This window comes from Hirundo rustica, chromosome 2 (genome assembly GCF_015227805.2).
Source record: "Hirundo rustica isolate bHirRus1 chromosome 2, bHirRus1.pri.v3, whole genome shotgun sequence".
Lineage (NCBI taxonomy): Eukaryota > Metazoa > Chordata > Aves > Passeriformes > Hirundinidae > Hirundo > Hirundo rustica.
In genome coordinates this window covers 98,027,358-98,315,715 of record NC_053451.1, presented here as the reverse complement: position 1 = coordinate 98,315,715, position 288,358 = coordinate 98,027,358, and the positions used below count along the sequence as shown (strand labels likewise).

The window sequence follows — 288,358 nt, the reverse complement described above, 5'->3', positions numbered from 1 at the left end:
AATGCTTTACAATCAGAGGATTAAAAATGTAAAGCAGCTTTGTGATTAGGCTGTTCCATATGCTATTCAATAACTTTCTGAGGAGTTAAGGAATTTTTTTTCATGCAAAGTGAAAAACACATTGTAGAATTGCAATACTACGCTTTGGAAAATGAAGAGATCAATTAAAATGGTTAAGGCATGCATGGAAAACCAGGTCAGTAGATAGTATCAAATGAATTATGAAAATCTGTCACAAGTAAAAGAGATTTCAAGGAAGGGAAGTTCTGAACTTTCCTCTTAGTATATACAGATCTATTAAGCGTATTGAGCTTTGGATGAAGCACTGTACTTCAAAAGCCATCAAAATTTAGCATTATCTTACACTACTATTTTTATTTGGGGCCATTTTGAACACACAAAGGTCTATACATATATATGTCTCTCTCTCTCTCTCTCTTTGTACATATTATAAGTAAGAAAAATGTATGGTTTAAAAAGTACCATTAGTAATTTATTTTACAAGACTTACATGCTTTATATGGACAACGTAAGTTATAAGTTGAAGAGTTACAATACATTCTGCTGTGGGAATCAGAAATATCTATAGAATCATTATTATTACCTAGGATGATTATTTGGGCTTTTTCCAGATATGAGGAACCAGTCAAGAAGCTGGGGGCAGGATGGAGGAAAGGGAGTTACCTACTCCACAGAAAATATCAGAAGGGATTGTCTCTTGAGAAAGCAATATTACTAAGAGATGTGAGTGTTTCCAAAGGCATTCTGTTAAACTTTACCTGTATAATTTCTGGATTGCTGTTATTATAATAAGGCATGTGATAAATCAGAGCTTGAGACACTGGCTTCTCAAAATTCCTGAAACTTTCTTAATAGAATAAATAGCACTTGAGCTGATTATGACTGGTAGCTACTCATCCTCTAATGGTCATGACCTGCAATGGAAAAGTCTTTGGAGGTGAGCATTCCCAAAACCAATTCCAACCTGATTTTGGACATCACCCCAGAAAGACACAGAACTTTTAATTCAATTTAATTGGTTGTGGTTTTGGTTTATTTTTTTTGTTTGTTTGTTTGTTTGTTTCTTTGTTGTGTGAGGCTTGATTTGCTCAGGCAAAGCTCCGTGAGTTTTATCAGAGCTAGGTCATTTCAGACTCATCCAGAACCTGGTAGGTTTCATGTTGGTAATGTTTTTGCTGGGGCACTGTGATAGAAAACTAGAAAATATAGTTAACTTTATAATTAATCTTAGATAAATCAGCTGTCACTTTCAAATGACCTTCACTAGCAGTCCAATGAGAAATGACAAAGACTCAAAATCTTGGGGGAAAATAATTTGCTGAGGAACTCCAGTTCCTTCAGAAACTAAGGGAGCTTGTGCATATCTGGCATCTCTTATCTCTTATTCATAAGTCAAGAGCATCTTGAATGCTGCTTTGTCTGTTAGTAATTTGCATGGATTCAGAAAATAATACATAGTCAGCAAGCCAAAAGGAATGTTTGAGCTACTTCTGATTTTCATCTTGCAGTGCTTAACACTATCTTTCATAATATGGGGAGAAGCGAGGAATGTTTAAATTATATTGCTAAGAAATTATCTAATTTCCCAGGACAGATTCCTTCTCATTGGCCTTAAGGCAAACAGAGCCGACACGTGTTCCTTATTCCAAATGGAATTCAAGCACTAACCTTACTGAACCCAAACAAGTTCACTGCATGCAAGGATATCTGATATGATGATTTTTCAAAATGAACATTGCACCAGAAGCAAAGCAATGGCTTAGAAAGAGATGGCTTTGTCCCATCAGAGACTTGTGTTTGCCTGTAGGATATAATACATTCCTTAATACTTCTCCATATATAGAATAAAGATTTGTTTTACATGTTATAAATGTGAAGATTTTTGGCATATTTGTACCCATTAATTTGATTTAATTTGAAGACTTTATTGCAAATTTTCCCTTATCTCTAGAGGGGAAGCTTAGAAAGCCTTTTGTCAGACAACTTCTCAAAAATTCTGGGCATGTTTTTACTGCAAGGCTGAACCTTCTCGCCAGGAGAACCGACCTGAATTGCAGTATAAAAGCTGGTTTCACTATCATGCTCTTTTGCTGCTATAATGGGGAAGCATCTATGGAAATCAGTGAAGAACTTTTATGGAAGCTTTGCTGGTGACTTTGTGACATGAAGATGTTAATCCAAATTTCCAGGGACAATATGAGGAGGGAAGGCTCAAGCAAAGAGGACAATAACAATGAATGACAAGGAATATAAAGATTCCACAGAAGAGAGAGAAGTGCCAGAAGAAGGAAACATGAAACAGGAGAAATCAAAATAGATTCCCAGGTCATTATGTTAGGAATATAACTAAGAAGAGATCCATTAAAATGTGGATTTGCTAGTAGTCTATCCAAAAGTGCTCCCTGCAAAAGTTTGGAAACACTGTGTTACAGATACAAAAAGTTTTAATGAGACAGCTGCTTTCCCCCTACATTTAAATTTTTGATTTTGTAAGCAGGATTTTGTATGCAACTGCCTATTACCTAATAAAGCTACTGTTTCAGATACTGAAATTGATGCTTAGCAATTTTTAAGCTTTTTGGCTAACACATGCATTATTTATATTGCAGTACTGCTGAGAGAGCTGTACCCAATTTTACTAGGTGGCAAGCATAAACATAATCATTCTTTAAAAACCCCTATCATTTATCTAGCCAACACAGAGAAATTGTAAGACACAGAAAATTACAGTGTTTTAGTTAGGTAGGAGAGACTTAATAGAAAATTGGGAGTAGGTTTTATCTTTATCTATTTACAGACATGTTTTAAATGACTATTCCATCTTCTCTTTGCAGGTGGTGGAGAGAAGGTACAAATTATCTGATCTATTTTTGAGTACTGTAGCAAGGTTTAATGAGCAATAGTCTAGAGGTGTCTGCTACTGTGTTATCTGTAGCTGATACTGAGACAAGTAGTTCAGATGGGATTTTTATCTTTTTTTGCAAAATTAAAAATAAAGGTCAGAAAGCATTTGTTTACATTTAGAGCTTTTTTAGAGGACTTCTATAAGTATCAGTTTATTTTTCTGGCCCATGTATCTGTAGAAGACATCACCATCATCATTATTATTATTATTATTATTATTATTATTATTATTATTATTATTATTATTTTCATTCCTTGCCAATTTACATAACATTGTCATAGACATTATATAGAATGACATATACATGATATACACTGAGCTGTTGAGATAGGTTATTCTGGGATCTCTCACAGTTTAGTTTCCCATATTGAATGTTATTTTTACAGAACGTGAGAAATTTCTTTAAACTTGAGGAAAAAACCAAAAACACTCCAGTAAGAGAGTTTCTTTGTGCGCTGCAACTTGCTTACTGCAAGGAGTGAACACATTCTCAAATGCAGAACTGCATAAAATATTAAGTGAACTATCCCAATGGCTGTGGGAGGTAGCTGAGTGTTTCTTGAGAGCAATACCCCCTGGACCAGGGTTCTCATTCTAGCCAGACATGATTTATCAGTATGAATACTTGACAAGATAGAAACAACACAGGCTACTTTAGAGGCAGCCTTTTAAGAGTTTTGATAGTTTCAACTACTTACTTGCCTCATAACTGTTCCTTCATATTTGTACTCTCCACCTACAAACTGCTGTTATCCTGCTTAGTCGTCTTTTCCTTCTCCATCTCTCCTTTGAAGTATTACTTTTAAAAATTCATCTGGATTTATAATATGAGGAATTTACCACAGTTAGAAGCCCAGTGCAGAAGCCATTGGAATGTGTTACAGGAATCATACTGTTGCTGGTTGAGCTGAGGGCAGATTTGTTCAGCATGTGCCGGTATTTTGAGAGCTTACTGTAGTAATTTTTTTTTTATTATTATTATTATTTTTTTTTTTGGGGGGGGGGGGGTGGGGGGAAGGAATAAATGTTACTTTTCTGAAAAATAGAATCATTGCTTTTCATTATCAAATTCTTCTCTCCAGTTAGGCTTTGTTAGAGCACTCTCTCTAGTTTAAAAGCATCTGTATGTGGTGACACAAATGACACAGGATTTCTGGTTCAGCAGGGATATTTACATTTTAAGTTTAAAGGATTAACTTAATAAATGACCCCATTTACTGTGATTTACTGTGCAAGGTCTGTCTTCATACATTGCATATGGCAATGCATACTAAGCACCTCTCTGTACAAACAGCAACTGATTTCACAAGACACCTGTAGAAATATTTTCAACAGTGGACATCTAATTCAAAGGTCTTACACAGAAAGGAAGGAAGGCATGATAGATGCTTCAATGAGTCTAGGAATGTTCCCACATGAGAATCAATTTTTATATTATTTATGTCTCTTTTTAGCAGTGAACATATAACAGTGTGGACCAAGTAATGAATTTTTTGGTATGTGCTCCCTTTTGTGACAGCACAGCAATATCAGAGCAAAAATTTTCCTTAAAATTTTTCCTGGAAAGTACTTACAATATTTAACAATATCCATTTAACAAGACATTAACAACAGCTTCAGCTGTCCCCAGCTGCTTATGCTGTGTGTTATTTTCAGGGCTGAAAATGTTGCACTTGCTCTCTAAATAAAAAAATGGGAAAACAATCAGAAATATGAGATCTCCCATAGAGATTAAGATATCACAGCTCTGTGACCTTGACAAGGTTAGGGTACGGTTTAATTTAAGATCTTTGGCAGTTCAGTAATCCTGTTTTCTACTAATAATATGGTTTGTGACAACCTGCTCACATGGTTGGGTTCTGTAAGAAAAAAATAAAATAATAGTTTTCCTGAAAGAGATGTTACCTTCTGTTTCTGCCTTTGTATTTAGTAGGGAGCCATCATACAGCTAAGGCAAACACTGTTGCTGCCAACCACTGCCAGGCTTACTGAAACAAGTGGAGGAGGCAATATTATCCTGAACGCTCAGGAGCCAGCGACCTGGTGTAAATGACACTGGGGTTCTAGTGATGCCTAGTGCTCCCAGAAGTCCCACAATAGGGCAGAATATCAAGCAAGTAACAAAACAGGTGTACCAGATACGTATGTACAGACTGGTAACACTTGTCCATAGGCTAACCTGGAAGACAGGGATCTTGTCCAGCAGATAACATTTTTATACTGAAGTTTTTTTTTTTCTTATTGAGATCTTAAGTTGAACAAATGAAGGGTCTGGAAGTAAATCTGGGCTCCAAGATACATCAGTACTAACCTGGAAGAGCCTCAGAATGCAGAGTTATTAGAAATGGAATAAAGAATAAAGTAGCTGCAGACAAAATAGTAGTAACTAGCTTTAAGGAAAGGAGGGAAAGAAGGGGATAAAATGTGGCCCATCCATGCCTGTTTCTCACTGTACTTCTCTTCCACCTGCATATCCAGAGTTGGGAAGTAAAGAACAAATAATGCTTGATCAATCTAAGTTCAAATTTGACAATCAAGAGATGGTGGTTGCTTGTCAATAAGAATGGCAGCTAATATTGACAGAGCATGTTTGAACATAATTTGAGAGCTGTGAAGCTGTCTAATAATCACTAGCCCAAGTCACAGCTTTGAAACAAACTCATGCACTAACCAAACGATATGTCACCGTGGTGAGGGAGTCCTGAGGCATACTGTCACCCCCAGTTTCATTTGCTCATGCAACAAATCACAGCCAGCATCCCACACCCCACCATATTCAGGTCTACATTAGACAAAAAAGTACAGGAAGTCCTGCTGCTACCTGTAGAAATACACAATTGTGGTGGCTGTGGGAATTTTACAAACATTTAAAAGAAATGCAAAGCAATGTCATAATTGGCTGTACATTAATTACTTGCTTAAGAAGGTTCTTTTAATTATTACCAATGGTAATAATTCTTTTAATTATTTCCAATGCCTAAATACTCAATGGCAGCAAATATGTCTAACTGTTTCAGGGCCCTCCTAGTTCTATATTTGCTATTAGAGACCCAGGGCATTTAAAAATCTCAGGTGTTTTTAAAATATACTGCAGATGTAGTGTTAAATCTCATGTCCTTGAGAAAAGTAATATCTGTGCTGTTTGGGAAAGTCATTTTAAAGGGATAAAGTTCCTCTTGTTTTCTAAATTATCAGGTATCAAATGTGTTGAATCAATCTTTATTGTTCTGTCACAAAGCAGAAGAGATTTTATTTAGATGTTGAAGTGAATGATCTGTGCTCTGGGTAAAGGTAGTCTCTAGGTAAAGATAGCTTACGCTGCAAGAATGAATTTTTGCTAAATTCACCTATGGGCACACTTTGTATGCTAATGCAAACCAGATTAAACTGGTCATTCTGGGTTGACATTCCATTAGGGATTGTACCGATTTTGGCCAAACTGATTAATTTACAGCAAGTTCATTTACCCCCTGATTGACACTGCATGACAGACTCTCTTTCCAGGAAAAGGCAACCACATAATTTGTGTGGTCTTTTGGTCCAGCTGTTTTTAACAAATGATAAGGACTTTGCATGTCACAGACCAGCAACAGTTACCTTTAATTTGCATTAGCATGCAAAGCACATCCATAGGTGCATTAAGTATGTAAAAACACATAATTTATGGCACATAATTTTCTAAAAAGTATATATAAGTTTAAATTTTCCCACTGGTCACTTAAGCTAACAAAGAATAATATTGTATGAGTGGGTTGGTTAATAAAATAGCTATTTATTTCTTGCATATATGCCACAGGAAATGTATACATGCAGAATAAAAAGGAATGTGAGTTCTTGCTCTGTTTTGCTAAACCTCTGTAGTGCTGTTTTGTGCCATCATACCTGGAGTGGTGTTTCAAGAGGACTACAGCAGTGTGTCCATTTGTTTCACTCAGTACCATGTGCCTACAAAACATTGTCTGTTCCAAAGGCAAATGGTTAAAGAGGTAATCACCAGAGTGGGAAAAGTTCTGTTCTTTAGCTCTTTCTTTGCTTTTGTCTTAAACAGTCTGAACTTGAGTTCACTTTTACTGGGTCAAGTAAATTCAAAGCACCCCCTTCTAACCCTAAATGATATCCTGGCATATAAATTCTTGCTTTCTTGCGTTAGTGGCATAAGATGTCTTCTCTGCAGAGAAGGGTTTCTAATTCATGACAAATTACATTTCAAATTTTGATTTTACTCTAAATCATCTGATCAAGTGAAACTACGCAAAGTTTCCTGAGAACTACAAATTTGTTAGAAGCTCCATTTTGTAACAGCATCAAAATGTTGCTTCACTGACCACATGTGCCCCTGACCCTTATGAAACTCTAGCAGTATGACTGAATTTCTCAAATGTGGATAAACTTCACCAAACAGCTGAATGCATCATGAGTCTGTGGGATAAAGCCTAGGCTGCTGTGGCCCTGCCTCCATGGAAGAGCATGACTGTATCTGATTGGGCTGCCCTGCATCCTGCTCTGCCTCTCCTCAGAGCCAGGTGGACTCAGGGCTCCTGGGTCCTTGGTGGATTTTGTAGACCTCTTGATCTCCAGGGATGAAGGTAGCTCAGCCAAAGGTACACCAAACATAGGATCTTGAGCTTGATTCTCTAAATGTTAGTGAAAAATGTCAATAACCTCTGTTGTCACATTTGATAAACAGACAGAGGTTATTGTGCTTTACCCACTCCCATGAGAATGATTTACTCAGCTGCCTCCTGTGTACCTACTTACGCTCTTCATCTTGGCAATGGGCTATGCACACTGGACCCCTTACAAAAATCAGCTCCAGTATCTTCTGCAAAAATCACCTCTGTATTTTATTTCAGAGGCCCAGGAAATCAGTCTGTACCATTGATTAGTTTGAAGAAATAGCAGTTAGGAAAAGCAAAGAGTTTGGAAAGTAACCGAGTAACCAGTTTGATCCCAGAGCTCTTGAAACATGGTGAACATGAAACCTATGGATATCAGTATCACGGGGTCTCTTTTCAGAGGAAAAATGTGTGATAAACAGTGTTTTTTGAAAATTTTCTTGATTTGAATTATTCATTTTTACTCTTGACCATTACTCCTATGCTGGTTCCTGATAAAGCATATCATATCAAATAATAATATTGTATCATAGCAACATAAAGGAAAGCAGTCTCACAGATTCTGAAGATGCTGATATCATTGCATTTAGCTATTGCAAAACAATCATTGAGATGGCATCTTCAAATAACTTTATTTTCTGGTTAAAAAAGTGGTGTTACTATATGATTTGACACTGTGCCTCTAAGTTGCTACAAGCTTCTTTCAAAAAGTCTCTAAAAGTCAATTCTTTTACTGCTAAATAACTTTGTCATGGCCTTGTCTCTTTAACTAGCTGTGCTGGAAAATATTTTTCTTTCATTTTAATGTCAACCACCAACCCAAAGCTGTCATTGCAATAACATTGAAAAAAACCCTACTGCTAGAATTCCCTGCTGTGCAGTCTCTTTTTTCATGGTGTGGATGAGGAAATAACTATTTAAAAAACCAGCTCAGTAAGTTGCGTAACATTAACTAGGGTAATGATAAAAGGAAATTAAATGATATTTTTTATATATGCAAGTGTTTTAAAGCTTATCTTCCTGACCTGAAACACTATAGTGTTAGATCTGGTTGGGGAAAAAAAAAAAGAAAAGAAAGTCTCAGATGTAAATAAATTTACCTCTTTCAAGAAGCTGGAAAAAGTATCAGAAGTTCAAGCTGTATAATTAAATTTTCCTGCAGAATACCTGCAAGCATGTTCACATTCTCAATTTTTAGTAAACTGACAGCTGTGGAAATAAAATTCTGCACTCTTTTGGGAATCCAGCCCTTCCTTCCAAACAGTCCTCAGAAAATGACAGTGAGGTGTAGATGCCACAAAATTCAGGCACTGGAAATGGGACATGCTTTTTACAGGGCATCTACTAGAACTCCAGAACTTTTTCAGGCATTTTTTGCCACTGTCATTTTGCGTTTTCTTCAGCAGGGTGGGGTAGGGTGGGGTAGGGCAGGGCAGGGCAGGGTAGGGCGGGGCAGAGAATGCGGATGGTCCGAGATGGATGAAGGATGTGGAGCGACATTCGGAATGTGCAGAGCCTGGCTGGAGCAGATTGTGGCTGCCTGGAGCAACTCTTTCCTGGTTTCAGCTACGGTGCTCTTAATGCCTCCTCAGTACCTGTCACAGTGCTCTGTTTTGGATTCAGGATGCAAATGGTGTTGAAAACACACTAATGTTTTGTTTTTTCACTAAATCACGTTTATCCTAAGCAAAGACTATTTTCTTCCTTGTCTCATGTTAGCTCCTCCTTGCTAACAAGGAGGTAGGCAAAAAACAAATGGTGGGGAAGCATAGCTGGGACAGGGGACCCAAACTAACCAAAGGGATATTCCACACCACAGAACATCATGCCCTGTATATAAACTAGGGAAATTGCCTGAATGATTGGCCAGTTTGGGTTTGGGAAGGGGGTTCTTTCGGCAGTTGGTGCACAATTTCATCACACATCACTTATTGGGTTTTTTTTCCTTTTTATTATTATTATTGTTTACTATTATTTTTGTATTTTACTTAATTTTCAATTATTTAACTGGTCTTATCTCAACGTACAGGTTTTACTTCAATGCTCCTCATTCCACTGAACGGGTGGGGGAAAGAAAGGGGATGGGTCAGGCGAGTGGCTGTGTGGTGTTTCATCTCCAGCTGGACTTAAAACCATGACAGACTCTGATCCAGTAGCTCATCATTAAACTGTTTCCAACACTGAAGAGAAAAAATAGGACTTTTTCTACATTTTCCTGTGGGACTGTGTTAGTTACAGCATTATGTAAGTGCAAAGGAGGACAGCAAGTTGATCCAAGGGATGAAGAACCTCCTATGAGGAAAGGCTGAGAGAACTGTTTATCCATCCTGGGAAAGAGAAGGATTTAGGGTCACCTACTTGTGTCCCTTCAGTACCTGAAGGGAGCCTAAAAGAGAGATGAAGAAAGACTATTTACAGGGACATGTAATGACAGGACAAGGGGAATGGCTTTACACTGAAAGAGAGAAGGTTTAAATTAGATATTAGGAATAAATTCTTAACTGTGGCTGTGGTGAGGTGCTGGAATGGGTTGTCCAGAGAGGTTGTGGATGTCCGATCCCTGGAGGTATTCAAACTGATGGAGCTCTAGTGGAAGGTGTTCCTGCCCATGGCAGGGGGCTTGGAGCGATATTGTCTTTAAGGTCCTTTCCAACACTGTGGTGGTGCAGAACTGTTTTATTAGGTTTTTATAAGAAGTTTATGTTATGGTTCATTTCACTGTATCTCCAATGTTGTAATCCTTTTTGTGATTTCTGTATAACAAGGTGTTTTGTGTCAGTCCTCCCACCCCCCTTGCTCTGGGGCAGCTTGTCTATCACTTTGAGGAGCCCTCCCAGGTTGCAAAATCTCAGGGAGAGGGCTTCAGGTGATAGGCCCCCTGGGGGGAATTCCTTTAGCTTTGGATTTTAGTGGTCCAAGGCTTGGGGGTGGGCACACCTTGTTACCCCCTGAATCCCCTGATTTGTTGTCTTGTTGTATCCTCCCTGGAACCCCTCCCCTGCTTATAAGGGGTAGGAGGGAGATTCAAACCCTCTCAGCTGCTCAGCTCTCAGCTTGGAGCTCTCAGCCCCTCTGCTCCTCAGCTCTTGAGCTAATAAACATCTTTTAACCTGCAAAGCTGAGAGCCAGCCTTTTCTCTTCTGCTGCTGTTGCTGTCACGACACTATTGGGTCCAGCTGCTAAGCCGAGAAGCTGAAACGAATGGGACCTTCTGTGGCTGTGTTGACCCGAGCTAGCCAGAGGTCAGCTCCCTCCCGGGGTGGGACGGAACCGGACACACAACACAAAACATTCTATGATTATACTTTATGAAAAAGAATTTTTTATTTAGTGTTTGATTATCAGAAACTGCCCATCGTGAACTCCGGCTACATAAAATGGGCTAAAATGTAAAGAGAAATATGTCCAAGATAATGCTTAATTATTTGTTATTTTACAGTGAAAATTTTATTTAAAAATTTATATGTATCCATGACTACTTCTTTGGAGCCAACTAAGCTGATACTGTCTAGGTGAGAAAATACATTGCAACATTATAGAAATATGAATTTTGAAAGGCAAATTCAAATACTCATAAACATTTATCTGGAGATTGGAAAACACAAGTCTGCAGATACAGGTAAGAAGGTCCTACATAAGAGCGAGAACAGCCTTCAAAGTGCTCAATGACCTGATGTGTATAATAATACTCTTGCGATCTGTTTAATTTCTGAGACAATAATCCCCTGAAAACCTTTCCTCACGAGTGGACTTACATTATTCCTTATGTTTGGACCAATCTGAGGAGGAAAGAACAGCAGTCCTGGACTAACAGCTAATATTGAATCAAACTTAATGGCCTGCAATTTTCCAAACATGTACAAGAATTGCTTGTCTTGTGAGCTCACCTGCTGCTTTCCTAGCTATGTCTTCACTTTAGCCTGCAGCTGTGAAACATCAATTGACACCATGCCCAGTGCTTACAGGACACTCATGGGGCCAGGGTAGCAGGGGCTCTGATGCTGGCTGCTGCAGAGAGAACTTTCCAGGGCCAGCAGCTGGCAAGGTGGGAGTTGGAGCCTCTCCACTCAGTGTTGCCCCCCTCTACATTCCAGCCAGCTAAAGCAAAACCAAAACAGGGACTCTCAGAAATTGCACAGCCAAGCAGTTCCTCTGGTTTGAGAAGCAGACTGATCCCCCACTGGGAATTCTGAGGCACCCAGGTATCATGGTACACCTTGCCATGTCTGGACACATCCCACAGGTCCATGCAAAGCTCCTGGCCACTACTGGCACTGTCTGCTGGCTGTCTACTCATGCAGAGAGGTTTCACCTGCAGAATGCAGGCCAGGCAGGTGGACCTCTGGGTTCTTATCTGTCACTTTTACTCTTGGGAAGAAAGAATTTTAGAGCAGCTTCAGGACTTTTGTACACATTGCCACAACAAAGTAACTTCTGAGGAGATTGGAAACTGGTCATACAGCTGAAAAAGCAAATAAGGAGGACACGAGCTCCATGGATTTGTATCTATCATTGTGGAAATGCGGGTGTTGGCTTTTTTGGAAAAAAACCCCACTTTTCGAAGAACTGAATTCAAGATTAAAGCCCAGCTTGCTTTTTCTCCTCTCTTTCATAGGGACAGTTAATTGCACATTAATGAAGGTACTGCACACCTTAAATTCAACATTAGTTATGAGTGCAGTTCCTACAGATAACTCGGTTTTCATGGGACTAAGCTACAAAAAGGAGGTACAGTGTTTTTCCTGGTCACATTGCAAACCAAGGCTCCTGTGGGATGGTCTCTGTACTTTTCAAAAAAGCCATTTCTTAGTGATATGGTCAACCTCTGTACACCCAGATGGTGTACAGATGGATCCACATCAGAAAAACAACTTCTTCTCCTCTGACTTCAGTGGAGACAGTACTGCACTGATACTTCCACATTTCCAAGAACAGTGAATAAGTGCACCAACATGGAAGCTTGATAATTTTACACATTCTCATCTCCAGTACTTTCCTAAATGTTTATTGTTTCTTGGAAAACTTCCATTCTATCTTTACTCTTCTCCTCTCAATGGATTTTTATCTCTAAATCAGAGGTTGCTAGACTATCCTGAACCAGTTTCTATACTTAAAATTATTACTTTGAATTTTGATTGTAAAGATTCTGACAGAATAAGAACTTTTAAAACTAGACATTAAAAGAAGACATATGCTCTGAAGGATGAGATTTAGCAAATCCAACACTAAAAGGAAAAGATTTATATCAGATACATCAATTAAAACCCAGGGATTCTTTAGCTTCATGTTTCCTGCTGTCAGCTTAAGGGTAACAGCAAAATTATTTGTGAATTTGGTTTTTTTTTAAATCCAGATGACATTAAAGACTCTTGAGGAAGTATATAAAAAAAGAAATCATATTTTTTTTCTCTTTGTGTAAAGAGACAGGTATGTGACTTCTGTATCAAATATTATCAAGATTAAAACATGTTTAGAATTTAAATTACTTTTGTATTTAATATTGATAGATCTCATTTGTAGTATTTCTGCTCCTTCTTTAACCTAGAGACATGAATTAATATTCATGACATTGCTTTTGGTGGTATACAAGAAATTTCATAAGTCAAATTCACTCAACCCATATTGTTTGGAATATAGAATATTTACCTTTTCTATAATATCTTTAATTTTGCCAACACTGAAAGTAGATCATGACTTTGTTTGTAATGCTGCTAAAAAAAAAAAAAGGCAAACTGTTTTGACATTCAGCTGAGTGCTATTCTTGTTCCCACCCCTCAAGAAAATAACAAAAGACCTTCAACCAAGCACAAAAATAAACAATTTTGTTCTGTCCTTGCAAGCAAAATTTTGGCATCTCGTAAATTACCTGCTTTATTTCTGTGGTGGTAACAGTATACAGAGAGGATAGAAGCTGCATTCCTTGTGACTTACTGCAAGTGCTCCTGGACAAAATTAAGGGGTTTTATTAGTCACATTTTTTAGCTCATACTGAAATATTTTTCAAAGTAGTTTTGTTAAAAAAGATCTAGACTATTTGCTCAATTATTAGGTAAATGTTTTGCTATGTCTGTTCTCTTCTCACTGTCACTGTGGATATCTTAGCAAATGGTGATTCAGTCTTTGGTCCAAACCTCATTGTACTGAGCCTGCTCCAGATGTCATAAATACATCTTGTTGGGATGTTTTATTTCTCTCACATCCCTGCAGGCAGCCCAGACTGGAATGGATTTATGTATTTTTATTTTGAGACTGTTTTTGCTGGAAGGCCTACCAAAAAAACCCCAGGCTTTGCATTTTGAGCTAGCTGAAGTTACACAGCATGTACACCTTAATTTAGCTAGTGAGTTGATTTATGCTCAAAAATATCTGAAGTATTCTCCCTTCACTACCCTTCAGATTCTGAGATATTTTCTCTCATTTTCTTGTCCAGCTCCAAATGAGAACAGCTGGGATAAGTATCAGGTTTAGATTTTTGCTATGAAATTTTGATTACTTTTTCAAATGAAGAGTTCTACTGAGGTGGAATGGAAAGTATTCTGAGAGCCTTTACTGTAGCTAAGGGTGCCGATTCTGTACAAGATAATTATCTCTGTAAACATTAGTGTATCCATTTTAAAAAAATTACCAAAACAACAAACAGAACCAAACTAGATTTACTTAATGCAAGGATTTTTTAAAAATAATATTCTCATGAAAATATTTCTACCACATCTCCTAGGAGGTACCTCTAGCCTCCAGCTAAGTAGAGATTCCCCTGAATAGACTGAGGTATTTGGATAAATCAATCAGAAAGAGCAGCAGCAAGTAGAGCACTGGTAGTACCACAGGAGGGTACATGATAAGCACATGGCTCTCTGCTTTTCTAGCATGCTTTGTAGCTGATTCAGCAGGGGACATTTAAATCATCCTCAAACATTGCTAAAGCCAGTTAAATTAAGCAAGGACATGTACATCCGCAAAACACTGCTTCAGATACTATCCAGATGAAAGTCAGCATTTGTTTCAGTTCTCATTAAAAACATACAAGATGAAAGAAAGTACTACTACAGAGAAGAAGAAATTTAAACAAATTCTGATTCTTCAAAACAAGGTGATCATAATATGTGATGTTCTTAGAGTGTATAGGAGTGCAAAGGAGAAATTTAACTATTTTATTTCTTATTCCTAGTGTCCTGCTTTTGTGGGATAGAGATTTTCTTTTCTTTCTTTCCAATAGTTGTTACAGTACAATGTTGATAACAAACAGATGCTTTACTTGCTGCTGAGCAGTGCTTAGCCTAAGAAGAGAATTTTCAGTTTCCTATGCTCTGCCAGTGGATCGGTGCCAGTGGATAGCAGCCAGGAGGAAGCACAGCCAGGACAGATGACACAAACTGGCCCAAGGGTTATTCCAGAACATAGAATATCATGCCCAATATATAAATTGGGAGGAGCTGGCTGGGAGCTGCCTTTCATGGCTCAGGGATAGGCTGGATATTGGTCAGCAGGGGGTAAGCAATTGTATCGTGCATCACTTGTTTTTCTGTGCTTTTATTGCTATCTGTCTCTTTTTGTTGTCTCTTATTTATTTATTTATTTATTTGTTTGTTTGTTTGTATGTTTATTTCTACTGTTACTATAATAATAATTATTATTACCCAGGGGCTTTATTTACAGGTATGTGAACAAGTGGCTCCACGGCAGTCAGCTCTCAGCTGGGTTTAAACCAAAATGCCTGGTTATGCAATGAATATCACAATGACTCTTCATATACAAACATAGCTTCTAAAACTTGTATTTTACACTGTGAGATAACACAGGCAGCACAGCCTGATACATACATTAGGCAAATGTGGAGAAGAGTCTATTCTCTTAGGAGAAATGTACTAACTTCCCTCTCTCTTGCAGGAAAGTAACCTTGAACATCTGCAAATAGTTCTTTGAACCACAGCAAGATGAGGAAAGAGACTGCTGTTAAAGAGGTAACATTTGTTTGACTCCAACACATGGGTGGAAGTATGAAACAAACCTGAGATTGTCAACTAAAAAGCTATGTTTATGAGCCCATAATTTATTTTATGATGTCAGATGTTATGACATCCTCCCCTCAAGTTTTACTACTGTCCTGTGTAGCTTTCTGAGCAAACACTGTCAGCCTGTCATTTCTTCCATCTATGCTCAAATATAATACTGCTAATATCTTGTATGGGCAGGTTTTTTTTTTTAATTATTTAAAAAAATGAAATTGAATGCTGCAAACTTGAAATTTCTTTCTAAGTTTCTGTTTAAAGCTGTTTCTCTGTATGTCTGCTTAATTTATCAGGGCAAGTGAGACAGATGTATATGATAGCTAATGCAAATGCAGTTTTATATTATATAATTAGACTCTAGTGCCAACTTATCCTAGGCTGACAATATTGTGCCAGCTCCTATAAACATACTGTTTCATAATAAATATAAAGATATTGCACACAAACAAATTAAGTGATTTTCTTCTCAAATGCACCAGAGCAATATCAGCTACTTGATGTGCCATAGTTTCTAATGTCCTATATGTTGTAACAGTCAAAAACCTAAAAGGTATTAAGCATTCCTTTCGAGAAGGGGAAGGACTTCAGCTGCTGATGGGACTTAAGACCCATAAGATAAGTTTAGAGGGAAATGCCATGAACGTGGCTCTGAGGGTGGATGGTCCAGCATAACTGGGGTTTATGTGACTCCAGGACAAAACACAGACTGGCTGCATTCGTCATCCTGGTCATCCATGGTCTGCTCCAGCCTCAGTCTTGTCAATAAGGGAATAAAATCAAGTTTCTTGGTGCAAAGCTGCCTGTCACAAATGTATGTGTCTGTGCAGGTTTTTGTTTTATTCCATAATGCACATCTACCACACGTTAGTGGCTAAATGGTCCCAGGGACTGATGCAGCCTTAAGGCTAGAAGACTTAGTGTCTGTGATAAATGTGCTAAAGTTAATTCGTGTTATCAAATTATACAAGGTAAATGTTGAACTGTATAAAATATGAATGTTAGAAATGTGTTCAAATGTACATAAAGTAAAGGTAAAATGTAGAAACTAAAAAATTAGAAATTTCCTGGCTTGGGAAGCACAGGAGGGACACGAGGAAAGTATGATTGGAATTACCAGAGAGGGGGCCTTGAAACTATTGCTGCCGGGAATCCCTGAAAGGAAACAAAGAACCACGGAAGAAGAAGATACAAGTCCGGAGACCAAGATAATCACTTCAGATGGATATCTCTACTCGTCTCCGCTGAAATTAACATATACACGACACACCCGGGCCCGATCATCAACAGCATTGTTCCACCCTACCGGTCTATTCAGACCTCCGATACCAGGACTTGAATAATTAATGAAGACGCCTCGGAGAGGATAACGTCAGAATTTCGGACTTCACTCCGCGATCTTGTGTATAAAAAGGGACAGCCGGAGACCAGAAATTGTGAACTTGGGGGGGATACCAGGCTGACAGAGCTTGTTATCCGTGTTCACCCGGCACCGATCCCGGGCTCGGCGCTGTCCTTTTAAATTGTGGCTTTCCGAGACTGATATTTTGTCTCAAAATAAAATTCTAAATTTTGATACTTTGAATTTGGTCGATCTTATTTATAACAGTGTCCTAGGGTAACTTTATGATGCCTGTATCCCCAATCGTCTGTTCTGTTTGTGCTGTATATGGAGTCCTGTGCCTTTAAGACTGGTTCTAAGAGCAAGGAGAAGCGCGGAGTTTGTTTTGAGAAAACTGCCTGACTCCTCCACATTCTGCTGCGGACAGCGTGTTCAGCGGAGGCTTGGAGAGACTGCAGGACAGAGATTTTTTTTTCCTTTGCTTTTAGTTAGTTTCAGCTAGCTAGGGCAGAGAATTTCCCTGGACTGTTTTTTTTCCTTTTTCTTGGAACTGTTTAAACCTGCTCTGGACTGAAAACCCAGGGGAGCACTGGGGGCTGCACCTGCGGCCCACCGGGGCCTGGACCTCGGCATTTTCCAGCAGCGCCGGAGGGACTGGGACTGAGGAGAGTCTGAGAGAGAGAGCCGAGCTACACCCACGGCAAGGACTTTCTCAGTTTGCCATCTCACTTCAGAAGAAGAGGTTTTATTGTTTCATACTATTCATTCTTTATACTTGTATGCACTTCATTTGTTTAGTAAAATAGTTTTTTCCACTTTTCTCCAAAGAGGGTTTTAGTTTTTTTTTCCGGACCGGTTGGAAGGAGGGGCCACGTGGGTTTGCTTCCTTAAAGGGATCCTATACAGGGGTTTTCTCCCAAATTTGTCCCAAACTTATTGGCAAAGATATTTGATTACAGATAAGCCTAAAATGAGTATATTGTAGCCATTTTAGTGACTGCCAGCATACATGCCTTTCCCAAAGTGAATAGTTTGCACAATGTGGTTTAAAATTTTCCTTTTTCCTTAAATACAAGTGGCATATGTTTACTGTGTTTTTTGCAGCTGGTTTGACTAACTTCGTGAAGGAATAACAAACCACCGAGGGTTAAAGTCATGGCAGTTTTGGCACTCAAGTTACCTGTGTAACTTGAGCCAGAATTTCATCCTGGGATAGAAAACAATTAATCACATATCACACAGCAGCAAAAAAGCTGTTAGGAAACCCAGACTGTCCAACTTGTGATCTATCTACTTGCATGGCCATGCCTCTGCATTTTGACACCCTGTACTGGAAGAGCCTCCAGACCAAAGCACACACATACGTGTGGGTCACACACACCAATGCAGAGTTTGTGGGGAGGGCAGCAGAACACCAGGATTTCAGAGACAGATCTAAAAATGATGGAGGTCTCCCAGTCCAGCTCTTATGTAATTGCAGGCATAGAGAAAAGATGAGGAAAGACACAGAGATGGCATTAGAAAGAGCAGGAGGGACCACCAGGCAAATTAAATCAGTGGGGCTTGGACACATATTGATAGGCAGAAATGGATTTTGAAGTGCAATCAGGAGCATGGCAGGACAACACCTTGAAAGCAAGGCTAGGAAGTTGAAAAGAGGATGAACACCTGTAGATGGGCCAGGTTCATGTCTCAGTGCTTTATTCTGAGGCCAAGTCAAGACAAACAAAAACCCTTTCATGGTGTTCAGGACTGTGATATACATCCTTACTTTGTTGCTTCATTATGCAGCTGTGTAAAGATAATTGAGAGAACTATGCTAGATTTTTCATCAACAAGCAATAAAATGTGATAAATATGTTACATGGAATGGCAAATGTTAGAATTAATAAGCTGAAATGTTGATGAATTACTGTTTATATACTTGACATGTAATAATTGCTTCATTTATCATTTGAATCTGGAAAACTTAAATAGCAGGCATTTATAATTAATTTTCTCCCTTTGCAAACTGCAATTCATTCCACACTCAAAGGAGTCAGTGTTAATTTCTTTTCTATCAGCCACAGGCCATAAGTTAATGCATTAAAAAAAGTCAGAACATTTAAAATAACAGTCTAATTAAATTATATCCTCTACTGTTGGAGAAAAACACATGATTCTTCAGAAGATAATCAGTCACCACAGTAAACACCATTTAGTTCTTCTCACAAATCTGCATCTACCCACTGGCAATCTTGGACTGTCAAGATGAAGAATTCACTTTACTGAACAGATGAAGGATATTGACTTCAGCCTCATTAGCGACTTCAAATGAGAATGACAATGGGAGTTCATTAAATAATAATATTTTTCCATATACTGAGTTTTCTTCATCATGCAGAAGAACATGCTTTTCACAGCAGCTGATAAATCCCATATTTCTGATTCATTCTTCTTGATTCTCTAGATAATGCCCTTTCCTGAGAGTCTTTCCTATTTGAGCAGCAAGGGCTGCTACTGCCTAACTGAAACCAGTAAGGCAGGTGGTGCCCACCTCAGCTCAGAACTCTGGAAGTGCCTTGCTCCAGGTTGGATCCACGCAAGTCCCTGGGAAGGTCTGGGGATTTCTGTGAGGACCACGTCAACTGAAGCCCCTACATAAAAAGTGCTCTTCACAAAGAGAAGTTGCTGTCCTATGGAGTGGAGTGGCAGAATATCATTAAAGACCTGTGGGCTTTTACTCACACAGCTATTCTAGTCAAAGAATGTTCGGCTAGGTATTAGAGATCCACTTAATGTACACTGTGGCGGTGCGAGAATTGTTTTATTAGGTTTTTATAAGAAGTTTTATGTTATGGTTCAGTTCACTGTATCCCCAGTTTTGTAACAGTCCATCCCCTTTTGAGTTTTCTGTATAACTAGGTGTTGTGTGTCAATCATCCCACCCCTCACCTGACCTGGACCATCCCCTCTGCCCCCGCCTCGCTCGGGACAACCTGCCTATCACTTTGGGACCCCTCCCAAGACTAAGAAATCAGATGGAGAGGGCTTCAGGTGGTAGGTCGCCCAGAGGGAATTCCTTCCCTCTGGGGCTGGTTGGTTCGAGGCTTGGAGGTGGACACTCCTTGTTGCCCCCTGAATCCCCTGATTCATTGCCTTGTTGTAACACCCCACTGAACCCCTCCCCCAATTATAAGGTGGAAGAGGGAGATTCAAATTCTCTCTAGCTCTCTAGCCTCTCTCTGGCTGGCGGTTTGGGCTAGCTGTGGTGCTACCGCAGTTAGGCCTGAATAAACATCTTTTAACCTGCTAAGCTGAGAGCCATCCTTTTCTACTGCCACTGCTGTCATGACACTATTTAGTCCAGCTGCTGTTGAGAAGCCGAGCCAGCAGGTAAAGATAACCTGGGTGCCCATCCGAACTGGGAACATCTTGTAGCTGTGCAGATCTGAGGCAGCCAGAGGCCCGCATCCGCCTGGTGCGGAGACAGAGCACAGCCACAGTACACAGCTGGGAACAGCTGTCAAAGAAAGGCTGGGCTAGCTTCTTTTACACAGCAAAATTACCTCAGGCCTCCCACAAACAGCTAGTCCTTTCTCTATGCATAGTGTTATTATAGTGCCTGTGAAAATCACTGACATAGCTACTCCAAAGGTTATTTTATTATAGAATTGTCGCAGCTAAAAAAAAAAAAAAAAGTGGGGTTTTTTTGGTTTGGATTTTTTTTTTTTTTTCAGCTGGTAGACATTCTCACATCATAAATTTCATTAAGTTCTGGCAAGAGATTGAGTACCTCATGCTAAAAAAATTCCCACAGTATAACCTACTTACTTTTAATGATGTTTTTCCATCTAACTACTAGCAAGAATCTTGAAATACTGGGGATAAGGATATTTTGCAAACTGAAAATAATGAACGCTTCCTTGTGTACAGCCACAACCAATTAGTTCCCAGTTCTGTGTTAAGAATGTCTTTTCAAGTATTTTTAATATTAAGATCCTAAGGGCAAGAGAGCATGTGACTTCTCTTATGGCTCCCTACCCTAATTAGTAACTTAATTCCACATACAGAGAGCTAAGTACAACTGACAGACTACAGCTTCTCCTGCATTCTTGCAATTTCTTTTTCACAAGATACCATTGAGGTCAGGGGCTTTAGAAAAGGATGGAAAACCATCTCTTTCAAGATGCATTCCAGTACCTTTCTCATGGAAACTTGGGAGCTCATGCATTTGTGCAGGTTATTCCAAAGTCTTCCTCTGGTATTTAAACTTTCAATACAGTTCTGCAATTTTTGCTGTCTTCAGGAAACGGCATACCACTCTCTAGCAAGCTGCACTGGAGCTGTATGTAATCCATGAAGTCCTGGCTCCTGCTCCCACAACTCTGGCATTTTGCATTGAAAAGTCATGGGAAAAAATCTGCAGCAGTCTCTCAGAGGGCTTCACTGCTCCCTTTTCCCAGCAGAGTGCCTTTTCCAGTGGGCTGTTGGATCAGACTCCTTTAGTGCTCCCTTGCCCTGCCTGGCAGGGCAGTGGAGAGAGAATGGGAATTCTTTGCAGCACTGAGGATGCTCATTTGGGACATAAGTAATGAGCTCATTTGGCTCACCTCAAATCAAGTTAAGACACTTTGTTTAAAGGTAAGTGACAGCAACTCCTCTTAGCAAGAATATGGGAAAAAGAGTAAGCCAGTTGTCTAAGGAGAAAGGGATAGCATCTAAATCCTAGACATCATTTTAAAAAATTAAATCTGATTTTACTTAAGCACCTTCTTTGATCCTTGGCCTAGCTCTAGGGTTAAATGAGAGACACTAAGCTAACATTTCTTTGTAGCATAGATGCTGTCTTCCCTTCCTGCCTCACCCCCTCAGCAGAGTGGCCATCAGCTTCAGCTGCAGCTTTGGCCCCTTTTGCCAATCATATCAGGAATCACCTAAAGTTGTGTTAAGGTAACTACATAACTTAGACTCTCAGACTAAGTCTGAACACATTTTATGCAGTAGAAGGAAAAGTCAATCTAAATTCCCTTCTCATGACAAAACCACTGGTCCATATGAAGAGATGTTCTGGTCAAGCAGTTGACTGGATATACTTATTGCAAATATCAGGGATTTTTGCCCAGTTTCTTCAGAGAAACAGAAACAAAAAAATGAGACAACTGAAGCAATGGACAAGGAGTTTCTCTTGTGTTATACAGAAGATGAAACTATCAAGTAAACTTCAATGAGACTTCATAATTCAGATACGATAGAAAGAATAATTTTTAACAAATTGCAACTGCATTATAATTGATAATTACACCAATTGTATTGCAGTTAATGTGCCTGTACTAAAATGTGCTTCTATTTACTTCCTTAAACCCAAATAATCAGGTGAACAAAATTACAAGGAGTTATTTGAGATATATGAAAGTTGCTCCTTTTTGGCAGATTCTAGCCATGTTCGTCATCTCAGCCAATTACAACTTGTCCTGTTCACTGCAGAAGGTGATCTTTGGAATTCTCTAATAAGCAGCCTGAAAAATGATACAGAAAGTAATTTTGAAAATAGAGCAACATTTTAAGGGCTTGGAAACCAGGAGAGGATATTATTGCATTGTGGGATAAAATCACCATTATGGAAGATCCAGTTCCAAGTTTTTGTTCTACTCTTGTTATAGCAAGTACCTGAATTTACATTTCCTTATTCATTCAAAAATAGTTTAAATAAATATTCTTAATGGGATATTTAGGTTATATAAGATTACTCTGAAAGGTCTTCAATATCAGACCAACAAAATTCTTTTGCAAATTGAGGTCTATATTAAGAAAAAAATCATGGCATCAAAACAGTTCTATTTTGTCAAAAGGTAGATTTTCCAGATTGAAAAAAAAACCAAAAACACCAAACCAAAAAAATCCCACAAAAAACCCCCAAATACCAAACCAAACAAACCAACTAACCAACCAGTATAATTGCTACATCAATGTTTCCACACTGAAGACCAACATATTTTAGACATCCTGTCTCAAATCCTCCCTTCTCCTTCCTCCTTCTCCTTCTTCTCCTCCTTCTTTCTCCTCCTCCTCCTTCTCCTTTCTCCCCTTTGTTCTGTTCTAGCTGTTTTCCTTTTATGTGATTTAATCCTGTATCTCTATTCAGATCATCTTCTCTTGCCTTAACTTTTATATTCATTGTAATGTTGCCTCTTTTTTTTTCCCTATCTTAGTAAAATGAGGCAATTAATATCAGTCTAAGAGAAAGAATTTATTTGTCAGGTCCTAGCAGTTGCCAAGCAACAGACTACAATATCACCAGTCAGTTGATGGTTGGTTTAATTACCATCTAAATTAGTATTGTTTAGGTTTTAATTCTCTCCTATAACATGGTCTCAAAGTAAAGCCCACTGGGCTAGAGGTTTCAGGTCCCCCCCGGAAGGATAGCAAGCATTAGGATTGCAAATGCAAATACTTATCTGTTATGTAACAAAATAATCAGTGCCATATGACTTTATATAGGATGCAAACTGTCATTGAAACAACTGCTTTTCCAAAAGTATCTGGACACCTGAGCTTACAGGTTTACACCTTTGTCCATTAAAATGTATGTTTGGTGCAGAAGAGTGCGTAATTTTTTTCATGCTTGAAGATAATATTTGAAGATATAATAAGAGCAAGTTGAAGACCTAAGAAATATGAAGTGAGGAAAGGGAGTCCATGCTGTTAAATCTTTATCTAACTATGGCAATTCAATATTGTTAACAGTCTTTGACTTATGGACAATAAAATAAACCTGCTTCAGTCTTTGTATTTTTAAATGTGATAGTTCAGATTTATCATTTTCCTGGTGTTATTGAGATTTTTGACTTCCCAAAACTGATCTTGTCTGAGTGTATCAATTAGTACATAGATTTTAATACATAATAAAGCCCATATTCTATTAAAAAATATTATGATATAATTTGTCTCAGGGCAGTGCTGTTGAAGATTGACTGTTTTGCTACCAAGCAGCATAATTCTTAATATCTTTTAGCAGAAAATCTACTCAACTGTCTAGACAGTGCCAAAATAAAGATTCTGCAACGAGAGATAAACGATGACATTGAAGCATGTCACTGGTTACTCAGGAACTCCTACAGTACATGCACTGAACACAGGAAGGGAAGAAAGGAGATATTAATGGTAAGGTGAACTTGAAGAGACTTTTGTCTGTTTCATCCTTGGCCAACAGAAATCTTATGGTGTTATGTTTATGGATGAATGAGAAAGAGCTCTGATCATTGCTGGAAGAAGCTGGAACAGCTGCATGACCTATCACTGTTATTTACATCAATATGGGAGGCCATAAGCTGAAGAGGCTGAGGGGAGGATAAGGATGCCATTCAACCAAAGTCATTAAGTAGGATAGTAATCCTCAGTGCATGCATAAAGAAGGCACCTGGAACAGTAACAAATACATCTGACATGATTGAAACACATCACAGAACACAGGAGTTTTGAAGGGACCTCTAGTCCCACCTCTGCTCAAAGTAAGGTCAATTAGAGCAGGAGGCTTATTCCTGAAGATAAGATGTCAAGGTCTCATCACGAGTAGCCTAGAAATCTAAACAACACTTTGCAACTCAGTATTAATCTTTGTCAGTGTGGGATAGCTCAGTTCAGCTTGAGACAAAAACATGCTTCATTTTTCACATGACAGATTTGCAGAGACTCAAGTTTGAAGTTTGGGACTATTTGGTAAATGCCTTCAAACAATGTATTACATATTATATTATACTGACTAAAGAAATTCTAATTGAAAGGTCATGAAGGTTTCATATAAATTTCATTTGCCTCCTGTGTTGGGTTTTTTAAATTTGATGGTGTAAAAGTACACTTGATGTTTAAAAATCTTAAAGCAGTTTTCTTTGATTAATTATCTGAGGAATGTAATATAGGTTAAGATGATATGTAGGACAGAGAGCTTAGTGTAATACTTACAAGAATGGCTTGTGAGACAGTCTTACCCATTTTATGGTAAAGTGAATTAAAGGTGAGATTTAGTCCTTACATTGGTGAATGGCAACAGATGTGAGAGAAACCCATTTAGGCCTTATTTGCATGATTTCTGTTTTTATTTCAAATGCAAGATCATTAAAACTTAAAATCATAACTGAAGTTAGCTGCTTCACTCGATCCCTAACAGTTTCAATGGAAAGTGTTGAATGAGACCAAAAAAGGGCGTTTAGGGACCTGAGTTCCCACTGGTCAGAGAAAATGACTTGTCTAGATGTATTAAGAAATATGTTAGGTCCTAAAGCAGTGTGTTACTATTTTATACAACTGGATTTACCAGTGTCTTTCTTCCTTTTATGCACATAAAATTTTGTCTGCACATTATTATTTCTGATTTAAGATTAAGAGTCAAGTTCAGAAATTGAAAAATTTGAGGGAAGAAAACACTGTTCTCAAAGTAAAAAATTGAGGACTTCCCAAACAAACTGTCTTCCCTTCTTATTGTTAGTCTGTGTGTACTTCCACTTACAACCATTTGTAACAACAAAATATTTGAATATTTTTTCTCTATTGAAAGGGACAAAATTTTGCTCAATATTGATAAAGCTAAAATCATTGTTTTCATTTTCTTCCCCAGTAACTTCCTATCACTCAGATCTAAGGTTGGGAATAGGACAGTGCTCTTCTGTATTTTAACTTTCATGTCTCTTTGAAGGAAAGCTAATAATTATAAATCAAGTAGACTTAAGGGAAGCTCAGTATCTCTAGTAACAGTGAGAATTTTGTCCAATGGAGAAAAAACCAGCATATTGTAATGGAAGAAAATTCATTGGTAATACTGAGTCTAGAAGGAAAAAAAACAAGCAGAGTATTGCTTCACATTTGCTGCAAGTGAACAGAAATTCCATCTCATTGAAGATCTTGGCTACATTTTAAATAGAAACAGAACACAGATTTAGCATTTACCAAGGCAGGGAGGGTTATTCCTTCCCAGAGGAATGTTTTTCTTTTATCTGTTATAGGATACCCAGCCACAGTAGTGAAATGTGAACAATCTGGGGCTTTAGAGACTTATTTTTTTTTAACCCTTATGAGGTTGTGTGATCCCAACACAGTCTAGTACTTTACACAGGCATTAAGAAAGCAATAATTTTAGTTCACTGACTGAACAAAAATATCATCAAATATTTAGAGTGGTTTAATATGTACTGGTTTCCTTTGCTAAAAATATAAAAGTACTTGCCTCCTCTTCCCATTTTGTATGGTGCTCCCCTGAAGTTCCTACTTCCAGCTGTCTTGCAAAGCCTTCTCCAACCATTGCCCAACTATTTTCATTCTAATGAAACAAATCTTCCTCACCTGTCTCTTGAACCTTAAAACAGTAATATGCACTCTGCTCTCTGACTATCAGTCACCTCTCTGCTAATTGAGCAAGATTCTTTTTCTGAACAGCCTTCTTTGGTACCCTTAACTTACTCCCTATACTACTCCATTTACTTTTCCTAATTACTCTTTCAGTGTATTTTTGGAGGATCCCTCAAAAACCAGACAGACATGATCTGGACAATGAGACCCTCACAAATTTTGAGGAGAGTGTCAATTAGAGGTGGTGTTGGACACACTGGCAGGCAGGGCTACCATCCATGGGGAACCTCGGCCGACTGAGAGGGACCACATGAATTTCAGCACAGGCAAGTGCAAGTTCTGCCCTGGCTTGCACTGAGCAAGCCCCAGCACCAGCACAGGTTGGGATCTGCCCAAGGAGACCTGGAGCACAAAGCTGGTCATGAGTCAGCCCTACACCCTCGAAGCAAAGAAGGGCATGAACATGGTCACAGATTAGAAAGAGATGCACAGTGAAGGCATAAAATATCATTTTTTGCAGGTAGTCAAAATCCAACTGTACAAGAACTTGAGCAACCTGGTGTCAGCTGGGCTCGCTTTGAGCAGGGGGTGGAGTGGATAACCTCAGAGGTTCCTTCCAAACTATTTTATTCCATTATTCTACAGCCATCCTGTTACTGTGGTAAGATTTACACAGTCATCCACTTTAGGGTTTTACATATTAAAATTGTACTATATTGTCTGCAAACTATAACTGTTTCAGATTGAAACATTATAGCATCACTACTGTATAGACATAAAAATTAGAAAAGAAAGATAAGTGTATATTTTTTTCTCCTCCTTCTTCCTTATTATTACCCCTCATATTCTTGTCTAGGCTACAGTGCTTGGAATCGGTGTCAAATGTGATCCTGAATCTTATTTGTGGGGTGAAGAACAAAGTGAACTGAGAAGGAGTGCAGGGACAAAGATGACTGCCTTCTGCTATTTCCTTAGTGCCCTTGCTTGGACCATGCACCACTGACACAAGCCATCTGTTCCTTCATTCAGATGCTGGTCTGCACTGAACATTTGGGCTGCCTCAGAATGAAAATGGCCACATACATGCAGAGTGGGGCACATCATATATCACCTATATATTTTGGTCTGCCACTGTCACAGCGTCTCAATTTCTCACAAAGGTAGGGACAGAAATCGTAAAGAAGGGACAAATTAACCTATTTAGAGTATACAGGATTGTTACAAAGAAATGTGGTAAGATTTTGTCGTGGTTTCACACCGGCCAGCAGCCAAGCCCCACACAGTCACTTCCTCACTCCCCCACCAGTAGGATCAGGGAGAGAGTTGAAAGCATAAAAACTAGAAAAATTGTGGGTTGAGAAAAAGATTCACAGGGAAAGCAAAAGGCTATCACTTCTAAAGTTGCCACCTTCCTCCTTCTTCCCCCCTCTTTATATACCGAGCATGATGTTATAAGGTCTAGAATATTCCTTCAGTCAGTTGGGGTCACCTGTCCCAGCTGTGTCCCCTCCTAATTTCCCAAGCACGCCCAGTTTCCTTGCCAACGTGGCAGTACGAAAATCAGCAAAGGCCTTGGCTCTGTGTAAGCACGGCTCAGCAATAATGAAAAAAAAATCTCTATACTATAAACTCCGTGTTCAGCGCAGACCCAAAACAGAGCTGAGGTAAAGAAAATGAATTCTATCCCAGCCAAAAATAGCAGACAGGTTCATCACAGAGATGGTAAAGCCATGACATGAGGAGTCAGAGGGGGTTTTTTGCTATACAAGTATATAGCCATAAAGCACAATATGAAATCGTCAACAGTGCTGAAGGAAAACAAAAGAGAGGGTTTTGTGACTGGAAAGGATAACGCCAGGCCGCTAAACTGCAGAGAATTTTAAGCCTGAGGCGCATTACTGCCGGCGCTGCCGCACCCCGTGAGCGCAGGCCGGAGCGGGGGCGGCGCCGGCGCAGGCTGAGGGCAGAGCCGGGGGCGCAGCGCCACCTGCAGGCCGCGCGGGGCACGAACGGAAGGCGGCCTTACCGGCTGGGCCGTGCTGTGGGGTTGTTTATTATTATTATTTTATTATTATTATATTATTATTATTTTATTTTTCTTTTCTTGTATTAAATCTTGTCTTCTTATTCAAAAGAGAGCCTTATCTGGATACGGTTAACTTTCAGCTGAAACCGTGCTACAAAATATTTGAGATAATGCTCAGAAAGCTACAGTCCAATTAATTTTCAATATGTAAGCAAACAAACTTTTTAAATGGTAAACAATCTATTATGGGAAAATGTACATAATCAGTTTCGCTGGAAAAGGTATAATAAAATGATTGTATTTTGCAAAAAATGTTAGCAAAAATCTGATTATTTGGCCGTGTAAACGAAAGTGTTCATTTAATGCGGTGGTTTCACAAGCAGCGTACTTCAGAGAGGGTAAACAGGAAAGATTAAATCACTCCTTTTTAGTGACTCAGCTTTATTGAGCCTAGCAGTTACAGTCACAGTAGCCTTCAAAGTGTTTTATTGCTCTAAGCATACACTAAGCCAGATCCTAGTTTTCCAGTTAACTACACTGGGATCGTTAATGCATATCTAATTTGGACATGAATTATTCAGGTCCCATTACTTTGGGCATTATTAAAAACCTTTAGTAAGTCAGGTAAGTGGTTAGGAGAAGATAAATGTATTTGCCGTGCTGTAAATATACCACATTTGCAACAGTTTAATTACATTGTGAGGGGAGATGGAGTATTTGCTGATGACTTACATTATAAAAACATTATAAAAATATGTGAGGACATATCTTCACTGGAATCACATTTTAAGTCAACCCTGACAATGACCTGGGCTTAACACTCTGTCAGGGTTTGTCTGTTCTATGAAACTTGTTCCACAAGTAAACCCCTCAAGAAACCCACTCATTTCCTTCTTCAATTGTTTAAAGCAAAGGTGCAGAATTTGAATTATTGAAGAGGGAATAAGGTTAGTAGCTTGGGCACTGACCTTCAGAAAGATTCTAGCTGTTCTGCACCAAAAGCAAACTCAGGAATCAGCAGAAGAGATGTCAGGGCATCTGTGGGATGGAGGCGAGCTGGGATTTTGATATGAATTCACACTCTGAAAAATCAGATCAATAGGGCACGACATTTAGCCATAGTGTGGTGGAAATGACACGCAGGAACCAAAAGGTGCTGCCTCCTCACAGGAGACTGCTTCTGGGCAGAAGCTGTTCACAAAGAGTTTATAGGGTAATTCTTAAGGAAGCAAGGAACTTGTGAGGGGTTTTTTTGCATCATAGCTGCTGCAGTCCAATAAAACATTTAGCCACTTTCTTAAGCAAGCTCTAACTTAAATGTTTAATCTAAACATTTCTAGCTATTTATCTTGACATGTTCCTAAATGCTTTGGAAAATTACTCTTCTCTGATACGCTGCCACCAGCAATTGTGTATGATGCAAAATAAAAATATGTTTTAACAGGAAATCTTGAGCTGTGCTTGTAACTGGTATATCTGGGGTGCGTTATTGGGGAGCCTATTAACAGCACAGGTATGGTTAGAGATAAGCTGCAAAAGCTTAAATGTATTATGCAATTTATTTCAGTAGTAATAAATAATTAGAAGGAGTCAGCTCAAAAGAATTGAGTTCTTCACAGCTTAATAAGTAGAGATTATTTTAGCAATGCAGTTTGGAAATTACATTCATTCTAGGCAGAGCATGGCAAAAACATCCAAACATTTCTTCCCAGAACTACCTTCTCTCAGTAAGCACTAACATTTGTTTAGCCCTATGGTGTCTACTACAAGAGAACGTCTTTCCATCTAGTTCATTACCAGGTAGCAGAAATATTACCTATTATTGTAAATAGAGGTATTTATTCTCCACTATGCATTGATGACATTCATTTATTCAACATAATTGTAGGGATCACATTTTAATGCCACAGTGCAGTACCAGTCACAGGAGAAAGGCTTGTAGAGAACACTTAGGTTCTTGAGAGCTGAAGTGAGATTCATCTCACCTAATTTCAGCCTTTTTCTTTTGCTTACCTAGATTTTATTTATTGACTGTAATGGAAGATAAACACCTCCAGAGAGAAAGTAATTAGAGACAACCAGGGGAGAAAAATCAATTCAATCCTAGTTTTTAGATAATTGAGAAATTTTTGCCTAACACTGAAGTCTCCTATTTGGGACCTGGTTTGCCTTGGTGCTCCTAATAATTACTTGTCAATGCAGCTTTCCTGGGGGTTGTACTTCTTGCTTTCCCTGTTGATCAAAGATGATCTACTCCACATCTTTTGCCAAAGGAAAATTAGGAAAGAAAGTTTGCTCTTTCTAGTGGATATTGCCAGGCTTTTTATCTTTCATAACTGGCAAGACATATGCCAGTTCAGAGCTGGTTCTGTTACAGCTTACACAAATAATATCTAATTCAATTCACTGTTACATTACTCTCTAGTAAAAAAAAAAAAAAAAAAAAAACCAAACAAAAAACAACCAAAACCACCCACCAATATATGTCTCAGTAATTAGTACTTGTCTGGCAGCCCTAAGGTAAGTTAAAATGATACTGACATTTTCATTATGACTGCCTTTGCAAATGTAATAGGAACTTGCTATTATAAACCAGATAGGCAAAGATGTATATGAAAAGTGTCAAATGTCATGAATAATTCTTTCCAGGTCCCATTTACTTTAGGAACCTCTATCAATAGCATCTCTCTGCTGTAATATGCTGGCTCACTTGCTGTGTCTACAAAGGGCAAGAATGATATCAAGACTTTCACTTATTTCCATGCCTGGCCACACATTAAAGCAAACCTGAGCGCAGAGACCACCCCAGCCAGAGACACACGCCTCTTTGCAGGTTCCGCTCTGAAAATACGGCTGGACAGTCTCAGTCTTTTGGGAACTTTGGAATATTAGGTTAAAATTTCCTCACAAGGTCTTTGTGATGCAGTGCACAGTTTACCCTAGGAAAGAATAGGGAGAAAACAGAGAAGTTCACTCATTGTCTTGAAGATGCTGCCCAGAAAATTTTGATGACAAGCAGAAGATTTATTACAGTTCTCCCTTGCCACACTGAAGTGGATGATTTCCATCTGCCCACTCCAAGAGTTCCAGAAATGGAAACAGCTGTAGTAAAGAGTCCCAAAAGGTCTGAAAGGTCAGTAAAATTTTACACGTCTTTAAGACAACTGCAGATCATTTCTAAATTGGTTGGGGTGTGCCACAAAAAACTACAGGCTCTGTTTGTCTGCTGTTAAATGGCTTCAAACTGTATTTTTTGACATTTTGTTGGCTAATAAGAAAATACACCTAAGAATAAAATGCACATATGGAACATTTATTTGTCATACCATCCCTGACAAGTGAATTTCCCTTTAGACTACAAATACAGAACAGCTGTGAGAACCTAGACAACTTATTATAAGCAAGTATATGCTGAATGAGAAAATGAAAAGCAGTTATTTTGGAAATTGAGTCTTATGGCTCTAAATAACTGCATAGAAATTTTAATTAATTTCTTTCTACTAATCACGTTTTTCTAGAAAGGAGAAATATGGAATTTATTTATTTATTTATATTTGGTGATACTGATGTCTTCAAACTTCATGTTTAAATTTATTCATTAGACAGAAATGACAAGCAGCAGTAGTGTATGTTATTATCTCACACTATCAGAAGTTCAAATGTGAGATCAGATCCTTTCTAAACACTTAAAGTAGACTTGTAAGCAGCATGGAAATTGTAACATGGCTTTGATGGGTTCGGCCATGTCAAGACTCATAGCTTTAAAACCAATTTGGATAAAGTCTGTTGTCTGTAAACAGTATTAATGAAGATACTTGCTCTGAAGTTTATTAGACTGTGTGACTGCTTTTCCTATGCAAACATAGTGGAAGAAATATATCAAACATTTTATAACCAAGCATGGTCTATTAAACAAGCGTAATGCAGCACATTCTATTATTCTATTAAACAAGTTACTTGGAAGCAAGATTTTAGGGGTTTTCTTTTCATAATAGAGCTTCCATGTAAAAAAGTAGATGGAATTTTTATGTAGTCATTGTATGTCAACAGAGAGGGATATATTTCAGGCACAGAAATCAACATAATTCCTCAGGCAAATACTACAGAATAATTTTACACAACTGGTGGTCTTCCCTTAAGAAAAGGCAAACACTGGAGCAGCAGGGATTCTGCAGGTCAGAAACAGCGTGGGAAAACCTGCCGGTAGCATGGATGGCATTCTCAATTCAGTCAATGGCAATTACAAGCATTGTCTGAAAGTCATCAGTAAATACGTAAAACCTTTCAGATGAATTTTCACTTTAGTCAATTAGCAACAAAGAGACGAGATAAATGGTTTACTTTATGTCTGCCCTTAAGTAATTCATTATTTCTATTTCTAGTGTTCCAGGATATAAAAGAGCATTTAGATACTTAAGACAGAAAATGTTTTCAAACCTTATTTATAATAATCTGCAGCAATAGATCATATTCTTATATAAATAGAAATAACTTAAAACATCACCAAAAAAAATTTTTTTAAAAGGGCTTCCAAGTGGTGTTGTATTGTCAAATTGCATAAAACGGCAAGTTAACATTTCATGTCCCTTGGTGTGAAAATTAAATTTAATTAGATACATTTAAAACCAGTAATTATGACAACTTGGTCTGATTAACATGAGTTAAAGCAAGCCTGAGTTTATATTAATTGCATTAGATACCCAAATTATAACTTTTGTTAAAACCAGAAATATTTAAGAAACTAATAGAAAAGCTGAATAATCTGACAATAAGAATTTGAATGTGCTCATTCTTCACATACTTTTTCATCTTTCCCGTCAACATCCTGACAGAAGAAGCCTTCCTCTTTTCTCTTGTCTACTCCTGCATACCTTAAAAGCGTGTCATCACAATTGAGGCAAATGCTGATCATCAAAAGAAAACAGGAGAAATAAAGGAAGATATTCCACTCCTGTTTCACTGCATTAGCTAATGTCTTACTTTGCATCTTTATTCAGCAGAGACCTACAAATTCTCTGCTGATCTGGTGCTTAAACCCAGGAAGTTAGGTTTTTATCATATTTTTAATAAGTCCAGGCTAGGCTTTATATGTCACACTCACATTGAAACATAGTACCACATTATCTCTACCCAGTAATAAGATTTAACAGACAAACCCCTTCTTTTTGACTGTATTTTTTTCCAATGGTAGGTTTAGTCTGAATCTCTAAAATGACATATATTGTTGACTCAAACTATCCCACAGGGCTGCCTCTATTCTTGCCAGAATTTGACATTTATACATTTATGTAAGGTCTTCTTTCTCCACAGGCTAAGAATTACAGCAATGTCAATTTTTCTGCTTAACAAAGCCAGTTTCCAAAAGGACAAGTGACTACAGGACCCAATTGCTTCAAAATTATTTCCAAAAACCTGAGAGAGGAAAGAGAATATGAGGTTTAATGGCGACCTCTCATTTATCCAGAAGTTTAAAATTCTGGAATTAAGTTATCTATTAAGAATGGTGAGGCATATCAGTGGTTTTAGGAAATAAAGACTAGTCAAAGAAGTGAGCTAATGCTTAAGTCAAGGGAAAACTCCCATACATGAGCTAAGAGACCCTGGGTCGCAACCAAGTTGGCTTTAGTGACAGCAATCGTGTATTTTGATAGAGGACAGTGCTGTGTGCCTAGAAAGGAAAGGTATTTTCCCCATTTCTGGGATCTGTAATTCATTACCCACAAGAGACTGTGTGAAGCACAACTTTATTTTTGTTCGCCTGCTGCAAGGACTAATTTTTTTTGGCATTGGTTTTTCCAGTACAACAACCCAATGCCCTTCCCACTGCCCCCACTCCTCTCCCCTCTGAGTAGTAGCAGTATACAATTTTTAAAGTTTTGCACTACTGTTGGTTTGCATCTTTGAATGAATTGAAATGCAATTCACCTTCATGTAAACTGCCCCTACATCAAACCAATAGACAAACCAGATCCAACAAAACCCTCCAAAACATAATACTTTTCATTTCTTTCAGTTGGATTTATGCCACCAGGAACACCTTCCTCCTTCTGATTTAAGATCAAATTAAAAATACACTGTATCCAACTAAAGGTCTTTCAACAACAAACTGTCACTTTCCCCTTTTTAATTGCAAAATTATGTTGTTTGGTTTCTTCTTGTAGCTGGCACAAAACCATGGTACTTTTCAGCTTTATTATGTAACACACACACACACACATATATATAGTTCATTATGCTGTAGAAGATCTTGATTTGTACATGAGCTGCAGTTGCAAATCCCAGTTCTTCCATACTCTGTTTTCCTTGAGTTTTGCTGTTACCTAGTGCAGAACCACATAAAATACTGCTCTGTTCTACTGTTCCCTGCTACATTCTTACTTGCGAGCTGTTTTTCCTTCCATTAAAATCAATGGAACAACACACCACCACCACCCCAAAACCCTTTCTGCCAGATTTACATATGGCAAAAGCCCTGATAGACATGGATGTAGAGGGATTTTATCCATATTTTATCTTGTTCTCTGAATATTGACCCTCAAAACAGCTCCCAACACTGACTTAGGCACAAAGAAAACCTTCCCTTTCCACTCAAATCAAGCAGCAACCTGGTTGCTTATCCACTGACACTTTTCTCAGGTGAAGTATAAATCCTGCTCTCCTGCAGAGATGCCTAGGAAGGGACAGGTGAGCTCCCTTGAGAGGTTAACATGCCTTCTGATGCCCCTGTTATGAACTAATGAAATTACTATTACCCGTGCACACATTATTATTCTACTTCGCATTTTCAGTCTTTCATAATGCGGGATGTGGGACACATCAAAAAATGTCATATGTTTGACTCAAATACAGAGGAATAACCTCTACTACACACTGCACTTCTTTCACATACCACAATCAAGAATTTCCGATATTAACAAATATAATTTCAGTCACCCCATATATTACATATGAAATTCACAGCATCTACATTTTGCAGGAAAAAAATTTATATCAAACTTCTATATGTAACACCACTCTATTTGTTGGAAGTTTTAATGATGAAACATTTTAAGTAGATTGTGACAGGAAGCCAAACAAATAGATCCAAATCCACAAAAACACCACATAAAACTCCATTACAAAAAAGTGAAGATTCACTGACAACTATATTTAGGGTCACTCTTGCTTTAATGGTACTGTACACCACAAATTCTAATGTAGTACTAAGTCAGAGGCTTATTAAAATTCTGTATCAGTTTCACATACCCCTACAAAAATAATAAAATCAGGCCATTTGACAAGATGCATTTTTTCACAGTACATAGAAGTGTTGTGATTTATACCTGTCTTAGTCCAAATTTCTTAGCATAAATATCCAACTCTATTATTTGGACCACTGAAACAAGCAAACAAAATTTTTAAAACCCATCTCAGCTCACACAGTGAACCTCAGAGATGGCTGGGTAAACAACAGTGTGCACACTCATATATTCATTAATGTTAATGGCAGATATGAAAATCATAATTAATTCCTTCTGTTTATCTGTTCATCTGCACATATTCATACCAGAGAGTGTGTTTGAAGTACCAGGTCAGGAAAACACCAGTTCTTCTACCTCCATCTCAGCAGAGTTTCACTCTGCAGCTGTGTGCTGCCACTTATCGACAGGGAAGATGCAAGATGTGTGCTTTCCTCATGCGGTGGTTCTGAGAGCTAAAGTGGGGAATAAGGAGAAAAGGAGAAAACTTAGGTGGTCTTTTAGTGTCTGTTTCCTGGCTTTGCTGAGAGTCCCCCACATAAATCACACACCAGCACCAAATGGAATGCTGACATTATTTTATATCAAAGACAGCTGTATTTGCTCCTCAGGTTTTTTGAAGGTGGTTCTGAGTAACACCTAACATAACCTGTAAAGGTGATTTGCCTCAAATCAGAAAACTCAAGACATTTCACTTACAGAAACAATATTCTAAGTTCTCTCACACAATAGTGTCTCTGGGCTCCTGGCCTTCAAACATATACTGGATTGCCATCTCAAATAAGTTTTTTTTCACTCAGGATGGCATTTTTGGCCTTTCCTCTATTTTGTTTCAAGGCACTTCTTTTCAACAGTAACTGTGGTTAACAAGGTAAAATTAATAAAGTACAAAGTGCAGTTGATCCAAAATGGATATGGTCATTGGCTCACTTGGTAAAGTAGATAAATCTTTTAGAGAGGGGAAAATGGAACATAAAAAACCCCCAACCAAATCTCTCTATACCTTCTGCATACACTCTTTCTCTCCTTGTACTTTACTGAATAGGTAAAATGCTGATTCTTATTTGCATGCTTTTCTGTGTATAGAAGGGCTATACCAGCTTTTTGGTTTGGGTGGCTTTTTGCTTTTTTTTTTTTTTTTTTTCTTTTTTTTGGCTGCATGAGAGAGAAGTAAAGAATGCTTCAACTAGTGAAAGACTCTGAATGGGACACTTTGGATGTTTGTTTCTGGCATGACAGGACATAGTCAGTGACTTTTATAGGTTGACTTACAGCTAAGTTTTAGCTGTGTAAAATGGTGGAACTGAGGATCAACTCTATAAGCTCTCTATCACCTCTCTTTGACATTTCCCAGTTATTTAAAATAGAGAAAAAGCATAGGATTTTCAAGGGGTCTAAAATGAAATAGTTTCTGTTTACAACACCTACAATTAGAATAATCGTCATTATTAGAAAGCCATGGGTTAGAAAAATTGAAAGGAAATAAGGGGTTACTGTCCAGGTTGTCAGTATGCCAGTAACATGCTGAGGGCTGATAACAGAATTTACTTACTCACCTGCTGCTGTAAATGGAAGCAATAAAATATTGATTTTTTTTTTTTTTTAATAGAGAACAAGAGAAAAATTTTCTTCTTCTTTAGGGAGTTGTGAAGAGTAATTATTGTTTGAAATGGGTGAGGAAATTCATGGCAATGACAAACCATCTATATCTTTTTAATTCACACAATGAAAAAATACTTGATGGATGAACTAAGGAAATCATGCAAGTGGCATTGGTGCCATATTTCTAAACAATTACTTGGAATAAGCTTTGGCTACCTTTTAAATATATTAAATTACTTTAAAATATAAAGTACATAATATAAAGCTATTGAAATTATTTTAACCCATATAATTTTGTTTTCCTTATTAAAATAGCTTATGTGATGGTGACCAATAAACAAGAGAAAAGAGATTCACTAGGGAAACAACAGTTAAGAAATGTACAGTCTTTCAGGTTTAGGATGAAAAGCAGTAAGGGTGAAAAGAAACAGTTAAAGAAACAAACAACAAAATTTCAACCAAAAAGGAATTGTTCTGGCACAAATTTTTGGGAAATATAGAAAATACTAAACTATAATTGGCAACAGTTTTCAACTTGCTACCAAAGCTGACTCTGAGTCAGAAGACTCCAGAAGACTCCAAAGATTCTGTTTCTAATAAAATAAGAAAGACTTATTTAAAGTTGTTTCCCACAAAAATTCTCTGTATACTTTCCAACACAATCTGTGTGAATTGAGACCTGAGGGCTTTAGAGAAAAGATGTCTTGGAATCTAAATGTCCAGTCAGAAAAGACTTCATAAACATAGAAGTTCCTAACATAAAACTACATAAAACTTAATTTCACCTTTGGGATTATGCTTCCATTAAGGTTGCTGTTTCCTCTTCACTTTTTCATTCACTCATTCGTTCACCATGTTATAATGAACTGTTTCTGAGGAATAATATGAATGTCTCTTTATCTGCCCTATAATGGAAAAAAAAACCCAAAAAACAACCAACCAACCAAACAAATAAACCAACCAAAACCAAAGGGAAAATAACTGTATCATGAAATCCATTTTAGATATTTTGTTCTACTGCCATCCTTCTCCCATCTTATTTGAATTTCATGAGAGAAAATAAACACAACAGCTGCCTTTCCCTAATCTTGATCTGGCAGTTTCAGATTAGTGGAAAACCCTACAAACTGCTTAGTTTTACATTAGCTCTAAGGGACACGATGACAACAAAGTTTTTTTGTCTCCTTGTAAGTAATACTTAGAGGAAAAAAAAAAAAAAAAAAGGAATAGGATATGGAGAGTAAACACAGTGTCTCAAAAAAGAGGAATCTGAGATACTCTGGTGTGACAGCAGAGGGTATACTGAACGAATTCCTTCTGTGCAGCTTGTCTGGAGTATCAGAGCCCACAGCTCAGAGATGTAGGGCATCAAAGCAAAAAATTCAACAAAACAGGAAAAACCCCAGTAACCATGGAGCTAATGTTATAGGTTATGTAGATAGTATATATCAATTATTATTGTATGTTGAGTATTATTGTTTTCCAATCAAGTTCAGACAAGAACTGCTAAATATTTCATTAAGGCATAAAAAGTTGTACTTAACATGGACTTCCTCTCATTTCAATTAATGCAAATATGCCTTATCAACTCAAGTGCATTTTAGACATGCCTTCCACATTAACTAGATTTTAAAGTTGACATTCTGCAGATATTTTAGGAGACTTGCTTCAATTTTTTTTTCTTATATTGAAGATCAAAAAAATCAAAAAATATGTTCTTGGATATGTCTGAGATTACATAGGGAGCAAAAAAGGCTAGAAAGCTGAAAGACATGTCAGATATAGACTCTTCTGCAATTTAATTTAAAGTGTCTAAATTCTGCCAGATATGGAGAGATAATAATAGAATTGGTAAGTTTGCAAGGCTGGTTTGAATGGCTGAAAAGTTACATGAATTAGGTGCCCCTGCAGGCCTTGCTGCACATACAAACCAGTACCCTTCACAGAGTGTGAGATGTATTTCCCATTGCCATGGATATCTACAGGATTCTGAATTTGCCTTTTTTTTTTTTTTTTTTTTTTTTTCCCCTACTTGCAGTGCTAAGCTAGAGTTTAACATCTTTGTACATTATTCATCTACTATGACAGATTTTGCCCCGACAGATTATTTCACCCCATGCCACTGCTTCTTTCATGACTACTTATTTAATTTCTGTTTGCTTTAGTAGAGGTATTTATGTTCTGGTAATATATCTAACTGTTAACACTAGTTCTTCCTCATTTTCTCTAGAGAATATAAATGCAGTTCTGGAAAAACTTATTTAATGGCTTTAGGCATTTTGGGAATGCAGAAAAATAACTTAAAAACACAACTGGACTTCATGTGTAATTAATACCATTTTTCTCATCTGAGAGAAAGATTGCTCCTGAAAATGTAATTGCAGTTTATGTATTAGTTAATTCCATTTTTCCTCTGGCTGAGGTGAATCTTTTCTTTTCACAAAAATGATGAGTAGTTAAATGGAGCAAGGAGATGACAGATATGAAGACATTTCAACATTATGTTCCTATCTCTCTAATGTTCAATATTCTCACCAATAACAGCTTCTATCATTAGGGATACTTTCAAGGTGTTTTATAAAAGAATATTATGAACATTTTCTTAGTGTAGTTTCCACAGGTCTAGGATTCTTCTGAAGGCTTGTTAACTCCTGGAATTTTTAGAAAGACTTAAATTCTCTGAAAATACAGGCTCATTTTTTCCACTAATGTCAATGTGAGATTTTGTTCCACAGCTTGAATTCCTAAGGCTGTTGGGAGGTTTATGTTCATCAGCAAGATGACTGCATTCATTATTCTAAACATGTAACCCCTCTGATAACAGGTGAATTCCTCAGTCTTCAAATCAGTGTGGCAGCATCCATTCAATGGATAAAATTCATAATTTATAATTAAAGTTCAAGTTCAGCGTAAATGACTTCACACTGATTTTCAGTGAAAGGTGTGGATTACTTTGTTATGTAATCACCTTTAAAGCTTATTTTTCCAGACTGACATCTTGATTAGCATTTTTTTCATGAAGTTCATCAATATTTCTCATTTAAGCAGATTCAGTGTCTCATAATTTTGTGCTATTGTTTTCATTTCATTCTAAGGTTTTGAATCTGGCTTTTACAGAAGACAGAAAATTCCCAAAAATTTACGTGTCTTCAGAGATTTTTACTCCAAATGTAACTTTCAGGAAGTCTTTAGGAGTAGGGGTCGTGAAGAGAGAACAGTTTGGCTTCAGCATTGCTGAAACAATCCCAAGACTCCTTTAGGTCATCTTGTTTTGCAATTTTCATTATTATCGAATCTTTTTCAGCTATCAGGTTTGTTCTATTACTATTTTTGCCAAGCTAAACAACACCATGTAGGGTCTGAGATGTGTTAAAGCAAGAATAATATTTATTTACATTTCACTCAATCCATATAATAACAAGTAGTAAAGAAAAGAAAATAGAACCAATTAAGAGGAAAAAATAGATAAAATGTCTGTGAAAAAATTGGTTTCATTATATAATTTTTTAAAAAATTCTACCTACAAATAACAAGTAGCAATACTTTGAAAAGAGTGTTTCAGGATACAAAAAACATAAAATATGGTTTAAATTTTTACCTATGAATACAATCAGTTGCAACCTTGAGGTAATAATACAATAACAACAATAAAAGTAATAATTCAGTTTGGTCTCATGTTTTAAATATTGCAGGAAAAATACTTCCAGAAAAATTCTAATCTAAAAAGTATAACATGATCTAAGTAAAAGCTGCTGCAGGAAATGAAATCGTGGGCTCAAGCATCACTTTTATTACACATTGCTGAGGATAGCCAGGACATCTAAATTTCAGCAATGCAGATGAGGATTAGGCTGAGGCCCTTGACACAACCTCTGATGTGGCTTAGATGCTATATTAAGTATTTGGTACAGAATATAACAGACACACGAACTATATATTTCTGCAGAAATACATGACTGCAAAGTACCATATCCTGTTACCTTAAAGGTAAAAAGGAGAGAATGTAACAGTTTTAAGTGCATGTGTTTAAAATGCAATTTTGCTTTTAAATGGTAATGATGTTAAAACCACAACCTTCTGTTGAGTCATTAGAAGCATATACCCACAAATCCATGAGGGAATGATCCTGACCTTTTATACTAACCAAGTTTTGGGGTGGGGGCTATGAATTACTGAGAGATTGCTAAATGCACCTGCCGCATCTAAATGTTTGTGTTTTACCATTAAATTATGAAGTTGTGCTTTTCCTCTTGTCTGACATTTATTTCAAGCATATGTGATTCAAGCTTTCTAAGTCATAGATACTGGTTATGTGCTGCAGGCCCAGCTGCTCTGTACATATGGATTAAATTACATTTTGGGACAGTGATGAGATCTTAACAGTGATGTGGTGATCATCAGATATATAAATATATATATTTTTTTTTTTTTTTTTCCTTTTTTTTTTTTCCCCTTGGAGCACAAAGGCCTGCAGTATACCTTAAACCATAAAAATCCAGTTTGGAGTAGTGTTAAAGGTTTGAGATATTCCCAACAGGATTCAAGCAGATGACATCTGAAGCACTGATGATCAGAAATTATTTTGAAAGTGGAATCTTTGCTTTCAAAAAGCAGTACCTCAGAAGAAAATCTGACAAACTGACTGCTAAGGACCTACTGAAATTCATACATCAGCAGTTGCATGAGTGCCAGGTATTTACATGTAATTTATCTGTGGTGTTGTGTAATATTTCTGTGAGCATTATTTTAGATTTTTAACTGTAATTAGTTGTGAGCTGATTTTATATTTTATTGGAAAAGGTTGTTTCCCTTCATAACTTTGATGTAGATTATGTTTTTGTATTTTTTTCAAGAAAAATATTTTTTCAAGAAAAAATGTTTTTCTTCAGAAGTTTGTTGGTTCTGTTTTTCCTCACAGAAAAATATCATTAATCTCACTGAAGTCCAAGTTTGTACAAAGGGAAAATAGATTTTATAAGACCCAGGATAGAGCAAGAAAGAAAAAAGCCCTACAAAGAGAAGTGATTTTTAAAATTTTCGTTCCCATTTTTATTTTTGTGATTTCAGTGGCTTAAAAAAATCTTGATTTTTTTGGGGCTTAGCTAAAATTTGTGTTTTATTTCTCAGTCACAACAAGGAAATCTAATCTTGGAACATTTATGCCATCAATCTTAATTTTATTGCTGTCAGTTCATTGAAATCTATGTTAATTACTTATCTCTTTCATCTTTCTTTTTCCCACTCAATAATATTTCAAAATATCCTCAATACTAGAACTTTTCTAAAGAGTAAATTATTCTCACCCATTTTTCAACAAGAAAAATGTCCAAAAATATTTTAAATTAAATCCAGTGTCAAAAAAGAAAAAAAAAAAAAATCAATAAAGATAAAAAATATTTCTTACTGATTGAAAAAAAAATAGGAACTGTTTTACTGCAAATCATTCAGGGAGACTGTATGGAGGAAAATGGAAATATTTTATAGTATTAATTTCTTTATTAGCTTGTTTCATTTTTTTCTGAAAAAAATCTTGCAAAAGTTTCTAGTTTTTGTCTTTAATTGAAAAACTCTGATCATAATTATTGAGGAACTGGCTTGAGTCCCTGTAACTATTCAAATCAGAGAAAAAATATTAATTAAGCCAAATTTATTTTCAGTGTAACTTACATATTTTCAAACATATTTATAATGATAAAATTCAGTCTCTGCATTACAACTTTAAGCTATTCATGCAAAACGGTCCAGTGTTTTATGGCATCCTTACTTCTAAGTAGACTAATGCAACACCTGCACGTATGTGGGCTGCAGTGAATATAATTTTGGAGATCCTTCAACATATGACCTGATATGTTCTATATTAATATATATAACTATAGTAACAATATATTATATACTAATATAAATATATTAATAGATAATATATTTATATAAATAATAAATATAATAATAAAACTTCATTGTAAATGTTCTACAGCTGCATCATTCTTTGTATGTACATACATCTAAAAGTTACCAATTGAAATTGGATCTGTATTTCTGGTTGCCCAGTTTTTCTAACTCATAAAGGTCATGACTCAAGATGTTTGTCAGAATGACATTTAGAGGGAAAGGAACCATTTGTTATGGAAAGCAAAAAGAGATAAACAGAAATGCAGAAAAAAGGACCAAATGTCAAGCACTTCAAAACCATGCCACTTTTCACATTTTTTTATGTTAAAGTATTCACATAAAAGGTCTTAACACAGTTTGGAGAAGTGGCTCAAGAGTAGACTAAGAGATAAGGTGCAATTAAAAGTAGGTATTGGGAGAGAGACTACATTTACTTTCATAACCCGAGAAGACCTAAACCCCAAAATCAATGTTACCAGAGACAGGGGAGAAGAAGAGAGAGAAGAAATGCTGCCAGGACATTAGCATTTGGCTAATGCAACAGGAAGTGCAGCATCAAGGTTTTCTCTGACTTTTCAAGTGATCACAGCCCAGGAACCAGAGAGATGAGAAGCCAGACAGTCACTGGAAGATTGTTACCCTGTTTTTTCTGAGTTTCTTTATTAGCCTTTTGATTTTCATAAATGGAGTCCGATCTTTTAGTTACTGTAGAATATTAGAGCAGTTTTCTACCTTTCCCACAGATGTAACATAAACAAATCCTTTGTTTTTCATTCTCTGTCCTTTGTTTGCATATTTCTAACCTGAAAACAATTGTAACTGACAATTCGTCTGGCCACTGAGGCTGAGGGGTGGAAACCCCAAAAAGCCAATCTTCTGCTAGACCCACAAATGTATAAAAAGTAAAAAAATAAACAAAGGGGTCTCTTCTTCTCTCGGCTTTCAGCTGTGAGCTGGGATCGGAAGGACCTCTGCCTTGCAAAATCTCGTCTGCGTGTGACTGCTTTGTGTGTCTCGGTGACAGTAGATGTGTTCTGTGTGATTTCAACAAGACACTGTAAATTCATGTTTCCCCACCAGGAACTGTTAAAAGGGGAGAAGGGTTCAAAACCTCCTTTTCTATTAGGTTTGAGCCCAAGACATACACAGCATTTGCTGCATGGGAGAATGCAAAGGATCTCTGCACAAAAGCCCTGCTATTACAGTAGAGCTAAAGGAGAATTCCAAATAAAACACCTAGTCTGTTCTAAGTGGCATATTACCACATTTTAAATTCAAAATTTATTTCATAATAGTATTACTATCTTGATGATATTAGCTGAATCTGAAGTTTAAAATTCTGGTTTCACTGTTAGAAATATGAATTTCATTATTGCCTTTACTGAGGCTAAATTTCAGCTGATGCAGAGTGACTTGGTGAACCCACAATGATTTGCACCAGTTGAGGATTTGACCCAGTTTTGCTGAGCTTTGCACTATGGACACCTGCCCACTGGGAATAAGGTTAACCATTATCTTACTTTACAGGAAAAACTACATCCATCAAAAGGTCAGAACTCCCTGTCAGGACTAGCTCTAGGTGAATTTCAGAGACTGCTGTAAAAGTACCTTAATGAAATGCAGAAGACAATGCAGTATCCCATAAGCCACTTTACAGCAAAGGAGAATATATGACATTCATATCAAGGAACACATGATAGATTATTCTTTCCTCCATTATTGCCATGGTTTTCTTTTTCTAATAGTTTCAGACACAAAGCTGAGCATTATTTCATTTAGTTTTGAGGCCATATTTTAATAGTAACTGTATGAAATACAGTCCCTAGCCCTTTGTACAGATAATTTGATACCAAACAGATTCTGCATTTATTTTAGGAATTCGGCCTGACCTTTGGATAAACCTTGATCAGCACTTTGGAGTATGTTATATTTTCATCACTCAGAACAACTGGAGTGGGATGACCAAACTTTTGCTCAGATAAAATATATTCACTCCACTAATAGAATTTTTTTCCTTGTCCAGAATGTCTCGATCCAGTAAATGCAGAACTTCCAGCTCTTGCTGCTCACCATGTTCCTCCACTTGGACCATAAAGAACCATGTACAGCAATGTGTAGGAACTACATTTGATTTCTAATAGTCTGAATTGCAGATGCCATTTCTCCATTTATCCTATGAAAGGCATGACAATGGGACTTCACCTAATTTCTTATTTATTAAAACATGTTTTTAAAAAGATATCTCATCCTTTGGGGTTCATAGTCTTCTGGCTCTGACTGAATTATTATTTGAAGGCTAAATGTCATATCTGGAGGCATTTAACTTTTGAGAGTTAGAGGCATGAGAATAAAATCTTTGTAGGGGACATTACCTCGGTAATCCATCTCCTTCATGTAGTTTCTGCATTTGTTGTACATATCCATAGTAGTCCCAAAAGTCCAGGTAGAATCACCATATAAGACACCTTCCAGGCCTTCCTGTAGGCTCTGTGAGTGTCCAAGGCCAGCTGCATCCCTCAAAGGAGAGCCTGAGATCAGTTTTTGTACGTGGTATACACAGACTGTCTGAAAATATGCCTCTGGGTACTTCTGCTCCCCATTTGGCAACTTCCCAAAGCTCACTAACTGCAAGAGAGGCAAGATTTGTGGCATACCGTGTGCATTAGAAGAGCTCCTTCTCTGTACATGAAGGATGAAATCCATTTAATAAGTCAGAGAATTGAAATAATTTTTCTTATTGGAACTAAGGACAAAAGGTACCCCCAAATGTGGACCATTTAATTTAATTCAATTATTAAGTGTATATCATAACTCTTAAATATAAAAAGTAATGGGAAAAAAAAAAAAACCACAAAACACATACTTGGTAGCATCAGTCCGTATTTATAAGTATCTTTTGGGCTCTGGTGTGCTACTGTAAGAATTGCAGTTGTTTGAACTGTAAAATAAAATGCCAGTGATCACCACCCAAACTACTGGCTTTACTCCAAAGCATTGTGGCAGAAACAATGTGGTTATTCTGTATTTGCAGAATAGGAAAACTTTGCAAAATCTTAAATACGGCTGCAAATGCACTTCTAATGTGCATTTCGATAACAGAACAGATAATTATGTACACAACAGGAAAAATAGTAGGGATGCTAATGCTAGAGGAAGAAAGCGAAAATCATCAGAAATGTAGGCAAATGTAGGTAAGAAAGTGCTTGAGTATTTAACTGTGATATGCAGCTTCTGTGCACAACGGATGTTTGAGGAAAGATTGACAAAAGGAATAATATAAGTGCCAAAAATAGACACTTTGTGTAGGTTTAAAAGATTATTATGAGTAGATCTATTAACCTGGCTGGAAGGAATATAAAATACAGCATGAAATAGCTGGAAATAGCATGTGGTGAAGTACTCTGAAAGGAACACAAGGACACCAATTATCACTGTACCCGCAACAAAATCTACAGAACAAGAGCAGAACTATATTAGGCAATCCTTACAGCATTAATTTATGTTGAGGTATATAAAGCTGGAAAGCTAGATGTAGGCTATAACAAGAGAATAAAGGCACACATCGCATCAAAAACTTTTCAGTTTGATAGGAAATTTCACCTGACATGCAGAAAACACTGATGGACATGTGTCGCCTGTCTCTATCGGAGCTACTGGCTCCATTTTGCCCAGGCTAGCTTGAGACAGCAACAACACAGGAAAACTCCTCTGGGTCCTAAAAATCCGGGGAGCGGTGAGGGGCTTTTCCCCTTATCACGAGAGAGAGACCCCGTCGGTGGCGGAGGAAAGGAGCCAGACTTGATCCAAGGGCGAATCCAAGGTCTTTATTTAAATCTTTGTTCTGTCCTATCCAGACCTCTGCCTTAGACCGCAGCACGGACCAAGTCCTGGCCTGGCCTCGTGTTTCAGGCTTATATCCAGGGGAGGGGCTAAAGGAGGGGACAAGCCAACAGTCAGAGAGGGATAAGGTGGGAGTGGAACAGGGTTGGAGGGACATTCAAAGAAACCAATGGGAACATAAAGGGAGGAACCTCCCCGGCTCTTGCCCGATGTCCTTACCCGAATTCTCCAGAAGCTGGGAGGAACAATCAAATGTTGGGGCCCGCAGGAGAGGACTGGGAGGAGTGTGGGTGGATGGACAGGGAAGGGGGGCAGGGACAAACCTCGGGATATAACAGTTTCCAGGAGAACAGGGGAGTACAGAACAAATCATTATAAAACAAAACCCAATATAAAAATGAAATACAATATGAAAACAAATAACACACAGCAATGGATATGAATAATTAGGCTAGAAAACCTAGAGTATACAAAGAAGAATCTTTAATTCCAACATGGGTTTCAATCTCATGTTGCAGCTATGATAGCTGTAACATAATATTGTTTCCATTGGGAGATACCGAGTCCTTCCAGAAACAAAATCCATGAGCACTCCTAAATACTACAGAAGACAGATAAAAAGTCATGGAGTCTTAATGTAATAGTTGGCTGCTATGGTGATGACACCCTTGACACTTAGGTAATAAGTAAGGTAAGTAATGAACAGATTAATAGTTTTTACACATATTTCTCAGAAGGGCTGTCCAAGGCAAAGAAGCATTATTGTCCTTGTGCAAACGGCAATTCAAAGCACAGACAGAACATCACATCTAATTATAGCTGCACAGTAAATCTGAAATATATCTGGGAACAGAGCATGAGGTTACTAACTCCCAGACTCGGATTCTATCCACAAAAAAAAAAAAAAAAAACCCACACCAAAAAACCCTTGGCTGAGATCATATTACTAAGTTACACTGTATGAAAAGAGTTGGAATAGTAGCCATCAGACAACCATTACATTTGTACAACACTCGAATTTATAGGATCTGGTTTAAATCTTCTTTATGGACTTATAGTGAAGTTAGTGGACTCCCAGTGGAACCTGTGAAAGTGCTGTTAGATCAGAACACAGCAGAGAATCATGACATATATGCTTGAGGTAAAAAACAGCTTTCTAAAGTAATATAGGATGAAAGCATAAGTTGTTGCAGAATGAATTCTCTCAGAGAATATTTTGGATTGATTGGAATTATTCCAAAAAAGCAAAGCTTTTTATTTTGTGATAAAAACAAAAATCTGGCCATAAAAACTTCCTTAAGAATTTTGCTATTATTTGATATATAATTTAACAATCAATGCACTTTAATATCATGCTCTTTGATACTTTTCTGCCAGGCAAAAATTAAACAGTGATGCAGCAAACCAAAAAAGGCCTTGAAACCAATGGCAAAATATTATATGCACTCATTTCAAGCCTAAACCTCCACTTCAGTGTACGGACCTTCTCAGACTGCACCCACAGTATAATGGGGAAAAAACCCCAAAACCCAGGCTATAGCAGGTTCAGCCAAGGCAAGGAATAGTCTGAAATTCAGCAAAGGCAAATGCAAACTTTTCCCCTGCACCTGGAGAAAAACAACCCCCTGCATCAGTACAGGCTGGCAGGGATCCTGCTGGGAAGCAGCTCTGTGGAGAAGGACCTGGGGTGCTGGTGGACAACATCAGTCCATGAGCCAGCAGTGTGTCCTTGTGTCTAAGGCCAACGGGATCCTGGGGGGCATTAGGAAGAGCATTGCCAGCAGGTCGAGGGAGGGGACCCTGCTCCTCTGCTCAGCCCTGGTGAGGCACATCAGGAGCGCTGTGTCCAGTTCTGGCTCCTGAGAACAAGAGAGAAATGGAGCTCCTGAAGCTGGTCCAGTGAAGGGCAATAAGGATGGTTGAGGGACAGGAGCATTTTATGAGGAAAGGCTGAGAGAGTTGGGCCTGTTCAGCCTCAAGAAGAGACAACTGAGAGAACCTTATCACTCTACATGAGTATCTGCAGGGAGGGTGTCAAGAGGACGGAGCCAGGCTCTGCTCAGTAATGCCAAGAAATAGAACAAGAGGCAATGGACAGAAAATGGTGCACAGGAAGCTCCAACTGAATAGTAGGAAGAACTTTACTGTGTGGGTGACAAAGCATGGGAACAGGTTGCCCAGAGAGGATGTGGAGTCTCCCTCAATGGAGATATTTAATAACCTTCTGGACTCAATCCTGTGCAATGTGCTCTGGGATGACCCTGTTGGAGCAGGGAGGTTGGACCACATGACCCACATTGGCCCCTTCCAACCTGACCCATTCTGGGATTCTGAAACAAATTTTTTCCTCAAGTAGCAGATGACACCAAGCTTATTTGTGTAGTGGGTAGGCTGGAGGGAAGGGATACCATCCAAAGGGGCCTTAACAAGCTTGAGAGGCCTGCATTAACTTAATGAAATTCAAAAAGGCCAAGTGCAAAGTCCTGCACCTGGGTCAGGGCAATCACCAGCATAGACTGGGTGAAGATAGGATTGAGAGCATCCTTGCAGAGGACTTGCAGATATTGTTGGATGAAAACTTGGCCAGCAGTTGTGTATTGGTTTTGCATGGCAAGGTCTGGTATCATGGGGAAGCCGGGGTCTCTTCTGAGAGAAGATGCCAGAAGCTTTGCCCATGTTGGAGAGACCCAAAGCCAGCCAGTTCCAAGATGGATTTGCTGTTGCCCAAGTGCAACAGTGGAAGCATGTCTGGGATAACATATCTAAGAAGTTGACTAAGCTGTCTGTGCAACAGCAGCTAAGAGATGGGAGTGGAAACCTGTGGGAGAAACAGCTCTGCAGGCACCAAGGTCAGGGTGGAGTTGTAGAGACAGGACATGGGGCAATGACTGAAACAGGGTAGGTTTAGATTGGACATAAGGAAAAAAGTTGGTGGTAAGAAATTGGAATGAGTTTCCCAGGAAGTTGTGGGTGCCCCATGCTGGAAAAGTTCAAGGCCAGAATCAATGGAGTTTGAGCAAACTGGTGAAGTGGATGGTGCCCCTGCCCATGGTGGGGGATTGGTCTAGACAACCTTTAAAACCCCCTTCCAAACAAACCATTCCATGGCTCTATGAAGTGCTGACTGTAACAGCACCAGAAATATAATGCAGAAGCCTGGGCCTTCTGTGAGTTTTTGGAACATATTTCAATAGATTGATGATGAGACTGAAACAGAAATTATGTCATAGATCTTGTTCATCTTCTGTTTCTCAAGAAAATGTCTTACTCGACTGCCCCCATGCTATAATTTTACTTTAATCAATAAACCCATATAAATTGCACTTCCTAGCTGTTCATGTTAACTATCTTGTCATAAATAACTTACAAGAAAGAAACTGTGTTACATTTTTTTCCCTCTGTAAATCTATCACCTTTCTCAACACTATCACACTGAAGTAAGGAGAGCCAGGAACTCATGAATGCACTTATTAATTCACAAAACTCAACCATGCTAATTGTGAAGGATGAATGATGAGGCAATTTTTCTCTTTGTAGCCCAATTCCTTATTTGTTTTATGGAATCTCAATATACTTCTCAGATAAAATGCTTAAAATGAACTTAAGATTTAAAGTATCATTTAGACTCTGAAGTTTTATATTGAAATATAAAATATTTAAATATTTAAAATTTTGTAATTTGTTTCTAAAATAATTAAAGCAATAAAGTAAAAGTATAAAACTCCCACTGTTTTGAACATTTTTATTTTCTTCCTAAATGGATGGATGAAATGACATCTTGGTTAATTGACACTTCTGAAGTGTACCTGGAAAGTTTCCCTTCCTTTCTCTCTGATCTTGGTGTTTTTAGTATTATTTCTTCTGCTTTTTATTTTATTTATTTATTTTTTTCTTCCTCACTCCTCACTGCTGTGTGGTGTTTTGCTCTTCTTCGAATATGCTTTGCCAAGGGCACCATCAGGGACAGGATCCAGCACTGTCCCCTGGTTGGTCTGTTACAGATCCAGCTGGAAACAGCTGTGTCCAGCACAGGCCAGCCCCTGGTCTCCTCACAGAGACCACCCCTGTAGCTTCCTTCCTGATTCCAAAACCTTGGGACATATATATGGATGCCCTTATATTTTCCCTTATTATTGCCCTTATATAAGGATGTCCTTATATTTTCTATTTAAAACATGTACACATGCATTTTCAAAAGGCCCCCAAACAAAAAACCTAGGAAGGAGGAACTGAAAGCATGTATTACTATGAATGCTTCAGGAAACAAACAAACAAACAAACAAACAAACAAACATACATATAAAAGACAATGACATTGTTATGATTTGCAAGAATGTTAAGTGCTTCTGGAATGAAGAACAAAAGAATGAGCTCTCCCTGCCTAGAGAGAATAGAAACTGAATTAATGGGTTTGAATTACATCTTGGAAGATTTAAGATAGATATTAAGTAAAACTTTCTAATGACATGGATCATGACAACACTCAAACAGATTGCCTGAAGAGCTTTTAGGGTTTCAGTCATTGGAAGTCTCTAAGGACAGGTTAGGTAAGCATCTGTCAGAGTTGACAGGTACAGTTGATTTTGCCTCTGGGCAAAAGCATAGAGTAGATGACCTCCTGAGATCTCTTTCAGACTGTTTTTGTCTCATTCTGGGATAGGGAGTGGTTTGGTCTGCAAGTACAACCATGACTTCAATAAGGGTATATATAAAAGAAAGTACTTAGAAAGATATTTGCAGAGATGTCTGTTTTTTGAAAGTAAATAGATATGCATAAAAGGAGTAGAGCTCCTGGCTGAAAATGTAACCCACAATTCTTTTTTGATTAAAAAAAAAATAGCATCTTAAATAGATTTTCTCAAGACTACAGGTGACAATTGGGTTTGAATTTTTAAGGTGTGCATGGAAAGCCACGCTGCCTCCCTCACCATTATAAGCAGAGCAAAATACCGAAACACATTTAAATCTTCTGTATGTCTACAACATATGACTTTTATAGAGATAAACACTTTAATAATGGCACTTAACTTACACTCAGAAGATGGTATGTCATTGTTTGAGTAACTGCCCACACTTTTTCTGCATGGAAATCCCTAAGGACAGATTAGGTGAGCACCTATCAGAGTTGGCAGGTACAGTTGACTTTGCCTCTAGGCAAAAGCATGGGGTTGGTGACCTCCTGAAGTTTCTTTCAGGCTGTTTTCCTCTCATTCTGTGATAGGCAGTGATTTAGCCTGCAAGTACTCTCTTGACTTCAATAGAACTTTCTTACTATACAAAACTTAGACTTCTTACAGTGAGTAATCTGACCAAATACCTGTGGTTACAGACACTTGCACATCTACACCTGAGACTTCCTTTGCAAACGGTGGAGAGGAGCAGGCACATTGTTCAGCTCACTTATTTTCAGTGTTGCCTTTAGGATGAGATGAGATGAGATGAGATGAGATGAGATGAGATGTGCCCTGGACGTACTTTATTTCCAATGACCATGAAGAAACCCAGAAATGAGAAGCTGAAAAATAGACATACGTAATAAACAGGTAACTAAATGAATATTGCTCTTCCTTGGAAAGATTTTTCATATTGTATATCATCACTTCTCTTCACATGGCTTCTGCGGAATAGAAAGAACTGGACTTCTTTGTGACTATGTGGAAATGAAGCACAGGACAGTTAAAAGAATTGCTCACACCACAAAGTGTCATACCACAAAACTCAGCAGAGGAGAAGTCTAAGTTTGCAAAGTCTCTGACTGTTCCACAGTTTTTTTTTTTTTTTTTTTTTAAGGTAAAAAACCGGCACTTTTTTAACAAAGCATGTGTTTCTTAGACAGTAATCATCACAAGACTGTTGGTATTGCTGCTCTTGATTTATCCCTCCAGACACAAATTTCCTTAGCTAGATTATTATATGAAAGATAAAAAAAGACAACAGAAAAAAAGAAAATTGCTGTGTGTGAGGAGTGAGAGGATTTTCTAATTAGGATGCTGCAAAACATTTGAAGACTACATTATAGAAAACTGGGGGTACAAGGATGGCGAATCTGCAAAAGTGTATATCTTCAGAATGAGCATAATCTTACAAATATCCATGTGGTAAAACATTATCGTGGTGGTTTTTTTTTTTTTTTTTTTTTTTTTTTTTTTTTTTTTTTTTTTGTTTGGGTTTTATTTTTTTTTTTTTCTGCTTTGGAAATGAATAAGTTATCTTCCAGGCTAAAATGCATATACAAACACACATTTGTATTCAAGTACTACATGTGTACTACATGTAGTACTATGTGCACTACATAGGTACTTCATACTTATATGATTGAGATAACTATCTATCTATCTATCTATCTATCTATCTATCTATCTATCTATCTATCTATCTTTATTTTTATTAGTTTATTCCAAGGATGGATCCAGGTGTTTTCTTTAGGATCCAACTGTTTTCTTCAGAAAACCTAGTAAAAAGGAAACAGAAGTACGGAGTACTAAAGTTGATAAATGCCTACTGCTTTAAACATTTTTCGATCAAGAACTGCCAAACATATTTGCATGGGGAAAATCATGGTTTATCCTCAGCTGTGAAGATATGTGGCAAATGATTCCAGTCCTACCAGCAAAGGCACCTTAGGCAAATAATCTTTAAGAAATTTTTTTAGCTTCTAACTTATCACAAAATTCAATAGGTCTTGATGACAGTTCGGTCATAAGTATTTGAAGTACCTGGTCCCATTTGAGAATAATAATAGCAACCCCTTGGTGTAAACAAAAGAAATATTTCCTTCTTGGTTCATGCAAGGATTGGTGATCTAGAAGCCAGTATCTGGAATGTATATTTAGTGCTGGAAATGGAGACCTGAGCAGGGAAAGGAGGAAAGAAGTAACAGTAGAGAAAATAGCTTTTCTACAGCGTAGGAAAACATGCAACAAAGAATCTCTAGGGCACACAGAAGTACTTTGTGATACATATTAAAACCCTACCTTCTTTTCCAACTCCCATGATATTCTCCAAAACTATTTCTGCATACAGCCAGCTCTTCTACTAAATTCATTATCTTATATTGGGGACAAATCTCACCTGGGATAATGTACCCTCCTTCTCAATGCACAGAGACTTCAAAGAGCATTAAATGTAAGTCCCCTGGTAATTCTGATCATCTAATGTTTACTATGTTCCTTGATCTAGGTGGAAAAATCGTGTAACATGTGCAGTCCAAATCAGAAACATTATTAAATGCTTCTGAATAATCTGTAAAATGATACTGCTAATATTCTTAAGAAATTAGAGTTGGTATAGATTGTTTTAAACTACCCAGTGCACAAACTGTCAGACCAGAGGAAATGCTGGCAATGACAAGAAGTGGCTACAAAGCACAGCATATATTTTTTAAATTGCTATATGTGGAAAAAAAAAAAAAAATCCATTAGCAGAAATATTTTTTTCAGACTACAAGATCTTACCCAATGATATTTGTGAGAAAGGTGTCTGGCTATATGCAAATACTAATACATCTTTTCTGCAAAATGAAAGACAGACGACTTAGGAAAATTGAATTAAGCTTCCTCATGTTAGTACTTGTGGGGACAAATCTGGGCTCTAGCTGGAACAAGCCCCTAGAGAAGGGCAGATGTTGCCTCTGTGATGTGGTCTTTAAATGTGTTACCCAATGACTTCAGCCCATAATTTTTCTTCTAACATAACACATATGAATCTTTTATGTATTCTCAGCGAGCTAAGGCAAACTATATTTTCCTGGTAAACTCCATGCAGAAGCCCTCCACAAAGGAGGAAACTTGGTCTGCTCTGTACAGAAAAAACAGTTTGTACTGCGATATTGTCCTCCATCAAAACAATAATTTAAGAATAAATGTATAGAATACTAGGCATTCTTGAACAGGTCTGTTTTAACTTATCTGGTTGAAAATCCAACTAATTTAATTTGAAAGCTTTTTCTAAAGTACAGCAAGATGGAATTCTAAAATACCTATGCTTTTCTTAAAATCCACTTCTTGTTGATAAATACATCTAAACTGGTAAAATCAATATAGATTCAAAGATAGATATCAACAAATGTAAAAAATACAGGAAATAAAACTGGAAAATCACATTTTTCTTTAATTTCTGGAGATTCTTCCTTTGATACAGAAATTTCAAACAGATTTGCAGCTTACTTTATAATTTTTCAATGAGTTTTCTGCACAGGGATTCTTCCCAATGGTATTATGTGGCAAGAGGAGGCTCTGCACCATGTAACTCATGGCCACATGGCTGGCCTGTAGGAAGGCTGGGACCCAGTGGCTGGTGCTCTGATTCATTAACAGTACTGAAAATTGAAACACAACAGGCCTGTTAGTCTAGATCTGCACTAATAAAATCTTACATTTCATTACTACCTCTGCTTTCTATCATGGTGTTTACTTTGTCTTTTCTTTTTATACTTCTGGTTAAATTTATTGTTTAATGTATTAAATATATTTTGCAAGCCTTTATCTTTACCTTTACTCTTTCTATACCAAATAAAAACAGTCCTTGTTTCTTTTCCCCAGTCCTCCTTTCTATATCTGCTATGAGTCTGAAGGTAATTTAATTCTATGAATCCTGAGATGTTGTGTCCAACCTTTTTCTCTTTGCTTTGCCTGCAAATTCCAGATACAGTTTGTTCTTCTGAGTTAATGTGCATGGTTTTTCTATATTAAAGTCCTTAAACTCTCAATCTAGTCATTGTCTCTAATCAGTTCTCACAATTACTTAAAGTTTGGCCTTTCAAAATCAAAATCCTTACTTACAAACATGCTTTTGTTTATGCCACTGTTTCATTTAAACCGGATCAGATGGGGATTATTAAATTCAAGGTTTTCAACAAAAGGCCTCTTTATAACATGACTCTTATATTGTCATGTACCTATTTTTACATATATGTCTTATAACTTCTATTTAAAAGTATTTATTGAAGATACAGTGCGTCCGGTTGCGTCCCCGCTCCGGGTGGGAGCTGACCCCCAGCTAGCTCGGGTCAACACAGACACAAAGTTTCCAGTTCGTTTTGGCTTCTCGGCTTAGCAGCTGGACCAAAGGTGACAGTCAACAGCAGCAGAAGAGAAAAGGCTGGTTCTCAGCTTAGCAGGTTAAAGGATGTTTATTAGCAGAGATCTCCAAGCTCCGAGGCGAGCGGCTCGGAGCTTCCAGGCTGAGAACCCAGCGGCTGAGAGCTTCCAGGCTGAGAACCCAGCGGCTGAGAGCTTCCAGGCTGAGAACCCAGCGGCTGAGAGAGCTGGCTCCTCCCTCCCACCCCCTATAAGCGGGGGAGGGTCCCAGGGAGGATACAAAAAGACCACAAATCAGGGGTTTCAGGGGGTAACAAGGTGTGCCCACCCCCAAGCTTCAGACCACTAAAATCCAGAGCCAAAGGAATTTCCCCCAGGCTGCCTATCACCTGAAGCCCTCTGCCGGAGATTTCACAATCCGGGAGGGACCCCGGGAGTGATTGACAAGCTGCCCCAGAGAGGGGGGTTGGGGCAGAGGGGATGTTACATGTCATGTGAGGTATGGGATGATTGACACAAAATACCTTATTATACAGACAACACAAAAGGGATACAGAATTGGGGATACAGTGAAACGAACCATAACATAAACTTCTTACAAAAATCTAATAAAACAGTTCTGCACCACCACAATACAGGACAACTACTGAGCAAAGAAATTTTAGATATTTATATATTATATGCCATAAAGCTCCATCTAAACCCAATGGTATTAAAATCACAAGTTCAAGCACTATAAACTATGAATTACAAAAATCAAAACTGCAAAAATCAAAATTACCCTGACAATTATTTGTATCCATTTCTGATGACCCTCATGCTAATGTATTTAGCTATGCAATCAAATCTCACTTATGTTTTCCACAGGATTTCTCCCTCAGGTGGTGCACAAAATACCTGAAGATGGAGCTGTCATCTTCTATTGGAAATATATATACCTCAGTTTTAAAAGAGCTGAATCATTCACTCAAATCTTTACACAAATATATCACAGGAATTGCAGAAATACTGTATTCCAGGCAAGTGGCTCACTTCTCAGATTCAGTCTCAGCAGTGTATGCCATTGTCACCTAAGGACTGAGTCCTGAGTTCAGTGGGGAGCAGCATGCAAGTAATTAAGGATTTCCAGTGTGATGGAGCAAATTGGCATGAAAGCACCTCTCCAACAGCTGTTAAAGTAGACATGTGACTCATTCAAAACTCACTAACAGTTTTGGGCTACACTGGTAGATGTTTCCCATGGGAACTAAGAACCATACAGACCATTATAGCTTGACTTTCTGTCTTTAGGACAGTTTCCCTACAGTTTCATTTATGTCAAAATGAAAGTTCATTCCAAATACTCTGAGTATTGAAACTCTTGAAACCTTTCTTCAACAGTGACAAAATGGTACTATTATTTAGCAGTTGCATAGATTTTTGGTATGACCATTTCCAAGAAGTTTTTTGAGATGGAAAGACTCAGGCAACATAGAAAGACACTGTATGTCTGAATGTAAAAATAAATGGACCGCTCCAAATTGAATACTTTAAAATAAAAAGCTTTCCTTAGATTGAAAAAGGGAAGACAATTTTTGTTTTATCATCTGACCCTGTAATTAATTTTCACATTGACTAGGCTTATTTTAAAAGAACTAGGGAAATTAGGAAATGGGGGGTAATTTACCCAATTCTGAAAAAAAATATTCAGTAAAATCCATAGGCTTTTAGAATGGTTCAAGCCTTCTAAATTGTCATGCAGCTCTTTAACACAATATATTTTGTCACTAGGAAGGGATCTAGCTTACTCAAAGTCATTATATTTTATTTTAAGACGGTGAAAAATATCACCTTTGTGATGATAAGGTGATAAAGAAGGTAGAAAAACATAATGAAAGAGCTCTCAAAACCTATAATGTTCATAAAAGGGTTTTCTGTTGTTAAAATACACAGGTTGAATTGAGTTTTTTTATTTTGTCAGGAATGCCCTGGGCTAGGAGGATTGAAATGAAAAGGAAGATTTGATGTCATTTCTAATAAACATAAAACATGATTTGGTTTTCTTTGGTTTGTGGTGGTTTTTTTTTTTTTTTTTTTTTTTTGTGAAAATTAAGAACAATTTTTTTTGCTTCACAGAACACTGAAGAAAATGCTGTATTTTTCTCATAATTTTTTTTCTAACAACCATGGGATGCTATCTTTTAAGAAAATCACAACCCTTCTTCTTCCTTTCCATAGTTACCATGACAACCATAGAATTTTGGTAGGGATAAAACATTTGACAAGCATATTGTCTTTATGCTTTTAAAGTCTTCATAGATATATAGATGATCAGACAGGCATTATTAAACAAGGGTGAGCATTACACAAGTGTGACAGCCACACAAATAACCTGAGCAGGTCAGGAAAAATGGTATTTCCTGTCAAGAGCATGATATAAAACAAAAAGAGAATTTGTCATTGCAGTAACAACCATTAAAATTGTGACTTACTTTTTTATGTGAGCAATGGGTACAGAAGGATATTTTCAGCTAGAGTGAATAGACCTGATACAAATGGAAAAAGGTGTCCAAAGAACAGCTCAACATCCAGCCCAGTGCAATATTAGTCTAACTTCTCAATTAAATTAGACAAGTCTGAAGAGTAGTACAAAACTCAAACATTCTCTGAGGATCCTCATCTTGTCTCAGATCACCAAGACATCAAAAATATCAGACACCAATACATCTTTTCCTAGATATTAAAGCTATTAAACAGCTTTTGATAAGACTAAGGACAGGCCTTTTAAACTCTCAGCAGTGTAATTCAAATTGAAAATAAGATACTTAAAAAAAGGATTTAATTCTAATTTGGAACTAAAACAAAACCTAATAAAAACCTCCTAGAAACAGAAATGGGGAAAACATAATTTTCAGGTGATTTTTGCTGAACTAAAATGAAAAAAAAACAAGCTGCCTTTTTTTTTTTTTTTTTTTAAATCTGGTAGATTTGCAAAATTTATCCTATGTGCTATGTTAATATTTATTAGACTGATTTTGGCATTTTTCAAACATTGGTCCTCTCTTTATTTTTTCTTTCTTTCTTTCTTTCTTTCTTTCTTTCTTCCTTCCTTTCTTTCTTTCTTTCTTGGTCTTTCTCTTCTCTTTCTTTCTTTCTTTTCTTTCTTTCTTCTTCTTTCTTCGTTCTTGATCTCTTTTCTTTCTGTCTTCTTTTCTTCTTTCTTTTGTATCTTCTCTCTTCCTTTTCTTTCTTCTTTTCTTTCTTTTCTTTTTTCTTTTCTTTCTTTATCTTCTTTTCTTCTCATTTTTTTCTTATTCTTTCTTCTTTCTTTCTTTCTTTTAGTCTTTCCTTCTTTCCTTTTGAGGGCTTTCTTTATCTTCTTTCTTTCTTTCTTTTTCTTCTTCTTCCTCGTCCTTCCTTTCCTTCCTTCCTTCCTTCCTCCTTCCTTCCTTCCTTCCTTCCTCCCCTTCCTCCTTCCCTTCCTTCCCCCACCGCCGCCCCCCCCCCCCCCCCCCCCGTGTAAAAACACTTAATTACAAACCAAAACAGGAGATTATTTAATGGAAGTATCAAACTGCTTCATGTTTTCTTTTCAAAGCAGTATTTACCTAGAAAATTTTAGTTAAAATTAAATATTTTAAAAACATTTCCATTCTACATAAAAGCATATTTGCAATGACATACATTTACCTGAAAGAATTCTGATCAGTTAGATTGGCTGTAAATAACTATTTGTTTCTCTGTTGAATTTGTGTATGCAGTGGCATCAACAACAGTGCAGAAAATGTTAAAAACGTTGGAAAGTTTGCTGTAGGAGAGCCACAACTGTACCGCTCTTTTACTATTAAGCTCTGACTACTTCAAATTCCAAACCAAATTTTCAGAGTTTTTGTGTGTGGGGGGGAAATAAAGAAAAAAAAGGATTTTTTTTTTCTCTTAGCCAAGAGAAAATGGTAAGTTCCGATAACTAGTAGTTCTTGTTAGTGAAGGCTTGATGAGTATCCAATATCTTAAGTACATACACTGATACTGGACAAGCTGCCAAACTCCATCTGCTCAGTGACTTTTTTAAAGACAAATCAGAAATCAATTGTGTTGCTTGAGACACACAGTTCAAAATTAGCCTTGGAGGTAATCAGAAGGAATTTTGCTCAGTCGTAATTGGGGATGTATTTTTGACATTTGACAGGCTCATTTCACATGTCTAGCTAAGCCATAACTAATTATTTCTTTTAGCCAAATTAGATCATCACAGCCCATGGCTGGACAAGAAGATGGCAAAACTCTTGTTGGATGGGCAGGGTCAGGGAGGGGTGGCCAGTGGGGAGCACTCTACATGGCTGCCTGTGACTAGAGGATACAACAGGGCTCTGCACTGGGACCTGTCAGGTTTAGCAGCTTTATCAGTGACCTGCAGGTACTAATGGAGCGCATCTCATCAAGGCTGCAAGCGACCTCAACCTCAAATTTGGGAAAACAGTAAATGTGATGAAGGGCAGCACCACCATCCAGAGGGATTCAGGCAGGATGGAGGAAGGGCCCAACAGGAATCTCAAGAAATAAAACAAGCATTGCACCTGAAAAGGGTGGATCCCAGGCACAAACCCATGCTGAGGACTGACAAACTGGCACAGATCACTGAAGTATTTTCTTAAAACGACATCCTATTTGAAGACATTGGAAGGTACATATCAGTACTGACATCCCTGTTTGTATTGTGTTTGGTCACATCCCCCTAAATTCCGGTATGATAGGGAGTCACAACTTTCACCAGACTCTGTTCTTCTGAGTGGCATAAGGAATACCACCACTGAAGTTTATTACCAAGTAAAAAGAGGCAAAGAAAGCAACTTTTCTGAAGTCCTTCATTACACTTAGGAGTTTTTCACCTATGTGTCTGTCTGCACAAGCAAGAGCACAGGTACATACTTAATCATTTTCAGCAAAATTAATAAAAGATTGGGTATAGAGGCAAATAAATTGCTATGGATTTTCCTTCTATTAATTTCAAAATGAATTATCCTTGAAGAAAATACTGTGAACAACAGTCTGAATTATTCTGTATTTAAAATCTCAGCATTTGCAACACAGAGCAGGAAAATCCATAAAAAACAAATTTGAAGGATCAGCTGCTTCTTAATTATTGTCATTTTTCATTCTTTCACTTCTGGTGTTATTTTAAGTTGTAGGACATAGTATATAAACAACAACCTCTCAAACACATCAAAAGGTTTCCTCTTAATTCAAGGGAACACAATGTTTTTATATATCATGTCTTACTTTTAACTATTTGTGTTCAAAAAATGTTACTGTAGACATTGAATGGGAATATTAAGACTTTATAATTATTAGCTAGGTATGTTTGAAAAGGATCAATTAATTATGTTGCAGTTCTGTTATCTGGAAGGATGTTTTCTTAAATAATTTGCAAATAAATCCTAAAGTATGAATTATATTAAAATTATACAAATTGATGCAAGTTGAGAACTGATGCGTGTTGTGTAATAGGCTGGGTGGTTGCTTAGGACTGAGGCTAATTAAAAAGAATCATTACAATTGTTCAGACTCCACACACATCCATTGATGGAATTCAAGCCCGAGAGGGTTTTCACCTTGATAGGTCTGCCTGTCCTTGGCAAAAGCAAAAATGGCAAGTATGGCAGCAAATTAAATTGATAAATGCATGGAAACAATTTTCATACACATATAAAAAGTAAATGTGATATTGTCTTTTTAGGTGATTACAAATCTGATTGGCTAACGCAATGTCAAAAGCATGTCACTTGTCTTATTATGTGACTGTCTAACTAAAATTTGACATTCAACAACAATCAGTGTAAAACATTTGTGTTATGTAGACTAGAAAAAAAAACTTTAGAACTCCAATCTCTCCAAAAATAATTGCAAAATAAAAATCATAAACAATAAGTTTAGTGCTGTCTGTTCTGGACTCCGTGTTATTTAGTTTGTGTATTGGTGATTAGAAACATATAATAAAATCAATTTTTAAAAAGTCTCCATGTGACATGATTATTGACTCAAGTGATAAATAATATATATAGAATTCTGAATCGCTCAGTAATCTGAATTAATTTTTAAACATCATGCCTTTTAATGCTGCCATACGCAAGATTGCACATCCAGGAACACAGAAAGTAGGTCACACTCACAGACACAAATGTCTCTTGGAAAGTCTTTGTCTCTGAAAGCCTTTGGGGTCTGGTGAGTAACCAACTGAACATGAGCTCCCAGTGAAACACAGTGACTAAGACTAATCTAGCACTTAACAATATAAGCTGCAGAAAAGTAAGACAGATTATAGATACCAAATTTCATCTGTATGCTATTATTGACTCGATTACTAGAATCTCATGTCCAATCTTTAGGTATGGAAAGATTGGAAAGTCTGAAAAAACCCCCAGATTTACAGAATCTGCAATACAGTAACACTTTACAAAGGAATTTCAGTTAGGTTCATTTATAAAAGAAGTTAATCATGGTCTGCAGGGAAACCTCCCTTATATCCCATATTTAGCTTCAGATACATCTTGACTTATCTTCAGGTGGATTTCAATGTGAAAGGAAATCATCTATCCAAAAGGTGGAAAAAAGTTCAATATCTACACATTAATAAATACTGCAGTCAGACTAGGAATAAGGCATACATTCTTAATTTAAGACAAATACAGAAAAAAAAATCCTAAAGATGTGTTTCTTTTTACATTGTTTTCTCTCCTGATACAAAGAGGGGGGCCTGTTAAAAAAAAATGCTCTTGTGCAACCAGAAGGAAAGTAAGGCATATACAAAAACACAAGATGAAGAACTGTGGACTGCTTGAAACCAGAAATCAGATCAAATGACTGAAGTGACAAGAAGCAGCTGAGAACATGCCAGTAAGATACATTGTTCTGGAAAACTTATTTTTGCAAACTAGTTGAAGACACAAATTTGGAATGAGTGAAGCCTTGGCTTTGCCCTATTCTGTGTGACCCTGAAGAAGACGAGAGTCCCTGGGAGGAAATAAGTATGTTCATTCAACTAAGAGCATAGTTTGCCTCTGACCTTTATGGGTGTCTCAAGTGCAATATTTTCCTAATTCATCTCATTTAGTCTTCTTTCTTTAATGTTGTGGATGAAAGCTAATTCAGGATCATCACTTGAGCACCATCTAATGGGTTGATCCTCACTTCTTGAAAATTAAACTTTGTCTAAATCTGAGTTCTTTGGCATAATATCTGTAATATTCAGTCCTGTATTCATCCACATAGCTAAACTCCTATCATTTTCCATTTTAAACATTGGGACTTCTTATCTCTGCTCTTATATTTATTTGCCAACAGCAGAGAAAGAGGTGCTTTCCAAGCCTTATGTTTTAGTCATCTTGTCTCTCTTTGTATTTCTAAATTTACTTCTCTTCTGCACCGCATGATGACACAGAACATTAAGTTGTAGTTCAGCACTGAAAAACTCAATCCTTCTTACAGACAACTGATGATGTCAGTAGTTATTCTCCATTTCCTAAATTTTAAAATAAGCATCTTTATGCTTTCTGTTATGTTTCTTATGCCTGGGAAAAATCTCACTAAAACGATCTCAATTTTGCTTTAAACCCCTCAACAGACCTCACTGCTCTTGTGTTTCTCAAACACACAATATGAGACTTATCACATACTCAAAATTATCTAATTGGTTTCCTATGTTTCCTCAAAAATCTTTGGACAGACATCTATTTCCTCTTGCTTTATGCACAAATGATGAGATTTTTGGAACAGTGAATCATCACTTCATCCTGCCTTCCACTGTGACTGATAACTGCACTGCTAATATTCTTACACTTATTACTGACTTCCCTTGTTTGAGAGGAAACAGTGATGCAGAAAATTCCTATTGAATTGCTGCTGGGAGAAAGTATTATTATAAGGACCCAATCTATGAATGAAGAATATCAGCTTTACAAGACACAGAAATGGATTTCTGGAATTTATTCACATGCTTGACCTAAGACTGCAAAATTATATTTCTCAAAAGGAGTTGGAGAAAGTCATTAACTTTAGGGATCACATGAGGAAGGAATGATACAGACCACCCATAAGAACCCATGGGGAAAAAAAAGTTACTATGCAGTCCTTACCAAAGGAATGGAGTTGTATTCAAACTTTGAAGGAAGGTTCTAAGCCATAAGGAAGTATTTCTCATCCTCCCATTCACAGGCATGAGCGTTTGTCCTCAAATGGCATAATTTCTGGCACAAATGAATACTTTCAATGTCTGCTCTGACTTCCATTGTTTTATTTGCAAAAAAAAAAGGGTTTTTTGGAAGCATCTTTCAAAATCTCCTAATTTTCCATGGTAATTTCCAATTTTCCCTTGAGAAGCAGAAAACCATTGGAAAAATAGGTTGATTTCAAAGCTCAGAAAGAAGAATAAGGACTGGTGTCAAGCAGAGTCCTAGTTATCACAATTTCTTCAGTGAACTGTTATTAGGAAGAAAACAATCAAGAAATCAGAGGTGACCTGGCCATCTCCCAACATTTTATTAAGTCTATAAGCACAGTTAATACAGTTAAAAGTATACCTAATATTCCAACTAAATTATTGTATATCTTATATATATATATATTCCCTTCCTTGTGTATATCCTGAATTAGTGAACTAAACATGCGCTGAAAGCGGGACATGTAAAAATCTCTTTAATCTCTGGCCATGAATTCATTAACAAAACAAATAGACCACTGGTATTCAAAACACCCATACAGTTCAAACATAGTTGTACTGCATTAAATAAGTACTTCTAAAAAAAAGTACTTGCAGGCTTCAGTGAAAACCATGGCAAGCAACTAATTTTCACGGCAAACGTTTAAAGTGAAGATTTTTATTTAAATTTCGTTTCCATTTGGGAAGTGCAATTGAAAATACATTTGTTTGTTCAATTATTGTGCTGTTCAAATAACAGACTGGTTGAGGAAGTAATCTGGTTGAACTCCCCTGCCCAAGCAGGGACACTTTCAGCCAGATGACCAGGATCAGGTCCAGACACCTTTGGAATATCTTCAAGGATGGAGACATCACAACCTCTCTGGGAAACCTGCATCAGTGCTTGATTACCCTCACGGGAAAAAAAAAAAAAAAAAAAGTGCTTCCTGATGTGCAGGGAACCTTCCTCAGTTCCAATTTGTGTCCATTGCCTCTGGTTCTGTCACTGGACACCACTGAAAAGAACCAGCCTCCCTTCAGATTTTGTACACCTTAAGGAGATCCCCCCTCAGCCTTCTCTTCTATAGCCCAAAAAGTCTCAGCTGTCTTTGCCTTCCCTTATTGGAGAGATGCTCCAGTTTCTTCAGCATCTTCAGGGCCCTTACTGGACGCTCTCCATTAAGCCCTTGTCTCTCTTGTGCTTAGAAGGAAAGGATAGCCTCTCTGGACCTGCTTGCAATACTTTACCGTATGCAGACAAGAATATTTTTCACCCTTTTATTTTCTGACAGGGCATTTTGCTGGCTCATATTCAACTCCACCAGGACGCCCCAGGACCTTTCCTATCAAGCTGCTTTCCTGATGGGTGGTCCTCAGCATTTATATCTGTGCATGGAGCTGTTTCTCCCCAGGTACAGGAGTTTCTATTTCCCCTTGTTGAACTTTATGAGGTTCCTGACAGCCTGTTTTTCCAACCTGTTGAAGTTTCTCTGGATGGCAGCACAATTCACTGGTATATCAGCTATTCCTCCCTCTTTTTTGTCATCAGCAAACTTGTAAAGGGTATACCTTGCTCCACCAGTGAGGTCATTAAAGAAGATGTTAAGAATTGAGGAAGTATGCCTGAAAATGGATTAACTGCTCCATCACCTTCCCAGGGATCAAAATGAAACTGCTTGGTCTGCAGTTTCCTGGGTTTTCTTTCTTCCTCTTTCTGAAAATAGGAGTCATATTTGCTTTTCTCCAGCTTTGGGAATTTCTCCCAGTGAGTGATCAAAGATTACCAGGAGTGGCTGCACAATGATATCTACCAGCTCTCTCAACACTTGTAGGTGCATCCTCTCAGGGTCCATTGACTTATGTCCAGTTTAGTTTTATGTTCACTGACCTGACCCTCTTCTGACAGGGCTACATCTTTCTTGCTTCAGCCTTCCTCCTGCTCTTTGGAAATCACATTCCCAAAGGCTTGTCATGATAATAAGGTCTGGGGCAAAGAAAACATTCAGTTTAATCAAGTGCCCTGTCTAGTTAGGCAATAGTCCCATATTTTCCTTAGTCTTAGTCTTGTGTCCCATGCACTTATAGAGGCCTTTCTTGTTCTTGAAATTTCTGGGCAAATTCAATTCTATTTGAGCTTTAGCTTGATCCCTTGATTCTCAGTGCTTTTGTGTTCTTCCCACTTACTGGTCCTTGCTTCCACCCTCTGCAGGATTCCATTATGTGTCTGAGAACTGCTAGGACCTCCTTGTTCACCCACAGAGTTCTCCTGGCATTTTTGCCTTCCCTTCTGGTCAATGGGATGGACTGCTTTTGAGCTTGGCAAAGGTGATCCTTAAATTTTAATAGACTTTCTTGAGTCTCTCTCCCCTCCAAGACCTTACCTCATAGGATTCTTCCAAACAGATCTTTGAAGAGGGCAAAGTCTGCTCTGATGTAATCCTGGATTTTGAACTCAGCTTTCCTCTCCTCCCTGCCCTCATGACTTTGAACTCCACCATCTCTTGCCACCAAGACTGCCCTTGACCTTCACATCCCAATGAGCCCCTCCATGCTGGCATGAACTCCAGTGGATCACTTGTTCTTGTTGTCTCCTCTGTCTCTCAGGGGAGGAAGTTATCAACAACACAGTCCAGGCGCCTAGATTGCTTATCCCTTGCTGTCTTGTCCCTCTAGCCAGTGTTGGGGTGGTTGAAGCCCTTCTTGAGGACCAGGGCCTGAGAACTTGGGGCTGCTTCCATCTGTTTGTACAGGCTCTCATCCACTTGTTTTTCCTAGTGAGGTGGCCTATGGCAGACACCCATCAGCTTTACCTATCCTCTCTTTAATCCTTACCCTTATGTGCTCATCTCCCTTCTCACCCATCCCCACAGTGAGCTCCACACACTCCAACTGCCCTCTCACACAATGGGCAACTCTTCGTAAAAGATATATCCTTGCACTGCACCACTTCAGTCATGGGAGCCATCCCACCATGTCTCCGTGGCCCTGACAGGATCAAGGCCCTGCAGCTGCAGACACATCCCTGACTCGTTGTCTTTACTCCCCGCAGTGCCTCCATCAGTGCACAGGCACTTCGGAGAGGCACCCCTGCGTGCCGAGTTCCTGAGCAGGGTTTGGGGGATTATGTTGTACCCAGAGCTACAACCATTTTTGATATAATGCAGTTAAAGCTAAAGATAATTGAGTAATAATTGGCAGACTAGTATGATTTAATACAATAAACTAAATCCATGAGCTAGAATACAGCAGTTAATATGAAAACAATAAATATTTTTAACATGAACAGTATCTCTTTTAATTTTTTTGCCTGAGATTAGAACCCGATGTTGGCAGTTCCCTCTAGAGCAAGAAGCAACTCTTTAAGATGAAGCTATCTTAATTTAGAATCGATGAAACCCAATTCATCAACCAGAACTAAACCGGCGCAATGCCCGGTGGCTGTCGCCTCGCAATGCCAGCATGTGGCGCTGTCTCCTGTGAAAAAACAGCCCCCGGTTTGCGAAAAACCTCATTTGTACATCGCCAGACTCTCCTGAAGCACAAGCAGGAAAATAATGCGGATTTTTTAGCACAAAACAATACTCTGTACTCGCAAGAATTTTTTAGTACTAATTCTACTACTTAAAAAAAAAAAAAAAAAAAGTGAGCAAAACATACAAATGTATCCATATGTCTATTTATCTGGTTAGAGACCATAATTATGTTTACAGGTTGGTTGAAATGTATACATAATTTATTTCAAATTCTCTTTATTCTGTAGCCAAATTATTAATGTCTTTAAAATGAGTATATTTACAAACTTGCATATCTACTCTAACAGATACTTAGTCCATAGTGGGTTTTAATTACCTACTAAATTCTTGAGCTACCGAGCCTGCTTCATAATCTCCACATAGGGGAAGGACCTGTGTGACTACAGTTTTACTGGAAGTGAACAGCCAGTCTTTTGTGTGCTAACCAAGTCAGCCCTTACTGAGAAGGAATTTAGTGACTACACTGATGATCTCTGTAACCATGAACTTTCAAACAAAAGGAACTGAGTAAACTGTGTATTCACTAACTTTTTAATCATTAAGGGTTCTATGCCCTTTGCTACTAGACTTTATAAAACAAAAGAAACAGGATTCACACCCTTTTACTTAAATCTAGAGTTTAAGTTATATGACATAAAAGGCATTATTACTAACACAGAGGGGATATATCAGCTGAATTTTCTGGTCTTTCTAGATTTGCATCTGATTTACAGAAAGTTACATATTTTTTCAGGCAGTTCTTATTATCTACGGTAAAAGTTCAATGCATTCAGTGTACCTGTAAACACTATGAATCAGAAAAGCAATTTTCTTTTCATGACTTAAGGCAAAAAGTTGCAAAAGTTTTAGTCAAGGCTTAAAAAAAACAACTGAAAAGTTTTTCAGCTACAAACTGGGGAGTCCTGAACTTAATACTGAGGCCCGAATGGGGTCACTGCTATTTGTCATAACATTGCTAAGACTGTGGAATTATTTGTGTTGTTCTGTCGTGCTGTTTTTGACTTGTAAATATAGAGACAACGGATCAGGCAAAGTAACCAGTTGTCTAGTGGTAAGATATCAGTCAGAATTAGGGAAAGAATTTGTGAACCCCTTATGATCTCTGCTCACTACCAGAGGAAAGGTAACCATTCCAGCTGCAAAAATGAGGAAGGCTTCAGGAGGTGTAGCTGAGATGGTCTTCCTTGATTAACCAGGGCATTTCCAAAATAGCCAGCAGAGTACAGTAAGCAGTGCAAACAGCAGGGCAACTTCTGCGCCAGGATGTGGCAGGTGACTTCGCCTTTTGGCAGCTGTGCTCCCTCAAGCATCCAAGGGCACAAACTGTCATCTCCATTTGGTGACACCAGCAGGACTGATTGTGGCCTTCTGGCTTTTCTCAAGTGAAGATTTCTGACAGCTGGCGAGAGAGACCATAAGCTGCAAAGTAACACCTAAACTAAAATGTGCCTTGCTTTTTGTTACATTTGTATGTTTGCAATACTTGTGACAAGAGTCTTTTCTTAATCCGTGCCTTAATTTTGTGGTAAATTAGTAAAACTACAGCTAGAATCTAATGGTAGAATCTAACAAGTGATTTCCTAGTTGGGATGTAACAGACCTTTTTATACTTTGAATTTCTGGTATATAAGTGCAAAAAAGGTGTATGCATATAGTCTGGTGAGAATAGGAACACTGGGGAATATGTTTTTATTTCACATTTGTATACATAATAACAATCATATAAGAATTACAGCCATGTAAAATTAGTACCAGCCATTAGAATGGTTGAAGATCTTGCTGACTTTTATGAGATTTTAGATGACTTTCCTAGTGAACACTAAAATTATACTAGAACTTGTTCCAGTAAAGATGACTCCTGAAGACTTTCTAAGACAGGGCTTGATAACCACTCTAAACGACTACTTATAGTAGTAACTGACCTAGTATTAACTTCTGAAATGGCCTAAAGTTACTTATTTCATCTCATACAGACGTGCGACTTTCGAGTTCGGGAGGCTCAATCCACAGGCTCCGGTGAGAAATGATCCGCTCGCTCCTTGTAGCAGCACATACTTGCGACGGGAGGAGTCCGTGCCGCTTGCACAGGGAGAGGAATGCGGTAGGTAACCTCTGTGCTGCATGCTGCGGCACACGCTCCGGCCCTGGAGCTGACGGCAGGAGGGAAAGGACGTTGGGCTGGTATTTACTGTGTGGGGGCCATTTTACTGCTCAAGGTGCGGTTTTAACCTTTGCAGCTATTACACAGAGATATTTGGGCTAATGACTTGTACATTTTCATTTTTAAATAACTCTTCAGAGGAGCCTGTACGCGTTTCACCTTGGGACAAGCGCTCACCGCACTGTTACTCTGTAAGAAACACCGAGTTTTAAAAAGTGATTTCCCTGCGTTCTTTCTTCTTTCTTTTTAAAAACCGATTTTTTAAAGAAGAAGTAAAAGAGACTTAACCAGGGTGTTAAGACTGGCTACCCGGGGCCGTGACGCCCAGCCACCCTCACGCAGCCGGCCCGTGCGTAGGGGCAGGGACACGGGCGCAGGTGGCGGCGAGCGGAGCGGGCCGCGCTGCCCGCCCGCCCCGGCCTGCCCGCGGGCACGGGGCCCGCCCGCCGCCGCCGGCGCTCGGCGCAGCCAATGGCGCGGCCGCTGCCAGCATCGGCCCGCCCGCTGCCGGCGGGGGAGGGCCGTGGGCCGGCGCGGGCGGGAGGGAGAGAGAGAGGACGGGGGTGAGGGGAGTTGAATGATTGAACTTTCTTGTGTAGTTTCTGCGGCGCGGAGGTGCCCGTCCCCGGCGCAGCCCGGCACCAGCCCGCCGAGAGGCAGCGAGCTCACCCCGGCGCCTGCAGCCCCCCGCGCCGCCCGGCCGCCCCTCTGCCCTCCTCTCCCGCAGAGCGATGGTGCGGAGGGCGCCCGGCGTGTCCCTCGCCCTGCTCCTCTGGGTGACGGCCGCCTGCGGCAGCCCCGACGGGCCGGGGGCCGCCGCCCGGAGGCAGGAGGAGGCTTTCGCCACGGCCAGATGCACCTCCAGGTGCCTGAGCCTTCAGATCACCCGCATCTCCGCCTTCTTCAAGCATTTCCAGGTAGGGGCACGGCACCGCGCAGGGAGCCCCTCTGCTGCCGTTCGGAGAGCGGGTGTCGCCCGGGGCGCGGGGTGGGCGCGGAAAGGACGGCCGGGACCGGGGCGCCTCTTGGCGAACTTGGGGCCCGCACTCCCAGGGGATGACCGGCACCTGGAGGCGCCGGACAGGTGGGCACGGCCCCGCGGCAGCGCCCAGCCCCGTCGGTGCCTGTGAGCGCTGATCGGGCTCCCCGCCTGGCGGGTCGCGGGGCTCCTGGCACGCTCTGCCCTGGCTCCTCGCAAGTGCGCGGCGCTCCCGGGCCGGCGGTGCGCTCGTCCCGCCGAGCGGTGCTGCGGCGATCCCGCGGGGCTCCGCCTGCCTGCGCGCCGGTGCGCCAGGCCGCCCGCAGGTGGTTCTCTTCCCCAGCCCACTGGGAAAGTTTGAGCCTGTTATTTAAGAGCTATAATCGTGAGCGTGTAATAGTTGGTTCTACCTCCTGGAAGGTGAGGATGGGGGTAACTTTTTTTTTTTTTTTTTAAATCCTTCTTTTCTATTCTGGGACAGAGAGGCACATCTCTGTCTAATCGGGATAAAGTGGGGAGGAATGGAATTGAAGTGGCGGGAGACCTGCGAAGCTTAAAATGAAAGCTGGAAGCAGCGTGGAGCTAGTGGAAGAGCAGCGGGTGTCTGCCCGTCCTTTCCCGTCTTCTAGTTACACACGCACCTTTCCCTTTCCCCACCTGTTCTTCCCTGCGCAAATATTAAATCTAGTCGAATTCATCCAAATGATGGAAACCCTTCCGAGCCTCAAGGCGTTTTTCCTCTCCAGAGCCCCAGCCCCCTTGGGGAAGGGAAGGGCTGGCCAGCCCGGTGCCAAGGGAGCCACCTCGGCCCCTCGGGCTGGCACATCTCCGCAACGCGCCGCTCGCTCACCCCGGGCTTGGCGCTCGCTGAGGAGCAGGGAACGTCCGGGCAAACGCTTTCCGTGGGGTTGCGTTGGGGGCAATGGCATTGTCACCAAAGGCGCGTCTCGGAGGTCGTTTTTTTTTTTTTTTTTTTTTTTTTTTTTTTTTTTTTTTTTTTTTAAAAAAAAAAAAAAAAAGGGGGCGGGGGTGGAATGAGAGCTGAGTGTATGCACTGTAAGGGCAGCAGGAAGTTGTTTGGATGTCTGCAGCCGGATTTGGGTTTAAGAGACCGGGTTTGCGACCCGAGATGGGTGGAGAAGCGGCTGCCCTGGCCCTGCTCCGCGGGGCTCGGCCCGGGGCGGCGGAGCGCTCGCTGTCAGCGCGGTCCGTGCACCACGGGGTGGCCTGAGAGGAGGATACCCGTTAATATAGGTCATTATCCCGGAGTGCTGTTAGTATTTTTATTGCCTTGTCAAGCGGTTGTAACTTACTTGTTTTACAGTTTCAGTGGCTAAACAGGCAGTTTAGATCAAGCCAATTCTTATTGAAAGGCTTTCCCCCCCTTTTTTTTTTGTGTGTTTTCTTGGCAAATTTTCTTTTTCAACGTAAAACTGCTGACAGAATGCACACTGCCAAACAATCGTGATTACATTTTAATTAGCTAGAGTGAAATAAGTAGGGAATTACTCAGTTAGGAATTGATAACTTGCTGGTTTTTGTAGTCAGTTGAAAATCTCATCGTTTTAACCCCAACCTGCTACAGCACGTGGTAATTTATCTTAATTACTAGGGATTAAACTCCTGTTCGACTTGAAACGACTGTAATGTTTGGAAGATAAAGTGCTCTCGTTTATAAAAGCTAAGCTCTCCATTGTCTTATAATGAGGAAAAGGAGGAGAGTTTTAAAGTACATCAAGCATCCAGTGTTCTCAAAGGAGACGGATAAGACACAGTGGACTGTAGGATGTGCAGATTTGGGCCAGATTATTCTGTTCAGGCTAAAGGGTCTGATGTTCCTTCCATTCCTTTCTCTTCTCCCTCCTTCTGGCCATTCCCTTCCCCTTTTCATCTCAACTGGTAGCAATTTCTGGAGTTCTTTTCATTTCAGATACCCACTTATCTTGTAATCTGATTCAACCTTTGAAGCAAACTAAACACTAGCTCTTCCCAATCAGAGCAGGAAGGAACTCTAGTGTCTCCCAGTTAAGCAAGAATTGAAAGAAGACTGACCCACTCATTTCTCAGCCCTGCTTTAGGTAGAGCCTCAGTGCTGGGGGTTAGAGAGACAGCAGCTGGATGATTTGCAAGCGATGATGTCCCCAAAACTTCACAGAGACTTAATTTCACATAGTTTATGGTATTAAAATCACATTACTAACATTTTTTAAAGAGAATGAGGTAGTATAAATAGGAAGTCTGGGTTAATTATATACCTTCTGACTCTTGTTTGAATGGCGACTAATGTTGTTTCAAATACCAAATGTTCACAAGGGATTTTAATTAATCCCTCCCCACTGAGAATTTTTACCCATTTTTCTTTACTGTCTTTATTTTTAAAAAGTTTCAAGAGAGGTATTCTTTCAAAAAAACCTATTTGTTAATTTATACTTGGGAAGCATTTCTAAGCCTATTTTAACGGACATCGTCAGTAGGAAATTATTTTACCTGAAGCATAATTAAAATTTTTTTTTTTCCACTGATGTGGTCTAGAAGAAGAATCAGTCACCTAAATCAAAAACCTTTGTTCTTCAGAATGCTTGTTGAATGGGCACGGATGCCTGCTTATTCCTATAAAATCCCCATGGCCAGGGGAGTTTTCCAGTTCTGGTGGTGTTGAGAAGTTCCATGTAGAGGTTATACCAAAGGATATGTGAGGTCATTTATGAGAGTTATGCACCACATGGGTCTTGCACTCAATGAAATGTGTGTGTTTTATATCTATGGCCTATCTCCAGGCCATGAACTTTCACAGAGAGCATGCTAGCACTAAGTCCTTTCATCCTAAGCAATCAAACAGACAAAAAAGTAGCAGAAGGGGTCATAGTGGATTCTTCTTTTATATTAAAAACTTACTAATTACATGCTCATCCACAGTAGACAACTGTGTTTAATGTCTAAATGAAGGGACTCCAACATATCTCTTCTGTCTTACTGGAATGTGTTCAATAGTGGGCTTTAGATTGCTCTGAAAATTTGCAGATGAGAGAAAGCATTTTTTTCCCAACTGTGTAACTTAGGCTCCTGGACAGCACCAAATGAAGCATTCATTAACCAGAATGAGTAAGGGCAAAGGGAACTCATGTCTGTAGCCTTATGTTCAGAGTACTTATTTTAAGCCATTTTGGGTGTTGACACAAAAGTTTTACTATGACTGCTGAGAAACATGTATGAGGGAGTAATTGGAGCATTCCCTGGGACCTGTCCATGCTCTTGGGTCACTGCCTTGATAAAGCAGAGTTCCTTCCTAGTGCTGTGCTTCTTTTTCTGACAAAATTCTCTGTAAAACACCTGAACAGGGGAGAATGGCAAGAGTGTTCTTCCAGTAAGTAAGAGCATGACCGTCAGATGGCCTGCTTAGGAGGAGGAGGTGTAGATTTGAACCTTCCAGTCCTACATCATAAATCAGTGTTGTGTGCATTTGGCTAAAAAAGCATGCCTGGGTGTTATTATGGTGCCCTTATAAGATGGGAAGGGCAATTTCTCCTCTAGTTTGGAATGAGAGGAAGGACTAGGGTGTCTGGCTCGATAGGAAACACCAAGACTGTGAATCCAGTGTGGAAAAAACCATACTATTTTAGGGGCAGAAGTTGTACAGTGATGTCATTGGATATATTCTTTCCATCAACTTCTTTTTTTTTTATTAAGGCAGTTTCTGTTTCAGTGTTTTAGTTGATCTCCAGGAGAAAGGTGCAAATTTTAATTTGATGTATTCAAAGTTTTTTTGTCAATCTATTTTTATAGTAATTTAGTACAGTAAGTAAAGCCCTATGAAGATGAGGTCAGTTACTGCACAAGTTTTTGGTTTTTTTTGAAAAAGATATAGGTATAAACAGGGACCTCACACAGCCAGCTGGACAAGAGGCCTGAATGCTCAGATTAGTTTTGCTAGGGCTTTTCTGTATAACCTGCCTGGTTTATCAGAGTGAGACTAAACTCCTTGCATTGCTCTCTGTGGGTGTCACCTTTCCCATTTGTGATATTAGTTGTGGGCGAACTCGTTTTGTGTTGGGGGAGCAGGCACGGCAGTGACCTTTAGTGTTTTGTTTTCAAGTTGAGTGAAAAAACAATTTGGATTTTAATCTCTATTGCCAGCCATCTGAGCCATGTTTTAAAACTGGCATGATTAAAATTTTGTGAAAAGAGTTTGAACATCACTGTAACTACTTAGGCTAGAAATGTTACGAAGGGCAAACTGTTTAATTTGACCTGTGAACTTGCTGATCTTTGTCTTAGCTGGTATCTCTTATAGATCTCTCAAGCTCAAGTGTCTTCCTGCGTAATATGTGCAACTTGATAATTTACTTAAGATAGAGGAGCGGTCAGTCTTGTTTACTGGGTCAAAAGCTGAGGGAGTGGTAGAACGTGCCCTAAGAATTTGGGGTAGTTGCCAGTAAAATTTCCTATGTTCGTTGTGTGGAGTTACTGGAGAGGTTACAGCATATTCTCACAGAGTAACAGTAGCTGAGGCTGAACAGCACCTCCTGGCAACTTGTTCTAGTGTTTAACCACCCTGTTTATTTATGGTAATAAAAAAAGGTGTTTTCTCATGTTCAGATGAAGTTTCCCATGTTTCAAATTTGTCCATCGCATTTTGTCCTGTTACTGGATTCCACTGAGAAGAGTCTGGCTTCATTTTCTCTACTCTCTCCTATCAGGTACTTACAAACATTGATGAGAAACCACTGAGGCTTTTCTATTCCAGACGAAACACTTCCAGTTCTCTTAGTGTCTTCTCATATGAGAGAAATTACCCTCCCTTTTCTGGGCTCCCATCACTAAGTCCATCTCTTTCCATGTACTGGGGAGCCCAGTACTGGACCTACCACTCCAGGTGTGGAGGAATGACTAGAACAGAGACCAGGATTGGCTATTTTAAATATATAATGCCTGCTAAATACTGTTACTTGCTTCTAAATTAATTTTCATGATTTAGATTTTCTTACATGGGTTCATATATGACCATTTATGATTGTCAGTGCATTAAAAATAAAATACTAATGCTTAATCAATTTTTTTCTGTCTTTTTAGATATTGGTATATCTCACTATAGTTTTAAAAATTTTTGAGGGGGTAACCTTCAGTAGTAAATTGAATTTTATCAAGTCTATTTCTTTATTCATCGGGGGAAGTCCAGGACATGGAGATATATACATGTTGTGTGATCCAGAATTGTGATTGCTACTTGAACAGGCTTATGAGAGATTGTTTAAACTCATAAAAATGGGCACTGATTAGAAACATACAGGCAACACTGTGGATGACCTTGGTCACATTGGGGTTCTCTGTTTGTGTTGACTTATTTGTGAAGTGGGTGGATTGCAACTGAAAATTTTGATACAACATCTCTCAAGTGGTAAGCCAGTTTTGTGATATATGGAAGGAAATTAGAGAGAAATTTCCTCTTGTAAATGTGATTTAGTGTAAATCTAATAGTAATATACTATGATTTAGTACTTAGGAATTAGTACTAAGCTAGATGAGCCAAGGCTAATTCAAAATTGTTTTTGAAAGTATGGAAAAATATTGTTTTAAGCTAATAGAGCCATATGTTGAGTAATGTTTAGTAGCTGTAAAAGGGAAGAGTAAAGCCTTAAAAATTTGTTATATTGAATGACTGATAACTACATGGTGCTAGGAGGTTGTTTTTGCTGTTGTAGGAGGACTGTTGCCTTTCAGGACAACTGAAGTTTTTGAAGAAAAACAGGCAATTCTTTTAAGTGAGTAATAAAAGGTTCTCAGATTTTATATCTGCAAGCAAATAATGTGCAAGTGATTACCTCTAGATAAGCAATACCAGATTTCACCTACAAGTCAGGAAGCTAGTTGTCTAAATGCCAGCACATCTGCCTTCAAATTGCCTGTAACTCTAAAGTGACTGCACCTGCAATAATCTGCAATAGGTCCCAGCTGGGAAAATGATGGCCAGGCCAAAAGTCTAAGGTGCATGTGTCTCTGTGCTCTGCTGAAGAGAAGCTGGAAGTCGTGAAGAAACCATTTGTTTTAACTGTCTTGAATAATTCTGAAACTATAAATTGTTTTTCATTAAATCTTTTGGAAAGATTTAATGGTACTTTTTAAGTGGTACTTTTGTAATGAGATATGGTAGATGTGTAGTGTGTTATTCCCAGAATGTTTCAGTTCCAATGGACAGGCTGCCCTGGCACTGAGTTTGCTTAGCTCTCTTGGGACATGCTCTCAACCTTTTCTAAATGTGAAGATGTGTGCCATCTGCTTTTGTTGCCGTTTCAATACTCATCTCCTTTCCAAAAATAGCCCTTGTGTTAAATAATTCTGACTTTCATATGTCTTCTAAAGCACACTGCTGTTAATTTATTTCCACAGACAAATTGTAGCATTTGTCATTACTTTGTTTTTCTCAAAACTCATTAAAAGTCCCATTCATTCTCCTGTTTTTATGTTCATATGGCATATGATCTGGGTAATAATTCTGGCATTTGATGTGCTCTTATTATCAAGATCTGTAGTGCACAAAAGGTGCACAGATCTAACAGAATCTTAGGTAAAACCTGTGAAAATGAAAGGTTTGTTTTGAATAACAGTGGTAGTGAAAACAGCTGCATTGTTCACCATATTGTGTAATTGAGCCACAGTGAGTCTTTGCTGTTGTAGCCTGGTCTGGTATGAACCTCCCTGATTTCAGTGGGAGACGTATTAACTGTCTCATAACCAGACCCAGATATCTTTGGCCTCAGTGAATGTTTGCATAGTTGATATGAGTGCAGGGGTCTACACTGCTTGGTCATTGTTTTCTAGTGGTTTTGATGACTCAGACTTGCTCATTGCTTTCCTAAATTAAAATGCTTGTCTGTGTCTCAAGTGTAAGTTTAAATGCAAATCAAGTGAACTGTATGAAAATGCAAGGGACTGGTGAACAATTGTACTGAACAATAGGAGTTGCCAAGTTTTTCTCACATTTACTTGTGTATTCTTACATATTAAGAAAAATATTTTTTTATGCTTGGGTTCGTAAAACTGGAATTGCTGTTGATTTGGTAAGTGTGCTGGATTCCAGGTGCAATAAACTCAACAGGAATTACAAAGGTTTTAAAGCAGACATTTTATGTATATAAAATATTGGTAAAGAATAGTTTAAATGTCACAGTCATGCTGGTGATGGGGAGGAGATACTGCTTTTGAAAAGCATTAGAAAACTTCTGAAAGAAAAACGCTGTCAGTTCTAAAATGTAAATGTTTTTCCATTGGAAGATATAGCCACTTAATACAGATCAAAAGGTTTTTCAGATGGGTAGTGGTCATATAAAAACTATTACTAAAGCATTATTTGTTGTCTGAATATGGGTTGTCTCTGTGATTAACTAGTGCTCTGAAGTTAATTTAAATGTATTTGACTTAGTAAGTGTTGTATAAGGAAAAAAACCTCAAAACATTACATTTCTGAGACAGCTTGAAAAGCAGGCTGATTTTCCAGATGCTCATAATTTGTCATTTTGTAAAGGGTGACTTCTTAAGATTGAGTGCTGAATTTGTGTTTACTGATAGAGATTGTTATTCACGAGCTGACCTACATCTGCACCAGCCATTCTATGTGAATTTTTGCTCTCTGACTAGCTGGATTGGAGTACATTGCCAGTACATTTTGTAAACAGAAAAAGAAAGTGCTGTAATTTATCATCCATGTTTTTAAAGATTGGAAATAGGAATATTAACCGAGTATCAGGAGCATCCTATAGAAGACAGACACATCTGTATTGATATTTAGTAGCTGGTGCCTAGGAAATGTAGATGTTGCACTCAAAAAGCACTTGCCTAGGAGTTTACACCAAGAATCTTCATTTTTTGATCTTTCTCACAGCTGAGCCTTATAAGGCTTTATGCTTCAAAAACCTTTGAAGTCCATGAAAAGCCTTCTGTTGACTTCAGCTGGATCAGGTCCATGTATGATCCATGTAGTCAACAAAGTAGAGTGCTGTGAGCTTGGTGTCCCAACTCCAGTTGTATCCTTTTTTCAGTCTTTTAATGACCAAGAGGTCACAGAGATGGAGAACTGGGGGTGTTGAAAGGTAAGTGGACTCTTTACACTTGAAAGTAGAGTACTGTTCCTTTCATCTCTGATTAAAAAGAATCAGTCTTTCCATCCACTGAAAAGAATGTCAGATATTTCCAGACTAGAGAACCCCAGTATAAAGTTTTAATTGAATTTCTGTTGTCTTCTGTGAATATAATTTTCACCAATGTCTCTCTCTGGACTGTCAAAGAGATATGACATCAAAGTTGTGTACATATGTATGTAATTACATTCCTTTAAAAAAGAAGAGACTTGTCTCAGGCTTGCAAAGGATGTGACTCCCCCGGTAAACATCTGAGATTGCTGAGAAGTCTTCAGAACTTGTAGGAGAAGCAAGAAAAGAGAGTCTCAGAATGGAGAAAGGTGGAGATCTGTGAAGTCTAGCAGGCTTACAATCATGGAAGGAGAAATTATGTGAGAGTAGAAGGCACTGTAGAATTTCCTGTGACACAATTAATTGAAATTAAGGAATTATGGAAACAGAGAGCAGATGTAATGGGTCTGTAGGAAGTCTTGTTTGTAACTGTTTTTTGTGAATATTTTTTATATCTGCTCTTTCTCAGCTGGTTGAAGTTTTACTTGGTTTAAATATTATATTTTTTTCTTGTTTGTAACATATTAAAAATGTTTTGAAAACCATTTTGTCTTCCTTGAAGAGGTCAGTTACAGGAGAAACCTCTATGAAAATTCGCAACAAAGTTCTAGCTGACATTGTCTTTCACATCCGAAGTTGGACATACTGCTGCCACTGTAATTCCTCAAGTGGTCACAGCTGAAACTGCAAACCTGGCCAAGGCAGTGAAGCCTGGCTTTTTCTGCCTGTGAGGGCTGCAGTCTGGCTGTCATGGATCCTGCAATAATATAATATGAGGGAAATAGGGTTGCTTTAGAGCAAATGTCCTCTGTCCAGGCAGTCAGAAATTGAGGCTGATGGTGAAGATTGGATGAAAATAATGTACTCATTTAGTCTAGCGCAAACGTAGTTCAACCTTCCTTGCCATTCTTATGAGAATTTAGATGCATAGTTCTGTTTTTCTTTTTTTAATGGATTACTCTTCAGGGAAATTATCTTCACAGTAATTTATGTTAAAAAAAAAAAAAAAGAAAAGCAGTCTCAGTTCATGTGCATGAATGTGATTTCTCAGCTAGTGATTTAGGCCAAGAGCATAGGGCAATACATCATTTGTATTTAACTGATCATGCTTTTTAACTGCTAATGACTGGAACATTCCAGTCAGGCCTCAGGGCATTTTTGGACCTGGACACTACAAATTCATTTTTTGACCTCAGTGCTATAAGATGTTTGGGTTTCCTTTGAATTTAGCACATGGCTGAACAGATGCGTGAAGCAGCAAATAGTGAGGAAGGAGTGATAACAATGTATTATTATGGTGGTGTTGTCCTAATATAGCGACTATTTGTCATTCTCTTCCCCAGAATTTCTATCCCTAAATATGGACTATTTCAACAGTGTGGCTTTTTTTTTGTTTTTTGTTTTTTTGATGAGGTGATGGTTGTAGCTCCTTTGACAACAGTAAAATCATGTTAATGTGTAACTACAACTAGACAATAATGAATCACAGTATTATCTGCCTCCATTTTAATTAGTTACAAAGTGTGTATAATATGTTGACATTTAATTTGTACCTAACAATTTTGGGAAGGGAACTGGAACTAAAAGAGCTTGAGGCTTTCTTCTGTTTTGATATTTCCTTCTATGCAGCTGTGAACTGTGATCAAGAATTAGCCAAACATTGGTCAATCTGGATATGCAGTAGGTGGAAGAAACACTTGGGATTAGAAAAACTGACACAAAGAGGTAAAAATAATCCAATTAATGATGAGTCTGTCACTTCGTATAGTACTTAGTAGCAGCTATGGGACATGTTTGTCAGGCTAGATAAGGAGAGAAGGTGTAGATTTTTACAGCTAGGAGCTTATTGCTGGATTTTTTCTTTGAGTCAAAAAGCTGAATACACAATGTGAAAGACAGTAGGCTTTTGGTAAGTTTCATAGGTTTTCTGTCCAGTGGATCCTCACTGAACAAGTGGAGTAGAAATGCACACATGCAGTGTATTAGTTAGTCTTGTAAAAGATTTGGTTTATTCATAGATTTGCACCCCTGCATTTGAGCACTGGACATCATTGAAGCACAAATTTTCAGTGGCAATTAATGTGGAACAGCAACTAATTATTTCAAGTCTTCTTCCTGTCTTCAAAACCGTCCTTATGCAGGGGAAAAAAAAAAAAAAAAAAAAAAAAGCAGCGGTGTGAACTAGACTTGAAAGTTAAACTTAACCTCAGCTGTTTTCCAAATTGTAGAAACGTGAACATTTTAGAGTTTCCTAATGGATGTGCTGGCTGCCTTTGTTTTGGAATAGAAAATATGACTCAGTTAGTTTTAAAGACTGAAGAGCTTTACAAATTAAGGTAGAGTAGGCTCATGTTTTCTTTAACTTTCATATTTCTGACTGATACTCATAGATTCTTCCATTTATGTGATTAGTAGCTTAAGACAGGATTTTTCTGGAGCTTTTGTTTCTGGCCTGAGTCTGATATCCCTACACTTGATAGTAGTGTATCCAACTGTTTCAATGGAAATAAGCTTAGGCCAGTGAAAATATACTAGAAATACCTGTTTAGAGTTTATAGATAAGAAAGTTCTCAGTATGTTGTTTAAAGACAATTAACTTGAATTTGTTAAATGCCATCTTATTGTACCATGACATCTTTCTTTTCAATTCAGAGTGGTAGTAAATAGCACAATGCCATTAGGACAAAGTAAAACTGAATTGCAAGTTATATGCTAGATGTAAAGCACCTTTAAATATTTTTAGAAGATGACAAGAGAAGGTAGAAGCAATTTAATGTCACCAGAGCTAAGTACCACTAAAGACAGTAGGCAAATATTTTTTTAAAAGATGAGCTACTGCCCAGTTTCTGATTGTTACTCCATGTATCCAGGTTCCCTCAGGGATTCCAGAGCATCCCTGTAAGTTTCATCAACAGGCAGGGCATGTTCTCTTAATAATAGGAGCAGATGTCAATTTTTTATGCCTCTAAGGTGCTTAGTCATACCCAGTAGATCCATCTGGTATAGATCGAGCCTCAGTTAACTTGTTCTCACCCATGAACTTCCCACTGAGAAAGTTAATCGAGCAGAGCTCCTCAGTCCAATGAAGAAGAAACTTGAATATTATTGATCTACCTGTAGTACCAGAACCGCCTTCACTGCCTTTCTTTCTAAATTGCTTTACACAGGTAAGAAGGCTAGTGAAATGGAAGGAAGCTTTATAATTGGGACAGAATTCCTGGAGCATACCACCAGTATCAGAGACTTTCCAAATAGGGAACAGCTGAAATATTTTTCAGTTCTGCAAATAAAGGTGATTTAAGAAAGAGAAACAGAATCTTAATATAAAATGCCTGCTGATAGTACAAGTTATTGACAACTGGTGTTAACTGCAGTTGTCTGCATCTTATGAGTTTAAGAATATATATTACAATGTTTTTTCTTTTGTGGCTGTTGATTTAGGTAAAAGATATAAAAGTAAATGCTAGGCTTCTCAACTGATATGATCCTTGCAGTGGTATTCTGTGAAATTCCATATCCAATTGTTTACATTAACTGGAGGCTTTAAAATGTTGTGCCTTGGGTAGGGACTTAGGCTGTGCTTTGACATCTCTCATGTTACAAGCCTTTCAATAACTTCAATGCAAATTAACTTGATTTAATTTTTTACCTCTTTCACCTGATACCAGAAAGGTCTGAAACATGATGGACCTGTCAGCAAATGATTGTTCTGCATAACAGCTACGTCTCTGGTAACCGTATGTGTTAGTGACAAATGCTTCAGTTCTGCCTTGAAGAGAGATTTATTTTCCTTTTACGGTATGTCTTCATTAGTTAGTTATAAGACTGTATTCTAAAAACCTGGCACATGAAATGCTTTTATGTTTGTGGAAAAATTACAGCAATGTGATGAAGCAACATAAATCTTTCACTGAAGATTGTCGCTGAAAAAAATCAAGTTAATACCCCTGTCCCTTGAATTGTATGAGTAATTTTAGTATATTGCTATCAATAGAATTTAATGCTGATTTTTTTTCTCTCTCTCATCTGCCCTTTCAGAGTGTTAGGTTGCTTGTAAGACGGTCTAGAGCGATGGACTGCTGCAGTTGTCCCATGGAATAAACATTTCGTGTAGCATTCAGTTCTTAAACTGGATAAAGCCCCTAAGGGTACTGGAAGAATATATTGTAACTTGCATTAAAAGCCTGTTTCTCTCAGGAATATACTGTCAGCGTTGCAGGGCCAAAGGGTCCAGGCTAGGATTGGGTTAGCAGATGTGTTAAATTTCAAGCAGAAAGGGAAAGACTCGCCCACCCTTCAGAGTGCTCCTTCACTTGATGCCTGTTTTTCATCCATTGTCAACACAATGTCATCACAACTTCTGCTGTTGTGGGAGCTATTACCATTCCTTAAAATAGGATAGGAATAAGAATGTGGTCTGCACACGAACACCAACAGGGCTTACAGGTCTGGGAGCTGGGGAAAGACAGCAGCACTGACTGGTTTGGAGAAGGGTATCATGACTTTCCCTGCTTGTGTGGCACTACTAGAAGGACATTCAGTACGTGATGTGATGTGTGGTGTCTGAGCAGATGCCACTGGCATCTAGTAGTCTTTAGGACAGGCTTAATTTGGCATCCCTGTGTGTTGGCCTTCTGCAGAAGTGAGAGCTGGGGTTGGGAAGGGACAGGCCAAGGACCAAAAAGAGAGGAGCCATGGAGTGTTAACCTGTCTGATATGATTTTTGTTGAGCTGTGCTTTAGAGATGAAACAATAAATTGTAGGCTTATTAAACTGCACCCATTACATCTTTTCTGTCACTCTGCAACATCTACCGTGAAGGCAGTTGTATGGAAAGAGTAATAATTAAAATATAGCAGGGAAACAAGACTTCTTTCTGAAATGCTGCTTTAACTGTTGTGGTGAAAGACTTTGTGTGTGTGTGGTTTCTAACAATATTGTATTGGGTTTGGTTCAGATTGCAGATAGGCTATTCTGTTTAAGTCCAAGGGATGTTTTTATTTGAAAAAATGTCTAATTCCTGAAAGGCCACAAGCCTTTTTGCAGATGTTTCTAGGAAATCCCAGGTCTGGTGAGGAGCGCTTCACTCACTGAGGCAGGTCTTTTGCGGAAAATGGGAAAAAAAATCCCCAAAGACTGTTTACACAATTGTTAGACTTCCAAGGACTTTATTAATTTTTACACTTCTTACTTTTGAGAGCTTTGCTACGCACTTTAATAATTCTTCCAAAACATGATTTTTGTATTAAAAATGTTATAAATATTAATAGGTGTCTGGAGTTTCCAATGAATAATTATAGTAAAATTTTAAACTGCAGATTTCATCTGTGCAATTGTTATTTGTGCTAAGTTTCACTGCTGAAATTATACTTTATTACGTGGTTTAAAAATATTAAAAGGTAGTGAAACACAGTACTCATATTGGCAATTATGCTTATTGAGCCTATTGCCTTCAAAGAGGAAACGTTATAAAGTGACATATCAAGACAATAGGAATTGGGAGATACTTGTCACAAATATTTTATGTTGAGAAAGGTGCTGCATGGAATTCATATTTTCATTTGTTTTCCTTTAAAAGGGAAATGAAAACATATGTATCCTTCAGCTTGTGGGGATATGGCAGCTACTGTGGCTTGAAATATTTAGTATCTTGTAAACTAGTAACATATGCCAAAGAGAAACAAAATGCATTCCTGAAATTTATCATGTGAATTTCATGCAAATATTTTGGAAATAAATAGTATGTCAAGCCCAAGAATGTGAGCATATAATTTGATGGTACTTGACTGAGTCCTAGTAATATGGCTACTGAAGAGCTGCTAAGTTTGAAGGACAGGTGGGTATCCATACTCTTGCCAAAGTTACAAATGTAGCATATAATGATGTCCCTGTCATACATTCCAGAACAGAATAGGAGAAAATGCAGTGCAGCATCACATGGCCAGTATGTAGTACAGTACAATGCATTTAGCAGTTTTTGTAAAAAGAAATTACTCCATGACAATGCAACATGCATGGACTACGTGTTTGTGTAGTTTATGGTTAGACTATTTATAACTGACATCTTAGATGATATAAAAATGCATTGTTGTTATTCTTTGTGTGTGCGTGTATGTATCATTTCTTAAGGAAGTGAGACAACAGAATCTTAAACATTTTGCAAGAAAGGAATGCTGCCCTGACTGGCCCTGAAACAATGTGGCTTTTGAAGAAAATTTAGTCTAATAGGAGGCACTGAATCACTACTCTTGTGTATTTGGGAGATGTTAGAAATGTCTGAGGTGCATCTACACATTAGTGTTTTAATGTGGACCACAGTTTGCTTTGGGAGGGAGTCTCTTAAGTATCATGATCACCTTTTCTTTCACATCATCGACCAATCTGAGGGTTCATGCAATGGATTTATGGATTAACATAACTGGGAGAGACAATCCTGGGGGATCTAATGTACTTTAGCAACTAAGAGGCCTTGTGTCCTTGGGACCAGACTAGAATTAGTTGAAGGAAAGGGTAAATTTGAAATATGTGTAGTACATACGTCAAGCCCATCAAGACCAGGTGCTTTGCTCAATAGATGTGTTTCTATGGTTCACTTGGCTTCCTAGGGAGTGTGTAACTGATTCTGGAATTCTCTCTTGGAAGGCGGTGGAGGCAAATGCAGCCTGTGATAAACGTACTGCATCACATGCTGTTGGGAGTCACCCAACTAACCAGTAATCTTATAATTATACAGAATAATAATATGGACTATAGTTTTCAGTTATAAAATCAAAGCAGCATGCAAACACTTCTGAAATGTTGAATCCTACAGTATATTGTGAACAAGTTGTATTTTGTCCAAATACAAAGCAGGTTGTATATGTCAACATTTATATTGGATTTTACATAAGTAAGCATTGTGTTTTTAGAATTAATTTTTGTTCTTTTTCTGGGTGATAATTTCCCAAGGCTACTTCTGTCACATCCTTGAGCCAGCATATACTTTTATTATCTCATAATTTCATATGTATAGCAAATCTAGTTTATGACACAATAGAAGAGGTGCATTAGCATTTTGGAAGGGTGGGGATTTTGAAACAGAGCTTACAAACAAGTAGTTGGCAAGCTATCTTTTGCTTCTCATGTTAATGCTATGAGACTAGTTTCCAGTTCACTTCAACTGGACTACCTAATCCCCAAAAATGTGTTTGAAATTTGGCCCAACTATAATTCGGGATTCAATATATAACTTTAATATCTTCAAGTTACTGTCAGTGTATTTAATTCCTCCTATTGCATGGAGAAGGGAGGCTTATTTCATCTGGATTCTTTTACAGATTAGTAAAAAATTCTGCTAAATAGAATAAGACCTCAGTTGAGATCGGTCTTAGAAGTGGTAAGAGTGAAGCCTGTGAAACCACAAGAAGGCAGTCATAACTCACAAGTGCGTGGAGACACAAGGATTCCTGTGGTTCATGTGTTTTTACAGCTTGTGTTTATCTGGTAGTTATCCTGTGCATTTGAGAAGACAGTGCTCTAAAAAGAGGAAAGGTGTCCCCTACTTAGAGATGCAGATTTAATCCAAGTAATAAATAGTCCATTTTCAAAGCTACCGATCTTTTGCTGTTTCATTGGTAATGGTCTTTGGGTTTTGATGATCATCTTTCTAGGAACCTGCTAATGATGACAGCCAGAAAACAATTAGTGTTGTGTCTCATGATTTAGGTGATGGTTGCTGGTTTTACTTAATTTCTTTTTTAATTACTCTGGTCTAATTTTTTTTCTTTTTTTTTTCTTTTTTTTTTTTTTGTTTTTTTTTTTTTTTTTTTTTCCTCCTGTTTTGGTGTATGTAAAGTGGAGGCTTTTAATGTTTTGGTCTGTAACAGCAATAAAAGTTGACTTTGCATGAACTGTTCAGGAAATATCTATGCAACGTTTAGGTCAATATAGTTCTATTTGTAGCCATTCATCTACAGGAGGACCCACCATATCATTGTGATAGGACCTAGCATGTTACAGCTGATGGCAATGTCAGCATAAATCCAAAAGAAAACCTGACTAAGACTTTCTAAAAATTATTTGTGATATCCATTTTCTGGTGTTAAATCCAGATGTTTAAAGTTAGATAGCAGTGTGACCCATGACAATTTAATTTTGGTTTATATTTGCAAACTGCAGTGATGTCAGAGAATGAATTTTTAGACTGATCAGTTTTATAAGTATTTGTTATATTCAGTCATCACTTAATTACTTGGGTTAACCAGTAACCAGCATTGACTTTTCTATGGTTTAAACATCTGTGGTATAAAAATGGCTTCCTCTAAGGGGGTTGTGCATTTGATTTAGTTGTGAGGAATCACGGTGGTTAGTTACAGTAACAGAATAACTTCAGGTATTTGTTTCAAAATGTGTTCTTGCCCTCAGCTTCTTTTTTTCAGGATACTGTTGCTCAGTTTGGTGGGTTTTTTAATTATTATTTTTATTTTTTTTTAGAGTTGTATGTCATTATAAGATAGCAGAGGAAATACACGTACATAGTTACACTTAATGCTGAATTTCTACATGCGTTTATATAACACAGTCATAAAGTTATCTGATAGTAATATATTAAACAGTGTGGCTAATACGTGCTAAGTGCTGTTTGATCTACTTTTTCTCACATTAGAGTTCTATGCAATATTTTTTGTTGCTGTTTTTGTTTTGTTCTGGTAGATTTTATATGCTTTTTTGTTTTATCTTGTTTGGGCGATCTTTACTTGGTTTTGGTGTTGAAATTTTGCTTTGTGCTTTTACTAACTAGAATAAAGTCTAAGAACATTACTTACACATCAGGAATAGATGAAGATGTTATTATAGACTTTGAAGCAGAGTCTTGTGCTGTCAGTCTCAGCATGGGCTGGCCCCCAGGGCATGGGAAGCCGGGGGCTGGGGGTGAAATTGCAGGCTATGGCCTCTCCGAGGGGAGCTGCCCCAAAGGGGCTGGCATGGGACGGGCAGAGCTGGGTGCTGGTAACAGGGTCAGCAACAGCCTCAGGCAGGGCAAAAGGTGAGCCAGGGTCAGGGGGTGCCGGAGGCAGCTGTGGGATAGCTGGGTTCATGGAGTGCTGGGAGAACTGGCTGAAGCTCAGGGCTCAAAGGGTTTTAGTGAACGGGGCCACATCCTGGAGTGCATCAAACACAGCACCGCCAGCTGCTCAAAATGGTGATTATCCCACTGTATTCAGCGTGGGTGCTGCCTCACCTGGAGTGCTGTGGGTTGTTCTGGGCCCCACAGTTTAATAAGGATGTGAAAGTCCTTGCATGCACCCAGAGGAGGACAGCAAAACTGGTGACAGGGCTAGAAGACGTGTCCTGAGAAGAGTGGCTGAGGACTTTGAGCTTCTCTAGTTTGGAGAGGAGACGGCTGAAGGGTGACCTCATTGCTCTCTATCTGAAAAGGGGAAGTAGAGGGGAAGATGCTGTTTTCTTCTTCCTGGGATCTACTGACAGCACAGATGGGAATGACTCAAAGCTATACATTCAATTTATTATTTGTTGATGCTTACTTTTTTCATTCTTTATTAGAACCATTATATGCCAACAAAAGTCCCTTACTCAGGAATTTTTCTGTAAAATATAATTTACAATGACATCAGAAACTATATAAAGAGCAAAATGTACTAATTTCAGTTTGTATTTCCTTCATTTGTTTCCTGAATGGAAACCAAGGAACCAGAATATTACTGCTATTTTGTTGTATTTTATGGGTGTTTTCATCTCATACTCTTCTTCTTCTGTCCATGGCTTCTCCAGTGGATGGTCTTCAAGCTTGGCGTACACTGGACAAGCATGTAGTAGAAACAACTCTAAAAATATGTTTGCATAAGGTGTCCTTGAAAGAGCCAGTCTTGTTTCTGAGGTGAACCTTGCTACTGAACTTTATAAGTATATATAGATATATAAATATTAAAAAAATATATAAATATATATATTAAAAAAATATATATATATAAAACTTTCTCCTTCACCACCTCCATCTCTCTGTTTCTCCTGTTCATTTCTACAGAGTGATTTGATTTCAACTCCTGTTGCTGAGTTATCTCAAAGTGCATGAGGGCTTAAATTGGCTGTAACTTGGTGAAAGACTTCTGGGGCAGGTGTTCATGGTGTTGTATAACAGGGTGTCCTCTTTTCATTTTCCTGCCTTATTTTCAAAGAAAAATATGTTCCAGTTATTTATATGCAAAAGGATAACTAAATACCAGAACCCAGGAGAGGTGATACTTTGATTCCCCGCCCATACATTTACTACATGTTTGTGTTTAATCTTGACAGAAGGGCTTTGAGAAATACATTTTTCTTTGGCATTTCCTATCTATTTGTTTTGATATCTCTCCCCACTAAGTGTACAGACTTTTCTGAAATTCATTCCTAAGTGCATGCTTTTGATTTGGGAGCTGGGAAGCCTAGTTTGAATTTGTTGATTCCATTTTGCACCTTAGTTCCACATTTCAGAGCTGAGCCTGGGGATGCGCAGCACTGACATAGTAAGTCCCTGTATTAATTTGTGTCATATAGAACATGCAGTCAGGAAATGCATGTCAAACAAATTGTACTTTACTGTTACTTTTAATTTCATGCTGTTGAGATTTTTGAAAGGGTAAGGAAAATGTATATAGGGATTGTCTCTTTAAATTCATCATTGCAGCAGTTACTGATTTGTCTAGTCAAATGTTCTATTTTACTTCAGTGGATACTGTTATTTGAAAGCTTTATTTCTATGCTTTTTTTGTCATTTTGAAAGAATCAGTGAGATTGTCAGGAGGCTACTTCTGGGAGACAGTGGTTTCACACAAATGTGAATTGAAGATTGGGCACGGGAGAAGAGACTTCAGAAACTGATAATAGGTATATGGCTATTGTCATAGCAGATTAAGTGGCTAGTTAATTTTCATAGCCCATCTCTGGCATTTCAAAAGAAGGGTTGTATCTCCTAACATAATTATGGACAGAGATGCAAATTAAGTAATTTTATACTGTTTTTTTTCTTTTTTCCCTTTGCTGCAATTAAAGACCAGTTTGTACTTGCTTGTGAATGTTATTAACTTTTTTCCCATGGGGCCCACTGTAGATAGAAGATTGATTTTTCTGGTGTCTCTACATGTATTTTTTTTCTTAAAGAGATTCAGCACAGCTTCCTTTTTTCAAGGCACAGAATATAGACATTTGTCTTAGCTGTTTAGGACCAGGCACATTTGTGGTTTACCAGAGGAAAGCAAGTGTACACAAATACTTGCTAAAATGAATCTTGTAATATGGTCTTGTAATCCTATGAGACTTGTAATATTTATCTATTATTTTGTTTTAATTTTTTTCCCCCTCCTGTTTTTGCTTTTGTAAGCTCTTTTTCTTTTACAAGTCAAACAGCCCTGGTCTTTGAAGGTCTGATTCTTGAAGTTTGTCTAGTGTTTCCTTCCTGGCAGATTGAAAGTGCGTGGGGCTCAGGTGGTGACCTGAGTTCCTCTAATCCATGTCTTATGTGCTCTTGGAGACTGCTTTAGTTTCCTCTGCCTGACATTTTTCATGTGATGTGTCAGGCCTGGGAAGGTGGGATACCTGGGGTTTGTCCTGTTGAGTGCAATTTGCTCTCTTCATTATGAAGATTCAGATGATTCGAGGTTACCCTGAAGATACTCTGTGCAAGGCTTATCGATGGGTAGGAACAGTGGCAGTCAACTCTTCCTTGAGGTCATTTCTGCACCGCAGATTGAAACCACCAATGAAGACTAAGTCAAACTTCTCAATAAGTCAAATCAGAATTGGGTTTGAAGAAGAACAGACATGAGGGAACTGAGGATAGAATGTGGGGGCATGTAAAATGCTACTGATAAAACACAAATTTCTGATTATTTGAAATTATAGTTTCAGCCAGGTACACTGGCATGAGCAATAATCACAGTGGAATGTTTGTGATTAACCGTGTGTTAAGATGCAGAGTGGAGGAGAGCCTTCATTTAGTGTCTGGGCTTGCTCTGATACCTTGCTGTTCAAAGGAAGCCTGTAGAATTTGTTTTTCCTTATACAGTGAAAGATCATTCACATCATATTAGTTTGTATGAAGTTGGAGTTGCTAAACAATATTTTTACATTTTGATAGACTTACTTTTTAACTAAAGTACTAATAGTTTTCAGTTCAGAGAAATTGTAGATGTTGAAATTATCAAGTAGAGGAACCACACATCTGAGCATTTATGGCTTTATCGTCCCAAGTAACAGGTATAATTTAAAAGCAGAGATACTTTTTCTAGTTCAGTGGAAAGTAGCAGTGTAGCTGAAACAAAGTGGTGAGCTGCTACTGATCTGTTTTTGCGATCAGCTACTTCTGTCACGTTTTATGTGAAGAAGAAAGGGGGATAAATTGAAACAAGAGCATAAAATATTGTTTTAACATTGCTGCTGGCTAGATTTGTAAATGGAAATAATAAATCCTAATACAGCACTGAGAGTAATACAAAAGAATTCCCACTAGCTTATGTTATTTACAGCTGTTCTAAAGTTTTATTTCTTTTATTTATGTCTCTTTTCAAAGGGGTTAGACTTGAGATGGTGCTCATAGTTAGCTAATCTTATGCTAGTGAATCTCAGTTTGAGCTAAATTTTACAGTAATGACAGATAAAAGTCGTATTATAAAATCAAGCAGTATTGCATTGTAATCTGCTGGAAGATAAAATAAATATTCATAAAATATTGAAGTTAAATGGTATGAACTGATGGTTTTAAAATGCTCCTAAAAAACTACAAATAAATGGAAAGGAGTGAAAAAGAGTGGATATGTCTTTATATTTATTATCCCCATAACTTCCTTAGTAATACAGGAGTAGAAATTGTTAGCATTTCAGCTCATATAAAAGAAGACTTATATAAATTTTTTGAAGTTCAGATTAAGAGTTGTGGTGAAAGGCAAACCATTCAGTCATTCTGACTGTGGAGATGGTTGAAGTCACAAGATGATGAAAGTCAGAAGGATCTTTGGAGGTCATCTAGTTCATCCCTCGTGCCCTGGGAACTTCCATGAGATCATGTTGGTCACTGAACAATTCCAGTGATGGAGCATCCAGCAGTTCTCTGGGCAACCTGTTTCAGTATCTCACTACCCTTAACATAAAAAGTTTTCTTCCCTACATCCAATCTAAATCTACCCTCTCTCCGTTCTCATCTGTTGTCATTTGTTTTGTCACGACAGGCCTTGGTCTCTCTGTCTTTCTTGTAAATCTGCTTTATTTAATGAAAGGCTGCAATAAGGTTTCTCCGGAGCATTCTCTTCTCCAGGCTGGACAACCCCAAGTGTCTTAGCCTTTATTGAAAGGTGCTCTGGTCCTCAGATAATTTTCGTGGCTCTTCTCTGGACCTCCTCCAACAGGTCCTTGACTTTCTTGTCCTGAGGATCCGAGAAGTGCATGCAGTTCTTCATGTGTGGCTTGTGAGAGCAGATTAAAGGAGGATGATCCCGTCCCTTGACCTGCTGGCCACATCTTGAAAGCTTTTGTGAACTTGTGACTACACAGTTGTATGAAGACATGCACAAACATGATCTTTTTAAACACTCACAAAGAGAGATCCAGCTTCAAAGCATAGGCTTCATAGTTGTGGTAGCAAATCACTGTATTCAAGCTTACAAACTTTGCTGAGATTAGAGCACAATGCTGCAGTTTTGAAAAACTGTTGTAGTTGTCTCCATTACAATGATTCTATCTATTTCTCCTTCTGAACTGTACATTGACAGAATAATTTTTACTTTATCTGTGTGAGTTTTATACATAAAAAGTTATGTATTGTGGTTAAGAGCCAGCTGGCAACTAAGCTTGACATGTGCTTACTCAGTTGATCCATGGGTGGGACTGGGGAGAGTATCAGAACAGTGAAGGTAGAAAAACATCATGAGTTGTGATAAAGACAGTTTAAAGGTAAAGCAAAAGCCACGCACACAAACTAAACAAGGAGTTATATCACTGTTTTTCAGATGTGCAGCCATCCCCTTCGTCATACATACTGGTAATTTGGGAAGACAAACGCCAGCACTCCAAATATCCATCTCTTCCTCCTCCTCCCCTTGGCATTGTATGTGGAGTATGATACCATATTGTATGCAATATCCCTTTGGTCAGTTGGGATCTTGGGATCATCTGTCACAGCTGTGTCCCCTCCCAACTCCTGCACCCCCAGCCCTCACTGGTGGGATGGGGTGAGGAGCAGAAAAGGCCTTGATACTGTGTGTAAGCACTTGTAAGCACTGCCCAGCAGTAACGAAAACATCCCTGTGTTATCAACAGTGCTTCCAGCACAAATCCAAAGCATAGACCATACTAGCTACTGTGAAGAAAATTATGCCAGATGAAACCGATATATGTAACATATGTATATTATTCAATTATTTGCACTCTGATAAAAAAGAAAAAAAGTAGGGAGAGAGAGAAAGGGGTATAGTGCTGCTATAGTAGTACTTTGCATTTTGGCCTACCTGAATTCCTCCTCCTTGGAAACTGATTTCCAGATCTATGGTTGATGCCAACAGTGACAGTATACTGCAGTTACATTCCCTGCGGGAGTACCTTGCCTAAAGCCTATGAAAGGGTGCCCTTTTACTCTCTCTCACAGACAATTGTAGTCCAGTTATGAACAATAAATTTATCAGAATCTTCCTCCATTCTGTTTCCAGCGTATGGACTTCTAAACGATGGAAGAAGTACATGCATATAATGTCCTAAGCTTAGGATGTGTTGCAGAGTTTGCACCCCATTTCTCATGTTTGGTCACTTAGGTCTTCCTGATTTTGTTTCAATCTTCCACTATACAGAAAGTAAATCATTATTTTGTTTAATCTTTTAGCACCACAAACATTCACTTCTGAGCTGTGTGGTTTTTTAACCAGGAAATACTGTTTCCAAAATTGACTTTTCAGAAACATCTCTAGAAGAATAGCAAGTCGTTGTTTGTCCCTGTGCCAGTTTCATACTTCTCTTTCTCTTCTCATCATGTCTTCTTTTCTTTTATCTTAAATTATTATTTTGCATGTTATACTGTATTAGTTGTTTTACTGCAATCAGGATAAATCGTAGCTATATTGTTTCCTTATCTCAGAAATGCACTTTATTATCAAAAATATAAAATAAAACTGGCAGAGGTGACTTTTGGGAAACTTGTGTTGCATTTAATTGAATTTTCCATTTATTTAAAGCTTGTTCATTGTCTTTGCTTGACAATTTATGTGTTGTGTGATATGGACTTTTCATGAATCACTACTAATCTATATAAATTTTTTAAATGCAGATGTTACCTTTTGTCTACTACTGAGCAATTCTAGACAGCAAGTTTACAAAGATGGACTGAAAGGTGACTTTGGTCAGTTTTCCATCCAGCTTGCCTGCTGAAATACTTTCCTAACTTTTTTAGGTTCACTTTCACTTGTGTGAACCTTTAGCTCCACAAAAGGGACTAGGAGTCAGGATTGGTACTTACCTTGTGCCACAACACCGTCTAAGCACAACTGGATGGTGTATTCCATTTAAATATGTGAGGGTGAATATGTCAGCCTGAAAGAAATATTATTATTCATATACATTTCCTTTGTCTTTCAGAACAATGGGTCACTTGCTTGGTGCCAGAATCATAAACAGTGTTCAAAGGTAAGTCCAGTTTTCTCCTCTCTCATTTATGTTACCTGTCAGCTTTCAGTCTCTTGTCTGTAGATAAAGTGCTTTTCTTCTTAGCCTGTTTTCAGGAGTGTTTGTTTATATTTTATTTGGAAACCTCAACCTGTAATAAAATATCAAAAATTAAAGTCAAGTGATTTACTCTTTCAGGAGAAAGGAACCATGTTGGGGGATACATATCAAGTGTAGTTAAACCAACATAATTCTGTCATTTTAAGAAAGTTTACACTGGCTAGAAACTGATGTCTTATTTGTGGGTTTTTTTCAGTGTTTTTGGTCAGAAGAGAGTAAAAGAGAGAGTTATTGACAGTCTTTGTTAGACTTCAAACAAAGTAGACTGTCAATAACTTAAGAGTCTTCCTCTAACAGCACCAGGGTATTTCAACATCCAACATTTCATTCAGTTTGAATATTTAATTTTTATCTTGAACCTGAGTTTCTTTGAAAGTATTCTTGACACAATTCCCATTGGCTCTTCTGATGCCCCTTTCCCATTCTATCACTTAAAGGGTAGGTGAGCTAATTGTCCACTGATTCTCATTTGCAAAGGTTTTTCTATGGTGTCTGGATATGGGAGCTTTAGCGGGTCAAATAGCATTGCACATTTGTTGCTGACTGTTTATGAACATCAGGGAAGCTGCATTCATTGGAAATATCCCTAAAAAATTATTTAAGCCTTTTAACTTAAGTAATTATTCTTTATTCATTAGGGTTGTACTGAAAATGGAATTAAATTGAAGTAGCATTGTTCTGTATTGTTTCAGTAATGCAACTGATATTAAATGCTGATCATAAACACTTGATTTTAACATATGTTGACTTCTTGTATACGTTTAAAGAATGAGATTACACATTCGCTTATTTAGCTTCTGTTGACATAAAAGGGATTGGAAATGGGCCAATTTTTTGACTGCTCTGTTGTAGGTAAATAAAACAAAGTTGATTGCTTTTATCAGTATTAAAATCCAGGGTATAACAGTGTCTATAGAAGAAAAAAAATGGAGCATTTCCTATTATCTGTGCCACACTGCTAAGGATTTCACTTCTGCAATGAAATCTTATCATTCTTAAAATTCTTCTGAAGAACCCCAAACGGATGTGCAAAGGGCATATTTCATGACAACTGAATTGCCTTTGCTGGAAAGCGTGAGGGCCTTGTTCCACGGTGATTGTGTTACAGTTTTTTAGAATTTAGTTGTGAAGGCTACTGCGGTAAGTAATCTGGGAGGTTTTCCAATGGTTTTCTGACAAAGAAGGAATCATACAAGATAAGTAGTCCAGGTTATAAAGCAGGGCAGGGGTTATAAGAATATCTCTGAGTCACTCCCATGTTTATCGAATCCACATAAGGTGTATATAAGCTGACATGAAATTTATCTTAAAATTGAATCAGCATCTTGAAACCAGTGTAAGAATGCTACAAATTAATATTATATTGTATTACAAAACAATGGTAGCTTAAGTTTTAAATTACTTAACATGTGCTTTGCAGTCATATTACCCTATGTTTTTCATTCTTTCCTAGGAAGGTAATATATTTTCCTTAAGAAAGCAGCTTTGCCATTTAGAAAATAAATAAATATAAACTTGGCCAAATACTTAGCAGAGCTGAACTTAAGCATAATGTTGTCTTTTCAGGATGGCTTTGATTTTCTGTGTTTTGCAATGCAAAGTTATGCAATTGCTTTAGCTAACTGAAATTTTCAAAGTGATGCAGGAAATTCAGTTAACCTTTTAAAAATTCAAATTCTTTCCACTGTTTCTTAGCACCTCAGTGGAGGGGGTTTATATGAGCGTGACAGGTAGTGGAGGATTCCACAAGGAATGGTATGCTGCTTAACCTTATTTCAGCTAACACGGAAGGCCTCATTGGAGATGTAAAGTCAGGAGGAGCCTTGGCTGCTATGACCACAAGATTGTGGAATTTAGTATTGGGCAAGAAGGAGGAAGGGCAGCAAGTAAGGTAGTAAGCATGGACTTCAGGGGAGCAAACTCTGGCCTCTTTAGGGGTCTTCTTGGAAGTATCTTATAGGAACAGATCCTCTGGGGAGCAGGGGTCCAGGAGAGCTAGTTGATCTTAAGGATCACTTCTGCAAGGCTCAAGAACAGTGCACCCCAGTGAGCAAGAAACTGGGCAAAGTGGGCAAGAGACCTGTGTGGACGAATAAAGAACTCGTGTCATTTCTCCAGAGTAAGTAGGAAATACACAGGAGATGGAAGCAGGGTTGGGCCACTTGGAAAGGATATAGAGAGGTTGTCAGAGTGAGATGAGGCAAGGATGGCCAAGACACATCTGGAATTAATGGAATGGGGGCTGTGGTAACAGAGGACAAGGAGAAGGCAGAGTTGCTGAATGCCTTCCTTGCATCAATCTTCACTGACAAGACCAGCCTTCAGGAATCTCTGACACAGGAGTCCTGGGTAAAGGAGTGTTGTAAGGAGGACTTTCCTTTGGTTAGGGAGGATTGGTTTAGAGAAGACCTTGACATCCACAAGTCCATGGGCTCTGATTGGGTGCACCCACGAGTGCTGAGAGACCTAGTGAACACCATAAGTCGGCCAACTGTGATCATCTTTGAAAGGCTGGGCAATCAGGGGAGGTGCCTGAGGACTGGAAGAAAACAAATGTCACCCCAGGCTTCAGAAGAGGCAAGAAGGAAGACGTGGGGAACTTGCCAACTTGTCAGCCTCACCTCAGTCTTTGGAAAGGTGGGCGAGCACCTCACTCTGAAGGCCATCTCTGTCCACATGGATGACAAGTAGATTATCAGGGGTAGTCCTTGACCAACCTTATTGCCTTTTACAGTGAAACAACTTGCCTGGGTGAATGGGGAAACGCAGTGGATATTGTCTACCTAAGTTTCAGCACGGTTTTTGATGCTTTTTTGCAATATCCTCATAAACAAACTCAGGAAGGAAGGACTGGATGGATTGACTGACTGGCAAATTGCAGAGGGATGTAATTGGTGGCACAGGGTCTGGCTGGGGCCTTGTGGTGTCCCCCAGGGTTCAATACTGGGCTCAGTATTGTTTCTCTTGTTCATGAGTGATGTGGATGAGAGGGCAGATGCCTCCTCAGCAAGTTCAGTGACAACACAAAGCTGTGAGGAGTTTCCCATACCTCAGAGTGCTGTGCAGCCCTTCAGAAGGGTCTCAGCAGGCCCAAAGAAATGCCTGAAATTCATCAAAGAGAGGCAGTGTCCTACACCTGGAGAAGAACAACTCTCTGCTCCCGTAGAGGGTAGAGGCCAACCTGTAAAGCAGCTCTGTGGGGAAGGACCTGAGGGTCCTGGTGGACAACAACAAACTGTCCATGAGCCAGCAGCGTGTCCTTGTGGCCAAGAAGGTCAATGGGATCCTGGGGAACATTAGGAGGAGCATTGCCAGCAGGGAGGTGATCCTGCCCCTCTGCTCAGCCCTGGTGAGGCCACATCAGGAGTGCTGTGTGCAGTTCTGGGCTCCTCAGGACAGGAGAGACATGGAGCTCCTGGAGTGGGTGCAATGGAGGGCAACAAAGATGATTGAGGGACTGGACCATTTCTCCATGGGGAAAGGCTGAGGAAGCTAGGATTGTTCAGCCTTGAGAAGCAGATAAGGTCCCCTCTCAGTTGTCTATCTGAAGGAAGGGTGTCAAGAGGATGGACCCTTCTTCAGGCTCTTCTCAATGGTGCCAAGTACAAGAAGCAATGGGCAGAAACTGATGCACAGAAAGTTCCAGCTGAACATGAGGAAGAACTTTTTTACTGTGTGTGTGACCAAGCACTGGAACGGGTTGCCCAGAGAGGTTGTGGAGTCCCCCACACTGAAGATATTTAATAACCTTCTGGACTCAATCCTGTGCAATTTGCTCTGGGATGACCCTGCTGGAGCAGGGAGGTTGGACTGGCTGACCTACTGTGGTCCCAGCCTTACCCATTCTGTGATTGTTAAATATCTCAGATGACTGTGAGCAGCAAAATATTCACCAGTTGTTTAAAATTAAATTTTGTAAGATCTCTGCAGAAGTCTGTTTTTCAAGATAAAACACAAGAGAGCTCTTGAATGTTTGCTCTGTTTTGGCATGTGTAATTTCAATATGTTAAAATACTTCATTGTATTTAGGACAACTACAGGATTATAACATAAACTGTCATTTTTGGTTGCAATAGTTTCTAAGCTTTGTCATCATGCACTCCTCCTTGTCTACTGGCATAGCATTGAGGCAGACTGAGGGCTTTCTTTTTTTGTTTCTTGTCAATTGACGAGTTGGCTTTCACTCTTGAGATAAAATTGGCATTGTGGTTGATGAAGTTAGTGAACTTCTTTGGAAAAAGATTTGAAATCAAAATTTCTTTGTCTAACTTCATTCATAGATCCATTGTTTTGTTTGAACTTATGCTTATTGAGTTGCAGATGATTCCTTTCTATGGGACAGAGAACCCAATATGCCAATCAGACCCAACCTCTAGGAAGGTCTGCTGCTTTCCTGGGGCCTGGGTAGGGATGCCATCTGGAAACTTCCTAATCTGGAGTGGTCCTGAGACTACTACTCATCACTGATTTTCCACATAGGGGATGATGAAGTGGCAACACATAGTCCAAGGACGATCAGAAAGGACTTCAAGGCCTTGGAATGTTTGGTAAGGGAATCTGAGGCACAAGTTATGATTTCCTCTATACTTCCAGTTGAAGGCAGCAACACTAAAAGAACAGATGGGCTGAATCTATTACTACGTGGCTTTATGGCTGATATCACCACCACACTTTTGTTTTTTTTGGCAGTGGATGGTCTATGCAGCCCCAGGCATGCTTGTACCAGTAAGGATTCACTTTTCTCAGGTAGGAGAGTTGCTTGGGACCCAGAGGGGCCCATTGACAGAGCTTTAAAGTCATGATAGGGGCGGGAGACAATATCAGGTTTGTGCCTGGCGAGTTGTGGGATGGGAAGTGAAGGTTAGAGGGACAGCGTGCAAGAGGACCCTCTGCCAGTGACTCTGAAATGTGCTGGCCACAGTGGAATGCACTTTCAGTCTTACAGAGACAAGCCAGGGATGCCTAATGTAAGGGAAACAGCAGAAAACTACCTCAAAGGAGTTAAGGGCTGACAGGCCAGCTGAGGTGCCTTTACGCCAGTGCATGCAGCATACGCAGCAGAGAGGAGGAGCTGGAAGCCACCGTGCTGCTAGAAAGCTATGACCTTGTTGCTATTTCAGGACAAGGGGAATGGATCTAAACTGTGTTTGTGTAGAAGCATTTCACAGGTCCTCTTCAGCCCTCCACATTCCCAGGAGCCACATAAATGTTTCCACTAGCATTGGCACCCTCATTAGGATTAATACTAGATGGTGTAGAATTGTTTGTATACTGAGGTTCCATTCAGGTTTGGTCTAGGTAATGAAAGTTAAAATATGGCATTTATTTTCTTTTATTCTATCAGTAGATTACTGGTAGCCTGTTGGACTTGCCGAGTAATGCAAAGGTGGACTCATAAACAGCAGCATGAGGAAGTAGAACTGCAATGTGGAGAGACTGAAAAAGAAAGTGGGCTGGATTGAGCTGGGCTCAGTATTTTAACTGAGCCCATTAACATTAACCATTAACATGGTTGTTGGACCAGCACCTGGATCTCAGTCAGCTCTGCTCATTCCTAGACACCACAGGGGTAAAATGCTTATTTGGGGAGAGACCCAGACAGACACTCCCTTCTTTTTTTCTGCATACATGACTACATAAAACCCCGCTTCCTGTTGCCAACAGCTGGTTCTGCAGAGGAATTGAAAATAGAACCTCTGCAGGGGTTACTGTATGGTTGGAGAAAACAGTTAAAGCGCAAAACTGATGGATCTAGTTTTCTTATGCATCTGGCCTAAAGTCTTCTATCACAGCCAAGTGTTTGGCAAAATATTGCAAAAAATATACTTCTGTCATATTCAGACTGTCTTTAATAGATATATTAATATTGACATGGGTTATGCCTGTAGGTAGGCAAATATAACCTACTTTGGGCTTATTCCTCCTTTTTCCCCTCTAACTAATCATATTTGTTATGGTATATCAAACTCTGTTACCTAAGTGATTATTTTAAAACATTATGAGATAGAGGTTATATACAGGATGAAGTGGTGTCTGTAATGCATAGATTTAATCTAAAACATCATTCAGCTTTTTTCCAACACAGGTAGTCAGTCAGCTTTGCTATATGATTATATGTACATAACTCATTAATATTTGATCAGTTCTCTCTGAATGGAAATGTAGAGAAAAAAATAGTCTATTTTTGGATGAAATAGCAGCTCCTATGGAGTAAAGAGTAGAATAGGTCAGTTTTTAAAATAGTATTGGTTGAGTGCTGCTGTTGAAAAATATTCATTCACGCTTTTTGATAGAGATTTGTTTATAACTTGTTAAAATGATAGGTCTGAATATTTTTAATGTTTAAAGAGATTTTATAATTAAAAGTTGCATAATAAAATCTGGATGGTTTCTAGCTCTTTCTGCAAGCATAATTCTCAGTGAAATTGCTGAGAAATTATGGGATTTATGTGTTCAGTGTTGAGAGATAAGAATTCTGCTCAGATGTGGTTGTTCTGAGGTTTATGTTTTCTGGAGGTAAGCTTATATGATTTTACTTGCAAATCCCAATGTTCAGGAGGGTAGAAAATGCTATTATGGGTTTTATTCTATGTACAGATCTTGTTATCTGTTTTGCTTCTAAAAATGAAGTGTAGTTTACTTTGTGGGTTCAGGAGAAATACAGGAGACATTCACATTTTTGCATGGCTTTTTTTTTTTTTTTTTTTTTTTTTTTTTTTTTTTTTTTCTTTTTTTCTTTTTTTTGTTATGTATCTCTGACTGCACACATCTGAAGGGTTGGTTTCATCTGTTGTGTTTACTTTGACTGGTAACTTTCTCTCTATGTAATCCACTTAGAATCATAGGATAGTTTGGGTTTGAAGGGATCTTAAAAGGTCATCTAGTCCAGTCGCCCTGCAATTATCAGGGTCCTCTTCAACTGGATCAGGTTGCTCAGAGTCCCATCCAACCTGGCCTCGAGTGTTTCCAGGGATGGGGCATCTTCCAGCCCCATGGCAACCTGTTCCAGGGTGTCACCATGTTCATCATAAAAGATGTCTTCCTTATATCTAATCTAAATATACCCTCTTTTGATTTAAAACTGTTATTCCTTGTCCTGTTCAACAGGTGCTGCTAAAAACTCAGTTCCCATTTTTCTCATAAGCCCTTAGGTACTGAAGGGTTGCAATTAGGTCTTCTTAAAGCCCTCTTTTCTCTTGAAGGCTGAACAACTTCACCTCTCACAACTCGTACTGGAAGAGGTGCTTCTCCTATTTGATAATTTTTGTGGCCCACCTCTGGACCAGTGCTAACATGGGCATATATTTCCTCTGCTGAGAACCCCAGAACTGGAAGCAGCACTCCAGGTGTGGTCTCACTGGGGCAGAGTGACCCATACTCCTTATGCAGAGTGACCCAGTAGTCTTTGTGACCCATAGCCCTTAGGACTGTAAACTTCACTAGTGCATGAACATTGCATCCCAGGCTGTCTCCAACCTTGATATCACTGATTAACTCACTTGGTTAAAGCATTGCAATAGCCACTGAACTTGCTGATCTGCTATGTATGGATTTAAGAACTACTTGATATGTGAAATGCTGTTAAAACCTGGCCTAAGAAAATAATCTGCAAGGCTGACTCAAGTACTTCAAAGGTGTAACAACTTTGCAGTGGAGGTTTGCTCTTTTTGTGAATGGCAATAAACTGTTTTATGTTGTGTTTTGAATTCCTTCACTGACTTGACCTTTGCATCTGGATTTAACTTTCACATCTCCACATAATTCCTGGGTTGGGGATTTTTGCCTCTCCTTAAGTTATCCTCTAAAAATTTTTGCTTGGTATTTCATCTCTTTCTCTCCACTACTGTCACTATTCTGTGTGCCCATCTACCTTTTTCTTAAAAATCTATCAAAGAATCAGTGAATTGTTGAGGTTGGACAGAAAAACCTCTTAGATCTTCTAATGTAGGGTCAGCTAGAGCAGGTTGTTCAGAACCACATCCAGCTGGATTTTGGGTATCTCCATACATAAAGACCACAGCCTCTCTCGGCAGCCTAGCTCAGTGTTTAACTACCTGCACAGTAAAAGAGTTTGCATTTCTAGTTTTTTTTATCTGTGCCTGTGGCCTCCTGCTTAGTCCATGGGCATGACTGAGAAGAGCCAGGCTGCCTCTTTTTCATTGCATCCCAATGGATATTTATAAATATAAGTAAGATCCCTCTGAACCTTTTGTCCAGGCTCATCAGTCCCAGATATCTGCAGTTGTCTATATATGGCAGGTGCTTCAGCCCCTTAATGGAATTCTTGGCCCAGTGTATTCCTCTTCTTTTCTACATATGCTTTCTGAGCCCCAGAAACTGGCTACTGCCAGTTACAAGGCTCCTGTCCTTAAAATCCCATTGCCTTCCAGCGGCCAGTCTTGTCTTGCTAAATTGTATGTAAATGCACAGCTTTTGCTGTTTCTGTTCTGGTTTTTTTTGGTTTGTTTTTACAGTGTGAGCTCCACAGTTCCAAGGCTGTTCTTCTCAAGTACTTGGAAGTGCTGAGCATATAACAGGTGCTTCCCTATAAAAACAACAGTTAGAGTTGATTGCTTCCAAGAGCAACGTGAAAGGGCAGAGTCCTGCATTGATGCTGGCTTAGTGAAAAATGTATTTTAGTCCTAAGGTGGGAGGTGGGGGGCAAGGAGAATGAAATGACTGGGAAAGGCATTTCAAGAGAGTTTGTGAAGTAGATGTAATTTTTTTCTTTTTTTTTTTTTTTTTTTTTTTTTTTTAACAGCTCCTTACACAAGGTTTTCTTTTTGTAGGCAGCTGAAAGTCAAGAGACCAGCAGGCATAATTTAGAGCTGCATGTGCCATGGCATTTACAAGGACTGGAGATAAATGGGGATCATCATAACACACTGTGAATTGCAATGCAACTTTCTTGTTCCCAGTGGCTGAGGCAGTGGTCCTTGATTGATTGATTCTGTGAGAAGGCTGAAAGGCTATTTTTTGAGTTTTCAGAACTGAGAGGAAAATGTGAAAATAAAGACAAACAATTTACAAATTCTGCAGCCAAATAAACAGACTGTTTGACCATCTGAAAAAAAAAAAAAAAAAAAGGTTCTTTGTAGAATAATATACACTCCTGAATTCCGTATTAGAGCAATTGTTCCAGGCTTCCAGCTGAGCTCTTTCCAGAGATAATGCAGGTGGAAAGATGAGTTAATGGTTTAAACAATTAGAGATTTGATGCAGTCTTCCATCTGTCAAAGCCCAGTGAAATGAAAGCTCACAGTTTTAATTTGTGCTTCCAGCATCTAACTCAGCCTGAAATGGTGTCAGCGATTTGCCCTGCCCACAGTAGTGTTATTCTTATGTTAAGCATTCTGTGCACACATGCTGAGAGACTTCTATCAAACATATTAGTGTGCATTTGAGAGATCATTAGCCTGAAGTAGCTGAAACATTCCAGATTTCTTAACCAGGAAACTCACATCTCTGCTGGATAGTGTGTTGAGCCACTGTTATTTACACAATAAAGCTAGAGCAGGATAGGGACAGCTTTGTAAAGTTTAGCAGGAATAGTGGTATACCATAAAAGGGTGAGATAATGAATGTTTTGGTTTTTTGTCTAAAAAGATGGAATGAATAAATTTTCTTTCTTGATCTGCTAGACAGATTGTTTTTCTTTCATCTAGTAATAGCTAAGGTAAAGCCACTTAATAGAATCAGAATTCATAAAACTTGCTCAGGTTATTGTTTTGCTAAATAGATAAAAAAGTCATGAGCATACAAGAAAAAAGACATGTGATACTTATTGTTTGCATTCTTATGGATTATTTGATTTTTTTTTTTTAATATTAATCTATAAAATCATAGAGAGAGCTGAGATGACCATAGTGGTTAGATGATTAAAGCTATACTAGTTAATAAATAGGTTGACTGAAGTTTCTGGATATTTGTGTTTGGGGAAATAGAAGAAAGAGCTTTGTGATTCAGTGTTTATGTTTATATGAAAGCATTTGTGTATGTGTGTGTTGTGATTACAGGAATCCTTTTGTTCCTAAGGGCCTTGAGAACTGACAAATAAGCAGAATTGAAATTCAAACAATATTTGCAGTACTCTGTAATATTCTGATGTATTGCTCAATATTTGTAAATATTAAAATAAAGTTTTATTTATTGAGGTATTGAAAAAAGAGTTGTTTTAGAACATGAAATAAGTGAACATGAAGTAAGTTCATATCCTTTACAGTTGCTATATTGGATCATGTCAAGTCATCCTTCCAGTCTAACACTTGTGTTACCAGCTAGATTCTCAATAGATAAGTAAATAGATAAATAAACCTGTAGGTCTGGAATAACTTGCTAGAAAAAGCAACAACAACAACAAAACTTACTGAAACTCTATTACTTATTTTTGTGTGATACTGCGCAACCTAAAGGATATGTTCTTTTCAGAATGCCAGTTTTGGCTTCTTAGCTTTTGCTGCTTACTGTTTTGTTCACCTTAAATTTTTTTGCCTTGGAAGAACAGACCTCAGGACTTTATGGAAGGTGCTTTTCTTGGCCTTCACTCTGAATGATGCTGCTGATAACTTTGTAGTAAAAATGGTTAGAATCAAATTACTTTCTTTTTCCCTCGTTAAAAGAGCCCTAATGAGGGATAGGGAAGAAAGGATCAGATTTGTTTTACATCACTGTAGCCCAGGTTTTTGTTAATGCAGAATTCTGCTGATGTTCTCTTTGATCTCCATTGATCCCTCTGGGTTTACAGAAAAGTTTGGTTCTTTTGCAGCTTGCTCTTTTGGCCAGTTGTATCTGTTTTAAGGAGGTAATCAGGTCTGATGGCTGTGCTGTTTGAAATTTGAACTGAATACTGAGCAAACTGAGCCAATGCTGGGCAGAACTAGCTGAAGATTTCTCTTTCACAGAGAAAGGACACAAAATTGTCATTAATGACTGAATTGTGCCAACACTGGTTTGAGGGTAATACCATAGCAGTCTCAACTCTGTTCTCAGAAAAGCAGGTGCCGGCTTTAGACTTTAAATCTGCATACGCTGTGGTATGTAGAGACACACTGCAGCTAAAGGGAGAAATGTGTGCATGGGGATGCCCACATATAAACACAGCAGATATTATTGAAGCTGGTGTGCTGAAGCACTAAATGCTTCTTTAACTTAGCTTTATCTGCTTCAGTGAACACTCTTCAAAGTCCAAGGATATTCAGACTTCAGAATCCTTTATTTAGAGGTATTTGAGCACAAAAATAATCCCTTCCTAGAGACTTTTGAAATACCAATGCAGCTATGCAGTCTAATCAACTGTAAATTTTTGTCATCTTAAAAGCAGTTGATTAACATTTAGCAGAAGGATGATTATCATTGGAGCAACACTGGTCAGACAGTAAAGACAGATGCTACTACTGAGACTAAGGAGAATTAGCAGTAAATCTTCTTGAAAACAAGCAACAGATTAATCTTTCTAAATCTTCAGTTTTAGCAGGTCTCTCACCACTTGCTTTGCTCAAAGCTTGTATGTATTTTTTTTTCCTCGTCTTTCAATAACTTTGCACATTCTATGCAGAGGGAAATGTGTGACATGAAAGTGTATTTGAGATTTTGATTTCCCAAATACAATCTTAGTTCCAAAAGCTCAGCTGCCTGAATTACTATTAGGAAATTTTTAATAGCGCAAATAAGTCAGAGAATCTGTATGAAATTTATAAATTTGCGGTTGAAATGAGGATCTTAATTTTATCTTATTACATTACATTTCATTAACCTTATTAATTTGTAGTGCGAAACAGGCTGTAATAGTCTGTTTAAATGTAAGGTCCTTTTCTCCTCTTGAGGGAGACAATTGCAGAATGAGGTCAAATACAGCTCTAGTTAAGTGACAAAGACAAAATGTACTTGCATTGACCTTTAATGTAGCAATAAAATACATTCAAGCCACTGGAAAGGGACATATGTCTGTATTTTAACTGTGACTTTAAAAAGAGTTTTGCTTGACTAGACCCAGGGCATTATTCAAAATCCACTGAAGTAAGGAACACTGACTTTCAACAAGCTTTATACCCATCTCTAAGTTAAGATTGTGCTCTTTCAAGTGACCTTCATTGGAGTTTCTCCATTACTCTAATATTGAAGGAGATATAAAAGTGTGCTTAGGTAGATGAAGTTTCTGTGCTGAGAGGGAAGCAACTGTCTTTGAGGCAGACAGGCAGGGATGCAAGTGCCCTTTTCTCCACACATTCATTGAAGTGTAAGGAAAGCATTAAGCTGGAAGTGAGAGCTATGACTCTTTTCTACTTTTGACTGCCTGCAAAGAATCGGAAAGCTGTTGGAGCACAGAAGCATCGTCCGTCCTTAAACAGAAATTGCTGGTTATATTTTGTAACATGATGTTTAATCAGACACTAAAGAGTTAAGTGCCTTTTAGCACTGACTGTATATTAGAATAACTATGCACAACAGACAAAAATGCTTCTGAAAGGATGCAGTGTTAAAGAGTGGGTTTTGTGCTATGAATTTTAAGTAGATCTCCTTATTGAGTTGCCTTTAAAAGTTCTTCTTAAAGTCAATTTGGGATGTAGTCTCAGGTTAATGGGTCAGAAAGGTAACTGGTTCTGACAGTTCTTCCATAATATTCACATCTACTATATGGATTACAAACATACAGTCTGATCTTAGTTGTATTAAATATTTTTAGCTGTTTCAATGGCCTGGGGAATTTAAGTGCGCAGTGGAAGCACATAACTGTACAGATAGAAGTCCCAATATGGAGATAGTGACAGGAACATATTCGGGCCTTTTTTCTGATACCGTAAACTTTCTGAAGTCTGTAGTGGTTCTAAAGACTTCCTGCAGTCTAATTTACAATTGGTTTGCATCCTCATTTTAAACAAGTAAACAATTACTTGGGGTGTAAAATGAAAGGAAATTCATAGTCATATTTATTGAATGTTGACATATGCATTTAATCCATGGAAGATGTGCAGCAGTATTTTGGGTTAATGTTCAAGGTAAGGAGTTGCCCATGCAGGAATGCCAGCAGAATTCACTACACTGAAACGAAAGAAGACATGGATAGCTATTCAGCCTTGTGCTGTTTTTATGCTGGTGTATGTGTGTACAAATAGATTCCTTGTTTTAGGTAGGTGTTTCCAGCTTATGCATTTAGAAATTAAAGGATTGCTGTAATTAAATCCGTGAAGGAATTTTTTTCCTTTGGAGTGTGAACCGGAAGACCAAGTTATGAACAAAGATCTTTTACTCAATATATCTAATATTGTGTTTGCTTTATGCTGTAAAACTCCTGGGTTCCAACAAATGTCAGAGTTTGCAGCCTCTGACTTTGAATAAAGAATGCAGCTGACTATGTTTATTTTTCTCATAGATGTGCTATTGTTCTATCCAAAATGCATTGAATTTCAATATCCACAACAAATCAGGATATGAACAGGGAAAGAAAACTGAGTTACAGCACTTGGGATTTGAACTGCACCCTCCAAAAATAGTAGAAATTTTCCAGAGCTAGTAATGAAGAATCAAATTTTAAAGTGGTTTCACATTAGGAATGATTTTTTTTTTTTTTTTTTTTTTTGAATGTGAGACATTTAGCTGCATGTTACTCACTGAACTTCAAGCACCTTCAGCAGGAGGGAAACAACTTAATTTTGTTTTACATAACTATGACCATCCTGTTAACCCTAGTAAACAGCAAAGTATTGGTTAGACAGTACTTACTTACCACTTTATAATTTTTTTCAACTTTTGTCCAGTTAAATGAGGCTTTAGCATTAAGTGGATTCTCATGTGTTGCTTTTCCTAAATCCAGAATTTCAGTTTGGCCTGAGAACACAATGCAGAGCACCAAACACATCCTGGCCTGGTCCGTGCAGTTTATTGGGAGTAGAACTAACCAAGCTTGCTTGCAGGAACGCTCATGGGAGGTGAGGTCAGAGCCAGCAGGCAGAGCTCAGTCTGGCTACACTGGTTAGCTCTGGCTTGGTTCTGGACCATATCCAGTGATATCTGAGCATATCTTTATTCACCCACCAGGAGGCAGGTCTAAAGCTCCTACAGGGCCAGGAGCAAGGGAGGAATTGCAGATTTTTGGGTGGGATTTTTGAAATGTTAGGATTTATATCTGTAAAGAAGCACTGACACAGTGGAGCTGATGAGTAACTATTTAAATCAATGAAGACACTACTAAACCTGTCTTTGCCTCCTTGAAAGATCATTGGCTCATCAAATAGTTCTTAAAGAAACCTTTTTTTTCAGAGAAACTCTCCAACATAATTTTACTGGTGATCTGTTCTGCTCATATATTATTCAGTGTTCTATCTTCCTTTTCTATTTGTTGTTGAAGGTATGTGCATGACAGAAATATTGTGTTTTTGTAGAGTTCAGCTGTTCCTGCTTTACAATTTCCTCATCCAAAGTCATGTTTTACTTTGTGTCAAATACAACTCCTATGATAATTGTAACCTATGTTTTTGGTAGGGCCATGATATGGAAAATGATCACTTTTTAATTGCTTATTTTCTTCAAGAAATGAATTAAATCATTTGGTTTCATAACAGAATATTTAAAAATTAATCTATAGTTAAATAACGCATATGAATAATGAATGTTTTGTTTTGTTTTGTTTTTTTTAAAGATATTTAGTTGCTAGCTTTCTTGCCTTATTTTTTCCTTTTAATTTCTACCCCTCCCATTCAGGAACACTGAATTGGTGTAGCTTTATTGTGGAAATACATTTTTTGTTAAATAATAATAGTGGTGCAAAAAATCACAACATGCACTTCATTCAAAATAGTATCCATCTGTAGGGGAAGTAATCAGATTTTCATGTTTTCTGGGTTTCAAAAATGTTTGAAAGTGTTGCAGATTGAGGACTTAATTCCTTAAATGGCAAGTAAGTAGGTCACCATCATCTTCAGCGAAAGGCTTATTAGTCCTCATTATTCCTGGGGTCCAGCATTATGCAAATTTACTTTATAATACACTTGAAAGTAATTATTGTAAGGAAGTGGGTGTATCTCTAGGCAGTACTTTAAAGATTTTTTTATCCTGACAATATCAACAGCAAAATAGATTTACAAACACTATTCATATACATGAATTTTTTTAATCACTAATAGGGGAAGATTGATTTAATTAGAAATTCAGCTTTTCTTACCCCTTTTTACTGGTTCCGTGGTAGAAAGATTGTCAGATGTAATACTGATTTACAAGGGTTAGTGACTTGTACGGTGCACTTAATGGCTATTTAAACTTGTGCTTTTGGCAGATTAAATAACAATGTTAAAAGACATTCATGGTACTCAGTTAAAAAAAAAAAAAAGAAAACAGTAAGGGCACAGCAGGGTGGTGAAAGAGAAATGAACAGGCAGCATAGCAGTGTAGGCAGATCACATACTTACATCTTTACCAACAAATGTCGAGGATCTTTCCTGCCCTGCCAGCAGGATCCTTGTGGAGGCTTTTTGCACCTCTGCCATCTGCCCACCACACCTTCCTCTTAGAAAAATGAGTTGTGGTTTTAATTGTCTAGCTCTTATTAAAACAGCAACAAATAAAATGTTCACCATGGAACTGAAGCAGGAAAGAGAGTGCCATATTGTAATAATTTGAAGGTTTGTTATCCCCACAGTTGTCAGTTTTCTGGGTAGGTCAGTGCAATTCAAACGAATGAGCGTGTGGCTAGCGTTTTATGTTTGCACAGAAACTCACTTGATTGATCTGTTAGACTGGGGTGACATTTTAAGTGCGTTTTGTTTTGCTGGGTTTTTTTTTCCTGGGGAAAAGCTGAAAAACCTCAATATACTTGTACCTTTTATTTTAGTTTTATCAAATAGTGAGTTTAGGGAAAAGCTCTTGAGTAGGTTTTATTATGCTGTCATGGAAAGCTAGTGCATCTTTTCTTTATTGCTAACATTTGTTGGGTGATGACAGGTTATGAAACAGTACAGAGCGGTTTAACACCTTGGAAAAAGACAATAAAGAAACTGGTGACACTTGCTTAACAAGAAGCACAGTGTGTTTTGGGAAATCTGTCAGTGAGAAGACAGGCCTGTAAAGATGTCAGGCCTATTTTGACCTTTCCGCCCCTTGTTTGTATTCTACTGTTCCAGCTTTGCAAATGACTCCACATTTGGTACTTGAATTGAAGGTAGGCATCACATAACAAGCAAAGGACACAAATAAGCTTCAGAAATCTATTGTGAAATGGAAAAGACGGATACTCAGAAAATGATTATATATTTCGTTCGTGACTCCATAACACTATTAAAGGAAATATTCTTTTTTTAAAATTTAGATTAATTATATATGTAGTTATTTTGGGGTGGTCTGTCAAAGTGGTAGATGTTGCATTAAATCCAACCACTACTGAAGCGTGATACTGTGTGCTACAGTAATCTGAGCTCCTCTGTAATGATGTAGGACATTCACTTTGCAGGCTCAGTGCTACATTTTAACCAGCATTTGTGCAGCATGATATTCTGACCTTGTCTGATTGGTGATCTCATTTTGTGTGAATGTTGCAAGAACAGTAAACAAAGCCTGGAAGAATTGTCAAGCTGACAAGTTGTATTGCTCTGTATCTTTTCAAGACAAAGCCACAGAAATGTATGTGTCTTGACACCTTTGTCTCTTGTATTAAGAAAGCTTTAACTAACTTCTCCTTGGTTCTATAGTCCACCATCTAAAAATGCCACATCTTATAAAGATAACAGATAGATAGGCTTTTAAGAAGAGACCTCCGAGAGATGCAATAAGCTAGGAAAAAACAGCAGCAGCTAAATCGTGGAACGAATTCCAAGACTAACAAGAGTGCCTCATAAGAGTGTATGAAACATTTAAATGGCACTTCTGTCATTTAAAAATTAAAATAAAACATGTTTTACAAATACGCTGAGTAGGAGAATTGTTTTTTGCATGAATCCCACAGTCATTTACAAATGTCAGTGACTTCAGGAATGCTGAAATGGTTTTGTTTTATTGTGTTTTCCTTTCACCTTCCTCTCTCACTCCCTCAAGAAACCTATAAAAGAGAAATGTTCTACTGTGTTGAAACCATATGGGGGTTTTGCATCTAGAAAATTTGAACCTAAATCTGCACGTAACTTAGTTTCAGTTGAATACTGAGCATGCTTTGTTTGCATTACTTAAATTCTATGTTTGAAATATAAATTATTGGATCTAGAATTACATCTGGATAATGTAGTTGTACTTTAATGGCTTAAACTGGCTTTTGTAACTATTTTTGCTTTTAATGGGAAGTTGCTGTTGACAATACACATCTTCAGCAGGTATTTATAAACAATGAGAACTTCAAATGTGAGGGAAGTATATGGCTAAGTGGCAGTCTGAATAGAAAGTGGGATTACAGCATACTTCTACTGGGATTTGGGTGTAAGGTCTGTAATTTATTTATAACAAAGTTAAATCATCTTCTAGTTGAGCAGTTAAATACTGAGGACATCTCTTTTTGGGGTCGTCTTACACTTCAGCCAATTGACAGAAGATAAGCTTCTGTACCCATCCCTCCCAGCACTTTCAAAGCGCAGTGGAGCTTATTATAAATGAATGACTCATACACAGGGTGAACAAATGCACCATTGGTAGCCTACAGAGATAATAACACTGACCTCCGGTCATTTTACAAGGGAACTCTCTCGTGTAGGTCGACTTCCCACTGCTTTAAACCCAACCTAAATAGACTATTCACAGGCAACTGGATTGACAGATTAGAGATTTATATGCACAAGTGTAGGCATTAGCAGCATGGTCTCTGCACATCGGGACTTGAGAAGTAGTTGAAATATCTGACCGCTAAAAGCAGAGGGACATTTTTCTGTACAGAAGTAGGTTTGTAAACTTTCTTCAGACTCAGTGAAATATGGGTGGTAGGGCAGTCATAAAAATCCAAGCTTGCAGTCTCTGTTTATGAAGGACTTCCAATAATATGAAATTGTTTGGAAATAAGGGTTATGATAGCACTGTTGCTTCACAGGAAACATTGGAGTAGGTGAAAATAATATATGATTTTAGGTTCTAAGTCAAAATATGCTCTAGTTGCTTTCTCCTCTTCAATACATATGTGTACACAAAGTGAATAAGCAGAAATAATTTTGTAAAAGTATGAAGTTCAACATTTGTCAAATTGTACCAGTTTTAGGAGGAGCTTGTGGTACTGAATTTAAGCTTGGGAGTACAAATGTGATAATTTGTACTAACTCAATTTTTTATACAAGGTATAAGTGTGTCGAATATCTTCATCTTTCTACTGTGTTAATCTCATGAAATACAATTTGTCAGTAGAATTCATCCACCCAGTGTGTACTAGAAATTTAATTTGTGCCTTTCTGCAGAAGGAGATGTGTTCTATTGCCTGATCTTAACAAAAGGTTATATTGAAAGGAATGATTTCAAAGCAGATGACAAATTACTGAAAAGACATTTTTATTGTACAATAGTGTGCTCCCACAAAGAAAAACAAGGGGTGAGGGGGACACAACGCTGCTCCCCTCCAACATTCCCTAACACTAATTTAAGGAAAAACACATTAAGAGGCAACCTTCAGTGGATTTATTCTTTTCATTTCTTTAAAAGGATGAGAAACTTAACAGGTTCTTTTTGTTTTGCTTGGGCCTTTCAGGAGAGAACATCAGGACAAAAAAGGTTTTTTTCCTAAAATTAATATTCCTATTAGAGTCTATCTGCCAAATATGTGGCAAATACATTAATGATACTTAATTTATAGAGACAGAAATTATAAAAATGGGTTGGAAATCTGTTTGAAAGAAAACTGTGAAACAAATGAGAGTTTCAGTCCAAGTGTAAGCAGCCTGACTCCCTTAGTCAGCCTATATGTGAAATATCATAATTTTCAGATATTCCTAGCTCTGATAATATAATGATAAGGAAAACATATCATAACGTGGTATGTTTTCAAGATGCTAATTATCTAAATCTGTTCTGGTATCATAGTTCATGACTTTGATTGAAGGCGGTGAAACTGTCCCTACTTTTTTCACAAGTTTGTATGCCTGAACTTGTTCATTTAATGCCTGGGATTCGTAATGCAAGATACAGGTTGTCAATGCATTATATATGCATCTGTATATTTATTTGAAAATAATTTTTTTATTCTCGCTATAGCAAGTGGATTGATATTGACAGTGACATTCAATTACCTGGCCCATGAAGCTTTTCTCAAGTCCTGGATCCAGAGCTCTTTACTTGGTCACACCTCCCAGTGAACAAATCCAGCACAGCAATTTCCTGGGTCTTTCCTTACTTTGTATCCAGGTCAAATTTTGGTTAAACTCAAGAAACTGCGGTCGCGCAAAATCTTCCTCCAGCAATTACATCCTTCAAATTGGAGATTTTGCAAGTGGGCTTCAAACTTGCAATTTTTCTATTTGGAAGTTGCAGGTTACAGCTGGGATAATACACACATATTCATTCTTTGTGACTGGTTTATGGTGGATTTTTTTTTTAAACTAAATATCAGGTTTTATACAGAATTCATATTTCACGTCTTGTCGTCTTGTCCCATATCTGAGCTTTTGGAAAATAATGTAAAGTTGAAACTGGTATCTGGGGGAGATAGAACATTTTCCCTTGTATTTCTGCTCTGTTATCTATGTGAACAAGCATCTACCTAAGTAGAAATGCACAATACTCAAAGATGCTAATCTCTTCTGCTTTCTAATTTTCACTTGCTTAAATTCTAATTTTAAAGGGCTATGTGTTTGGAGAATCTTTTGGTTCTTCAAGTATGTGGATTAGTCTTAACCTTTGTCATGACTTTGCTAGCATTTACAAGCATGGGCCTTTGATCATTAGAGCTGCTGTGAAAAGGAAGAAAAGAAGCACAAACATTTGGCATTTTCTACTTGCAGATGTCCTACACATCGTCTCAACTTATCTTTCAGCTTCCATCCTGTAGTATCGCATCCCTGAAAAATTTTAACTGCCTTTCACTGAGTCCAGTATTTCATTCAGATAAGTGGAGGCATCCTTTTCTCCCCAGAAGGGAAAAACTTTTGTTTGAAAACTGTGAGGTTTTGTTGGTTCTAAGTGCAGACTTAAATTTTTCTTGCTGTATCTGTTATTTTTTTTCCTGCTTCACAAAATGTTGCTTTTATACTAGGGGGGAGGATAGCCCATGGAACACAGAAAATTGTGGCTTTATGCAGTTCTTGAAATTTGTTTGGGACTTCTGCCTCTCTTTGAGCTTCTGAAATGAGTAAAATTAACTGCTCATCTCGGTAAATGCATTAGTTCCTGTGAGCTTTTTGTCTGCTTGCTTCTTTAACATAACACATTATTTTAAAACTCTATTTTTTTTTTTGCTTGCAATTCAGTTGGTGAGTCATCTGATTTTCATTTTTGGTTTAGAGTATATGTTTTCATAAAGCATGGCTAGTCAAGCATATGTTCAAAATGGCCATTTTTGCTCTTGAATGTAACCAGGCTTCCAAAATAATGACAACCATCAGGATATTCTGAGAACTTTTTTAAAAAGAGACTGTGCAGTGAGAGGTTTCAATGAAAAGCTAGAAATCTGTTAAATTTGTAATCATCCATCATGGATTTCTCCATTTGGTCCCCATTTTAGAGATACTTGTGCATGCTTTCTGTACTGTGTTTTTCAGGTAAGAATCCAGTCCCCAGGGAAGTCAGTGTTGAAGTGTCAGTGTGGTAACAGCACTGAAATTCATTGAGCTTGCAGTACCATCTTTGGAGTTACTGTGATTCTGAAGCTAAACAGTGGTGCTCTACTTGGAGTAGTTCTTACCACTTTATGATTTTCTTTTCCTTGTTGATGCAGAAATACTTACAGAGGATTACAGCCTGAGCTCCTAGAACCTATAAAGTGCTATTTCAAGGATGTCTAGATAAAATGTCTATACATGTATAAATTCTATCTTGCTGAAGAATTATATCTGTCTAAAACACTAGGATTACACTAGACTTCTTGTTACTATTTATAAAATAGGTTAAGTATCTGTTAGTGACTGATATATCTAGTTAGGCGGAATTACAAGAAACAAAAATTACTAAATGCCTAATGATCTTTTATTTATCCTTTTTGTCCAGTAGCTAGTTCATGTCTAAAAGTGCATCCTCAAGTAGTGCCTGTTCTGGGCGTACTCACACTGAAGCATTCCCACATCATGGCCTTGGCCAACCCTTAAAACACAGCAGTTTGGTGGCTTTTTATGACAGTATCATTTCATTTATCTCTAGTGTTACTTTTATTCTGCTGCTTCTGTTCTATGGTGAAACAGACTCTCTGTGAAGGCTGAGCATATCTGTAATTGTAGTTACTTTTTTATGTATATCTCTGTAGTCTTTTGTTTAATTATTTTTTTTTTTTTTTTTTTTTTTCTTAACATGGAAAACAAGGGAATTTTCTTATGGAGCTTTTGTCCATGTAGCTATATAGGACCCTAATATAATCAAAGAATTAGCCTGCTCTGTAGTATAAAAGTGTATACAATAACAACACTTTTCTTTCTATATTGAACAACTTGCTTTAGTGGACCCTGCTTTGAGCAGAGGCAGTTGGATTAGATGCTCTCCAGAGGTCATTTCCAGCTTTAACTATTCTATGATAGAGCTATAGGTATCATCTAGAAGTATACAAATTAGAAAACAGACCCTCTGATTGTTTATAATATGTGCTTATTTGGACAATGCACTTCTTACCAGCCAAATTAAGGGATTTAAGATGAAAAATTGAAAAGGGGAGATATGAAATGTGAAACACAAAAGGAAGAGTAGGCAGATACTCTCTTCATTATCCAACATAAAAAAATGTCTGTTTCCTTTGAAATGCAGATTTTGTTTAAAAGAGAAAAAAGAAGAGAAACCACATTTAATTCATATTCAGATTGACGTGAATATTTTAAAGGAATGGGTGAAACACCTTGGAGGAGGGGGATGTGCTAATTTTAGGTTTGCACAGGCTGTTTTTTGAGCTGCAAGAAAGTATGATTTAATTTTTAGCAGCCTGCATCACTAAGGAGTATTGCAGGTAGGACTGATAGTTATTTGGTTACTTTATAATTGCAGGTGACTTTATTCACAAGGGGATACTGCTTGCACTTTTGGAATTTACAGTTTTAAGAAGAATACAGAAAAACATATAAATTACTCTAAACTGAGTTGTGATATGAACATATTGTTATTATATAGAGTTATGCCAGTGTTAATTTGCACACTAGCTACCCTGCTAGATGGTGTAAATTGTTTTTTTGATTTACATTCACTTCCTCTTTGTGAGAGGCTGCCTTAGGTCTGTGGATGAGAAGTAAATCCATCACTTTTCCTCCTCTCCTTTGAAATTTGTAATTTACCTTCAACCTGTGCTTTTCACATTCTTCTTGTTCAGTTGGCTGCGCCTTCTCACTGTGAACACTCACTTAGCAATTGTTCAGAGTTCATGTTAGTCAGTGCTAGCCACGTAAATTCTCCTCCTAGCTCAATACAAACCTTTCCTTCAAGCTGGACTACAGATTCAGGTTTGAGCACTATGCTTTCTGGGATTCTTAGAGTACCACTGAAGAGGTTATTTTCCCCCAGCTGTTTATAATTTCTTTCCCCTCTGCACTATCCCCATGATTACTGCTTCTCCACTCTGCTGCTCCAGTGAGCACATCCTAACCTATTTCAGTCAAAATAAGTTAATCCGGAAAAATTTACAGTTTTTGATAAGCAGCCTAATTTTGACTGGAAAAAGTCAAAAGACTCACCTGCCTGGGGAAATCTCAGGGTACAGTATTCTGTTCTGCAGAGAGCAAAACAGAAGACAGAGGTGGGATATGGGGATCACCACAGCAAAATCTGGAGGTAGTACTTTAATCTTGGTGATATCTGTGCTGTCACCCACATATAGAAAATGATTTTAAATGGTGAGTTGCTTATAAATTGTAACTTAGGTACGAGTAAGGTTCTTTTGATTTACCTGCAGTTGAGAAATGCACATTCTTATTGCTGATAAAGTTTAAGTTGTCTTGGGAAGTTCTGTGTTCTCTGTATTCTATAACTTCCCTGGATCTGTAAAATGGAATAATATATACCTCCCATGGACTTTATTGGAAATATATAGATATCACTTTGTTTAATCAAATACATAGATATCACTAGGTCTGCTGTTATACTGAAAAATAATTCTCTTACACACATTTGACATGACATACTTGGGTTTATCTAAGAATTTAAATTTGTTACGAGGAGAAAGCATTGATGGTGTTTGAAGTTAAATTAATACTGTTTATTAATGCAGTTGTCTTTGTAGAATGAAGTATTTCCGTGAACATAGGAAGCTTATACTGTCCAGTGTCATTGTTAGGAGTCTGCACCAGCTCAAGTCTGGCATGAATTTATGTAAATTCATAGTGAGAATTCAGCAGTGAGAGACAGGAAAGAAAGAAATACAAGTACACAACACATTAACAGAATAGCAGCCAAGGGCAACTCTGGTGAGAGGCTTAATTTCTAGTCAAATGTTAGTTTTAGTTTTGTATTGCTTTTTGTTTTTTTTCCCAAGTAAGCATAAGACAGGAAAGTTATTTTTAGGCTACGCATGCAGGCGTCTAGGGTGCTGATCACTAATATCTTCTTAGATAATACCACTGAATTCTATAATTATTTTTCATGGCATCTGGTCTAGTAGAAGTAAGAAAGAAAGAGTAGCAAATACCACAGCAATGAAAAGGACTCATTATACTCTCTACCAAGAAAATCGTGAACCTTTTTCACAGTTTCTTCCAATTATATCTGTGTTTACGTTTTATTGTGCTAAGTAGGAAAAGGATTACACTGTAATAGTATAAATGGCTTTCCCAAAGTGGAAGCTTTACTGGCATATTTATGGGCTGTTCAAGGTGTTATAATGTTAAGATATGTTCCATTTGGCTAGATTTGCATTTTGGATTAATTCTGGGGTTTTTCCCCTTCTTTTGGGTGATAACTGATACCATGATTAACTGATAGGAGTGAAAAAAATCTGCCATAATTTGTTTTTCTATTTTCAGCACTACAGCTAGATAGATAAAGAGCTTGATTCTTCTTACATATCATCAGGTGCTCTAATAGACTGTTTTAAATTAATGTCCTCTTAATAACACTTGATGAGTTAATTTCAACTTAAAATATATACTGGTCTGTCATGAACATTTATTATGTTGATTGTAGTAAAGTCATACATGACTAACAATAGACAGTAAAATTCCTGCAGTATGTAATGTCTTTTGATAACAGTTGGCATAATGGAACAAGAAAATGACTAGTAGATTGGTGGCCTACATAGTATTTTTCCTACTTGCACCTCTATATAAGTTCTTGCTATCCTGACTGAAGCAGTCACATGCTTCTGTGTAAATCATCTCAACCTTTTTAGTTAGGGTGGTTGAAGCTGGTGATGGAGATGTGAAATGTTTTGAAAGTATAGTGTTTATTTCCTATATTATGATTCAGAATGTAGAAGATACAATAATCTGGTTCATAGGAAATCAAATGCTTTACTTCTCTTCCCTGTGAAACTATGACTTCTATTTTATGTTGTTCTGTATTTTTTTTAGCTTCAGTAAAAAAATGGCTTTAGTTTTCATATTTAAATCAGCTGTAAGAGACTGAGGAGCTACAGAGTGAGTCTGAGACAGATCTAATTTAGAGTACAGACTGAATAATTTAATACTGAAGCATTCTGTATGTCAGCTGAATGTGGGAAACAATCATAGCTAACTTTTTTGAACATGCAAGGTGGTGGGATGAAGGAAGCATTTGGACTAGCCCATAATGATCATACTTCTAATTGTCTTTGAAATCAAAACAGGTCTGGCCTGGCTGGATATTATTTAAGCTGTTAATTGTTCTAATGTGTCTTACAATTACGATGAGGAAAGAATTGACATCAGAAACCATCTGCAGCAGCTCTTTTGCTTTTGGAGTTAGCATAGAAGGGTGGTTACATAATGAAATAATCTACAAAATTGTCTGCCAAGTCTTTGATCTATGCCTTTTCCTAGATGACATGTCTCCTAAAATTATGACAATATGCAAAACATATTGTATGACTCAGAAAATAAGAAGTGATGTTAATATATTGTTTCAGTCTCAAAGTATTTTTACTAAAATTGACATAAAAATTTCTTTACATTATTTTTCATGTTTTTTCACTCAACACAATTAATGCAACAGCAGTTTCCCTGCCTAACAAAAATATGCAATATGAAAAATACAAAATAAAAATACAGATGAAACTTATGTGCCTTGTGATGTGCAAAAAGTGCTGTAGCTGTTACAAAGTGACACCTTTGAGCTTTCAGGGAGAAATTTTTGCTGTGTCCTAAATCCCAGATTAGGACATTACATTAATTTGTTTTCATGGCTGAGATAATACTTGAATCTGTTTCAATGTGATCGGGAAATACTTTGAAACACTTCTACCCTTCAGAGCAAAATCTTTCATCTGGGACTGGCACAGAACAGCAGAGTGTTCTGGAATATTGTTCCCCATGTGGAGTCAGCTCTCTTCCCTGACAATACAGAGTCTCTTTGTAGATACAGAGGCAGGTCTGTATCCAGGCATACATTTCCTTCTTGCAAGATGGTTCTATTGCCATGTAATGTCAGATTCCCTGCATCCTATAAATCTTGTTACCAAGCATTTACAACCAGCCAGATACAGCTGGTTGATCTGATGGTTGGATGTGCAGGAATGTTGGGTGAGGGCATCAAGCTAGAGGGGCAGGCTTGAGGGGAAGTAAGGGAGGGAGAGAGGACTTCAGGTGAAGGCCAAATTGGTGGGCATCTCTTCTGTCACAGTAACCTGACAGTTCTGTTGTTTCACTCTCATTCTTCTTTGGTGCAAATCAAGAGAAGTCATCTATTGCCCAAATCATAAACTGACTTCATAGGGAAAATCACATTTTAAATTCTTTGAGAACTAATTCAGGAGCTTCTTCAGCACTTTTATAAAATGTGGCGCAGTGCAGAAGTACTAATATCACATATTGCTTCCATCATATCATCTCTACATATTTCAGACTTTCAAAGACAACCAAACATGGGAAAATATAAACTGTTGTGTATGTGCTTTTCTATTTTCATAATAGGAAAGTCCGGTTAAGTTTTTAAAAATCTCATTGCTTGCTATGTACCATAAATCCTCATAAAAATGTAATTGCATGTAATTTATACACATTCAGTACTAGACACAACTTAACTAAATAATTAATCAATGTATCAACCTGAATTTTTTCTGCATCTGTCGTTGGAATAAGCATACTGCAGAAGCTATACTTATAATCTGTACATATGTACAGACAAACATTTTGAAGAGGCTGGTATGTTTCAAATTTACATAAGATTCTTTTTTTCAACATCTTTTCCTGTTTATTAAACTATAATAACATTACATCATTTGGAGTCAAAGTAAGGAACTGTTATAAATATAGATTAAGATTTCATCAGATATTGTCAATAAACCTAGTCTAAATTGAATGTCTGGGAATAATTCCAACTTTTATCAAATCATACAATCATTTTATAATATTTCAGAGAAAAATAACAGGAAACAAGAAAATGTAAACTCCTGTTATGTTTTCAACAGGTCTTGGAATTCTTAGGTGCCAAACATGTTTTGTATGCTCAGAATCTATTGACCAAAATCCTTTTTGAATTACAAATTATTTTCAGCTTGAAAGCCTGTTGTTAGGGAAATGCAGACTGTGAATGCTAATTTGGATCTACTTTAGCAATTAAGAACTGCAGTTTGAGCTGGACACACTTTCTGTGAACAGTTCTTTATTATAAATGTGTGAACACAACACCTAGAAGTTGTGCTAATGAAGTTACTACCAAGTTTAACAGACGTTAGTAATTAAACACAGTATTTTTGAAACTGGTAAAAAGGTCTAGAAACCAGTACAGTTGCAAAGTTGTTGTAGAAATTTGTGTATTCTGTATTGTTAAGAAGTTTCAGCAGACAAAGTTCACTGTTATATCTTGTGCAATAATTTAGATACTAGTTGAAAGGGATGGACAAGAACTATGAGGACATGGGATTAATAAAATCACCACTTTATAGACATTTTTACAATAAAATATAAACATTTGCATACAATGTTTATTGATTTAAAATTGCTGAAGTTTACTAAACAAAGTTTTAAATGTTTACTATTTTTGACATTATACTGAAAACGTGCTCATCTGTGAAAAAAATGATCTACTAATCCTTCACTGATAAACTAATTGCACTGGGAAGAAACAGTAGGACAGAATTGCAACTTTTCTTTATAGGGCAAGCTGTTTCACACCTCAAGTAAACAAATGCATAAAGACAGTTGAACAATGTAAAACTTTAACTTTAGAAGCTGCTGATGGAAAAATGCAAACTTGGATCAGTATTTACAAGAAATTAATTCATTCAAACAACTGAGATGGTAAACGAATGGAGAAAAAAGAGCTTTTGTGATTAACAGTCTCAGTTTTCAACTATCTATTATCATAATGTGTATGATATGATCAGGAGTTATCTTTCAAGACTCAATTAAAGCAATTACAGGTGTACTGAAAGCCTGCTGAAATAAATGCAGATATCATTGATGCCCATTGACTTTGATTCTAAGCCTTATTGGCTACTTGTGGTTATTTTTTTCACTTTTAAAAATCTTATTTCCTGTGATAGAGTTATCAGAATGCAGTTCCTTCCTCTGATTGTTTTTCATTTGGCCAGTAGTATATCTTCCTTTCTTCCATATATAAGTAAAAGTATGTATAAAAAAGTATATCTTTCCAGGGTTTGACAAATATCTGTTCATTTTTATTTTTGCTGTCTAACAAAATACCAGTTTTATGAAAGATAAGAGATATTTTTCTCTCTCCTTCAGTCTGGATTCTTCATGTTGCTAAAAAGAACTTGAGAAACTCCTGAACTTTTTAAAAGAGAATTTCTGAAAACTGCTGCATATACTCAGAACTCTTGTGAAAATGCAGAGCAAGGAGCGTGTAGTTGGCATGGAGGGCGAGTTGTTGCAGAAAGGCAAAAGGCAAGGACAGTTCAGAGCTTGGCTGATATTTGAAAATTCTTGCTGCAGACCATGGAAGCCAGAACTGAAACCTGGTAGATTCTCCAGTTCCCATGACTTGCTTTCAGAAGGGACATGTGAGAATAGAATAAAAAGCTTGACTTTGCTCTTTAATACGTGTGTCAGTTTGAAAATAAAGTAAGAAGTTGAGATATATGCAATATATTACTGCAAATACTATTGCCCAGCCTTGAGACTTACAAGATTTTTGCTTGAAATAGTAGGAAATTAAACAATATAAAAATTATTTAATGAACAGATTTTAATTTCTGTGTGAATATTTGTTTATTGGACCAGTCATAAGCAGCATGGTGACTTTAGTGTCTTCTTTGTGAGTACATTTTCTAACTCTCAGCTCAGATTTATGTGTCTGTATTTGGGAACTTGAGCAAAAATAGGGCAAACCATGCTTTATTATTTTAGAATGCAATAGTCTTTCTTTCAGGATTATGGCAGCAGTTCACATCTTCTAAATGCAGGAGAAAAAAGCAGTAGTACTTAATTTTTTATTTAATGGTCACTTTGAAATCCCAAATTGTTTTTCAGTTTAGTGAAGGGATGAGGAAAAAAGAAAATTTTCAAGACACAATTCGTTTTGTGGTTGACTGTCCATAAGGCTGATTTCTGCATCAGTTGATGTGTGAAGGGAAAGCTTCCCTTTTCCTTAGCTCCTGGACCCATCCCAGTGCTTTATGTTGACTTAGCAGTGAGCAAGGTGGTCACCTCCCACACTGGAGGGCTTGTCAGCGCTGCCAGCCTAAAAGTGTGTTTACTTTTTCAACTGAAGTACTAAAGGGCAAACACAACGGGCGGCCCAGACAGAGCAGGAGGACAGAAGCAGAGCTTCTGCCCGCAGCTGGTTTGGTTTATGCTGTTCTTGGAGCCACACCTGCTCCTCTCTGCCAACTGCTTGTTCACCCTCGTTACAAACGACAATGGGGCTGGAGTCTTCTCTCGCTTGCAGTACTTAACAAGTGGGAGCGAGAATGCCATTTCTGGGCTTCATCTGGACTCGTACTTTTGTGTGCTTCTCACTTAACTTTGCTGATGGCTTTGTAAAGTCACCATCTCTCATTCCCAAACTGGATTAAATGAGTTGGAAAACACTATTGTTCTGTTTTGGTATCACATGATTTGCTCTTGGTTGGAATGGCTCTGCAAGAAGCAAGGCACTGGAAGGTAAAGCCCTGCTACTGGTCTTGTACTGTGCATGATCTGCATAAAGCTGAATAAAGCTTTTGTAAGGCATTAGCGTAATTTGGAGGGGGTGGTGGTGATGATGGTGGTGATGTGTGTGGAACTAAACAGAAAACACTGGAAAGCTTTAGCATATACACACTCTCAAGCATATTTATACATAGGGGGAGGATGGTAAGTATTCTGGACTGATGATGTGTTCCTTGTGTAGACTTGGAAAGTAAATGCCACTGTTTAGTCTGCTTCTGCTTTCGCATGTTTTTGAAGACATGGTTTCAAACGTGAAACGTCCTTATCTTCTATACTATGTATTCTGTTATATTAGTCAAAGTGATCCTTTTAAAGCTACATTTCTGCTTATTATTTAAAGAAATCTTGCTGTAAGGTGGTTGTCATTTAGGAAAAAAATCAGTAAAATTCTGTGATGAGGGAAACAGCCTTTGGACCCTAATATAGGGAATGTAATGATTGATTGTCCTTCTTGGGAATAACTGGAGCAGTTTGAGTTATTAATATGGCACATAACAAACTTCAGAGTATTTTTTTCTTTTGAGATATTACATGGAAGTTTGCAGAGTAAATGAAATTTAGTTCTACTATTACACTGGGAAAGAGCAAAATGTGCCAAAACTATCCATGAAGGAAATAAAGTAAAGCTCTTAAAAGAAAGCCTTAGCTTATAGTATTTGCAGTGCAAGTCAGTTACTTGAGAACAGTTAGTGCTAATAAATTAGCTTAAAATGCATTACAGATGAGGTTATGTTTTTTCTCTTCAACTTCTTGGATTGGATTGGTGCCTGAAGAGATATGGTGACATTTTTCAAGAACTGAGCTGGAATGATTTTTGGCTAGAAGTATTCTTCTACTTTAAAAAATACTTTAATGGCCTTAACACCATACCTTTATCGCACTGTTGTCAGGTCCAGGAGAGAAGACAAATACAAAATTTTATCAGCAGCTGGTTTGGCAGTATAGAGCTTTTCAATACTCTTCTATCAAAACACTTGCAGGGATGTAATTACAATGGCATAAAAGGGCTTTTACTGGTACAGACTACTTCAACTTAACTGTAATAGGCTCTGTCTTTAAGAGCACATTTTATGGCATTGTAAGATTCATCCAGATTGGAGTGACTTTGTATGTATCATGTGTCTTAGTAATCAAAATAAAGCCTGAGATATACTCAAGAAGTTTAGATTTTCTAACACAGATGAAGTCTGTCTTTGCCTACAGTGATGCTCTCTTGCTGGAAAAGCTCTTATGTTGAAAATATCTTGATGTATTTGTTCATCTTTGTTGGTCATCTTCAGGCCTGAAAAGGACTGCAGTAGTTACACTGAGCTAGAAAATGCATGAAAGAAGTAAGTAAATCTACTGTAATGGTCACAATTTAGAAGAATAGCTACTTTTTAATATCTGAAGGAAAATTATATTCATAGAAGAAAGCTAAAAAAGACATTATTTGAAGTGAGTGTCGTAAAAAATCAGGTATAGATTAGTCTAAGATGTTAAAATTAAAAAGAGACAGATGTATTTGGACAAGGAGCTGTGACAGCTGTTACTGCTCTTGCCTTTTGTAAGAAAATGACTAGAAAGATTGTTTATGTAAGTGGCTTGGCCTAAATGTTGTTATAGAATTTGTGCCAAATACGTAAATTATTCTTAAGATACTTTGAGCCAAAATCTGTCTCCTTGATTGCCTAGGTGTCTTCTACGATTTTAATGAATATTGCGTGTTTTAATTGAAATACAAAATTGGGTCTCTGATACTGAGGTTGTTCCTATATGAATGTGTGAGCAATTTTAGGATATTTGAAGAGCATATTTGTCAGATGCATGCAAACTTTTATAGCATTCCATTAGGCAATTGTAAAATGCAGAACAGAGGGATAGTATTTCCTCAGTCAGGCATTATTCAGATGCTTTTAGTTGTCAAATCCTGAAATAATCTCCATTCTCATGTATCTAAAACCTCTAGTCAAAACTTTTTGAGCTGTTCCCTAAAAAGGATAGGTTTTTTTCCTGATTTGATTTATAAATTTGGCATTTACAATAAAGACTGTGTATCTATTTTACATTACAAGTAATTCTATAAACATTTTCAATGTACTAGTATTTTTGTCTCTAGGCAGTGACAATTTTTCATGGTGGTAGGAAACTTTTATCTAACTGCCTTGTGGAGGTTAGTGAAAATAGAGGTTTTTTTAAAATTATTATTATACATTATCAATTGATAGATTTATTCAGACAAATTCAAGATGGTTACCCTAAGGTGCTTATATATTAACCTAGAAAATTTGCCCAAAGAAGTACTACGGAAAAAATAAAAAGACAAGGACAATTTGCTTGAATAAGCAAAAACTAGTGTCTTGATGGTTCCATATATAGACCTGAACATATTTGAGATGTTACAGCAATATAAAACTCTATTGGTTGAGGGAATAAATATGAGCAAAATCATGTAGCATATAAAACCATGTGACTGGTGGTGAAGCAGATTGTATTTTAGGTCTTGTAGAGAAGTCTCTTCCTGAGAAGTTTTCTGTCTACTTTTCTGAGTGTTCTTATATTTAAGAAACAGAATACAGCTACAAAACTATTAATGTCTGCCTGAAATAGTTGTTACAGAAGTATTCTGTTTTCAGGAATATTCAGCTGCTGGGTAAGACATGGTTACTCAACACTATAACACAATATATACTATATACTCAACACTATAACACAAATTAACAATACTTTGACCACTGATAGGATTTGAGATTCAGATACCTGAATTCCAAATTCTCTACAGTAATTATCCGATGGAGATATCCAGACTGTTGTCAACAGGGATCAAGTTAGTGGCCTCCAGAGATAATTATCCTGCCCTGTAGGAAGCACCTGGATGTCATCCAGTGAGTGGCTCTTCTCCTGCCATTGACTGTATTGATGAGATCTCCATCAGCTAATGACAGGTTCAGTCCCCGTCTCATGCAGCTTAGATATCAGACTGAATCCTGCAGAAGGGCTGTATTGTTTTTCACACATAAACACCTGGTTCCCTTGGAGGTTCTTTAGAGTTCTGGAGGCATCTATGTGGGGCTGGCAGGTGTGAGATGCCTAAGAAAAAGTGTTTGCCTTTCAGGAGTAGCAGCTGGAAGCTAGTTGCCATTATATTGGATATATGTATAATGTTAACGGGCAATGGTACTTGGTACTTTCCTGATGTTTGGTTTCAAAAGGAGAATTCATCTAATAAAGGAAAATCTCTAGAAGATTTCATTAAAAGAGCTGGAGAGAAAATAAAGCTATTAGAAAATAAAGAACATGGTAGTGTCCTGACTGAGTGAAAAGTTGCAGTATTTGCTTACACATTGATTTACCCTCGAGAATGTACTGCAATCCTTACAGATGACTTCACACAGAACAGTTTGCAGGACTGATTTTTCGCATTCCCACCCCCTTTTCTATTTCCTTCATCCATTGTGCCATTGTTTTCTTTCTTCCAGTTGCAAGGAGTCCTCCAACCTGCTGCCTTATCACTCCTGCCCAACCTAACCCTGTTTTTATGGAGATGTGTAGTAAAAAATACCATCCAGTTAGAGCTGCGGCAACTCCAGAGCTCGCAAGTAAAGATTTTTCAGGACTGTCAAGTTTTGCTGTTACAATGACAGTAACTATAGACCAGCTCAGAGCTACATGCTTTCTATACAACATTGAGCATTCTGGTACTCTTATCTAGACATGCCTTATTGTGAGATTTAGGATGCCTCTGAGCAATCAGAGGGAGTCAGTTCCTGAGATTGGTGGGCACCTGCAATTTGTGCTGATTTAATCTGGAATTGTAACTTCTGTTTCAGACCCTTTGGCTGTAGTTCATTAACTAGTGTGCCTTTCCTTGCATATATTTGCATAAAAAGGCAAGCTCTCCATTTTGTCTGTCAGCATAGTGCTATGCAATGTGCTGGTTTCACGACAGTTGTTATCTGGGGACTTAATGCCAACTTGCTACCATAATCTTACTCTCTGATTCCTCTGAGAATTCGCTCAAAAGTCCTGTTAAGATGACTGGTGGAAAACTAGGTGAAGCATTACATGTCCCAAATGCCCACTTAACATTTTTTTGCTGTGCTACAGCACCACCTTTATCACAATTATCACATTTCAAAGAGTCATAGAATCATTTAGGTTGGAAAGATCTTCATGTTAAAGTGCTAAAGATTGTTTCATCATCCTTACATCAGCACACTATGATAGCTCACTTTAGGATCTCTAGAATTGCATTACTCTCAGTCTTTGCCTTTACGTGTTGCAGTTAATGGCAGGAAACGTTGGTGTGTTTGAATAACATTTGAAATCAGTGGGTAATTAATTAAAATACAGAGCTTCCAAGTTAAAGTTTAAAAAAATCCCCATGCCTATTGAGTCACAATTCTAGAGTACTTCTAGGAATGATGTGTGATACGTGTCAGCTAAATTTCAACTTTAAGAAAAGCTTTGGGAGAATTCTGCTTGCCTAATTATCAATTTATGTTTATACAGTGATGAAATGTAGTGATGCCTGTTTGAGCTGCAGAGGCAGACTATAACATTCATGTGCACTGAAAGCAGAGTGTGCTCCTGTGGTGCGGTCTGTGACAGTCTGGACAGCCAAAGTGTCCTCCCTTCTGTCTTGGAAGTAGAAATGCCCAGTAGTCCGTCCCAGACTATTGGCAGGGAAAATGTATCCAGGTCGATTCCTCCAGCACAAGGCTGAAGTTTGATTTAACAGTTTATGTTCTATGCCAGTTTAATCAGAACTATTTATTTATTAACTCAGCTGCCAGTTTGTCCTACTTACCTCTCAACACCATAATGTTAACCTTCATTGCTCAGCCTTGGAGGGAAAATCAGATATTAGTTGGTTTTTAGACTGTGGTTTTATGGCTGGCTTAAGCTGTTCTAAGTTCAGGCTCTCAATTAAAGAGGTGTTTACAGACTCCTCTCTCTTCCCTTTTTGCCCAAGTCCCCAACTCAGACATCTGATTTTTATGAGACTGCTGTGTGAGCTGAATGTGAAAGTTTGCTTACCTAAAAGCTGGTAAACTTTTCATCTAGAATGCCTCTTGTAGCACTATCGAAAGAAGTAGCCTAGTAGGAGCTAGTCCCAGTTCAGGACTGCCTCTGTTTTGATGCCATTATGGATTTAGATTTGCTTATGCTTATCACATAACCATAACCTAAAGACCCATAACAATTAGAGATGAAGAAATTTAGTATGGATGCGTAGTCTTCCTTTCTCATGTGTAGTGTGCATTGGAAAATATAGGAGAGAAGGCATCTTTTAAAATATCTTGAAAAGAATTTGAAACAAAATAGCTATTTTAGGTTACTTTGTTTATTTTTCCTCAACTAATATGTAAAACTTTCTAACCTTTAAAGTATTTCCAAGCTGTATTTATGAATTATCATGTAAACTAAAATGATTTTAGTAATTTTAATGTTTCATTAGACTGTGTTAAGATACATGAAGATATTATTGTGAAAGGATTCACACTGTCTCTTCACAAAAGGTTCAATGAATACATAGGGTTTCTAAACATGGGACAGAAAAACATTTAGTGTATAGTGGGAATATATCTGAAAAAGCCAAGATAAATGTAGAAAACTTGTCAGAATTTCCTGTAACTTTTTGCCTTTTTCTTCCTGTTGTACTTGGGATTAGTGTAATTATAGCTTCTGCTTTTATAGAATTAAGCAATATTTCTATTACATAAATAAAATGCAATTCTAAAAGTACTTGTAGGAGCACCATTTTTTTTTTATTGCTGATCATCTTCACTGGTTTACTCTGAAATTTAAAAATTTCAAAACCCAAATTTATTGTCCTTAGATTTTTTTTTTTTTTTCCTTCCTCTCAGATATTTGTATCATCAGTCTACTTTAGGTCCATAGATTTTCCATTAAAGCAGCATGCATAACTTCTGAGTACTATGAAAACTTTCTAGAGTTATTACTACTAGAATGATTGGTCTATCAATGAGGTGGACAAGAGATACATTTAAAACTCTTTAGGTCAGGCAATAGAATGTGAATCGCACGCTTCAGAGTAGGAGATTAATTTTTTTTTTTTTTTTCAAGACAACCTCCTTTTTTGTTTTTCTGTTCCTTTCCCTCTCCCTTTTGCCATAATTGCGTGAAGAGGCACGCACAGATGCCTGCTGCCAGCGTGTGATACTTAACCTGACCGTCAGAGCAGCCTCACAAAGGAAGGCTTTTCAGGTCCCCCAGTGAAACAACCTCTGCATTTTATTGTGGCGTGAAATTAGAAGTGAAAAGCCCTATGGCTCTTGCTGTTTAGTAATGCGGAATATGTCGTTTCTGATGGTGATGGTAGTGCTGGGAGGGAAATGGAAAGCCAGGGGAGAGAAACAAAGTAACGATTTAGACAAAGAGGGCCTCCCTCTTTTTTTGGTGTTTTTTTGTCGTCTCTGATTGTGTGGTGGTCTATAAAACCATAGAACTGTGGTGGATACAAGCAAAAAGAACATTTAGTTGCGGCTCTCTCATTCAGAAATGTACGTGTGAATTTGCAGGGTGATGTATAAGGCGAGTCATCTGTTATCAGAAGAGTTCGCTAGTTTAACTCGTTTATAAAATGGCAACAAAAAATTGACTTTGCTTGGAGAGAACAGCGCTGCTCTGACAGACCCTTTAAGTTGCGCAGCAAGATGGTGTTTATAACAAGACTGTGTGTGGTTTTCTGAAGCTGCCTTGTAACAGATTGGAAGGGGAAAGTGCCAGCTTGAAGAGGCTTTCCCTTGTCTGTTTAAAATTAAAAGAATGATGTTTTCTCAATGGAAATTCTTTACATATATAAAATGTCAAAATATTTATGCTCGCTTTTACTTTAAAAGTATTATATAATCACTAAAGCCAATGGTCAAGTATTAGAAAATGAAAAGGCAGTTTATGAGTGAGAAATTTTAGTACATAAGATGGGCTTCATTTTTATAGAATCAAAGACTCATTTACGTTGGAATAGACCTTTAAGGTTATCAAGTGCAACTGTAGTTATCCTTTCACTACTGCTGGAAACATCCAGTGAAAGTCCATCCACAATTCTAACATCTGGAAGGGAAAAGCTGTTGCATTCTGCAGCCTTGTGTTGTTAGCAGTAAATAGTACTGTTATTTTTATTCTATCTGCATGGAAGTGGTGGCAGGGAACAGTGGCCTGGAAACAGTAGGGACACATACAGGTGGAAATTTTCTTACTGTGTTGCTTATTGTCTAAGTTCCAGAAGCAATCTTGGAGAAGCTTTAAAAACAGAAAGGAAAAGGTTGACTGATCTGTGACAGATTGGTGGAACAGATGCAAACATGAAAAATCAGCTTATTGGTAATTTGCACTGCAGGACTCCAGACTGAAGAAAGTTTGGACACAGAAACAAAACTGCTAATATTGTTTAATTCAGGGAGCTCATTTCATTGTTCATGAATACAGTAGCTGCACTGCCAAAGAATATGTATGTATGTAAGCAATAGCATGGAAAGAAGCAGGAAGGCACTAAGCAATTAAAGCTATTACCACTACCAGAAGGAGTCTATTACAGAGAGCTTCTTAATGTTTTTAAAGTGCATCACTCTTAGCTGGATTTAAAATAATTTGTGCACTTTGCTGCAGTATATATTTTGTGTGTGCACTTGTGCTCTAGGCTTGACTTGCTGCTTCATAGTATTTTGCCAATGCTGTGCCTTGTATCTTGGCAGGTGAAAACTCAGAATATGGAGATTTCAAATAAGGGCCAAGAAGAGGTTTGGAAAAAAACCAAATTCATTGGCTCTTGGTGCAACACATAGAAGCAAGATAACAGAAGGATAGGGAAATGATCTTTGAGGCAGCTGTTTGAACAGGGATAGAACAACAGTTTTAAGTTCATAGTAGGTTGGTAGATGAAACAAAGATGTGAAAAAAAGAAGAGAGTGTAAAAGAGTATTATCTCTGTAACAAAGACGTGGTGGTAGAACAGCTATGGCACTGAGAAAGAGCAAAAATATTTGTACCTATTGCAAGCATTTCAAAAGAACTCCAGGAGGATCAGAAGTGCTGCTAGGGCATACCCCTTCATGGTGAAAGGTTGACATTTAAGGCTCTTTTCTAAAGAAGAACTCACTGCTTATACAAGAGGAAACAACTTCAACAGGAGAGAGAAGGCTCCATCAAATACTCTATGTTTAGGAGACTCATCCCCAATGTTGGAGATTTGAGTTCAGTTCCATGTTTCAAAATCAGGCTCAACTTGTTCTTTGGTGACTGTTAAATTTTAAGCTATGAGGCAGAAAAAGAGAAGAAGGTACGTGTCCTGTTTTCATATGCTGGTACAAAACCCTGTAAACAAATTTTGACAAGAACTGGTCAGGAATGAACTGATGTTTGGCAGCCAATTTTCTGTTGACATTGATGGCCATGATTTTGACTTGGTAACAAAGACTAGAAATATGAAAAGAGTCTTAGGATTATTCTGTCCTTTCAAACAAGCACTTCTGCTGGCAAAATTTGACATGCTAGACAACTGAGCTATACAGATAGATACCAAGCTGTCAGAGTTGAAAGTTGTTTTCATTTTATAAAAAGGATTATGGTTGAAACTGCTATGTTTCAGCTGAAGTGTGATGATATGACTTTTTTTTTTTTTTTTTTTTTTTTTTTTTTTTGGAACTTACTTCCCAGTATTGTATGTCAAAACAATTCTATTTTCAACATTTTCAGTGATTCTTGCCTTCAGTACATGTACAATTTTTCTGGCAACTTTTTTCTTTCTGTTTAATTTTGGGAATTAACAACAAAGGCTACATGGACTTCCAGAATATTTGACCTGAAGTTCTTGGCAATGATCTTGGTCTTTCTGGTGCCATAATTTTAGGAACAAAGCCTGTAATGCTACTTTGTATATCTAAAGGTCTGACAGACTTAACTGATGTACTGTGACTAGCCCTTTCCCTATCTCTGTTCCAGGAAGTACTGGTACTGCTCTGAGTCAGACCCTATAGGTCATAAGGCTTCCTTTATTTGCTTAAGGTATTGAAGGTATTCAGTAACTCAAATTGCTAACAGTTAATATTGTGGGACTGGCAACCTCATGTTGTGTACTAAAATGAACTGGGCAGTTAAGAAAAATAAATGTTTCAGGCTCATGTTTTTGTTAGATAACCAACAATTGGCTCTTCTGAATATTTCCTTCACTCTAAGTCCTAATTTGATACTAGTAAGTTTGCATAACCATGGAGAGTGGTAATGCTTGTGTGTGTGTGCTTTCAGTCCCTCCACACCCAAGTAAAATAAATACACACTAAATGCAGCTATTTGCTGTAGCAGTTTAAACTACACCGCTCAACTTTGCACCCAGTTGAATTTCTCAGAAATGATCCATTCTGCTCTGAAATAACCATTTGAATTACCAGACCACCCTACAAAGTGCTGGTAACAGATAGGTAACAGTTTTGCTTCACTAAATATGTTTCTAAGCCTTTTATGAGCCTGAGTGAGCAGAGCTCTATTCAAGGTGTTGACCACATCTCTGCTAAAGCAGCAAAACAGAGCTTCAGAAAAATGTGTCTGTGCATTGTCCTTTTTCTTATTTGGATATTATTTTGAACATTTTTTTCCTCTGTGCTTTAGAATTTTGTAATTGGAAAATACTATAGGCATGTTCTACATGGCTTGGTGAAATGAAGGTTGTAGTGGACTGCTGTGAGACACTGACAGTCCCATCTGCAGAAACACTTTCCTGTTTATTGAGAGCACACTTCTTGGATGTGAAACCAGAAGTTAAACTTTTTAATGCTGGTTTAGAAATGTAATTTTAAAAAGTATTTCTTATCTAAAGTAAGTGATATGTCTTAAGTTCCGTATTTCACCTGCAGGTTGTATATGTCATCCTTCTTAGATAAGAATTATGAAAAATAAATCTCAGTTGCATATATAATGTGTTTTGTGTCTCTGTTATACAGTTTTGTTATTCTTTTCATAAGGGATATATCAAAATCTGGCAGGAAATACAGTTCTCATTCCTCTTGACTAAGGTTAGTGCTGAACAGCTTATACTCCCTCTTATGTTTTGATGTTAGAACTCAAGACAAAATGCTTTGTTCCTACAACCTAACCCTTGGCACTTTTAATGCCAAATTACTTTGCGTGAGGTCCCATGTGAATTAACCAGTAAAGTCTCAGGGTGTTAATCTCAGATTAATCCCAACCTGCAGGTGCACCCTTGTGTGGTGTGTTACAATATAATGTGGTGGTGGCCATGTGGCTGCTTTTCCTTGTCCCTATCAGTTCCTAATTGCTGCTCTAGGACCCTGGAGGTTTGTGCTTCATTGTTTTACCTTACAGTTGTTGAGGATTCAGAATAGTTAAGGTAGCTGTAACTGCACCTCCAACAGAGACACCATTCACTTGATTTTTCTGCCAGCCATTTTATTGTTTCCTTGCTCTGAATAGTAGACTTCTAAAAAATACAAAGCAATCGTTATTAGCCCTAAAACATAACATAGAACACTGTCTGAATGTTGGTTACAGATGAAGGATTTTTCTTTTTCTTTTTTATATATATATATGTATGCATATATGTATGTATATAATTTATTAATTAGAATAAAGTAGTACTTGTAGATGACAAATTTTAGATTAGCAACCTGTTCCTTATTATCTCTCCTTCCAAAATCCATGTCAGGATGTCATTGATATGGAACAACAAAAAATATATTTCAAGAAATCTAAAACCCCCTAACTATTTAAAACCTAAGACCTGGCTTTCATTCAAAACCAGCTCTACAATTAGCAATACTTTCAGACAGTATCAGCTGGGTTCCCAGTGTACATGATAATGTCACAGAATAGCCCCAACTGTAACTAATTTAATTAAGACTTGATCCTCGAATACAAAATCACTCCTTTTCACCAAATCGTGATGCTCACTGACCTATGGGAGAGAAAACAGGCAACACAGACAGGGAACCATTCTCTGTCATTTAACCCTTTTGTTTATTCAGTTACAAAGAAAATATATTACTAGTGTAATTCTCATGAGAACCTCTTTACCATCAACAGAGGAGTAACTCCAGGTAGCCTCATGAAACTACTATTTTACACAAAACAGTTATGTTTCACAGTTGTTTCTATTAGGCTTTCAAAGTTTTGAAGATACGTAAGCCTCTCCCAGTCTACATTGTGTAACAATTTTTGGAGTTGGTTGTGATTTAAACCGAGCTGACAACTAAGCCCCACACAGCTTCTCAGTCCCATGATAGGGTGGGGGTAGAGATTCAGAACAGAAAAGCGATAAAACTTGTGGTTTGAGATTAGGAGAGTTTTATAGGTAAAGTAAAAGTCGTGCATCTGAGCAAAGCAAAACAATGAATTCACTCACTGCTTCCTCTGACCAGGCAGGTGTTCAGCCATCTTCAGGAGAACCAGGGTCTATCACATGTAACAGTGGCTTGGGAGGACAAAGGCTATCACTCTGAATCCCTGCCCTTCCTTCTTCCCCCTTCATTACGTGCTCAGTGTGGTGCCATATGGCATAGGATAGATATCCCTTGGGTCAGCTGGGATCAACTGTTCCTGCTGTGTCCCCTCCCAACTCCTGCACCCCCAGCCCTCACTGGTGGGATGGGGTGAGGAGCAGAAAAGGCCTTGATGCTGTGTGTAAGCACTTGTAAGCACTGCCCAGCAGTAACGAAAACATCCCTGTGTTATCAACAGTGCTTCCAGCACAAATCCAAAGCATAGACCATACTAGCTGCTGTGAAGAAATTTAACTCTATCCCAGCTTAAACCAGCACAGAGCTAAAATGTTACACTGAGTTCTAGAAAGCTGATGACTAGGGCTCTGATGATTCCTTTTGTTAATGAGGGAAGAGAGGGAAAAGAGAGAAGCAAGAGACTGACTTGGCACAAAATGGATCTCACAAAATGCTGAGAGGCTTCTTGAACAGCATATATCAACCTGCAAGTTAATATGACACCTACTGATTCTGCAGTCCGACCCTTCTCTTTGGGTTCATGGATTTTTTTCAGCCTGAGTAATTGGCTGATTTTTTAGGTCAGATTTACTTCTAATAGTTTATTTTATACAAGATAGATGTGTTCAGTGGGTGCCTGTCCTGATAGGGTGAATGAGCACCTGAAATTGCTTATACCTGCAGTGCTGCAAGGTCTCATCTTTGGCACTTGGTCATGAGGAAAGGTGCCCACAAGCTGAGTGCAATAGCACGTGATACCATGAGCCACTCACATGGAGCAGTGCTCGTGTGAAGCCTTTGAATCAGTCGAGCTGTCCAGCGTGAGTTTTGGAGAGCATTGGGAATGATCCACCGGGGAAATGAGACTCACCTACCTGCCCATGTAGGATTCTTCACTCTTGAAGTTCTCACTGCATATAGTCCTGTTGACCTGAGCTTTTAATTTTATAAAATACAGTCACACCTGTTTTTTGGGGAAGATATTTAAACTGGAGATTAAAAAAAAATAGAACAGGGATAAAGTATGTCTAACTTCAGTTTCAGAAACAAACACATTTTAAATATATTTTAATATGCATAATGCAAGTAATTTGCTGTTAATCTTATACCCATCTAAAAGTTTAGGAGGATATGAATTAACAGGAGAGACAATGTATAAATAGACTTTTGTAAAATGAATTGACAAAAAATAATGTACATTCCTCAAATGGGCAGCCAGAGACCTAATATTTTTCACCAAGCAAGGAATAGCAATTCATTGGTTTGAACCAGGTAAATGCACAGCCATGCATTTACTGTTCTTCAGGCATCTCACAGTCAGATTTTTGAGAAACAGATGTTTAAAGAACATCTTTAAAACATTAAAGATGTGTAAAGAAAACAAATATCAAAATAGTTATTTCTCTCTTGCTGCCTGTTTCTCTTTTACATTGTGCTGAGATTTCCAGATTCAAAATCACTTTTCTCATGGTTCTATTGGTTGCAATCGTATATTTAAACACACCCATCACAAAATCATTCTCTCTAAGACTGATGAACACTATATTCTCATTTGACTCTGGGTAGATTCCTGACCCTATTCTCTACTTAGTGTCTGATAGTGAACAAATGCATTTTTCAGGTACTTGTTCTCATGCATGGCCAGTTACTAGGAGATTGTACAGTGAAAGTTGTTTCATATTTTTTTTTTTTCTCCAAGCCATCTAAGTTCCATTTAATTGAGTTCATAGGACAACAAAGCACTTGTACTGTATATATATTGTAAACATAAGCCATTAATTTCTGACCTTGTTGTTGGGAGCAGTGGGAATGGTGAATGATAATGAAAAGAATAATTATATTCCAGCTGCAGCACATAGATACCATTGTTTTTACAACAGTTTGCATTTGACTTGGTTTCCACTCTGATGAAGTAAAAAGCCTTTTTAGACAAAAAAAAACCAACCGTGGGTAGTCTCTTCTATGCTGACAGAAATATTTTTTTGCTGTTTAAATAGTTAAAAATGTGTCATTTGCAGCCATTAAATTTAAATATATTTTAATAAATATATAGCAATTTAATAAATATATATTTCAGTACTTAAATTATGCTTTGTAATTCATTAGATTCTGAAAAGTGCTGTGTTGGTGTAATTCTCTTCCATTCAGGTCATGATTTCCCAAGCAAAAGTGTTAGTAGACTTATTTTGAAAACCTCTTTACTAACTAATGAAAATGGCATGCATCATATGCTAATCTCCTGATTGCTTTATTTATAGATTAAAAATTAGAACAGAAAAGAATTCTCTAACGTGGCCCTTAAAAGCACATTTTTTAAAATAGATGAAATAAAAAATACATCTCAAAATATTTTAAAGCAATCACAACCCTTTTTCCTTGCGTGAAACTGTATTTTGCTCATTTCTAATTTTATGCAATCTAAATATCAGCAGGTCTGTAGCACTATATTAAACAAAGATTTGTACCTATGAGAGTGTGCATATGTACACACACCCTCCCACCCCCCAAATTTTGAGGGATGACAAATACTGGGGTGCTTTCTATTAACAATTGTTTTGGCTTTTGATACAATTGCTTAGTACTGAATAATAACTCTGCAACAGTCTGGATGAAGAAAAAAAGCCTCAAACTTCCATATTTAAGCACTGGGGTTGATGAAAAAAGCTCTTTGATTTGAGTTATCAAGGCTGGTGTGATTGACACCCATCATCTTCTAATGAGTGCCACTGTCCTGTAATGTTCAGTGCCGTGTTTCACATCTCATCCTGCCTCAGCGGTGCAGAGCCGACATGTCGTGCCAGGGCAGGGTGAGTGATGGCTCCAAGGGACCAGTGGCACCTGCCAAGTGAACTGCTGGGATGCTCCCTGTGCCAGCATCCTGCTGCCTGCTGGAGGTCTGCCATCCACATGCCTGAGCTTAGCTCCTGTGTACAGGTGGTTATGCCTGCAGTGTATTTTTTATCAGATCAAGTAGAGCCCAAAACAGCTGCCAGCTGCTGCTTTGCCCAGATTCCTCCTTATCCTGAATCAGATCACCAGACAGTGGGAGGGATCTCAGATATCTTCTCGTTTACATTTTAAGTCAGGAACTCAAAGGTGAGACGTGGGTTGAAGCTTTTGATGTTTCCAGCTTACCACTTTAGGGAAACCTCATAACAGGTTAGCCAAGAGGATAAGTGCACAGACCTGTGAGGTGTTCTCATCTTTGCTATTGCAAGGTTAATAACCGTCTCTTTACAAGACAGTTCCAGGTCTTCTACTGGCAATATTTTTGTCTGCTAGCAGTTACTCTTCACCCAACATGGTGCAATGGTACAGCTCCACTAAAGGCAGGCAGTCGGCTTCTGCAGCTGCCTGTGGTGCCAAGCTAGCCCAGTGGTCTGAGGACTCCTCACCCAGCAGGAGTAGGGAGATTTTTTTTGTTTAAGTGTTTATGTAAGTGTGTACCCTAATCAGAGTCTGTAAGAGCCTATGCAGGCCTTATGACAGGCTCCATCATCTCTTTCCCTTGACGTATTGCATGAGCAGTTGGACTGCAGGGTTCTGCTCAGCCCTGGTTCATTTTGTCCATCTTCCCTTTGAAGATGCCCGTTGTCTCTGCCTGTCCTGAGGCAGGTGTTGGTGCCCAGTGAAAGTAGCCTGGGCCTTGCTGAGTGACTTGTGAAGCAGCAAAAGCTGGATGAGGCATCAGGTGCTGGAGCTTTGCTTGCATTGGAGATAAGCAAACACCTTGAACAAACCTGGCAGTCTTGGGCATCACTGACAAAGTCACAGAATGGTCAAAACTTCGCTCATTTTGTCTTTAAACCACTTATACCTCAGTAATTTTTGGACTAAATTCATTGAATAGGAGAGTTGTAAAATGACATGACAGTGGAATTGGGCTCAAATGTGCAGTATCTATACCACGGGAGGAACAACACTGTGGAATTAATTGAATTTACTGACTTCAGTGACATTTTATAATGTATCCTTCTAATTAATCTGTGTGCAACACATTGTGAATTTTGAAGAGCTAGAAACTGAGTCTAAAATACCAAAATATATATTATGAAAATGCCTAAGGGGTATTTTTTTTCCCTGAAATATGTAACCTCTGTGAAGGTTTTTAGGCTTAGTTGCTAGTAAGAAAAATGCTTAATTTTTAAACCACTATTGTTTTTACTACATTGATGATACAGGTGTATCACTGAGGTGCAGCCTATATGTATTCATGTTTGATTTTGAATAGCATAAATGTATATTGGTCCAATCTAATACTGTGCATAAGAGGAAATTACATAAATAATGCACTGCGTGTCAAAGGCCTTTCTTTTTTGTACAAGAAGTATCTTTCCACTATTTCCAGGAGGAGTAGGTGTTAGTAGCCCCCAACAATGCTAGTATTTTCCAACATTTTAACAAAGGAAGATGAAATTTTTGTTTCAGCTGTTGTAAATGCTCTTAACAGTGTGATTTTTCTTTATGCTGTGTGAAGCTTGGCTCTGTATCTCAGCTCCCTGTATAACCATTGCAGCAGGGGTTGAAGGTGAAGTAACGGTATTATGGTACTTGAAATAAAGTGATTTTGCTAATATACCAGTGAACATTATCTATTTATACAGAAATAGCGTTTTAACCTCTGCTGAGTTTGCTCCATAGCTTGAGGAAATAGTTTCTCGCTTGGGAAGGCAATGTGCCTGTCTAGTCTTCAGGCTGGTCAGTGAGGAGAAGATTTCACTTTCTGTAGTTCATAGTGCTTTTGATATTGTCTCTGTGATCCTGGAACATGGTGTTAAATGGTATTAAGACCTACATCCAGTAAGTCGGAAAGTAGGATGGCATAATAAACAAGTGAGTCAGTTGCCTTGTACTGTAAGAAATACTGAAAATATTTCTTGTAATCTAACCATGTCTTCTCATGACCTTGTTCTGACACCATGACTCAATGACACAATTTTATCCCCAGGAGAAGTGGATTATTAACTTCCTGTGGACCGAAAAACTGGAAAAGAAAGAAGGTTATTTGTGGTTTTTTGTTTCCTTCTCTTTCTGACACTTCTCTGCCTCCTGATTCTTCCTAGTGCCTGGAGCCCTGCAAAGAGTCCTGGGATCTAAAGAAAAACCATTGCCAAAGCTTCTGTGAGGTAGGTCAGCCTAAGAGCATGCTTTCTTACTTTGTTCTAGCAGTCTCTTTCATTTAAATTAATAGTTTCAATGAGACAGCTGAAAACCATCGTGTTTTTGCAGCATTTGCCTTCATTTGAAAGGTTACACATTTGACAATGTAGCCGTATTAATTTTGAGTTTAAAAAGGTTTTTTTTCATGACCAAATTATTATCTCGACTTATACTATAAAAACTTGATCTAGTCACACTTAGATAGCATCTCTCAGTAGGTGCTGTTATATCCCTCCTCTGAGATGCTATTTCTACCACTTGCCCTTCACTGGCCATGTGTAAAAAAGACAATCTTAGTTTAAAAAATAAAATACTATTATGTGAAAAATCCTTGTGCGGGATAGCTAGAACAGATGACTTTTCTGTATGTGAAAGTCAGTCTGATTTATAAAAGAACGGTTCCCCAGGAGTAAGTGACGTTCAGAAGAGTAATATCAAAATATGTGATTATTCAAGAACAAAAATTTTGGAAACTATTTTTGAACCATCTATCAGAATAATCTGTGAAGAAGCAAACCTGAATCAGTCAAACTAGAACAAAGAAGGAAATTTTTTTATAGACTTTGAAACATGGCTCTGAGTTTGTGGAAGTGATCTGTTGCAGTTCTTGTGGTTTTTTTTACTTCAAAATGGAAGTATCAGGTCAATAATAATATATATTTTTATAATAATAAAAAAGGTTCAAATATATTCAAGTCTATGAAAGTGAGTTCTTAGGAAGATTTTAATCTTCTGCTTTAAAAAAATATAGAAGTGACATTACTTGATATACTGATCTTACTCGTACACTGATTTAACTCCTCTCTCTTTACTGTGGATGCTTTTTTTTTCTGTTATAAGGAAATGTCCTATGTTTAAATTATTTAAAGCATCATGAAGATGGTTAGGAAAAGCTGTAATTTCAACTAAAAAAATTTTAGATGCAACAATGTGCTAATAGGGGTTACTGAATTACTGATCTGTGTAGTTACGGCAGAAGACAAAATAAAGGTTTCTCATGAAAACCAGGCCTTGTAAGAGTTTTTTTACCCAGATTATTTGCTACTTTCTCATGTACAAAATTCTAGAGTACTGTAAAAAAGCAGTTTTAGTGGATCTAATTCATGTTGTTATTGTATATCGCTCTTCATTCAGACTGTATGTTTCCAGATATGGGTGAAAATATGTATAAAATTGGTTTAAAAGGAAAACATTTGTAGAACACAGTTTTATTGTAGTTAAAAACAGTGAGCATCCTTCTTTGATTAGTGTTTTGTGGTTAAAGCTAAATTTAGAACTTCAAAGGCCCATAATGAGGAGCAGCACATTTAGCAGCTAACTGAAAAATGAGCTGTGAAATAGGGTGAGGAGGAGAAGCCTTGAGGACGTATTATGCCTCAGGGAACTATAACATTTTTAATTAAGTAGCTGCAAATTTGTGATGTTTTAGGATTTGAAATTAGCTTCAAACGCAAAAGCCCGGGAACACTTTCCTTTCTCTCAGACTCACGTATACTCCATAGACATTGATTGAGTTAAAGGAGGCTGTTTTCCTGGGAAAGTGTTTTCAGTCTTTTTGCATTTTGTAAAAAATCTGGAAGCAACAATTTAGTTTTGTGTTTCTCAAAGTCCCTGCTTCATGTGTTACTTCTTATCTGCCAAATGAGTGTACTACTGAATGTTAAAGGGAGCCTTATGTGTGAGGGACAATTTATCTGATTCCTTGGTTTTGTTGGTTTTTCCCCCCCCCTCTATAAATTTAATTTCCTGCTCGTTTAGCTTGTTAACTGGTTAACCATGGCATCAGGTTGATTCCAGTTGGAGGAACAGCAGGAGCGCTTGTCCAAGAACCACCAGGCTCAGTAGGAGTCAGAGACTGCTCCTTTTTGCAGCATCTAGGCTGGTAAAAGCCTGTAAAACCCAAATCCATGCCTGAAAGCTTGGTTCAAAATTCTGAACTGTTCTGTATGAAAAGAGGGGAGGGGTAATGTTACATTCTTGGGCCACAGCGAGTTTAGAGAATAAGTTGTCTGTGGAACACCTGGGCCTCTGTAACAGCTGAGTATTCCTCATTTTTGCCAGAAATATGAGAACAGTGAAAACAAGAAAATAAAACATACGAATATGGAAGAAGTTTCAGAAATTACATGGCTTGTGGGGTATAGAGAGTGGGTTATAACTCCTGGGTCGGTTTAGGACCCTGTAAATCAGATCTGGCAGGGTGGAAGGTTTTTGGTTGCTCTGTTATGGAAAGGCCAGCTGCAGACGATGCCAGTTACATGCTGCAGTCATTCTGAGGGAATCGCTTTAGCTGGTTCTGCACCAAACTAAACTAAGAGGAGACGTGTTTTCCATGTTACACACAATATTCTCCCAGGGTTGTAGAAGCTATACTGTTTTAAGTGGACCTTGCAAACCTCTGAGTATTACATATGCTGTAAAGTCTATGCATGAAAGCATCTTTTTAATTATCTAGGACTAAGTTTCTCAAGTAAGTAGAATTAAAAAGCTTATTTTAATTTGTATTTTCTGCTGACCATTTAATCACAAATTCCAGTTCTATGAAGAATTATACAATTACTGGCAGGAACATAAAGATGCTGCAAAATCTTCTCCTAGCCAACTTAGTTCAAAGAGTATAATGAAACAAGATTTCCCATATTTATCTAGACTGGCATTACATCAGCTTTTGTGGGGAAAGTGTTGTAAAGTACAGAGGAAGAAATGTGGGGGAAAAAGCAGACTGTCTGACCATTGCTTCCCCTTTGCTTTGGGAATGTTTTTAATCTGTCATTGAGCAATTTTATAGCCAGTCAATGTGAGGAAAACAAGGGAAAGCTGGCAGATATAAACAACATTGTTCCATTAAATATGGTGGTCTGACTTAAGGGAATTCATAGTTCTGTACTTGGAATGCTTTTTTAGAAGTGGCTTGAATATAGAAATATTCAGGGATAGTCTTGCAAAAGCTGAAAATCTGAATAATCCTTTAGGAGGTCTTGGAAAATTTATCACATTTTTTCTTTGGTGGGGTTTGGTTGGATTTTTTGGGGCTTTTTTTTGGTTGTTCCTGTTGAAAACTTTTACTTTTTCTGTTTTCCTTTTAGCCTCTTTTTCCCAAGAAGAATTATGAATGCCTAACTAGCTGTGAATTCCTTAAGTACATCCTGTCTGTGAAGCAAGGGGACTGCCCAGCACCTGAGAAGGCCAGTGGCTTTGCAGCTGCCTGTGTTGAAAGCTGTGAAGCTGATATTGAATGTTCTGGAGTGAAGAAATGCTGTTCCAATGGATGTGGTCACACATGCCAAATTCCAAAAAATCTGTACAAAGGTAGAGATTATTAATATGTACTAATACTGGGCAAATAACTTCAGGCCATAGTGAAGTCTCCTAATTAACCAGAACTCCCATTTTCTGGGAGTTTGTACGGATGGGAAGAAAAAGGAGAGGTACCTGTAGAGATGTGGCTGCACAGTGAAAGGGTGCAAAACCACCCTTAAATTTCCGATTTTCTTCCCCCTTGTGAAGCCCATGTCTGGAAATCTGTGGAGTGTAAACGTGTGGCTATTATGAACCATCTTAAGCAGAACAAACTTTGGCAATTTAGGTGAAATCTCACTTAATCTGATGCGGATGAGAGAGAATGCAGCAGAAAATATTTAACGATGAACAGTTCAGGTGCTGTTAATCAGAAATAACATTTATGTCTACAGGCCAAGCAGATGGGGCTGCCAAGTAGGAACTGTGAAATATTCTGATAAAAGAGCAAATCGACACAGAACAAAATAGCAAAAGATTATAATATCCACATACAGATATATATGAATTAATTATTTAAAGCTAAGGCAATCTTATTCAAAAAATTTTAATTGATTTGTGTCCTGAGATTCTGTGAATAAACCTTTTGGCATCCATTGAAAAAAACCACATAATCTAAGAAAATTTTTGCTTAGACAAATTCCAGATTTTAATTTACTGGAATTTAAAAAAGCTTTGTACATGGAAATATTAAAAAAATGTTCACCTAATGCAGAAAAATAAGCATTTGTGAAAAGAACATTCTTTTTCCACATGGTTGGTGTTTTGTACAAGAATCGATTCTTCTCATGTCAGTGACAAAAAATAAATATTATTCAGTTATTCACTTATTAATCAAATAATGTGGGTTCTCTGTGGGAGCCTAATCAGAACTCCAATCTAAGCTCCAGGCTTAGGTCTGAATCCATGCTTTTTTCCATCTGTGGATGGAAACATGATAAAATAGGTAAAGAAGATGGTGAATTTATTTTTAAGTTCATTATTTTAACTAAAATGTTAATAAATCTTTTTCAATGTGTACAGAAGGGAAACTCTCTTATTTGCAGGATACTTTAGAGCATCTTTAAAAATGTAAGGAATTAGTACACACCAGTACATAGCACCTTTTTCAATGAAATTAATTAAAATGGATCACTCATTTATTTCTTTAGTCTTATTGAGATAAATGACCAGAGTAGTGTAATGGTTTTAATTTAATAAAACCGGGTAGAAACACTAATTAATGTAGGGATTTTAGTGTTAATATTTTTGTGGGAGGGAGAGATTAGGAGAAAAATAAATAAACCAGGCTTAAGCTTAAAAATGAACAAAAAATGGTTTTAACACACACACACTAAAAGAATAGAAGAGAAAAAAAAACTAAAACAGAATGAAACTTTAAAAACACATTTCTTCTTACAAACTATTAACTTTCTTATTAAACAACATAGAAAGACACAACTTAGGATTTTCAGTCAGTTTCACTGCTTAGACATAACTACACATTATCTTAGGAGAAGAGACCTTCTAAGATTTCTTTAATGAAGATGTTTGCTACCAGACACAATAGTCCAGTGCTGTCACACATCTGCTGCCGCCCGGAGTTTTCGCAGACTGTGATGTTCTATCCACAGAGCTTCTCAGTGTATTTGGGGTATTATTTACAAATACTTCTTCTTATCTAAAATTATTTTTGTCTCAAAAGGCTGAGACCTCCTTTTCTGACCCAGGAGCGGGGGTTTTCAAAGTTCCCAAATAAATCTCTATTACACCAGTCCTTAATTTTGATTAGAATAGCATTCAACCCCCCCCAAAAAATACTAAGAATGCTGCAAAGAACAGTTTATTTTCCTCCTAATTTACTTTAGAAGAGTCCGGTTAAAAATGTCCACTTCTTCAATCCTATTCCAATATTATTAGTTCTTTCACTTCTCATCTAACTGACTTCATGCATTGTCTGTTCTATGTACCTTCTGTTTTCTTCTTTCTCTCAAGGAAGAATTGTGCTTTAAATGTTCTGTATTGCTAAGAAAGGGTTAAATTTTTTGCCCAGGCTTGCAAAGCCACCTGCGCACGCAGAGCTGGTAGAAGAAACCGGCAAATGTCTCTTTTTCCATCCCTCGGTCTCATCTGAGGCAGTCCAGCTCAGAGTTGTTATGGAGCTGCCGGCTTGCTCTCTCCGCTGCCAGCGGTGATTAAGCTGGGCCATGTTTTGTCCCCTTCTGCCGTGGTCTGAGCCCAGGGCCCCGCACTGCCGAGCTGCAGCTGCCCCTCTCCCCCGCCCGCAAGCGAGGGAAAGGGGCTCAGCCGGCCCAGGCCCTCCCCGTGCGGGCAGCGGGCAGCGGCCCCCAGACCCCGGCCAGGCCCGGCCCGGCCGCCCAGAGAGGCAGCAGAGCCCGACCCGGCCAGGCCCCGAGCACGGTACCTCACGGCTGTTCACCGAAGCAAGAGCGTGGGCAGTCTCAGCAGATCAGTTTTAAATGTTCCTTCCAAAGTCTCACTGACAGTTCTCATTGGTCAACTTAGCTGTCAATATCCCAGCCTGCTTTCTGATAGGTCCTTGTCCTCCTACCCCCAACCTACCCCACAGTTAGGGCAGGGAAAAACATTTTACATTTCTCTATATCCAGAAAACAAAATTGTGCTAACCTATGATAAGTGGTAAACAGGCATTCATGTTATATATGCAATGATTTACACGACCAAGCTCCATGCCACACCTGCAAAGCTTTCCTGTAAATATAATAACTGGAAAAGGTAAAAACAAGCAAATAAATAAAACAAGATTAAATGGTGGTGGAGCTGACACAGCATATGACAGGATATGATACATTCTGTAACTGCACACTGAAGATCTCCTCTGTTTGGCCTGATTAAATGGGAGCAGAACTAACCTTCCCTAACATCTTATCACCGATCTGCAGGAGGTGCTGGCTTGTAAGAGCATATATGTCTTGCAGAGGAAAGGCAAGCTCGATACCCTACTGCCTTCTCAGCTGATGAAGTCAGCTAATTAGCCTCTTCAACCTGTCTTTCTGCAACAAAAGACAAATAGAAGTGGAGCAGGCTTGCTATTCATTTCCTCCAGGGGTAAATGACCTTCCTGTCACTAAGGAAGAGCAAACTCTGCAAGCATGACTAAGATCTAGTGAATAAGTTCAGTACTTGTTCTTATCATTTTGACAGCGCTCACAGCTTGAAAATGAACCCAGATTGAATCTAAGAGTCTACAGAAATTTCTGTAGTTTTACTGTTGATCAATCTCTGGAGATTAGTTACAACAGTAAACATAAAATTCACATTTCATTTGCTGGATTACCAAACTGAATTTGCCCTCTAGTACTGAGTGCTAAAGTCCAATCCTAAAAAAATATTAATGTAAGTACTGCCCCTGGAGACATATATTACAAATGTTCTTGGATTAATATAACAAGTATTTTTTCATCTCTGTTGGGGGTATTACTAATTGGTTATGTAGTCTTCACACATTCATGTCTCTTTATTGGAGATATCAAGTGTTCTCTTCTACTCTTCTATCATTGGCCTCACCCCCCTTCTTTACACTGTCCCAACTAGTGAAGGACTTGAGAAAGTGTCTCTGCAGGTATGTGTAAAAAAAAAAGGTAAATTGTGGAAGGAACATTAGGACATTCAGAGGGTCTGATGGTATGGCAAGATGATAGTAGGATAACTGAGGTCAGATGGTCACCCACAGTTTAGTGACTCTTTTCATGATTAAAGAAAAATAGCTTTGTATTATAAACATAGTGTACAGTTTTAAAAGTGTCCCTCTCTGAGTCCTTGCAGAACTGTTTTTATAATTTTATTGATGCCATGCAAGTACCCTTTACAAAGCCCTCCATGGAAATATTCTTAATTCGGGGGGAGCCAATGTTTAAGATACAGGTTTTCATGACAGACCAATGTGCACTTACTTTCCATGGCACAGAGATGCATGTGCTGTTTGAAAGACACCTTTAGAAATAATTTTCCTGGACTCTGCTACACATACATTGATCAGTGATGTGCATTCTTTGGTTAAGCACTGCAGACTTTGGGCTAATGCAGACTTTGGAGCTCTGCAGACTGGGGACTAATTAGTTCCACCACGAAAAGAGGGGCTGACAACTTACTTATGTAATAAAAGGCACATCGAAGAGTAATTGGATCTTTGCATCTGGATATTAAACTGATGGTGCTGGTTCTACAAAAGTATTTTAAAGTGCACTTGTGCTGTGCTCTCATTGCTTGCTCTGCCTTGCTCCATCTGCACGCGATTACGTAACACCAGAGAGGCTGAGATACTTGCAATCAAGTGACTCCACCTACCCCTAATGCAAAGCAGATGGAAGTTTTCTTAACATGCAAATTGTAGAATTATTGTGTATCATAACTAAAGAAGGATTTGCAAATTTGGAAACCCAAAGTCATGTTCATTATGCTAGACTAAGACCTTAGGCTGTTGAAGGATATCCAGTGTCCAAACTTCTGTGATAACCAAATTTAGTTTTGTTGTTTTTTTTTTTTTTTTTTCAGGTGAAATTTAGGTTTCTTGAAGATCTACAAGATCATTTTCATTTATGTGTAGCTACTTGTACACTCAGATTTATAAGAACACCTCTTAAAATATAAAAGTGGTTTGTTCACCTGAGGAAATTTTGGTACTAAGTCACCTGTGGCAGACGGAGTACAAAACAATTTCTCTAACAAATACATACAGCTGACCTTATATGGACAGTCATTGAAACAACAAAATAATTGAAATAAATATGATAACTTGCTAAGAAGGTTTATATGTCAACATAGAGATCTTATTTGTGATGTATCCTCAAGTGACAAAAAGCTGCACACTCAAATATAAGAGTTCTTAATGTCTGTCTAGAGAAATGTACCTAACACTTGATTTGTTGATTTAATCAAAAGATGCCAAATTTGAAGAGTTGTTTTTCTTTCAAGCTACTGCAGATGTTTTCAAAAAGGTGATATTACTGGTAGTATAACAGAAATAACTGTCCTTTCTTGTCACTGTGTAATGAGAAATTACAGTAATATTTTAGAAATATAAGGTTTTCTCTGAAATGCAACAATATGACAATAAGCATTAGATATAACATATCTATTCCAAGATGTCTTGGAATTACCTTTTCTAGTGCTTTAGGGAAGAGTGGAGAGTGACACATCATGCAGTACAGCTGCAGCATGTGAGTCAATAAGATCATGCAGCCATGGAGAAGCAAACAGCTTTCTTAAGTACATCAGACTAATGTAAGATGTATGAAATAATCACACTTCACTGGTCTGCACTGCTAAGAGCTTAGACACCGTCTGAGTCCAGTTTTAGGCTTGACTCTGGAGAAGGGCTGTTGGGTAACTGGAGAGTCTCCAGAGGCAACTGCAAGAGCGAACAGAGATCTGGGAACGCCGATTTTTAAAGGCAAATAGAGTGCACTGTGATTATCAGACTGAAGAAAAAAACATTCAGAAGCATAATAAAAGTCTTGTGGTACGTGAAAAGCTTCTCTGTAGATAAAAGAAAAAATCTGTTCCCCATGATTCATGAACATCTTGGACAGTATCGAGTTTATGATGCAGCTGGGGAGACTAAACAAGGCAGTGAGAAAGCTTTCTTGTAGAATGGATAGAGAACTAGTGAAACAGACTGCTATGTGATGCTATGGAAATTTTGTTATTAGATGTGTTTAAGGAGAAATTGGGTGAAAAACTGAACAAGTATGGCTGATTCTTTGGGATCAAAGGGATCTTTCTCCCAGTAGTATCGGGCAAATATTTTCTGTAAAAGTCAGTTTTAGCTTACGACTTTCACATCCTTCAATGTTTAATGAAATAAAGAAATAATTTTGAAGATTTTTTTTTTTAAAACAAATTTTAATGTTAGCAGAGATGGGTTAGCTAGGAACACTCCTGAACTTCCTTGGTTATCATTCCTCTCCTTTTGGCCTTTTCTCTGACAAACAATCTTTTTCTAAATTTTTTTTTTAATTCAGCTCCATCTGCAAATGGCTTAATCATATATTGTAAATTACTCATATATTTTTATCTGTGTTTTCTTACTTACAGGTGTTCCACTGAAACCCCGGAAAGAATTAAAATTCATAGAACATCAGTCTGGAGACCTGGAGGTGAAGTGGTCTTCAAAATTCAATATTTCCATTGAGCCTGTGATCTATGTTGTTCAGAGGAGATGGAATCAAGGAATCCATCCAAGTGAGGATGATGCTACGAACTGGCAAACTGTGGCACAGGTCAGTTCTTTGTAAGCAATATGGATCCAGTCTCAGAATGTCACACATCTCTTGAAAAATGCAGGATTAGACACCAAAATCCGTTCAAGGAAGAGCATTAGCGGCATAGTCCATCTGAGTTTAGTGGGACTCATTGCACAGTGTCCAAGGCATGGCTTGAATCTTGTCAAAAGTTAAAAATACAGGTGGTGAAAAGGCTATTTATCTTAAAAAAAAAAAAAAAAAAAGACTAAAACCTTTATTCTTTTGTAAAGTTGTTTTTTTCAGGTGTTACCCTCCCAATTCAGAAAAGTCTATGATGTCATGCTCTTATCACTCAGTGCAATCCAGACTGAAAATGTAAGATTCATGAGCAAATGTTTCTTAATGAGAAGCAGCCAACAGAGCATAAATTTTCACTTAGTACCTTCCCAGTTTCAATCTGGTTTTTACCATGCTGACAGTCCACCTGGATGGCAGAGTTCCAATCATTTATCTTACTGCTTCATCCTCATCCCTGCTGACAAGAAAAGTAAAACGCTGATTTTTGAAAAGATCTGCAAAATATCATTATGGCTAGGAAAAAAAGGAAAGAGAGAATAAGTAGAACCATCCACAAAATAGAGCAAGGGATTTAAATGCTGTGACAATTTGTGTTCATTCTCAATTCAGATTGCGTAGGTAAATGCTATCTTACAATAACATCAAGCTTGTGAGACTGAACACTCAGAAGTTAATTTCTTAGCTTCAGTGTGGTGCTAGAGGGAGCTGTCACTATGTTGTAGACTTGCTCAGAAAAAGCCCCCTGCAGTAGACCCTGGCAGGAAACCTTGCTTGTGCAAGCCCAAGGAAGCACGTCCAAAACTGATCAAGTCTCAGTGACTTAAGATATTTCAGTTGAGGTGCAGGTCTTGAACCTGCATTCTCCATTCCAGGAAACAACCTCCTGCCTTTGTGCAAGGAAAAAAAAAATAAGTAGCAAAAATGTGCCAGATCTGAATTACTCCTCACTGTTACTGAACTCACTGTGTATGTGCTAGACTGTAGAAGCTCAGCTGTTGTGGCTGGTGAATCCAGGCTGCAAAGGGAGCCGAGTGCTGTGCTATTTCTCATCCCAGGAACAGACCTCATGCACATTTCTGGAAACATGCGCTGTATATGCTCCACAGTAGCTGGACATATATGAACCCCTGCCTTGCAGTGGATCTGCAGGAGAGTGTTTCAGAAAGATGTTCCTGTGCAAGAGCAATAAGAAGTTTGACAGCTGCCTTTCCTGGGGTCTGGTGAATGCAGGCAGAAGGGGCTGAGTTAATCACTGTGGCAGGAGAAGCCTCCTCCGACTGACATCTTTCTGACAACTTCACTGTCCCTTCTGCATCACAGGAGATATGAATTTGATGGTGTGATGGACCCCACTGGGAATGTCGGTTCAAAGCACTCTTCAGGATGCCTGACTGGCTTTGTGAACTGTGTACAACTTATGGGATATGCAGGCTGGGCACCCTTGAGGGGTGCTAGTAATCAGAATTTCTGTCTTTATATGGTAGTGTACCTCCATGGTGTTTCTAGTTTTAGACATTCCACCAGGCAATCAGATTTGTTTGGCCAAATGCGATAGAAATTATTTTGCAATATCAGCAACAAGGGTGGATATCCAGTTTGACTAAAATGATTGTGTGCACTGCCTCCAGGCTTCTCCTGTCTGTATGACTGAGATTTTCTTTCTTCTATGATTCTAAAACATTGACGTATGAGTCCTTAATTATAGGCAAAGGCTGAGAAGAGCTCAGCCATTTAGCTGAGAATTCCTAGAGCATCTTAGTCCAGGGGAGATGATTCTGGCTCTTGCTTTACTCTGCAGCTTTAGGTAGATACTGTGTGAAGAGAAATCAAAGATCAAAAGGGTCTTTATGTTTTCTTTTTAAAGAAGAAGGCTCAATCTATTAACATACTATTTTGCTTTTCAATTATATAAGGAAAGCAAACACATTGAAAACAATTTTAATTATTTTTTACTTCTGGGGGAGGGATTTTTAATGTTTTTTTACTACATATTTTGGGGAAAACTTGATATAATTAAGCATTTGACTAATTTCCATTGGTTAATATAAAAACTGTGGTAGCCAAGATACTAGTTTGCTATGATATAGAATGTCCTATGTGTTATATGAAGTTTCCTACAGTACTGTAAAATAAGATTTAGCCAGCTGAGCAGGAACTGCTGCATTATCCTATGGAAATACTGGATATCTTGTGAATAAACTTACCATTCCATTTGGTACTAATTCTCTCTAAAAATAGTAGTATTATGTTTACATTAGAAATTCAGGTATTTAATCATATTACTATAATATAATAAAGTTAATTAAAGTGTGCCAGATCAATTATTTTCAAAGAGAACACATCTGTGTTGTGTGAATGGATGTAATGTGTACACACACACACACACACATATATCTATACATATGGGCAGGCAGTAATGAAGTACATTTGTTAGTCTAGTCTGTTAATAAAACAAAAAAGGGACATTATTTACTGGTAGCTTGATTGTGACAGACAGATTGGTGCTTCCCCTTGTAATTGCCTAAACTTGGTGATTAGCTAATCTGTTTCAAAAATAAAGCTTCTCAACACCTCAAGTTCTGGTTCTGAGGATCACAAGAAAGTTCTCAGCCCATGACAGTGAGAAATACCTGCTGGAGCTAACCACCAGTCCTGTACAGTAAAGGTTTCTTTCTCCATCTCCCAGGAGGGGCCTGCTTTGGTAAGCAGTCTTAGAGAGTGCCCATTTTGTGTGGGATTCCATTCACATGAAATAGGGCAGGTCTGCCATCCTTTGATAGAGTAGTGGATACAACACCCAGAATTTCTTTTCTATCAGAGGAAACATAAACTTAGCTTTTCTGATACCCTGGATGGTATTCCTTCACTCTCTGAAATGCAAATTCCTTTATCAGTGTGGTGTTTCCAAAGGTGTAGAGCTGTGAACTCAGCAGGGTAAGGCTGCACTCTCCTATTTCTATTAAACCTTTGTGCTAGAGAGGAGTCAGGGTTCATAGTGGGCAGAAAAAGGGAATGAGCACAGTGGAACAGTGCATTGATTACTGTAATCCTTGGATAGAGGAGAGTCCTCTGTACAAGTCTGCTGTGAAGACTTTTTTTGCACCAATTTTTAACATATATACATGACATATATATGCCATTTGGAGTGTTGACACAAGAACACCACCTGAGTGTTCAAACTGCTATGCTGCTGGGTCATATATTCTCTTTCTTCTCCCTCCCAGTCATAGTAAATCACATCTTTCCCTTACAAGAAATTCTAACTAACTTTCAGCCTTTCTTTCTCCAAGGAACAGTTTTGAATGTAAATATATAACATGTTGTAGTTCTAAATAGTATGCAACATGCAAGGTGCTAGAGAATACCTTCCCCTTGCCTCTCATACAAAGGATTGAATTGAAGATAGGCCATGCTCTGGGAATCTCTTAATCATTAGTCAGTTGTAAGAGCCACCGAGGGAGATTTCAGTAGGCGTGTTGAAGACAACAACAGATAATCCCCTTTTGTAGGACAGGATGAGGGGACTACGTACAGGAAAGGGCTCAGGATACAAACAGTTAAGAGCTGCTAGAAGAGGAGTAGAATTGTCAATGCTTCCTAAATGGAGCAGCTCTGGGCAAGTCTCAGCCAAATTCTCACACAAAAGCCCAGCCTCCTGCTTTCTGGCTGCTGGAGGTGGCCTGTTGTCCCTCGGACCTAGAATGAACTCTTGAGAAGGAATGCCAAGCTATTATGTGTGTTGTCCAGCTTATGTCATTAAGATTACATGCTGCTCTTATATGAAGTTGCATCCTAACGTAATTAATAGGATTTTTCCCTTATCTTTGCTGAACTTTGCATAACAGTGAAGGTGGACATATTGGCCAGTTATTTTGTCTGAGGACTAATTTATTATTTTATTCCAAATAAAACACCTATTAGGATTTGAAGCTACCTTCCAAACATTCATCTTATAAGAAAACAGATGATGCATAGCCAAATAATTGATAAATATGATTCTGTAATGACTTGAGTGGTGATCTTTTGGTTTTGTCTTTTATTTATGGTTCTTAAAAATTCTATAAAATTGTTGGGTTTTTTTCTGTCATATTCAGACAGAATTTTAGGTGTGTGATGAAATTTAACCATTAGCTGTTTGTACCACTCAGCATAGCTTTTAGTGGGTTTAAATTAACGTGAAAGATATTGAAAGGACTCTGAATATTATGATTGCTGGTCCAAACATACTTACGTAGTGAGAACTAACTAAACTAAAGCAATTAAACAAAACCAAAAAAAGATAGATATAGCATTAAGGTATTGTAAAATATCTTAGTTCTTAGTTCTTTCTAGAAATTTATTAATTCTATGTAAAGGATAATTAGAGGTGCTGAACTAGTTTATATTGTGATAGTTGGATGTAGACCTCCTGCATGCCACTGAGCTTAGCAGCAGCTTGGCCAACAAAATGAATGATGAAAGTAACAAACACAAGGCATGTTCATAAATTAAAATAATTTTGGCATTATGCATTGACAGTTTATTTGATTTCACATTATTTCATGGTTGCTATGGGAAACTGACACAACTGAAATACTTTCTTTTAATCAACAGAATAGCTGAGCTGATGCCAGTGACAAACAAGATTCCTTTGAGGAATTTGGGATCAAGTCTATTCAGATTATGCTTGCCTTGTAAGAAAGTTCAGCAACTAGTTTTTAAAAGCCCACAAGACTGTAACTAGTAATTGGTGATTAAATATCAGTCCTGAACCTGTTTTCAGTTGCAGCAGTAGGGAACCTGGCTGTTGGAAAAAAATAAGACATTTGAGTGCTCCATAAAATAAAAATAATCACAGAAGTTGATTCAGATAGGCTCTTTCCTCCCTGGGCAAACCTTGGGCAATTCACTCTACAGGTAACATAAAAGTTAAAAATGGAAAGGAAATGAGGCAGACAGTGTCAGGACTGTTATCCCTGCTTAAGTTGAGAGGACAGTGGTCTGAATAGAGAGGGACTCTGAGTAGCATCAATATGTGATTGGCTCAGAGTCTACAACACTTAGCAGTCTGGGAGCAGTCAATAATAGTTTTAGAAAGGGTCTCTTTTCCTTATATGCACACACAAATGAGATATCTATCTCTCTAAATTTTGTTTGTCACCAAATGAAGGGACTAAGTGCAGGATAACACCACAAATTTTATTTGTCAGGGCTCTGAAAAGGCCATTGCTGAAGAGCTGAAGCAAATTCCTCAGTTTCTGGTTATCTGAGTTACGTCAGCAGCTGCTGTTTTCTTACACAGGTTTGAAAGGGAGCAAAAAGCAGAAATTATGTTGTGCCTCTTTTTGGGAACTACTTGGCATCATTACAAGTAATGTTGAATCCTATACAGGGAAGGTGGCTTCTTGAAGTTGTATAAAACAGCTTGTAAAAATAAATTGATGTAACTACATTTTTAATGAGCTTGCATGTTTGGTCAGTAATGGTAATCAGGAATGATTGTATGTTATATTTAGACATATACATGACATCTGGTTCAGGTTTGTGCATTACTTTGATTAAAGGATTAAATCAAAATGTAGTAAACAGGACATATTAAATAAATTGAAAACTGGATAATTGTGGGGATGTAAAAGTAAAATTTCCAACTGGATGTGTTTTTGATGAGTTCTAGAAAAATGCTGCATCTTCCGTAGTTGGAAGCAATTCAGTGGTTACCAGGAGGCTGTGTTCAGTTCTGATGTTTGTACCTTAGGGAAAAAAGAAAAAAAAGAAAAAAGAAAAAAGAAAAAAAAAAGAAAGAAAAAAAAAAAGACTGTAAAAGATAGCTCTTCAAAAGTTTAATGGGGTAAAAAAATGGAAGAAAACAGGGCTCAGAATAAGAATGTGTAAATCACTTCCTACTTTAAGGGTTCAGAGTGTATCTATGCTTATGCCATATTTCAGTGGTTCTCCCCACAGGATTTGGAGATTGAACTCATGACACTGGCAATCTCAGTAGGTGTTGGTGGAGAAAAGGTCAGCTCCTATGACCTGAGAAAAGTCTTCAGGGAAGAGTTAAGGCTGTAAGTGTCTTTTTGACAGAAGTGCCAAAGATGTGAAGAAGGCTCACATTCATTTTGTGTTTCCTATGAACTAGAAAAAGTGGGTTCTCACGGCACTGGATTTCATTAAGCTGTTTTGGACCTCTAATTCTCTGAGAACTGAGAATTGGAGAAATCAGTCCTGGGGCAACAAGTTCCCTGAAACATCAGCACCTGGACAGTGAGACCCTAAACACCGGTGAAGGTTGTGATAACTGCAAAACTAATTTTGTGAATTTAACACTTCACCTGTTTTCTGAAGGCTACATTTTTCCAGAAGAGACCTGCAATGCACTGTAAAATTGGATGGTTCTGTCATTTTGTTCACAGCTGTAAGTGCTTTGCAGTGCAGAGTGGTGGCTGGAGTCAGGTGAGGTGGCTGCGTACAGCCTGTGGTGCTGGTGTGTACTCAGCCAGACTGGCTGGTGTTGCACAGCAGGTGACAGATCACCATGGCAGAACAACCAGTGTAAGTGTGACGTTTTCCCCACCAGACTACGGACGAGCGCGTTCGGCTGCCGGACATCCGGGCGAGCAGGTGGTACCAGTTCCGCGTGGCTGCTGTGAACGTGCACGGGACGAGGGGCTTCACAGCGCCCAGCAAGCACTTCCGCTCCTCGAGAGGTGAGCTTTCCCTCATGTTGTCTGCTACTCACCTTCCTCTCTCTCACACCTGCAGCACAACCTGATCTGACTGCTTTTGTGGCAGAAGGTTTTTAACAGGTGGGGTTTTGAGTAGTTTTGCCACTGACTTGGCCACTGGGATTTGTTTGAAGTCAGGAAGCAAATTAAAAGTTAAATTGCCGTTATTCTATTATCAGTAAGAGTCTCCATGAATAAAACTCCTTTGAAACATTTTCCATGATTGGTATCAAACTACATGACCTGACCATGAAATATGAAAGAACTTGGGTTTTGGTGTGTTAATCTGAGAGATTTATATATTTTTTTCTTTTTAGTTATGAAAAATATGTTATTGTCATTATGTTTAGTAGAGCATTGGAATATTTTGTTGCCTCTATCTAAATAATTATAGCATTGTTTTGATGGAACTTTGGACCCTCTTAAAATAACTTTCCCCTTGCTAGCACTAATTGTAAGTGCTTAGGAATAAAAAAGAACATAAATGCAAAGCAGCGTATTTCTGTTCATTAGAAAGACATGCCTGATGATCCACAAAGTATTGTAGGAATTTTTGTTGATAGTTCTAATTTTGCAACCATTTGGGTAATAAAATAACTTTGAAAATTATTTCTGTACCGATAAATGGTACATGAGGGATGGAGGAGATAGAAACTGTTCTCCCATCCTGTGAAGCTCCTGGCATTCTCCCTGGTATGCTTTTGACCAACATGAAAAAGAATTTTCCCAGATGATTCTTAGGCATAGCATAGGGGTTTAGCACAGGCCAGAAACTATTCCCATTAGACAGATGATCTGGATGTGGTCACCCTTTCTTAAAGGCAATCAATAATGCGGGCACTGTCCAGACCCCGCTAGTCAACTTTAGTGCCAAAGAATGAGATCCAGGACTCTTCACTCTACTAATAGAAGCAGTTTCTAAGAGAAGGACTTGTTATTTTAGTGGTGACAGAATCTTTACACTGATGTAACTTTGCATACTTTGAGGAATGTATTTCCTCCTCTTTCTGCAGACAAAATTATCTTGCAGTACAAGCAGTTGCCATCTTTGGGTTCCTGTGCTGGCTTTTAGCTTACTGTTTGGCCATAGTCAGTCCTAGAAAAAAAATCTTTTTGGAGGTGCATTTATAGAGACATGCAAATACTTTTGCTGATATGGAAGGTTTAATCACTTACTGAATAACTGTATGTTAGCTTTAATAACTTTTTTGGTGCCTTAGCCATATTCATGGTAGGAAGGTTGGCTGGCATAACTGTCCTGTTATTCTGTGACCACAAACCCTTTCATGTATAGAAGAAGTACTGTTTTAAGAACTTATGATGCTTAAGGTAGCATAACATTTCAGAAACATATAATACAGTTCCTTCAAACTATGTTGAGTTTATTGTAAGAACTCTTCAGCAGCAGTACCTTTCTCTTTACTTCTTGAACAGCACTTCAGCAGATGCAGCAGTTTGTTGCTGACTCTGGCACTACCTTTTAAATTGAGATAATTGACAGTCATTTTACCGAGTTTGTAAATATTTTCCAACTGTCCTGTTTAAAACAGCTATTACTGCAATTACAGAAAGGTATATCATGGTAGCACTGAGGTTTTGGCTTGAACATGACATTTTCAGGCAGGATTTGTATTTCTTTCAAGCAAATTGGCCCCCTACTGAGTGTGCTAGCCATGCTCAAAATGCCATCCTTGGTAATGAATAAAATGCCCATGGTAAGTCATCCTGAAGGTCTCTTTAGCCCAGAATCCGACCCCAGCCTGAGATGGGTTTCTGGATAATGGTGTAAGAGCAAGATAAGCACTTAGGGGTATTTCTTCGGAACAGCCTCCCAGCTGGCAGTAATTTGTGTTTCAGGAACTTGAGGTTTTGAAATCATTACATGAATACCAGTCCTGTTGTGGTCTCTGCAGCTACCCCTGAAGCACTTGCTCTCCTTGAGAACTGCTCAAGGAGCAAGGCTGTCTAGTGGAGGTGGAGACCACTTTGTGACAAGGGCCGTGGGAGTCTGTAGTACCTCTGCATACCCTTACCTAATAAACCAAATTTTTGATAATGACAGCAAGTATGTAGTCAGCATTCTTCAAAAGGCTTCTGTAACTCTCAAAATAACTTTTCAAATCTGAACTCTAGCCCTTGGCAGAGGATTGTGAATTGACAGACAAGCAGCAGGGAGTTCAGTTAGCTATCAGCTTCATAGCCCAAATCAGCCTATGCTGGCAGCTCATTTGGCCGTTCTAGGGGCTGTGGAACTGTCAGTGGTTGTTATAAAGATGTCGAGCTGCCAGATGAAATGTGTAGTCACTCTAGGTGACTCACATGAAGATGCTGCTAGGTGCTGACTGCTGGGAATGATACTGGGATGCCTCACTTGGTATCTCTGAGCCTCGATGTCCCCAGGTAGGCAGTCAGAGTGGTAACAGTTACAGTGTCACACTAACATTTAATTACTTCTTCGGAGCTCAGTGGGAGATGACAGCTCCTGCCTGGTAGAGCGGCAAGAAACTGCTGCTCAGATGTGCCAGCATCTACTGGCCCCTGCTGAGCTCCTACAGGCACTTTTAACCTCCAGTTTGGAAAAGAAAAGTGGATTTTGGCACATCACCTTTGGAAGTTTGCTGCCTCTTTGTGCTATGTTTGTATGAAGTATGGACAGAAATTCACATCAGTGTTTCACTTCACCCTGTTGTGCCAAGACCAAGAGAAGATTATTATCTTGGTCAGACTGAGCAGAAGGTTTCTTCAAAAATAGACCCTTTGATCAGGAAACATGACAGTAATTCCAAAGACAGTTTCTCACGCAAGATACTGAACTTTTACCAATTGCTCATAAGTAATAATGAATAGAAAATTAAATGAGTTTGTTTTTTCCTTTAAAGGAGGACAAATGTGATATTTAATCTGAACCTAGGAAGATGTATGGCACCAGAAAGTCTCTCTCACTAAATATTTTAAGATGTTAAGAGGAATATTCAAAAACGTGCTGTAATTAGTCAGAGAGAGAATTTTTGTCTGGTTACCACAATACTATTTGATACTGTTTTTGTGTTTTTGAAAATGCATAAAACATTCACTCTAAGTAGACACAGCAAAATAAGGTTTTGTTTTATTCTAAATAATGTTAAGTCTTCTGAGGTAATTTCCATTAACTTTTTTATCACTAAATAAAGTTCTTCATTTTCCAAATTAATTTAATTTCTCAGTCATGAGAAGGACAAAACCAAGAAAACAAGAGTATTTCATCAAGCATTTGAACTCTTCATTCTTCATCTAGTTGTGTTTTGAGATCTGATCTACTGCAGCTTTGGATGCTCTTATGCTGTAAACATTTGAGATGAAGGTTTATTAGCTGTTCTACACTGCCTCGTGTTCATCTAGGATGAACACTAATTTGTTGGCATTAATTTGTAAATGGTAAATAAAGTGACACTGCTGAGAATTTTTGAAATATTCAAAGCTTAGGCAGAGCTCCTTTTTTAATGCTGTTTATTTATTTTTTGTGAAGGAAACTAAGGGTTTGCATGTACTTGGCTGGCATGACCCTTCACGGGGAAAAAAGCAATGCTTTGTTTTGCCAAAATGTGATTCCAAAATTACAAGAAACACAGGTTGGACTATTTGTTTGTGGCGGAGTGGCTGGAAAATTAAGTGAATACTGCACCTAGAAAGTGGATTCTTTCATATAAGTGGGACTGTACACATGGACATTGATACAGCTAAAATTGATCAAAATTTTCTGCTATTTTGGCAGTGATTTCCACTTCTCTTTTCAGGGTTTTTAAATTTTGTGTGCTTTCTTTTATCTTTAATAGAGTGTCAACATTTTGCAACAGCACTAAATAAAGATAATTGAATACCTGACACAACATTTTTGGTCCATGAAGATACAAATATCCTTCCATTCATATTTAGACTGGCTCTCTCCAAGCTGTTTCCTTTCTTCTGGAAGCAGGAGAGAACTGTTCCTACAATCCATAAATTAGTCTCCTTGGATCAAAACTACCCGTGTTTTTCTTCCAGTAAGCAGGCATTGGATAGCTTAAACTAACTGGTCAGAAGCTGCTTGGCACTAGTAATACAATTTTCAATTTGTTGCGTTTGGTTCAGAGTTCTTAGGCTATTTTTTTCCTAGCTTTTTATAATTCGTGATGGGAATGAACTCTCAGTAACAGAGACTTCAGTTAACTCTAGGACTAGGTGTTAGGCATTTCTATGTCATATATTATCTCACTGGTCTATAGGTAGGTACTGTGCCATTTCCAGAGACAAGAAGACCAACACAATGAGCCCAAACCATCTGACCCTTCCACCTCTGCTAAAGGCTTTTATCTTCACCATGAAGGCAGTTGCCAGCATACACTGGATAGATTGTCCAGCAAAAGGAAGCAGACAACATTGTTTTCACAGCACATAAGTACCATGCTGGATGTGATTTCATGCATACATTACTGAGTGTTAGAAAAACCAGAACAGACACCCACTCATGGCAATAAAATTCTTTCTGTTGCTCCTTTGAGACCAATGATTTTTTTATGCTGCTGCACAGCTGGTTTATGTGTGCCATTTCCATCGGGCAGAGCCAGTTCTCCTGCTTACGCCGTGGAACTGTTTAATGGTCGGAAACTTGTCTGTAGAGCAGCTTCAGCAGATTTTTAGAGTTGGAAGGTCTCGTGTTTGAAAGATAGCAACGAGAGATCTATTTTAAGTCGTGAATAATGCTCCATAAAAACCAGTTTAAATTATTGTCACACTTGCTCTCACTTCTACTGCTCAGAATGAGAATTCTGATTCCAATGCCATTATTCCCCTATCAGACACCTATTCCAAATCACTTACTGTTTTCACTAAAGTTGCCACATGTAAAGACAAAGTGGATGCACTGTAGCAGTGTATGATGTGATTCATGCGTATAGCTAGCCCGTTCTGTTTTTTAAGGTTTTGCAAAAGTGTTTCCAGATACTATTGATTTAAAGAATTTTGGAAAATGTAAACTATTACTATGTTCACAAATATGAGTGTGGGAAGATGTTCATTTTGTAATGGTGATCATGTGAGGGTTTTCTTTCTTTCTTTCTTTGCAACAAGAATTCCTCCCTTTTGGGAACTGGAGACAGAATTTTGCTTGTGATGGCTGAGTAGCCAGCAAGACAGGAATTTAAGTCCTTTGGGTATACTCAAGCCAAACACAATCCAGACAAATGGAGTACTTACCCCATGTGCTGGAACAGCAGCTTCAGCCTTGACCTAATGAAGCTATCATTTCTAGCAGTGAGAAGCGATTTACTTGTCAGGCTGCTGAGACCAGAATTTTTTGGAGTTGAGGACAGCTGTCTGTGCCAAATTCTAGGATATATAGAAATTACTTGTATTTTATTTGCGTTGTCATATAAACTGCAAAGGAAAAGCTGCAACTAGCATCGCTCTTTCTGCAAACCACAGAATTTGATTTACACTCAGATAAATTCATGTATATAAAGTTTCAGTACTTTGCATTTGAAAAACTGGCAGCAGGTTCCATTGCAGTAATTTTACATCTGTGTATCTGAATTATGCATGTGGGCAGTCAGTCAAAGGGATCACAGGTATATGAAGACTAACAGTAGAATGGCTATTAGCTTTACAGTCAGCAGAACGTCACTTTAGCTTTATAGTTAGGTTAACAAACACCTTATGTAGTCAGCTTTATGATTCAGTACCAGACCTTTAAGTATTTTAGCATGAGTTGTATAGTGCTTTTAATATCGACATGGACATAAGCATAACAGACCACCTTGTAGAAGCAAGTTTTTTCCATTCAATAATGCAGAAAAAAGCAACTGATCTGTTATATGGTAACTGGCTGGCATGCATTATAGAGGAGCATGCTCGTAAACATGTCGCAGCTTTTTTGTTTTTCTGGGTTATTGGGTTTTTTTGGGAGGCCTAGGGGGTGTAGATGTTTTTTTGAGTGTTTTCTTTGAAGATGGGTATTGGGCTGTTTGGTTTTTCTTCCTGTTAACAGGGATCACATTATCTTGCCCTGCTATTCGTTCTCACTTGTCTGCTTTGCTGGTGAAACTAAATCCTCTCAAATGAAGAAACAATTAATATTCTTTGATTCTTAACTTACCAAATGATCATTCTGTCACTTGTAATAGTGATGAATGTCACAGAAATATATCAAAACAGATGAATAAATTATATAGTGGTATTGAAATATTTAATATAGAATGGATCCTCATCTGATATAAAATGCTCACTGAGTGTCTTAATGTTTCAGGTAATACACCCCAAATCCATGTTTTACCAGTGCATCCATACAAACAGACAGGGTTTTTTTTCCCAGTTGATTAAATGCAAAACTCTAATAAATTTTGTTTATCTTTGATATTTTATATCTTTATAGCTTTGTTATTTTCTTAATCTGTTTACTAGTTTAATAAAGCTCTGATGTATGATTTTCTCATGAAAATGTTACTTTCAATGTCTCACCTTTTCATGTCTGTTAGCTGCAGATCTCCTCCTTTCTGTCTTCTACCACCACCACTGTTCTTGTTCAAAGGCATTTTTGTGGATGACATTTGAGAGGCTTGCAAAGGAGTCTTTGAAGAAGGGTACTCAGGAAAATATCTGCCATTGGTGTATTATTTCACATGTATATTCACTCTAAGAAGACATTCCTTCTATCCTTGACTGTAATTATCCAATGATTTTTAAGGCAACGTTTGCATTCTCACACAGCAAAGTATAAACACTAATAGATTTTCTTTCAAACGTGGATCAGCATTTTGTCTGCTGACTGGGCTGTGTCTAGTGAGCACCGAAGAAATGCTACAGATAAAGTAATGTTTTTAATAAACTCTGCAGTTATAAAAAGTACAAGGTGATACACTGGTGCTGTAGAATTTAGAAGAAATTATCTATTGGTTTCAGTACACACATAGTTCTTTCTTACTGCTTTCTTTTGCTGGAATGGACATACAGACATCTTGAAAAGAAAGAATCTAAATCTGGTCATTTTCTTTTAAACCTACAAAAATTGGTGAAGAGAACTTCAAAATGTTTTTAATCATGCAATACGCTTTGTCCAAAAGAGCTATTTAACTTTTATATAATTTTTTAGTGACTCTATTTCTTGTAGACAGACAATGAAGACAAATATGTTTTATAGGTTGAATTATTTTTGCTTATATCTGACCATTTGGGAAGCTATATTCTCTGAAACACTTTAATTTTATACCATATGTTTTGTATACATAATACATGATGCATAGCACTTCTGGGAGATAACCTGAATAATTCACCTACAGTAATATGATCATGTAGCACTTCAGATTATAAATGTTTTATATCCCTAATATAATGTCATATAACATAAAAAAGCCCTTAACATTTTAAATCAGTGAAGATGAATGCTTAATAAATGTCTTAGATGTGTGAATCATGTTTCTGTTTATATTTAATTTATCTAAATTATATTTTATACCTATTTATTAAATAATAGATGTAAATGAAAAAATGTATGAGAGAATAGTACAAACCATTTAGCCTTTTTTTTTTTTTTTTTTTTTTCTTTTTTTTTTTTTTTAATTCTGGAATAAATAGTTTAGCATACTTTAAGATGGAGTGGTTGGCAACTTCAGAGGTAAGGAAATAAGTGCAACAGCAGTGCTCATCCAAAGCCAGAAAAAACGAAAACAACTGACTTGCTAGCGGATTAAAAAACACAAGTGTGAAGTGAGACATTCTTACTATTTGGAAATTATGTTAAATTTCCAGAATTCTTAAGTATGCTTTGTAACTTTTATGGCCAAAAGTTAGGTTGAATTATATGTGTGAGGAGACAGGGACATCCATTACTATTTAACTAAAATGGAATGTGTGAGGAAACAGGAGTATCCATTGTTATTTCAGCAAAAGTCCTGTTCAATAACAGGAATAAGTCATTATTTCACATCTGCTGTTCTTTAAAAGGAAAATGCTGTCTTTATTAATTCTGAATATGTCTTTTTTAATAAACTAAATGATGGAATTCTTCAGTAAGACCATTTGTCATAGGGATTGTCTGATGAATTAAGTATGCTTGGAATGTTTATTTAACAGCTCATTTAACATTATAAAATAATGCAGGTGAACAATACAGTAAATGAATGTCTGATGTCCCCTCCTCACATCTCCAGTTTTATTTCTGGCAAATAAGTGATGGCTGTAAGTTCATAACTTGTCTTAATTACTGAGAATTTTCTTTACTGTTCTGATAGACTTTTAAGGGGGTTTTTTTTGAGTCTCACTACTTACTTCTATGTAAACTTTGTTTTTGCACTTTCCTCCTGTTTTGTCATCAATTTTTGGCTGCCACAGACATTTAAAAAAGGGTAGAAATTAAAAAGTGGGATTAAAAAGTAGGAGTTGGGAGACAGCAAACTGAACTTTCAGAAGCTTTGTTGCAAAATCTTCATTGATTCACATTACTTGGGACCAGGATATTATATAGTGAGGACCTTAAATTCAATATTGGAGAAGATTAAATATTGAATCTTATTCAAACTCTGATTGTCCTGTGTCCTTGACCCTAGAGTCAGCACAAAGACAACTGAAGGAATACTGTCTCAGTTGATATTGCCCAGGAATTGAACCAGAATACTGAAATAAATCAAAGGGGTAGCTAATTGATTTTTGGTATTCTAAAAAACCCCTATAGATTGCTACATGGCATAATATATCATTATGCTTTAATTACATTTATTCTAAGGAAGTGTTTATGTCCCATGGTGGTAGATATCAATATTAGAATTTTGAAGAAGGAGTCAATGTGTCAAAACATAATTTCATCATCTGAGAATTACCTGGCAATGAAAAAATACTCAATGTTTCAGCCATACAGTTCTTTGGTGACTCTATAAGGCCACTTGTAGAACCTGTGCATCCTACACTGACTGTGTATTTAAAGTAATGAGTGACAGAAGGAAAACTGATAGTCTGGTACATTTTGGTAAAGCTTCATAATGTTTGTGAACTACCAACAACACAGAATAATGACAAACTAGGTGCTAACCTGTAATTTTTATTTCAGTAGAGCTGGAATTTCTAGAATTTTCAAGAAGCCATATCAGTTATGGGATGTCTTTGCCTGAATTTTCCTCAATGTATTTAGAGTGTCTAATCCAATTTGTGAATGCCTCGTAAATACATGAGGTGAAGATAATCTTTACCTCACTGAAGATAGTTTTTCCCTTAGAATATTTTCATTTTTTTCTGAATTCTAGATCCATCTGCTCCACCAGCTCCATCTAATATCAGGATTGCCAATATCAGTGCGAACAATGATGGGAGTGTAAATGCAATGATTACTTGGGATCTTCCAGAAGAGCCTGATATCCCAGTGCACCACTACAAAGTCTTCTGGAGCTGGACATACAGCAAATATGTAATTCCAGCAAAAAAAAAGAGAAGGAAGATTACCGATGGGGTAAGAAAGAAATCAGTAGCTAGGACAGAAATATGGTTTATTTTTGACACAAAATATAGTGTAAGTATAAAATGTGTGATAAGTTCCAATGATTTCAGACCCTGGTAAAGTTGTGGTCCTAATTTTTAATATTACAAAGCCCACAGACATATTTGACCTCTCAATCCTTTTCTTACATTGAACTCAGGGAGAGAAGTAAACTTTTGCCTTAGAATAAAGGTAAATGCGATTAGATTTTTCAGGAAAGATGAATGAAAAGTTAAATGCTGTTAGTCCTTTAAATTTAGGCTTATTCAATTAGTGTTTCTTACAATATTTATTTTATTTTAAAAACCTAACATTGTCTATCACATTGTTCTTTCACTACACAAGTAAAACTTGTGACACAGTCATGGAATAATCATTAAATAGTCAGTATAGGTCCGAGGGAAAAACATTCCCAAATCTTTATATAAACTGCTGTACCAAAGATCTGGCAATATTTCCTTAGCAGCAAGTCCCTATGAGTTTCTTGAGTAATGTATTAAATATTGCTTTGCTAGAAAGATTTTTGTTATGACATTCTTAAGCATATTGCATATTATTTTAAAGTAATTAATAGAAATAATTAGATAGAAATAACAGAAATCAGTTAAACATGATTCTCAGTGCTTTTGATAGCAAGGATTTGGTCCCATGTCTGTGTTGACACTGTGTTTTGGCTCCAGCTGCCCATTGCAGTGTGATGAATGACACTCAGAGCGTCAAAATTCCCCCTCTGTCCCTCAGTCAGCAAACCCTGACAGAAATAAAGGCAGTGAAGGCTGTGTGATGAAATCATGCAAGTCGATTTGCACAGAAAGGAAGGCTGGTTCTTTATTGTCCTTTAAGAAAAGAACTGTGGCAAGAGATGAGTAGGGTCGGACTGTGCTACAAAGAAAAGTTTGTATTCCTCAAGAAACTTGACATTGGGAAAGACCTTCAGGAAAGAGGCTTCAGCCTAAAGATAACAGGGAACTTTCTCTCTACGAGCTGGTCAGTACATCAGAAATCCCAGAAAATTTTAAAATTGAGCTAGGTCTTTAATATCTTTCCATAGCATCTTCCTACATACAAATAATATTAAAACAGGTCCATTAGAACATTACAGTAATGGAGACCAAGTTCTCACCTTGAATATAGGTGTATTTAATAGAAAAGGCAGGCTCTTAAAATATCTATCGTATTACTCCTGACTAGTACTTCTTCTTCTGCAGCATGTCATGAAACTGCACAGCAATGCCAGAACACTCCAGATTCTGTTGCTAATCAATGGCCATTTGAATATTGTAGCCACTCTTAGGCTAAAGAATGGCAAATCCACGAACATTTAAAAAACAAACAAAAAGGAAAGGTAGAAAAGTCTTAATTGTTAAAGATCACTAAAGATTATTTTTGTCCAGTTTTTGCCTTTAGATGTAGCACAACTCAAATAATTTCATACTGATTTCTATGTGAATTCATTCCAGGTAGACACTGAATTAGTTTGACTACAAATATTGACACTGTTAATCAAGAGTTATAGTCAATATGTCAGCACTAAACAAGATTAATACTAAATACTTATTGGCAGTCCCTTTTTTAACATCTCAAGTGTTAAATATGGGATGGCTACCTTGGTACGTGGTTATCTTTTTTACTGTATATGGACTGTCAAAAGGCACAAGGAATTCTAATGAAAACAAGGAGTAATATCTTCCACCTGGCATATGGACTAGAAGGATATTTTTTATAATTAAATCTAGCAAAATAAAATATAATACTGAGAAGGCTGGACTCTTCTTTACAATATCATATGCCTTGTCTTAATGTATGGGGTTTTGACTGGAGAATGATAAACCTAATCTCTTGTTTCCCCATTTTATACATTTCTGTGACACTGGAAACTGTATTTTTTCTATTGTATTTTCCATTCTACACAGGAAAAGTGTTCTTTCCAATGAGAGGGTATTTTTGGTCAGTGCTTGTTTTTTAAATTTTTATTTTTAAGAGTTGCAACCAATAGAATATATTGAAAATGTATGAAATGTTGGACTTTGACTATCTTCAGACTGGCTGTCTCTAGAAAAAGAATTTCAATTGCTTTACTAACACAGAAATTGGGGAATAAAGTGCTTAAATTCCTTTTGCTAAAATGATTTTAGCATAAGAGAAAAACCTTGTTATATAGAAGAAAACCCCTTGGGTTTTGCCTAAACAATAGGTTTGGAATTGCCAAGAAACTGCCAAAATTATGCAGACATCAAATAGGTTAGTAGTTTTTAAATGACACAGAAAAATGGAGTCCAATTAAAGAATTCTTTTACAGAAAGGAAATTTTGCTCGGAAATTTATATATGAGTTTTCTAACTTCAGAAAAGTAGTGTGCCTAAGATAACAGGCCTGCTTTTAATAAAGGCCTGTGTTTCAGCAATATTATAACTGCTTTGTATATTTATTCTGTTATAGGCCCAAAATTATGTGGTCCTGGAGGGGCTCCAACCCAACAGCAACTACAATGTAGAGCTGCAGGCAGTAACACGTTGGGGTCAGATACGCCTAAAAAGTGCTAAGGTTTCTCTCCATTTTAGCACAACTCAGGACATCAGGAGTAATAGTGAGTAGTCATACTGAGACACCTGAATGCTTTCTCTCTCCTTTATCTGGAATTTGAATGTTTTATATAATGATTTCTTAAATTGAAAAAAAATAATTTTCTTACAGTGGACTGTTCCATAGCACAATGATCATCTCCTGGTCAAGTTTCCTTTAACCAGTTAATCTTTTCATGTTGAATTTCTTATTTAAAAAATGGTGACAGTTTTTGCCTAATTCTTTGACTTAGACTTTACTCACCCAAAATAAGCAGTTGCAAAGAAAATGGAAGCCTTTGCATAACTCTAGTGTTAATATTTTTAGATACAGTAAATACTGTCTGTGTTTCTAAGTGGATGGAATAAAACCATTTTTGTGTGTCTCAACTGGACCGTATTAACTGCAATGTTTTTCAAAATCCTGGCTATTTTTAGTAGCCCAATAATTCAGATTCTTGGAGCACAAAAGCTTGTGTCTACTATGTATTGATATTTAAAACAATGACTCTTCTTTTAGTGAATCTAAGACATTCCCTGTGTGAAAACTATGCATTCTCAAAATATTGCACACATAGGATCCACATACAAATTAAAATCTCAAAATGTTTAACTGTTAGGTTATGTATTGTTAAGATCTTTAGAACCTCACATGCTAAGTAATATTACTGCAAACTATATCTGAATCTGGTAGAAAACCTTGATTCTTAGCCTTGTTTAAATGCTATTTATACAATTACAGTACTGAGTTACTGCCCCAATTGCTGATAGGCCTCTGATTAACTAATACAGCAGAGTTCTGATAATAAGATGTTAAAGAATATGATTTTAATTATTCTGCTCTGACTCCATTTAATTTTCTATTCATTTACATTCTTTCTTTAAAATACACTCAGTTTAAACTTGTAGCCATTTTCATAAGAGAACTGTAATTACTTTCAGCCTCACTAATCAACTGCTATTGTTGCCATATTCTGTTTGGGTATACATAAAATATTGTAATATGGTTGTTAGCTATAAGAGACCTTCCTGTCTGTGGTTCCTTCACATATTAATATACCAAGAAGAAAAAATAAGCTGAAGTATCCTTCTTTTTCCCATAGTTTTCAGTCCAGTCATCTTGACTGTCATGTCACCACATGACATCACAGCTTTAAGGAAGAGCTCAACCCAAAGCTGAATTTACATTAAATAAAAGAATCCTGATGCTGTGGTTTTAGCTGTCTGAGATTGGTCTGTGTCCACTAAGTGGGAGAAAATTCTAGATGCCATTAAATACAAATAGCCAAGGAGAAAATGGGAAAGCTTTTAAGGTTCTTAGTCTCATTTTATTATTAGTATAACTTTATAAATATTTCCATCTTTGGGAGCAGGGATACTTAATCAACTGACATTTGTCATGTTTTATTGGTACTCCTGACATTAGGTTAGATCATCATAAACTTTAAACATGATAGTAAATAAAGACTTTCCATACAACAAAAGCCTTCTAAATTGAAGCTGAGTAATTGAGATATGAGCATGTCACTTTTTGACTGTGAGAAATCCTTCCACTGGTAGGGCTGTATTAGCTCTCCACGGCCTCACTAATGTTCTGACTCTCTTGGTCTATGTCACCCCTGGGTTTATGTTGGGAGAAGATCTTTGTTTCAGTTTTCCATGTTCAAAACATTGGGTTTTTCAGAATATAATGCAGGTCACATCTGAATTATCACTTATAAATCCTCTATCAAATGGAGTTCATTATGCTACACCTCACATATGACTTGGCTGTTTCATCATTTTCTGTCCACTCCAATGGCACTTCTTTCCTATCATTGTCACAGCTAGATTTAAATTCCTTCCACAGTTTTGCTTGGATACCCTGCCCTCTCCTTGGTTGTTTTGCTTCAGTAAACAAACCATCAGTAGTTTTAGTGAAGATCTGCAGTCTACTTTTATCTAATTAGTACAAACTTTCTAGTGCCTTGTGGTTTATTTTGCTTCACTCGAGTGACCTTTTTGTGCTAAAAGGTTCATTAATTTTTATATTTTTTTTTAAACTAGAGTAAGACTATACTGAGAACAATATTTTTTGTAATCTCATCTACTTCAAGTATTTTGACTGTTCAAGTTATGAACATCCATTTATTTAATGAACAGTATTTTCTTTTTACTGCAAATCAGTTCCTGTACCAACTAAAACATATATTTGTTTTAGAGTATTCCAGTAGTAAGTTTATAGAAAAATCTGAGCATCCCTTCTCTTAAAGCCAAGAGGTAAAGGATTCAAGAGTCTTTGAACCTAAACCATGGATATCACACATTTTAATCAATAGAGCACCCTGCTGAGAGGTGTATTTAGGCCTTTTTGGACATTTTTTAAATGGCTGGATTATATCTTACATAAAAAAGCAAGTAGAGGAGATGCAAATTCATTTTCTATATCTCACTCAGGTTACTTAGGTACAGAGCCAGTCCTGCTTGCTTTCCTTTTGAGAACACTCATAAGCAGATGGAGAAATATGAAAAAAAACCCCCAAAATTGCCTGAAATATTTTCTAGGACGTGACATTTATGGCTTGTCTTTATTTTGGGACTTCAGTGGCCTTTGGGAAGTAATTCCAGAAGCAAGACGCCAAATTTGCTGAGGTCCCACACTCTGGTGTATGGAATTAAGCTCTGTTTTTTAGGTGTCTGGTCCTGTTGTCAGAATAGAGATAGCCCACACCCCTCTGAAGTAATTTAGTCCTATACACCTCTGTGAGCTTTGACCTCAGCCCTCTGGCATTACATTTCCCTACACTCAGAAATGCATTGCCTCACTATATTAGTGTGCTTCACTTCTGGGAAATGTAGCAAGATTCTTGCTTGATCTTTATATGGAAATATTTTAAATTGGTGTCCTGGTTTTTGTGGAAGTGGAGCAGACAGAGAAGAGCAAAGCAGTGATTTAATAAAATTAAAATAATTTAAATTGAGGAATACCTAATAGATCTTAGTTTGTACTTCTCTCCGTAACTTTTTAATGTCCGTTTAGGTAGTAGTAACATTATTGTTATCTTAAGAAAGAATTTTGTTAAATTTTGTTAAGTTTAATTTAAAACAAACAAAACTAAAAATTGTATCAGCCCTTAGAAAAGGGCTGAGAAAGTGAGATTTGGCTGTAAAGCGAGTTTCAGTTGAAGCTGGAAATAAGGCAAAATGTTCAAGTTTGTATGTTACTCATGACAGTTATTGAAACCTGAATCTTTCCCTCTTTCTCTCAAGTATGTAGTTAATAATTTGCCACTTCCTTATTATTGGTCCCTTTAGTTTTAATTTAGGTGTAAAATTGAATTAAATACAGGCAGTTGCCTTTTTTTTTTTTTTTTTTTTTTTTTTTAAATAATCTGATCCTCCTAATTGGATCAGATACATTTGCAAGGGTGCAATGCAAAATGCAGTTTGAATGAACATTTCTTTTTTTTAACTGAAAGTATCTGTAGGTACTGTCAACCTTGCTAAATGCTGATACATTTTTATCAAACAAAATGCTCGATGAGGGACATCCAATTGCAATTGTTTGTTGGAAGCAAGGCACACAGCACCAAGGGAATTGCTGAAAGAAAATTCTGCTCTTGCAATGTTTTCCTAAGCATTCACCATTCACTATTGGGAACAAGAAAGTGGGCAAGACAGATCTTTAATCTGACCACAGTGTTCTTATAGCATACCAGAGGACAATATTTACTTTGATGTAGTAATCAAATGTGGCACTCTGTGGGTTACGTTCAATGCTGACCTTGGATTTTGTGCATATCCAAATGCTGCATGAGTATAAGGACTGTGAAGTATTACAGAGGACTACTGGTAGATACCGTGTGTCCTAGGTTACAATGTAAGGTGTGCCCAAAGTATGTATTCTGTCACCATCTACATGAGATGTTGAAGCTAGGTTGGGCAGTGTTTCCCTTGCCCCCTCCCTCCAGACTATCATCTGTTAATGGCCCATCAGTGCCCTGCTGCATGACTCACAGATAAATTCCTCCAGGAGCTATCTCTGGTTAATGGGCAATCAAGGACCCATTACAAGACTGATAAAATGATTGTGAGATGCTCCACCCAGGGGGAGGTGCCAAGCATTCCCACCTGGATATAATCTGGGATTTGGGACAGCACAGGCAGCCTTACCCACTGGATTCCCCGAGGACAAGAGCTACCAGACCTTTCTGTGGGATCATTGCTTCAACAAGACTACTTCATCTGGACTGCTACCACCACCCTAACTAACAGGGTTAGGTCATGTTGTATTCTGACTTTGTCAGTGATCTTTTGTACTATTGCATTTATTTTATTTTACCTTTTTTTTTTTTTTTTTTTTTTTCTCTTTTCTCTTTCTTTCTTTCTCCTATTAAATTGTTTTTCTGACTTGGAATCTCTCACTGGTTTTGCTTTCAAGCCAGCACACTTTGCCTGTTTAAAAAATCATTGTGTTAACATTTCTTGTTCTTGGGAGTATAAATATAGTCCAATTCCATATTCAGAAAATTTACAGAGTATTTCTCTATATAAACATATTTATCTTTCTTGCTCACTTTTTAAATTCGACTGAATTTCAAATGAGTGATTTTTCAGCAACAATGGACAGTTACTTCTTTATATTTATTTCATTTAGGTAAGAAATAGAAATAAGATCATTTGGAATAAAGATAATATTATTTTCTGAATTTCAGCAAATGTAGCATAGTCATTATACAGCACTGTAGTTAACTAAATAGTTTCCTCATCGTTCTGTGTATTGCAGAGGAACGGACATCTGCTGGTAAACCACAGAAAGGACTGGTAGATCCTTACCCAACCTTTCAAAGAAGGAAAACCACTCGTTTTCTTAAAATTGGAACTCCCTTCTATCAGGACAATCAACTTCAGGTCAAAGTCTACTGGAAGAAGACAGGTTTGTCAAATCTTGCTTTACTGTTTTCTCTAAGGAGGACTCTTATCATCCATCTCAGAGTTGTACAACATTAACAGAGTATTGTAAGTAATTAAGAGTTGAATCCTCCACCCATCCTTTCATCCCTTCATCTTCACATAAGAGGGAAACATTACCTTTCCTCTGTATGTTATATCTATGTATGCATCTTACAGAAGGAAATCACATGAATCAGCTATCCAAAAATTATAGTCATGTTGGGATGCTGAACCTTCACAGAGCTGAGACAATTTTTATTTTGGTAGGAATTACCTCTGAAAAGTTTTAAATAGCAGAATTTATCATTACCCCCAAAAAGTTTTGAGGAACATATGAATGTTTTGCTTTATGCCAAACTTTATCAGTCACCTTGATTTAGAACAGAATGGATAGTTGGTCATAACCAGAAAACGTCTTGAAGTTGGTTGTGTTCTAGGCCTCATGCTTCTGGTTTTCAGAAAAATCCTAACAACAATTTTATGGTTTAGTCCTTCAGTCGAAAGGATAATTACATGAATTTAAAGTGTCTGTTTATATTCAGAAATCAATAAAGGGATTTTTCTTTCTTGTCTTCTAAGAGCATATAAGGTGCTCCAGTTTAGCTGTACCAGGTTCATATGGTGTTATTTTGAAATGTGCTCTCACTGTTCATTTTTTAGCTTGGAGCAAACTGCATGTCTATCAATACCACTAAGTTAAATCCATGCAATTTTTGTGCTTGAAATAAAGGTCTACAAAGTGGATAGTCATGCTTTCTTCTTGAATTTTGCAAAGAATTTCAGAAATATTTAAGTGCTTTTGGGTTTAAATCATTAGCAATACCCGGAATGAGGACAGGATATATAAATGTTCAATTATGCTGTGTAACATAGGAATATGTCACACTGGACATTGTGGATTGTGAGAGGTATCCTTTGCTTCTTATTCCTTTGCCTGCTTTTTTAAATGGTTACCTTCTAGGCCCTGCTATGCAAATTACTTTCACATCCATCCTTATTCCTCCCTAAAACCTGCAAGCTTTGGTTCAGCTGGGTGCATGCACATTTTGAATATTTATATTTTATTTTTGGGTTGCTTCATGGAAAGCCGGAACAATTTAAAGTTTAAATAAGAGTTGAGGCACTTCTAATCAGGAATATTCAGTTTACCAAAAATTGTGGATTTTGTTATCTAAAGTGAGATTTATATATTCTGAGCTTTGTCAGGACTGATCATCTTAAACTTTAGCCTCTGCAAGTGAGATGTCAACTCATTGTCCAAGCTCCTTTTATTGTTAGAAAAGAAAAACAGGTGACTTCTGAAGCAATTCATCCCCCACAGCCGCAGAATTGCTCTCTGGAGATGCCTCTCTTCTTTACTGAGAACAGAGGGGAGCCTAGACAGCTCATTTGTAGAAAGCTTAGAGATGCCTAATGACTCTCTCTCTGTGAGCTGAGGTTCTATTCTTGGCAGTCTGTGTTGAAAAAAATGAGGGACAGGATTCAAAGATGAGGAGACAATGATGTCTCCCACAGGCGTCAGACAGGGTTGTGCAACTCACAGTCTGCAGGCAAGATGCAGCCCAGTGGAATAATCAATCCTGCTGCAGCTGTTTTCCTGCCAGCCTGCTGCCAGAAGAAAGATCGTGTGTCCTGTGACTAAAATGCCAGCACCCCTACTGACATTCACCTTGTGAACAATTTGCCAAAGTTAGTTATACTTAATGGAGGGAAAACCCTGAGCAGAACAGCTCAACACAGATATCTTGAACTAGGTGTCCACTATTTATAATGGTATTATAACATAGCTATTGAACTTAGAGGCATTGCACCATAGTAATCTAAATGTTTCCATCTAAATCTGGAGCTGAATCTCACTGTCTGCTACATACTTGGAGGTAATATTTGTATCGAAGGCTATAAAAGTCTATAAAAAGAAGTAAGGTAGTCACCATCCTTATAGCAACTCATAGTTTGGAAATAAGAGGTTTTCAAAGCGGTATAGTTTCCAGAATTGGGGAATGTCAAAGACAGCTATGTGACAGACCTGTCAAAAATGACATGCTGTCACCTTGTGCCAAGGGTGTACCAGCTGAATTGCTGACTGTACAGCTGACTCATCTTGTGTGGAGCTGTGTGCATCCAGTTACATCAGGGGACAGCATTTTGGCCCTGGGCTGGGGCAAGTTGTGTGAGGCACAGTGGGGTGTTTAGGACATGCCCCAGCCATGCAGTGGAAGATGCCTTCCTTTTTCTTGCAGAACAAGCAGTGATAGCAAAGGTGTGTGAAGAGGGGCAGAATATGGCAGTTCATCACACTTACCTTTTTTTTTTTTTTTTTCTTTTTCTTTCTTTCTTTTCTTTTTTAAAAAGAAAATATCAGTATTCTGAGTGACAGCACATGCAGTAATTCAGCAGGAACCACTGCCTTGTGTGGAACTAAAATATAGCCAATTACCTGCTCCTGAGAAACCAGCAGCTTCTATAAGCTCTTGCAAGAGTTTGGAGATTATGTAGTGCATGGATGAGGTACTGTAAATTTGCTAGTAACAATTTACTGCAGAGCAGGTCTGTGTGACTGTGCAAGGAGCACAGCAGGAAAATCACATTGTCTTCATGAAAAACAGCAGTTACTGAAACAGCTGTGCTGGGAACTGTACCCACACATCTTTCACCTTTATGAACTGCACTAGATCATGTTTAGGGAGTTGTAGGAGGTAGTAGAGTGTGGCAACTATAATAGGAAATACTGAGAGAGACCTTACCTGAGCCTGCTCAGTGGCATGGCATCTATTTTTATTGCAGGTAGGCAATCAGAGTTCAGATAGTTTCTAACAAAAAAAAATGACCTGTTTGTTTCCTACATGGTGGGTGAGCACAGAAGTGCCTGTTGATTGCACTAATGTTCTCATTTTTGTGTAGTTTGCTATTAAAAATCAACACCTTTTTTTTCGGTGGAGAAACTCAGCCATTCTGTAGTCCTAAACTAGAGTGTATAGAAATAGAAAAATATTAAAATAGAAAAAAATTAGGAGGCCAGCATTAAACCATGTTCTTTTGGTTTAGCACAGATGGTAAAAACCAATTAGTGACATTTTAATTATCTTTTTGTTTGTTTGTTTGTTTTCTTTTGGTGTTTCTGCCTGGTTATGAACAAAACTATTACACATGTGAAACCAGTAGGTTGATAAGCTTAAGAGTTACTATGATAAAAAAAAATCAAGAAATAAATGTCTTAAGCTTAAACATGTTGGATATTTGTAAATTGATCAAATTTCAGTTGATTGTAGTAGTCTTGGCCTTGTCTGGTATGGTTTTCGAGGTTTTTTTTGACTTTCTGTAGACTTCATGACACAAACAAGAGATGGTTGCAGAGATGATGAAATAAAAATGTTATTTAGATTTTGGATGGGCTTTTTTTTTTTTTTTTAGATTGAGATTTAAATCAGCATGTTATCACAGAATACTGGGTTTGGAAGGGACCTCTGGAGACTGATCTAGTCCAGCTTCCCTGCTAAAGCAGGTTCATTTGGAGTAGAATGCACAGGATCATATCTAGGCAGGTTTCAAATACCTCCAGAGAAAGAGACTCCACAACTTTTCTAGGCGTCCTGTTACAGTGTTCTGTCACCCTCAAAGTAAAGGATTTTTTTCCTCATTTAGATAAAAGTTTCTGTTTCAGTTTCTACACATTGTCCCTTGTCCTGTCACTGGGCACAGCTGAAAAGATTGTGGCTCCGTATTCTTGATACCCATCCTTAAGACGTTTGTAAACATTGATAACATCCCCTCTCAGTCTGTCTTCTCAAGGCTGAACACGCCCAGCTTCCTCAGCCTTTCCTCATAAGAGACAGGCTCCTGTCCCTCAATCATCTTTGTTGCCCTCCATTGCACCCACTCCTGGAGCTCCATGTCTCTCCTGTCCTGAGGAACCCAGAACTGCACACAGCACTCCTGATGTGGCCTCACCAGGGCTGAGCAGAGGGGCAGGATCACCTCCCTGCTGGCAATGCTCTCTCTAACGCCCCCCAGGATCCCATTGACCTTCTTGGCCACAAGGACACGCTGCTGGCTCGTGGACAGTTTGTTGTCCACCAGGACCCACAGGTCCTTCCCCACAGAGCTGCTTTACAGGTTGGCCTCTACCCTCTACTGGAGCAGAGGATCATTCTTCCCCAGGTGTAGGACACTGTGTTTCTTTGCTGAAATTTACTGAACTTTGTTCAACTCTACAGTTGCCCTTGTTATGTTGAAATATTTTCTTTTAGCTGTAATGAAAATGTTAATAGCTGCTATAACATCAGTCTTCCTCTTAGTAAGAACAGTTATTACTTTTCTATATTAATAACTGCTCAGAATTTTTTATTGTATTCCTAATTCAGTGGTCATACTGTTCTGTGCAGACCAGAGATTTTTTTTTTTTAATTTCCTCCTAAACTAAGATGGCTCTCTAGAAGTTTTTTACTGTGTCCCAACACTATAGCCTCCCAGCATACCACAGATTACAGAAACAGAAGGAAAGACCTGTGTTGATTGCTTATATCATTTAAAGAAACAGAAACATGCTTCTAAGGTTGTTTTAGATTAGTTCTTTATTTTCATTGTCCCATTTTAGCTGAAAAACTATTTTGCTTTTGAATTTGCATAATTTTGCTCAGTCTAAAGAGTTAAATATAGGTCAGAATCATAGAAGAATTTAAATGGCCAGGAAGGAACTTCTGGAGGTCAGCTGGTCCAACCATCTGCTCAAAGTTGAACTATCTGTGAAGTTAAATCAAGTTATTCAGTTCTATCTGTAAGGCCCTGTAAACAGATATTGTCCCTGTTTTTTCAATGACAGGGAATTTTTCCTCCATCAATACCAGCCGGCAGAGGCCATTTAATTTTGTTGCAATGTGCCTTAGGATTTACAGAGGGTATGGTGATGTATTTTGACTATTCAAAGATAGTTCTTCTGTGACTGAAGATGCATTCCTTGGTGAACTTTGCAGATGAGCCTCTAGGAAGGCAGTGAAAAGAGAACAGCGATGACGTCAGGGCCGAAGCTCTCGGTTTTACAACATCCTTCTGAACAGAATTCATCAGACCTCTCCTGTGCAGCAACTGCACCAGAGGGGGTGTTGCAAACTATTACCAAACTGACTTTGTTATACAGCAAGGAAGTGACTGCATATCAGTACTGAGAAACTGAACACAGTGTTTGAATAAAAATCTGAGCAAGGGGATGGATTTCCATATATATGCATCACAATGTGCCACTATGTGGTAAGCAGGAAAGATTTATCTGGGCCTGTTCTTCAAGTGTCATTTCTTAAGTTCCATTAACTTTAGTAAGCGTAAGGCATGAAAGGAATGTAGAATCTGGACTTTACATTGAAATAAATTTTTGAAATAATCTTTCAATTTGCATACTTTGGTGTGATGACAATAATCACTTCAGGATGTAAGCTAGCAAAAATACCTCCACAGTTCAATCAGTACAAGGTCCTGAGCAAATGCACATGTTGTTGCTAGACAGAGTCATCCAAAAGCATGTTGAATATGAATACAATTGCTTCTTTCTGAAGGAAAAAAAAATGTCTTTTCCTTGCTGCCTTTCATTTAGGCCTGGGATTAGAGAAACAGTACATTCCTTAAACAGCATGAATCCCCCTTTTGTAAATGAAAAGTAGAATGTGTTCCATGGCCAGATATTTTGGCCATCTTGGTGTGTGAAATTAGAAATTGTCAAGTAGTGTAATCAAATTAAATCACTTTTAACTCCTTGGTGCTGAGGTCACCGAGTACCATCCATTACCAAAAATGGATGTGCTCTGAAACCCCTGTTTAAACAGATTAGATACTTAGGGTGATTAAGAACCTCAGTATATTGTGCAGTAATCAAGACTGAAAGTGTGAAAATAAAAAGATGCATAAGTTTTCACTGGTTTTCTGTGGTTGGGCAACTAGAGAGCTGAGTGTTGGTCTTAGCTGAAAGGCTACCAAGTTGCTGCAAATCTGTGTATGAAAATAAGATTTTGCCCACAGACAGAAGGAAAAAAAATCCCACCTTTTACGAACTCTGCATCAATTTTCATCAATTGCTTCAATAATTATAATGCACTAAAATATCAGAATGTAATTTCTTCCCACAGCACTTGTCACAACAATATTTTCTAAGTCATTACTCTGCCTTTACTACCATTTTCTCAATGCCTGTTATTTGAGTATAGTACAACTCTACTTGCTCAGGTAAAACTTTAGTTTCCTTTTCTTTGAATCAAGTCGATGTGCATTTACTTCCCCCTGTTTAAATTAAACATTTTAAGTACTTCTAGATATTTAAAATCAATATATCTGCCTCTTGGTTTTGCTTAAAAAGACAAATATTTGAAATGCATTAAGACTTGGCTTCAGGCTTCTTTCTTTGTGTTTCTGTAAATGCTAAAGCAGAAGGAAAAAAGAATACTTAAGGCAGGGAGAGGCAGAGATTCCTCCATTGTCTGATAAATCAACCAAACAAGAATAATGAATTAAATTACAGAGAAGAATAAAATGCAAGGCACGGCAAAGCAAATAGAGAGCTAACACAAATGCTTTTAAACCCAGATCTTAGGAAAACAAAATTAACTTTCACTTAGTTCAGGGACATAAATGAAGTGACTGTGTGTGCTGACTCTTTGTTTGTAATAAGGTATTTCATACGGCAGGTTTTGAAATGAAAGTTTTCCCATTGATAACACATATCAAATGGTCCTTTCTCACGGAATTAGAGTCATTGAAGGTAAAAAAATCCTTCACTGGCAGTTGGAGTTTCCAGCTCTTACTCTGAAGAATTCCACAGTACTTGCTTAACACTAAAGCATTATTTAGTTTGGTACTAGCTGTTGCACTGGCCAGATTAGTGTTTGAGCAGCTAGCCATATTCTAATTATTGATATTCAAGCAGTAAAATAATTGTACTTCAAGATATCACTGTGGTCCAGATGGTTCTTTCAACAAAATGACGTGACTGTTAATTATAGTGAAGTATACACTAATATATTGCCCTCAGACTTCCATGAGAATACAGGGACTTTGTCTCAGTGGTGGTTGATTGTGTGGGTGTGCATAATGTGCATTAGTACTTAGGGATTTAATTAGTAAAGCTGGCTCTAAGCACAGGACTCTCCAACTAGATCACCTCTTTAGAAATGCACTGGCAGATATTACAGAATTTGCTTTTCTACCTGTGCTACTCCTGACTTAGATGGCTGTATATAATGGGCTTCCACAGCATCCTGCCTGGGGAGATAGGCAGTGCTGTAAGCTTTAATTATTATGGGAAATTATTCTGGAGTTAAAAGAATATCCTGTCAGAAGTATCTGTGTGGTTCCTACACCTCCCTAACTTTGTCTTTCTCCTTTACTTTGTCTTAATGTAATTTCAGGAAAAAATCTCTTTGCCTTTTTTTAAAAGGATGTAAAGGGGAACATCTGACCATCTCCAGTTCTGCATGTTTTACTTTATGAAATGCTTATAGGACTCTGGTTTCCTTCCAAATGTGACATACTTACAGTACTTAAAATGTTACTGGTGGGAGTCATGAAAAACATCAACCACAAACAATAGAATTTGGTAGAGCAGATGGTTTTCAAATTCTCAAATAGTCTGCAATTGATTAGTGGAGCCAGTTATAAAATTTTAAAATTACATTTACTATGGTGGCAACCTCAGTGGCATCTTCCCTGCAAATGGGACAATACTGGAAAGTCTTTTCAAAGGCACATTTTGCTGCATTTCTTCATGATTTCACAAGCAGAACAGAAAACTATTACTTGTTGCCTTGCACTTGCTTCCAAACCTCCATACCTTTCAGGGTAGGTGGTTAAAGCTCTCGGCATGAGAGATTTAGAGGCAACTTTGTCCAACTGCTAGTCTCAGGAATGTGATTGGAATTGATTCAAAGTCTGCCAGGAAATCAAATAATCACAAGTCAAATCAGAACTACCCACCGTGTTCCAAGAGCACAGACAGCACAGAACACTGATTTTACTTAACAGTTACCCGCTGATGTTTGCTGAAGGCTGTATTAGACTGGTTTGTACAATTGTACACTTTGTACATTTAAACCATTTATTAATTTTAAAATTTATGTACTGTGGGCTGTGCACGAGTCCTCAGTATATCCTGAATCATACTCCAGAACACCTTTAGTAACTGTGAAAATATTTTTAATTTGGCTTAATTTATGCATTTAAAAGAAGTCTTCTTTTTATTCTTAGATTTAGTATCTGATAGAAATTTAAGCTTGATTTCTTTTGAACTCACATTGAAAGTTTAAACAGAAATGTAATTGCAAATTACCTAGTCCATGAGTTCAATCCAAAGATAGATCATCATTAGGTGGAATGCATACCTGCAGTCAGACTTCAGATACACATCCAATATTCCATTGCAAAATCATTTGTTAAGACTTAATCCACTTGAAGGCACTAAAAACTGGCTAACTAATAAACAAACTCTTGCCTGATTTTTAATTCTTCAGAAAAAAAATGCATTTTCAAAACCAGCATTTTTATGTATCTTCAATATATCTATGTCTGACTGTTACAATTTTCTGGATTTCTAATTACTCCCTGAGTATTATCACAACGTATAAAGTTATTTTAACAGCAAACATAGTACTATATATATATATATATATATATATATATATATATATATATATATATGCATGCATGCATACGTATATACTATCACTAAACTTGTCAATGGCAATGTCTCATGTGAGGCAGTCTCTATAACTGAGGGATAAAATTGCAAGCTTTTTACCATCCAGGTATGGAATATTTGAAGTTGGAGGGGAGCCAGAAGGATCATTGAGTGCAGCTCTTGAGTGAATGGCCCTTATGGAGATCAAACCCACAACCTTGACACTATTAGCACTATGCTCTGACCAGCTGAGCTCTTCCTCTCCTTTCCCCAAACTGTATCACTAGGTTGTATTAAGTCAAAGCTCTGTCTCACAGGCTTACACTATCATACCTGGAGCAATCCTACCATGCCTACTGTGAGTAAAAGGTGCTGAGGTTCAGCAGTTTACAAGATGCTTCTCATGAGCTATGGGCTAATAACTGCTCATGAGAGCTCTCTTACCCTGCCTAAGTTCTGGATAAAGCACTGACCTTATGATCCAGGGGAGGTTAACCTATCAGCAGGGAGTCATCATGCTTATGGAGAAGATGGTTTAAACTAATGACTGTCCTCTTGTAAACTGGGTCAATTTTCCTCCACGTGCCTCTTTTTAATCTGTATTTTTAATTAGCTGGTTTATAAGGTGGCCGTAAAACCAGTTGCATGAACACTAAAAATAGGGGAAGGAAACTGGACTGTTTGAGAGAATAGCTAAAGTTGGAGGGAAGGAAACCAGAAAAAAAGGTTTCTGAAACTGAAAATGTAATCTAATTTTAAAGATGACCCATATATGCAGCTGATGTATAATAACTTGTTAATATCAGTTTCTTTTCTCCTGTGACCATAAACTGGATGCAAAAAATATCCATAGTAGTCTAGACCAAAGATCCTACCCAAGAGGTGTTGTGTTCTTGGCAGTGCCCAAAAGCAAACCCAAAGGAATGTAAGAACATGGCAAGAGTGTATTTCTGCATATTATTGTCCCAGCTTCAGACAACCTCTAGGTAGTCAACATTCCTGAGACCAATGTAATTTCACAGTATTTATTCACTTCTGATTCATTTATCTTCACAGTAATATCCAGTGTCCTATGAGGGTCACCAAGTTTCATGGCATCTGAAACATCTTGAGCAATGGAATTCCAGAGTTTTAAGTGCTTGTTCTATGTAGAACCATTTTTTGTTCTTGTTTTGTTTTGAAGGCAATTCTTCTGCATTTATATGAATCCTAATTCTTGCTCTGTTTACCTTGTCTGTATACACATGATTCTATAGATATTTAACCTGGGTTTGCTCTGTTTTATTTCTTGTAGATGCATCAATATTTAACTGCAGATTTAGATACTGCATATTAATGCTGTAAACTTTTTGAATACTAGCTCAGCAAAGCAAGGTCCTGGTAGGGCATTCCATAATGCATGTCAGGAAAGTCCAGTTCTGGAACTCCATGGGTCACCGTACATGCATGCAAACCCACCCGTATATGGCTTTTCCATGGGGTCTGAGGGAGAGGGAAGTAACTGATGCATCCCTGCATCTCTCCCCCCTGTGGAATTAGGGGCAAGATGAGTCTGTACTTTGACTCTGGAACTGGGAGGGATTCCAAGATTACTTACCCTCAATATAGTGAATTTACCCTCATTATAGTCTGCTTGTCTAAATTATTGTCCACATTTTTCAAAGTTACGCAGAAGGCTAAAGTTAATAGTAGAGTACGTGGTGACATTTTCAGTGTATATATAACCTTAGTGAGCCTTGGACTTGTTTGTTTGTTTGTTTTCCTTTTACATTAAATTCAGGTCTGAGATGCTTAGCTAGCTTTGAAAATCTGGCTATGAAGGAGTAATGTAGAAAGCCTCTATTCAGGCTACAAGCAGCTATTGTGAGACTTGGAACTTACAAGAGGCAAATTTCCTTGTAATGGAAAACCAGGATGAGATGCTGTTGAACTCACTTTGTATAGGATGTTGTGTGTGGGAAAATAAGGGTAGAGGTAATCCGGCTTAGAGATGATCCCAGGCTTAAATCCTTACAATATAAACATCTTCAAACCTTGAGGCTTCCTAGGTCTAGATATGGACAAAAATACTGTGTCTCAGACCTGTCCTTAGATTACAGAGTAATTGTTAATATCATTTTTGGAAAAGCTTACTGTTCTATTATACAAAGAGTGTGTTCTATAGAAAGAAAGTTTGTTTTGAATGGCATAATGAGAGAAACTAAATCTTTGTGATTTAATTGAAACTGCTTATATTCCATGTAAGAGCAGGAAACAATATAGTTTGTCTTGCTAAGAGTTGTTTGTTGAGTGAAGTTTAAATGTCAACTGAAGGTTTTGGTGTTATTTTTAAACATACTGCTTGAGTAGGTAATTATTAAAAAGCTTTTTTTCTCAAGAGGTGTCATGAATACTGTTAATTTCATAACCAAACAAAACTTTGGATTTTTGTTTTTACACCACAGGGTGTATCAATGCAGATGAAGCAAAAGAGACAGAGCTGTTATAATTTAGTTTTTTTAAAGAGAACTTACCTAAAATGCCTGTGACAAAACAAGTAGATTTTACAGGGAAAATGGGAGTGCAGAGACTTGCAATGCATTAGCACATCAATGCAGCACTTTAACATTACTTGAAGGTAAATTGTGTCTACCTCATTTCGCATTTGCTAAACTACCATGAGTAAAATAGCATTTGTTATTATATTATTATTTCTTGTCCTATCATTAGCTTCAGATTGCAAATGTTAGACACCATGAATCAGAGTAATACAATGGCTCATGAACCAATATATGAAGAAATAAATAAGTGTTATGATCTAGTACTGACTGAGATAATATTTTGCTTCTCTGCAGTACACTGAAATGTCCCTTCCCAAACTGGTCTTCTGTCATGCTGTTATTTGAATGTAATAAATACCATGTGAAACACTTCACGCTAATCATGTCTTCAAAACTGAAAGAACTAGTAATAAATAGTGCTGCTTCATTTGTTGACTTGGATTTTGCCCATATTTCAGCCTTCCCTGCATATTTTTCAGGACGTCTGCAGCAGCTGAATTTCATCAGAAAACGCACTGATGGAAAGCTGCATATATTAGATGTCTGTGTAGACATGGAAAACAGTGTTTGTCCAATAAACAGGTGAACATGAGCCTGAGAGAGCAACAGATACTTCATTGCATTCTGTCTCAAATATTTGCTCTCTAGTCTGTGGTGTGGAGATGAAGGCAGGTGCTGCTTCAGAGCAGACCCTGCTGCTCATCCTTCTGCTGGCGTGGTGGGTTGGAATCAGTGCTGGCTTGTAGTAGGTGCCCACCTGTCAAGGGGTTTAGGTTACATACTGGGAGGAGAAAGAGAGGGAACATTTCTTCAGGAAGTCTTTGACTTGTACAAATCTTTGAACACTTCAGAGTTGTTAATATCTTTTACTTTAAGCAAGGCATCATTAATTTAACCATTTATGATTGCTACAGCTTTGCCATTCAATACAGTGAGGTAAATATTTTTTCTCTGGTATGCTGATACAGGATTTATACAGAGCTCTGGAAAATCATACTATGACTTTACAGTAGAATCAATTAATCAAGCTCGTAGATGCTAAGACATGTACTTCATGTGCCTTGAGCTGATTCTGCCCTGTGTTGTGATATTAAATATAAAATATTTTCCCTTTGCTCTAGTCTATTTTTAGAGCAATAGTGCTGCAAAACACATGACCCAGAAAGGAAATTAGATTTTTTTTTTTAATATATTTCCTTCTTCATACTAGTCTAAGACCATCAAAGACATGTACAAGACCATCTTGTAACTATAGTTTCGATGGTCATTAGTGTCTTGATCTTGCTAGGTTCTAAACATTCTGGCCTGATCCTTTAGCTGTCCTTAACTATTGAAGATAACACAACTGTTCATATGCCTGAGTGCTTTGTTAAATAATGGCTCAGAAGCTTGTAAGAAAAATCCTGCCCAGTATACAAAGGAAAAACAAAAACCATGTGGCCAGTCACAAAAAATCATTGTGGTTTGCTATATGAAATATCAGATCTAACAAAATATAATAAATTTAAATGTTTAGCTGCACACAGAGCAAATTATTTCAATAATTTTCTTACTGAATAGTTTCAGAGATATGTCATCCTCCTTATGGCATTCTGTTTGAAGAAAGGTTAACTTTGAATGAAGACAGCAGGTTTACATACGTCTCATTATCTTCCAAGCTTTGGTAACAACTCCTTTTGACATACAGTTAGCATATTAATTGTAGGTATATATTTTTGAGGGAGTCAGTTTGCTGAGGTATCTCGACAAAAAATGCAGAACGTTGTTTCTTTTTTCACTGAAATAGCCATTTCACAGCTTCTAGTTATTTGTATTTTATTACTAATTTTATGCTAGCAGGTAAAGGTTTTCGTATGTCTTATTTTATAATTTTTATTTTTATGCTGTGTTTTATTCTAATGGGCAAATCTATCAAACACTGCATGTTAATTACTTTCAGTCCTGTCATGATGCAGAAATCGACTTGATATTACCATGTTTATTGATGCCAGATATTTTTATTGTAATTAAACCTTAATTTGAGCTGCTGTTGTTGAACATGTCTGCTGTGAAACCTTGTTTTCCAGCAAATCCCATTTGATTTTCCTTCTAATAGGTTTTGTCATTTGGTTGCCTGCATAATAGTGCTGTCACAGCTGGTATTAATTGGCATTTTTGTACCAAACAGTAGAGACCAATGTCAGAATAACATGCAAGAGCCAAAATACTTTTACAACACGCACCTTTATAATTTTCACCACTTGACAGGGATGGAACAGGGATAAGGAGCCATGAAGTATTTTACCTAAAGACCTCAAGCAAACTAGTGGCAGAACTCATGCCAGTTCCTGAAACAGTCTGCTGCAATTTTCTTGCTGTGGACTACAGGGTACAAAGAAATACCCTGTTTACAAAGAAGTACCTCTGTTTACCTGGTTTCCTGGGGTAGCTCCGTATTGATGGTGTTGGGCTGCATGAGCAAATTTCACTGCTGTTATGTCCATGCTATGCCACTTTTTCAGCTACATAGCTTCAGTTCCTCATGATAGTCAATTTGGCACTCTTCTGGAACAGTAACTGTGATATAAAGGAGAAAAAAGTATTTGAGGCAAAGAAAGTAGCTGTCTGCAGTAGCACTGTAAAAAAACCAAAAACCACATTAGATGAAATTATTGATAAGGCTGGCAGTAATGTATTTGTACAAAACAGAAACATGGAAGAAGTTGAAAAAGATGAGGAAAAGAAAAAAAAAAAACTTTAAAAATTAGTTTCTTCTAAAGAAACTGTAGAACCATTTAAACCAGAAGTTCCATCTAGGAGAACTTGCAGAATTACCTGACATTTTGCTGGATTATTTTTCTGGATGATACTCTGAGCTTTAAATTCTGTGGGGAGGTGATTTACCCCAGGATATTCTTAGTGACCATTGGGCAGCCATGGCTTAGGCTCTGTCGAAGTCTATCAATTTAAGATGCTTAAATTGTGCATATGAACCTGAAGTTTTCCAAGTGGCAAACACATGTAGTTGACATTGGCATAAGTAGAATTTTGAGCTGTTTTTACAGCTTGAAGATATAGAAGAAATGCACATTTTCCATGCAGAAAAATCAGATATATGTTTTTTTGTTTTTATTAAAATGAAACTAAAGAGTTTAAGTTTAAGAAAGGGGAGAAAGCACAAAAATCTGGTGAAGAACACCTTTCTAAACACTATTGAAAGAGTGCTTTATGGAGATACTCATGTAAAAATAAAGGCAGCTTTGGGTAAATTTAAAAAAAAAAAAAAAAAAAAAAAAGCTATGTAGCATTCCCTGATCCATCAATTTCTATTTGGAGAGGTAAGATTTCCGTCCAACAAAGTTAGGTGCATACCCTTGTTGAGCAAAAGAGCTAAACATACATGGGATTTTGAGAACATAATCATGTGGTATGTGTATAGACATATTTTTCTTAAGCTTAGAAACTCTATACTTTGGAAAATCTACTTTAAAAATCACAGTCAAAGTAATTAACATCAACTCTTAGTTTATTTGAAGATTAGTTACATGCATTTGTCTTACAGACCTAAAGATCTTTAGCTTGGACATCTGGAGATAAATTCCATGTCAGTACCATTAAGAGTACCATTAAGTACCATTAAGAGATTTTTAAAATAATTGCTCTGGATTGCCTTTTTTTTTTTTTTTTTTTTTTTTTTTTTTTTTTTTTTTTTTGGGGGGGGGTGTGTTGGTTTTTGTTGGTTTTTTTTTGTTTTTTTTCTTTCCTATTCATGCAAATTTAAAATAAAAGTAATTATTTGAATAAGCTGTCTGCTGTTCATACTTAAGTGGCTAATTTGTTGACTAATTTCACAAGCATAGACTTGCTCAAATGAGTGCTAGAATGCTTATTATGTCCTTCAAGTTCAGTGTTTCTATACAAATATTTTGAGTTCTGGGAAATAAGGATGCTTGCTGAAATTTTAGAATCAAGAAAACCCCAGATATTCAGAAGGAGATTGATACTGTGACATCCGAAATACCATGGAAGCAGACTGAAGCAGTCTGGCAATTTCTTGACAGTGTTTTGCACTTATTTTAGAAGGAATAGCTGAGTTTTCTGACAAAACTGTCCAAAATCAGTCTCATTAGCTAATGAATATTCTGTTCATATTAACTGCTCAAATGAGTTTTTGGTAAAAGCTGTGGCTGTGGGCTCAGTGCTGAGCTTGATCCGGAACCCTTGGCTCTGGTGGCAGTGGCTGGATGCAGCTTGAGCAGCTCATCCAGTTGCTCAGCTTTTCACCTGTCCCTCCATTTGCATTGGACAGTTAATCCAGAGTCTAAGTAAAATTTATAGTAGTGATCTTGCTAAGATAGTGTGCATTGCTGAAAGGAGGGTTGGGAGAAGCTTTTCTTTTGCATGTGTTGTAAACACAAAATCAGCTTCATAAAACTCTAGAGTCATGATCTTTATAAGAAAAAGGCATATTTCCATCGTTTTCTCAGTTTCTTATTGGGCTTTTAGATAATTTCATGCATTTTGTCTCCTTTTGCTTTTAAAAATATTAAAGGTAATTTCTAAAACAATCTTGTCATTTCATACGCATACTTCACGCATACATATACATTTTGAGTTTTTCAGGCTTCTAGCTTTATTTAATCACAAAATGTCCCACCCTTCCCTAGTTTAAAAAAGGTTCCTGTCTCAAGTAGGAGCTACTTCCTTAATGTATTTCATGCTTTATTCTGTTGTATTGCATTGTATTATTCAGACTTTAGACACTGACAGGATACTTTTTTTAAAAGGAGAAAATTGGGGTGTTTTTTTATGAATGATTTTTACATTTCTCTTTTTAAACACATGGCATTTAACCTGTGTATCTTCCATATTTTCAGATAACAGCAATCATAAATATGGAGAATTGAAGAAGTTTTAGTTTTGTTGGCTGTCATGATGCCTTCCAGTTTATAACAGTTGATGTATTTGTAGATGGGATACAAAAACCTTTTCCAGATAACCTTTAATTACATACTCACTGAAAAGAAAAAAAAATCCTCTATTTTCACTATAGGTTCTTATCAGAATACCAGAATACTATCAAATTTAAGATTCATTAGCTCAAATAAAATTAGGAATTTATGTTTATGAAAACCTTCACCCTACGTTTACAATACAAGCTGATAGATTTTTTTAAATTTCCAATTTCCTATATTCTTTTTTAACCTTTTTATATTTTCTTCAAATAGAGAAGTTATCAGAAACCACGGGTGTTTACAAATGGGTTACTAAGGGTTTCCTAATGCAGAAAAGAAAGAGTCTCAGAGTGGAAGCTCACATAATGAATGGAGGTGGACTTGCCTGAAAATACAAAGAGGATTCCAATGTTCCAATACCTGGAAATAAGTATTTTTTCCCATCCCTGGCAGTGTACAAGGCCAGGTTGTATGGGACATTGAGCAACCAAGTCTAGTGGGAGGTGTCCCTGTCCATGGCAGGGGGTTGGAACTGAATGATCCTTAAAGTCTCTTCCAACCCAAACCCTTTGATGATTCTATAATTCTACCTTGACTTACCTTTCTAAAAAGAGGTCTAGTAAACCTCTGCATCAGTATATCTGAGTTCTGATTTGCTGTAAGTTCTTGATGCTTGGGATTTGTCTTTTCCCAGTTGCCCATGTAGTGGTATTTTGTGACCTACCTTCAGGATGTGTTTTATCCAATCCCTGACTGCTGGACAATTGCAAAGTTGAATTGGCTTTGATAAATGTTTAGTCAAAGGAGAGTGATTTATTTATAGATTTCAAGTGAAAAGTATTACAAGTGAAAATACACATTTTGTAGCTTTGCAAAGAGCAGTCCTCCCATGAAGATCGTTTAAAATAATCAGAGAATGATAGATAGGTTTGGGTCAGAAGAGCCCTTAAGGATCATCTAGCAGGTGATACTTGATAATAGAGTGAACTGAAAGGGATGAGAGCAGATGAAACCTACTTACAAATGCACTGTGAGTTTTTGTCTCCATCCAATAGGCATATCAATTGGGAAAACTTGAAGAGACAAGCAAAAGCACATCCATTTCTTTATTTTAATGAGAGAGAACAATCACAAAGCAAGAAATGTATTTTTTAATAGATTTCTTTTTGAAAGAAATATTGTTTCCAAAGAAATTGCAAAAATTATTAGCATACATGTTGTTATGAAGTACAGCTACTGCAAATATTTATTTCAAGGGGCCATTTCAGCTAGTTTCCTACACTAGTAATTTTCTCTTTAGTTTATAATTCTTTTCTTCGGCATCCAAACTGCTCATAGCAGTCTAATACCAGATCAGCCCTTAAGGCGTCAGAGATAATTGTTTTCCCTCCTGAAACTCACTGTCAGGCACATTATTGGCTCTGTCATACCAAGCTAATTAATAATAACAGACGTAATTTGCATCCCCTGTATAGAGAATGAAATCCAGAAAAATGTCAGGAGCTACTCGCACTACCTAATGAGTTTTCCTTCTTTTGTCAATTCTTTTTTTGCTCTTTGTTTTGCTTCCTGATTCAAGCATTATTAGACAAAAAGCTAGAAGAGCTGGAAATAAGTTGAAAGCTTATACTGTTGATATTGCAGCAAGTTTTGTCATTGATTTAAATGGGAGTAAACTTAAGCCTTCAGTATTACTCATAAGAGTCAAGACTAGAATTTTATTTGGACAGATACTGAACAGGTTTTATGGCGTATCCTGAAAGAAGAAAGCTTGTGGATTTACAGGCATTTTCACATATCTTCAGGCACAGATTTCTCAAGCAGTGCCAGGCAGCAGTATTGCAATGCTCTAACAATATAAACAGTCAGGCAGTTGACACCAAGTCAGTCTCATTATTTACAGGATGATTAGAAGTAGCAGCATTGAGATTATTTTATTTTAATGCTCAATTTAAAATTTTTTTTTTTCTTAAATTTAAGCAGTATATGGTAACATACCTGAAAATGAAATTGCACTCTTTTTTCTCCTTTAGCTGATACAAGGTTTAAATTACATCGGTGTATAATATTTTCTTCATTATCTTAAAGATTTCTTAGTGAGGAATTACCAACTTTACGATGCTTAAAAGTCCTTCTGTTTTTATCCAGAGAATCCAGAAGAGTTGCAATGGTGAAGATATGTCTTTTGGTGAAAACCTGTTTATAATACATGTCTTTTCCTCTCTTTTTATATCATTTAGATATCAGCATGAATCAATTCCAAGTCCACTGGTTACTGGAGTCCTGTGCGCACAATGACACCAAAGGACTTAGGAAAGTGACAGAGCTGACTTATGTAAGTCTCCATTCAGCCCTCTGCTCGACTCTGAGTAGCTCCTAGGCAGCAACAGAAGGGATGGTTCTGTAACAGAACACAATGTGTGTTATACCCTGTTTCATAGATCAGTAAGGATGCTCTCTTTTTTATGTTCCTCTTTGGCAAAAGATAAAAATTATGTATCTGAACAGGTTTTGGGTTGCTTGGATTTCCTAAATCCACACTAGGCTAAAATCTTTTATTTGTTTTTGCTGTTATTCAGAGAATGAGACCAGACAAACTTCTTACTTACTTCAAACTTCTTACATACTTGTATATATCTCTCTACAGCATATAGAACACGGAGCTTTATCTGCCATTAATAATGTAGGACTTTAGCACAGTGCAAATACTGAACAGTAATAACAGTAATTAATAAACCATCTTTTCTTTTAGACATGCAGGTGAGTTTCAGGTGATTATTCTCCCCGAGGAGAATAATTGATAAGAAAAGAAGAACTGTAGGTGACAAATACTAGATATTAAATTTGAAAGTCGGACAGATATCAGATGGGGAGAAAAGCTCCGTGTCAGTACACATCAGCTCAAATATATGTTGCAGGGCAGTACTTTGTACTCAATTTGTTGGCAATCTTGCGTCATATGTCTATGTAACACATTTTTTGAACAGAGTGATGTGATTGGTGCGTCAGAATTGATTTAGTGTGTTAAGAATGGAAAAAATCACAGTTCACCTTTCCTTCTTATCCTGATCTGTACTACCCCATCAATTCAGGGGAGTTAATGGCATGTAAAAGAGTAAATCAAAAGTAAATCAAAAGCAAATCAAAAACATGATTTCTCACAGAGGATAGTGTTAGCTTGTAAGATTTACTGCTTCTTGGGGTCAGCAAAGCACATATTAGAGGTGGATTTAAAAAATGATTTTGACAAAATGTTATGATCATTTGCAGTATTTCAAGATATGCACATTGGAGATAGGAGAAACTTAACATTTAAGAAGTTAATTTCCACTAGAGGTCAGGAAAGACTGTTTGGACATCTGTCCAAATGCATTGTGGGATTAATGAACTTATTTCCTTTTTTCCTTATTTCCAGTCGTTTTATGGTAATTCATCCAGTCTGTCACGATAAATAAAAAAAGTGCTGTCACAGTTTTAAGGAGATATCTCACCTGTTGGACAGCTCTCCTGGCAGGTTGAAGGCAGGGAGTTCAGTCTCAGCCCAATTCCTAAGTTCCGTCAAAAATGACCTCCCAGGTGAAGGTTAGACTAATTTGCAATTAGAAGAAAGAGGGAATTATGCAGAAGAACATGGGAAATTAGTGGTTCTGAAGGGAATTAAAGATCTAAAAGGTAGTGAAAAACTTTTGACTTAGCTAGCAACATATTATTAGAGATTTTTCCCAGATAAAAAACAACCAACTAAATATTTTTTTCCATATATGATTTATACTAAAGCTTTCAGACTGTAGTTTTCAAAATTACTTCAGACAACAGTAAGAATTTAGCAGGACACTTTACTTTTACACTTTGTGTAAAGTTTTCTTCTCTGCTCATTGTCCTTAAATAGAGACTTGTGCTTTGTATTTAGCTGTGGAGTTTTTCTTCCTGATAAGAATATAGAAGTACTTAATGTACTCAAGTACTCAAGGAAAAATATGCATCCATAATGCTATGCTGAACTTTAAATGTGCTTTTAAAAAGTTAAACATAGATGAAGCCTGTCATTTACAGCAGCTTAACTCCACTTTCTTACATTTATTTAATTTGATTAGCATTTATATCCTCACACTGCTACCCGCACTGTTCTAAATATTAGAAGTCAGTTGCTTTGATGCAGTGTGTTGAAGGAACTGTGTAGAATTGAAGGACATATTTAAATACCATGCTAATATATTTTACTACTGAAAATAACGTTGACAATACTTGCTTTCTTCTCTGATTTCAAACCACATTGGCATATGTTAAGCATCCAGGAAAATATTTTTTTTTAAGAAAACTTTTCATCTTTTGCAAGGTTATTTTTCAATTTGTTGTGGTTTTTTTTCTTTTTTTCCTTGGGCTCTATTTGCATCGTGTGATCTTTTTGTTTTTCTTATTGTAGGAAAACTACATTATTCTGAAGGACCTGTCATTTTCATGCAAATACAAAGTAACTGTTCTGCCTGCAAAATCTAAAGGTCGTTTTAAGGCTGAGAGTACTTTCTTTGTTACACCACCTTGCTCTGCATTTAAAGAAAAAAAACACAAGCACATAAATTGTCCTGCTGAAGGAGGTAAGGCATGATCTGGGGAACTACCAAATAGTTCCAAAAGCATTTATAATCACCAAAAGAGTCTTTAAAAGCAATTCTAGAACAGGAAATGAGAGATTCAAAACAAATAAAAATATCATTTATGCTTATGTGAAAATTAACAGAAATACACAGCAGTATTGATTTTGGCTAGTCTATTATTACTGTTTAGTCAATTAAGTGTAATTATAGTGGACATACAGTAATATTTGTAATGACATGGTTGGCTTTTTTTTTTTTCTTTTTTTTTCGTAAGGGAGAACAATTTCCTATTGTATTTATTACAATGATGAATGAGAACTGTAAGCATGATTATGGTGGCATGACCCATCTTTTCAATGTTTTGCTGCAGATGCAAGCTGCTTTTTCAGTTTGATTTTGTTTAGGTTAATTCTGTTCTCAAATATGAAGTACAGGCCCTCATATCTTTTACACCATTGTCACAATGTGCAACTAGGGGGTTATGGAAGTTGCAGAATTATGGAAGCATTGACTGGGGAGGACCTCTGTGGTCAGCTGGTCCTGGGTCAGGTCAGCCATGGCTTTGCACTGCCAAATGTGGATACCTCTCTCTGGTTAGAGGGTAGCCCTCTCACCCTGAGTCCCTCCTGTTCCCAAGAGCGCCCCAGTGCTCCATAAGTCACCCAGAACCCTGCTGGCCATCCCTGCCATTCCCTTAATGCCTGTCCTGACAGTTTCCAGCATTACAGCCTTCCTGGGTAACTGTTACTCAGGTATAGCTTTCCCCTAATCATAGTGACCCTATTAACTTGTACTACAGTTTTAGTGCATATATTTTACTTTTTGGCTGCATTGTGGAGTTCTGTACTACCCTGTGCATTTTCTTGTTCCAAAACTTCCAGTCTGAGTTCAGGTATTCTGAAATATAAGGAGAAGGAGAGTGGCTCCCTGAGAATGAGGCACTTAGATCTTTCTTTAGCTTTCTTTTCTGTACCTGCAGCTGAGAATATTTTATCTGAAGTTTGAGTTAGGCCCAAAATGTCAGTGGAATATATCAAACATAGGTTTTTGGTTATCACTGAAAACATGGTATTGGAAAGATGACTGGATCCTATGTAACACCAGAAATACAACTCTGCCCGACCTTGATCTGTAAAAACAAATGAATATTATTGAAGATTATCTCTAAAAGTTTAACTTATCTTTTTTTTGCTTTATAGTGCCAGTTCTACCCAAAGTGTTGGCCAAACCTGAGAATCTGTCTGCGTCTTTCATTGTTCAGGAAGGTAACATCACTGGTCATTTTTCCTGGAAGATATCCAAGGCAGACCTTCACCAGCCCATGACAGGGTTTCAAGTCACTTGGGCAGAAGTGACCACAGAGAGCCGGCAGAACAGTTTACCCAACAGCATCATTTCGCAGTCACAGATACTGCCAGCAGTAAGTTGTTGGTTACTTTCTTTTGCCAGTGGCTCCCTAAGTTTGTGTGTCTGTGGCTCATCTGTATATGTTGAGTGGTGATGCAGATGTCAAACACTGGTTCTGTAGGTATGTTGGATCAAGAAGTGCTTAATTTTTCCTCCTTGATTGAGGTGCAAACCATAGCTTTGCACGCTATTCGTGATGATACATCAAACATTTTAAACTGTGGATTCTGGAGATGCCTTTAATTATCTATCACTGCATGTATGTCTATTTATAGCACCTGGTTAACTTGCAGAAGGCTCTGATTTGAGTTGAAACAGTATCTTCTGTCCCTCAGAAACCGCCAAATTTTAGAGTATTTTATGCCAAGGACCATTCACTCTCACTAAAAATGTAGTATTTACACAACCAGGGCTGTAATGCACAAGGCACAGCTGCTGAAGGGGCACCTGAATGAGCAGAGTGACTGTACAAGTGCACTGCATGCACTGCTCTCTCTGCCCTACCCATGCAGGATTTTATATGAGATGGAACAACTTCAGCCAGGTCTGTTAAAGGCAGTCCCAGCTCAGAATATGTGCTAATTCGCCATGAAAACAGCACGATACCCTCCATTTTTTCTCTCTCTCCTTTCCCCTTTACTGTCTGCTCTGGCAGTAGCAGCAAATTATCCCACAGGAATAAGCAAAGTTAGTCCCACAATTTGCCTTGGCTTCCCTGCATGGGACAGGTACAGTGCCAAGCAGAATAACTGGTCCTGTGGATTCCTGGCCAGAGCAGCCTGGCTGGTGGCAGGGACACCCTGTTGCTCACACTGTCCAGCATCACTGCTCCAGCTGTCCCCTTCCTGGCACTGGGCCTTTACAGCTTGCAATGAGTGATTTGTTCCAACTTAATGCAGATGATGATTTAATTTATAGTTTTCATTTTGATTTAGATGAATGGCTTCTGGTTCCTTAATATCTGTCAGTCTTTAGCCAGATGTATTCCCACCTGGAAGTCTCTCTAAAATTACTCTGAAATTATTTAGCATGTGTCTAAGTGACCACAAAAAGTATGGAGTAGTGAAAAGTGAGTCCATCACACCATAAATGACCTTAAGAGCAGAAGACGAATTCTTATGGTGTAACTGGAATAAATCTGAAATTAGTGTGGTCACCCTTTTTTTCTCACTAGCTGCAGAAGTGGCCCCAGGCCAGCCACTACTTAAATTACCAATTAGTAGAATTTACAGACAAATCCAAAATAAAAGCTAGTTTATGTAATGAACATGTTTGTTTAAAAGAATGGTTAGAAAAATACATTTTAATTCACTTTTTAGTGATGACCACATCACTAAAGTGATCAGCACACTTTCCATAAAAGTCTGTAACAACTTGAACCTTTTACACATGAAACCATAGTATTATGATTGAAAATGTGTCTGTTCAAAGCATGCAAAAAATTCAAAACACACTCGCTCAGCAAAGTGATGCATACGTTAAATCTTTTTAATGGAATTGTATGAAAATAATTTGCAGCTGTTGACAGTGTTAGAACCTGTTTAAACCACTGATGTGTGTGAGTAGAGCAACCATGTTTTGTTTTCTGATGGTCTGAGAATTGAAGTGATTTATTTCTTTTTAGGATCATTACATACTCACCGTGCCCAACCTGAGGCCCTCGATGCTGTATCGCTTGGAAGTTCAAGTGCTGACGACTGGTGGGGAAGGGCCGGCCACGATTAAATCCTTCCGAACGCCTGACCTTCCTCCATTTACACCCCACAGTAAGCACTACACTGTTCTGATATGGGCTGGTGATGGTGCAAAATTTCAATCTTCCTCATGTAAAGAGTGGAAGCCTTTTTCAAGCCTTAGAGGTTTTACTGACTCCAGCAGCATTTCATAAACCTAAGATGTGTGAAAATACTGGCTTTTTTTTTCCCCCAATAACTGTCCATCAGCAACAGTGGAAGAAAATCCAGTCTTTCTCTCACTCCGTTTCTGCAGTGTGACATTTGCCATTTGTTGCAGCCACAGCTCTTTGGCTTATGCCTGTAGCACTTGGGATTCAGAGCTGTTCTGCCCTCCGGTGCAGCCTGGAGGATCACATAGCTTTCAAGATTATATTTTCCTGGGTTCGCTCAGTCCAGCATTGCTAGAGCTTAAACATATTTCTAAAGCAATGCAAACCTCTTAATGGCAATTTCCAGCACTTCATGTGTGTCTGAAAAATACAGCTCAGTGTTGCAAAGCCAAGTAAAAATTACAATTAGTTCAAAATTTATCTGCTTGAATATTTTTGTCCTTTCACAGGCCCCCTAAAGTTACCTGGACTGAACATACACATAGTTGTCAGCCCAGACTCAGCACTCAAAAGCTGAAGGTCTCACAAAGCCTTTTCAGTATGGATAAATGTTGGCATTACATATCCAGGGTTTGATATGCGCATAATTTCCTTTTCTTTTGTTTAGGACCTCATCTGAAGCAACATCATCCACATCACTACAAGCCATCCCCAGAGAAATATTAGACTGTTTCAGATGATTATACAAATAACTGAGGGAAAAAAAACTGAGCTCCCAAATGAGGGCTGGGTAACAGCACATCTGTTGAAGCAGTGAACCCAGTTTTCCAGTGCCATCCTGTACGATCTGTATCTACTTCTCTGTAGCTTAGCCATGAAGAATTATGTTTGCACCATGACCAGGATGAATCATACAGCGAGTATCATCTCAGTACCAGCAGTATTCAACAAACTGAAGATCGTATCCAACTCAACACCTGTGAGAAAATGTTCATTATATTGTTCATTATATCGTTCATTATATTTTTTCATATTCTGTGTTCAAAGTGGGTTGAAATGGTGCAGCGTATACAGCTTGTTCTCTTACTGAATTCAGTGTTACTATTTGCAAGGTCCTGTGATGTGTACATACTTTTGAAAGAGGCCATGTTCTCATCAGTGGATTTAAATTATCTATTTTGCTTAAAGCCCTGCCTGTCAACAATTTAAGCCCTAGTGTATTTTGCTATTAAAGGATATCTCCATTTCTCTGAAATAAGGACATAAGTAAAATAAATACTGGTAGCAGAAACCCTGAAATACCCAGTTTTCAGTAATTGCAGTGTCACCATGGAAGATGATGATGATGATACTTATGTATTACCCATCTGGTCTAAAGTGGTAATGTTCTATCATGTAGATCTTCTATTGATATAGTCAATAGTTAAAGGATATACAGGGTAGAAATACCATTGTAGAGAAACAAATGGCAATTAATAGAATTGTTTAAAATTGATGGCAATGAAAGCAATTGATAGGTCCTAGAAGAATAACTTTTAAAATCTTACTCACAATTTTTTAATACATACTATTTCAAGGTATAATATTATCTTGAATAGAAGCACAAATTTTCTAGTTAAAAATCTGAATAGCTAACATTAAAATTTTAGAAACTGAAATACTGAGGCTCATTTATTATTCAAGTAGCTGTGTAGCTACTTTTTGGCTTTGAATTTTGATGCACATATTTCTTTTCCCTGTGGATCTTTAGAACAGAAGGATGGATGTATTGGCTCTATTTTGCTGTTCTGCTTACAGAAAGAATTATGTGACGATATTCTGGCATCTGGAAAACATTGGCTTATAGTTTATTTGAATTCATTTTTCAAATTTAGACAGAAGGGTGCCCCTTTTAGCCATAAGGGAATTCATACTGCCTTATTGTGCAATATAAACTGTCTAGAATAATTTGTCTCACAGAGACACATGTCTCAATAGTAAACAGAAACTGCTTGGATTTATTATTGAGAGGGTGGAAAGTGTCTGCCAATAAATATCCATACAAATACCCATAATCAGTTCTTAATGTTCAAGATGTTTGAAGTGCTCCTGAATTCTTTGGCACTATTTCTATTGCTCCTTGAATCATCATATCAGACTAATGTATCTCAAAACTTGACTCCAACTGGACAAAGTGGCCACTTTTTCTATCAGCAGATACTACAGACTCATCTGTGCTTCATATTTTTCTGAGATATTCAGTAAGAAGACCTCATACATTAGTGATACATGTATTTCCCTTGTCTTGATGACAAACTGTTTTGTGAAAAAGCAAATATGAGAAATACCTATCTGAAACTGAGGATCAGAGCTATGTTTATCACAGTAGAATGTTCACAAAATATTCAGTTTGTTTGTACTGAAGTTTACAGCATTTATACCACAAGGGGAGGAAGGAAACTGCATAAATTTTTGATCACTTGCTCATTGCAATTTTTCTACAATTTTACCTTCAGTTTTAAAGGGCTCTTTTCCATTCTTCTTCTGTTTCGCTTGTTGTCTTTTTTGATATTCACTTAGTGACCAAGAACTTTCCCAGACATTTTCTATTGCTATGTGGTTTGGGCCTATAAAAATAGCATGAAATATAATAAAGGCTATGGGTGCTTTTAATTCCTTCTTCTATTTTCCAAAATACATTAGCAAATTAGCAGATGAATTCTTCTTCCAAAAATCTGTAGTATAAAGGTTTATTTTCAGTTTTTTCAGAATGCCAAAGTCTGAGATACTTTTGTCAGGATGGAAATGTTTCATGTGTATTTTTTTATAAAGAAAACAAAATTTGCATTGGACTGGTGTGCATCACTGCTTTCACATTTGGATTGCACAGGGCATAGATGAGTATTCTAGAAGTGATCTTTGTGGCGTTGGCTGGATCAGCAGGATCAGGGAAAGTAATTACCTTAGGCTTCTCTGAAGAATTCTGTCCAAACCTTTCAATCACAGTCTGTTCTAGTTGTGCTGGATCAAATCAACAGTGACTTGATTAATGTTAATGAAATTACATTTCATTTGTAGTGACACTGTAAAGCATGGAACTGTAGTGGCACTGTAAGCAGAGATGTTGATCTTTGTTACAGTGATGCCAATTCATTGGATATAGGCAGGAAGTTAGGAGCCCTGAGTTGTCATATAATCATCCTTCTAAGAATCAAAATGTTTACTGTTTGCTGATGCCATTCTCTCTGAAGCATTCTTCTGTTCAAAGTAACAAGGTACTTTTGAAGAACACTGAGAGGTTTTCCCTTCTGAACTAGATTGATCAAAACCAAAAGATGACAAAGTAGAAATCTGTTGATCAAGTGTATTATATAGAGCCTACTAAGATGTAAATTATTCTTTTCTTTCTACAAATGATCTTATCAACTCACCTTTCAAGTCACCCTCCAAATCAAAAAGGAAAAATACAAAGTCAACAAAGCTCATGCATGGATGTTAAATTCCCAGCTGTGAGTGATTTCCTGATTAGCTTTTTTTAAATTTAGCAGTACAGATTTGAAGTGTATAGTGCCTATTTCTAAAGCTTTGTTTGCTGAATCACACAGGGCATTGTCCTAATTCACTCGGCTAAGCCACATTAAACATTTAATTCAGCAATAGAGTTGCAATTTGCTAGTTAATTCCCTAGTTAAAGATCTATTTTCTCTAATGATACTGTTATTCAGAGTTAATATTTGGGTGATGTTAGAGATATTGGGATGTTTTAAGATACTCTGCACCTTTACACTAACGTATTATTTACTGTGTACGATTCTGATGGATTTGTCAGTTGAATTCAGGATGCATTTTGTTTATTTCTTAAAGGAGAATTATAAGATTATGCTATTTTTGCTAACTGCTTTGTGAAGTGGATTTTTTTGTTTGTTGGTGATTTTTGTATAAGAAGAAACTGATTTATTCTCGTTATGTCTTTTTTTTGACCATTTTTGAATTGTTTAGAGAGCAAGAGAAAATAAGAACTTGTGCGGTATCATCCATGTATACCAACTTGAATATTCATTAAGAATATAGAACACAGACAATAAGAAGTCTGAACATCCTCAACTTAGTGGCTTCCAAAAGAGCTGAGGGTGTGGTGTGGCAATGCTGACACTGACATTGATACTTGGCGTGGTCACACACAAAGTCATTGCTAATGTGAACGGGAATTCAGCAGTTCTGCTAATTGGTATTAGCAGAACTGTATAGAAAACTTAATACTGAATCAATTTATTTCACAATACTTTCATCTTCATGCTCCCAGCTGGAGTCAGGGAGAGTTTCCAATAAGCAGGTCCTGATTTAGGAAGGCTGGTACGAAGGAAGTCACTGGGATGGAAGCAAACCTGTGCAGTTAAGAATGAGCTTTAGCGATGCTTCGAATCAAGCGTGGATGTCAGAGTTTGTTTGAGTAACGTCTGAAATCAGGGCCTTGTAAAACAAAGTGAGGGAACCAGACAGCTCTAAATTCTATGTAAAACACCATATTTTTTTTAATTTTTGTGTATATGTAAATGTCATAGTGATATTGACTTATTTATTAATTCATTTTCTTATACTATGTGCCAAGTATGTTCCTACCCTTTTGATCAGTACCTGTGAACATCAATTACTAAAAATAATGTTATGCAAAACTTGTGCATTTTAACCAGGAATATGCTACTAATACGCTGTTGCATGTTTTCAATGATTAAGAAAACCCTTTATTTAAAAAAAATGTAAATGGATACCTGCAGATGTTGATGATTATATGTGGGTTTGCATGCCAAAACTCATTGTTCAGTTGTGGGCATGAAATGTATCAACTGTATTACCTCTACTGATATATTAGTAAGGTACACTTTACAAAGTAATTAACAGAGCTATATGTAAAATTTTTCCTTTTTACTTAATTATATTGTAGTAGAGGTAACGAATGCTTCTGTGTTACCCACATGGGCTGTAGAAATTATGTTCCTATAACAGTCATTTAAAGTCAATATTTATTTATGTATGTGATACAAAAAGATTGGTCTTATGTGTTTGTCCTGTTATTTAGAGAAAAAAATATACACTTCTTGTAAAAACATTTTGTAAAAAAATATAAATGTAAATAGAGTCTGACTTCTTTTAATCACTATTTTCATGTTTAGAATTTGTACATACTGTTTATGTAATAAACTATCTTACATCGAAGTATTGCTATATTATCTCCTCCATACAGAATTTAGAATTTTTCTTTTCTTGATTTGAAGAGATAGACATCTAAGAAAAGTCAGTGTCACACAAAGTACCTCTGCTTCATCTAAATTTCATTGTGAATGAAGTAATTTTATTTTATCCTCTCTTTACTACATAATTTTGTTTTCTTTAGGTAGTCATCAAAATAATCTGAAAATTAATTTAAATATCATTTGAGTCATTTACATTGCAAACCACTACTGGAAGTAAAAAGTCAGGCATAAGAGCTTGCCCTTTCTCTATGCTAACTGGATAGTTCACAGTGAAGATTTGTTGATCCTTTTGTTATGCTAACTTAATTAATTAAGTTGCTGGATCTTTGCCAGTGGCCTGATCCTGCAAGCCAAGATTTTCAGGATGAGTCTGTGTATGCACTAGATTTGGAGTATTTTCTGTTCTAAAGTGCAGTATCCCATGGTTCAAATTCTGTATTTTTAACAAATATCTGTCTTAGTACAAATATTTAACTGTTTCAAATTCTCATAGATGCACTGTTATTCTCAGGTACAATATGCTTAGTTTGGAGATACACCTTTGGGTATCTCTTGACTTAGCTAATAAACATTTATTTTTTGTTAACTTGATCAAAAACTCCAGAATTTCCTGGTATTTCTGTCTCATTAGACTAACTGCTTACATTTCTGGTTTTGGTTTTCTTTTTACATAAATGAATAATATTTAGAAACACCCCTAGTGTTAAATTTCTCTGCAAGTTGGACTATTTCTATAATATTTACTGTTGTGGTTCAATAAATCCAGATAAGAATGATATATCACCTGAGTAGGTGAATGGGTAAGTTGTCAAAATAAACGGCTGAAGTGTTCTATACACTGTAATTCAGAGTAGCCATTCATTTTTTTCTTTCCATATCTTCAAGGAAATATTTTATTCTACATTGGATTAAAGGACATAGTGATTGGATTAAATAAAGCATATGAAATAAAGCAAATTTGCTATATATTGAATAGTAGTCATCATTTTGGGAGTGGGTTTTGCCACTTGTGCTTCTGTACAACCTGGATTTTGTGCACCTAAAACCAGAATACTCAAAAGATTCCATTTCATAAAAAAATTAATACAGTGAAAGCTTGTTCTGGTATAAAACAAACCAACCAAACAAATTCACCCTCCATATTTCTGTTTTCTGATTACAGGTGTTGTATTGTCATTTTCTGAATCTCTGCCAGCTTCCTTGAGGAAGCCCTTGGGCCAAAACAGTGGCTGTCAGCCCCTCGGTGGCAGGGCAGCGCCTGGGAGGGTAAAGGCAGCACCAGGGAGAATAGTGAGAATGTAAGCTTTGAAACAGAGCCAATGTGCAAGGAGTGAATTGCTGTGTCCCCTTTGCATTGTGCTTAATTTCCTTCTTGCTTCTGCCCAAGGTGCTGGCAGGAGCAGAGATAAATATTTAATAGACGCCTTGCTATAAGCATTTACTGTGTATAAGCGAGTATAAGCGAGTACTGTGAGGCACAGAAACTAAAGAATTTATGATTGCTTTCTGTACCCAGTTCTTTACATGTGCTGGTGATTTATTCATGTTACTTAATAATGGCCTGCATTCAGCAGGTCTTTTTTTTTTCTCAATGGAAAATCAACTTTGGTAACAGTGGACTGTCATTTTTCAGGAGGGTTAGGCAAATATGCTGCACACAAATAAACCTTTCTATTTGTGTGCAAAAGTATTTGTAGAGCAAATAGAGCTTGCTTGTCTTTTGCACAAGCTGTTCAGTATTAATATGTGTGCAATAGGTTCAAAAATTTAAGTCTTTGAAATTAACTCTGGTTTTGATGATTAATAATGATGATAACATTTTAATCATATTTTCATATTTTATTTAGAAAATGTTGCCTGTTTTAAGTGGTTCAGACTGCATAATTGGTAGCAGATGCAGAGTGATAAGCTGGAATTTCCATGCAATTATTTTATGTAAGTGAAAGGTAGAGGAGGCACTGGGAACAGAGGAGCACAGGTGGCACAAAAAGAATCTGCTCATCTGCTGTATTAATTTCTTTGCCAATATCCAATTTCTACTATTAATTCCAGTATTTGTAGTCATCTGCAAACACTCAAATTAATATTTTAAATTTATTTTTTGAGATGCGCTGCAATACTTGCTTGAAATATAAATATTTCAGACTTTTGCTGAATGTGCCTGCAAGCCAAGATCTGCCAGACCGTAACCATAAAATGAATTTACAAGAAAAAAATAATCTGGTGAGTGCTAAGTTATGGACAACTGTTATATTTGCTTGGTGTTTATTGAATCATACAGTAGATCAAAGAAGATCCATACACATTTTTCCCATGCTTTGAGGGAAATACCTCTTGTCAAAAGGAATAGCATTTAACTGGCGAAAGTGTGTCATGAATGGCTGAGTCACCAAAGGCTTACAGTAGATTTACACTGGTGACTGAATCCTGTATTTTTTTATTTGTCTGAAGATGGTATTAATTTCTCTTGTCTTTTAAACGGGACTTGAAGGGGGTTTTAGTTTTGCTTTATAGTGGATCTGTGTGCATTACTTTTGTTGTGTTGTGTCTTTGTTGCTATTCTTAGTCGTACGAGACAACTGAAAGCATGTTTCTCTTCACTGATTAATGCTGTGAAGATTTAGGCTTATGATACCTTTCCAATAGAAAAAAAGTCCATTAAGATAATGTATATTAATGTATTCAGAACAGATTTCAGTAAAAGTTTCCTTATCAGCAAAGCAGTATGTTTTTTCATATAAAGAATGTTTGCAGCTGTATCTCATTTAAATTATTAGGCACACAATATAGATTTGTAGAATAGAAAACCTGTCTTTCAGGTGGCCATGCTGGCCACAAAAAATTGTGATGAGCACATAAAATTAAATATTAAATGGATAGATATAACTCATATTTGCATTGATAAATGCCATTAAGAATAATTTATGTTCAGGTTAACTGAATATGTCACACTGAGTAAAATGGATCCCAGTTCATCTGCAAAACTTTGATAAAATCCTCAGGTGATCCCATATTTACTTTGTAGGTGATTTTCTAACATTTATTTGTAACTTTTTAAAAATATGTGGAATGAATAATTCAGAATTTTATATACAGTTGTTGGGAAACCATGAGTCAAACAACAGAACCAGTGTTTTCCTTAGCTCCAGACTTTATTTTGGAAACTTGTTCTTTTATTTCAGCTAACCTCAAAATCTCTAGAAATCTCTGTCAGTTGATGGGTTGTTCAGGGCCTTGTCCTTTCATGTTTTGGAGATAATGAAGAATTGGGATTCCGCGTCCTCTCTTATTAATTACTTGTGAAACAACAGTAAGGCAAGCAATGACATCTTAAATATCAGGAAAATTGTATGGAAAAAAACCACAAAAAACAAACTCACATGGCATAAACAACTTCAGTTTTTACGGGCCTGTCAAATTACAAAGAAATTGAAAAATATTCTTTTGAAGTGAAAGCTTATTCTTTCATTCTCAGTAGGTTTGTGGTTAAACCCTTCATACGCTGCCCCTGTGTCATGGGGTGACTGTGTATCCCCAATCGTCTGTTGGGTGCAGGGGGGAGGGCAAGCGCGGTTTGTTTTTCCCCAGGAAAACCCTGCTCATCGGAGTGACCTTGAAGCGGGGGAGTTGGAACACAGCAAGACAAAAGAAGCTCTGTTGTTTTTTTGCCCCGGCAGTTAGTTAGTTTAGTGCTAGCATAGTTAGACGCTGTAGAATAGCTGAAGCTTTTTGCTTTTTGCTTTTTTTTTTTTCTTTTTCTTTTTTTGTCCTTTTTTCCTTCCTTTTTGCTTTTTTGTCCTCTCCTCGGAACTGTTCCAACCTCTCCGGACTAAGGACCTGGGGAAGCACCGGGGGCCTCCACAGGGGACCCACCCCACCAAGACCAGCCCTGCACATCTCCTTTTCTCCCAGCGTCAGCAGAGACGGAGCGGTGGAGCACAGTGACGACCCTCGAGGAGACTTTCTTTAAGTTTGTTATCCCTCCGTAAGCGGCACGAAGCTCTTGTCATCGGGTATTGTGCTGGGAGTGCTTTGCCTGTTTAATAAACAGGTTTTTTCCACTTCTCTCTGAGGAAATCTTTTTTCCCGAACCAGTTGGAGGAGGGGAGGGCGGCCTGTGGGAGGGTTTCTCCCAAAATCTGCCTGAAACCACCACAAACTTATTGGCGCCCATACGTGGGGCACGAGAGAGTGGAAAAACCCTGTACTGATTAATATTTAGCAGTCAGTAATTATGCTGTTTGACCTCATGTCTCTTGGGATGGGGGCCTTGCTGTGTTTTGGATCCTTAGGCTTCTTTGAGGTCTTAATACCTTTGTGGTCCTTAGGTTTATTTGCATATCCAGAGATAGCCCCAATATTGTCACTAATACGCAGTTTTTACAGCAGAGGGACACGGATTAGAGTAGCTATTGGCCTTGGTTTAATCATAATCATTTGTAGGAAGTTTATAAAGGTGCTGAGATCTTTTCCTACTATGTATGGGTCATGGTTATGGTTATTCACCCTGTTTGTGGGAAGAGGAGCAGAGGATGAAGCGTTGCAGTCTTTTGTTTCCTTCTTCTCCTCTGAATCGGTTAAATCATTGCTGGAGAATGTTGAGTTTCCCCTGAGTGTTAAAGAGACCATCTTTCTGGTATGTCATCTGGTAAGCCTCCTCTATACAGTCTGCAGCTTCTCTAGAATATGGGCTGAGATTTCTAGAGGGGCTGATAAAACTCCTGACCCAGGCAGAGGAAATCCTGAGTGGTGTGGAGAATGGGAGGATATGGGCCAACTCCTCAAGGAATTCTCTGACCCTGTAGTCTGGGATTTTCCACGGGAACAAATTCAGAATCCAGTGGAGTTGGGGAAATACCTGAAAGAGAGGTACCATGATGGCTCTAAGGGGGAGAAGATGGCTGCAGTAAGCTGGGCCCTGGCATATGCTTATCGCACATTGCTAGAGACTGTAGGGCAGCAGACAGAGGCAGGGGGGAAGGGATACAAATCAACAGCCACCCCAGTCACTCAGGCTACAGCCAACACCCCAGTTATGAAGCCAGCAGCTAGACTAGAACCTGAACCTGAGTTGGCAGCTAAAGCAGACAGTAAGCCAAAGCCCCTGGCAGTTGCTCCGGCAAAGAAGCATACAGTCAAAACCGATCGACCAGTGGACGATGATGACCCAAGAGAAGGACCTTCACCAAAATCAGAAGCCAAAGCTTCTAGCGCAGGATCAGAAGCAAATATTGATTCCTTTTCCCTGAAGGACCTTCGGGGCCTAAGAAAAGATTACCGGCGACAACCTGACGAATCTATAATTAGTTGGTTAGTCCGTCTTTGGGATGCTGCAGGCGAGGCTACAATTCTGGATGGCACTGAAGCGAGGCATCTGGGATCCCTGTCACATGATCCAGTCATCGACCAGGAGATGATGAGAGAGGCTAGTCCTTGCAGTCTCTGGATACGGGTCCTAGGAAGTGTGGCAGAAAGATACTTGTGTGCAGATGATCTCTATATGCAGCAAACCCCATGGAAGACCATAGAACAAGGGATTCAACGCTTGAGAGAAATGGCAGTGGCAGAGATGGTTTTCTCAGATGATATAAACACTAGGAACCCAGACTTGGTATCATGTACATCTGTGATGTGGCGAAAACTTATACGACTCGGGCCATTAGAATACGCTTCTGCTTTAGCAGTAATGAAGCGGGAGGACATGGAGGAAACAGTGCTTGATATGGCAAAGAAGCTCCGAGCATATGCAGATGCTGTGCATGGCCCAACACACGCCAGGATCGCAGCTGTAGAAACACGTCTACAGAAACTGGAGGATAAGATAGATGAGAACCATAAGAAACTCAGGGAGGAGATTAGAGAGGACCTTCTCCAAATCTCAGCAGTGCAGATCAGAGGTTCTGGTAGCCAACGTAGACGCTCCCCGGCTAGGGAGAGAGGATACACTCCACGTGCTGAGCTGTGGTTCTTCCTGCGGGACTGTGGAGAAAATATGAACAGATGGGATGGAAAATCTACGGCTGCCCTGGCACAACGGGTGCGTGAATTGAAGGAAGTCAAGACTCAAAGAGGGAGTTCCACCAAAAGGGAAGCGGCTCCAGTTGCCCGTAGCCGAACTGCCAGGTATGATGACGATGACATGTCCGACCCCCTTGAAGGAACCTCTAAGACATATGCTCAAGGAAAGAAGGATAACCAGGCTTAGAGGGGCCCTGCCTCTAGCCAGGTAGAGGCTAGGGAAAACCGTGTATTTTGGACTGTGTGGATTCGTTGGCCTGGCACATCAGAACCACAAAAATACGAGGCCTTGGTTGACACTGGTGCGCAGTGCACATTACTTCCATCAAGACATGTGGGGGAAGAATCTGTTTCCATTGCTGGGGTGACAGGGGGTTCACAAGAGTTTACTTTGGTGGAGGCTGATGTGAGCCTGACTGGAAATGAGTGGAAGAGACACCCTATTGTGACTGGCCCAGAAGCTCCATGCATTTTGGGCATAGACTTCCTCCGAAATGGGTATTTCAAAGACCCAAAGGGATTTAGGTGGGCATTCGGGATAGCAGCTGTGGAGACAGAGGGTGTTAAGCAGTTGAATACCTTGCCTGGACTATCAGAGAACCCATCTGCTGTAGGTCTTCTGAAGGTGGAAGAGCAACAAGTGCCAATTGCCACTTCAATAGTGCATCGCCGACAGTATAGAACAACTCGAGATGCTGTGATCCCCATCCACAAGATGATCCGTGAGCTGGAGAGCCAAGGGGTGGTCAGCAAAACCCACTCACCCTTCAACAGCCCCATCTGGCCTGTGCGCAAGCCTGATGGAGAATGGAGATTGACTGTGGACTACCGTGCCTTGAACGAAGTGACTCCACCATTGAGCGCTGCTGTGCCGGACATGCTGGAACTCCAGTACGAGCTGGAGTCCAAGGCAGCAAAGTGGTACGCCACAATTGACATTGCTAATGCCTTTTTCTCCATTCCTCTGGCTGCAGAATGCAGGCCTCAGTTTGCTTTCACCTGGAGGGGCGTGCAGTACACCTGGAACCGACTGCCCCAGGGGTGGAAACACAGCCCCACCATCTGCCATGGACTGATCCAGGCTGCACTGGAAAAGGGTGAGGCTCCGGAACATCTACAGTACATCGATGACATCATTGTGTGGGGGAACACAGCAGCAGAAGTGTTTGAGAAGGGAAAGAAAATCATCCAGATCCTCCTGGGAGCTGGTTTCGCTATCAAGAAGAGTAAAGTTAAGGGACCAGCTCATGAGATCCAGTTCCTGGGAATAAAGTGGCAAGATGGACGGCGGCAGATTCCCACTGAGGTCATCAACAAGATTACAGCGATGTCCCCACCAACCAATAAGAAGGAGACGCAAGCTTTCCTAGGTGCTATAGGTTTCTGGAGGATGCATATTCCCGAGTATAGTCAGATTGTGAGCCCTCTCTACCTGGTCACCCGCAAAAAGAACGATTTCCACTGGGGCCCTGAGCAGCAGCAAGCTTTTGCCCAGATCAAGCAGGAGATCGCTCATGCAGTAGCCCTTGGCCCAGTCAGGACGGGACCAGATGTGAAGAACGTGCTCTACTCAGCAGCCGGGAACAATGGCCTGTCCTGGAGCCTTTGGCAGAAGGTGCCTGGGGAGACTCGAGGCCGACCCCTGGGATTCTGGAGCCGAAGCTACAGAGGGTCTGAAGCCAATTACACCCCAACTGAGAAGGAAATCTTAGCAGCCTATGAAGGAGTTCAAGCCGCTTCGGAGGTGATTGGTACAGAGACGCAACTCCTCCTGGCACCTCGACTGCCTGTGCTAGGGTGGATGTTCAAAGGGGAGGTTCCCTCCACCCATCATGCCACTGATGCCACATGGAGCAAGTGGATTGCTCTTATTACGCAGCGCGCCCGTATGGGTAAACTGAATCGCCCTGGGATTTTGGAAATAATTACCAATTGGCCTGAGGGTGAAAACTTTGGCCTCACAGATGAAGAACAAGAGCAAGTGACACGGGCTGAAGAGGCTCCACCATACAACCAATTGCCAGCAGAGGAGACGCATTATGCCCTTTTCACTGACGGTTCCTGTCGTATTGTAGGGATGAACCGGAAGTGGAAAGCAGCCGTGTGGAGCCCCACACGACAGGTTGCTGAGGCCACTGAAGGAGAGGGTGGATCAAGTCAACTTGCAGAACTCAAGGCTGTTCAATTGGCCTTGGATATTGCTGAAAGAGAGGGGTGGCCGAGGCTCTACCTCTATACCGATTCATGGATGGTAGCCAATGCTCTGTGGGGATGGCTGAGGAGGTGGAAAGAGGCTAATTGGCAGCGTGGAGGGAAACCAATTTGGGCTGCTAAGGAGTGGAAAGACATTGCTACCAGGGTAGAGAGACTACCTGTGAAAGTTCGCCACGTAGATGCCCACATCCCCAAGAGTAGAGCTAATGAGGAACATCGAAACAACGAGCAGGTAGATCGGGCAGCAAAAATAGAGGTCTCAAAGATTGATTTAGATTGGGAACACAAGGGAGAGTTGTTCCTAGCTCGATGGGCCCATGATGCCTCAGGCCATCAGGGCAGAGATGCCACCTATAAGTGGGCCCGAGACCGAGGGGTGGATCTAACCATGGACAGTATTTCTCAGGTTATCCATGACTGTGAGACGTGTGCTGCCATCAAGCAGGCCAAGCGGGTGAAGCCCCTATGGTATGGCGGGCGATGGTCCAAGTATAAGTATGGGGAAGCCTGGCAGGTTGACTACATCACCCTTCCCCAAACCCGCCAAGGCAAGCGCTACGTGCTCACAATGGTGGAAGCCACCACGGGGTGGCTGGAGACCTACCCTGTGCCCCATGCTACTGCCCGGAACACCATCCTGGGCCTTGAAAAGCAGGTCCTGTGGAGGCATGGTACCCCCGAGAGAATTGAGTCAGACAACGGGACTCATTTCAAGAACAGCCTTATTAACACCTGGGCTAGGGAACATGGCATTGAGTGGGTGTACCATATTCCCTACCATGCACCCGCTGCAGGCAAAGTGGAGAGGCACAATGCATTGTTAAAAACCCAATTGAAAGCATTGGGTGGGGGATCTTTCAAGAATTGGGAGCAGCATTTGGCAAAGGCCACCTGGTTGGTCAACACCCGAGGCTCCACCAACCGAGCAGGCCCTGCGCAGGCTGAGCCTCTGCATACAATAGATGGAGATAAAGTCCCAGTGGTGCATGCCAGAGGTCTGTTAGGGAAGACAGTGTGGATCAAGTCTGCCTCAAGTTCAGACAAACCCATTCGTGGGGTTGTCTTTGCTCAGGGACCAGGTTGCACATGGTGGATAATGCAGAAAGATGGAACAACACGATGTGTACCTCAGGGAGATCTGATTGTTGGGTGAAAATCATTTACAAACATCACTGTCTGCTGAATGTTATTGCCATTGTCTGTACATTAAACCACGCAGAATGAAATAGAAGGAAATGTGTAAGTGAGAGGGTATTGCTTGTATTCTTTTTTTTTCTGTGGGGAGAATGGATGGAAGTTTTATGTGGAATATATATTGGTTCTGTCTGTAAGTCAACGATATGGGGATAAGGGGTGGAAGATGTCATGGGGTGACTGTGTATCCCCAATCGTCTGTTGGGTGCAGGGGGGAGGGCAAGCGCGGTTTGTTTTTCCCCAGGAAAACCCTGCTCATCGGAGTGACCTTGAAGCGGGGGAGTTGGAACACAGCAAGACAAAAGAAGCTCTGTTGTTTTTCCCCGGCAGTTAGTTAGTTTAGTGCTAGCATAGTTAGACGCTGTAGAATAGCTGAAGCTTTTTGCTTTTTGCTTTTTTTTTTTTTTCTTTTTCTTTTTTTTTTGTCCTTTTTTCCTTCCTTTTTGCTTTTTTTGTCCTCTCCTCGGAACTGTTCCAACCTCTCCGGACTAAGGACCCGGGGAAGCACCGGGGGCCTCCACAGGGGACCCACCCCACCAAGACCAGCCCTGCACATCTCCTTTTCTCCCAGCGCCAGCAGAGACGGAGCGGTGGAGCACAGTGACGACCCTCGAGGAGACTTTCTTTAAGTTTGTTATCCCTCCGTAAGCGGCACGAAGCTCTTGTCATCGGGTATTGTGCTGGGAGTGCTTTGCCTGTTTAATAAACAGGTTTTTTCCACTTCTCTCTGAGGAAATCTTTTTTCCCGAACCAGTTGGAGGAGGGGAGGGCGGCCTGTGGGAGGGTTTCTCCCAAAATCTGCCTGAAACCACCACACCCTGGGAGTGCAAAGCTAGAGGAAAATGAAACTGCACCTTCTCAATATATTTTTGTCAGACATTATCTCTCAGGTCTTCAGAAATGAGAACTTGATCAGCCATATTTCTAAAGAATTTACTGGTTGCTTAATTTGCACAACTGTGTGAATTAGGATTCATGTGGTGTTTCACCATACTAATCTTCAATGAGTTTTTCAATATTAAACTGATGATGGCAATGACCCATTTGTGTTGCCTTTTTTATACGCCTAACATTGTTGGTTTGAGGAACTGCAGCTACCAAAATTTTTCGTACTCCTTGGCCAGATAGCACATTCCCCTTAGCAGGGTAGGAGCTTCTGAGGAGACCAGCAAGGGCTCAGCTCAGCTCACCTGAGGTGAGTGGGTCAGGTTGCTGTGGCTGTGGCAGAGTGTGCTGGGCACCCAGCTGGCTCTGCTTGTGCCAGAGGTGTCCCCAAAGCTTGGGGATGTCAGGAAGACAGGGAGTGGCTGGCTGAGAACAGAAAGAAAGGAGTGCCTTCAGTGAAAATGCTGTGGAAGCTATAGAGTGAGAAGGGAAGAAAGATTCAGCACAGAGGTGCCCACTAACCCAAGCTGGGAGAGGTGTAATGACTGCATGAGCACAGCCTTGACAAAAGGAGTAAGCAGGTCATAGAAGCCATCCTGGTCACAGGAAGATTCTCCTGCTGCTGTAGTAGAGTATGTCCACAGCAAGGGCAGAGAGGAGCCCCCTCACACCCAGTACTCCATCTTTCTGAGGAGACTCAGTGAGAGGGAGGGTGGACACGATGCAAAGACTGGCACAAATCCCATCCATTGTTGGAATCCATGCAGACCTTCTGCCATGGAACTTTGATTTGCAGAAAATTCATTGAAATACCTCTGTGTGCCACTAGCCCAGACATCTGCAGATGCAGACCAGCAACTCCGGGACCTCAGTGCAGAGTATCACCATGGCTGGGGTACTAAATGGGACTAAAGTAAAAAGAAGACAGGTGTGAATTTTGGTCTCCCTGCACATCTCTTCACTGTGCATTTGGACATCTCAAGGTATAGTCAGGCTGCCCAAAACCACAGTAATTGTGCCACTGACTTGGGAGAGCATGTAAAGAGCAAAGAAAGCTGCTTCTGGTCTCTATCAAGCTGCTATCATTATTCTAGTAAACTCTCCCACGGTACATATGGAATAAGTATATACTCCCATGGAATACTTAGGTTTCTCTTAAATTAACAGATTCATAGCTTGAGTAAAGATAATTTCTTAAGCCACAGTGGGAAGAAACCTATACTAAAATGATTTAAGGGGGAACAAGAAATATTTTAATGAGGTAAAGAGTGAAAAAAAAAATATGATTCAAAGAACCTTAACTTTCTTTTACATATTACTTGGACATATGGAAATTATGGAAATACATAAAGAATGAAGTGACAAAACCTTCAGAAACTTGAAGAGAACATTTCTGCAAATTCTGTACTGTCAATCTGTGAAATATGTTTCTAATGTGCCATGAGAACCAAAAAACTACTTGTACACTCTTTAGACGCCTTTAGTTGTACCATTTCAGTGAGGCTGGAGATTTTGGAATACTGCCATTATTTATTAACATTATATCACTGTTAACACATTTTAATGGTGTTAAGAAATGTATGTATGGCTTAGCTAAATCATGACTAACATCATCCCTGAAAGGCCCACTACACTGTCAGTTTAGTAATGACTGCTGCATTGGGGTTTCCACATTCTTTAGCCAGATGAGCAGAAAGAATGGCAAAAGTGCATAAGCAAAAGGCATGAAAAGAGATCCCTTGTTTCATGATTTTAAGCCATTATTGCCAGATTTAGGCCAAGCTTCTTCCAGTTCCTTTTAATCTCCTTGTCAATGACCGTGATTTAGTTAAGGGTTTCAGTTTCTGGAATCCTATTAGTGCTAAGTTTGTTGAAGGCACACGCCTTCCCTGTGTCACTGAGGTAGACTTCGCACAAAAAAAGGCAATTCCTATGTCCCCAGGGCTACTGAGCACTATCCGTAACCACTCCATCTGGTTCCAGGGATCATCTCTTGAAAAGTCTCTTTACAAATCACAGTCACCTCTGCCCTTAAATCCATTTTACATTTAATAGTAGCATTGCCAGATTTGAAACCAACAAACCAAACCTGCTTATCATTGTTGACTTTGAAAACAGATCCTTGGCTCTGTGAACCACTCACCCTTTATTTGGTGATTTTTCTAATTCTTTCTTTTTGAGAGACAATCCTTCTGATTTTCATTTACACATCCTGGATGTTGACAGCTTCTGTTATCTGAGCCTCTGTCCTCTCTGCTGTGTTCTGCCTTGCCCCTAAGAGCCATAATTCTGCCATGGGAAGTCCACTCTTCTAAAAAGCATTTTTATGGGTTCCTTGTTTCTTTAGGGAGCTTGCTTTTGCTTTTTGTTTACTGTTGTTGCCCTATTTCTTCATTGGTTATCTTGAATTTTTCCTGAATTGGACAGTGATGCTTCTCCATTACTCATTTAAGACAAAACACACTTAGCAATTACAAGATATTTTTTTAAAATTCCAATTACAAAATGTACTGTTATGTATACCTCAGTCTCAAAATTTTCAATTTCTTGTTTATACATCAACTCAACAATTTTTTTAATGCTAGAATTATAAACATCTTCATGGCAGTTAATCAGTATGTCACAAAAAGATTGTTTTGATATTATACTGGGTTTACCTTAAAATGTTTCTGAAGGATGACGTTGCCTGCACTCCATGTGCATTTTCATAGTAAACTTGTTCTTTTTTACAAGACTCTATTTCAGGAAGTATTTCAGGACTTCAACCGGAGGTTTTGTTAAAGCAAAAGATTATAACTAAAGATGTTTATCTTCTCTTCAACCTCTTACCCCTAAGTATAGATGAGTTTGCACCCTTTTATACAACAGTACTTTTAATTGTGATTGGTTAAATAATCACTGGAATTACCAAACTCATATATGCTTTAAAAAGTACTAGACTTTTCTAAAGAGAGAAAATATGAGGTTTCATTTGGTTTGGTGTTTTTTTTCTTTCAAACCCCGCCCCCCCCCCAGTTTAATTTACCTTCTGGTTTATTGACAATGAATATTTATATTTTTGAGCTTCTCCCCCCCCCCCCCCCCCATAAGTAGAAATGTTATAATTTTAAAAGAGTGAAAGAAATGGGGGGAGAGAGGTTGGAAGAGAAGACTTTAAGAATTTAAAGGACTAGGTTGATTGAGGAACAATAAAGTAACACACTTTTGTTGTGAGATTATAAGATTTGTCAATGGCAGTGGTGATGAGTCTGACAATGGGACCCATCTGTTGACATGACTTGACATTGTAGGAGATATGTTTGCTCTGAGGAACCCAAATCCTTGGTGATGCTGAAATATTGCCAAGACTTCTCCAACCCTCTGGACACTCCTTCGTGCCTGTGTTCCATGTAAGTGTTGATAACACTACTGGGAATGGGTTTACACAGATTAGAAGCTACTGTAAGGATCTGGAATGGCGAGGTGAAGGGGTCAAGAGCTCAGGTGGCTTTTTTGTTAATTCTGCTGATCAAAGGTCAAGTTGTAGCGACAGATGTGACACGGAGATAAATATGTCTGTGAACAGATGGTGCTGCCAGCAGAATGTCAGCTGCCTTGACCATGGAATAATGTTCCATAAACCCTATGACACAAAGAAGAACTGCACCTCTCTTACAGTTATTTACTGATTTATTGAGACAGATTCACAAAACTCACCAGTTTGGTATGAACTCTTCCTCCCTTAAAAAATTCTGGCAATAAAAAGAAATATTGGCAAAGAAAGAAGTATTGGCCATAAGGTCAGAGAAGGGAAAAAAAGAGAATGGTGGGTTGGTTAACAAATAGATTCTATAGTGTAGGGATTAACTGGGAGGAAGCAGAGGCTTTATTACATGGGCGACATTTTGCTGTGACATTTGGTTGATTAAAAACTTCTTGGATAATTCACATGCCACAGCATTAATAATTGAAGTATACAGTTTGCTCAGAAAAGGCAAGCAGAAGACTAATGCAGAAGCAGGGTGATGCATAGCTAATCGACTCAAATTAAAGTAATTAATATTAGTATTTTATATTAGTAGAGAAAAAAAAGCACTAGGGAACCTGGCCTGAAGAAATTCTACATGGTTTCCAGGGCTTAAGAGGAACTGAAATAAAATAGTCCTAAGTATTACTCAGATTTTTTTTTTTTTTCCAGGAATCTGAATATTAAAAGGAATGTTAGAAAGTCTCATCCAGCACTAAATATATGAGGACTAGGCTCCTACTTAATTCCTGAAAGACTTGTTTTCAGGAGAGATGGATATCTGGGTAGATGCAGCACAAGTGAAATGGACAGTGAGAAAGTCCCCCAGAGGTACTAGCAGATACGTCGAGTTAATCTCATTTGCCAGTCTATTACTGTTTCCCTAACAGTCACATAGTAGTTGCCATGTGTTGGCATTCAAAAAATATGAAAATGCTCTTTTATTACATTAATCATCTCTATTTTTTGTTTAACCTTATAGCAGTAAAATTTAATTTTACAATAAATTTTGGTTTTCAGAGTAAAGCAGCAAAGGTATCAGTTGCACACACTTTATGTGATTGTTACACATGCACTTTCTGTGTCCTATCCATGACTCCTTGTTCTTCATCCACTCACTGTGCTGCATTTTTCAAAGTTTAGAAATCTGTCTCATGAAATCTGTTCAAACTCACTGTCCTTGATGAGCACTCCTAGAGCTGTTCCAATTCCTGGTTGAAGCCTGAAGCATCACCATTACCTATTGCATCTGGTGTTCCCAGGCAGTGGAGCACCATTTCTCAGTTCAGTATTCAAGCAAATCACCGTGTCTACTTCACTTAGAAAGAAAAGTGAAAGCAGGTTAATACCCTTGCCTGAAAGAACTTTCCTGCTTCTCATAAATGCCTGCATATTTTTTCTCCAACATTTAGTTCATCCTTCAAGAAGCTGCAAAGTTATTCTCATTGGTTCCCAAATGACTTGAAGGGGAAATGGCAGGGTGGAAAGCACAATTTGCCAAATTTGAAGTGATGACAATTATTTAATACAAAATGGTGATAGATAATTTTATATTGCAATTAACATGGGCAGGGCAGGAATGCAATGTAAAACAAATACTGAAAACTGAAATTTTTAGGATGAATGTCAAATGCAGAGGGATAAAGTATATCTCCTATATTTATAAAGCTGATGAAGGTAACTGCAGAATTAGCCCTTCTTTAAGGATTAAAATCAATGATTCTCTTAAATTTTCCAATACTTATTACTATTTGAAACAAAGAAGCTCTTACTGCTAAATCAAAAATTACTGACTTCCAAGCTGAGTTGCTTGTATTTTTGTTCAATTTAGAACTTGAATTCCTTGCTCTGGTTACACTATTATACTTCTCAGAAAATAGCTATATAATTTTAACAATACTGTTACTAGTGCAAGATTGCTTCTGATTGCCTTTATAAAAGGTCTTATTTTTAAGGAGTCCTGTTAAAGCTGAAAGGGGTCATAGAATCACATTACTTTTAAGAGCAGTTCCTTTGACTTCAGTGAATATAGAGTACTTATGTAAAACTGCTTCATAGTAAGAAATGGAGATCTCAAGAAGAACCCGTCCTATGTATGGTAGCTTTTTTCAAACTGAATTTTGTCTGCATTATTATTGCACTAGAGTAACAGATGTGCAGGAATACAAGACTTAAAAGCTTCTTTGGTGTTTTTCATTACATTGAAAGATAATATTTACATATACAAATATCTAGGCATATTTCTTATGTCCATGAGTAATCCTATTAATAAATTAGTAAATCCTAGCCTTAGTCAAGTCTGATTTTTACCATGCTTTTTCAGAATGTTATCTAAGCTGGTCATGGTATATTTTTACTGGTTTTGAAGCAAAGTTATGACTGAGAGATGAAAAATACCAGATGTATTTTAGAAATTGTTTATCACCTCAGAATGTAAAGCTGAAGTTGCAGGAGATTATACATTATTATTTGCTTTATATAAAAAATGTTTTAAATTTTCTTGTAAATTAGGTAAAACTTTGGGCAAAAAGTTGGACTGCTTTAATTTTGTATCTTTTAATGGAAAAATACAGTGGAAGAGGAAGAAGTATTGGTTAAATAGACAAAAGCTCTACAGAGAGTCAAAGATTCGGTAACATCTATATGCACTGTAAGTTTGCAGTTATTCATCACCCAGATTGCCACTTGAGGAAAGTCAGTATTAACTAGGAGTTTCCACTATTACTAAATAATTCTCCATGCTTCACCACTTTTGTGCAGTTCATTTCTGTCAGGTCTGTATATGACATTTGCCTTAATGCTGTTTATTGTATGGAAAAAGCAGTAATCACCTGGCTGTACAGTGCCGTGTCTTCTAGGGTACATGACAGAGATGGATGTAGTCAAAGGACTGGAGTCCAGTACAGTCCTACTGCAGAGGATTCAACAGAAATGCTGCCAGACACTGGCATCGTCAGCACACAAATCAACCTCTTTCTGAGGGCTGGAGACAGAGGAAATTTGGTTTCATTCAAAGCATCAAGGCTGCTGTATTAACTTTGGCAAATAAATCACTGAATTTTGCTGTTTCCTGATTTTTTGCCCTACTGAAATATAGATAATAGCAATTTCTTGTTATTATTTAGGTAACAAATTTGCCTGACTAGAGATGAATTTTTACCTAAAATCCTATAATGAAACAATAAAAAAATTCTCAAGCTCCTAGGTGTTTCTTTGGTAGGAAATAAGTAAAGACAGGGAATTTCAAAAGAAAAATATTCACTCTGTACTCGAGGGCTTTTGATTTTATTGGATATTCAAAAAAAATTCTAAATTTAATTAGTTAATAAAGCAATTAAAGCCTGCTGCTAAGACAAGCAATCTATATTACATGATAAATTATTCCCTTCTGGTCATCTTTTCTCTACTCTGCTTGCTGATTCCCCTCCCAAGTCTCTTCACCAATCCTACTATTAAGGATACAGTACAGCTGTTGTCCTTCCTAGTTCCATGCCTTCAGGAGGAAAAGGAAGTAGACGTTCTCACAGAATTAGACATGTATGAAGCAAATGTACAATCCTAAGCTGTTTTGTCTGAACAGAAAATCAGTACAGAGAGAACATAGCATGTTTGAGGATCTTGGATTGATTAGCTTTTTATGTGGTAAAGCTGAGTTAGAAACAAGAAAGTGAAAACAAGAGAAGCATTGTTTATTCAGAAATTTAATAGACATGTGGCTAGTCTGCAGAACTTTGCTCTGAGTCCTGATTTAACTTTTACATCGTGTCACCGATATTTCAACTCTTTCAGTCCTCTGGCTTGATGTGGAAGTCCAATGTTTGGGATGCCAGGGGTTTTATGAATCTTCTCACAGCTACTACACCATCTCAGAGTCTCTGTAGACATATTCTTTCTTTTAATAATGCTCATAATATTCACTGTCACCTACAGTAATGTTATTAAGATAGAACTGTATTTTATATTAGAGTTTCTCACAGACTGGTTTGTTTCTGTCCAGCCAAAGAGGAATGCAAGCATACCTGGGTTAAACATCTAAAACTATAGCTGAACTGAATGCTAAAGGTAGAAAAGGAAACATCCTTCCTGACATGACTTGATCAGGAAAGATTTTGTATTCTCTTTAGAAATCAGAAAGGGAAGAGAAATATTAATCTACATATGCGGAAAAATGTTTTTATGACAATTATCCCTCAAGGTCAAGAGCAAGTTAACAAGTTCATCTTTCATTCCAGAAGGCAAGAGCACCAATGTTAAAATCCTTAAAACTGAGCTTACAATGAGAAAATACAGTGCCATTTCCTTTTAGCCAGTAGTATCAAAGATGCAATCAATAAATTCACCCTGTAGCAGTGTCCCTATACTAAGAAACTGTCTTGAGGGAAATAATATTACTTCAGTCCTATATAATTCAAAGCTCCTTGAACTGGAGTTCTTTGAAGATAAAAGACTGCCTCCTCAGCTTCTGTAAATCAACACAGCTATTTTGACTCTAAGGTGCTATCAATTAAAGTGTATTTTTGCAAGACTCCATTATCCTCTTGCTCAATAGTGTCTAATAATTTTTTATTTAGTCTCTACTGGTTTATGCTCTCTGGCCCCACCATAAAGAGTGAAGCAGTTCTTTTCCTCCCAGGTATTACTTTCCTTGGTGAAGGTCTTCAGCCACAAATTAATTTTATTGTAAAGATGTTTTATAGGAACTGATTCTCACAAATCCTTGCTAGGATTGCACTCCTATGTTGCTTTTATGTTATTTCACTCTTAACAGGACTATTTTGCAGTTGGCTCTGGTTTGCTGAATTACATTACCTTAATTGGTAAGTATTCTTAGTTTTTCTCTTTCCATGCTGAAAGAGTTGGCATAACACCACATTCCTCACAAACCAAACTTTTCCACAGCAGGCAGTTTCTCTGAATATATTTTTAAATCTTTCCTAGGACTGAAATCAACATAATGAGAAGGAACATGAAGGAGGTTAATAAAGGTTTATTAAACAAGAACATTTGACTGCCTCATGTTCTTTCATTTCAGTCTTTTCAGTGTCCCAGAACAGCTCAGCTTCATTAGAGCAAACAGACAACTTAGGTCACAGGACAAAAACAAGTGAAATTTGATGACAGATGTTTAGAACAAAAATAATAATTCAGAATTTACCATGTTTCTTTACAGTCAATGGATAATTGATGGAGAAGACTTAAGTTCTTATCTATCTTTTTACAGGTCTGAATTATTTCCACATTATGGATTCTTGGTATAAACTCTTCTCTGGGTAGGACCAAAGTAAGTTACATCAGAATTTTCATCTAGAAAAAATAAAAGGTGAAACTTTTCACGAAAGGTAAAATTATGGAAAATGTACAATATTGGACTTGAAGATATGTACATTTATTTATAATATATCTATAGTAGAAGTGTGATCTTATAGAGTTTTAATTTTATTACAATATAAATAATAGATTACTCCATATTCAAAAATATTTTATAATCTAATAATTCTAGTATGTGGTGTTAAAGTTATCACATATTCAGTCATCTTATATTCTAATACATCTGCAAAATGCACAGTAGAATTAATTTCCAATCATAAAATGATTATAAACACTGCTCATGTTTGCAAGGATATTATAACATTCTCCTTGCAAGGAGAATTAATTCATTTCTAACTTGAGTTTTACCAATACAAATTCAAAGGCAATTAGATGATATCAGGGTCCAAGCAGTGGTATTTCAGATTTTTATTTACATTATCATGACAAAAATCTGCTGTGATGATAACATTTTACTTAGCTAGTAGATTCATTGACTTCATTTATTTAATTGATTTGAGGGGCATGCAAACGGTAATAGAATTTCCCATAATCTTTGCATTATACAGTTACCCCAAAGCTGCAACAGATTAACTTCTGACTCAGATACTGCAGCTGATAAAATGAAAGCCTAATTCAAAGCAAAGTTAGGAACCGTGAAAATCTTTTACGGTTGTTACACTTAAATATGTATCCCTGTGTAAGTTAATAAATACATATGCAGAAGTTGTTTAGCACCAACAACTTCTATATTTCTACACAAGACTAATTTACCTTTCCCACCTTGCAAAATGCAGACTAAGAGGAAGTAATCACTTCAGGTAATTTTTCCTTTTTCTTTGACAGTAAATAAACTTATGACCAAACCAACAAAAAGAACCCTCCATCTGCAACTCACCTGCTCACAGAGAGTTTTTTAAGTGAGGTGTAACTGTAGCAAGCAGATGGCAACAGCAAACACATGGCAACAATTGGAAAAATAGGTTGAAGAAAGGGCAATAAATAGAGAGCTGGCACTGTTAACAGTACAAACAAGGTGAAGGGGATAGTCATGGGGTATACTCAAAAGAATTAGTTAGAGTAGAGCTGAGCAAACAACTAAAAGCAAAGAAAGAATCAACTTCCAGTAGTTAGGAATTAAATAGAGGAAGCAACAGTGAAATAACTTACTGAAAAGAGGGGTGAAGGTAGCATGACCAGGAATATGTGTTTTAGATAATCTGAAATGAAGGGAGGTGATAATGGTATATGTCCTTCTCCCATAACACATCACGTATTTTAAAATAAATGTCAAGGTTAGGTGAGAGGTGAATTAAACATCTTTATTGCCCTGGCTTCGAGGTGGATGATCTAATGGCATGAGAAGAGTCAATAATGTCGTTATAGAGCAAAATAGCAAAGATGTGCCCAAAGAATAGACTTTTTGTTCTTATCTTCAAAGAAATAGAAACCTTGCTTGTTCGAAACAGGAATAATGTAAAAGACTGCTTTTAACTTACTGTCAAATATTCAGTAAGATGTGCAAAAAAACAAAGAAAAATGCAACAAAAAGCTCTGACTGCTGTTGGTTTCACATTGCTGGGAAAGTAGTATTCTGATGTTATCATGAAATGAGAACAGCAGGTGTGTAACTATGATCATGTTTTATTTGTAAAAAACAAAGGGTGGTGAAAGATGGGGGGAGAACAGCACCAAAAGCAGGGCAGAGGAGGTGAGGGATTCAAACAGCAGTGGATTAATAGGATATCGAGAAGGGACAGCACTAAATGAAACACAAGCAAAAAGGTAGATTATCTAAACCCTACCATATAAAAAACTGTTTTTCAGATCCTTGATTACCAAGAACCAATAAGCAATGAGTACACCTAAAAATAATCAAATTTGTCCATTAGTAAACTAACACACATTGGTGGGGTGAGGCAAATTCACAACTCTGATAATCCCTGTGTTGCTACAGCTGTCTTCTGTGTAGAACCTCCCAAAAGGCTTTTTTACTATCCAACCACCTACTAAAAACACAGATACCAGGACCTCAGTGGCATTCCAACCCTGGTTTTACTGGGATGCAGAGAAAATTGTGAGCTATTCCTACAGAGAGCTTAACTTCTTCACACAACTATATAGTGCATAGCACCAACTTTTGGGGGGGGCTGGGGAGGGATTCAGAAGCTTTGCAGTCATGAGAAACCAAACATCTCTTAGAATACCGTTAGACCACCTAAGAATTTCCAGAAAATTATCATTAACCAAAAATGTTAACGTCCTCCATTTCTTAAAAGCGTGCCTTACTTCCCCAGGATGTGTTTACATTACCCCACTGAGTTGCTTCTTCTCTGGTGTTGTAACTTTCTGTGGTTAACAATACTACTGAGGGTATTGTCCTGTGTGCTTAAAAACTCTGGCCTAAGCTTTTATATCACCACAAAAGAGCAAGCTTTTCCTTTTTGGCCTAAGCATGAGCAGAGATTTTATCCTTTGAGAATGTGTCTATGTGCGAAAGAGAGCAGTCTTTAGTAAGGGCAAACAGGGCCTTGGAATTTGAGAAACCCCAGAGATAATTTAATGCTTATGGAAGGACCAAAAAATTTGGCTCCTCTGTGATCTTTCTATTCAGGCTGGATTAAAAGTATCTGTCTGAGTGTCTGCCTTTTGTAGGGATATAAATAATTGAGTTGGTTAAACTTATTGATTTTTTACACATGCACACACCAAGCTTTGAGAAAACCCAGCGAACAAAACTTCTGCAACCACAGATGACTCCATGTACCTCAGACTCCACTTACAAATTGTAGCATTAATATGTATTAATACTCTTATTACTCGTATGTATTAGCATTAATAGTAATTACCACATCAGTGTTCCAGGCATTTTGAAGCGACTGCATGTTGATCCCCTTCCAGCTGGAGGGACTGCTGCCCCTACAAATATTGCACAGAAATTCTGTTTATATATTGGATAAGATTTCCTAACTCTGCTAGGGTTTTGGAAGAGGATTTTTACTGAAAAGTTGGTTTCATGCCGCATGATTCGCCATAGCTGACACCCACATCATCTGGGACCTCAAATGCAAAGGTTTTTATGCTAAAGGTAACCCAGGAGAGGGTTTTTACTTACTTACGTACTTACTTTCTGTAGAGGCCTGTGGGCCCGCTTGGGGACCTCCTGGGGCTATGCCTTGGAAGAATGTCCCCTAGCCCTTAACCTCTCCTACGGACCTCCTGTTTTACTGACAGGTTGTCAGTCAGCCTCAGCACCACAACCCTCTTCTCCCCCTATATGACCTAATATGGTTAGGTTTCTGGCAGTTTCTCTGTTCTTTGTAACCCCATTGGTTTGTACACCTGTCCGTTTACCGTTGTATTTCCCTATTGGTTATTGTACCCCTTCTCCCACCCCTGCCTCTTGGTGATTGGTTGTCACTGTTAGCTCCACCCCCCTCTACCCACATATAAGTCTGGGCCTTCTAATGCTCAGTGTCTTTTGCCCCTAGATCCCTTGGCTACAGCTGCTGATTTCTAGGCAAAGGCCACCTGTAGTGTGTGTGGATGTGTGATTGCCGTGCGTCTGCCCGAACACCTTCCTCTGGGTGACCTTTCAGGAGGTTGCAGTGAGTCACCACTGACCCACACTGCAACAACTTTCCTTTCGTTTTTTTCTTACTTCTTGGTCCTTAACAGTCACCTCCCTACCAGAACCATAGCTTGGGATGGTTAGGATTTATTCTAGCTGTGATTATGAATAGTGTACAGAAATCGTATAAAAATAAGGCTGTCTATACACGTTGTCTTTCCTTTCCTCCTGAAGAAATGAGGACTGTTACCTTGTATGAAGAAATGAAGAGTATTACTTCAAATGTTCTAATAACTGTTTGTGTATAGCTTATTTTTCACTGCTCTTTTATTTTCGGCATTTTTTTATATTTGCAACTCACACGTTAACAAACCCTATCAGTAAATACGCCCTTCTTTTTGTCATTCTTTTTCACATGTAGCTGAGAAGCCAACAGAGACACTGACAGTCCACTAGTTAATGGGGACTATATGGGTCTGCAGATGTGTCTGCTTCAAAAATAGAAGTTTTATAATGATCAACAAAATCACTATAGTCTAGAGCCATGGGAATGCTAAAATGTCTTTCTTTTTTAAGTCAACTGATCCCCACTCAGTTTTCTCCTTCCATTTCCATAACTCCTTCACCCATCTCAGAACAATTTGAAGAATTAATCCCATCAGCACTGCTGAGCATAATAGTAAACTATCTTCTATCAGTGAGAGCATGGTTCTCCTTGTAAAAGAGAAATCTGAAGGGCTTTTAATAGAAAAAGGGGGACCAAAAAATTTTTCTGTCTTATGTAAGATTCTTCTGCGGATAATTTAAAGAATTCTTACTTCTGCTGAAGCGCTTCTATTATCTACAGTACAGAGTAAGCCTAAAGCAATAAATTTTTTTTGAATTAGTGAAAACATGAATGGAACAAGCCTAGAGATATATACATTTGCCTTTGTCTTTGCATTGAAGATGTTGTGTCTGCCAAACTCACCTCTGCAATATTAATTGTCAAAAAATTTCAGGCTTTGATGTAAATGTTTTGAACTACTGCTATCTAAAGTAAGTTTCCGGTTTCCATGTGACAATACCTGCCTTAAAGCTTTTCTAAGCATGCATTCTATAAGATTTTGGTGGACTAGAGACTGACTGAATTTGCTTAAAAATACACATCACTGAATATCAAATTTGTGTTCTTCACAAATAACAGGAAACTTACCTTTGGTAGGCAAATTAACTGTAGAAATGAGAAACATCCCCTTCCATTTAAAGTTGTTGTCAAGTGTTTATTAAGCAAAATCTAAGCAACAGCTGTGTGCTAAAATGCTAAAGGTGTGCTCATTGGTCAAGTCAAACTACTGAGGCTGGAAGTCAATTTTGCTATCATAAAAATGTTATTCAGGTGGTTGCAAAACCCCACACATATGTTTGCAGAACTTCAGATGCTATCTTTGAGCAGTATCACAACCCTTGTTCACAATACTGATCAAATAAAAACCAGTATTTTAACTACAAAAAATCATTCTAGAATTACAAACATAGTATTGAGTGTAGAAGCATTTCAGGATATTTCCATGACATAATGAGTTAAACATGCTTAAATGATATTACTATGCATTATAACCTTTTACAGGTTCCTGTAAGGACATTTACTACTGGAGTGTGAGCACTGACTATTATTACATAATAGATTAGTATATTACTGATGTAAGGAAACATTTATGTAATTTGCTGGTATTTCAAAATAAATATATATGATAGCTATTTCTGGCCATTAATGATATGATGGTATTTCATAGCTATTGCACTTTGTGAACTATTTTTTTTCCAGAGTAGTTTAAACCAGATTCTGTTATATATTGTTGTTTTGCATAACCCAAGGGAGGGACAAAAGGAAAATAAAAGAAGAAAGCAGTAATCAATTACTGTTTTCCTCTGAATCCTTGAAGCATCTTCTAAATTGCATCAGCCTCAGGTGGAATCCAGGGGTTTTAGGATGCAAGAGAAGATTTTTGGAATGATTTGAGAGCAAGGCACATTTCCTCTCTGAATATTTCCCAGGTTATTCATAAAGAGTGCTCTGTACTGGGAGGACTGGCTAACACTCAGGTTTTGTATACTTAGCTGAGAGGCTAATGAAGGTGTCTAGTTCCACTTCACAAACTGGTAAAATAGGGCCATATAGAGGTTAGGATTTAATGATTTGAATGGCATTGAAAGAGCTTAAAATATTTCAACAAAATCTCAGTATTTCTGCATTGCAGTATTTCAGAAAAAAAGAAGTTAAGAAATCCACCCAAATTTCACTGCAAGGCATGACCTCTGGTTTCAAAGAGCAACATACCAATATATCAGGATTAATCAGCACAAGAAATTGCTGCACTGTACTTTGTAATTATTAAGGCTGCATGTCTTGCTTGTTGGTATTTCAGTAAAAAAGCTAAACAGCATTAAATGTGAACATCTCGTAGATGGGAGTTAAGTTCTTTAAAGATTGATATAGAAAAGTCAGGTAATTTTAAAATAAACCACTTTGATTATTTTAATTTCTCAAATGTCTACCTTTTTGCCCTCCTTTTTCCTACAAAATTATTTATTAATCCAAGGAATAGAAATGTGGAGTTTTGGAATACTTCTGGAGGAAATGAATTGATCACATTGCAGCACAATACAATGCATTAACATCAGCCAAATCATATTACATTATTTTTAATGCAAAAAAAATTTTTTTTCCTTCCTTTTTGAAAATGCAACCAAGATTTTGGAGATACTGAGCAATTTATTCATGATAAACACTTCAGTCTGTAGAAGAGTTGAATACTTTTCCAAAACTGCCTCAGTCTTATGAGCTAGATAAATATTTCTTTGAAGAATGATTTGGTGCATCAGTTGTTACAGTAGCATAGTTTGCAGTATCTTCTACCTTGATTTACATCTGAAACACATTTTTTTCACTTTTTTTTGACTGAAAAACCCTGCAAATGTGGTGGTGTTAGACTTTCTTCAACTCTTTCTCCCAGTTAAATAGCTGTTTAGCTCATGAGTGGTATTAGATTGATGCAAAATCTCAAATTACCTGAGACTTTGTTGCACGCTGAAATATGTGATCGATTTTTATTTCCTATTTGTAAAATTATATTTTATTAAGGCCATGCACATCATTTGCTGCAGATAAAAAAAATCTTTAACTATTAACTATATTGTTCTTCGTAGGCCCTGGTAGCTCTGATGTTATCAGTACTGTAATAAAAGCAGAAATTTTGTGGTTTCTGACAAGACAAATGCAGCTGAGCCTTGCGTTGGTACTGCTCTTAGAACAAAACACTGGTGGCTTCTATCCTTAGTATCTTCTGTAACTGATCTTGTACCTGGAAGACTTAGCACCCCTTAGAGCTCAGTGAATCAGGGGGACTGGGATGGAGATGCTCCTATAGCATTTCTGGCTTTCAGGATATTCTAGCTCTGAGACTGTAAAGGCAATATATGTACATGCAAAAATTAAGACCAAGATGAATGAGATATTACACTGTGTTATTATAAAGAAGGATTTCCATGAGGAGCAGTACAGTGGAGTTTCTCTGGCTTTGAATAAAGGGGCAAAGCCCTGTGTGATTGAGGGTTGATAAAGTCAGTTTTAGTGTAAGGAACTGGACAGGGAAAATATATCCTTGTGACATGCTATTAGAAGAAAAAAGGAGAAGTTTTTAAATGGAAATCTGCTTCCTAAAATAATTCTGATGTTTAAAAGTACATGGAAGGGTTGATTCTGTCTCAGTTAAAGTATGTGCACTGTGGGCAAAGACAAATATGAACCTTTTAATGGCTGTAATTAATTAGGTGCTTTCAGCCTTTGATTCTGTCATCAAATTTGTGTTTTCTGTCACTAAAGCCAACACCTAAGCAAGAAGCTGGGACATTAGGTGAAAGAAGAGATTGTGTTTCTAAAGGTCACGTATGTAATGACATACATACTGTTTTTATTTTAGGTGATTAACAAAAAATATAGGCTAATTGTTCACATACTTTAATGATAATTCTGATTACAATTTTGTGTGAAAATTGTGATGATTTCAAAATAGAAATAACAATCTTTATTCTCTTCTCAAACTGATAGTATTTTTTCTTACAATATATAGTAATTAAAAAAAAAAAAAAAAAGGAAGGAAAATACCATCTGTAGACATCTTTTTCAATGATAAAGCTCAGTATTCATAATGCCGCCACCTATGCTTACATTTATTTTCTACTTACTCCTGATTGAGCTATGCTGAACAAATACCACAAGGTTAAAAATTACTGCCATTAATGGAGAAAAATGCATGGAGCAAATGGTATTTTTAAAAGATGTAGTTAACCAAGGTCAAAAGGTCAAAAGAGGTCAATAATCCTGCTGCATTAGTGTTTGCAATAAAACATTGGCAAGGGTTGTTACAAGCCACTTTGTTTCTCTTCACATGTTTTGGGAAAGGGATTATTTTTTACTTGTAGCTAGTAAAGCCCAGCTCAAACTGGGAACACAGTTTCTCTCTCACTCTATCAAATCCTCTACCCAGAAAAACTAAGGATTATTTGGAGAATTTCTGTACTTAATTCTACATGGGAACAAGCCTGGCCATAGAAAATCAAACATTACAGACCATAAAAAATATAATTTTATTGTTCAATTACCTTCTTGAAGTGATGGAGACCCAGCTATAAGTCTGCTCTGTGATGTAATCCTTTGCCTTTTTCCTCTTACTGGCAATTCCATTCTGGTTTTGATAAACATTTTAACATAGATAGATACATAAAAATTCAGTATTTTTGAGAGAAAAATTTTAGTTTACATTAACTGGTATTTTCAGGTGCAGAAATGTTAGCTGGAGTGCTCTTTTTAGGCAAAACATATTCCCTGAATTCCCATTGAGAGTGACTTCCTGATGCACAGGAGAATAAAAACAGAAAAATCAGAATGAGATGGATATGGAGGTGCTTTGTGAGGCTTTTTCATGGTTCTGCTTTAGTTTTTTTTCTGCACTAGGTGTTTGCATATATATGAGAAACTGAATGGGAGCTAATCCAAGCAGAAGCTTTTTGTTGTGCTCTGAAAAATCGAGCCTTTCAATCTAATTTACTGTGTTATAAAAATTCAAAGCATAAAGTCTGCTCTAGTTGAAGTATACTCTTACTCCTACAAACATTGCTATACTCTTTCTTGTGGACATGTCTGTTAAGGGATGCTAATGTCATGGACGTAACTTCAGTGACTTTAGTAAAACTGATGAAAAACTACATTATCTTTTTCGAAGAAGTAGTAGTTTACATGTGAGCCCTTACTCACAAGAATAGGCCACTGCCCCACTGCTCAGAGGGGCAGACCTTCTCCAAAACTTAATGGACCTTTGAATTTCAGATTTCTTCTGGGTATCTATGCACAACTACTACTCTTCTCTTCAAGAGGTACCATCTTTTCAACCTGCTCTGAATGTTCTCTTCCCACCTTTCATTTTCCAGGTCTTAGGCTATAAATTCTCTGCTTTTATCAAAGCACACAACCATCAGTAGGGTACTTTTGTTACCCCTTGTAACCAGGGCTCTCCTTCATGTATCTTCTCCTGTGAAAGAAAGAAGCATATTTCTGACTGGTGTGTCACACCACAACTGGTCTTTCTTCTGGATCAGGAATCTACTCACTGGGAAAGCTGAGCTCCAGATTTCCTTATCCTGAGCAGACACAGGGACAGATGAAGAAGCTGAAGTCTACTATTCAGTGGTTATACTGGGAGAAAGCTGTCATACAAAAGGAATCTGCTTATAGCCATTTAGTGGCTTAACCCCGGCGGGCAACTAAGTGCCACTTTCAAGTGAACTCATTTCCCATCCCCAGCACTGAAGGGATGAGGAGGAGAATTGCAAAAGAAAAGAAAATAGAACTTGTGGGTCAAAATAAAAACAGGTTAGTAGTTGAAAGAAAATAAAAACAGATAATAATGATAATACTAATGCTGCTTCTGCTACTACTTAGAATAATTTTAATAAAAAAGAGAGGGAGAGAGGTAGATAACGCCCAAGTGATGTACAATACAATTGCTAAACCACTCAGTGACAAATACCCATCCCATCCTCAAGCAATGACTGGCAGCTCCCATCCAACTCCCCCACTTTATATACTGAGCATGATGTTCTGTGGTATGGAATATCCCTTTGGCCAGTCTGGGTCAGCTCTGCTGCTGACCATGCTTGCATCTTCTTGTGTACCTGCTTGCTGGCTGTGCATGGGAAACTGGAAAGTCCAGGACTTTGTGTAAGCACTGCTCAGCAACAACTAAAATACCACTGTGTTATTGACATTACTCTCCTACTGAATTCAAAACACAGGACTGTGCCAGCTACTAGAAAGAGAATGAGCTCTACCCCAGTCAAAAAAAGGACAGCAATCTGTGTGTGTGAACATACAGATTGCTGAATTTTGTTGCAGTAATTAAGTAGCCTTGACATTTTATAACTTAATATTGAAAATGGGATAACAAAAATAACCTTCTGGCCTAAACTGTAGTTTCTAAGAGAGGTACAATTTTCTGATCAAGCCAGACAAGTAGTAAAAGTCATGCCCCTGAATGTTTGGCAACTGCATTTCTGTGTTTACCCAGCTACTGTTCCTCCAAAGTCTATGAGAAGCAAGAAGAGACAAAATTTTTGAAACATTCCCATTTTTCCAATTCTCACGTTTCTTTCCTTCCCCCCTCCTCACCCCTTTTAACATAGGCAAATTAAAATTTTTTAACCAATGAATACTAGTAGAGAAAGAAATAAAACAAATCCAAGCCCTAATTCAGTGACATTATGTTTGTAATCTTGCTCAGAAAGCTTATAAATATTGGAATTATGAACATAAGTGTTGTCTCTTAAGTAAAATCAGGATGCTGATGGATTTTGAAAAGGCAGACAAAATAGCCACAAAAAAACTAGTTATGGCGTTAGATATTAAATGCATTTGTAATTTGTACTTGAATAATAAATTTTATTGTCTGTAAATAATTTTAAAGGCTACACATTTTTTTTCATCAGTTAACGTACTTGTCAATCATTGACTTCCATTCTCTTTGGAGCAGGGTCTGCAGCTAGTCTTTTAATTAAATGTTCGTGTGCTTACTCCTAACTCTGAAGCCTTGAAGGCTTCATCATCATATGACTGATGACAGTATTTTGGTCATCATGCTAATTTATTGCCTGAAAGCTGAACTTTATAGTTAAAAAACTTCAAGTACCAGTATTTACCATGTTACAGGTAATAGACTGTAGTAGTATACTGTAAGTTTCACTTACAGCTACCTCATTGTCTAAATGCTAATAGAGACACGATTAATCCCCCCTGACACATCTAAACCTGTAATTACTTAATACTGTTCATGTGGTGTGGGGTTAATTGAAAGAGGTCTTGACATTCATGACCTGTCAGTTCTGCCTCATCAGCTTGACCCAGGTCAGAGATTCTCCCTGACAACTTTTGTTTATCAATAAAAGCTTACTTTGTCTAGAAACAGCAGGTGCATATATCCATATCTACCTATAGCTATATTTATATGTGTGTAGACATGTATACCATAAGGGGGTCTATATATAATATATATATATGTGCATAATAATATCTAAATACAAATATTAAATATTTGTGCCATTGATTTTTTAAATCTTAATTTTCTTTTAAAGTTATATAGGAATAATGTAAATGGAAAAGTGAAGACTGTCTTACTCTTGTATGTAGCTAAAATATGGTACCAAAGCAGATTTTCCAGATGAAGCTAGAGCAAATTTATTGTTGCTTATGTTATCACAAATATTTCTGAGAAAATAATTTGTCTGACATAAGATTTTTAAGTGCTAATATATATTAAACTAAGTCTTTTTCAATGTCAAACAGTTCTTAGTGACTGATGCACCTGTTAGAAGAGTGCAAGATTGAGATACTTGAATTTTATGTTGTGTTGTAAATGGAGGGAAATATGTATTCCATTACATCTCCCAAACTTATTAAACTCTATTTCCCTCTGAACATCAGAAAACATTTTTTATGGTGAGAGTGACCAAGCACTGGCTCAGGTTTCCTGGAGACATTGTGAAATCTCCATCCTTGGAGATATTTAAATGTTTTCTGCACACAGTCTGCATGAACAGCTCTAGATGGTTCTACTTGAGCAGGGAGCTTGGACTAGATGACCTCCAGAGGTCCCTTCCAACCCCAACCATTCTGTGGTCCTGTGATAGGTAACGTGGAGTTAAGAAAACCATCTGAAGTTCTCTGGCAGGATGTGCGCAGTTGCTTTGTGATTAAGATGCATATGCTGCCTCCATGGGTATGAAAGACATCCAGGAAGGAAGCTCCAGTACCAGATGCTTGACCAGCCACATTGCTTAATTACTGGTTTATTTCTTACCCTAGGTAGGATCACTCCAACTAGAGAGGCCTGGGGCAAAGCCCAGAGTTTGGATAAATTTTCCCATGACAGTTCTCCCCAGAGGCAGTGGAGAAAAGAAGGAATGAGGATGTTCTGTTAAACCACACCATTTAGGTCCTCCTACTGGCTCACCCTAGCACCCCTCCTCATGGCAGCTGAGGCAGTGCCACTTACCCTCCAGTCTCCTTTTGCAGTAAAACCAGTCTAGTAGGATACAGCACAATCCTCTCATTATTCCCAAGAGTTTAGGACAAAAAACATACGATAGTAATGATGATGCAGGAAGCGGGGAGAACAAGTGCTGTGATGGACTCTCAGCAGCACGAGTCAGCTCCCTGTGGTCAGGTATGGGGCCCTGGGCCCTGGGAAAAGTGAGCTGCTGGTATCCTTCTGTCCCAGTAGGAGCCAGTTACAATCATCCTGATGGATCAGCCACTCATAGTCCATGTGGGACTTGTCTTAGCACAGCCATCCCGTCCTCTGTTAGCTTACATACATTTAATTCTGTATTAATCACATTTTAAAGCTGTAGCTGTCAATATAACATTTATAATACTGCTAATATGAACTATAATGCATGCAGTTATTAGTGCATTTTCAGTGAAGATTCGCTAGTAGGTTACTCTGCCTTCAGAGAAAAAGACCAGCTCCAGCAAACTGACCTGGCAGAGGCCCTCTGCATACTTAACCTCAGTTCTTTATGTATCACATGCACTGTAATCTTGTTTCCTCTGACATTTCTCAGATGCACTAATCCTTTCATCTGGTGAGATCAAATCTGAACCCTCATTGATTTTATGCTAAGGCAACCCATGGGCCCCTCAGACAGTAACTTCTGTTCCCGGACTGTAGTTGGTCAGTTGTGGTTTCTATCTATTTCCTCAATGTAAAAGTACATTTAACTGGTTAATTCACCTACTAAATCTGACTCAAACATGCTGATTTGCATCTGTTTCAGCCAATTGACCTATGTATGGTTATTCTGAATGTATACTAAAGTAAATCACATTACTAAGTACAAGGATGTACTACTTCCTTACATCAGAGGGCTAAAAGGCAGACTGTGCTGCCAGTCCTGTCCCTTGAGGATGTATGCCCCAAAATACTTTGTGAGCTAGACAGGAGAGCAAGAGACTGCTGTCGGTAATGTAGTGTGTTGTGCCTGTCCATCACCAACAAAGGGAATGTGTCTTCCAGTTCCAATAAGAGTTGAGATTCTTCACAGGCAGAATAAATTAAAGAGCAAAAGGAACATACGACTTTTGACAAGGCACTAACAAAATATTTCTAGTCAGGTACAACTGATATAGCCTTCAGTATTCATTTTCTTTTGTATACAACAACATTCCACAGTTCCCTCTGTTAATTGAGATGAAAAAGCTTTAGAAGTAGGTAGAAAAAGTGGCTGGTTTTCTAAAATGCCTGTTGAAGATATTAGGGAAGCAAGATCTTGTCAATAATATTTATGAAAAAAAAAAGTTACGGAATTAATTTTGTTGAATTTTCCAAAATTGTGCAATACTTAATCCCATGAGTAGTCCCAGAAAAGTAGTTTGTGCTTCTCAAATATCCCAGTTTTACCTTCTAACAGGAATAATTTGGCTGCATGTTACACTGAATTTGTAGAAAAGGCATATTTTGTTACTGATATTTGCTTGATAACTCTAGCAGCTCTGAAAATCCGTCATAGAAAACTCTTCATTTGTCTTCTATTTGTCTTTTGTTTGCATTAAATATAAAAATTATCTTAAACTGCCGGCCACCAAAATAAAATATGTATATTAGGATATGATTCTCTCTTCTTGTTGTAGATTTATATATATACTCCCCACCTAGTCAATGAGATGCATGTGTCCCTGGTGTTTGGGTACCTTTTGAACATGTAGTAAATATTACTTCTGGCACGTGTGTTACTGATTGTTTCCAGAAGGAACAAAACATAAGGCAGCATCATTATGTCTGGTAGATGCAGGCCGCACTCTCAACAGTGGTCTTGTTTCTATAAATTAGCTAAATGGTTTCCAGAGAATGATGTGCTGAACTATTTGGGACACATTTCTTTTAAGAAAATGATGAAAGGATTTCCAAGTAGTTCCAAATGGTGCAAATTTGCCCTCTTTAACATTCAGGCATACTAGTCACCTGGAAAGTATCTATAAAAGATTGAGGCTGTGACAGAGTAATTTACTTTTATTTAATCTTTACTTTGATTCTAAGCACTGCATTTGTACCTAATAAGACATTACCATATTAATAAGGATTTAATATAAAGTCATGAATAGAATAATTTTATTTATGGCTTAAATCTGTATGAAGTGTTTCTTTACATATATTTGCATTTTAAAGAACTACTCACCTTATGTTCAGAGATAAAATTGTTGCCTCATTCTGGCAGAGAATATAGGATATGTTTTTGTAAAATGGTAAACCTCAGACTTAACTTCATTTGAATAGGAAAAAACTTCTCTAATAAATGTCGGGGGTTTTGTGTGTTCATGGCATACAAAAGCTAACAGAAAACATTTGATTACTCCAAATTGCTTTACTTCCCACCGGTTTATAAAAGGAATAAGAACAAAGTGATAGAAATATTACAAAATTATCAAGGTCCACAGGATTGCCTAGGGCAACATATCAAATAGAGAAAAGACAGTCTTTGTTTTCATCTTTAATTTTGTATCCTGAAAATAATTTCTTTGCAAGGTGCCTCCAGAATGAATGTTTGTTGTCCCAAAGAAAACTGATTTTCATTGCATTTGCAATATCTGATTGGGTGGCACTGCAATCTGTCATTATTTCAAATCATTATGATGGTCTCTATCGGAATCTGAAGAATAAACCAAAGAGAGAATTCTTTAAAGATGAAGAGTTGAGCAGCATTTAACCCTGTTCACATAGAAACAGACTTTTTGTGTTGATAGGAATCTATATGCTTTCCTATAAAAGAAAACATGAGTGTTCCAAAAGCTAAGTTTTTGCTTTAATATGACCAGATGAAATGAGGCAATGACAAACATCTTTTTCTAATGTTTATTCCCTAGTTTCTGATGATCTGGAATTTCTTATTATCCTTAAGTTAGGGATTCCCTAGTATTTCCTAGATATACAGATATAGATTTTAGATGTGTCCCATCTAAATTCAGAAATTGGTTTATGCAAGTTTAATTTTTAATATCTATTTTTCAATATGTGCTGCATTTAGACAGCTGCATAAAATGTTAACCTTAAAAATCATAGAAAACAAGGAAAAATTTGCCGATTCTGAGTGTGATTTGCTTACATTGTTCTCATTAACTGCTTCACAAATAATGGCTATTGTCCTGATAAAGTCTGTACCTGGAAACTCAGACCTCAACCTTTAACAGGCTCGCTGATTGCCAAATAATTCATATATATCTAAACTAAGTAGTGAAAAAATTAAAAATTCCATTTTCAGTGAAAAGAAACTCAACAGTTCATTCAAATTCCAAAGAGAAAACAAAATACCAGGGAATTAGGAAATGGATTGAGACACATCTCCAGGAGTCAACACATTCTTTTGAAATTCCTTTTCAAGAAAAGATTGCCAGATTTCTCAGAGCTTCATCTTGAACCTGCTTTGGGATTATTTTGTTCTGTTCTTTTGCAAAGAAAAGGATTCCTTTTTCCCCAATTTACAGGTGAACTGGCTGTTGTTCGAAGTTGTGCTTTCTGGTAAAAGCTCAGCATAAAGCAAAGCTAGCAATTTGCATTACCAGAGCTACGTTGCTTTTGTTGCCATTGCAAACAACATGGACTTTTATTATAAACCTGCTTCATAATAGAAACTTTTTCTTCCCCAGCTACTAATCCCATAGCCTTTCATTAAAACCCTCCTTTAAAAGTGCAACTCTGAAATAATAATTATCATCAGTGCCAGAGATTGACTTAATCTCTAAACAGTGCCAGCAGCTTTCAGAACAGCTCAATGTGCTAATTACTTCATACGTTTCACAATATGGTCTTTCATTTCTGTACTTTTTTACAGTGAAATCCTATCATTTTAGTTTGTAATGACTATTTCCTTCTCCTTTATGTAGTATGATTTTAAAAGAACTGAAGGACTTGCAGGCTGAAAAATGTAAACTGGTTTAAATGAAGCCTATGAGAGGGCTTTGTTTCAGTTTTATTGTGACAATAATGATTAATAAAACACAGCCTTTACTATCAGTAAATATCTCTTTTAACCTGTAAATTTTCTAGAAGAGTGAAAAAAAAAATCGAAAAGTGCTGAACTTTTATAAAAAAGTATCTATTTTTAAAATAAAACCAAAAGGAAGCATCACTTCACTTATTGGTGTGGTGGGGGCAGAAGGGCTACTTTGTTAATAACTGAGGATCAGAAAGCTTATATGAAACTTCATGTATATCCAGAACCACCTTGGACAGCCAACATAGTTATTCCACCTTAGTTTATGTTCAAGGAGACAATTTGTCTCCTGGCTGCCTGGAGTGGAAGAAGAGCTTTACTACTTTATTTTGTCAGTGCTTGCTCAAAATGTTTTTATGTTTCTGGTCATAGGAGTCCTAGAAGCTATACTACTTTTGCTCAGTTTTTAAAATTCTTAAGATTAAAACCCCTTTAAAACTTCTCCTTTGTTCTATATGAGGCTTGACTAACCAAAGAATAGATTCTGCTTTCCTCATTTCCCTACAGAACAACTTGAAGCAGAGTGGCTAAATGGTGACCTGACAGCAAGGTTTTCTCCATCTGACTTGCTATGCTTCATGTAGTTAGATAATTTATTGTACAGAGAGAGAAATTACACTGCTGTTAACACTTCTGAGTCAGTGGTTTCAATACTGAGGTCAGAATATAATAAGTTCAGCCATTTTGGCCATTTGTCCCATGTAGTCTGAAAATGCATCCCAGAACTAACATATAATTTTAACATAAAAAGACAGGATAACTCAGAAATTCACAGAATAGTGAAATGAGTTTGCCTTATCTAGTCTCTTGGGATTGTCTAGTCCGGTTTTCCTGCTCATTACATTACAGCAGGTTGCTCTGTGCTGTGTTCAGTCAGATTTTGTGTATCTCCAAAGACGGGGACTCCACCAACTCCCTGGGCAGCTCCTGTTCATGCCTTTGTCCTCTTAGTGGATACTACTGAGAAATGTCTGTCTCACTCTTCTTTATTTTCTCCATTGCATATTTAACATGGATATGGATACCATCCTTCTTGAACCACCTCCTCTTCTCCAGGCTGAATAGTTCCAGTTCTCTCAGCCTCTCCTCATGTATAAGATATTCCATTCATTTAATCCCCTTTGTGGTCTTTTGCTGCACTCACTCCACTATGTCTCCATCTACTTGTTTGTTGGTTTGTTTGTTTGTTGTGTTTTGTTTTGTTTTGTTTTGTTTTTGTGGTGGGAAGCTCGGAACTGATCCCAGTGCTCCAGATAAGTCTCACCAGTGTTTAGCAAAGAGGAAGGATCACTTTCTTGGACCTGCTGGCAATGTTTTGTCTAATGTAGTCTAGGCTGTTAGTGGTTTTTATTGCCACAAGAGCACACTACAGATTCCTGGTCAACATGCTGTCCACCTGGATTGAAAGGTCTTCTGTTGTCAGGGTTCTTTCAAGCCATTTTGCAATCATCCTGTACAAGGCTTATTGCTTCCTAGGTGGGGGATTTTGCTTTTCTCTTTGCTGAACTTCGTACATTCTTCTCTGTTCCTTTCTCCATCTTTTTGAGGTTCCTCCAAATGATGGCACAACCATCTGGGTATGAAGCACTCTTCCCAACTTTGAATCATCTGCAAACTTGCTGAGGGCACCCACAGTCCCATCATTCAGATCATTAATGGAGATGCTGAACACTATGGGAGCCAGGAGTGGTCCCTGAGGCAGAGGCCTAATGACAGGATTAGGATTTTTTCAGTCCTAGAAAATGGATGAATCTTCTATTCAAATGAAGAAGAAGAAAAAAAAATCCTTTATGGGATCTGACATGGATACGGATAAAGTCATACTCTTTTGAAGTACTTGATGTTTATTTAATTTGTAGTGCATACACGTCCTGCAGATTGTCTTAATTATTCACTCTTGTAAATGACTATGGGTCTAGAAATTCACTTAAGAATGACAGTCTTTCTGTTATTTTTCTTAGGATCCTTATTAGATATAATTTTCACAAGACCAAGTAGTGGGGTGGGAAAGAGAGACATTAACAGACAACTGTGCTGAAATGGAATTAACTGAGAACCTGTATCTGTTCATTCTCAGACATATCTGTACCTAGATGCTCACATCTTTTCCATCAGATTAAAGGAGTTCCTACTTAAGTTAGAAACATTCTCACAACAGAACAATAGGAATAAAAATATAGGGACATTTACAAGAAACTATGACTGTTTGTTACATTAAAAACTGATCTGGAAAGCAATTTTGCAGATAATGTAAATGACAGATTTTTTATAATTGATTTTTCTCCTTCCATGATTTAAAAGAGTTTTTCAATATGCAAACTTATTTAATTTTCAAATTATATTTAGATATCTTGAGAACGTGCAACCAACCAATGTCATGGTATGACAAAAGATCACTATTTGTGATCTTTTGTCATACCATGACATTGCAACATATTAAAATGACCTTGTCTCTTGAGCCTCCTACCTGCTCTATGCTGCCCCTGTGCCTTAGATTACTTGGAATGTGCTTTAGGAGTTAACAGAGAGGAAACATCAGTTTCTTCAGCACATTGGCTTGTCTGGAACAGTCAGATTATCAGCATTACAGGTGTTATCATAGAGGACGACTGGACAAATCCCAGTTTTTAAGAGATTCAGATAAAATAATTTATCTGAAAAAATAAGGCTGGGCATTCACTTTATGCTCTGTAGCATTGCAGTTTGCAGTACACAAAGAGCCTTACCTCCAAACACTAAGGCTTACAAAGGACAAACTTGTCAAATTTAAAATCCTAGGGACCTTAGAGGTTTATCAGTCATAGTAAATTGAAAGGGATGGACTATGTCATGCACTTTTGCAGTAGAAAGAAACAAAGAACAAGTTGTGCCTAAAGAGGAAATATAAGCCTCTCAATGATCAGATAAATGGGAAGAGTTAATGACTCAATTAGGATGCTCTAGATAACTGAGGAAGATTTATAATTTGGCAAAGGCTCAGCAAAAAATTGTTTTATGTGTTTTGCAGTGGAAGAATAATGATTCTGTGTTTACAGAAAAGATGTGTTGGACCTTATCCTGGGTAGTCTTTTTTTGCTTACCAAAATTGTTCCTTGATTTCAGTTTGATTTCAGGTACTTAGCATGTGACCACTGTTAACTTCAGAAGAAGATACACTGCTCAGAACATGGTGTGATTGCTATACTTACTGAAGCAAATTACGCTTCTGAATTGTCAAAATGTGTGTCACTACATACTGTTTACCTTTCAGGAACCATCCCCCTCCCCAAGAAACCAATGTTCTTCTCTTTCCCTGCCAAAAAACCCCTGAAGATGCTATTCACAGTGGAGTTCCCAGGAAGCTTGATAAGACAACACATATCTGTGGGATTTTATGGGGACTTACCTATGACATCTTTACAGTGGCCTGGATTGTGCGAACTCTAAGAAAAAAAAAAACCAGTTTTATCCTGGGATCTCAAATCACTGTATAAGCCGATAGAAGTATTACTGTCACAAGTGGAGAAATAGGAAAATAAGGATTTTCTTTCCAAGATTTTACAATGGTCTTTTCCTCCACTGGATATTATGAATGGGTGCAAGTCCATAAGGAAAAAAGGAGAATTAAGCCACTAAGCACATACAGCATTAGCATGTAACAAGTGTACTGGTGTTTTTAACAGGTTATATCAAACTGAAACAAAAGGCTTGATCATACTGAGTTTGCAGAAGGTCAGCGTGTTGATGTTATAAATCATACTGTTCTGAGCATTTTCAGTCTTGGCTTTCTTAAGAATCCTTGCAGAGTGATTGCAATCACAGGGCTGTGAGGAGGCCAGTTCATTAAATTGCTGACTTGGCTCCTGGCAGATGTTTCAGGCAGGTGTTCTGTGCAGAGCAGGGAGTTTGCTTTCTTCTGTGGCGTGTTGCACTGAGGGTCAGGGGTGACACCTCAATGGCAAGGTCTCAACTGCATGGCAAGTCTCAGAGGTGTTTGTTAAGGGAGAAAAAGAATTCAGTCTCCTTAAAATTTATGTACTGCAAAAGATAACTGCACCTGCACACTGCTTCTCTTATTGGAAACACATGGTGGCTGTTGGAAGAAATATAAAATGCTACTCTGTAGTTCCTGTTGAGAATATACAGGAACTCCAAATGATCAGTATTAGATCAGAGATACCTGAATGATTCATGATTCCAATAGTACACAGTTCTGGTACAAAGTGTATGTTTTCATCATATGCTCAGGGATTTGTGTAAATCCACATGTGTTTAAAAATTTACTGTGGCCGGTGTTGTATTACCATCCAACAGTTGTCTTGTATAATATAATGTATGCCAGTAGGCATTCCCAATGACCCAGCTAGTTCATAATTAGAAAAGGTTAGTCCAGTCTTTCCTGGCCACCTGTATGTTGTCTTTGTAATTTTCCAAATGGAAAGAGCAAAGATGGATTCTTCTGTATGCTGGAAATGCTGTAAAGTGGACCACCCATATTAGAGAATCTTCTGCTTTAGACAACCACTGTAGGTTTACTGGGTAAAAAAATGTTTTCTTCTTGCTAGAAATAGCCTCCAGCAAACAAGTTTTAGTCGGTTCATGTTACATTAGTCAGGTATAAATACTAGAGTCATAGAATGATTGGTGTTGGAGGGGACATCACAGGTCTTCCAGTGAACCTACATAGTCATATTGAGAAATCCATTTTAAGTACTAGTAATGAGAACTTTTTCCAACTGGCAATTAATAGGGCCAATGATGCTGGCTGGCAAATTTGTCAAGAAAAACAACAGGGTTTCTATAGTTGGAATGATATTTTTCAGAACACTTAATATTTGCTGGAGCTGCATTCTGTTCTCACAAATTATGACTTGCTGCCAACCACAAAGCCCTGATGGCGAAACACTGAACAGCATTTGATTCAGTTCTTTATGAAATATTTTTATACCCATCAGACAGTGTACTGCTGAAGGTTATCAAGACTTCTACAGTCATATTTACCAAAGGACAACAAGGATCCCTATGAGGCTCGACATTATCTGCAAAGTCTCTGATGGAGGAAAAAAACCACTGCAGAAATGTTATCTCTAAGTAGAGTATGAGGGCAATGTGGTGCAGAACTGAATTCAGGCCTGGTAGCATGGTGGGTGAGGAGCCATCTAAACTAAGTAGGCAGCAAACATGGAGAATAGGAGATGGTTTTTAACCATATTTCTTTTCATAACTTCTCTTTTGATTTTATAACGATGAACCTTGTCCAACAGGGATGGTTTAAAAATTAAGCAATATTGCAGGATTTTATAGATAGCATTTTTTTTTAAACTTTCAGACAAGAGTAGAGAAGAGGGATAAGAATAGAGAGGAGGAGTTTAGGGTTTTTTTTTTTCTACTGTATTTCTGTTTGTAGTACTCAGCACTATCTAGGATTTGGGAAACACAATTTTAGTTCCTTTTCTATCTGAAAAAAATCACTCCCACTCTGCCACTAAGGTGAGAGAGCTTAGACCACTTAGACTACATTTACATCTCTTGCATTAAAGAACGAGGTATTAACTCATTCTGTTAAACTGTGTTAACAATTTCAAAATTAGACACATGGGACACATTTGAAAGCATAAATTCTTCAGTTAGCTTGCTAGGCTCTACTCATTATTGTTATTATGATGCTAATGTTTTATGTGGATCATATAAATTCTGCTTTAGGGAACATCTTTATGTGCTGCACATCTTGTGTACTTTGCTCAGATTGCTCAATCATTTGAGCCTCACATTAGGACACACATACAGAAACCCACATATGAATCTCTCATCACTTGCACTATGAATCTGAATGTTTTAAAGATTTTAAATATTTTAAAGATGTTTCAGCTGTTTTAATTTGAAACAGAATATGCAGCATTTCAAGTATCAAGAAGCCTTTTGCTTTTCTAATTTCCCAATGTATAGAAGTATAATTTGGAAATTTTAGTACATTACCTTAACACAATGCTGTTTTATCCTGTTTAGAAGAAAATGCATAGTCATACAATACAACAATAGAAAATATTCCCAGTGCTATTTTATTTTACTAATTCTGCAAGTGTATTTCTGTAATCTTTACTTCTAAACAGGATAAAAGATTTCCCAGATGAGATGTAATGTTAAAATAAGGCTTTTTTCCTGCTAAATAAATGCAACCCCCCCAAAAAACCCAACCAAGTAAATAAACAAACACCAAACAAAACCCCCACAAACAAACAAACACAACCAGAAAAGCTCCCCCCCAACCTAATCCTAAAAAAGGAATTTTTTAATGAGTAAAATATTTTAAGTATAATCAATTTATACAGCATATGTGACTTATTACACATTGTCAGGTGAATCTGGTCCTTGACTGTGACAAAAATGAGAGTCTGATTTTTCTTTTCTTTTCTTTTCTTTTCTTTTCTTTTCTTTTCTTTTCTTTTCTTTTCTTTTCTTTTCTTTTCTTTTCTTTTCTTTTCTTTTCTTTTCTTTTCTTTTCTTTTCGGAACTCTTTCTTTATAAATAGCTTGAAATCCATGAAAGACTGCTCTTACTCAGTGTTGCAAATAACAGCAAGATGTATATAAAGCACCCTGTTCTGCAGATTAATTCTGATGTGTGCAAAGTCCCATTTACATGAATGTCACCTTCTAAGTGAGCAGCTCACTTTGCATCTCCTTGTCTGTGTAATAATTTTTATTTTCTTCTCTTTAGCTTCATCCCTGCCAGTTTTTACATATTAATCAGTTATGATATTCACTGTCTGACCATTATTCCTGGCCAAGCTTCCAGGAAACAAATGAATCTGTAATTCACTTGTAGCATGATACATTTTACATTTAAACCATTGGTAGCTTAAGGAAGCTATTGATGAGAACATTATTCTAAAGATGCAAGAATTTTAGTTTTCTTTCTCAACACTACTCACAGACTCTCTCCACATTAGATAGCTTTCAGCAGGTATGAGCAAGTCATCTGGAATAAAGTAAATGAATACAAACACCACCAGATGATTTCTGCTTGAAGCTCTATGTTGTTTTGTTTCTGCAGCTGAAGGACAGAATTCAGGTTTCATACAGAGAAATTATTAGTTTGGTTCACAGAATAGTCCAATGATCTGTCATGTAGTATAAATGTTCTTGCTCTGAACGCAGTTCAGAACAGCCAGATTTATTGGCATGAGGTTCTATAGAGGTCATAAGGATGTACACAGGACCTTTCAGAAACCTTGAGCCCTAGACAGTTGCTTGTTCTAAAAAACCAAGTAAGTATATGGAAACAAACATTGCACTTGAAAGATAAATAAAATCTCAATTAAGGCTCATCCATAGAGTGTATCACAATATGACAAATCATATGGTAATTTGCCAGATAACCTCCGAATGTAATTAACTGTCTTACTATTTAACTCTACACAGCTTTATAAGACAAAACAGCTGCTATTGACATTAATATTTTATACCAAATCACAGTAGGGTTTCCAACATAGCCAACTTTTCTGCAGAAGCCGTTAGGGAAAACAGCTTGTGATTAATTTCAACAACATGTCAACCTGTGACAAAAGAAAGTGAGCCCCAAACCCAACAAGCTCACTTGTTAAGAAGAGTGTGTGTGTAAAACTTGCCAAGACACATGATTTAAGAGAACTGACTCATGGATGTGCCAGCCAGCTAGGAATTGCGGTGTAGGAGGTCTTTGAGACCTTTCAGCAAATGTTATTGTAATGCTGTTGTGCTGCCTAGGGGCCTTGGCAAAAGCTTAACATATCTTTGTAGAGTGAAAACAATGATAAGATGAATGAAGTATAACAGAATCTAAAGAAAGAAAATTTTTGCATGTTTGTTTCATAACTCAGGAAGGGTTTGATGGCGTCTTTCTGTAGCACACTTTGGGTTAGAAGTCAAATGTCCAAAAAGCTAACCAAAGGAAAAAGAGCTTTTAAAGGGGATAAAAAAGTTTTGCTTGTGTCTTAGGGCCACAGAAATCCCCTGTCTGTATGAACTGCAGAGTCATTTTGATATTTCTGTTCACAAGTAAAAATATGTGACTTCAGTAACTCTGAAATATGAAACTGCGGTAACTCTGAAAATCTGTACATGTGGCAAATGCATTTATATTTAAATGCATTGCTACATTTATATTATGTATCTGCTTTGCTAAAATGAGCTTGGGAAGTCATAATCTGTTTTCCTAGGTTATCAAGTTTTTCTTCATAAAGTAAAACATTTTCATCTGCTCCATTCTCATTCTGTCTTCACCCTCTGTTTATTCTTGTTTTGTGGTGGCTTGACAACTAGATCAGGAAGGTAAAACACAGATAGAGGGGGGTGGATAAGGAAATTTTGACCTTCCCCCCTCCCCTACACGAATCATAGTAATACATAGGAGGAATTGAGAAACTTGTTCAGTTTACATTTTTTATACTGCACATGCACTAAGGGTGAAAAATACTTCTTAAAATTTCATATGTAAAAAGAACAATTTATAAACCTGCAAATATTTTATTTCAATAATCGGAGCTCTGAATTTCTGGCATAATTTCTGATGCATAGAAGTTGCAAGTCATTGGCCCCACACCAAGCGTATAGGTGTTATTCTGCCTGTTACAGAATATCACAGAAGGAGTTAAACTAATCACAGCAATAGCCTTGCTTTCTGCTGTCACCTGAATCTTTCTTTGTCATCTTGATGGCTTTGCAAAAAACCCTGATACTGCATTTGGCTCAACAGAGGCACTCTTGAAAAAATTCAGTGTTCTTTCTGCAAGATGGCATTTGTCTTATAGAGCTGAAATGGAGTCATCATTTCATTTCATCTTGATTGAGAGTAGAAACATTTTGAAGGATCATTTTGAACTTCCTTGTGTCTTATATTTGCTGCTTTGGTAGAGTTCCAAGACTAGAAATAAATGTATGGTTTGATCTTGACTGAATACCAGACATTTCATGATCTATTACTTTGAGGTAGTATATGTATGATTACTTTTTGAGTGATGAGTTTAGGTGGCTTGATTAATCAGTATCCATTTACATTGCTTAGAAACTTTTGTTTTCCTTGGGAAGTTTGGCTTTCTCGGTATATCTGACCTTAAACTTCTCTGATGATCTTCCTTCCAGAAGGAATTGTAGTTCCTATCTGATCAGCTGGACTGAATTAAATTGCTATGCCTTTTCAGTTTGAGACACTAGGGTAGATAAGCTGTGTTTATGTCCTTATGACTTAGTGCCTTGGAAAAAAATAAAGTATTTCTATAGAAGTTACTGTCCAGAACATTGCATATCATATTCCAAGATCCTTAGCAGCGTACCAAATTGTATCTAATACCAGAAACTGAAAGTGGTGCTTCTGCTTGTCTGTTCAGTTAAGCAAGAAAAAACACACATCCAGTGATGTGACTGACATTTCACATTTTCTGTCCTGACATATAAACTTCCATTTGGATACTTCATTAACAGTTCCTGAAGTATGTATACACAATGCTATTTTTGCTAGATTCCTGGCATGCAAAATTCATAGCAATGAGAATATTTAGCTTTTGATTCCCTTAACTGCATTTTTTTGATAATATTTGTCTACCAAGACTATTACCATTAGTTGTACTACATAATAGTTTTCTTGAAAATTGTTGATAGACATATTAAAAGTCAATATTATATCAGTCATGAATGGTATACTTTTGATAAAATACAAATTATCTTATAAAACTCAGTAAATTAAGGGAAAATAATGTCATCACCCACATATGATACCCATATAACTTGTGTTAATCTGTTTTATTTAGCCTACCATAGTTACATGCATCACTTCCCAGCAATTGCTCGAGAATAATCTCTCATGATTTTTCAGAGCCACTGTTACCATTATGTCATTTTGAATGGCAAGAATTTATATCAGTCTTTTTTTACTCACTTTGATGTGAGTGAAAATAAGCATGTTATTCTGCCTAGAAAACAATCAGTAAAATGAAGTAATAGCTGAGTTCTCCTTTTACTGAGATATTTTCCATTTATTTAATATCTAGCAGTTCAAGTAATTTTTAGTAAGGTGAGAGGCACTAAAACTCTTTGTTTTCTTTTTCTTTTGCAAGAGAAATAACTTATTTGGGTTATGTATATATATATATATTTTTTTTTTTTTTTGACATATGTCAGCTATTCCTCAGTACACTCACTGCCCTTAAAACTCTTTTGCAATTTGTAATTAGTCAAAGGGGATGTTTACTCTCGGTGCACAGTCAAAAAATAATTTGTATCCAAAACTACAGCAAAACTTATTCACAAATATCATAGCTACACTGCTTAGAGCTCAATTGGATGTGGAGAGTGGTTTTATTTTCTGCGCAAGACACGAACTAAAGGTATACGGGAATTCCTAATAGGATGAGATAGCTAATATATGATTGTTGGAAATACATTTAAAGAAATGATGTTTCATCTCCCAGGACATCCAAGGAAGTTTATCTTCTTGTTTTGGATTTTTTTTTTTCCTTCTTATTGTTTAGCTGTGTTTTAAGCGTTTCAAATCAAGAATGTGAAAATTTACTTTAATTTTGTTAGTCGTTAACCATTTAATAAGACTTAACTGGGACTATAGAATGCAACAAAATATTCAACAGACTGAAATATTTGTCTGGTTTCATGATCTGATTTCTGCTTTTGGGAGTCAGTCAAGGAAAAGACAGGAAGCATGAAAACAACTTCTGAACTCAGTGATACTGTTGGAGTCCAGGGCATTCCTTTGGTTGCCCTGGAGGGTGAGGGACCTGGGCAGGGGGGTCTGGGACCCCAGCCCAGAGCCCAGAGCTCAGAGAGACACTGGATTTGATTTTAGTCCATGGGAGAGGCTTCTTGCACTGCAGGAAGCATTGCAGGCCACAAGAGTGTAAAAATAGTAGTTTAGTATATCACAGGGTGAAAAATCAGTGAGTTTGGGATTCTTGGCATTGAAGTGAATGGGGCAAGATGGAGAATTTAGGGCGTTGTCCCTTTCTTCTTCCTTCTTGTTCCCTCACTCCATTTCTGCAGTGACGTTGGCACAAAGTAGTTAGTGAGGATTGGGTCAGAGTAAAGATGACCTTTTTAGTAATAGTGATAGACATTGGTAAGAAATAGTAAATAAAGAATACGTAGCAATTAGTATAAAAGATAAGGACAGCCCAGAGACAGGAGGAGTCACCAGATGTCCGAGCCGCGGCAAACATCTTTCGGACACTGAGAAAATTGTAAGATAAGAACTAATAAACGAAGCATGTAACCTTGAAGACTCCGTCTTTTCCTGCGTTTGGCACAGAGCTTTGCAGAGGGCCAGAACTCTAAGACCACCTGAATGCCGGGGAATTTAAGCTCCTAAAAAGGAGCCCCCGACATGATACGATAAAGATTCTAATTTTAGGTTTTGGTTATCTGTCCCTTTAAATTAGAGAAAGGGCTACTTAAAACCTAAACTGATCCTTTTCAAAGTATTTTTTGCTTCAAGGATTTCAGGAGTTCTATCAAACCTGAGGCAGAGGAATGATAGCCTATTTTAGCTGTAGAAATACAGAGAGACTGAGAAATCCCTGTATAGAGCTAGAAAGATTTCATAACATTTACAATATAAGGAAGATCATGAAAACAAAAAGTACGGGAAGGAATGATCTTTAGCAAGGCACCTTGCAAAGGGAGCTTAATTTACTGAGTTACTTCCTAACCATGGGAGCTGAAGTTCCATCTATATTGCTAAATAAAAGTCCAGGGACTGATCTTTTGCTGAAAGGCTGACTGCTGCCAGCTGGCTGTGGTCCACTGTGCTTAGGGCTAGCCACCCCGCAAGAAATTTGTCTTGGAGAGAGCAAGCTGGAGTACTCCAAAAATAAAAGGAGCCAGGAAGTGCTGTTAACAATTAGGCATTAAGGGTCATATGGTCCAGTGCTGACCTCAGTCTTTGGCCCTTTTTTTAATACTGTACAGAGGTATCCAGAGGGAACTTTAGCCTGGCATTATCCACTGGAAGCCATCTGATTCTCAAGATGAGAGGAGGACATTTCAAACAGAGATCAGTATCATAACTAGTCCTAGTTTATGAGTCCATATCCAACTCATATAAATTAGAATAAAAACTAAACTAATGTATTCCTTTTTTTAGCCTATTATCAGAAATATTCTTTATGTCCTTCCTGATTTACAATGATTTGTTTTATTTTGTTTTTACTGTTTGCAATGTTATAACAAAGATTATATTGAAAATCTTGAACTGGCTCCATGCTTAGTTATAGATTTGATTTTGAATTCTTCTACTGAATGTAATGAGAATATTAAGAAATATTAAGAGCTTTGATGGATTGGGGCCAAGATTAACATTTCTAGATAGACTAAGCTATATTTTACATAAGCTTTAACTGAATGTTCACAGTCTTTCTCTGTAATGTTGAAAATGAAAATCAGTCCCAGTTAAGTAGACTACAGACATTACACAGGGTACCACAGCAGGAAAGGTTAGTTGAAGGTTGTCAGTTTGCTTAAAGCTGAATGAAAACAAAAGGCTGTTTCTAAATGTTTGAAATAATAGGACCATCGTGGATCTCAAATCCAGTTTAATCCTCTTTGGCAGCATAATACATTTCTAAAGCCACATAATAAAAGAGTGTAGGAGAAAATGATCAGTTTTAACAGGCAGACTAGAATTTGGACCTCTGTATGAAACCTATGTGTTTCATGCATAATTTAGCAGATGCATTTTTGTTATACATCTCCTTATAAATTAAAAAAGACACTGTTTCTTGAAGTCTTTAGTGATTCAGTAATTTTTCTTTCTTCTTCTATATATATATTTTTTATTATTTCTCCCCGAAGAATTTTTCTTACCAGTGTTTTTCTTCTGGTGAAACAACCTTTCCAATGTTTCCCCTGAAAAGCTGTGCTTTATAGGACTAACAGCATCAAGCTGACTGTAGGTATGTATTGCAAAAAAAGCCTTTTCAAACGCAGGATTTTATTTCCTAGTCTTCAAAATAATGCATTTGATACATTTTTTATTAATGGTCACTGTTTTTATTCTTAACTCTGGTGACTTGTAAACTCTCAGGAATTGGGACACATTGCATTAATGCATATAATGCCACTCATTACCTTATTGCAGTCCAAAAAATACTGAAAGAAAGATCAAAAATCCAGGAGCAGAACACCCTGAAAGGTTAGTTTTAAGGCAGACAACACCGGTCTAGAGGTATAATTTCCGGAAGGGAAACTATCAGATCTGATTGTCTAAGTGCTTGGATAAATAAAAAGGAGAAAAGGGGTATACAAATTAATGAAGAAATTGCAGAGGTAAAGTAGGTCAGAAAGGGACTGCTGGAGTGAATTCAAACCAAAGGTACTCTTGAGAAGAGAGATCAGGGAGAACTGGACTGAAATGCTTCAGGAGACAGTGAAGTGGTTCCTAACAGAGCCCAGCCTTTCGGTTTGTTTTAGCTGATTGTATGCTCCTTCTAGATCAATGCAGGAAAGAAAATCTTCTTTAACTATTCAGCTTTAGCATCTCCTCTGTGTGAAATCTTGTTTACCATGGTCTTTATATTAGAAGAGAAATCATAGAGGTTAATACTCCTTAATGTTAATTACCTTTTTTTTTTTTTTTTAAAATCATCACCATGCCAGTGGTGAAAAACATGCCTGTAACCAGTGTGTGGACTTGGTTCATTTGCAGAGGTGCAGATTAAGGATGTCGTATATGCATTGACACAATTCCTGTTGTAGTTTATTTTCCCAGTGATCCATGCAAGTAAGGTCTTTGTAAGCATGAAGTGATACAATCATTAATAACTTTTGTAATCTTTGTAAATGATTCATGGATAAGGACAATTTATCTTGTATTTTGATTTGGTCAGAGTCTAGAAAGTGATGGCAATACATTTAATATGTATAAGAAATACAAATTTCACTTAAATGTTTCTGTGTTTTTTAATCATGTCATGGAAAAATAGCAATTAAATCTGCATGAAAGAATGTTTATTTCAAGAGACAATTGCATGACATTATCTGTCTTTTTCATTATATTTGTTTAAGTCTTGAAGGAATTTGGCAATGACTGGTTTTATATCTTTACAATCTAAATCAATATTTTTACCATCAAAGGTAGTACATACATAATCTTTTTGTACAACTTCATGATGAAGAATCTGATAGTAGGAAAATACACAGACACATACATATAACTGTGTTACATAAAATGTATAAATTAATGGCCATTTTGATCTCTGGTGGGTGTTGCAGTGCCTTCTGCGTGGTCTCCACGCTCACTCTGGCTAGCTCAGGCACCGCGGCGTGTAAAGGTACGGACAGCTGACCGTGCCAGCTAATCCCATCCTGTGGGGCCTTGGCTCCCACATGACCTCGGCAGCAGGCACAGGTGGTGCAGGGCAATGACGAAAGGAGATAGAAAGGCGGACTCTGCTGAGCGGGTCACAAGAGTTTATTGGAGCCCCAGCGCGGGACCTCCTGACCTCCAGGTAACTGCCCAGGCAGAGCCCCCAGGCTGCTTGCCAGCAGCTTTTATTTCGGGGTGGAACAAGGGGAAGAGTCAGGGGGTGAGCAAATCAGGGATCACCAGGGAGGGGGTCACACGGATGAATGGTATTTTCATAAACCAAATATAAATGATGGGGAGGGACCCCCTCTGGATCTGACCTATCACTCGATGCCCTTGGAAGAACTTTCTAGCTCCAGGGAAAGGCCCTGAGATGACAGGCAGACCCCAGAGGAGCGGGGAGTGGGGGATTGACATAATGGTTGGAGGGGAGAAAACTAGAGTAAGACCATTGGGGGGAATAAACCAGGGTACATAGAACAAACCATAAATTAACAGCACATACAATAAAAACAAAACAAATCCCACACCACAAGTGGGAAATATTAGGAAGTTTGTTACATTTGAAAATGAGTCATATTTTGCGAGATATTTCAGGACTTTTGGACTCTGCTCAGTAAAGCAAGGACTCTAAAATACCAATCTAATTGAAATCACAATTTTAAAAGAATAAAAGTTTACTTATAAAATTTCATGCATGACCAAGATCCTGTCTGTGCAGGTCTCTTTCCTAGTGTTAGAGATGTTGTGAATTGGCCATTATGGAGGGCTGTTCAGATCCCTTTCAGCTGCATTTTGAACTTGAAGTTTTTTCATACTTTTTCACATGCGTTTGCCAGATGCAATTCCTGTGCTGATTGGATCTATCTGTAAAGTTAAAACACAAACTTTTATTGTTTATCTTATGTAACATAATAACGGTCATTTCATATTTCAATAATGGTATGGTTTGGGACTCAAAGTACTCTCAAAAAAAGAACTTAAAATTCATCCATCTGATGAATGTATAATGCCAGTTTGAGAAATCATGGGTTTTTTGGATGAAATTATCCTTACCTGTGTGCACAGATTAATGTGGATTTTGAAACAGAGCATGAATCACAAAATCACAGAATAATTTATGTTGTAAGAGACCTCTTGACATCATTTAATTCTACTCCCCACTTGAAGCAGATCACATTGGTGAGGGCTTTTTCAAATCTTGAAGACCCCTAAGGAGGTAGATCCCATAGCTTCTCTAAGCAACCTGGGCTAGCATTTGACCATTGTCACCATAAAAAAATTTCCCTTTATCTAATCAGAGTCTCCCTGCAGCAAGATGTGTCTGTTTCTCTTGAGCACTAAATGTGTTGGGGGCAGTACTTAAGTGCTGAGGACATGTGGTGGTGCAGAACTGTTTTATTAGGTTTTTATAAGAAGTTTATGTTATGGTTCATTTCACTGTATCCCCAATGATGTAACCCTTTTTGTGTTGTCTGTATAACAAGGTGTTTTGTGTCAGTCCTCCCACCCCCCTCTCTGGGGCAGCTTGTCTATCACTTTGAGGAACCCTCCCAGGTTGCGAAATCTCAGGGAGAGGGCTTCAGGTGATAGGCCCCCTGGGGGGAATTCCTTTAGCTTTGGATTTTAGTGGTCCAAGGCTTGGGGGTGGGCACACCTTGTTACCCCCTGAATTCCCTGATTTGTTGTCTTGTGGTACCCCCCTGGAACCCCTCCCCTGCTTATAAGGGGTAGGAGGGGGATCCAAAGTCTCTCTCTCGGCGTCTCAGCCTCGGAGCTCTCAGCTCGGAGCTCTGAGCCTCTCTGCTCCTCAGCTCTTGAGCTAATAAACATCTTTTAACCTGCAAAGCTGAGAGCCAGCCTTCTCTCTTCTGCTGCTGTTGCTGTCACAACACTTTTGGGGTTCAGCTGCTAAGCCAAGAAGCCGAAACGAACTGGGATCTTCTGTGCCTGGGTTGACTCGAGCTAGCCAGAGGTCATCTCCTGCCCGGTGCGGGACGGAACCAGACACAAGGACAGATGTGTACAGCTGATGTGGAATAGACCAACTTTGTTACATTCAACAATGTCCTGCAAAAGTAGGAGGTTGTGCCCAAACTTCGTTGTTGATGGCTCCTAGCCCATGTCAACTCTTGTCTAGTCCTTGGAATGGTTTGGGAGTAAAATGTGAAGGCCAAAAATATACACAGGACATACCAGAGATTCTGCTTGTTTAACAGTACAGATCAAGTTCCAGAGCCTGAAACTGCTGAAATGAAATACCTTTTCCCTTGATACACTCTTCATTTTCTGTGTCATCATCAGTACCTCTTGGTGGAACATACTAGAATTTTTAAGGCTTGGAGACCAGCTTTACCCTGAAGAAGCTCTCAATTGGTGGGGTAAACTAATCCATTTTCATCATACAATCATGGAGTAATTTTAGCTGGGAGAAACCTTTAAAGGTCATCTAGTTGAATCACTCTGCAATTAGTGTGGACATTTTCCCCTAGATCACAAAGCCTCATCCAACTTGACCCTGACTGTTTCCAGAGATGAGGTATCTCCCACCTCCCTGGACAACCTTCTCTAGTTCCCTCATTGTAAAAAAAAAAAAATATTACATATTTCTTGTCTAAATCAACTCTTTGGTTTAAATCCATTACCCCTTGTCTTATTGCAATAGACCTTGCTGAAATTTTGTCCCCATCTTTCCCATAAACCCTGTTTAAGTACTGAAAACCTGTAATAAGGTTTCCCCAGAGCCTTCTCTTCTCCAGTCTGAACAACCCAAGTTCAGCCTTTCCTCGTAGGAGGGGGGCTCCAGTCCTTTGATAATTTTTGTGTTCCTCCTCTGAACTCATTCCACCAGGTCCATGATTTCCTTGTGTTGGGAGCTCCTGAGCTGCATGCAGGACTCCAGGTGACGTCTCATGGGAGTGTATCAAGGGGGAACATCACCTCCCTCAACCTGCTTTCTATATTCCTTTTGATGCAGCCTGAGACATGATTGGCTTTTTGGGCTGCAAGTTCATCTCTGCTGTCTTTTAAGCTCTTTCTCAGCTGTTGCTGGCTTGCTCCTGTATTTTGATCAGGTCTTTTTCAGGTTTGACAGAGACGGTTGCTGCAGCTGGGCTATGTTTAAAGTGTTTGCACAGCTTTACCTATATCATCTGTCAGACACTGTTACATGTAGATGTAAAATGTTTACAAAACTATCCCTGCATAATGCTCTTTTCATGACCAGATGTGTGCACCAGATAAGGAGTTTGGAAGCGATTTCATGACTGCCTCTTAGCAGCTATCAAAATGTTTATTTTAATGTAACTCTTTGAGTATTGCCAAGCATTAGTACCTAAGAGTGGGCCAATCAAGCAGATATGAATTATTCTTTTTCAGAAACCAGCCTAAATGATGTAACATATTTTCTCTCAGTGAGTTCTAAAGACAGAGGAGTCACCACAAAAAAATGAGTGACTTAGATGTACATTGCAATTTTAAAATCTTAGAGATCTTAGAAGTCTAGTTAGTTGTTCAGGCCTCAACTAAATGAATAGAATGAATGAATGAATAGATTGTTTGAAGTCTTTAAACTCTGTAGCTTTTCAATGACTTACTGGAATCAACTAACAGAAACTCTCTGTTTCCTATTAAGTTCGTGTTAATGAGAAAAATAGTGGCTAGTGCTTTCATTAGCAGTTTTATGGGACACATACTGGAAGCAGAGCTCCTATCTCAAAATAGAACTCATCTCAATTCTGTCTACCTGAAAGATAGATTTTCAGGTTGCCTCTCTCAATAATTTTCCCTTTAGGCCCCATTAGTAGATGATTCCAACAGCCTATAGTGTACATATATCTGAATCGTTCAGACCACGTTATACTTCGTTATCCATGGCACTTAAGTTTTAATCTTTTATTACATTGTTCCACATGTTATCCATGCATCTCTCCAAGGAAAAGTCTGTATCATTTGAACATGTATCAAACTTTTCCAGATCTATCTTTTGCAGAGACTCTCTGTTGCCTTTCTGCTCAATGATTGGCCTCAGGTCTGAGGGCTGTACACTTGGAGTGTGTGTAAAGCCGTGAAACTTAATGGCCATTTTGTTACAATGGGATTTCTTTATTCCAGCCTGATGGAATGCATTTTAATATTGTATTGGTGCATTAATAATAATTGCTGCAATATGTACAGTAAGTATGCTTAAAATGATAGTTATACTTCTAGAGTATTCTCACTTTTTTGCAGTCTGGCAAATATAATTTAATGTGCTAGTGGGTAGTAATTTTAACCCATAATGTACTTTGTCTTTACATGCTCTCTCTATATAGGGGAAGATAAAACAATAAATATATATATAAATATTGTTCCCAATAACCACTATTTAGATCACTTGGTGAGCTTCTGGGTTCATTACACATTAGACTGAAAACAAGCAGTTTTTCTTTTCATATGTGCTCTTTTTGTTAACATTCTTTCTACCCCAAGTGTGCCCATTTGACCTGGAGGTTTTATTTTCTTAAAAGCACCTTTGATCCTCAGCTGTTCAGCTTCCTCAAATGGAATCTGAAGCAGTTGGCCAGAGAGAAATCTGGACCAAAAATTTAATCTATCAGTACATGTGTGTGTGTGTATATATATATATATATATATACACACACACACACACACATACACATATACATGTATATGTAAAAAATCTCATAAATACGTATATATTTCTATCTATTTGTCTGTCTGTCTATCCATCTAACTAACTTAGTTTATCTCCAAATAATATACATACATGTTTGGAGACATATATATGTCCACCAAAGAAGGGCTTTTGTTACTTAAGGTAGATATTTGGTTTCCATTTCTGTGTGTCCATTCATACCCATCTCACATCAGCAAAACTAATTTAATTCCATCAGGTTTCTTTTGATTTATTCTGAAACAAACATAACAAAATTGTCTAAAATCTATTATTTTGCCAGCAGTGTCAGTTTACAATAACTGATACTTGAGGAAAGTAAATGCCTCTGTTATTGCATGATGTGTTGACTAGACTCCTGTTAGCATATTATGAACAATATGAATTGCTTTCTCATACAGATTTGGATAATCCAATGTGGAAAGTAAATTTGTATATGTCATAACAAAACAAGTAAGCAAATGGCTATTTTTTGCCTAGCATGTAAGTTTTGTAAACTGGGTTGAATACGCCTACCACCCTAGGCTTTGCACTAGAACTGTGTGGACATCTTCATGGAAGAGATGGGTCTGTCTGGTCAAAAGAAGTCAGAAAGGGCAGAGGGTGTGGAAGATTTCCATGGTTTATTGCTTTTTTATTGTATAAATTGATATGCTGGGGCCAAAAAGAAAGGACAATTATTTACATTTTGTCTCTGTGTCTAACGTGTTTAGAGCTGTTTCTGCTTTGCAAGGGTGTCCTGGGTAATACCTGTGCCCATTGTTGTTTTAGAAGAGGCTCAGTTCTGAACAGTCATGCCAGTTTCTCCTAGAGCCACAGGAGTCCCTGTTCTGAGTTCTCTCAAACCATTTGGACCACATGTATAACTAAGATGAGAATGTATGTCTGTGGTTTATGATAGTGATGAATTGTGGTTTGGGAATAATTTTTGATATTAATTAAAGATAAGTTTGATGTGTATATGCTTCTACTTTACATGGTGTGGTTAGGTCCCAGTCCTGTTAGAAGGGAAACCCAGAAGAGAAAGCAAACTGTGGATTTTGAATGAGCTTATGGTTTTTTGAATGAGTTTATCCTTTCTCAGATATAATGTGATATTCCATTTAACAAACATTAAGACAAAATCTATCATAGTGCATCATACTCATCTTTAAATATATTTATATCCATATTTAACTAACTGCATTTTAATAATGTTGTGGGAATCACCACATGGCCACCTCCTTGAAGAGGATATTTTTCTCTCTACCAAAACACTAAGTTGCAGATTGGATTGTATATCTTCTTTGTCTTTTGATTAGTCTATTGAAAATTCATATTAGCATAATTTTATTTATCATTTTGGGTGCTTTCATTATAGTTCTGTCACAGGCTTTTTCATTATCTTTAGCTGAATTTATATGTGATGGTAAACTCGCTCTTTTACTTTTGTTGATGATTATTCTGGAAAGAACACTTTATTCATTCTGCAGTTTTCATAGTTTCATTCTAGTTGAAATCCTTAAACCATTATTTTCAATGCACTTTACAGTTTAATGTAAATTTGTAACAAACATTACTTGAATTTTTTTAAATGCATCCTTTTCAATTTATGGATGCATTACTTAGTCCATTATGTCCATGAGTATATAAAGCAAAATGTAAAAGTATTTTGTTAGGAAAAGACTCAGATATTTCCAGACTGGGAAAAAAGCCAACCCTCAATACAATCACTTCTGCATTATTACTATATAAAACAAAAATGAAAAACAAGAAAACAAAACAAACAACAACAACAAAAAAGAAACAACAAAAATCCAAACAAAAACAATAGCAACAACAAAAAAGCCAAAAAACAAATGACAAAAAAGAGAAACAAACAACAACAACAACAAAAACCAATAAACCCCCCCAAACCCAAGAAGAAATATATTGAGATTTAACCACTTATATTATCAAGATTTACCAGAAAACTTTAAATCAAAGAAGTAAGATAGAATTCCTTGCACATTAATTTAATTTGCCAGAACACCTCAGGGCTGATGGGCCCCTCCATGGAGTGTATCAGGGCAGGGCCTGTCAGCCAGGACTCTTGCCAGTCCAGCCAGGAGCAGGGCAGCCAGGGGCTGGAATGTTCCACATGTTGCATCATCTTGATTCTTTTTTCTGAAGCTTTCCTGTGATTGTGTCCTTCCACGCCTGGCAGGCGCTGGCCCCTGGCCGGCTCAGATCTGAACAGTGGCCAAAGCGTTCTGGTCGGGGTTGCAAGCAGGCAACCTCTTCCTGTGGGTCTCGGCTCCCACCGGCGGCTGGCCTTGATTGCGTTGTGACTGCGGCGGCGGACAAAAGGTGACTCTCTACTAGGCAGGTTTAATGATGGTTTATTACAATCCGAGCGGCGGGAGCTCCACCACTCTTCAAACTGCCCAGAGAGAGCCCCTTTGAATTTCCCTCCCCGAACTTATAAACGGGGGAGGATTCAGGGGTGGCAACAACATGTCAGCAAATCAGGGAATTTGCGGGGATAACAGGGGGTGTCCACTTGTAAACATCAGACCACTCACAAGGGGGGAAAAGGGGATTTCCCAGGCACCAGCCTATCACTCGATGCCTCTCCTGGGAATTTCCCAAGCCTGGGGAGGGGTCCCGAAGTGACAGACAGGATGCCCCAGAGCTGGGGGGAGAGGGGATTGACAAGGACAGGTGGGGGGGTGGGATGATTGACATAAAGCAACTTGCTATACAGCAAACTCAAAGGGGAGGAACCGTTACAGAAAATGTGGGCACAGTGGAATGAACCATAACATAAAACTTCTTATAAAACTTACAAAATTACTGAAGAACTTGATAAAACAATTCTTGCACCGCCACACTTTCCTTCCCTTTCTTCTAAATCAGTGAATGAAAAAATCAGTGGCATATCAGCAGAAATAGGACTGCATTAATAAGAGTATATTTGAACATGCTTTGGATCTGTTACTGTATGAATGAACATTAAGGTAAATTTAATGTATCTGTTGTTAAATAAGAATGGCATTTTCTGTGCATTGCTGATTCTGACACAGGACCTTAACTGACATGCTGTTCAGCCATCATTATTTGCAGTTTCTGCAAGAAAAATATACAGGAATGTCTAGACATGGTGTTTTTTGTGTTTTTAGGTTTTTCTTACCCCATAACAGAAAACCTTCAATTTTTGTTACTACATTAAAATATACATAGTAGGTACATTTATCAAAACTGTTAACCAAGAATCATCTTTGACAGATTGTACTAAGGAAAGATTTGACATGAGAAGGAAGACCTGAACTGAAAGAACAGCTATAAATTAAATGACCTGAAGACTCGTGGTCAGAGAGTGAATGTCAGGCCACTTTGACAGTCAGAGATCCATGGAGAGCTCTGTGTAATGTTTTGCAGGACCCTAGAAAACAGATGTCTCTATGTTCCAGTGAGGAGGAGGGATCTCTGTTCAAATGACTCATTAGAATGGAGGATAGAATAAATGGATCACATCATAAAATGGTCAGAAGTTGTAGGAACAGCATTAAATGGCAGGGCTACAGAAACTGTGACAAATAGCAGGTTTTAAGACAAAGTAATATTTTTTCTCTTACTTTTGCTTTTTCGTGCATCAAACTAAGAATCTGACTGCTGTGCATGTGATTGAAACCAAAGCCACTAGGTATGTTTTAAAGGGATTAATAAGAACCAAAGAAAAACTACTAGCTTTTAGAATAACGCTGTTCTGATTCTTAATTTGAAGATGTCTTTGGTTATATCATGATGCCCCCGACATTTAAGTCACATCATATTTGTCTGTAGCTGTAATTTCTAGAGAATTAAAGTCCAGTGATTCTAGCATTTGCACAATAATTATGAGGCTCCTATTTAGCTTATAGTATCTTTTGTATTATTATTCCCTTTAATACCAGCAGGAAAAAAGCTATAGAAGTGTTTAGAATATGTAAATGTCAAAATGCTAAATGGCTAAAAAACATTGACTGACAATCTTTCCTGCAATCTATTAGAATTTAGGCCCTTCTTTAAAAAAGCAAGCAAACAAATCAGCCTAATATAGGTTTATTTTTTGCTACAGTGTAGTGTAATTTGAAAAGTCTTACAGACCTCAATTGCTTATACATAGGATTTTGTGCATTTAAAGACATAGTATTTAAAGGGCATGTAATATAAATACATATCTAATCTGTCTAATCAAAGGCATATAGTTCTTCAAACCCATATGATAACAATCAAACAATTGGTCTAGAATGTTGAACTCTTTATGCATTCAGAATGAAGAATCCAGTCAAGTATAAAGTCAAAAATAGATTGGTTTTCTTTTGTTTGTTCCTGTCAAACAAATTTTACAAGGTTAATTGTCAAGTAGCTGCTCAATAGTTGCTTTAAAATAGAAGGCACAACTAAGGAAAAAAAATAATGTACATGGCATCGAAGCTATATCATGATGATAGGTTTCATTTGACCAGGTAAAAGTGTAGTTTACCTCATATTTGAGCTTATTTTCTAGAATGTCTCCACAGTCAGTAAAAAAAGGAACAAATAATATGTCTAGATGCACACAAGTCTATGAGGCCAGATTTGATTAACCCAAGTATACTGAGGGAGCTGGTGAAAGTTCTCACAGGGCTGCTTTCCATCCTTTACCATCAACCCTGGCAAACTGGTAAGGTTCGAGTTGACTGGAGGTTAGTAAATGTGATGCCCACCTACAAGAATGGCCAGAAGGAGGATTCAGGGCACAACAGGTCTCTCAAATCTTTCTTTTTAGAACTCATTCCACTTGAGCTGTTCAAAGATCACAAGATTTGAGCAAGATCCAGGGAAGCAACTCAGATCCTTGAACAGAAAATATCTAAAAGTTACTCACCTGGCCCTAGCAAAGTGTCCAATGGAAATTTAGTAGTCTAAGGCCTTATCACCACAGATGAAGAGAGAATTTTTCCTCAGCTATGCAGTTTCTAAAAAGTTAGATCACGAGTATGGAGCCATTACTATTGGTAGGGAACATTAAACCTAAACGTGTGTTTGTTGTTCTGGCCATCCATGAGGCACCAGAAGAAAGAAAAGATCTCTAAAGGACAAAATAAATGCAACTCCACTCTTTCATGGGTAGACATTGAGTTAAACAAGAATATTTGTGTTTTTAGTTCTGTGTTGCCAAGTTTGGCTTTGTTCATATTTTGTGACTGGAATGAAAAAGTGGAAAAATCTGTGTCAGTTTAGGACAGAGAGTTCCTACAAGAGAAGTAACCAATTGGCCACGGCCAATCATGTTGGCACTGTGCTCCTGTCTAATGGTTTACCAGATTGACTTCTAGCTCCTTCCAGATATTTTGTATGCAGGTAATAAAAATATTCTCCTGGGAAATGAGCCACATATATTTCAAAATCCTTAGGCTCTTTGCAGTCCAGGATCCAGAAGTGCTTTTTTTTTTTTTGAATGCTTTCCTGCCCTCCACCAAAATCTTTTGTACTCTCACACGCTTTGCAGTATAAGCAGAAATTCAGTAACGATTTTCGATGTTTCTTTTAGAACTTAAAATAATCTGTGACCTGGTTTATATTGTGGCCTCATAAGCAATTGTATTAAGGATGATGAATATAGCATTAATGTGAAAATGAATACTAAAATAGGCAAAGGGAAGTGGGCTTCTTTAGCTAACTCAGCTACCAGAGAGAACACATTATGTAACTTCACCCCTTGTTAGGGAAAATGAAGATTTAGTAAGCCAAGGATTTGAAATATTTGGCTAATAACTGAATTGATTAACTCTCTAAAATCATCAGCTGCTGATAGATATATAGAAGGATTAATTTACAAGAGATATAGTGCCTAGAATGTTAGAATTTCCCACCAGATGTGGGTTTTGATGCTATGGGATCTATTTTGACAGGACTAACACATTGTTTATGGTCAATCAAATTAATACAATGTGTAAATAGGAAATATTTTGTTGGGTTTCATTACCCATTTGTATAAAAAGGGCTATTATCAGAACTTTACTCACGTGTTCATTGCTTTACAATGCAAAGCTCTGAAACAAGAGTAGATCATGCAAACTCCTTGAAGTGAATTATGCTCAAGGTTAAACAACCTTGTTAAAATTTATGAAATATCCACATGTGAGTTGCTCTAAAAGGGTTATATATATAATCAAAGTAAATGCACTCTGGCTGTTTTCACTGATTTTGACAGACGTTCTTATATGTACTCATATGATAAGACCTACATACGAAAGAATGAACAAAATAAAACCCACACTTCTTAGTAGCTGCTTGCAAGTGAGCAGCAAACTTCAGGGACTCATGGAACCCCAGAAAAACCCATTTTATAAAATTGATGACAAGATCAGAGGTTTCTCAAAGCAACTTACTGACTTGCACAATAAATATGAAGCAGTAAAACATGCCAGGATCCCACTGCACTTTACAGGTAGCGCAGTTGCTACATCTTGATAGCAGAGTACTTTATCAAAGTAACCTGTGCACTGACTATGATATATGGTCCTGTGTGCTTTATCTGCATGAACTTACTTTTATTTTGGGAACATTTATATTAAACTTGAAAACTACGAATTTGGGAGGAAATCTGTTGCTGATTAGACTGATTCACAGAGCTGTACAGTGCTTCTTATTTAATGTGGTAGTTCATGTATATGTTCTGCCTAGGCATAAATGGCAGTCCTGGGATTTAATCTATTTCTTCCTTTTGTCCCTATTACTAGTGCACTAAGGAGGAAGTGTCCTTACATTTACTCCAAATTCACATCTGTTTCTCCAGTTGGGTGAACCTCCAAGGTTTAAATGTGATGGTGCAGCTGCTGCCCTTTTGCACATGCTGTATCCTTCTTTGGGAACTGAGAATCAATTTTCTCCTTTTACAGAACAAAGATACAAATACTTTTCTTTGGGGGATAGTTTTCATCAGGCTCTTCTTACACTCAGCTTGATATAAGGGCAATTCTCAGAACACTTTTCCATTCCTGGAAAGTGGAAGGTTCTGTCACTGCTCTCTTGTTTAACTTCCAAAAGAGAGAAGGCACCACATAAGTTTAAAGCCAGAGATTTCCTTTCCCATATTTGTGGGTAAGCAAATCGTATTGGAAGGTGGAGGAACAGAAAATAGTTTGCACACTCTCCTGGACACAGAAAACTGTATATTTATGATACACAAATGAACCCAAAGTTCATTTTGCAGACAATAGTGCATTAAAATACTTCTGCAAGCTTTCATCTGTGACACAAAAAATGTGTTTCTATATGCCATTTATTGTCTCGAGCCATCTTGTATATGTGTCTGATTCTTTAGCTTTCTTCACTTTCAAATACATGGTGACTAGTGCATGTGGGAGGCTTGGGGAGGCATTTTTCCCTGTGAGACACTGGCAAACCGAAAACATGAGGGAAAGTTAATTACAGTAATTCTTTCACTGAAATGTTTTAAAACAACAAAATAATATAAATGATGATTTCATGTTCTTTCAGCTTACTGATTATACACAGTAATAATTTCCTATGAAAATTTATTCTGCACTTCAGTGCAGTTTGAAGGTGAAATTTTTTAATGCCCTTAATACTGTTTTCTAACATTCCTTTGTGTTTTAGTGTGTATGCCGGGATACTGTTGGAATTAAGAATGGATGATTTCAGTACCCTGAATAAACTAATGAAGATTAGTATAAGTAGTTCCATGAGGCATGAAATAGTGAGATTTTGGAGAGAAGATGACAAATCAAGGTTAAATTTTGCCTCCATAGAAGAATGAGGGTGTAGTCAAATTATCTAACAAGGGCTGTAGAATCCTTTTTTTAAGGGAAATAGAAAAATCTTTTTCATTACATTCCTGTGATTTGTTCTAGTCCTGCTGACATAGGCTATTAAAAACCTTGTTTATGTTTTAGAGACTTTTTAAAGAGCTCTTTGGAGCTTTATAGTGTTTGTAGAATGTTCTTTATAGTTAAAATTACATGCTGAGATGGCAGGCTGCTGAGCTAATATATTGTTACACTGATTAAATTGATTAAAAGCTTCATTTTTGACAGGCAAATTGTAGAGGCTTAGATTTCTTTATTGCACATTTCAGTAATTCAGCTCATGTCTTGTCCTATCTAATAATCACTTCTCTGCCTGCCTGTTTAGGAATCATCTCAACAGCGGGTACATTTTCAAACAGCATATTAGCTTCACATCTGAATTACATGAGTCAGAGTGCATTGGCATTACAAAAGCCTTATTCAAGGTAATGGCTTGTTCAGTGAAACACTTGAAATTTATTCCATTTTTTTTTTCTTGGTATACTGTGAACAAAGAAAGGGACCCTTGATTTTTAGATTAAAAAATAAGAGATTGCTCTTACCATAGCTGTGGATTGACAGCAGAGGTCATAGTGCAGAAACATTTTATGTCCTACTCAGAGCAACATATGCTTACTTAAAAATGTGTGAGAGAGTAAGAGCAAAAAAACCTTACAAGAGATTACTGAAGATATAACAGGCAGATAAAGAAGAGGATTCAGAATCTTAAATCAGGTGCAGAGGAGATGTTTTGCAATAAATATGGAAATAGGGTGAGGGTACTTAAAAAAATTAGTAAACCTAAATTGTTGCTCTAAATAAATGTAGAAGCCTACAGAATTGTCTTCTGATGGCCATGCAAAGTGCAAAGTGTTCACAGCTTGCAAAGAGAAGACTCTGAAGGCAGTCCAAAAATGTGAGTTGGCTGCTGATAGTACCACACAGACAGGGGTATTCAGTGCCAGCTACAAACTGTACTTCTGCACAGCACATTCTTGATTTGTTATAGGCATTAAGCCTTTTCCAGGGTAAAAGCAGACTTGTTTAGCTAAAGATCAGTGCCCATCACAGTGACTCTATTAGAAGAAGAATACACTGCTTGCTTACGTTACAGCATGAAAAGTAAGACGATTAATCCAGTCTACCTGGTTCAGGCTGAAGCTCCATTAGGTCAGTATCCTGAATTGCTGACTCTGTTCAACAAATCATATAATTTAACTTCTGGTTATTACAAGATTAAAAACTTCTGAAGTGAAGGTGACATTCTGCTTACTCTATTTGGATGCCACTGATGAAGCTTATCTTTGGATTTTACTCTTTGAAACTATTCACTGTGTCGGCCACATGGTATCTTGTGACACTGAATTCAGCAACTGAGTTATGTTCCATTTTAAACCTGTCATTTCATTTGGAAAATTATTTTTTATTTTATTTTGACAAATGATAATTAATCACTTCCCTTCTTAATTTCATTCTACTACCCATGATGTCAAGAGCTTTGGCTGTCTCCATGCATTATGTTGGTAAAGCATCCCAAATAATGACAGCAATGTTTCCAAAACTGCTCTAAAACCACTGGCAGCTGACAGAGAATGAAGGCATAAAGACAGTTTAAATTCTGGTATCTTTCCCTCTGCAAACAGAAGTTTAAAAGGTGAAGTGCAAAGAAAAAAAATAGCTTGGGTTTGGCTTGGAAAGAGGTAAAGAAGGCATTGGAAATCTATAGAATTCTCAGCCACATGAAAATCTGGGACACTGTGACTTCCGAAAGCTAGGAGTTGGTATTGTTTGGTCTTAATATCTATAAATGCCTCTGGAAAAATGGAGAGGGAGGAGAGATGGGAGGACCCGCTGTACAACACAGGTCACTGGGATCTGCCTGATGCTAGCAGAATAAAGAGGGTCCACAGAAATTCTGGGGAGGGACTAAGATCTACCAAGCCTTTTTTCTTTTTCTCTTTTTCTTTTTTTTTTTTTCTTTTTTCTTTTTCTTTTTCTTTTTCTTTTTCTTTTTCTTTTTCTTTTTCTTTTTCTTTTTCTTTTTCTTTTTCTTTTTCTTTCTGTTTCTCTTTTCCTTTTTTCTTTTTTTTTCTTTTTCTTTTTTTTCTTTTTCTTTTTCCTTTTCCTTTTCCTTTTCTTTATTTTTATTTTTTTTTTCTTTTTAATAAGCTAAGAAAATTAAAAATGTTTGTAAAAGGAATATGGGAATCCTATGTCATAAGCATGCATTAAATGTGATACGCATGAGGGGTAAAATAATGAAAATTTAGATTTCATACAGGGCAGAAATGGGAATGTGTAGAGATAATGATGGTCATCCTGGCAGTATTTTGACTGGCACCAGCAACATCTTTCTAATCCCCAGATATACAGCACCTAAAATCAGTCATACTCAGTGCTGGGAATTATAAATAGGATGTTACATTACTTTTCAACTCCCTCCCTAATCTCTATATATGTGTTAACAGGCACATCAGATATTTCTTATCCCATCTACAAAAGATATTCTCCACAATCCACAGATTTGGAACTCCTTAAATCAACCCAGCTCTCAGTCCAAGCAGTGAATTATCTTTCTTTCCTGTATCCCTATGAAAGAACTTGCTCAGTAACCTCTAAAGCAAGTTAAGATATAATTTTGGAATTACTTCATCCAACAGGTATCCATCCAGAAGGTCTCTTTCTGCTAAGTCTGTACCTGGATAATGGTGCCTAATCATAGAATCATAGAATGTTACAGGTTTGAAGGCATCTTATAGATTATCTGGTCCCAACCCTCCCTGCCAAGGACAGGGACAATTCCCACTAGATCAGGTAGCTCAAAGCCTTATCCAACCTGATCTTGAACACTGCCAGGGCTGGGACACACACAGCCTCCCTGGGCAGCCTGTTCCAGTGCCTCACCACTCTCACAGTAAAAAAAAAATTCTTTCTAATATCTTGTTGGAGTCCAGGGCATTCCTTTGGCTGCCCTGGAGGGTCAGAGACCTGGACAGGGGGGGTCTGGGACCCCGGCCCAGAGCTCAGAGAGACACTGGCTTTGATTTCAGTCCATGGGAGAGGCTTCCAACACTGAGAGATGAATTACAGGCCACAGGAGTGTGAAAAATAGTAGTTTAGCTTATCACAGGGTGAAAACCCATTAAATTTGGGTTTCTAGCATTGAAGTGAATGGGGGCAAGATGGAGGATTTGAGGCGTTGTCTCCTGCTTCTTCTTTCTTCTTCCCTCACTCCATTTCAGCTGTGACAGTGGCACAAAGTAGTTCAAAGAGATAGGGTCAGAGTAGGGATGACCTGTTTAGTATAAGTGATAGACATTGGCAAGTAATGATGCATAAAGAATACGTAGCAATTAGTATAAAAGATAACGACAGCCCAGTTCGGGAGGAGTCGGGAGTCAGAGTCGGAGCCTGAGCAGCTGCAAACATCTTTCGTGGGGCACTGAGAAAATTGTAAGATAAGAACAATAAACGAAGCATGCAACCTTGAAAATTCAGAACCTGAAGACTCCGTCTCTTTCTTCCGGTTGGCACAGAGCTTTGCAGAGGGCAAAAAAGACTCTAAAACCACCTGAATGTCGGGGAAAGCCCACGACAATAACTAACCTGAATTTCCCCACTTTCAGCTTGTTTCCATTACTCCCTCTCCTATGACTACAGTTCCTGATAAAGAGTCCCTCTCTGACTTCCCAGTTGGCCGCCTCCAGATACCAGAAAGTGCTTTGAGGTCACCATGTATCCTCTCTTCTACAGGCTGAACAGCCTCAACATGCTCAGCCTGTCTTTGTAGAGGAGGTGCCCCTTAGAATCTTCATGGCCCTCCTCTGGACTTGCTCCAACACTCCCATGTCCTTCCTACCTTGGGGGTACCATAGCTAGATGCGAAACTCCAAGTGTGATCTCATCAGAGCAGAGTAGAGGAGGAGAATCACCTCCTTTGACCTGTTGGCCACATTGCTTTGGGTGCAGATCAGGTTCTCTGGGCTGTGAGTGCACACTGCCAGCTCATAGAGTTGGAGTGGGGTGGAACTCTTCAACAGCCATCATCCCCAAGTTCTCCACAGGGCTGGTCTCAATCACTTCTCCACTCAGCCTGTAGATGTGCCTAGGATTGACCTATATATCTCCCTGACTGAGAACATTTGTGTGTTTTTAAGAGATAATTTGACTTGCTATGCAACCCATAACAGCAGCTAGGAAAACCCTTAAAACATTTATCTATAGTTAAAAGAACAGCAGTGCTTGAGCCTATGAGAAAAAATACAGACTACAATGAAAACCTGTGTCTGATAGGATTATTATTCCTTCATCAACCACCATAAAAGACTACACATTGAAGTTTTTCATTTAATGGGGTAGAGATTTTACTAATTACCCATGCTGAATCATCCCATGCACCAGGGATTTGTAAACCCTATTGACTCTTCCTGCTTACCCTCCTATATTCCAGAGATTTTTTTCTCACTAGAAGTCTCCTTGTGAATAAGACATTTAAGGCTTTAGATGATATTTTAATTTCTACATTTTGTGCTATTACACTTCTGTGAAAATACATTTATTTCATTAAGGAGACCGGAGAGACAGGGGAGCTTTAAGGAACAGTTATTACAAATTCTATTCTTCTTTAGCCAATTAACCCTCTTCTGCCATTTTCCATATTTTGCATTTTCACCTGTCATTTTAATTTTTAAGGCAAAATTTACAGAAAATGCAGGGACTACAGAATCAGGGCTAGAAGGTTTGTTGCTATGTTCCCCCCCAGAATTTGGGTATAGCGGCCAACTTCAAGAGCAGAGGCACATATAAATCATAAAATTATTCTAGACTGTTTTTTAGTTTCATCCAATCTAATTTTTCTTAAATTGGAATATTTCACTATGTTTGCATATTCAGGCTAAGTTCCTTTTGATTGCTATGAGGAATCTACACAGCCTGATTTTAGGCACCTAACTTTGTTTCTCCCTTTCTTTCCTCTAGATACGGTGATTCAGGGCAGGAACATACTTGGAATAGTCTACACCTTTTCATTGTCTCTGTATGGATCCTCCTGATTGGGACCTACTAATCAGTGTCATAATGGCAGGTGATGTAAACATTCCACTCCACAAAGGACTGGCTTTCTACTCAAGTGCACAGTTACTTTGGGCTTTGGGGACTTACTGAGGATGTCACTGGTGTACAATAATGTGTTTTGGATTTAGGCACGGGGTAAATATATATGCATTTGGTTGATTGCACACTGTTTCTCTTCCAGTGATGTGCACTTTATTGGTACCCTCTAAAATTTTTAAATCTGGACTCAAATGAGAATAGTTTTGTAAATTTTATCCTTGTGTCTCATTCTTTACAGTCTGCATCCCTGCAATTTTTAACTGTTAGCCAATACAGAAGAAACACTGCTATGTCTTGGGACCTTGATGATTGTTAATACTTACAGAATGATGAATATATTTGAACAAGTGTGTATCCAGCTGGCTCTGGACACCTTGGGAAAAAACACAGATGTGTGGAAAAAAATGAATGTAAAGACAAAACAAAGCAGTAAACTGTGCATGACATTCCCCTGATTTTTTTTAAATTTTCTTCTGAAGTCAAGCAATTGGAAGTAATTTTGGAACTGTATATGACAGAGACCGGAAAATTCAAATTAAGAAGATAATATACTTAGAATTCTTTGGAACTGAAGAGACGTATTCTAGCAGAAATACTCTAAGATGTCATTATTAATAAGCCAAATGATGTGGATATCTACTAATCACTTTGAAATCACTGGATAATATTGGAAACATCCCTAAGGAGATTTTTTGTTTGTTTGTTTTTTTATTACAAAAGGAGATGACACTCCTGGATCACACAGCTTGCAAACAAAAAACAAAACAAAACAAAACAAAACAAAACAAAATTACTATCCCAGATTATTTTGGTTCACTGCTGGAATCCATGCATCTCCTCTTTACCTATCCATTACTCATCAGGCCTCAAAGGCTTAAGAAAATTGCTGTTAGATATTTATCAGTTTTGAGACAGAACACTATGGAAGATTCCAGGGTTCCATTCAGACTACATATTAGAAACAGTTTTTTTTATAAGGAAGAAATATTTTTACCATGAAGGCTGTGGAACACTGTAGGTGCTTTGTCCCTGGAAGCATTCAAGCATTCAAGCCTGGATGTCGCTCTGAGCAATGTTACCTAGTTGAAGGTGTTCGCACTCATTACAGGGGGATTGGACTAAATGACTTATAAGATCCCTCCCAGCTCAAACTATTTTGTGAGTTTTTGGTTATTTCCAGTGAGAAACTGAATTACAGTAGTAGAAGCACTATGAATGTTAATTTATATTGTGATTATTTTTCCCATTCTGAAAAATGCAATCAGTTTTCTGACTCTTAACTGAAGATCCTAAAGGACAACAAGCTCAATTTCTTTACCTTATAGCTACCTCTGAGAACTTTTGATGGATTTTCCTATCTTCATCAATCTTCTACATTTAGGGCTGAAGTCCAGCCCTGAGAATGTATTCTAGGTCTTGCACTGCTTGTGAATGCTAAGAAAATGGAGAAAGATCTATAAAGATGGTTTCTGAGACTGCTGAATAATTGGTAAAAGATATGAACTCCCATTAAAGTTCACGAGTACTTTCTCATCTGAAGCTATGTGGTACACTCTTGTGGATAAGTAGGGACAGAGATTTCTTCAGAAAACCTGGCCAGAGCAATGAAAAAATCTGGAAGGCACATTTAATCACTGAAGGATCTTTTCATTCATTTCAACAAAGTTTTCTTTGCTTAGTTCTTCACAAAAACACAGTTTGCATTTATAGAAGACTTGTAAAGTAAAAAGCTAGAGCATCTGAACAAATTAAACAAAGAAACAGCTTCAACCATAAAAAACTGAGATTAATTGGAATGTGTTTTCAGTTTAATGTAGTCTATCTAAAGAAATGTTGCAAATATTACTTACATAATCAGTTCATTCCAAATACAATGGAATATATTTACTGCAGTCTTAATACTTTCACAGAATCACAGAAACACAGAATCACATAGTCATCAAGGTAGGTAGATACCTTCAAGATCATGTAGTTCAACCATTAACCCAGCATCACCATAATCAACCCTAAACCATATCCCAAAGTGCCACATCCAGATGCCTCTTGAACACTTCCAGAGATAGTCACTCCAACACCTCCCTGGGCAAATTATTCCAGTACCTAACCACTCTTCCAGTGAAAACTCTTTTTCTAATATCCAATCTGAACCTTCCATGGCACAACTTAAGGCCATTTCCTCTTGTTCTTTCCCTTGACACAGCAGAAGAGACCAACCCCCATGTCACTACAGCCTCCTTTCAGGTAACTGTAGAGAGCAATGAGGTCTCCGTCTCCCCTCCACTTCTCCAGACCAAATTACCCAGTTCCCTTGGTTGACCCTTAGGGGACTTTCTAGACCTTTCACCAGCTTCACTGCCCTTCCCTGAACATGCTCCAGCACCTCTACGTACTTTTTGAAGTGAGGCTCTCAGAAATGGACACAACTCTCAAGGTGTGGCTTCACAAATGCTGAATACAGTGAGACAGTCACTTCCTTGGTCCTGCTGGCTGCAGTATTCTTGATACAGGCCAAGATACCGTTGGGTTTCTTGGCCACCCGGGCACACGGTGGCTCATATCCTGCTAGCTTTTAAACACTACCCCCAAGTCCCTTTCAGCTGAACAGCTCTCAAGCTACTGTTCTCCAAGCCTGAAATGTTGCATGGGGCTGTTATAACTCAGAAGAGCCTGTTACTTTGCTTTGCTGATCCCTATTCAATGTACTCTTACATATGATACCCTGATCCAGCCTGTTCATATCCTTCTGCCAGATCCTTCCTGTCCTTCCAGCAGATCAACACTTCCACCTAACTTGGTGTCATCCGCAGACTCACTGAGGATGTATCATAGGTTAGCACAGTTTTGTTTTCTGGATATAGAGAAAGGTAAAATGTTTTTCCCTGCCCTAAACGTGGTGTAGGTTGGGTTGAGGAGGACAAGGACCTATCAGAAAGCAGGCTGGGATATTGACAGCTAAGTTGACCAATGAGAACTGTCAGTGGGGCTTTTGAAGGAACATTTAAAGCTGATCTGCTGAGACTGCCCACGCTCTCGCTTCGGTGAACAGCCATGAGGTACCGTGCTCGGGGCCTGGCCGGGTCGGGCTCTGCTGTCTCTCTGGGCGGCCGGGCCGGGCCTGGCCGGGGTCTGGGGGCCGCTGCCCGCACGGGGAGGGCCTGGGCCGGCTGAGCCCCTTTCCCTCGCTTGTGGGCAGGGGAGAGGGGCAGCTGCAGCTCGGCAGTGCGGGGCCATGTGCTCAGACCACGGCAGAAGGGGCCAAAACATGGCCCAGCTTAATCACCGCTGGCAGCAGAGAGAGCAAGCCTGCAGCTCCATAACAGCTCTGAGCTGGACTGCCTCAGATGAGACCGAGGGGTGGAAAAAGAGACATTTGCCGGTTTCTTCTACCAGCTCTGCGTGCGCAGGTGGCTTTGCAAGCCCGGGCAAAAAATTTAACCCTTTCTTAGCAATACAGAACATTTAAAGCACAATTCTTCCTTGAGAGAAAGAAGAAAACAGAAGGTACATGGAACAGACACTGCATGAATTCAGATGAGAAGTGAAAGAACTAATAATACTGGAATAGGATTGAAGAAGTGGACATTTTTAACTGGACTCTTCTAAGGTAAATTATGAAGAAATGAACTGTTCTTTGCAGCATTCTTAGTATTATTTTAGTTAGAATGCTATTCTAATAAAAATTAAGGACTGGTGTAATAGAGATTTATTTGGGAACTTTGACAACCCCCGCTCCTGGGTCGAAAAGGAGGTCTCAGCCTCTTGAGACAAAGATAATTTTAGATAAGAAGAAGTATTCGTAAATAATATCCCAGATACACTGAGAAGCTCTGCAGATAGAACATCACAGTCTGCGAAAACTCCGGGCGGCAGTGGATGTGTGTGTAAGCAAACCTCTTCATAAAAAAATCTTAGAAGGACTCTTCTCCTAAGATAATGTCTAGTGAAACTGACTGAAAATCATATGTTGTGTCTTTCTATGTTGTTTAATAAGAAAGTTAATACTTTGTAAGCGGAAAGAAGCGGGGTTTTAAAGTTTCGTTCTTCTTTTAGGTTTTTTTCCTATTCTTTTAGTGTGTGTTAATAAAACCATTTTTTGTTCATTTTTAAGCTTAAGCTTGCTTTGTTTATTTTTCTCCCTCCCACAAAAATATTAACACTAAAACCCCTACATTAATTGGTGTTTCTGCCTGGTTTTATTAAATTAAAACCACTACAGGATGTACTCAATCCCCTCGTCCAAATGATTGATGAAGATACGGAACAGGACTGAGCCCTGGGGTACAGCACCAGTAGTAGACCTCAAACTGGATTTACTTCCATCCACCACCATTCTCTTGGCTCAGCCACCCACCCTGTTTTTTCACCAAGTGAAGACCACAGCTGTCCAAGCCACGGGCAGCCATTTTCTCCAGGGTAATGCTGTGGAAGAGGGTGTCAAATGCTTTACTGAAGTCAAGGTAGACAATGTCCACAGATTTTTCCTCATCCACAGAGTGGGTAACTTTGTCACAGGAAAGAGATCAGGTTGGTCAAGCAGTACCTGCCTTTCATAACCCTGTGTTGTCTGGGCCTGATTGTCCTGCAAAGGTATATGATGGGATTTAGGATGATCTGTTCCATCAGCTTCCTCTACAAGGACATTTTTGGGTTTTATTACTTAAAATATAACCGGTATAACAGTCACAAAGCTGACAAGGTGGTCATGAGACAGTGCACAATTATGTTTTTATGTAGGCGATGTGTATCCTTCCATGAATTGGGAACTTTATGGCAGTGGATGCAATAGTGACAGTTCATCAGCAATCCAGAATAACTGACTAAAACATCTTAAAATTTTTTTAGTATGCATGTGGTTGAATTGCTCTAGTCAGCTATAAGGACAGCCATATGCAGAACACTGCAAAATGCAAGAGAGCATGCTAAGGAAAAAATATCATGACTGCAAGTAGAGTTTAGCTTTCATGAAGAGAAAGTAGAAAACTTCACTCCATTTGCTGTTTATACAGAGAAACATCCACACAGGAGAATAACAGGTGTTTTCTAAGATTTATTAAGGATAAAACTGATAGGAGATGCTGAATGAAAATTTTCATGATTGGGAAGGTATTCATGAGGCATTCATTGAATGCTCAAATTTCTCTCAGAACAGTGTAAGAAAGGTGGGTTGCATTTTTTTCTGTGATACAGGCAAAAAACGGAATTACTTGCACTCATACGTGTCAGTGTTTATCACAGAATGTATAAGGGTGTAAGGGTGAAAAATAATAACAAAAATAATTGAAAGGTAGTGAATGTAAACCTTACTGAAATTATCAAGGCAAAGGAGGCTATATGTATGAAAAGACATACAAGGTATTCATTCTCATATTCAGGGATTCCAGCAAGCATCGTTAGTGCAACCAAATTAAGCTGTATCTCTGAATAAAATGTTAACTTTACAAGAGAACATAAGCACTACTGAAGGGTTGAGTCTTGATAAAATCTGGTTATGAATAATTTATATGAGAAATGTTATATACTGAGATTTTGCATGCTTGTGTACATACGTGTACATGCACTCACATGTTTGTGTGGTTCTGAAATATTCACAGGAAATGCATTTCAGGCCTATGTCCTAATCCAACTTCTCTAAATACCCCTGAATTTACAGAATTTATGTACAGAATTTATTATTATTACTTTAAAAACAACATTTGAAAGAGTATTGTAAAAACACACTTGGTCAGATTACAGAAACTTGTTAAATATCAATTCTGCTAAAGTTTAGCTTCAAACTCAAGTCAATTTAATTGTGCTTTTTCTTACTATTGCCATCATTTTGCTTGCTTACTTACCTGCAGTTTACAAAATGTGCTGGAGTGAAAAAAATAATTGCCTTTTCTTGATAGTACTCATTATTCAGGGAAGTTATTTGTAGCAATTGTACATATAACAAGTTTTATGAATTAATGATAAAATGTATTGAAATATATTAACTTTAGCATCATTTTCAAAACAAAGCTGAAGGCTATGAAAATTGAAGTACGGTGTTATTGGAAGTAAAAATGGGCACTTATGATATACACATTTGAAATATACTAAGAAGAGGCCTTCCCCCCCCCCCCCCCGTATAGTACAATTTTACTTAAAATGTTGTCATTTATTGTATTAGATTCTAATCTGCGTTCAATAACATGGGGTCACACAGCTTCTGAGGTGGGAGTTGACTGCCTCTCTTCTGAGGAGGATGAAGCTCTCTGCTGTGTCATCAAGACATGGTCTAGATGGGTAAAATAATCTGTAAACAATCACCCTTGAGCTGTCTATAGCAATGAGATGGCACCTGGCACTTGAAGATGCAAAGAAGCAGGAACCAGAACTTCTCTAAGATACCTATAAACAGCAAATACAGAGAGAGCTCTTTTGGAGTCAGGTTGTGTAACAGACCAGTAAGGGGATTTAAGTTCATTGAAGTGTGGCAGATGACTAGAATAAACTTTCCAGATCATGTTGCCTTGGGGAAAAGACCTGGGGTAGGAATTTGTCATTGTCAAGATGGCCACAACATTCAAGAGTGCTTCTTTAAAAATTTCAGGGGGCCCCAGATATCAGCACCTTGTTATCTAAAAGTATTTCATATTTTTCCTATGTAGCCTCACATAGGCAGCTCCACACAGCTCTGGATATTTCTTTCCTTCTCTCTTCCTTCTGCATTTCCAGCTCACTCCTTCCTATCCCTAGCACAATCACCTAAGCCTGTCTGTCCCTTGTACAATGTCTTACCCTTTCTGTCCCTTGCATGACCTCCTGTCCCTTCCTCTTCACAGCACAGCCACCAGACTCCAACTGACTCCTCTACCAGCTAATTCCCTCTTTTATCACACCCATAGCTGTGAGGGCAAGGCTGTTCCCACTCGTTGATAATTAACAGAGCTGCAATATATAGAAGGCAAGATTGCCTTTAGCACTATCTCTATCTGTCTTCTCACAGGAATTTCCCAAAATATAAAAGTCACATGACTGAGAATAAAAAAATACTTAAATTAATTGGATTTTTCTCAGATCTTGAAAGGAGAAATGCTACATCTTCCTGCAAAATGAGACAGGCCATTAACCATTCTCCAAATATGGATCTAAGTGGCAAACTATGATTTACAACCACACACATAAAATCTCTTCCAAAACATTGCAGAAACATTGGAACTGCCTGTCTAAACCAAACCCCAAATACACAGGCGTTGTATGGGGCACAGTTAGTTGCTAGACAGGTGAGAAACGCATCAGAAGGCAAACTCAAAGGCAGGGTATAATGTGTATTACCATTCCTCTAGAGAAAGATGATAGCATGAAGTTTGTTACTGTCTGGCTTCAAAGAAGTAAAATGTCTACAGAGATTACTCATGAGAAAAATCTCTCACTTAGCATCGTTCTTTCTTTAAATGAGGAACAAATCTTTTATGTCTGAACAGCATTCAGCTTTACTTTTATCTTAGCCTGATCATGCAAACAGAGCATAGTGACAACAGTAGTGAATCCAGATTCACAGTGGGTTCAGATTGCCTACATTCTTTTCTGTGCTAAGTTTATGCCATTTTTCATTTTTGTAATTACTCTTATGCATTATGTAATATTTCAGTCATAAAAATCCCTTCCAGTTAAACATCAAAGGGTACTCTATGTTAAAGAATGTGTATTTAATGGATCGTATGTTTAAATCCAACTGCATTTATTGGGAAGCTCATCATTCAAAGTAACAGCATAATCTTCTGCTTTGGTTTGTTGGCTGGTCTCGTCTGTATTAACGATGAGACGTTGATTCACAGGCTCGAGACAGACTGTGATGCTGTACCCTACAGTAGCTGTTGGTTAGTTCTCCCAGCAGCAGAATGATCAGGAGTGGGATCTGAAACAAGGACTGCCATACAGCTTAATATAAATTTGTGAGTGATTGAAAGACAATGAACTCAAGAGTAATTTGTGTTTCTAGACTAAGACAATAATTAGTAATTATCTACAAGAAAAAGTCAAAACTGTCATTACAATCGTTATGATGGAAATCAGTGTGTGTTTTTAGAAAGTTTATTTTCATCCAAGCCATTTAGCACTTGAGAACAGTTTGGAGAAATGCTGTTTTAATACCTGGGTTCCATAAAAATAGCAGATGCTGTAAGGAAATGCTGTCTCAGTTGAGCAATGCTTTTATTTAACTTAGATTAGTTTCTTGCAGTATCTCACATAAACTTCAAATGAGATGTAAACTCTTCAGGTGCATTCCTACTCTTGCCAGCTGGGAAGAAACAAGCAAGATCTTCTAGCAGCCAGGATGATTATTGAGAGAGTGTCACTCAGTTACTATGCTCCCGCTGCCAAAAGGTAGGAGGGGATGCTTTCATGGATCAGACAGTGAGACACCGCTTTGAAGAAAAGAAAGAAAAGAAAGGCAGAATAAATGAACTGCAGGAATAAAAGGGAAAGAGAATTTGCTAAACTTCTTCAGAAAATTTTGGCTCAATTTTTTGGAAATAGGATCTCAGGGAGCAAGGGAATCATCCTTTCTAAGAGGCTGGGAAGCTCATAGAGGTCTCGGGGGAAAATAAGTTACAAAGCTGAGAATGTCACTAACAATGTATCTGATTATTTCCCCTCTCTCACTCCTACTTTCTTCCCCTTTCCAATGATTTAAAGTGGGCTGTAATTAGCCTGGTGACCCTGGCGGGTAATTTCCCTAAAGAGAAAATAAACTACAATATTTAAATATAGTTTTTGATATAAGTGTGAGACAAGCCTCACCTTTTTATGGCTGGAAAAGAAGGAAACACAGGAGACTTATGATTTCACTGCAACAGTTTTGCTAATAGCCAGATTGGCTGGTGTCAGTGTGCCTGAGACAGGCCTCAGCATTTTTCTGGTGTAAAGGAAGAAATCACAAGAGACACTCTTTTTCCCTGTCTTAACCAGGTGTTGGTTATTTGACCTCAGTAGTGGATAAAATTTTGTACTCTCTTTTTTCCTCTCTCTTGCATATATTTGGTGTTTAATCTCGCTCCACAGAACTGTGTTTTCATTCTGGTGGTCACTAAAAGCTAGAAGAAAGCAAAAAGACTTTTAGCCAAACACTAGCTATACTGGACAAGTTTTAGTTTCATGGACCGCAAAAATTAATTGCAAACAGTCATCAGTATACTTGTGAAATACAAAAAATGAAGAGAAATATTTAGAAATGTAGGGCTTGCCATACTAAGTCTGGCTTGAGATCCATATTGTCTAGTATTTTGTCTCTGGGAGTGGCCAGATGTTAATTAAAGTAGTGTTTTTACATAAAAATTGAACGTGTGATTCCCTGTCCTGTTGCCAATATAACATCAATTTTGGCAGGGGAAATACATGGCATCTGTTACTAGGCAAGCAAAAGGAGCTTTATGGAGGAAATGAAAATAGTATGTCTTTGGCTTTGTTTGTGTAAAATAATTCATGGCTAATTGTTAGCAGATACCACACTGAAATACTCGGCTACATCCTAAACTGATGCAAATCTTACAGCTCCATAGCAATCAGCAGGGCTCTTCTGAGAGACATATGCTCATAGTGTGATTCATAGTGAGAAAGACCGATTGCCATAACAGAAATTCCAGTTGGGAGTTAACTTTTCTTCACTTTTTCCCTCTTTGAAGTCTATTTTAATGTCCTTTTCACTCTCAATTCAAAAAGTTATACTTCATTTGAATTTATATAGCAAGTTAAACAGAAGCTTAATCTCAGTCTGATTCTCTACTGTTCAGTACCCTTTGTAGCCACTTCAGAATAAATGTGAAAGGTTTCCACTCGTATTTAGTCACATTTGGTATTCATTTCATCCAAGTCTAAATGACAAAAAGGATAGAGGGCAACATATGATAGAAGTACAAAGCCCCAGCAGAACTAAAGCAAAGCAGTGGCTGTTTCTGTTCATGCTTCTTTGATGGCAGTAGATTAATTGCAAAGATCGTTATATGTTTTGTGAAAACCAGGAGCACAGTATGTTCTGTGCTATGTCAGAATGCTCTCTTTATAGGATTGTTTACAACAGACAACCAAAAGAGGCATAAAACTGTATCAGCCTTATAAAATGTCAATGCAAATTACATGTAAATTAGTATACACTTCTATTCATATTATGCATCTAAAAGTCAGACTGGTTTCAAAATCCAAAAAAACAGAGTTATTCACAGTATAACCTCAAGTGGTTTAAAACATTTAAAAATACTTTCAGCTACTGTTATATCTGATTTTAAATATATTTTCTAGCAAGGCCATAGAGAAAAAGAACATCAAAATATGAAATACAAATATTCAGATAGATGAGATTAAAAAGTTAACTTGATTGCTTGGTGTCTTAGGCAGATTATTAAGGATGAGAATTTCTAGTAAAATGAGCTATTTATTTGTTGTCATCTTTCAAACTATAGTTTTTTTATTGCTATTTGCACTGTGTACCAAACATATCATATACTCCACCATATGCTAACACTATGAATTGGTTATTTCAAACCTGTTAAGCTATGTATACTTTGGCAAAAGAAGAGAGAACACTCCTACTAAACGACTCAGCAAATATGGAGAATGTTTTTCATAAGTTCCCAAGAAAAGTTAATTAACAAAGCATCTGGGAGTAAATAGGAATGAAAAAATATGCTGTGCTAGCATAAAGACACCAGGCTGAATAAAGACAATCATGTGTGCATTCCAGAGGAGAAATAAAAGCACTATTTTTTCATTCAGAGAGCACCTCTGAGTCTGTTACAGTAACTCTGGTAATAATATATTTGTGACTATAAATTAAAAAATGTTTTAGGCTTTTTCATTGAAAAGTATGATCTAGAGAAACTTTCCTCAGTAGCTCCCTGATGTGGGAAGTCCTCTGGCAAGTGAGTTCTCCTGTGCCTGCAGCTCTCAATACATATTAGCAGGGCTGCCTGGCCTCAAAAGCTTGTTTCCCTAGCACTCACCTAAATCTGCCTAGACCTAAATTAAAACCTCTAGATCAAACTCAGTTTGGTCATTTAAGGTAACATTGCCAATAGATGTGGCATTATGTGCTGCAATTAAAAGTTCACAGAAGAAAAGGGTTCTTGGCAAATTACAAAAGGGAGGGAAATGTATCTCATTGCATAGTCAGTACTAGAGAGCTACTGCTGGAGTATCAGTGTGCAGAATGGGTTATGATGCCCCATCCAGTTAGGGCACTCTCACTAGAGCTGGGGCATCCAGAAACAACAGCGTGGTAGTAGTGTTCATCTCAGGTACAAGGCTGCTGCTTGAGTGTGGTTTCTGCCCCCAAAACTGTGGGGCTTGGGTTGATGGAGGGTTTGTGTAGTGTTGGGATTTTTTTTTTTTTTTTCCAGTGGCTATCTTTTCAAATGAATGAAATGTCTAATTCAGATAGGTGAGGGATCTGAATATCCTTATAATGAAACAGGAACTAGTATCAGATCATTTGCTTTCTGGACAAAAGGTTCAAACTAATATATAGCTTTTTAAGTGAAGGATACAATAATAAATATGGTTTTATTTTGTTTATTCATTTTTACAATGCCTTAGACATCTGTCCTCAGGAGTAGCTTAAATACTTTGGCACAGTTTCTCATGTGACTAGGAACCCAATTACACTTAAATAATTTCCATCAAGTCCTCAAATGCTTCAGAAGGCTAAAGACTGAAGATCCCTGATCCTGTTAAAAATCAGTACAATGAACATCCTAAATATGCATCAGTACAGTAAAAGAGATTGCTGTCCCACATCAGAAACACCCAAGCCCTCCACATGCTCAGTCCTTGCAAATGACAAGTGTATTCCAGCACAAAGATTCACCTGGAAACAGGCAGAATTTAGGATATTATATTACAGCAATTAGTAAAAAGATTTGGTGAGTCATATGGTACTCATTTATGGTGTTGTTACCTATGTGGATGTGTAAAGGAACTCATATAAACATTTAATGTATACCATTAATGAAACCCATAGAAACTCAAAAAAGCATGTGTTCTACCTGATTCCATTATGAGTAATTAGAGTAGTGACTAGCAATTTTAATTAAAATCAGGCCTTGTTTGTATAGAGCGATATGCAAACATATAATGAGGAATTGTTCTGAACTTGAAAGAAATGATAGAAAACATTGCATATCAACATTCTTGTTATATATTATAGTGTCTTAAACAAACTTCTTGGGGTAACCTTAAAATTACAAGAAACATAGAAAAGAGTATTTTAGCATATTTAAAACTATTCTATCCTATGACAACTGGGTCATAACTAAGATCTTATCTGGGGGATAATTAATATAAGTTCTATTTTATCATATTTATGAATTAAGTGCAAAGGTTAATGTTAATATTCTCTAGCACATTCACACAAGGTAAAAATGCATTAATTTGCAGCTGTGTCTCCGAAATAAGTCAGATCTCCTTTTGGAATCTGAAATTGTCTTTGAGGCAGTGCACTAAGAAAGTAATCTGGGTGCAGTGGTTAAAAACCCATTTGATTTAATCTGCAGCATGTTTGTGCAAATCTTTGTGCAAATCTTTGCAGTCACTAGTTTAACATTCCAAGTCATGAGGAACTATTAGGGAAACTTCAAGTTTACTTCCTGTAAATATTAGTACAGGAGAAGCCCATCTAACAGTGAAGCAAAAAGCCCATGTCAGATTAATTTTTAAGTTCAAAGACAGGTAGAGTATTGTGCAGTTCCAAATCAGCTCTGGAACTGTCTCACAAAGTCCCCCAATTGCTGATATAGGGAAGATTTCTTGGTGTGGTTTAGAAGGGAAATAAAATATCCTATGCTTTTTTTCTTTTTCTTTTTTTTCCCCCCCTTACCACCTAATTCAACTATGAATGTTTTAAGGAAATAAACTTGCTACCGCAAGGCCAAAGACAACACAGAAAATACGTGAATGTTTAAACTTCATATTGAGGGCCTGCGAAGAAAGCAAATTCTGAAAAAGTAGTGTAGATACCTGCTTCGGAAACTGCTATGAAAATTGCTCAATCAATGTCTCAGCAACACATGGGTCTAGCTGGGAAGGTGTGTGGGAAGGTGTGTAGAAAGGTGAGAGCAGAAGTGATTCCTGCCCAGAGAAATTGCTGTGAGAGGAAGTATTGCGCCAAGAGTCTGGAGAGCTTCGGCCACCCCCTGTGCCCCTGGGTGCAGTACAAGGCTTGGGCAGCAGCCACACACAGCCCAGTGCGAGTGACCAAGGTCATTCCATCTGACCAGCAAGCTCCTTGCTGCTCACCCAGCCCTCACCCACAGACTGCAAGAGGCTGCATCTAAACTGCTGGTAAACTGGGAACAGAAGCAGATGTACGTGCAACTCACATCACTGTCAGGTTTTGCCAAGGGGTGGGATGGGGAAACCCTGAGGTGTACATCTGGCAGTCAGGCATTTACAGCCTGTGCATGGAAAGATTAGGAACAAGACAGAGCAAGGGTTGCTGCAAGATTGCAAATGCAACCCCCTCCCTCGGATTTCTTCTTACCCCTCGGCAGCATCTGCCTCTTTGTCTGACTTGTCGCCGTGGTTCTGAACTGCTGATTTCACAGCAGAGCAGAGCTCAGAGGAGAATAAATCATCATGCAGGAGTGGATTTCTCAGTTTAAGCTGAGCATCAGTTGACTGCCCCCTAATTTGAAGCTTGAGATGAACTAGTTTGAATATATCTGTAACCACCTGGGAGGATAATTTGGGAAGATAAAAGTGTATTTCAATTGTGTAATTCTGTCTCAATTTTAGTCAATTTAGATAAATGCTGACCTAACTCTTCTGAATTTCATAAGTATTTAAAAACGCTGACTGGCGCACAAAAATAGTTTTTAAGGCCCAATTACAGATAAGAATTTCACCTCACTTAAAGATCAAAATTTAAACATCTGATTAGTCTTAAATTAAATTTTGCTGAATACAGCTGGCTTGCTGGATAGGTATCCTAATGACCTGAGAATTTAGGTGACTAATTCCTTCAGACATTGCAGCATAACTTAGTGCTGTCAGAACAGTGCTTGGCTTCTGCTGCTGGTGAGAGGGAAGAGCAGTACCACAGGTCCCAACATAGCATCCTTTCAACATGAACAGCAGAAACACAGCCTAGGAGTGCTCTGGGTAGGAATGGCAAGGAGCACCAAATGGAGACACAATACTTTGCTCTTCCTATTGAAGAGTAGTCAAGCAGCTTTCCAGAACACAGACATGGTACCCAGCTTGGCAGAACAAATCAAGACTAAAAGAGGTTTGAAGACAAAGAACTCCCTAGAAATTGGAGTCCGCTTGTTTGTGAGACATTATTTCAGCCCAAGATACCCTGAAGGAAAGGCAATCTCATGGAATTTTTTGACCCAAGAGTCAATGATGAGATGGCTACTGATAGTATTGGGCTCTGTCTGATAGTATCAGGCTCTGTCTGAGAAACCAGCCATAGTACTTACCAAAAAAAAAAAAAAAGAAAAAAAAGAAAAAAAAGAAAAAAAAAAAAAGAGCAGCTACTAAGAAGCTTACAAGGAGCTTACATACCTTAACTGCAATAGTTAAAAGGCCTAAAATAATACTAGAAAAATAAACAAGCAAATGATTCCCCAATCTCTGAATCACTGCCTCTCAAGTACCACTTTTTTGTCTTGAAAGTCACCTTTTTTCTACATATACAAGGATGCTGTATAACAAGAAGAGATTCGACCCAGATATACCCATGGGAAGTCAGTTTTTAAAGCTAGTTTATAAATTATGGGAGATTTCACAGGCAACAGTGACAACTCCGTCAAAATTAAACCTTTACTTGCAGCAAGAAACCTCAAATGCATGACAAAGTCCAGTCAAACAACATTGCTAAAGAATGTACAGTATAAACCCAAAATGTCAGGGTAAGTGGTTGAACTTCACACATGCTCTTTATTTCTTATGAGGTTTTTTTCTTCTTTGAGATTAATATGTTTCTAGAATTTATTACTTTTCCAGACCCAGGTGGATTACTGGTATGCTTTGTTTGTATTGTGTTTTCTCGTAAAGCTTAAGTAAAACAGAGAAATGAGGACTGCAGACAAATCTATAAATTGTTGTCCACTCCTGATATTCTTGGAACTATGACCTAAGTAGTGGCCAGATACAACACTTATAATTACTCATTTTTCTAGCTCTTATTCTCATTTTGTAGCTACGCAGTGCCAGGCTTTCAGTACTGTCAGGAAATTGAGGAAGCAATTAGAGTTTTTGGCATGTGTTTCTACAATACATGTACTTCTTAATCTGGGATTTGGGTTATTTTTCAAGCAAAGGTATACTGAAAAAAAAAAATTAAAAATTGATCCTCTGTAGAATAGACAGGAATGTTCAGTGAAAAGTGGGACAGTAACAGTGGGACAGAGAAATTGAGATTATAAAAAGAAAAAAAAAAAAAGATAAAAGGACATGGAGGGTCACAATAAAAGAAGTTTGAATACCATTTCAATGTGGTAGCAGAGGGAATTGGTTATCATTAATGCCCAGACCCTCAGCAGCACAGTAACTGTGACACTTACAGGAGATCATTATGAATTCTTTCCTTCATATACCTGTTGTGTAATACTGGAGGTTTATTTTCCATACATCCCAAGACAAATGTGAACAATAATGACAGATTAAAAGCTCATCTGATCAAAAAATGGGTTTGGTTAAGTGTTATTTTAAACTAACCTGTTCAAAGAAGGTATATATTGTTACTACTCTGTGCTTACATACTCATGGTTATGAACAAACTTTTTCTAGGAAATAGAACTTTCTGTCATGCTTACACTTCAAATTTATTCAGAACAGAATAAATAGGTATCCCAGGATAGGTGCATACGCAACCTCGATGGTAGTTTTCCTTCACGATAACCACTTATAAAACAATGCAAAAATTGGGTTCTCATTTAATAAGTGCTCAGTTTCCATAATGACCTATTACAAAGGCCTGTCAAATGACTTTGGACACTTAAATAGGCCATATCTGCTGGGTTGCCCTTATAAACACAAAAGTTTATAAAGAAAGTTTCATTTCACTTTCACAAAAGTTTATATTCCTCTTTGAGGAATGAAAATATATTTTTGAGGTAGAACTCCCATAAGTGTATGAGAAAGACTATATTCAAAATTGGCAAGTAAATGTTATTTTCCTGTGTCCATTATTTGTAGTCTTAGTATAAATATTCATATTTGTCAGAGGTTTATTTGAGTTGGAACTTGCTTGGCACATAGGAGGATATATTTTAGGATAAATTTCCAGTATTTTCTTTTCATATATTTAATTTGATAATTCCTCATCCCACTATGTTTTAGTAAAGAATTCTATGAATAGTTAAACTTCTATCTATGTTGTTTTTCCTAAAACAAGAAATCCATTCTGAACCTATATAAATATTGTTTACTGCATTTAAATGGCAACAATTGACACATTTGTTATCCTTTTTTTCTGTTCATGAACTAAGGATTATAACTTCTATTAGAATCACACCAATTTAACAAGTTACAGCTACAGCCTAAACCTTGCAAGAGGAGTATGTGCCACAGTTTAACTCAAGGTTGGCATGGAACGTGTGATATTCAGTGACTTGTTCCAGCCACTGGTTCTTTTTTTTTTCTTCCTTAAATGCTCTAGTTAACAATTGATTTTTTTTTTTCCCCTAACCTTGATTTTGACATAATATATAATGATAGTTTCATAGCACATTTGGAAGCAGCTATTGATTTTTAAGGTTCTTGGCATAGCATGTTCCATATCCTCCAATAATTGAAAATACTGTTAACAAGAGAGAATATTGTGAATATTTGTGTGGTGCTGTATAGTATACTTTTACAGTGTTGCTTTAACATATAGGAGAAAGATATTTTCTCTATATACCTTATTTATCTTTATAAAGAATGACCCACCTTTGTCCATTTTTGCTAGTCATTTCTGCACCTTAACTTTTTTGTCAGGGCATCCTGAAGAAATAAAACTCTCAGATTCTTAATGAACACCAGATTTTTGTATCATAAAATTCCATTAAGAATAAAACTAACAAAACATGCTTTGATTCGACAACCAACTTCCTTTTGATGAAAAATGTGATGTAATATTTTTACACATTTTTTTTTAAAGTGAAAGCATCAATCTTGCCATCCCAGCAGTGCACTCTGAACACAGCAGCAATGTATTTACCAAGGTTTATCTCCTCACCTAAGCTGAGAACACACTAAAGTGTTTACAGAGGCATTGATTAAAACATTTCTTTGCAGATACCTTTCAACCTGAGAGGTTGAAAAAATATTTGAGAATGCTTCACTGTGATAATTAGTGTCAATATTTCATATTCTCAGTCTGTTCTGAAGCTTATTCTTGAGCTTTGGTGATCGGAAGTATCTTCAGAAAGGATGGCTCGGAAAGCCATCTGTGACAGTGTTGGTGACACAGAGATCAGTATCTGAATGTGAATTCTGGCATCCTAAAGTGACATCTATGTAGTCAGCAGTGTGAGAACCATAGGCGGAATGGTGTGCATTCTGGTTATCCTAAACTGGAAAAGAGGAACAAGGAAGACTCATCTAAATCTACCTACACACAAATGTTGCTATTTTTTCCCCCACAAATATTCTTTGGAAGAATTTTAAACAAATTTTAAACAAATATTTTTCATCCTTAGAAAATATAAATAATATTTTGTGTAAATTTCATATCCATTCATATTGTAATAAAAAAATCACTTTTAAAACACAGGAGATATTATCCTAGTTTTTTTCTTGGTTTCAAAAATTTTTTTTTGACTTTGACATTTTCTTCTTGCCATCTATTGAACTGTGAGAAACTGTTTTATGGCATTCTCTGCCAACAGAAGAACTATTATAGAGATTCTCTGTAGACTTATCCAAAACAATTTTTCTGAATATCAAGGTTTGCAAATAACATCACACAAGGACTTAATTTGAACATTATCAAACATTAACTGTAATTGAGTTAAAACTTACTGGCAAGAGTGGGTTTATATTGGTATACTGCTTTAAAGAGCACAACAAATTCCGTAGGAGGAATGGTGTGCATTATGGTTATCCTAAACTGGAGAAGAGGAACAAGGAAGACTCATCTAAATCTACCTTCACACAAATGTCACTATTTTGAAAAATAATGTCATAATAAGAATATGACTTGTTCATTACATGCCATTCCAAAAGATGGGTTTTAATGAAAACTTGTGCCTTGTTCCTTTCAACTACTAAAATTTAATATTTGAGTG

At 37.8% G+C, this 288,358-nt stretch overlaps 1 protein-coding gene and 1 long non-coding RNA gene across 2 annotated transcripts; one reads left to right on the top strand and one right to left on the bottom strand.

Moving 5' to 3' along the window:
- The first annotated feature begins 70,427 nt into the window (after positions 1-70,427).
- On the top strand, positions 70,428-203,777 carry ANOS1 (anosmin 1). Its single transcript, XM_040056345.1, has 14 exons — positions 70,428-70,628; positions 94,468-94,515; positions 140,446-140,508; positions 143,629-143,851; positions 149,897-150,081; positions 156,680-156,809; positions 166,073-166,275; positions 168,742-168,889; positions 173,629-173,778; positions 192,163-192,257; positions 194,346-194,517; positions 195,717-195,937; positions 197,549-197,690; positions 198,378-203,777. The coding sequence occupies exons 1-14, from the start codon at positions 70,443-70,445 to the stop codon at positions 198,434-198,436; spliced, it is 2,025 nt and encodes a 674-aa protein (XP_039912279.1). The 5' UTR covers positions 70,428-70,442; the 3' UTR covers positions 198,437-203,777.
- An 18,028-nt stretch (positions 203,778-221,805) lies between these two features.
- On the bottom strand, positions 221,806-225,309 carry LOC120765028 (uncharacterized). Its single transcript, XR_005704350.1, has 3 exons — positions 225,192-225,309; positions 224,914-224,983; positions 221,806-222,061 (listed from the first exon to the last, which is right to left on the bottom strand). It is a non-coding gene; the product is annotated as an uncharacterized LOC120765028 (long non-coding RNA).
- Between the last annotated feature and the right edge of the window lie 63,049 nt (positions 225,310-288,358).

Excerpts from the sequence above, each read along its gene's own strand:
- ANOS1 (XM_040056345.1), top strand. The coding sequence starts at position 70,443 with ATGGTGCGGAGGGCGCCCGGCGTGTCCCTCGCCCTGCTCCTCTGGGTG. Across the intron at positions 140,509-143,628 it reads ATTGCCAAAGCTTCTGTGAG|CCTCTTTTTCCCAAGAAGAA; the intron begins GTAGGTCAGCCT and ends TTTTCCTTTTAG. Across the intron at positions 192,258-194,345 it reads AAGTGACAGAGCTGACTTAT|GAAAACTACATTATTCTGAA; the intron begins GTAAGTCTCCAT and ends TTCTTATTGTAG.